Source organism: Schistocerca americana, chromosome 7 (genome assembly GCF_021461395.2).
Source record: "Schistocerca americana isolate TAMUIC-IGC-003095 chromosome 7, iqSchAmer2.1, whole genome shotgun sequence".
Taxonomy (NCBI): Eukaryota; Metazoa; Arthropoda; class Insecta; order Orthoptera; family Acrididae; genus Schistocerca; species Schistocerca americana.
Window position 1 is genome coordinate 471,394,395 of NC_060125.1, and position 288,358 is coordinate 471,682,752.

At 43.8% G+C, this 288,358-nt stretch overlaps 1 protein-coding gene across 1 annotated transcript; it reads left to right on the forward strand.

The window, feature by feature from the left end:
• The first annotated feature begins 17,184 nt into the window (after positions 1-17,184).
• On the forward strand, positions 17,185-217,046 carry LOC124623023. The gene is made up of 6 exons (XM_047148813.1): positions 17,185-17,248; positions 38,963-39,042; positions 96,985-97,057; positions 166,328-166,416; positions 214,354-214,507; positions 217,018-217,046. The coding sequence occupies exons 2-6, from the start codon at positions 38,965-38,967 to the stop codon at positions 217,044-217,046; spliced, it is 423 nt and encodes a 140-aa protein (XP_047004769.1). The 5' UTR covers positions 17,185-17,248; positions 38,963-38,964.
• Positions 217,047-288,358: the final 71,312 nt, after the last annotated feature.

A 288,358-nucleotide genomic window follows, 5' to 3' on the forward strand; every position in this document is an offset into this window, starting at 1 on the left:
CACAGACGCTATCAGAAAGTTATAAGGGCTGAAACACTACACACAGCAGAAACAGTTAAACTGATAATATTTGGGGATCCTGAAAAACTGGAAAAAGTTGAAAGAATGGTTTTAAGGAAAATAATGAGACCTAAGACTAATAGTAACGATCAATAAAAATTAGAATAAAATGCTGAGCTCTATATAAAAATGGAAAAGCTAACTGACGTACTGAGGAAAAGAGACTACAGTTTTATGCACACGTACAGTATTCAAATTATTAGACAGCTACAATTCCAGATCTTCATGGGTCAGTAAAATTACCAAATATATGAAAAACACAGGAATTAGAATGGACATGATAGATAACAGAGTACGTTTTAGAGAAGGAACTCAAAAGATTGATCTTCAGGAATGACATAAATATGAAAATGCCATGACCTGGACCCAGGAAGAAAAGGAACGACGCTCTAGAACAATGACGTAAAAATGGGAGCAACGTAAATTAAGTTTATTTATCTAACCTGATCTGATCATGGCTATAGGATCCTCTCTTACATTGGACCAAGGTTTCACACACCTATTTTTACGTCGTAGTTACCTAAGAAATAGCAACTTTAATATAACAAATTCTATTATACTGTAATTATTTGAGTGTCTGTAGTGACAATGCAAGTAAATAATACTGACTGTGAACTAATAATGTTAATACTGGCAGTATTTGTACTAGTGCAGCTGCTGTGACTAGTAGTGATAATACTAATAATAATAACAGTTATAATGACCATAATAATAGTAATGATAGTGGCAGGTAGAACAAGAATTTATAGGTGTACAAAATAGATGTTTTTCGATAAAGCGAGCCCTGGGGAAAGAAAGCTTAAGGAGACTGCACCAGCAAGGAATACGGGAAATGAAAAAAATTTTGTTGGAAAGAAGGACGTAAAAGGGTAACGAGTGTGTACAGAGCCAATGGTAATCATTAACTGTCTTTTGAAGCTGCAGATGTTATTCAGTTCTCTAATACACTATGTGATCAAAAGCATACAGGCACCCCAAAAACACAGCTTTTTCATGTTAGGTGCATTGTGCTGCCACCTACTGCCATGTACTCCATATCAGCGACCTCAGTAGTCATTAGACATCGTGAGAGAGCAGAATGGGTCGCTCCGCGGAACTCACGGACATCGAACGTGGTCAGGTGACTGGGTGTCACTTGTGTCATACGTCTGTAGGCGAGATTTCCACATCCGAAACATCCCTAGGTCCACTGTTTCCGATGTGATAGTGAATTGGAAACGTGAAGGGACACGTACAGCACAAAAGCTACAGGCCGATCTGGTCTGTTGACTGACAGAGACTGCCGACAGTTGAAAAAGGTCGTAATGTGTAATAGGCGGACATATATCCAGGCCATCACACAGGAATTCAAAACTGCATCACGATCCAATGCAAGTACTATGACAGTTAGGCGGGAGGTGAGAAAACAAGGATTTCATGGTCGAGCGGCTGCTCACTTGCCATACATTATGCTGGTAAATGCCAAACGACGCCTCGCTTGGTGTAAGGAGCGTAAATATTGGGCGATTGAACAGTGGAAAAACATCGTGTAGAGTGACGAATCACGGTACACAATGTGGCGATCCGATGGCAAGGTGTGGGTATGGTGATTGCCCAGTGAACGTCATCAGCCGGGGTGTGTAGTGCCAACAGTAAAATTCGGAGGCGGTGGTGTTATGGTGTGGTCGTGTTTTTCATGGAGTGGGTTCGCACCCCTTGTTTTACGCGGCACTATCACAGCACAGGTCTACATTGATGTTTAACGCACTTTCTAGCTTACCACTGTTGAAGAGCAATGCGGGGATGGCGGTTGCATCTTTCAACACGATCGAGCACCTGTTCATAATGTACGGCCTGTGGCGGAGTGCTTACCCGACAATAACATCCCTGTAATGGACTGGCCAGCACAGAGTCCTGATCTGAATCCCATAGAACACCTTTGGGATGTTTTGGAACGCCGACTTCTTGCCAGGCCTCACCGACCGACATCGATACCTCTCCTAAGTGCAGCACCCCGTGAAGAATAGGCTACCATTTCCCAAGAAACCTTCCAGCACCTGATTGAACGTATCCCTGCGAGAGTGGAAGCTGTCATCAAGGCTAAGGGTGCGCCAATATCATATTGAATTACAGCATTACCGATGGAGGCTGCCACGAACTTGTTAGTCATTTTCAGCTAGGCTTCCGGATGATTTTGATCACATAATGTACAGGGTGATTCAAAAAGAATACCACAACTTTAAAAATGTGTATTTAATGAAAGAAACATAATATAACCTTCTGTTATACATCATTACAAAGAGTATTTAAAAAGATTTTTTTCACTCAAAAACAAGTTCGGAGATGTTCAATATGGCCCCCTCCAGACACTCGAGCAATATCAACCCCATACTCCAACTCGTTCCACACTCTCTGTAGCTTATCAGGCGTAACAGTTTGGATAGCTGCTGTTATTTCTCGTTTCAAATCATCAATGGTGGCTGGGAGAGGTGGCCGAAACACCATATCCTTAACATACCCCCTGCGATTTTTTCTTATGGGGGTAAGATCAGGGCTTCTTGGAGGCCAGTGATGAAGTGCTCTGTCACGGGCTGCCTGGTGGCCGATCCATCGCGTCGGGTAGTTGACGTTCAGGTTTCATAACTAACCTTTTTCGTAGGACTCTCCATACAGTTGATTGTGGAATTTGCAGCTCTCTGCTAGCTCTGCGAGTCGATTTTCCTGGGCTGCGAACAAATGCTTCCTGGATGCGTGCTACATTTTCATCACTCGTTCTCGGCCGTCCAGAACTTTTCCCTTTGCACAAACACCCATTCTCTGTAAACTGTTTATACCAACGCTTAATACATCACCAATCAGGAGGTTTAACACCATTCTTCGTTCGAAATGCACGCTGAACAACTGTCGTCGACTCACTTCTGCCGTACTCAATAACACAAAAAGCTTTCTGTTGAGCGGTCGCCATCTTAGCATCAACTGACGCTGACGCCTAGTCAACAGCGCCTCAAGCGAACAAATATACAACTAAATGAAACTTTATAGCTCCCTTAATTCGCCGACAGATAGTGCTTAGCTCTGCCTTTTGTCGTTGCAGAGTTTTAAATTCCTAAAGTTGTGGTATTCTTTTTGAATCACCCTGTATATTTCGGGAAGTTATTCTAGAGTCAAGATCCTGCTACTGAGACGGACTTCGAGAAAGTGGCTGAACGATGGAGTGATACAGAAAGGATTTTGTCTGATGTACGAGTATTTCTGCCATGTTGTTCTGTCAAGAGCGTCAAGGTCGAGGAGCGGTGTACGTTGATAAGACACTGGAGAAGATAGAGGGTACGCAGATATCTGCGCTTGTCTGCACGCAGCCAAGATACGTCTGCTTACGATGGTGAAATGTGATCACAGGGTCGAACGTCACAGATGTAACGAACACCTGGCATTCATAAGCAGTTCCAGGCGCCGTGAACTTTCCTGAGAAAGGCCTTGCAGGATAACATCATTGTAATCAATAATTGGAAATATCAGTGTTTACACAAGTTTCTTTTTCAGGTCAAGAGGGAAGAACTTTTTATATGTTGTAGGGCATGTTGAGATGCCGATGCCTTCTTGCACACTGCAGTTACGTGCTCTATTCAATGTAGATTGTAATCTGTTATTACTCCTCGGCTCTTTGGTGAAGGAGGGAAGCTGATATTTGTCCCATTTAGCCTTAAAGATAGTAAGGATTCTCGATACTTCGGGGTAATGAACAACCAGCAACACTTGGGTTTTGGACGGGTTGAGCTTTAACCCTATATCCTACGCCCATTTTGATAGGGCAAACAGTCCGGTATTAAGATTCTAGGTAGCTATCAGATTCTCGATAGCTGCTATCAGGTTTATCGGTTTTGCACTAGGATACATGGGGAGGTCATCAGCGCACATGTGGGATATGCAGTAGGACAAAACTGGTGACACATCATTAAGATACAATGAAAAGAGTATAGGACGTAATACCCAAACCCGATGGTCACATAATAGTACGGCCGCCATTGTGACTTTATGCTACCGGAGATGCATTGCTGACGAGACGTAATGTATGAGTGAAGCCATTGCACTTCACTTGGCGAGAAATTTAGACTCCTAAAGTTTGTCATGTCAAATATCGAAGTCGATAGAGCAAAGGCTTTTCTCAAGTCTAATTGTAAGAAGCACATGAGATCGTCTCTTGTGCATCAGTGGCAAGCTTCAGGTCATCTGTTAGGCAGATGTTATGCTGTACTGCGTCCAGAAACCTCATTAGCATTCGCCTAGCAGGTCGTTCGTTCCATAGGATGTTAGTTGGTTCAAAATGGTTCAAATGGCTCTAAGCACTATTGGACATAACATCTGAGGTCATCAGTCCCCTAGACGTAGAACTACTTGAACATAACTAACCTATGGACATCACACACATCCATGCCCGAGGCAGGGTTCGAACTTGCGACCGTAGCAGCAGCGCGGTTCCGCTCGGCCACAGCAGCCGGCTATTAGTTGGTCATGGCCTATATATTCTAATGCCTTGTATAGTAGAGGAAAAATGCAAATAGGTAGGTAATTCGACGGTCAGCGGCAACTTCCTTTATTGGTAATGTCTAAACTAGTCCTTGTATCCAGGCCTCAGGGAAAACACTTGTAGTTTACGCTATACGGGATATTTACCTTGACTTCCATGGGACCTGTAGTAGTAACAGAAGGCATCATGACTGCTTACGACTACGTGATACATTGTCGCAGACAACCTGCATCCCTTCACGCATGATGTATTTCGCAGAGGCAATCGCATCATCCAGCATGGTAACTGCCCGTTCACAATTCCAGAATCATGCTAAGGTGGTTTGAGGCGAATTGTAGGAAACTCAAGCAGTTGTCTTGGCCACCAAATTTGCCTGATGTGAACCTGATGGAACATATCGGAAATGCTATCGGGTACCGAATCCGTGCCCATTAATCACAGGTTCGTAATTTTCCGGAACTGCTTCACCTGTGCGTAGAGATTCGGTGCCACACAAACCTAACATAGAACTTGTCGAATCCGTACAACGCAAAACTGCTACTCATATGCTTTGGCTCGTCAGTGAATATGACGAAAACTGTACACGGGTGAATCATAGTATCGTATTATTTTTCCCAGTCCTGCTGCGCTGAAGCGATGCAACATAATTGTGCAGTTTCATCGCTCGCTAGCCTATTGTGTAGTTTCCTGGAAGCCACACGCAACCGGGATGTTCGCACAGTGGCGCCGGGCAGACAAGTGGCAGTGAAATAATTACTGCGTGTACACAGCGTCCAGCAACGCACACGAGTTTATCCCGTCAGCGTCATTCGTTAAGAAAGACGGACTCCCTTCACCCATTAAGGCAGCAGTTGTGCGGTGCTGCAAGCGCCCGCAGTGTCGCGTATTCCGTACTTCCAACACGCTTATGTTTTGCTAACAACTGCATATCTGCCCTGAATACCAGTGTGAAGTGCACGGCAGCGGGTACTTCCTATTGTACCATTTATAAGGGCTTCTTCCCGTCCTATGGGGCGCGGGAATAATTATTGCTTAACACCTACAGCCAGATGACTATGCTGCAATTCACAATTACGAGGGCTATTCGGAAAGTAAGGAACTATAGGTCGCGAAATCAAAACCACAGTGTAAATCAAAACTGTTTTATTTGCAACAGTTAGCTACAACTTCCAGCTACTTATCTCCATAGTCGCCGATCCGACTTAGACGTTTGTCGTAGCGTTGTACCAACATTCCAATAACCTCGTTATAGAAGGCAGCCGCCAGTGCTTTCCGCCAATTCTCTACGCTGGCCTACAGCTCGTTGTCTGTGCCAAAATGTCTTCATAGCCAGCGGTTCATGTGAGCAGAGATGAAACTCAGAGGGAGACAATTATGGGCTGTATTGTGGGTAATCAAACATTTTCGATTGAAAACGATGTAGGAGCATCTTCATTGCCCCTGCAGAATGCGGCTGAGAATTCTCTTGAAGAAAAAATGGAAATGAGCGTTTGGCGTCATTGGCCGGGAGGCCCCTTGCGGTGTAGGTCTTGTTACACTCGACGCCACACTGGGCGACCTGCGCGCCGGATGGGTATGAAATGATGATGAAGACAGCACAACACCCAGTCCCTGAGCGGAGGAAATCTCCGACCCAGCCGGGAATCGAACCCGGGCCCGTAGGACGGCAATCCGTCACGCTGACCACTCAGCTATCGGAAGAAGAAAACGCACGACGGTTATGTAATGTTGGCTGCATAGCTTCAGGCGAAATTTCTCACTAGACTCTCGTACTTGACGGGAGAAACTATTGTTCTAGGTATCTTTATGTGCTCCCTGTGTGCTCAGAACTAAAAAGAACGACGTAATCAGATCGACAGGTATACTAGAGTACTAGAGACACTGCTCAACACACCTGTGCAATACTTCATCGGATTTTCACTGTGGTTTTCATTTCGCGACCGATCGTTCCTTACTTTCCGAATAACCCTCGTAATTGCATGGTAGAGGATTCATCGAATCACCTTCAAGCTATTTCTGTACCGTTCCTCTCTCGAACAGCGTGCAGGAAAAGCGTATGCATAAACTTTTCCGTGAGCGTTCTGATTTCTCGTATTTTATTACAACGCTCGTTTTTTCCCCGTTTAGGAAGGCGACAACAAAATATTTTATCATTCGAAGCAGGAAGTCTGTGACTGAAATTTCATGAGAAGATCCTGCCGCAGTGAAAAACGCTTTTGTTTTAATGATTATCACCCACCCTTTGCATCCTCTAAGTGTTCCGCCAATAAAATGCAGTCTTTGGTTTCATTTCCCAACAACATCATGTGTTCGATAGTTCCAATTTCAGTTATTCGTAACTGTAATAAGTAACTATTCACTTGAAATCACAGCCCTTAAATTTGTGTGATTTGTTGTGTGACTGAAAACTGACACATATGGATGATCTCACTCTTTTCACTATTAGAGTCGACTGCCACTTTTCATACCATGCAGATACTTTATCTAAATCATTTCCAGTTTGTTTTAATCATCTGATGACTTTCAAATGCGGTAAATGACAGCAGCATCTGCAAACAATCTAAGAGGGCTGCTCAGATTGTCTTGTAAATCGCTTATACAGATCAGGAACAGGAGAGGGCCTGTAGTATATCTTTGGAAACACTATAATCACTTGTATTTTATATGATGACTTTCCGTCAGTTACTACCAACTGTGACCTTTCTGAAAGGAAATCACTAATCCCGTCGCACAGGTCAGACGATAATCCATAGCCAAGCAATTTGATTTAGAAGTCGCTTGTGAGGAACCGTGTCAAAAGGCTTCCGGAAATCTAAAAATATGGGAACAGTTTGACATCCCCTGTCGATAGCAATCAATACTTCATGTGAACAAAAAACTAGTTGTGTTTCAGAAGAACGATATTTTCTGAACCCATGTTGGCTATTTGCCAATAAATCGTTTTCTTCGAGGTAATTCATTATATTCGGACTCAACACATGTTCCAAAATCCTACTCCAAATCGACATGAGTGATGTGGTTGCGTAATTCAGCGGATTACTCCCATTTCCTTTTTCGAGTATTGGTGTGACTTGTGCAACTTTCTTGTATTTACGTACGGATCTTACGTCGAGTGAACGGTTGTATACGATTGATAAGTATCGAACTATTGTCTCAGTGTACTATGAAAAGAACACAACTGCTGTACTATCTGGACCAGAGACCTTGCCGTTATTAAGCGATTTCAGCTGCTTCGCTGCATCGAGGAAATCTACTTCTAAGTTACTCATGTTGGCAGCGGTTCTTGCTTTGAATTTTGGAATATTTACTTCGTCTTTTTTGGTGAAGGAATTTCGTAAAATGCTGTTTAGTAACTCTGCTTTAGTGGCACTGCCATCAGTAACATTACCATTACTATTACGCAGTGAAGGCGTTGACTGCGTGTTACCGCTGTGTACTTTACATATAACCAGAACCTCTTTGTATTTTCTGCCAGATTTTGAGACAGAGTTTTGTTGTGGAAACTATTAAGAGTATCTCGCATTGAAGTCCGCGCTAAGTTTCAAACTTCGAAAAAGCATTGCCAATATCGGGGATTTTTCTTTCTTTTAAATTTGGCAAGCTTTTTTCGTTGCTTCCGCAACAGTGTTCTGACCTGTTTTGTGTATCATGGGGGATCAGTACCAACTCTTATTAATTTATTTGGTATGTATCTCTCAATACATATTAGATAAAAAGCAGTTAAAAGTCCTGGCTTCTATCGAGATCCTCAAAGACCAAGATCTACAAGACAATAATACAAACTGAAGTCTTTTATGGAGCAGAGACCTGGAACATCACCCAAAAGATGGAAAGAAAACTCCCGACATTTGAGAATGCCATCCTCAGACAGATTTTTGACCCAGTGAAGGATGGAGAGTAATGAAGGAAAAGAAAGAAATGTGAATTGCAGCAGCTATAAAAGCCGATGAACATCTTGGCAGTGATCAATGAAAGAAGATTGAAGTGGTACAGACACGTAATGCGTCGAGAAGGCCAGATCATCAGGCAGGTAGTGGAGGAAGATATTAGAGGCAAAATAACACGGGAAAGACCACGACTCCGATGGACTGATCAGGTCAGTGAGGATATGGGTACGCTGGGGCTGTCTGAAGAAGAATACACGGACCGAGGATGCTAGAGGAGCCTGATTGGTGAAGCCAAAGACCGACTGCGGTTTGTGTGGCAACGTGGTAAGTAAGTATCTCTCAGTTGCCGTCTATACTATTTCTTTGAATTCAAACCACATCTGGTCTACGCTAACGTAGTAAGATTAAAAGGCGTGAACACTTTACCTTCGGAAATTGTCAAGCGAATTTTCATCTGTTTTTTTTTTAAATAGATAGGCTATACTTTGCGTTTATTTTTGGTGGATTTGGATGTTACGGTATTCAGTCTTGTTACAACGATCTTGTGGTCAGCAGTCCCTGTATCTGTCCTGAAACTCCCCATTTCCTCAGGGTTATTTGCCAAGCGGTCGAGTATGTTTTCGCAAGCATTTACACTTCGAGTGAGCTCCTGAACTAATCGTTTAAAATAATTATCGGAAAAAACATTCACTGCGAGTTTGGACCTCGTTTTATACCTACCACCGACTTTAAACGTGTATTTTCTCCAGCATATCAAGCATCGATTGAAGTCACCAGCAACTACAGTTCTATGAGTGAGGTACCTATTTGGAATGAGACTCAAATTTCCTTTCAACTCTTCAGCAACTGTATCATCTGAAGCGGGGATGGGGTGCGGACGGTAAAAGGGATCAATTAATAATTTGTATACTGTCTACCCAAACTAACTCACAGGATCCATCCACATCAGTTTCACTAAATGGTAAACTACTTCTTGACAGCAATAAACACTCCTCCACCAACTGTATTTAATCTATCCTTTCTGAAAACTGTTAGGTCCTTTGTAAAAATTTAGCCAGCTTTCAGTAGAAAGCAAATTTAATAGATTACAACGACGAAAATATAAAATCCATCGAGAGCCAGAACCACTTGTCCTAGTTTCCTGGGACAAGAGAGGTCTTCTATTTATCTCATGAATATGTCAGAGTTGTTATACCGCGATTTCTCATTCATAAATACAACTGAGCCATTCACAAGCTCATCCTCCCATTCCGATTCTTTTCTTTTACCTTTAAAAACACACGCCGGAGGAAAGAAGCGTCTTCAGCACTGCAACAAGTGATAAATGTTATGATTTCTCCTTTTTCTCCAGAATTTACTTGACACAATGTGGGTAAAACTCCTTCTGCTATAACTTCCTCTCGCCAAGGATGCACCTGAAAGTCAGTTTCGTCCATATTGTACAGGCGCTTAGTTTATCGAGTAAAGGATTTGCTTCTAATACATCCAGAACAGCGTGAACAGAGTTTCTCTGGTTAGTGGAAATCCACACATCTGCAACTTCTTTATGTAAGTGACCAATAGGTCCTCATTCAAGGCTACCTAGAAATAATTATAACAATAATAATAATAACGAGAAATGTTAGCAGAAATTGGAAACCTGCTGTTCGAGCACTAAAGTTAACATGGAACAACTTCACCTTTGAACCGTTAATTATTAATTTAATAAAATATTAGTTTGAAATTATACTAATTTTGCTCTCTTATAACATTATAATTAATATGATACTACTTACTTTGTGGACCCATGGCATGCTTCTTTTCATCATTCTCCACTGTTCCCAGTGTCACCCGATCAAAAGTGTGGCACATCACTCTGCAAAATCGCTAATACTTTCAAAAGAATGGTTAAAGGAATTGTGGCAGCTTCAAGTAGGTTCGATTTCGGGAAAAGTCGTTTTCTGCCAAATACCTTATTTAATCCAGGTACGGACCGTAGCATTTTTTCCTTGCCAGACGCATATACCTGAGCATTTAAAACTGGGGAAAACTATTTTCTACATCTGCCTGTACATGACTAAGCTGCAATTCACACCTAAGAGCCTGGTCCCAGGGGGTTCACTGAACCACCTTAGGACTATTACTCCACTGTCACACTCGCGAAAAGTGTGCGGGAAAAACGAACACTTAAATCTTTTCGTGCGAGCTCTGATTTCTCTTGTTTTATTTCGACGATCATTTCTCCGTACGTATGTTGGAGTCAATAAAATATTTTCTCCTTTGAAGGAGGAAGTTGAAACTTCGTGAAAAGACCTTGTCCCAAGGAAAAACGCTTTAGCTTTGATGATTTCCATCTCAATTCGCGCCGGCCGGTGCGGCCGCTCAGTCTGGAACCGCGCGACCGCTACGGTCGCAGCTTCGAATCCTGCCTCGGGCATGAATTTGTGTGATGTCCTTAGGTTAGGTAGGTTTAAGTATTTCTAAGTTCTAGGGGCTGATGACCTCAGATGTTAAGTCCCATAGTGCTCAGAGCCATTTGAACCTCAAATCGCGTATCGTCTGTGACTCTCTGTCCCTTATTTCGCGATAATAGGAAACGAGCTTCCCTTATTTAAACTTTTTCTATGTGTTTCGTTAATTCTATCTAGTACAGACCCCATACCACACTGCAATAATGTAGCAGAAAACTGTCAAATGAAGTGAAGGAAGTCTCTTTAGCAGGTTTGTTGCATCTTCTAACTGTTCTACAAATAGAACGCAGTCTTTGGTCCGCCTTTCCCTCAACACTATCTTATGTGGTCGCTCCATTCTAAGTTTTTCTTAATTGTAATTCCTGGGTCTTTAATTGAATTGACAGCCAATCGATTTGTGTGATTTATCGTGTAATCGAAATTTAACGGTTTCCATTAGTACTCTTGTGGATGACTTCAAAGTTTCCGTTATTTAGAGTCAGCTGCCCCTTTTCGCACCATACAGATATCTTGTCCAAATCACTCTCCAATTGGTTCTGATCCTGTGATGACTTTGCAAGACGATAAATGACAGTATCATCTGCAAACAATCTAAGAGGGCTGCTCAAATTGTCTCCTACGTAGTTTATGTAGATGAGTAAGAGCAGAGGGCTTGTAACACTTCCTTGGGGAGCACGAGATATTACTATGTACTGTGAACTTTCTGACACGAAATACGAATCCAGTCGCACAACTGAGACGAACTCCATATCTACTCACTTTGACTAGAAGCTGCTTGTGAGGAACGCTGTCAAAGCTTTTTGGAAATCTATAAATATGGAATCAATTTCAAATTCCTTGTCGAAAGCACTCATTACTTCGTGCGAACAAAAAACTATACATGTTTCACGAGAGCGATATTTTCGGAACCGGAGACGACTATGAGTCAGTATATCGTATTCTTCGAGGTAACTCATAATGTTCGAACACAGTGTATGTTCCAAAATCCTACTGAAAATCGTCATTAGTGATATGGGTCTATAGTTCAGCGTATTGCTTCAGTATATTCTGAAAGGAACCTAATTGTGTACAATCTGGTCCAGAACACTTGTATTTATTAGGTGATCTAAGCTGCTTCGACACACCTAAGTTACTCATGTTGGCAATTGTTCTTGATTCGAATTCTGGAATGCTTAACTTTGTCTTTTTTAGTGAAGTAATTTCGGAAAGCCGTATTTAGTAACTCCGCTGTCGTAGGACCATCTGGCCAATTTAAACGGAAATCCAAAAGTCAAATATCCAAAGACGTGTTTGATAAAGGTATTCTTGTAAAAAATAAGTTCTCGTTGTAAAGCGTATACTACCGGCAACTGGAAACAGCTCTAAAAATTTATTCGCATCCCTATTACAGCATTACGAGGGCTGTACCCAGATTGTAGCGCAATACTGAGAGCTGCTATAGCGGCTGTACAGGACATCGTAAGTGAAAACGATACTGTAGGAACAAAGTAAAGCTATTACTGTAATAAACCGTTTTGTAATTTTCTGTGTAATCTACAGGGTGGTTGTAATTAAACTTTCGCTACTTGGGAGGGCCTCCCATGGAAAAGAGTGAGCGTACGACAATGAAACTTAGTGCAAACATTCTTAAGCATATGTGGTAGAGAAATAACGAATAGCCATTGAAAGAGACATTTTAATTTCCACATAAGAAGATAAAATTTGTGAATTGTGTACCATTTTTACGTTCCAGGTTATAAACGCTGCTCAATGTGACGAGATTCTGCATAGGCGACGGCCTGGAACAGCGCTAGAGACACCGTTTCACAACTGTTTGCTCCACTTTTCGAACAGTGAACCACGGAATTTTCAGCTGTCGTGACACAGTTCGCGCTCTGCTTGAAGTTCGCACATTGCGTCCAAGATTCTCAGCCATGGCCACGGTAACTTATTCGACAATTTGTGGCGCTATTGGCCATCGGCCTCTGCCAGAGGCAATTTCCAAATCGCTAGTTACTTCGTTCTTTAACCGAAGTCTGGAAGGAGGACCTCTTCAAATACCTTTGATGCGTCGATACTCACAAAGAGCAGCACCACCATTGCTGCTGTTTTGACAAAGCAGCTTTAGGGGTAAAGCCCTGCTCACCTTGGTCAGACCCATGTTGACTGTCTGCAACTGTAATGCACACTGATGCTTGTGTTTTTCAATCCTAAGTCGCCGTACCAGTGCTGGCACCTAACGGCAAGTGACGACATTAAGTGTTCTAACAACGCAATTCCTCCAGTAGACAGTCTGGACATCATTCCCACACTGAAGCGCCAAAGTAACTGGTATAGGCATGCGTATTCAAATATAGAGATACTTCAACAGGCAGAATACGGCACTGTGGTCGGCAACGCCTGTATAAGACAACAAGCGTCTGGAACAGTTATTAGATCGGTTACTGCTGCTACAATGGCATGTTATCAAGATTTTGAATGTGGTGTTATAGTCAGCGAACGAGCGATGAAACACAGCGTACCGAGTTAGCGATGAAGTGGGGATTTTCCCGTACGACCATTTCACGAGTGTAACTTTGAAACGTCCCCTTAAAAAATTATGAATGACTGTGCTACTTAACTTCTACGTTAGTTGATTTTCAAGCAGCTGAGCAAAACTCAACGTATTCAAACAGTTTTCTCTTTACTTATTCTGATCATCACTAAACCGACACACAGTATTGTTTTAGCGCAACACAATCTGACTTTCAACAATCCCTACAAAAGAATGGCCCTGACTAACAATAACCTATTCCTTTCATGAATCACTTACCTCACAAAAATCTTCGTTACTCGAACTACTTGAATACAGCGAGCGCCAATACTGCCAGCTAAATAAAAGATTCTAACTACTGAAGCCACTAACTACTGATAGGCATAGTTAGTAAATGAAAGATTTTGATGGAGAACAGTTCATGACATCCAGTCTTACAAATTTCCTTTTTCTGACACACGTCCAGACCGTCCGCTCTCAAAATTCTGCCATCTCTCTCCCCACTTCCACCACTGCTGGCGGCTCACCTCCAACTGCGCAACGCTACGCCCAACACTACAACAGCGAATATTCCAACAATGTCAACCAGCCACAGATTGCACACAGCACAGTCAGTGATTTTCATATAGAGCGCTACATGGCGTTACCAACATAAAAACCTAAACAGCCTACTTACAACGCGTATATCTGGAATCCGGTAAAACGTTAAGCCTCGGACACCGCTGCGACCGAAAAAGATACTGCAAGAACGGGACCAACGATGAGCGAAGAGAATCGTTCAGCGTGGCTGAAGTGCAACCCTTCCGCGAATTGCTGCAGATTTCAGTGCTGGGCTATCAACAAGCGTCAGCGTGCGATACAATCAACGAAATACGAGGGCAGTTCAATAAGTAATGCAACACATTTTTTTTCTCGGCCAATTTTGGTTGAAAAAACCAGAAATTTCTTGTGGAATATTTTCAAACATTCCCGCTTCGTCTCGTATAGTTTCATTGACTTCCGACAGGTGGCAGCGCTGTACGGAGCTGTTAAAATGGCGTCTGTAACGGATGTGCGTTGCAAACAACGGGCAGTGATCGAGTTTCTTTTGGCGGAAAACCAGGGCATCTCAGATATTCATAGGCGCTTGCAGAATGTCTACGGTGATCTGGCAGTGGACAAAAGCACGGTGAGTCGTTGGGCAAGGCGTGTGTCATCATCGCCGCAAGGTCGAGCAAGACTGTCTGATCTCCCGCGTGCGGGCCGGCCGTGCACAGCTGTGACTCCTGCAATGGCGGAGCGTGCGAACACACTCGTTCGAGATGATCGACGGATCACCATCAAACAACTCAGTGCTCAACTTGACATCTCTGTTGGTAGTGCTGTCACAATTGTTCACCAGTTGGGATATTCAAAGGTTTGTTCCCGCTGGGTCCCTCGTTGTCTAACTGAACACCATAAAGAGCAAAGGAGAACCATCTGTGCGGAATTGCTTACTCGTCATGTGGCTGAGGGTGACAATTTCTTGTCAAAGATTGTTACAGGCGATGAAACATGGGTTCATCACTTCGAACCTGAAACAAAACGGCAATCAATGGAGTGGCGCCACACCCACTCCACTACCAAGAAAAAGTTTAAAGCCATACCCTCAGCCGGTAAAGTCATGGTTACAGTCTTCTGGGACGCTGAAGGGGTTATTCTGTTCGATGTCCTTCCCCATGGTCAAACGATCAACTCTGAAGTGTATTGTGCTACTCTTCAGAAATTGAAGAAACGACTTCAGCGTGTTCGTAGGCACAAAAATCTGAACGAACTTCTCCTTCTTCATGACAACGCAAGACCTCACACAAGTCTTTGCACCCGAGAGGAGCTCACAAAACTTCAGTGGACTGTTCTTCCTCATGCACCCTACAGCCCCGATCTCGCACCGTCGGATTTCCATATGTTTGGCCCAATGAAGGACGCAATCCGTGGGAGGCACTACGCGGATGATGAAGAAGTTATTGATGCAGTACGACGTTGGCTCCGACATCGACCAGTGGAATGGTACCGTGCAGGCATACAGGCCCTCATTTCAAGGTGGCGTAAGGCCGTAGCATTGAATGGAGATTACGTTGAAAAATAGTGTTGTGTAGCTAAAAGATTGGGGAATAACCTGGTGTATTTCAATGCTGAATAAAACAACCCCTGTTTCAGAAAAAAAATGTGTTGCATTGCTTATTGAACTGCCCTCGTACCATCGATATGGGTTTTCGAAGCCGAAGGCCCACTCGTGTACCCTTGATGACTGCATGACAGAGAGCTTTACGCCTCGCCTGGGCCCGTCAGCACCGACATTGGACTGTTGATGACTGGAAACATGTTGCCTGGTCGGACGAGTCTCGTTTCAAATTGTATCGAGTGGACGGACGTGTACGGGTATGGGGACAACCTCATGAATCCATGGACCCTACGTTTCAGCAGGGGACTGTTCAAGCTAGTGGAGGCTGAGTAAGGTGTGGGGCGTGTGCAGTTGGAGTGATGTGGGACCCCTGATACATCTAGATACCACTCTAATAGGTGACACGTACGTAAGCATCGTGTCTGATCACCTGTATCCGTTCATGTCCATTTTGCATTCCGACGGACTTGGGCAATTCCAGCAGGACAGTGCGACACCCCACACGTCCAGAATTCCTCCAGCGTTGCTCCAGGAACACTCTTCTGAGCTTAAACTCTTCCGCTGGCCACCAAACCCCCTGGATATGAAGATTATTGAGCATGCCTGGATGCCTTGCAACGTGCTGTTCAGAAGACATCTCCACCTCCTCGTACTCTTACGGATTTATGGACAGCCCTGCAGGATTCATGGTGCCAGTTCCCTCCAGCATTACTTCAGACATTAGTCGAGTCTACATCTACATCTACATTTACATTTATACTCCGCAAGCCACCCAACGGTGTGTGGCGGAGGGCACTTTACGTGCCACTGTCATTACCTCCCTTTTCTGGTTCCAGTCGCGTATGGTTCGCGGGAAGAACGACTGTCTGAAAGCCTCCGTGCGCGCTCGAATCTCCCTAATTTTACATTCGTGATCTCCTCGGGAGGTATAAGTAGGGGGAAGCAATATATTCGATACCTCATCCAGAAACGCACCCTCTCGAAACCTGGACAGCAAGCTGCACCGCGATGCAGAGCGCCTCTCTTGCAGAGTCTGCCACTTGAGTTTGCCACGTTATGTTGCCGCACTTCTGCTTGCTCGCAGGGGCCCGACACGATATTCGGTAAGTGTACCAGTTTCTTTGGCTCTTCAGTGTATATAGGTGGGTAACCATACCGTAAATAGTGATCCATCTGGACTGGCTCAGGTAGTGAAAGTTTAATCATAACCACCCTATGTTATCACGGACCACCATAAAATGTAAATTGTTCACCATAAAAAGGAGGGAATTTAAGAGCGGTAGTATCAAAAGAATTTTTGAATCTCATCGACTTATTAAATCATAAATTGTTTATTAAAATTCCATAAATTTTATAATAGACCTTATATACTGCGTTTTAAGGCATTAAATTAAAAGTTTTCTCTAAAATGCTATTTTTGCTAGTTAACTGTCACGAAATTTGGCCAGGTAGGGCCAGCAGTACAGGTGTAGCTTAGGCGCCTATAGATTCTAAACACGGCCCTGTCCAAGGGAGGAGGAATGCTGGAAGAGCGCATACTCAGCTTGCAGGCAACGGGCTGCAAACGGGCAGTTCGCTAGCAGTCCGCATGGGCAGCGTGGCGCTGCGCTCGGGCGGTCCACCGAGAGCGGTCGGCCAAGGCTGGCGCTTCCAGTGCGTCTTGAGCCGGCGCTTTGCACTCCACACACAGAGGTACGTGCGCTGCGCGGCAGCTGAGTCGCGCGACCCGCCCGCGCCGAGCTTCGAGAAGTACACTTTGATAGCCGTCATACCGGGACACCATCTGTATCAAATTTCCTCGTCTCGTTAAGGATGGAACCACTTCAGCAGTTCCGTGTTCCGGTAAAAAATTATCGCTTGTAGCGCAAATCAGCTGTGATATTGTACTCCGCGGCCCACTGAAGCTGGAATACTACGGGTGTGTCGTGCAGAAAATGTTGAACAGGAGTGAAGTACAGGGCTACTACAAATGATTCATTTGTTTTCAAAGTTCTATATTTTTCGAGGTGTTACATGTACAGAAATAATCGGTGCGTGATCAGAGAAGTAAACTCACCAAGTTCGCATTTTGCACTCTACAAGTGATCTACGAGTATCGGTCTGGTTGGCTGGTTAAAATGGCTCTGAGCACTATGGGACTCAACTGCTGAGGTCATTAGTCCCCTAGAACTTAGAACTAGTTAAACCTAACTAACCTAAGGACATCACACACATCCATGCCCGAGGCAGGATTCGAACCTGCGACCGTAGCGGTCTTGCGGTTCCAGACTGCAGCGCCTTTAACCGCGTGGCCACTTCGGCCAGCACCGGTCTGGTCACACGACACACGTCCAAGCTGTAATCAAAGTCGTTGCACATGTTACGCAGCAACATCACAGCAGCATTGATGCGTTCTCTGAGCTGTTCCAGTGCTCTTGGCAGAGGGGGGACGTATTCACGGTTCTGAACGTACCTCCAAGGGAAAAAATCACGGGGCGTTACGTCATCCTACACGGGGACCAAAAGAACAGGTTGATCGATTTGGTAGCGACAAACATCGATGCCGTTTTTTATTGGAAGGTGAAGGTTTCGGAACCAGCAGTCATCTGTGGAAACAACAACAACTGCAACCTTTCAGGTAAGAGACACCCGTTACAATCTTCTCACGGAAGAAAAACGGCCGGTATAGTTTCGTCTGTGACACTGCACAAAGAACATTAGCCCTCGGCGAGTCTCGTTCACGCGCCACAATTTCGTGAGGATTTTGAGTTTCCCACAGTCTCCTGTGGCCATTAACCTTGCCAGGTAAATTAAATGTTGCTTCGTCGCCTAATATTACCTTGGAGTAAAATGTTCATCCTTGATTGCTTCAAGGTGCTGCAGTCATGGACTGTGCGGCTGGTCCCGGCGGAGGTTCGAGTCCTCCCTCGGGCATGGGTGTGTGTGTTTGTCCTTAGGATAATTTAGGTTAAGTAGTGTGTAAGCCTAGGAACTGATGACCTTAGCAGTTAAGTCCCATAAGCTTTCACAAACATTTTTTTTTATATTGCTTCCTCCATTGTGATGCAAAATGAAAGGTGCCGGGCATATAGCCTTCCGGTTTTATTGTTACGCGAGCTGCAGACGGTACGGTTTGAAATACAAACGCCGTCGCAAAATCTCCCACGCAGTTTTCTGCGGTACTTCAAGATCGTGGCTAGCGCGAATCGTTGATTTTTTTGGAACGCGTAGAAGTTTTCCGTCGCTCTTTCAACAGTTGCATTTGGCACACTTGGTTGACCGTTACTTTTCTGTTTACAGAGAAGAAAAGTATCTCTTAAATTGTCAATACCAACGCGCAGTGCTCTGTTTACGTGTGGTTTTTTTCCATAATTGCATCTGAATGGCCGGCCGCTGTGACCGAACGGTTCTAGGCGCTACAGTCTGGAACCGCGTGACCGATACGGTCGGAGGCTCGAATCCTGCGTCGGGTATGGATGTGTATTATGTCCTTAGGTTAGTTAGGTTTAAGTAGTTCCATGTTCTAGGGGACTGATGACCTCAGATGTTAAGTCCCATAGTGCTCAGAGCCATTTGAACTATTTGAGCATCTGAATGCACGCTGCACTGTTGCAACGGATAAACGTCTCGCATATTCCGACACACAAAAATCTGTGACTTTCCACGCTTTCCGGACGGATCTATCGCAAATACACTTCTCGGGTTTGCCACCGGAACGTACTGTGCAAATCCCACAATATTTCATCTGTGCAACTGCTCGACATTTGAGGTGATGGCAGTTGCTGCTGATATCACTGCTGCAAGAAGCGTTTTCCGGCGGAAACCCGAGAAGTGTATTTGCACACAAAACCTCTTTTTCTCGCTTCGCCGTTATTTTTGTTAAAGCGCTGCACTCGTAACGCTAGCTGGTGGGTAAATTTCAAACTCGGTGGGTTTATGATTCTATTCATGCATCAATCATATTTGTCTATATAACATTCGAAAAATATAGACTTTTGAAAACGAATGAATGATATAATTAGGCCTGTATACTACGGAGCTCGTATATGAAAATGACTGGTAGTTCAGTGCAACACCAAGAATTAGGTAAGCGTAAAGTCACCTACGTTCCGTATAAATGAAAGATTATGCCTCGAGTTTCTCATTCAGAAATCGGATTTGAATGGATCGCGGCCTATCGAAACCACAGTTTATCATTCCGTGATATTACTGCCTGCATTGGTCGGGTACAATGACCAGCATGCGAATATGTAATCGATGGATTCAGGAGGGCTAAACTCAACGCCTTGCATGACATCAACTGCCACATGCGACTAGCGCCCGAGAGGACAGCCATATTGTTCGCCAACAATGCGCGATTGTACCTTGAATCAGTAAATTGGGTTCAGGTCGGATTTGTAGGCAGGACAGTCCACTTCATGAACGTTATCGTCCACAAGCCACTGTATCACTGATGATACTTTATGACAGGGAGCATTTTCATGCTGAAACGATCAATCATTGTCAACGAAGTGTTGCTCTGCTGTACACAATACAAACTATGTTCATATCCTTTATCATTTAGCGTTTCCTTAAGCGCAATAAGCGGACTGCATCCTAACCACGAAAAAAAAAAAAAAACATACCGCAGCACCACCCCCTCCATATTTCACTGCGTGGGCTACACATGATCGCCGGTAATGCTCTCCAAGCATTCGTCAAACCTAAGCCCTACCGTCAGATTGCTACAGGGTTTAGCCTGATTCAGCACACGAAATCGCTCATTTCCAGACATCCACTGTACAGTGCCATTAGTCTTTACACCACCACAACCGTCGCTTAGCATTGAACCTTCGAATATGTGGCTATTTTTAATCCCTACGCAAAATCATGGTGCTAGCTGGATGGCTGGTAACACTTTGGGACTCACAAATTATTCCTTGAAGCAATCATTTACAACCGCCATCCACAATGTTCGACGCTACCTCTCTGTCAGTATGCGAGGTCTGCTTTTGTCTCAGTTTAGCTTGGTTGTTCCTTCGTGTTTCTACTCCACAGTCACATTAGCAGCGATCGACTTGGGCCACTTGAGAAGGGTTGAAATGTCCATGATGGATTTGTTACTCAGGCGATATTCAGTGACTAGCCCACGTTCGAAGCCGATGAGTTCTCCTGGCCAACCCTTCCTGCTGTTACTGCGTCTCTATTGACAACACAATTGCACCCGCCTCCTTTTATACCGTGACATCTAGTGATCAGTTCCGAGTTACATAGGTGTGTCCAGATACATTTGATCAGACAGTGTATCTACAACAACACTGTGGCAACATCTGGAGGCCGGCCGCGGTGGCCGAGCGGTTCTAGGCGCTTCAGTCCGGAACCGCGCGACCGCTACGGTCGCAGGTTCGAATCCTGCCTCGGGCATGGATGTGTGTGATGTCCTTAGGTTAGTTAGGTTTAAGTAGTTCTAAATTTTAGGGGACTGATGACCTAAGACGTAGAGTCCCATAGTGCTCAGAGCCATTTTTGAACATGTGGAGCACCACAGAGTCGCAACAGGGCGATCATTGTCGAGGCTTCCCTTCACACCATATCCTCTTTCGCGACGAGTCCTGTTTCCTTTACAGCAACTTGATGGTCGTATATACACTGTGTGATCAAAAGTATCCGGACACCTGGCTGAAAATAACTTACGACTTCGTGGCGCCGTCCATCGGAATTCAATATGGTGTTAGCCCATCCTTAGCCTTGATGACAGCTCCCACTCTCGCAGGCATACGTTCAAGCAATTGCTGGAAGGTTTCTTGGGGAATGGCAGCCCATTCTTCGCGCATTGCTGCACTGAGGACAGGTATCGATGTCGGTCGGTGAGGCCTGCCACGAAGTCGGCGTTCCAAAACATGCCATAAGTGTTCTATAGGATTCAGGTCGGGACTCTGTGAAGGTCAGTCCACTGATGATGATGAGGTCCCATACTCCGAGGAGCGTAGCAGACGATGCGAGAGACCCTAGACAAGGTCCTAGTGCAGGTGGTTTGCCATTGCCTTCCTCCGACGTCAGTCCATTACAGGGATGTTGTTGTCGTGTAACCACTCCGCCACAGGCCGTGCGTTATGAACAGGTGTTCGATCGTGTTGAAAGATGCAATCGCCATCCCTGAATTGCTCTTCAGGAGCGGAAGGGAAAGGTTCGTTAAACGTCAATGTAGACCTGAGCTGTGATAGTGACACGTAAAACAACAAGGGGTGCGAACCCCCTCCATGAAAAACACGACCACACCATAACACCACCGCCTCCGAATTTTACTGTTGGCACTACACACGCTGGCTGATGACATTCACTGGGCATTCGCCATACCCACACCATGCCATCGGATCGCCACATTGAGTACCGTAATTCGTCACTCCACACAACGTGTTTCCACTGTTCAATCGTCCAATGTTTCCGCTCCTTACACCAAGCGAGGCGTCGTTTGGCATTTACCGGCGTAATGTATGGCTTATGAGCAGCCGCTCGACCATGAAATCCAAGTTTTCTCACCTCCCACCTAACTGTCATAGTACTTGCAGTGGATCCCATGCAGTTTCGAATTTCTGTGTGATGGTCTGAATAGATGTCTGCCAATTACACATTACGACCCTCATCAACTGTCGGCGGTCTCTGTCAGTCAACGACTAGATCGGCCAGTACGCTTTTGTGCTGTACGTGTCCCTTCACGTTTCCACTTCACTATCAGATCGGAAACAGTGGACCTAGTGATGTTTAGGATGTGGAAATTTCGCGTACAGACGTATGAAACAAGTCACATCCAATCACCTGACAATGTTCGAAGTCCTTGAGTTCCGCGGAGCGCCTCTTTCTGCGCTCTCACGATGTCTAATGATTACTGAGGTCGCTGATATGGAGTATCTGGCAGTAGATGGCAGCACAATGCACCTTACATGAAAAACGTATGTTTTGGGGGGTGTCCGGATACTTATGATCACATAGTGTACGTGCGGAGGCTCCGAGGAGATTGCACACTTCCAAATTGCATTCGTCACTGTAAAACGAACCTAGCATCTGGTGTGCTGGTATGAAGTACCATCGGGCGCCTCTGGTTAGCATACCCGGTAGGGTCTGACGTGTTGAGGCTGGTGGCCATGCCATGTCGTCAGGGTCTCCGTGATGGTATCTTTCGACAACATAAGGCAAGAGATTTCAGCTCTGTGTACCGAATTTCGTTCCCTGTAGACCCACAAATCATCTTCAAATTACTTCACATATTTTTCCTACTATACTTTATACGTATGATAAGGAAAAAATCGCAATTTGTTGTCTTTCCTGATGTTTCACATTTAATGGCCTGCAGTGTATTTACATTCCAGCTTATAGTTAATGTCAAGGCGAGCTGGCATGTTTCGCGAGTGTAATACTATAATTTGGAAAATACCATTTTGTACAATTATTTAACTTTAAATGTAAACGATTGTCACAATTCCTCACTTCCTATAACCTACCTTTATGGCACCAGCAGTGCAGTGTCACAGTCTTTATTCTTCATCGTCTTCTCCTGCTTCTAAGCATCTGATTCCACGTTTGTACATTTTGTAGCTGTCTCCCTCTAAAAGAGGGGTACTCATACGGTTGACAGAAAAGGAACAAAGATAAAGGCCTGCAGATGATCACATTTCGTAATTATTCTTCGTATAAGGTCTTTTACAGTGACTTACAACCTATCGTCTGCCATTATATGGAAGAGGCTTGGCTCTGTTAAAGAGTTGTCGACATAACGTTCAGCTGGGTGATAAGTTCTCTCCGGTGAACGAAACGGGAAATGGAAAGATTTCGCTGAGTACGATGTCTGACGAAATTCGTCTCCAAGGCCCACTAAAGGACCACAGTGGGGTACAATTTTTTCGGTCACTCAGTTCGGATAAAGTTTTCAGTAACATCAGATGCGACATTGTCACTACATAAAACTTGAGTCATCTGATCCTCTTTTCAGGCTTGTCAAACTGTGTTTTCTATTATCTACATTATTAAACTGTATAGTTTCATCTTCCAGTCATCAAACGAATTTGGAAATGACACTTGTTGAGAAATTTAAAAAAAGTCGCTCACCAGAGGAACTGCACTGGACGAAGTGCGTGTGCAGTTCTTTCCTTTTTCACCAACAGTGTAAAGCAATGACTCACATCGTAATACCTGCCCTTACACACACTCTCTCCGCCTTGCAGGACGGACACTCCTCACTCCATACATCCATCTGGCCTTTGAGAGACAGCTGTAACACCACACATCAAAGATTTCAAATAGTTTCACTGCTGTCTTCCCTACTGCCCATGTTTCATGCCCATACAGGCCCCCCTGACCTGAATATAACTGAACCATTTTAGGGTATTTTTGCCTCACCCTGTGGTGTATAATTTTTATTTCTCATACGACATCGGTTGGAAGCTGTAACTCATGAAAAAGTGTGACAAACAGTCTACTAGTAAGGATTTTGTTTCTTTTCAAAAATGTGCGTATTGTGTTGCCCATTTCCTGAATGTGTGAAGTACTCCCAAAATTAATGCAATAAACTTAGAAATTTACATGGATTTTCGCAACTGGAATCAAGCGAAAAATACTATAGAGTATGTATATTTTAACTGTAAATATCACTTGTAAATGGAACAACTACGTTCGAAATGCGCTGTGGAGGAACAACAATGTAAGGACTGAAGGTAGCGTTTTTTACCAATTTAGGGTAGATGGAACAAGTAATCGTCCAGATTATTAAGTCCACACTAAACTTATTCTGTGAGTTTCTTTATCAATTACTGAGTTTTGCACTGGTAAGGTGAGTAATTACGAATTAACTTCCTTAATGATGCTCAAATAGTAACAGGATCAGAATAGAGCTACTTATTTGTCTATTTCGTATCAGGAACACATAAAATCGCTATATGTATACCGACAAGGGAATTTCAAAAAGAACGTTACACATTTTTATGACAGGCAAAGTGACTCTTATTAAATGCCTCAAAGACACAAGTACATAGCATTAGTTTTCAACGTAGGCATCTAGTCTGGCGACGGAGCTGTGTGAACGAGTTTGTTTGCGTGGCCATCCTCCGCAGCAAACACAGAAATATTTGTTTTGTAAATAAAAACCACCTTTTCTTACGGCACTGCATTTTTTTTCTGCCAGACGCGTTTTGTCTTTTTCACTTTAAGGCATCATCAGTCGGATCTAGAATGATATAGTTTTGGTTTGATACGTGTTGTTTGCAGATTATCATTCTAGACCCCACTGATGATGCGTTAAAGCGAAAAGACGAAACGGATCTGGGAGAAAAATAATACAGTGCAGCAAGAAAAGGCAATTTTTATTTACCATACAAATTTTACTGTGTGAACGTCCTCATCGTCGGACAATTTCTTGCCGGCCGCGGTGGCCGTGCGGTTCTGGCGCCGCAGTCCGGAACCGCGGGACTGCTACGGTCGCAGGTTCGAATCCTGCCTCGGGCATGGGTGTGTGTGATGTCCTTAGGTTAGTTAGGTTTAAGTAGTTCTAAGTTCTAGGGGACTTATGACCTAAGATGTTGAGTCCCATAGTGCTCAGAGCCATTTTGACAATTTCTTCCCCCCTCCCCTAAACGTAGTTTAAGTTTGCGGAAAAGACGGAAATGTCATGGTACAAGACCTTGGCTTACCGATCAGCATCATTCACGTCTGTGCTGCATTGATCAAATTGTTGGCATCACTTGACTAAGGCTGTGCGCGACATTGCATTTGGTTCATTGTACCACCAGAATTTCACGGTGGATCTGTGTGCAATTTAGACGTTTAGCCACAAGAATCGTACTGTCCCGCATACTTCATCTCTGAAGTACGTTTGCACCTGCCGCTCCAATTTATGACACACCTGTTATCCGCACCTTGGCAGAACTGTCCGCAGGAAACTCGGAACATGTACTGTCTTCTGACAGTGAGCAGGTCTTATTTCGCAATGGTCTTAGCGTACGACGACATGTGTCACTTATTTTCTGAAGTCTATACGTAAAATTCTCACATGAAGTTTTGCACCAGCTGCATATCTACCACCCTGTGAAGGCTTACATTGCTTACGAATTTATTGGTAATAACTTCAAAAATTATTGTTCATAGTCAACTACAACAAAAAATTAGCATTCACAACAGTAATACTAATTCAGTCTTGCAATGATTCCAGCGTTTCTTCCATCATGTGAATGAACTCTCGAATCTTTGGAACACTTCCATTCTTAATCAAACATTGCTGCAACCTCTTTTTTTTTCTCTTTTTCTTCTTCCTATTTTTCCTTCTTTTTATTCTCTGCCCTCTTCTTCTTGGTTGTGGTGGGACGATGATTACGATAAGCCTACTGCCAAATAATACTGTATAGTTTATATAGGGTCCATTATTTGACATTGTAATTGTACGTATGAGTAATAATCGTTGAAAACGGGTAGTCGATTGTGAACTATGTAGGTAGCCGTGTGTCCGATCGTCGGATCGTGGGAGTTGTAGCTTTTGGAGCCCTTTATTTCCATTATGTCAATCCAGTTTGAGGTTGTGCGATCTACGACTGCTAGTTTCCTTTAGATATAGAACCGTATTTCAGACGCCGTTCCACCGGTGAGTAGGGAATGAAAGAACAGGCCTTACGAAAGCAAACAAATAACTTTACTGTGGCCTAGAAACAGAAAAATAACGGAAATATAGGCCGTCTGTTCGAAAGTACAAATGGTTCAAATGGCTCTAAGGACTATGGGACTTAACATCTGAGGTCATCAGTCCCCTAGACTTAGAACTACTTAAACGTAACTAACCTAAGGACATCACACACATCCATGCCCGAGGCAGGATTCGAACCTGCGACCGTAGCAGCAGCGCGGTTCCGAACTGAAGCGCCTAGAGCCGCTCGGCCACAGCGGCCGGCTAATCGTAAGTACACATACAAGGTACTTCAAAGCCCTTGCACCATGCCTAGGGGTGATTGATCTTGATGAACAACGTTTGTTGGAAATGAAATGTTCGCTGACGCTTTCCGGCAACGCTACGCGTCCTTTTGTACTGTTTATGGTCCGGAGAAGTGGCACGGCGTAGACACTTTGTGGCAAGCTATGCAACTTGTGTTTCCTATAATCCAACCACCTGCTCCGTATGCTAGGGGGTAGGCCAGGTCAATTAAAGTTTTTGATTCGCTTCTAATATTTTCTTTCTAGGCTTAGAGACACTCATTCTTAATGTTTTCATGTTGAAAATCATACTGTCGATTCACTGGGATAGGTAGCACGCAGTAGCCCTGGTTAGTAGCCACTGCTTGTTTGGTAAAAATCTCGTCGTCCCACTGCCTATGAATACCAATGGATGCCTAGCTCATCGAGAAGCGTCAGCAAGCATTTTGACTCTTACAAAAGTTGTTCCCCGTTAGGTGACCTATCATCTCTAGACATTTAATGCAAGAATCTGAAACACCCTCCATTTGCATATCTTTGAAATCAAAATCCAGTGGCGAGTTACTTTCAATACCGTGTTGCTCCGCCCCTTTTATAGTAACATGCCTGCAATCACCTTGTCATGGTGTCCACGTGGTGCACACTATGGGACGGCGACCCTCATGCGGTCATCCAGTTTGTGCAGAGGGTACCTACCAAGGATCACTGTAAGTTCAAAATGTGTGTGAAATCTTGTGGGACTTAACTGCTAAGGTCATCAGTCCCTAAGCTTACTCACTACTTAACCTAAATTATCCTAAGGACAAACACACACACCCATGCCCGAGGGAGGACTCGAACCTACGCCGGGACCAGCCGCGATCACTGTAAGTTTCAGCTGGTTCCAATCGTGCTCAATAGGGATCATGTCACACATGTTGAATGGCATTCCTACCTCCTGGAGGAAATTGTTCACGAGGTGGGTGCTCCGCAATCGTGCATTATCACCTTGAAAGTCGAATCCATCGATAATATGTTGCTGTTGGGTGAATGGTGGGATACCGATTAAGTGGCATGATGGCCGTCTCATAGCCCAGGATGTGTGTGCAGAACGATGGGTTTACTTAACGCCAGCAGCTCGGCCGTCATGCAGTCAACAGAGCTTAATTGGAAAATACATTGTTTAATTAATTACCAAGGCCTCGGGAGTAGACAACATTCCATTAGCACTACTGACAGCCTTGGGAGAGCCAGCCCTGGCAAAACTCTACAATCTGGTAAGCAAGATGTAGGAGACAGGCGAAATACCCTAAGACTGCAGGATGAATATAATAATTCCAATCCCAAAGAAATCAGGTGTTGACAGATGTGAAAATTACATCAGTTTAATAAGGCACGGCTGCAGAATACCAACACGATTTCTTTACAGACGAATGGAAAAACTGGTAGAGGCCGAACTCGGGGAAGATCAGGTTGGATTCCGTAGAAATGTTGGAATACCTGAGGCAATACTGACCTTACGACTTATCTTAGAAGATAGATTAAGGAAAGGCAAACCTACGTTTGTAGCATTTGTAGACTTAGAGATAGCTTTTGACAATGGTGACTGGAATACAAATGGTTCAAATGGCTCTAAACACTATGGGACTTAAGGTCTGAGGTCATCAGTCCCCTAGACTTAGAACTACTTAAACCCAGCCAACCTAAGGGCATCACACACATCCATGCCCGAGGCAGGATTCGGACCTGCGACAGTAGCAGTAGCGCGGTTCCGGACTGAAGAGTCTATAACCGCACGGCGACAGCGGCCGGAGACTGTAACACTCTCTCTCAAATTCTGAAGGGGGTACGGGTAAAATACAGGCAGCGAAAGGCTATTTACAATTTGTACAGAAACCAGATGGCAGTTATAAGAATCCTCGATGTTTTTCAATCTGTATACTGAGCAGGCAATAAAGGAAACAAAAGAAAAATTCTTAGTAGGAATTAAAAACCACAGAGAAGAAATAAAAGCTTTAGGTTCGCCGATGACATTGTAATTCTGTCAGAGACAGCAAAGGACCTGGAAAAGCAGTTAAACGGAATGGACAGTGTCTTGAAAGGAAGATATAAGATAACATCAAAAAAGCAAAACGAGGATAATGGATTTTAGTCAAATCAAATCAAATCAGGTGATGCTGAGGGAATTAGATAAGGACATGACACACTTAAAGTAGTAGATGAGTTTTGCTATTTGGGAAGCAAAATAACTGATGATGGTAGAAATAGAGAGGATATAAAATGTAGACTGGCAATGGCAAGGAAAGCGTTTCTGAAGAAGAGAAATTTGTTAACATCGAGTATAGATTTAGGTGTCAGGAAGTCGTTTCTGAAAGTATTTGTATGGAGTGTAGCAATGTATGGAAGTCAAACATGGACAATAAATAGTTTGGACAAGAAAAGAATAGAAGCTTTGGAAATGTGGTGCTACAGAATAATGCTGAAGATTAAATGGGTAGATCACATAACTGATCGGTTGGTAGGACATGTTCTGAGGCATCAAGGGATCACCAATTTAGTATTGGGGGGCAGCGTAGAGGGTAAAAATCGTAAGGGGAGACTAAGAGATGAATACACTAAGTAGATTCAGAAGGATATACGATGCAGTGGGTACTGGGAGATAAAGAAGCGTGCACAGGATAGAGTAGCATGGAGAGCTGCATCAAACCAGTCTCTGGACTGAAGCCCGCCTTGCCACGTGTAATGGACTGTAAGGCTGGACAATAGAACCCACAAAATACTTCTCAATGGCGATGAGGGGCGCCCGACACAGTTACGTGATGCCACCCCTAAGTAAGACTGGTCCACCTCCCTGTTGAACCTGCGGGGCGGCCCGCGTTAGACGTGCATTGAAACATTCCCGCTTCCACATTCTTCTCCAACTGTCATCAGGCGACAGATAAATGCTGCACTCGTCGGTGAAGAGAACCTCATGCCATCGTTCCAGATTCCATTCGAGGCATCGCCTTACATACCTTCTTCGCTCATCTCTGTGCTTGGGGTGTCTGCTGTTGTTCTTAAAGGATGCCTGGCGGTCGAATCGATCGCATGGTCCCGGTTGCGTGCCGTACCGTCATGGTCGACACTGCTCGCTGAACTCCTTCCAGAAATGCAGTGCGCAGTTCTGTTGCAGTCTCCTTTCTTGTGTGACAAAATACAGATTTCAGTCGCTAATAACCACGAGACTAATAATGCGCAAACAATGTTTCAGCCCGCAACAGGTACTCCTGATTGTACGTGTTTGTAACGCAGTATTTGTTTTGCCTCTGACGTCATCTTACTAATGTAGGGGCATGCCCGTGACTATTACGAATTAGCTTTTAGTAAATTTATAACTTTAGATGTATGAAGATACAATCGGTGACCGTGCAGCCCGTTAGAATGAAATTACAATTAAATCAATACCCTTAGCTGCATACAGGCGTTGATTTACGTCAACGGGGAGAGATGAAAATGTGTGCGCCGACAGGGACTCGAACCTGGGATCTCCTGCTTACATGGCAGACGCTCTATCCAGCTGAGCCACCGAAGACAGAGAGGATAGTGCGACTGCAGGGACTTATCTTCAGAACGTCCCACGTGAGACCCATCCCACGTGAGACCCACATTCCCAACTCACCGGCCATTTGACCATCTTCTGTCCGGATGCACACACATTGCCCGAACTCATACGGGAATCGGTAAAGCCTCGAGCAAATGAGTGTAATGGGTAGGGGCACTACGAATATAGTGCGGGACAATAAGTTGCGAGATAAGTTCAGACAGTCGCACTCTCTTCTGTGTCATCGGTGCCTCAAATGGATAGAGCGTCTGTCCTGTAAGCAGGAGATCCTGGGTTCCAGTCCCGGTCGGCGCACCAATTTTCAACTGTCCCCGTTGACGTATATCAATGCTTGTATGCAGCTAAGGGTATTCATTTCATAGTATTGATTTAATTGTAATTTCATTATATCTTTAGGTTAAATTCAGCAGTCGAGATCGCAATAGTATTTGTTTATTTACCGGTTTTTGCTTATGTTAAAGCTATCTTCAGAATGTTTTGGCCCCCTACGGCTGATGCTGGCAGCTGCTCGGTTTTCTCATCATAGCACGATCGTACACAGCCAAAAAATTCTGAAGCTGGCTGTAACATAAGCCGAAACCGGTAAATAAACAAATATTATTGCGATCTCGACTGTTGATTTTAACCTAAATATAGCACCAGGTCGCTTTACTCCATGGACAATGTTGTCTAAATTTATAATTTATAAATTGGGATAATGTGGAAACGCATATGGGTAGCACATTGATGTGGGTGCCATCGTGAAGAGCTTGTAGAGCACTACAACTGCGACAGTAAAAATGTTTGCATGAATATGACTAAAATCGGTATCAAATTGTAAGTTACAAAATAATGAAAAATGTCGTCTTATGTCACTCGTAAATATGATTGGAATATTAGAAAACTCAAGTCAGAGAAAAGCCTACATCGAAAGGAATCCAAGCAGCCTCAAAAGTCCATTGCCAAGCGAATATGAGGGATACGCTAGCGTGGAAAAGGAATGGGAAAAAAGGTGCAAAGCGACTACGTAACTGTCCCATCGTGCATACAGCTGCCGCCGACAGTCCAAACGTCTACGGATCACACGTGGGCGTCGTTGTACGGCAACACAGAAGACAGTCATAACATAGGCATACATGGTACCGTGACAGCGCCAGATAGGTGTGCGTCGCGACCACCAAATACGGTTGTGTTGTCAACCGAAGCTAAAACGTCGGGTATCAATACGTGACGCTTGGTCAGTTCTCGTAACATCACACCGACACTCAGTTTTAATGCCGACAGCAATTCAGAGTGATGCCTACTACAACACTCGACAATACCAACAACACCAGAAACTTGAGTTCGCTGTATGAAAGTTGCTACATGCGATAAACTTTTCATTTTTCTATTCTGAAACCAATATTCTACTCTGTATAACCACTGTATTAAAGAAACTTGAATTAGATTACATAGAAATTCTTCCAATCCATCTGTCGCATGAGTCAGCAAACCACTGTTTAATAGTATTAGTTGAAAACAGTCCTTGTTGCAATTTTAGTTTTCTTATTTATCAACTACGCGTTTCACCTTATTTAGGCATCTTCAGGCTGATCTCAATTTGGTATTTCTTAGGACGATCCTTTAGACAGTGCAGCTAAGGGGCATCGTCGAATACATCAGGCCAACATCGCCTTCGTTAACCTCAGTAAATATTTTCTAGATGGACGTAAGTGATTCCAAGACCTGCATAAAGCATTCAAGTTCACAGGAGCACATAATAGAATAAGATGGGACTTAAGTAGTTAGCATAGTTAAGTAGTAGACTCCCTAGCCTAACTATTGGCGTGGTACACCGGTCAGATAACCAGTCCACAACGATGCCACTCAATGCTCGCTCGCAGGCATTTAACTAGTACTCTGTCCATGTTCACACTGCACAATAAGTGTGGTGGCCAACACAGTGAACAACGCTTAATTGCGAGCGACTCAATATAGAGTGTCACTCCGACTTGCTAACGACAGAGGTGCTCTCCCAGTGAAGTACTGAGGAGAGACTTTGTTCCTCGCTCTTTGCGTACACGTACGAGCGCACTCGCTCTCGTTACGTGTTCCCGCTCTAAGAGTGACAACGGAATGGCCCCTTTTTCTGGAAAAGTTGCAAGGGTATATCATTCGCTGTCTTCCCTCATTCCTCTGGCTGTTTGCGTTAGAAGTATTCCGACAATCAGCGTTGCTCTTTTAAACGGGAGAATGACGTTTCGTTTGAGTCGACCAATGCGGAAATCTGTAGCATCTCGGTTAGGCATATACTGTCCTCCTGTGAGAACTCCGTAACTATGCAGTCGGTCCATGAAAAAATGCGTCTTCTGGGCGCTCCCACATAATGTAGCGGAATTTGTTTTTAAGTCGAACACAGGGGTCTTATTCCTTCCCTCTGGCAAAATCTGTCTTCTTCTTGGCGGTCGCTTCAGCTGAAGTAGGTATGTTGTTGACCCAGCCCTCTGAAGGGACGGTCTTTCCAGCGGACTGGTTTCCTCTTTAGAACAAAAATTCCTGTGGCCGTCATATTGTGTACGCCAGCCTCGACTTTTTTCAACCTCGGTGCGCACTTGCGATTTACTTATTAGATTTACATATTGCTTACATGAATTCATACAAAATTGACTCTACCTTATAGAATTTGAGTTCGAATGAAGCGTCTTGATGTGCAGAGTATGATTGTGAGGACAGAATATGTAAGAAATGAAGACCAGGAGACCACGCCACCTTACAGCCTATACTAGTTTCTTTGGCGCTTCAGTGTATCACAGTATAAAGAAATGACTGACATTAGCTGCTAGTGGGCACTTATTTAAATCAAAGGAGAAAGTTGAAAATTTGTGCCGGTTCAGAATTCGAATTCGAGTCTCCTGCTTGCTAGGCAGATGCTCTGACCACTGTGCCATCCAGACACAGTGGACATGGCAAATGCACAAATTACCCCAGCACACATCCTTTCGAACCAAAATTCTCAATTTGACAACATGCTACTGAAGTAGTGGGCCTTGTCAATTAACCTCATTTCTCATGGCATTTTTCTGATTCCTGTAAGAGTTCGAACGTGATCTGCATCCTCACTAAAATGATTAATTTGTCGTCTTCACCTTAATTTTATATGTGGTATCTATTCTTTCAGACATGTCCGAAAGAACAGACACAATTTTGATCCCGGAGACACTATTAGAGAACAGACACCATGTATATAATTAAGATGAGAATGACCAGTTGATCACTTCAGTGCAAGTGCACAACACACACGAACTCTTACGGGAATCGGAGGAATGGCGTTATAAAATAGGATAATGGGCAATGGGCGCTATATCTGTAGTGTGTAGATAAGTTGACAATCTGGGTCTTACGGGAAGTGTGTTAGCACTATGTCCAGATGGCACAGTGGTCAGTGCGTCTGCCTAGTAAGTTGGAGATACAGGTTCAAAATCTCATCTAGCGCAATTTTTCAACTTTTCCCACTGATTGAACTCAATGGCAGTTGGCAGATAATGTCAGTCATTTCTTTGTGTCTTCATTCATAATGGCTGTAGGATCAAAAATTTGTCTGCTCTTTTGAACACGTCCGAAAGAACCGAGACCATATGTATAATTAAGGTTCGAATCCTGCCTCAGGCATGGATGTGTGTGATGTCCTTAGGTTAGTTAGATTTAAGCAGTCTAAGTCTAGGGGACTGATGGCCTCAAATGTTAAGTCCCATAGTGCTTAGAGCCATTTGAACCATAATTAAGGAGAGGGCAACTAATTGATCACTTCAGTGCAGATGCATACGACGATCAAACCCTTGCAGGAAACAGCAAAATATCACGGGTGATGCAGGGAATGGGCAAGAGCCACTACATTTATATTCCTTGGATAAACTGAGAATTTGTGTGCGAGGGACCCCGTGCCAGGGTAGTCACTGCAGCTGCGATAACCACATATATCATTATTAAATAACTTGTGTAATAGGTATAAGTGCAGACATTTCGATTGGTGACTGAGGACAGTATAATGAACAAACGTGCATGAATTGTGCTGTATAGGTGCCAGGTGTCAATTTGTGGGATGGAGTTCCATGAATGTTGCACTTGGTCAGTCAATATACTGTTTATGAATGACGCTGGGGTTGTTATCCGATAATGTTCCATATGTGCTTGATTGGAGACAGATCTGATGATCCAATAGGGAAAAGAAAACATGTCGACACTCTGTAGAACATGCTGTGCTACAACAGCGATACGTGGTCGAGCTGTATCCTGTTGGAAAACACACCTCGGAATGCTGTTCAAGAGTGATGGCACAACAGATCGAATCACTAGGCTGACGTAAAAATTTGCATTCAGGGTGAATTGGATACCGACGAGAGAGCTCCTACAAAATCGCATCCCAGATGTGTATGTCCAGTGTGTCTAGCACACAGACAGGTTGGTTGCAGACTCTCAATTGGCCTCCTTCTGACCAACACAACGCCCATCACTGTCACCGAGGAATAACCAGTTTTCACCAGAAAACCCAACAGACTGCCACCCTGCCCTCCGATGAGCTCCCGCTTGACAACACTGAAGTCGCCGATGGTGGAGTTTTGGTGTCAGTTACAGAGTGTCTGGCTTGGAGCTGTCCTTGGTGTAACCGATTTGTAACAGTTAGTTGTACCACTGTGGTGCCAACTGCTGCTCAAACTGCTGCTGCAGATGCAGTTACGAAGCGGCAGAGCCATACGCCGAACGCGGTGATCTTCCCTCTCGGTGGTGCCACGTGGCGACCAGAGCCCGGTCTCCTTGCGACTGTATGTTCCCATGACCACTGCTGCCGGCAATCATGTACAGTGGCTACATTCCTGCCAAGTCTTTCTGCAATATCGCAGGAGCAACATTCAGATTTTCGTAGCGTTATTACAATACCTCGTTCAAACTCAGTGGGGTGTTATCAATGGCGTCTTTGTCACCTTAAAGGCATTCTTGGGTAATACTAACTCATCACGTCCAGTCTCGAGGGTAACTAACGCTCGCGACCGTTACAGCGTGTACTTAAAGCAAAGCTTCTTTGCATCCTCATAGTGGCGCTCCTAGCGCCATTCTTATGTGACTAGATGATCTTTGATATGTAGAAACACGCCATCCAACTTTCGTTTGTGTGCACACTTTCCATCAGTGTAAGTTATAGTAAAATATACAGCCTATTGTCCATCTGAATGTTCCTTGAGCATCCTACTAAATTTTAAGCAAATTTGCCAAGAATGTTTCGAAATATTTGGGAACACTGTTTCCCCTTTATATATCACATTTACATTTTTATTTCATATACAGGGTGTCCCAGCTATCTTGTCCACCCAAAATATCTCTGGAACAATAACAGCTATTGGAAAACGACTTTCACCGGTATCAATGTAGGGCTGGGACCCATGAATGTACATATTTGGAAACATTCTAAAACGAAAGCATATGTGTTTTTTAACACAAACTTATGTTTTTTTTAAATGGACCTCCTATGTTTTTTCTTCAACGATCCGTAGCATGACAAAGCACATACACAATGGCGTTAATTGCATCGCAATATTCCCATTACATCCCGAGATATTAAGACGCGAAGTTGACGCTTGAAACGCCCGACATGCGCTGCTAGCGCGCGCCCTGAGGCTCAGGCGTGAACCTCATGCTGCCCGTAATCGCGATGTGATTGATATACGTAATCACACTTCCATACTCATCAAGGGGTCCGAAACGAATAATACGGTCTGCTGCCATCCTGCATTAACGTCGTACATTCCAGCAGGCATGGGGTTCACGCCTGAGCCTCAGGACGTGCGCTAGCAGCGCATGTCGGGTGTTTCAAGCGTCAACTTTGCGTCTTAATATCTCGGGATATAAAGGGAATATTGCGATGCGATGTATATTAAAATGTGTAGCCTATGTCTATCCGAATATTCATTAGAATATCGCGTAAAAATTTCAAGTAAACCTGTTAAGAACGTTTCGAGATATTTGGTAACAACGTTTCCCCTTTATATAAGAGGGCTATTCTTCTAGTAGGGAACGTTTTGACATTAAAAAAAACTAAGTGCAAGAAATACATTTTTTTACATACATCTGAAAGAGCGACTGACATACTACTATTCCACATAGTCACCAAACACACTGAGGCACTTATTATAGCGGTGGACAATCTTTGAAAGACCTTCGTCGTAAAATTCTGCCGCCTGAGACATCAACCAGTGAGTCACGCCCGTCTGGAGTTCTGCGTCGTCATCAAAGCGCTGCGTTGCAAGCCAGTTTTTCATCTTGGGAAACAAGTGAAAGACGCTTGGTGCAAGATCGGGGCTGTAGGGCAGATGAGGGAAAACTTCCCATTTGAATGAATTAAGGGGTTGTTTAGTGCGGTTTGCCGTGTGAGGTCGGGAATTGCAGTGCAAAAACAAAATTTTGGACGTCAGCTTTCCTCGGCGTTTGTTTTGAAGTGCTTCTAAGGTTGCGCATAGTTTGACAATACCGGGAAGAATTTATGGTTGCTCCACGTTCGAAAAAATCAATAAGAAGCACAGCTTGCCTATCTCTAAACACTGTCGCCATCAACTTCCTTGCTGACAAGATTTGCAGACATTTTCTTGTTTGTGTGTGTGTGGGGGGGAGGGGGGGGGGGTCCCTGTGTGCACGCACTCCATGAACTGTAATTTTGTCTCGCAATTGACGTGTTTCACCCAAGTCTCATCACCGGTTACGATTCGATCCAGTGATGAATCACCATGTTTGTGGTAGGCCTCCAGAAATGTCAACGTTGACCCCACTCACTGTTCTTTATGGTGCTCTGTTAGCATTTTGGGCACCCATCGGGCACAAAATTTGTGGTAGCCAGCTTTTGAGTGGCAATTTCAAACAACAAAGCCCATGAAACGTGTGGAAAAGAAAGTGAAAGCTCCGTTATTGTGAAGCGACGGTTTTCACGAATCGTTACATCAATTTTAGCGACAAGATCGTCAGTCAAAATGCTCGGACGTCCACTCTTCTCTTCATCAGGAACGTTGGTACGGCCATTTTTAAACCGAATGCACCATTGCCGGACATAATATTCCCTCATTACGTTGTTTACGTACACTTCACACAGTTCACGATAAATTTCTATAGGTTTTTGGTGTTTTGCCAACAAAAACCGTATCACAGACCACACCTCACAACTGGTGGGATTTTCGATTGCAGCGCACATTTCAAATTCGAATATCGAAAAAACCAGACGAGCAGAGACGTTCCCGCTGTCACGGACGGATGCCGACTGAGCTGCCAAGCACACACATACCAAAATATACGCGATCGGCGCGCGCCTGGCGGCATCAGACGGAGACGTTCGCTACTTTCTGAATAGCCCTCGTATTACGTATTTAGCTGTATAAAAACACACGCGTCTTCGAATGCAACGTTGTGTCAAAATTTCAAGTCAATCCACAGAGTAGTTATCGAGTTTTTCGAGCACAAACATTCGCAGGCTGAATTTTTACATATAAAATATGATACACTACTGGCCATTAACTCTGCTACACCACTTAGATGACGTGCTACAGACGCGAAATTTAACCGACAGGAAGAAGATGCTGTGATATGCAAATGATTAGCTTTCCAGAGCATTCACACGAGGTTGGCGCCGGTGGCGACACCTACAAAGTGCTGACATGAGGAAAGTTACCAACCGATTTCTCATACACAAACAGCAGTTGACCGGCGTTGCCTGGTGAAACGTTGTTGTGATGCCTCGTGTAAGGAGGAGAAACATGTACCAACAGGATTCTGACTTTGATAAAGGTCGGATTGTAGCCTATCGCGATGGCGGTTTATCGTATCGCGACATCACTGCTCGCGTTGGTCGAGATCCAATGACTGTTAGCAGAATATGGAATCGGTGGGTTCAGGAGGGTAATACGGAACGTCGTGCTGGATCCCAACGGCATCGTATCACTAACAGTCGAGATGACAGGCTGTAACGGATCGTGCAGCCACGTCTCGATCCTGGAGTCAACAAATGGGGACCTTTGCAAGACGACAACCATCTGCACGAACAGTTCGACGACGTTTGCAGCAGCATGGACCATCAGCTCGGAGACCATGGCTGCGGTTACCATTGACGCTGCATCACAGACAGGAGCGCCTGCGATGGTGTACTCAAAGGCGAACCTGGGTGCACGATTGGGAAAACGTCATCTTTTCGAATGAATCCTGGTTCTGTTTACAGCATCATGATGGTCGCATCCGTGTTTGGCGACATCGCGGTGAACGCACATTGGAACCGTGTATTTGTCATCGCCACACTGGCGTATCACCCGGCGTGAAGGTACGGGGTGCCATTGGTTACACGTCTCGGTCATCTCTTGTTCGCACTGACGGCTCTTTGAACAGTGTACGTTACATTTAAGATGTGTTACGACCCGTGGCTCTACCTTTCATTCGATCCCTGCGAAACCCTATATTTCGGCAGGATAATGCAAGACCGCATGTTGCAGGTCCTGTACGGGCCTTTCTGGATACAGAAAATGTTCGAGTGCTTCCCTGGCCAGCACATTCCACAGATCTCTCACCAATTGAAAACGTATGGTCAATGGTGGCCGAGCAACTGGCTCGTCAGAATACGCCAGTCACTACTCTTGATGAACTGTGGTATCGTTTTGAAGCTGCATGGGCAGCTGTACCTGTACTCAATGCCCAAGCGTACCAAGATCGTTATTACGGGCAGAGGTGGTTGTTCTGGGTACTGATTTCTCAGGATCTATGCACCCAAATTGCGTGAAAATATAATCACATGTCATTTATAGTATAATATATTTGTCCAATGAATACCCGTTTATCATCTGCATTTCTTCTTGGTGTAGCAATTTTAATGGCCAGTAGTGTAGTTACAGCGTCTATATTGCTGGCATTAACGAGCTTAATTTCGCCTTGTCGTGTTGCAGGGATGGCCCTCGCGATGCGGCGCAGCTGGTGCGGCTGCTCGTTGAAGGCGGGTTCTATAATCACGGCCTTCCTCTTCACGGTGAGTCCGGCTGACACCCTCAGCTGTACGCTTCCGGTCCCCTTGCCGTTCTGCAGATGCATGACCTACTATGTAAGAGCGAGCGCTGCCGAGTGTGTGTGTGTGTGTGTGTGTGTGTGTGTGTGTGTGTGTGTGTGTATGTGTGAGTGTGTGCGCTGATGCGTATGCAGCCTATAAAGTAGTCCTCACAGGGGACATTTTCAACATCGTGAAGTACACTGACCTTGGTTGTAAGTGTGGTTGGTTCACACTCATCTACATAATCGTCAGTGTGATTTGTGACAGCAGCCCCTTGCCCAAGATGGCTTCCGCCAACTTCCTCTCCCGGATGATGCCCTCGTCCCCTCTATCTACCCCTCCTGCCACATTTAATCCTCCCCTTCCTCCTCCTGTGTTTTTCCTCCAGGGCACCCTCTTTCCCTTCACTACCTCCTCACTTCCTCCCTCCTCTCTCCTTCTCCTTCCCCCCTCACCGAGCTTCCACACCCCCCCATACCTTCTCCCCTCTCACTCCCATCTTCTCTCCACGTGGCATCCCTCCCTCCCTACCAACCCTCCCGTATTTCCCTGTGGCAGCCCACCCCCCCACCCCCCCCCCCCCACCCCCCACTTTTTTCGTGCACCAGTATGTTTATAGAGCGCCGAAGATCGCCATCATTGTGTTAGTGTTTCTCTTCGTCTTAGTGCAATGGTGTTTCTTTGTCAGTGCTCCTATGTTCACGTGGTCAACCGTCTGTCTACGTGTTTGCACTGAGCTGCACTTCCCTGTGCGACCAGTGCCTTCCGTGAACGACTTCATTTCTTATTCATTTGTCTGTCTCCTGTTTTCATCCTACATGTACATCTGAACCGCTGCCGGCCTACCTTTTGTAAAGGTTTCAAATAACAACAAAGAAAAAAGTTGTGACAGCTGCGCCCTCCAGTGGCAGCTGTCAACTACATCTAGCGGACAAACTGCAAAGTTTGTTTACGGGAATGGACCTGCGTAAGATACGAGTTCGATAAGTATTGCGACCTATTTTTCTTCTCCACCAATTTCGGTTGCAAAATGCTGAAATTCTGGTGGGACAGCGTGGAATATACTTGTTTCGGCCCCTATAGTTTCACGAACTTCCGAGTTCCAGCGCTATACGTGGCCTTCAAATGGCGTTTGTAACGGTGGTGCGTTCCAGGCAGAGAACTATCATTGTGTTTCTTTTGGCGAAATATCAGAGCATCGCAGATATCCATATGCACTTTCAGAATGTCTACTGAAATCTGGCAGTGAACAAAAGCACGGTGAGTCGTTGGGAGAGGCGTCTGCCATCATCGAAATAAGGCCGCAAGAAACCTGTCCAATCTCCGCGTCCCTACTGATGTCACACAACTTCGACTTCTTCAATGATGGAACGTGCGGAAACTCTCATTCGAAGTAATAGACGGATCACAAAAAACACCTCGCTGCATAATCGGATGTCTCTGCTTGTAGTGCTGATACACTCGTCCACCAGGTGTGTGCTCGCTGGATTCCTCGCCGCCTACCAGAAGATCATAAAGGGCAACGAAAGATCATCTGTGCGGAATTGCTTGCGCGTTACGAGGCTGACCGTAACAATTTTTTGTCGAACATGGTCGCAGGCGATGAAACATCGATTGAGCACTTCGAACCGGAAGCAAAACGGCAATCCATAGCGGAGCCACACCACTTCACCCCCAAATAAAAAGTTCGAAGCCGCACCCTCACCCAGTAATGTCATGGCGACGGCTTTCTGCGGCTCTGAAGAGGTTATTCTGTTTGATGTCTTCCCTCATGGTGCAACGATCAACTCTGAAGTGTATTGTGTTAGCCCCAGGAAGCTGAATAAACGGCTTCAGCGCGTTCGGCGCCACAAAAATGCAAATGAACTTCTCCATGACAATTCAATCCCTCACATTAGGCTGCGCATCCGAAAGGAGCTCACAAAACTTTGTTGGACTGTTCTTCCTCATCTACTCAACAGCTCGGATCGCGCATCTTCCGACTTCCATCCGTTTGGCCCGAGAAAGGACGCACTCCTTGGGAAGCAGTACGTGGATGATAGGGGGGTTACTGATTCAGCAAGACATCGACTCCGACGTCGACTAGCAGAGTGGTACCACGCGAGCATGATGCAGGGACTTACCGAAAACCAACAGACTTTACGCAAAAGCTTTTTAACAATTTCGAAACTTTTTCTCGTTAACAGACCCCGATTGTTCACCACCTGTGGGGCGGCGGGTGGAAAATATTGTTTGTTTAAAATGAAATATAAATTGTTTTGTAATGTAGAAAAGATGCAATTCCCTGCCGTTTTACCATATGTGGGGCGGCGAGTGGAAAATATTATTATTATAAATGTTCCTATTATTTATGCTGTTGTTTTGCCTTTCTCAACACTGGCTCTCTAACTACAATTTTGGCAACCAGAAAGTGATTAGCAAAACGTGAAACCTGTAATTAGAATTCCTAGTGCCCACTTCATCTGAGAAATACACTTTTAGCTACAGCTTATAGCTCTGAGGAATTAGGAGATTCTCTGGGATTCATAATCAAAAACGATCGTGTAAAAAAGTTCTCTGTATTATGAAAGTCACAGATGAAAAAAAAAGAATCCTCACAATCTGACTAACAGAGCAGTTCAGAGTCTAATGCGCTGATGCAACTATAACTTCCAAATTAAATGTTTAAATGAATGCTCGCCATAATTTGATGATTAGGTTCATCAAACGCCACGCTAAATAAATGTAGAATGTCTGTCCCGCGGCGGCACGTGAAAATACGACATACGCAAACTGAAGATAGATAATTAAAGTCATCCCAGAATTAACACTTCTCTCGAACACGATTTCATGGTTACGCGTATCCCGAGTAACTTAATATGGCATCAGAGGCTGTTTATAGCAATGATACCGACACGACGCGATGCGACTCCCGACACAGATTGTGTGCTATTCAGCGTCTGGAAAGAACTGGGGCCTTCCTTCCTCGCGCAGCCTTCTTATATATAAAGCCGCGGTGCGGACGGCTAAGGGAACGCCTGATCAAATTGGCTCTCCCGACTAGCTGCTGGGCTAGTAATGCACCACATTAAATTATTGAGGACCGCTGCTCGTGGTCGTGCGGTGCGATTTCGCTTTCCACGCCCGGGTTCCCGGGTTCGATTCCCGGCGGGGTCAGGGATTTTCTCTGCCTCGTGATGACTGGGTGTTGTGTGTTGTCCTTAGGTTAGTTAGGTTTAAGTAGTTCTAAGTTCTAGGAAACTGATGACCATGGATGTTAAGTCCCATAGTGCTCAGAGCCATTTTAAATTATTGAATAAATCATTGCTTCCTTTGCTGACAGCCGATGAAGCTCTCAATTTAAATGTGCATTCAGCACACAGGTAAGTAATCATAATAAAAGTCTGACGTGGCTAAGTCAATTATTTTGGGCGAGTGAATTAATTTAATTACACTACACGCAGTAGACGAGCTCTGAACTTGCCCTTTGGAGATACGCTATCGCTATAGTTTTATAGTTATTCAATTGAAACTTCTCACATCTTTATGATTATAGCGGATCTCCCTTCTACTTAAATCTAAACATCCTAGCCTTATTTATTAGCCTACTTAATCTATATTGCTTCTTTAATTTTTAAGACAAAAACCAGAAAATTATGAATTTCAACAAAAATTTTAATTTGTGAGATCCAGAAGACTGTTTCTATTAAATTATTATTAAAAAGGAATCTAAATATAAATTTTTAAGTCTCTAGCTCTTTTCTGTTGCGCCAATGATTTTTACAGAAAAACGTCCAAATTTCGAAAATGGTTAAAGTTATCGAACTGATATTCAACACATATTAATTTAGTATTACTCCTGACATGCTAGAACCGTTTCAGGTTATTTACTTGATTTTTAAAGTATTGCGCAACATTTATGTCGTCAGAGCTAGTTACAGCGGACTGGCTGGCACACAATGGAAAGACTGATGTGAATTTATTACGGCGTGAGTAGGCTGCTTCCCTACAACCCTCTCCTCCAAAACAATTTTCGCTGTTCATGCAGTAAAACAACATAAGAAATCACTCTTTGATTTATTACTTCTGTTCTACTATCTCGATTCGCAAGACGTTTTGCGGACAATACCTGCATACCTACATGTACCGCTGCACATACCTGCAAAATTATATGACCGTACGGCATATAGTTCAGGAAATATGATGTCTAAAACATTGTGATGCAGGCCGTCATAGTAAGATGGCGGAAGGCCGTCACATTAAACGGAGATTATGTTGAAAAATAGGGTTTCGTGGCCAAAAGATGGGGGAATAATATGGTGTATAAGAATCCTGAATGAAACCAATCCGCTTTCAGAAAATAAATGTGTTACTTCACATATTGAGCGCTCCTGGTAGATACGTTACCTCTGTTAGTGATCGTCGAAAAGAGTTCTTTATTTACACGCAACACCATATATTCCAGTTCAAGCTTCCGGTACATGAATAAGGAAGTCAATGAAACTTTTAGAAAGCAAGAAGTAAATAAAAAAATATTGGCGCAAAGCGAGATGTGAACTGGTAATCTCAATCCGCGCCTGAACAGATAAACTGTAAGTAATGTTTTATAACTTAGTGCAGCAATCAGTAGTCCTTTTTTTAGATTTTATTACGCAAATCTAGATTTCGGCTAGTGGTTAGCCATTCTCAATGCACTATTTTCTATTCTCGATGCATGTAATCGATGCATGTAAGTTCAAAGAAATATGACTGAAGCCAGAACAACCGTATTTGTTACGGTCACCGATACCATGACCTCAGCTTAGAAGTTGGAGGAACTGAAGTGGCGGCAGTTATGCGAAGGGCAGGACGGCCTGACACTGCCCCTCGTTTAGCAGCTGTGGCTTGAAATTTAAAGTAACAGCTCGGCAGCCTTTGTAATCTTTCAAATTATTAGGAATAATTAATCCGGGGTTCGGAAAATTTCATCGCCCCTTCGTGGTGATATTTCTTAGTTTCGGCAAGACCATGGTGGTCTCTGATCACCGGAGAAACTGGTTTAACCTAATTTAGCCGTCAATGTATTGTCATTGACTTTTTGAATTACAGGGGGTAACCAAAAACTTTCCGTTTGAGAGCTTTGCTGCAGCTTGTATGCAACGTAGCGCGACTTCGATGCGGGTATACAAACACCAACATATAGTCAGAGATTAGTTTGGCATTCGTTTCTTTCTGAAGTGTGTGTCGTAAGTGCAGAAACGTGAACTATGTGACGTTATTACCAAATGACGCTCAAACAGGAACAAGTGCTGTTATTCTTTTCCTGGTTGCCGGAAGACAAACATTGATAAACAACCATCGGAGAAGACTAGAGAGAGATCTGGCGCACATATAAACACTAGAAAAGGATCAAAATTAGTAATATTCTGCTCGCTCTGGCCACTGGTTCAAGACTGTACAATAGCTGCCCATAAAGATTTAATTGTGACAGCAAAAATGTCAAGCTGTGACCATGAAAATTGGGACAATATGTTGTGTGCCAAGCTAAATGGTACATGTTGTGACTTGGCAAGACAGCCAAGTCACTATGAGAGGAAGCCAAAAGGCACACGCTTAAGCTCACGCAGGCTGGCGCGAAGTCTGTAACATTACAAGGAAATGAGAACTTAGAAAAACGGACGCAGTTGCTGTAATACTTAACTTTAATCCATAATTGCAGAACATCGCTCTTGTTGATACATTAATATAAGCTCAATAGTAACTGGTAATGGCGCTTTGCTAGGTCGTAGCAAATGACGTAGCTGAAGGCTATGCTAACTATCGTCTCGGCAAATGAGAGCGTATTGGTCAGTGTAGCTTCGCTAGCAAAGTCGGCTGTACAACTGGGGCGAGTGCTAGAACGTCTCTCTAGACCTGCCGTGTGGTGGCGCTCGGTCTGCAATCACTGACAGTGGCGACACGCGGGTCCGACGTATACTAACGGACCGCGGCCGATTTAAAGGCTACCACCTAGCAAGTGTGGTGTCTGTCGGTGACACCACAGTACACAACAAAAACCATGAGGGGCCGCCACCACACAGGCGCAACCACTCGCCTGGCGCTTCTCGGTTCTGAGAAGCAGCCTCCAGATGGCGCTCACAAATTCGGACTACTTTTTGCTTCTGCGCCACATCCATCTGCTCATCGTGCTCATACACTGATAGTGTTGACAGCCGCCAAAGGGAGCGCTGTGAGCCATGGATTACACTGCTCTCGCCTTGTAGTGTCAAAAATGGAAACCCTTCCACCGACAGGCACAAAACATGATGCATTGCAGACACTCAGTTCCAGTCTCACAGGCAGCTAGTGCAGTTCAGCGTCTACAGCCACTTCAGTAAAGCTCCTGCTATTATGCTACAGAGCATGATTCTATGAATTTTTCTGCGAAGACATCATTTAAAGTTAGCACTCACTGTTTACAGAGTAATAAGATGGTTAACCAAGACTGTCTGCAATATTTACTATTAATCATGGGGTCAATGCCACGTACTACCAAGAGAGAGTTGTATTAGGTAGAGGGCATCCAGTGCCGCGCATCAGACTGTTACCAAAGTTGCATCGTAAGTATTACTAAATGCCTTGGTTATTTCTTACCGACTTTCCACATTTCTATTCTTGTGCCGCCCTTTCAAGCACGTGTGTAAGTTGACAGTTTGCTAACTCTGAAGATCTGTAGTATTAAACCACTTTTCTGCCCCCGTGGAAGTTTGAGCCAAATTAATAGAAGTATTCAGTTTACAACATTCCCAGCACAGTGTTAATCCTTCCCCTTCAATTCGCCGTTCAATGCGACACATTTTTCCCAACGCTGGTTGGATCTCTATTTGGTTTGTACACCTCTGTATTTTAGCTGTTCAGGAATCTTCGACAGCTTCCTGTATCGCTTCACCGTGGCAGCCTACCATACCCTTGTCAGGTGACTTAGTTGGTAAGCTCCTGCGACTGTTTGCCCATGGTGAGCGTAATCTATAGTAAACCATAAAATCCGTCCTAACAGGCCTCATAAGGTCCAACGGTACCGACCGATCACTGTATCATCCTCAGCTGATACGCGTCAGTGGATGCGGATAAGGAGGGGCATGTGGTCAACGTACCGTTCTCCCAGCCGTTGTCAGTTTTCGTGACTGGAGCCGCTCCCTCTCAGTCAAGTAATTGCTCAATGGGCCTCACAAAGGCTAAGTGCAACTCGCTTGCCAGCATCACACGGCAGACCCAGACATCGTCCATCAGAGTGCTAGCCGAACCTGACAGTGCTTAACTTCGGTGATCTGACGGGAAATGGTGGGACCACTGCGGCAAGGCCGTTGGCTGTAGCACACCATGACAATCCCAAAAAGCACTCAGCATCCCCTTGCCAGATGATGGTTGGGTCTTTGCTACTATCAACGGCGGTGAACCCATATGTTTCCACTGCTTGTTTCGATACTTTCTCTCTGTGTCTTAGTGATACACCAAACACTCGTGGCTAAAGAAGTCATTTGGGTTAACATGGATATAACTGCAACTTTTCCACTGTTTCCTTGGTCCGGCGGGATGTTTTGAGTGGATATGAGTAGTCACAGAACGCAGAAAACTGTGACCTTTGTCGTATTCAAAATGTCCTGCAAGATGTTTAAAGCCGATACATGACTGATTTTTACTTTTTGGACTACCGTGCCGATTGTGAAACATCTCCGGACTGCGAGCGCCAAGGTGCTCATTTATCTTGTAATTCCCTTTTATTTTTCACAGAGAGGTGGTGTGCCACATCGTCCTTCGTCATTCAGAGTTATTTGACCACAATGGAAGTGAATGTGCCCGCTATCCAATGCGCCATATTATGGTACATTGTTTCCAGAATGAAATATCACTCTGCAGCGGAGTTGTAACTTCCTGGGAGATTATAACTGGATTATAACTGTGTACTGGACCAGGAGTCGAACGGAGAGCCTTTGCCTTTCACCGGAAAATGCTCTAACGACTGAGCTACACAAGCACAACTCATGACCCCTTACAGTTTTACTTCCACAGCACCTCATCCCTACCTTCCGAACTTCACAGAAGTTACAGCGTCGGGTTAACGAAGAGGGCTGTCGAACTGGCCAAACTGGATGTGGTTTTTATATGTAAATACTGGGCCAGTACCCACGTCGATCAATCAGATACACAGACATTTAGAAAACGTTGTCACACTTCAACGTGAGATTTACACTAGACGCAGATACATAGGGTACACAGATTCCGTCTCAGAGGGCAGTGCTGGAGTCAGGGCAGACGTCCAGCCACTAGCTGCCATTAAAAATACCTATATAACAGTTCCGATGCCGTAGAGAAATGAGAAAGGAAAAGGATAAAAGGAGAACATAAACATGGAATGCCGAGGTCACCATCCTTATGGGACAATTACTTGTGAACGCCCGACCGCCTAGCCGCGCGGTCTAACGCGCTGCTTCCCGAGCGGGAAGGCGTGCCCGTCCGCAGCACGAATCTGCCCGGCGGATTAGTGTCGAGGTCCGGTGCACCGGAAAGCCTGTGGATGGTTTTCAAGGCGGTTCTCCATCTGCCTCGGCGAATGCGGGCTGGTTCCCCTCATTCCACCTCAGTTACACTATGTCGGCGATTGCAGCGCAAAACACTGTCTCCACGTACGCGTACACCATAATTACTCTACCATGCAAACATCTGGGGTTACACTGGTCTGGTATAAGACGTTCCAAGGGTGGGCCCACTGGGGGCAGAACCGCACAATAACCCTTGTTTCAGTGTGGGGTGGGTGGACTGATGTGGCCTGTTGTGGGGTTGTGAACCACTGAGGGCTGGTGCGGGACGCAGCCTCTCCGTCGTTTCTAGGCCCCTGTTTCAATACACATAATACAATTAACTTGTGACCAATGCACAGCGATAATTTCGAAATTGAGCTACTCGCCATCAGCATTACAATAGTACTTTTCATAGAGCGTACGCCAGGGACATACTGAGTGACGCAAAGGAAGACAGAAAAGACGTATGGTGCGTGCATGATTCAAATGCACTGCTTCTCTGAAGTCTCTCTGGTGTATTCATGTTCGAAGGGCTGTTCAAACTAAGCACAAATCATTACCTTCTAACGGACAACACCATATTGGCGAAAGTGACTGCTACTGACTTCACTGTCATTACAACCAGCTACATTCAGGGACAGTCCTTCTACACTGAAGAACCGGGATATGGTCATTTGATGGGAGTGGAGGGCTGACTATTAACTTTGATGAGTTAATTTGATTCTGATTTATTAATTAAAGATTCAGGCAGGATACCATGAACATTTGCAGACAGAAATGACGAATGAAAATTTTTACAAGACCAGGATTTGAACCAGGGTCTCCTACTCACTAGGCAAACGTGCTAATCACGACCCCACTCTGCCACACTGCCTTTGTAGAGCTACACGGACTACCCTAGCATTCCTCATTTCTCAATCCAAGTTCCCATTCACACCTCAACCCATTTGGTATTCCCCCCAAACTTTAACACATTGCAGAGGAATTTCTACTGTAAAGAATAGCGCTCACGAAAGAACGAAAATGTGGATCCTGCCTGAACGCAAGGCGCAGGTGCTTTAATCAAATGAAACTGTGGTTCGAGGTAGATGTTTGAGATCTGAAAAGGTCTCTCGGACCCACATCGTTTCAGTTGATTAAAGCACCTATGGCTGGGTTTCAGGCAGGGCCCCACGTTTCATTTGCTGCTCACTTGCTATTCCAATTCCGTTGGAGCACCTCTGCAATACTATGCCAGGGTGGCGTAGTGATTAGCACACCTGTCTAGTGAGCAGTAGACCCGGGTTTGAAACCCCGTCTTGGTACAAATTATCATTCGTCGATTCAGTCTGTTTATATACACCGTAGATGTTAGAGGCTTGAGAAGGCCTCTGGAACCATGTAGTTTCATTTGATCAGACAGAACAGTTGAAGCTCTCAACGGTGACTGGCGTGTGGTGTCCACTTATCGTTCGGGATGCGGGGAGCTTCACCATGCGGTTCACGAAGGATGGGACACGGTAGAACCTCTAACGTAATGCCTCTGGCAAAGCCTGAAACTGTCACCATAAATCACTACACCAGTCTCGGTGATACCTTTGAACAGAACCTGATAACCGATACAGCAATTAAAGAATCCACCAACAGTAGTTTTATTTTCCCTTGAATGCACTTCCATTGAAACCTCAGGTTATTTAATAAAATCTTTCCTTCAATTAGAACAGTTACTATATATGTAGAGGAAGAATTATGCAAGCCGCCTTCGATCTAATGATCACTGTACTTGGTTGGTTGGTTGATCTGCGGAAGGGGGCCAAACAGCGAGGTCCCATCGGATTAGGGAAGGAAGTCGGCCCGGCATTTGCCTGAAGCGGTTTAGGAAAATCACGGATTGCCGGCCGCTCTGAACGAACGGTTCTAGGCGCTTCAGCCCGGAACCGCGCTGCTGCTATGGTCGCAGGTTCGAATGCTGCCTCGGGCATGGATGTGTGTGATGTCCTTCGGTTAGTTAGGTTTAAGTAGTTCCAAGTCCAGGGGAAAGATGACCTCAGATATTAAGTCCCATAGTGCTTAGAGCCGTTTGAAAAGCACGGAAAGCCTAAATCAGGATGGCCGGCCGTGGGTTTGAGCCGTCGTCCTTCCGAATGTTTGTCCAGTGTGCAAACCACTGCGCCACCTCCCTCGGTCCACTATACTTGAAAGTACTATTTAAGAACGACCCCTGAAATTACAAATATAACGGGCTCACCAAAATCAGGAATAAAGCTGAAATAGTGACTTTACCAACAAAATTTTAAAAAGAATAACTTAACTGGCAGTTATTAAATAATGTTAAAAATAATCAAAGTTGCCCCGGAAAGCTAGCAGCAAAGCTTAGAGGAAGGCCCTCGAGAAGGCAATGAAATAAGCTACTGTGCTAAGATACTATTCAAATACGACCACTAAGTCTACTTTAAAATGTAACACAACGTGAAGGTGATACACGTAACTTCAGGAGGTAAAGGCCTTAAGATAGGGCCGCACATAATTATTATATCGACACTACACACCGCCAGGGCAATGCGGCCACACAACAGACCCACAAAGCTGCTTAGGGAAACAGGTCGGACTTGCCGCCTGCCTAAATACGAGGTGCATTCAAGTTCTAAGGCCTCCGATTTTTTTTTCCAATTAACTAATCACCCGAAATCGATGAAACTGGCGTTACTTCTCGACGTAATCGCCATGCAGACGCACACATTTTTCACAACGCTGACGCCATGATTCCATGGCAGCGGCGAAGGCTTCTTTAGGAGTCTGTTTTGACCACTGGAAAATCGCTGAGGCAATAGCAGCACGGCTGGTGAATGTGCGGCCACGGAGAGTGTCTTTCATTGTTGGAAAAAGCCAAAAGTCACTAGGAGCCGGGTCAGGTGAATAGAGAGCATGAGGAATCACTTCAAATTGTTATCACGAAGAAACTGTTGCGTAACGTTAGCTCGATGTGCGGGTGCGTGAAACAGCACACGCGCAGCCCTTCCTGGACGTTTTTGTTGCAGTGCAGGAAGGAATTTGTTCTTCAAAACATTTTCGTAGGATGCACCTGTTACCGTAGCGCCCTTTGGAACGCAATGGTAAAGGATTACGCCCTCGCTGTCCCAGAACATGGACACCATCATTTTTTCAGCACTGGCGGTTACCCGAAAATTTTTTGGTGGCGGTGAATCTGTGTGCTTACATTGAGCTGACTGGCGCTTTGTTTCTGGATTGAAAAATGGCATCCACGTCTCATCCATTGTCACAACCGACGAAAAGAAAGTCCCATACATGCTGTCGTTGCGCATCAACATTGCTTGGCAACATGCCACACGGGCAGCCATGTGGTCGTCCGTCAGCATTCGTGGCACCCACCTGGATGACACTTTTCACATTTTCAGGTCGTAATGCAGGATTGTGTGCACAGAACCCACAGAAATGTCAACTCTGGAGGCGATCTGTTCAACAGTCATTCGGCGATCCCCCAAAACAATTATCTCCACTTTCTCGATCATGTCGTCAGACCAGCTTGTGCAAGCCCGAGGTTGTTTCGGTTTGTTGTCACACGATGTTCTGCCTTCATTAAACTGTCGCACCCACGAACGCACTTTCGACACATCCATAACTCCATCACCACATGTCTCCTTCAACTGTCGATGAATTTCAATTGGTTTCACACCACGCAAATTCAGAAAACGAATGATTGTACGCTGTTCAAGTAAGGAAAACGTCGCCATTTTAAGTATTTAAAACAGTTCTCATTCTCGCCGCTGGCGGTAAAATTCCATCTGCCGTACGGTGCTGCCATCTCTGGGACATATTGACAATGAACGCGGCCTCATTTTAAAACAATGCGCATGTTTCTATTTCCAGTCCGGAGAAAAAAAATCAGAGGCCTTAGAACTTGAATGCACCTCATACATCGCACAGCAATACGTTTTCAAGTGTGCGAAGCCCGGCCGCTACATTTACCGTTAACTAATCGGACCAACAGGGTGGTGTGAATCATCGTACTTCTTGGTGACCCCACACATATCAATAATTACGGTCAAACGAGTAACTTGGATTAACTAGCTAACTACAGAGATATACCACTACTAGATTAACCAGGGATTAGTACAACTACATATCACAAAGCGAGGTGGCACAGTGGTTACCAACAAATGTTCAAATGCGTGTGAATTCCTAAGGGACCAAACTGCTGCGGTCATCGGTCCCTTGACTTACACACTACCTAAGCTAACTTATGCTAAGAACAACACACACGCCGATGTCCGAGGGAGGACTCGAACCTCTGGCGAAAGTGGTGGTGGTGGTGGTAGTGGTGGTGTGTTGGGGCTTATGGGCGCTCAACATCGAGGTCATCAGCGCCCTGACACACATTAAAAGGAACGAATATGGACAGACCTAAAAAAACTAAAGCACACACTCAAACAAAGCAGGAAAAGAAGGAAAATGCTACCTAAGAAAGTAAAACCTACGGAAAGGGGAAACATAGCAACAAGAATGTCACACAGGAAATTGTTATTGGCTGGCAACTTACATAAAATATGGGCGAGCTTGTCACACAGTGAGACAATTAAAATCCTCTCCCTAAAATCTTTGTAAAAACGTTTGACAGGGCACAGAACTTTAAAACTTTAACCACATTCGTCCGAGTGTTGCCTAAAAGAGATGGCAGGTCCGCTGGCAAGTCAGCCGCGACCCGCTGGTCAGAAAATAAAACGCAATCCAATAAAACGTGGCGCACAGTGACCTGGACGCCGCAAGCACCACAAATTGGAGGGTCCTCTCGCCGGAGCAGGAAGCCGTGCGTCATAGGGCTGTGGCCTATTCGAAGCCGAGTGAGGAGAACCTCGTCCCGTCGATAGGGCTGACAGGAAGTACACCACACACTCGTTGTGGGCTTGACTATACGGAGCTTATTGTCAGTCACTTCCAGCCACTCATCCTCCCACCGACGCATGACCCGTGAGCTCAACAGCGAGGTGAGTGCGTGCAAGGGGATAGCACACTGAGATACTTGTGGGGCGAGACACGCCTCCTTGGCTGCGAGATCTGCCCTTTCATTCCCAGCAATGCCAACATGCCCCGGAACCCAGCAGAAAGCTACAGCCTTCCCCAGTCGCTGTAGTCGGAGGATGGCATCCTGGATGGTCTGGACAATTTTGTCTGCCGGATACAAACGTTGCAATGAGTGAAGGGCACTGAGTGAATCGGAACAGACGAGAAATTTAGGAGAGGAAGAATGTCTCATGTGCTCCAGTGCCCGCAAGATCGCAAACAATTCTGCATCAAAGACAGTAAAAGTGTGGCCGCGCAATCCGTGACATGGCGCCTCTAACCGAGCGGCCACTCCACACGGCAGTGGTTAGCACACTGGACTTGCATTCGGGAGGACGACGGTTGAAACCAGCGTCCGGCCATCCTGATTTAGGTTTTCGGTGATTTCCCTAAATCGCTTAAGGCAAATGCTCTTTATTCACATGAACTGTTAAATGCTATTGACAAGGGATTTCAGATCGATTCCGTATTTCTGGATTTCCGGAAGGCTTCTGACACTATACCACACAAGCGGCTCGTAGTGAAATTGCGTGCTTATGGAAGGTCTGATCAGTTATGTGACTAGATTTGCGATTTCCTGTCAGAGTGGTCACAGTTCGTAGTAACTGACGGAAAGTCATCGAGTTAAACAGAAGTGATTTCTGGCGTTCCCCGAGGTAGTGTTATCGGCCCTTTGCTGTTCCTTATCTGTATTAACGATTTGGGAGACAATCTGAGCAGCCGTCTTCGGTTGTTTGCAGATGACGTTGTCGTTTATCGACTAATAAAGTCATCAGAAGATCAAAACAAACTGCAAAAAGATTTAGAAAAGATATCTCAATGGTGAGAAAAGTGGCAGTTGTGATTAAATAACGAAAAGTGTGAGGTCATCCACATGAGTGCTAAAAGGAACTCGTTAAACTTCGGTTACACGATAAATCAGTCTAATCTAAAAGCCGTAAATTCAACTAAATACCTAGGAATTACAATTACGAACAACTTAAATTGGAAGGAACACATAGAAAATGTTGTGGGGAAGACTAACCAAAGACTGCGTTTTATTGGCAGGACACTTAGAAAATGTAACACATATACTAAGCAGGCTGCCTACACTACGCTTGTCCGTCCTCTTTTAGAATACTTTTAGAATCCTTACCAGATAGAACTGACGGAGTACATCGAAAAAATTCAAAGGAAGGCAGCACGTTTTGTATAATCGCGAAATATGGGAGAGAGAGTCACAGAAATGGTACAGTATTTGGGCTGGAAATCATTAAAAGAAAGGCGTTTTTCGTTGCGACGGAATCTTCTCATGAAATTCGAATCACCAACTCTCTCCTCGGAATGCGAAAATATTTTGCTGACGCCGACCTACATAGGGAGGAGCGATCACCACGATAAAATAAGGGAAATCAGAGCTCGTACGGAAAGATATAGCTGCTCATTCTTTGCGCGCTCTATACGAGATTGGAATAATAGAGAATTGTGAAGGTGGTTCGATGAATCCTCTGCCAGGCACTTAAATGTGATTTGCAGAGTATCCATGTAGATGTAGAAGTAGATGTTTTTGTAAATCGATGTGAACGGTGACTGAGCCATAACTCAGTAAATTACGAGCACCACTAACAACTTCATCAACAACGGTGCAACGATCTGCAAACACACCAGTGAACATTCGGAAAACAGCACCACTCAACGACGGATTGTAGTGGCCTGTACCTTTACTATGGACAAGCAACTAAACATATCAAGCGGCGTTTAAGGTATACAAACAATGAAACATTTTACCAACTCCAGGCTACAGAATTACGATCACGTCTTGCAGAACCTGAGAGAATACCAGGACTATAGAGAACACCAACGCTCGACATTGCTGTTATAATGGTCACCGACGGGGTGCCACCGAGAGACTGCCAGACAGCACTCGATGCCTCGTGCCCACTCAGCGCGTCGGCAGCGCCACTCGATACTATCGCGCGGAGCACCGCTAACGGTGTCGAAAATGTCCGCAGCTCGTAGTCTAATGGATCACAGGGTCCAGGGCTCGATTCCCAACCGAGTTGGAGATTTTCTCTGCCAGGGGACTGGGTGTTTGTGTTGTCTTAATCGTCATCATCATCATTCGTGACTGTGGCTGGGATGGACTGTGTAGAAATTGGACTGTATAGAAATTGAGAGTTTGTGTGGGTGCTGATGACTGCGCAGCTGAGCGCCCCACAAACAAAACATCACAGTGTCGGAACTGGCAGAGGAACTACTGGCTACCACGCGATTTCAAAAATGCCGAAGAGGAGACAAACCGGCACACGGGGGCGCCATTACTGTCTATTTACAGTCATGCTCATAAATTAAGGATAATTGCAGAATGTGGTGCCACACAACGTGCCACTACACAAAACTGGCGCTAATATCATAAGCACATAAGGAACACACACGACATAGATCTGTAAGTCCACGGTATTGGTAATAAGTTGAGAAAACCGTCCCGAAACACATGTGCTACAAGACGCCACTGTTTCCTGCGCATGTACCCCGAGATCAATATGGGATGTGATCACCATGTACACGTACACAGGCCGCACAACGGGTTGGCATACTCTGGGTCGGTGGTCGAGCAGCTGCTGGAGTATACCCTCCCATTCTTGCACCAGTGCATGTCGGAGCTCCCGAAGTGTCGTAGGGGTTTGAAGACGTGCAGCGATACGTCGACCGAGAGCATCCCAGAAGTGCTCGATGGGGTTTAGGGCTGGAGAACAAGCAGGCCCCTCCATTCACCTGATATCTTCTGTTTCAAGGTGCTCCTTCACGATGGCAACTCGGTGGGACCGTGCGTTATCATCCATCAGGAGGAGGGTGCGACCCACTGCACCCCTGAAAAGGGGGACATACTGGTCAAAATGACGTCCCGATACACCAGACCTGTTACAGTTCCTCTGTCAAAGACATGCAGGGGTTTACGTGCGCCAATCATAATGCCACCCTATGCCATCAAAACACGACCTCCATACAGGTCCCTTTCAATGACATTAAGGGGCTGGTATCTGGTTCCTGGTCCACGCCAGATGAAAATCCGGCGAGAATCACTGTTCAGACTGTACCTGGACTCGTCCGTGAACATAACCTGGTACCACTGTTCCAATGACCATGTACTGTGTTCTTGACACCAGGCTTTACAGGCTCTCCTACGACCAGGGGTCAGTGGAATGCACCTTGCAGGTTTGCGGGCGAATAAACCATGTCTGTTCAGTCGCCTGTGACTGGTTCCAGGTCCCGAGCAAAGCTACCTGCAGTACTCCGTGGCCGTCTGCGGCACTGATGTTGAGATATCGGTCTTCTTGTGGTGGTGTACACTGTGGACGTCCCGTACTGTAGCGCCTGGACACTTTTCCTCTCTGCTGGAATCGTTGCCATAATCGTGAGTTCACACTTTGTTGGACACGTAAAGCCCGTGCTACGACCACTGTGTTTGACCAGCCTCCAGTCGCCCTAGTATTCTACACCTCACAACGCCATCAATGTGTGTTCTTTGAGCCATTTTCAATACACAATCAACAGTAGTACATGTGGAAATACCTGCACACTTACTCGTTACACCGTACTCTGACATGCACCAACACACCTCTGGGTACGTGGACTGCTGCCAGCGCCACCGTGCGACGACCGCAGGTCAAATGCACCGCATGGTCATACCCGGAGGTGATTTAAACCCGCAAACCACCCACCAGAGCGTTGTTTCACCATTTAACAGCATTATCCCTCATTTATGAGCATGAGTGTAGTAGGTGTCGTTCGTCCTGGTAACACACACAAAATAACTAATCAAATAGAGTCAAAATTAACACAATTGCTAGCCTCTAAGGCATGTTAATCCGTAATTACCCTAATTCTGATGTGACGATTATAATTTGTCGCCCCTGAAGAGTGTAGCGTAACGAGCTGATAGCTACGCCATCTCAGAAATGAAATTTGGACTGGTTGACAAGTACCACAAAGAACGGAAGAAATACACGTGAGTGCAAAACTTAAAGACGAAAGTAACTTTTGCATGGTGTGTCGAAGTCAAGTGACGCACCTGGATGAAATTTGGACGTTACCTAGAAAGAACTGCTTCAGTCTAGGACAGAAGGTAACTGGAAGATGTACGCAGTGTGACGAACAGAAATGACACTTTTATTCAAAGACAATAATTACACTGAAACCACCGTGATTTATGACCGTTGCCGGTGGTATTCAGAATGGCAGAACATGTTTATTAATAGGGCGATGTTCACCATACACAGCAATAGATGCTCTGCAACGAGCTTCCAAGATGGCCACAAGGTTGGCAAGACGCTCATGAGGTAAAGCGTTGCATTCGCTCACGATCGCGGTTGACAAGCGCTGGTGCATGTGGACCTGCTCGAGTATGTCTCCTCATCGCATACGACACATGATCCACGAGATTTAAATGGGGAGAACGGGCAGGGCAGTCCATTCCCGAATACTCAATTGTTCAAAGAGCTCTTCCACCTGCGCCGTTGGATGCGATCGCTCGTGGCCAGCCATAAAAATGAAGTCAGGGCGGAACGCACTTGGGGAGGGAGTTCAAAGAGTTGGAGGTCCGCACTCCCATTCAGCATTATACCTCACTACGCCATAACTCTTGGACCACCAAAACGCTCATATTCGACAACATTCACGAGTGCCTTACGTGTTCTCATTTCTTGCCATATGAGGACACGTCCAGCGCAGTCGAACGCTATCGCTTTGGTGGTCCAAGTTTTATGGCATAGCGAGGCATAATGTTGCATGGGCGTACTGACCTCCAAAACTTTGAACCCGATATACTGACAAGTTAACGTTATAACGACGCTGTATTCCTTTCGCGCGTGCATTCGGCCGTGATATCATTTTTATGGATGACAATGCGCGACAGTATCGAACGGCATAACTGAAGTAGAACTTGGAACGAGACGATATTCGGCGAATAGACTGGCGTGTCAATTTTCGTGATTTAAGTCCCATCGAGCACGTTTGGGATGCGTTGGGGAGGCCTACTGCAGGACACTCACATGCACCAACTACCATCCAGCATTTTTCAACCGCGCTGATGGACGAAAGGAACGCCATACCGCAAGAACTACACTATTGGCCATTAAAATTGCTACACCAGGAAGATTACGTGCTACAGACGCGAAATTTAACCGACAGGAAGAAGATGCTGTGATATGCAAATGATTAGCTTTTCAGAGCATTCACACAAGGTTGGCGCCGGTGGCGACACCTACAACGTGCTGACATGAGGAAAGTTTCCAACCGATTTCTCATACACAAACAACAGTTGACCGGCGTTGCCTGGTGAAACGTTGTTGTGATGCCTCGTGTAAGGAGGAGAAATGCGTACCATCACGTTTCCGACTTTGATAAAGGTCGGATTGTACCCTATCGCGATTGCGGTTTATCGTATCGCGACATTGCTGCTCGCGTTGTTCGAGATCCAATGACTATTAGCAGAATATGGAATCGGTGGGTTCAGGAGGGTAATACGAAACACCGTGCTGAATCCCAACGGCCTCGTGTCACTAGCAGTCGAGATGACAGGCATCTTATCCGCATGGCTGTAACGGATCGTGCAGCCACGTCTCGATCCCTGAGTCAACAGATGGGGACGTTTGCAAGACAACAACCATCTGCGCGAACAGTTCAACGACGTTTGCAGCAGCATGGACTATCAGCTCGGACACCATAGCTGCGGTTACCCTTGACGTTGCATCACAGACAGGAGAGCCTGCGATGGTGTACTCAACGACGAACCTGGGTGCACGAATGGCAAAACTTCATTTTTTCGGATGAATCCAGGTTCTGTTTACAGCATCATGATGGTCGCATCCGTGTTTGGTGACATCGCGGGGAACGCACATTGGAAGCGTGTATTCGTCATTGCCATACTGGCGTATCACCCGGCGTGATGGTATGGGGTACCATTGGTTACACGTCTCGGTCACCTCTTGTTCGCATTGACGGCACTTTGAACAGTGGACGTTACATTTCAGATGTGTTACGACCCGTGGCTCTACCCTTCATTCGATCCCTGCAAAACCGTACATTTCAGCAGGATAATGCACGACCGCATGTTGCAGGTACTGTACGGGCCTTTCTGGATACAGAAAATGTTCGACTGCTGCCCTGGCCAGCACATTCTCCAGATCTCTCACCAACTAAATACGTCTGGTCAATGGTGGCCGAGCAACTGGCTCGTCACAATACGCCAGTCACTACTCTTGACGAACTGTGGTATCGTGTTGAAGCTGCATGAGCAGCTGTACCTGTACACGCCATCCAAGCTCTGTTTGACTCAATGCCCAGGCGTATCAAGGCCGTTATTAGGGACAGAGGTGGTTGTTCTTTTGTACTGATTTCTCAGGATGTATGCACCCAAACTGCGTGAAAATGTAATCACATGTCAGTTCTAGTATAATATATTTGTCCAATGAATACCCGTTTATCATATGCATTTCTTCTTGGTGTGGCAATTTTAATGGCCAGTAGTGTAATTACCAGCCTTGTACCCAGCATACCAGCACGTTGCAGAGTACGCGCTGCCGTCCGTGGTGGTCACACACACTACTAAGAACGATGTCCCGCCTTTCGTAAAGTCGAGAGGACCATAATGAATCACCTTGACTTTGAATAAAACTTTCATTTCTGCTCTTCTCATTGCGCATTTGTTTCAGTTACCTCCTGTATTGTACTATACTATACTGTGGCAGTTCTTGCTATCTATGGTCCAAGTTTCATCGACCCATGTTACTTGGCAATGTCGCATCATGCGAAAGTTAACCTTCGTCCTTAAGTTTTGCAGACCAGTGCACTAACGCACATCTACCTCAGCGGGGTGAAAAGCCTTTCTCGGGGCGTAGAGGCCGTGATCCGCGACGTAATGACACCGTAACAGCTCCAGATAAGCAATTTCCTGCGAGTGTCCTGTCATTAATGCCAATGTAGAGTGCGTTGGGGTGACCGTAAGAAGACGTGCGAGACAGACCTAGAGCCTAATGCCTACAGCGGCGAAATGCATACTGTGATGTGATGAGAGCCTGCTACGGAGGTTCTATGCGAAAAAAGCAACTTACAACAAACTCTTGCGTCTTATTCACTTACCGTTACTCTTAAACGAAACGATTAACAAAAATTTCAAAAATTCGTCGCTTTACGACAATCCACTGATTGTGTGTATGACCCCCCGTTACATATAAAGCTCAACAATCGTAGTGGATCGAGCAAGGCGGCGCAATGGTTAGCACACAGGGCTCCCATTCGGGAGGACTGTGGTTCAAACACGAGTCTGGCCATACTGATTTAGATTTTCCCTGATTTCCCCAAATCGCTTAAGGCAAATGCCGAGATGGTTCCTTTCAAAGGGCATGGCCGATTTCCTTCTCCATCTTTCCCTAATCCGAGCTTATGCTTCGTCTCTAATGACCTCGTTGTCAACGGGACGTTAACCACTAATATCCTACTTCCCCAACAGTCATAGTGATCCAGATTATCATATACGCAATATTGGGGGCAGGGGGGGCCTAATAACTCATTCCTATTTCACACGTTCTCTGAATGGAAATAAGGGCACACAAACTACACTACTGGCCATTAAAATTGCTACACCAAGATGAAATGCATATGATAAACGGGTATTCATTGGACAAATATATTATACTACAACTGACATGTGATTACATTTTCACGCAATTTGGGTGCATAGAACCTGAGAAATCAGTATCCAGAACAACCACTTCTGGCCGTAATAACGGCCTTGATACGTCCGGGCATTGAGTCAAACAGAGCTTGGATGGCGTGTACAGGTACAGTTGCCCATGCAGCTTCAACACGATATCACAGTTCATCAAGAGTAGTGACTGGCGTATTGTGACGAGCCAGTTGCTCGGCCACCATTAACCAGACGTTTTCAATTGCTGAGAGATCTGGAGAATATGCTGGCCAGGGCAGCAGTCGAACATTCTCTGTATCCAAAAAGGCCTGTACAGTACCTGCAACATGCGGTCGTGCATTATCCTGCTGAAATGTACAGTTTCGCAGGGATCGAATGAAGGGTAGAGCCACGGGTCGTAACACATCTGAAATGTAACGTCCACTGTTCAAAGTGCCGTCAATGTGAACAAGAGGTGACCGAGACGTGTAACCAATAGCAATCCATAGCATCACGCCGGGTGATAAGCCAGTATGGCGATGACGAATACACGCTTCCAATGTGCGTTCACCGCGATTTCGCCAAACACAGATGCGACCATCATGATGCTGTAAACAGAACCTGGATTTATCGGAGAAAATGACGTTTCGCCATTCGTGCACCCAGGTTCGTCGTTGAGTACACCATCGCAGGCGCTCCTGTCTGTGATGCAGCGTCAATGGTAACCGCAGCCAAGGTCTCAGAGCTGATAGTCTGTGCTGCTGCAAACGTCGTTGAACTGTTCGTGCAGATGGTTGTTGTCTTGCAAACGTCCCCATCTGTTGACTCAGGGATTGAGACGTGGCTGCACGATCCGTTACAGCCATGCGGATAAGATGCCTGTCCTCTCGACTGCTAGTGGTACGAGGCCGTTGGGATCCAGCACGGGGTTCCGTATTACCCTCCTGAACCCACCGATTCCATGTTTTGTTAACAGTCATTGGATCTCGACCAAGGCGAGCAGCAGTGTTGCGATACGATAAACCGCAATCGCGATAGGCTTCAATTCGACCTTTATCAAAGTCGGAAACGTGATGGTACGCATTTCTCCTCCTTACCCGAGGTATCACAACAACCGTTGCACCAAGCAACGCCGGTCAACTGCTGTTTGTGTATGAGAAATCGGTTGGAAACTTTCCTCATGTCAGCACGTTGTAGGTGTCGCCACCGGCGCCAACCTTGTGTGAATGCTCTGAAAAGCTAATCATTTGCATATCATAGCATCTTCTTCCTGTCGGTAAATTTCGCGTCCGTAGCACATCATCTTCGTGGTGTGGCAATTTTAATGGCCAGTAGTGTATTCACTATGCTGTAAGCCATACGGTGACTTTCAAGTATAACCTAAAAACGAAGCTGGCCGGTTGCTCACGTGCTACTGTTAAAGAATATCTTTGGAAAATGATTGAAGGATGTGAAACCGCGAGTAGGCAACTAGCTGCTGGACGTCCATTTCTCATCAAAGAACGTTTAGGTTGAGCGACGTTACATAACGGTTTGCTCAACTGTTCAAATGTGTGTGAAACCTTATGAGACTTAACTGCTAAGGTCATCAGTCCCTAAGCTTATACACTACTTAACCTAAATTATCCTAAGGACAAACACACACACACACCCATGCCCGAGGGAGGACTCGAACCTCCGCCGGGACCAGCCGCACAGCCCATGACTGCAGCGCCCCAGACCACTCGGCTAATCCCGCGCGGCAGCGGTTTTATATCTCAACTAAATAGGAAGTGGTCCTACGATATAGAATTAAAATACAGACAGAAATAACCTTATCAAATGCTGCAAAGCTGCTTTGAGACATAGCAGAATCGCCAAGCTAATTACTTATCCAAGACGTTCAAAAAACTAATTTCGTGATAACAATGCACGAAAAATATTCATCAGCTAAAAATAATTCAGAGTTCAACATGATGATTTACAAATTAACATACGCAAGGTAACGTGTAGAAACACATACTCTTTTAACTCTCAACTCAGTAATGCGATCAAATAGAGTATTGTAGCAGCTGTTCACCGCCGAGAATCTATCATCCGCACGACCGAATAATACACTCCATCACAGGGAGGTCTGCCTCCTTCAACAACCAATGTAAAAGTGACTTGGTAAAGATCCAAACGAAAAGTAGATGCAGCGATTCAATCGAAGCTTTCAAGAGTGCGCTGTGGGAACTTGCGTACGTGAATGATATTAACAACTCGCGGGAAAGTAGTAGAAATTATGACCGTAACTGGCCAGATTCGTCAGAGATGAATAACGATGGACGAAATGGGGGAAAAGATCGATCGAATCGAAACCAAAATTCAAACTTGAATGGGAATAACCAGCCATCATGGGGAAATAGAAGAAGATGAGGAAAGTATAATCATAACAACAACAACTACTATTACTACCGACGAAACGGTAACTGGAGAGAGCAACAGAACTCGAACCAGGGTCAATAGGAATCTAAGGACCAATAGCAAAGGAATAGCAGGACATACAACGGTCACGGTCAATGGAATTACCAGTGCAGGGAACATGTGGAATTGAGGCCACCTAACCCATCGCAGGGGTCACGCAGAGAAAATTCAAACAGGAATTGACACACAGCCGCTGCGGACTAGCACAAAACAATGTAGCAGAAACTATCGGAACGAGCGATATTCACCTGTAAGGGTACGAAGATACAAGAGAACTGCTACGGGAAGAGAAGGAGATCATGACACAACCGGATTTACACCCCATCATTCATATCACAGTCGGCAAGGTCAATCTAACCGGAATTGTGGACAGTGGAAGCCAAGTGACGGCGATATCGGATTAGGCAGTCAAGAAATACACTGCGAATCATTTTTGGCCGGCACTCACGTTGAAGAAAACCAGGATCACCGGCACTCTGAGAGGGAAACATATAGAAGTGTAGTTACAAATCAGGTTGACTTTCAGCTGCCAAGGGCATACCTTAGAACCGAACTTTCTGGTCGTCCCTTCTTTGGCAATTGAGATAAAATTTGGCATGGATTTTCTAAATCAGCAACAGGCCGAACAGGCCGCATTGGACGTAGGGCGTGGAGAACTGACTTTACATAAAGACGGCGCCATGAAGATTTCCTTTGCCGACCACGCAATACGTGCGCAAATCCCTGCCGAATGCCTCAATCTAAACTACACAGAAAAAAGAGGGGAAGAAAAAAATCAATCGTGGCACCATGACTGTAGCCGCAACACTCAAAACGTTGAGCAAAGTCGACGAGAGGTGTGCGATGCTATTCATCACATGCTAGGGAATTTAGTAAATATCCCGACGCAGGGAAAAGATGAGCTAGAGGGAATATTAAAGGAAAACGCGGATGTCTTTCTACCGAAAACCGGAGCAATCCGAAATTTCATGTATACGTTTCGGGTACGGGAACACACTAAATTCTTCGTGCCTTCCGTACCAAATACCATACGTCTGCAGACAGAAGTTTTCTCTCGAGATCAAGAGGATGCTTGACAAAGACATCATTGAACCAACAAGCTCCACGCACAACAACCCACTCACAGTGGTAGAGAAGGCTGACGGCTCGATCCGTTTGGTGCTGGATTCGCGCAAAATCAGTACAATCATTAAGCCAGAGACAGATCGTCCGGAAAAGCTGGAGGAACCTCTGCAAACTTTCCATGGTGTTACGATTTTTTCATCTCTTGATTTGCGGTCCAGTTTCTGGCATATTACGCTCCACCCATACTGCAGGAAATACACGGCGTTCCATGCAATCGGGAAATGCTATCGATTTAAACGTCTACCATACGGGCTAAACGTGTCTTCATCTGCCTTCATCAGAGGACTCCATAGCATCTTAAAGGATTCCATTAAGCAAAGGATCACCACCTACGTGGACGACCTCTTGACAGCGGAAACGACATGGAGAGAACACAATGCGATCCTCAGAGAAATCCTACAGACCATCAAAGAATGCGGCGTAACCGAGAATATCACGAAGTCATGCATAGGAACCTCACGGGTAAAATTCCTCGGACGTATCGTTATCCCGGAAGGAATCACACCAGAACTGGACAAAATAGAGGCAACTAAGAAATTTGCCACGTCAACAACCAAGAAACAACTACGTGGCTTCCTTGGCATCGCAAATTTCTATAAACGATTCGTCCATGTGAAGAAATTAGCGACACCGCGGCTATGCCACCTCACAGGAAAAAAGACGCCTTGGAAATGGGACGACGTGGCGGAAGATGAATTCCAAGGCCTCAGAATCGCGCTGATTAATGCGCCAATTCTTTCGAACCCCAACCTGGAGGAGGACTTTAGCATGGCGTCAGTCAGCTCCTACTCTGGGATTGCTGTAGTGATTTTCCAACGATATCAGCAAGGGGGAAACATGGTGCACAAAACCATTGCTTTTGGAAGCCGAGTCCTCAGCAAGTGTGAAAGAAATTATTTTGTTACTGAATTAGAAGCTTTGGCTGTTGTTCTTGGCTTCGGGAATTTCGTTTTTTCTTATATGGGAGAAAAACAAGAGTATACAGCGACCACAGAGCCTTGGAATTCCTACTCACAGCAAAACTCCGAAACAAACATATAACGAGATGTGCACTCTTGCCCCAGGAGTATGACTTTTCGATCACACACACATACCAAGGAGGGAGAACATCATTGTGAATGCACTATCACGTTCAACTCTGGGGTTAGAAACAAGTGAGGCCAACCCTCTGGAAGACGAACACTACAGCTTGTTCTATATGAAGAAGGTTGCTTTGAGGATTATGTAACCTCGAGCCTCAAGGACATCAGCAAAGAGTAGGACAAGGATCCAGGTCTGTCTGCTCTAAAACAGAGGATGAAAAAAAGAGGGAATCAAAACTGAGGCAGTTTTACTTGGTACGAAAAGGGATTCTGTTCTTTCGAAGTGAGGGAGAAGGAGCGCCCTGGCGCGTTTGCACTCCAAATGAACTGGTGAACAAGATCATCTGGCACACGCACCTGAGTTACGCACATTTTGGACCCAGGAAGTGCTACTTACAATTACGCACAGTGTGCCATTTCAGAATATGGACAGAAGAATCCGGAGGGTTTTGGCTGTCTGCAAAGCTTGTCAGAAGTCGAAGCACGTCACTGTGGCAACGCAAGCACCTCTATATCCCAGCATCCCATCAAAGTTGAAGCACCTTGCAGCAACAGATTTAATGGGCCCAATAGTGCGAACAGATAAAGGATACTGCTACATCCTTGCAGTAGTAGAGCTGATATCCAAGTATGTCACTTTAACCCCGCTCAACAAAGCAACTGCGCAGTCAGTATGTAGAGCATTCTGCAAGGATTTCCTCACGCAAGTCGGCCATGTCGACAGGATCATCTCGGACAATGGACCTCAGTTCTGGTTAGAGAAGTGGAAAGAGATGTTGCAGAAAAACAGAATCAAACCCATATTCGCTTCCATACGACATCCACAATCGTAGCCAGCAGAGGGAGTGATGAAAAGTCTGGGAAACCTCTGCCGCATCCACTGCGAGAAACGACGTGCCACCTGGGATATTTTCCTACGTGACTTCCAGGACGTGATGAACGAGTTGTCATACGGTGTCACCAAAATAGCACCAATAACAGTTCTCAAGAACAGGCAATCCACAGATTTCATCCGTGACGTTGTATATTTTCCCCACGAACTTGAGAACAACACCAACAAGTTGTTGACCTTGCACTGAGGAGATTGCATTAGGCAGGAAAGAAACAGAAATAGGGTTGGAATAGAAAAGCACGCGAGAGAGAGAGCCGAATTGGCCAAAAAGTGCGCCGGCCGGGGTGTCCGAGCGGTTCTAGGCGCTACAGTCTGCAACCGAGCGACCGCTACGGTCGCAAGTTCGAATCCTGCCTCGGGCACGGATGTGTGTGATGTCCTTAGGTTAGTTGAGTTTAGTTAGTTCTAAGTTCTAGGGCACTGATGACCTTAGAAGTTAAGTCCCATAGTGCTCAGAGCCATTTTTGAACCGAAAAGTGCTCATTAGAAGTTTCCGTCTATCTAACAAAAAGAAACAACAGTGCCACAAATTCTGTCCCATCTATTATGGACCTGTCCCTGTCCGGAGAATCGCTCACTTGCCGCGCTGAGTTCCCGTGCGGTCTCAGGTGCCTTGCACGGTTCACGCGGTCCCACCGTCGGAGGTTCGAGTCCTCCCTCGGGCATGCGTGTGTGTGTTGTCCGTAGCGGAAGTTAGTTTAAGCTAGATTAAGAAGTGTGTAAACCTCAGCAATTTGGACCCATAAGACCTTACCACAAATTTCTAAATTTCCAATCGCTCACTTGAACTCTCTGGAGCTAGAGACCTTGAAATCAAGGAAATCTCTTGGCATCCACCATGTCTGTTACGTCAAGCTATTGGTAGAATAAGTGTACACAGTAGACTTATAGATCAGAGAAGGCGCAGTATGTAAATATAACAAATATGCAGGGAGCAGTCAAATGCAAACACAGCGGGTGGAAAAAAAAATAGGTAAACTGTTTATTATTTCAAAACTAATCGAGATAACTGTTAATAAATTTATACCATTGTGAGAGAAGACTGTCAGTGCCTTCATGAAAAAATATTTTTGTGTGCCTGTGGAACTATGATTTACGGCGACGAATGTCTTTCTTCAGGGCTCCAAAAATATGTAAATAGCTTTGGGAGAGATCGCAACTGTATGGAAGATGTGTAAGGGCTTCCTAGCGAAACATAGGCAGCGGAATCGGAGAAACATTGGCAAAGAATAATACTCGCCCGTGGTTTGCCAAAGTCATTTCGACTACGCTGCAATAGTTTCGCTGAGTTGGCGCTACACATCCTTCATACAGTGCCACCTCCCCTCGTGCACATTCCATACTTTTAGAACGCTAAGAAAGACGTTTGTGGCCATTGATTAGCTTCGGACGAAGAGGTGCACGCCTATGTACAATCGTGGTTCGGCAGGCAACCGCACACTGGGTTTGTTGCTGCGAGGACAGTCAACAGAATGTCCTCCGACCACAATCGTGTCATCTTCGAGGTCGATGTGAGAGAATGGGTAGCATTCCAGCGGTACCAGTCGTCCCACAAACGCGCAGACTGAGAGCGATACCTAGAAACTGGCACCCAGGATATCGCTCGCGCTCCGCCACCTACTGCCGAAATAGTAGAACAATCGCTACAAGACCTAACGGGTACCATCTAGCAGGCAGCGGAAGATGCCACTCCCCCACAAAGGGAAAGCCCGCCCCCGCAAATACATCTGCCGGAGCATTTGGTAGCTCCAATTCGACACAAAAATAGAGTAGCAAAGCAGAGATTATCAAAATATCCACGGGTGTACTGCCGGTCTACAGTGTGCCCGTTGGACACTGTAGACCGGCAGTACACCCGTGGATATTTTGATTATCAAATACGCCGGGAGAAACTCAAGAATCACAAAGCAGAGATTGTTCACAAGAAATCAGATCACCTAGAGGCTGCTCAATCGTCTACAGAGAGAGCTGAAGGCAGCGCTCAATGAGCACCGAAACCAGCAATGGCAAAAGCGCCTCTCAGCCCTCAAAATAGACGATCACACATCTGGCAAGCTACCAGACAATTCACTAAAAGACGATCTACAATGCCGCCCCCGCACGGGGGATGGTCTACAACCATGCTGATAAGGCCAACGCCCTCGCCGGTACCTTCGAGAAGCAATTCCAGGCGGCAAAACCCCAAGACGATGAGTATGAAGATTTAGTTCACCGTCAACTGGCTGTCTTCCTTAATGCTGTGGAAGACCCAGAAGATGAACTACCACTTTTCGCCCCCAAAGACGTGGCAAAAGTAATTAGGTCCCTTCCAACAGAAAAGGCGCCAGGACACGACAGTGTCCCCAATCTGTTAGTTGCAAACCTCCCGCCCTCGGCGATCACACTCCTCGAGAACGTCTTCGACGAGATTACTCGTTCCCGTGAGTACACAGCACGCTGGAAACACGCGGAAGTAGTCACGATACATAAACCAGGGAAAGATCCTGGATTCCCACAGCGCTACAGGCCGATTAGCTTCTTTCCAACTCTCAGCAAGATCTGTGAGCGCCTCCTGCTAATAGAGGAACATATTACCAGAGAGAAACTTCTGCCGGATTTCCAATTCGGATTGCGGCAGAATCACTCTGTCCCACAACAGACCATGAGAGGGGTTCAAGCAGCCACAGAGGGCTTCAACCACAGAGGCTACTGCGGGATAGTGCTACTAGACGTAGCCAAAGCCTTCGATTCAGTATGGCATAGAGGGCTGCCCTACAAGTTATACACACAAGAGTTCTCCAGGAGCCTAGTTAAGCAAATTAAAAGCTATCTCACGGATAGAACTTGAAACGTCCCCTTAGAAAAACTAATGAATTACTGTGCTGATAAACATCTTATGTTATTTGATTTTCAAACAGCTGAGCAAAACTGAACGTACTCAGATATTCACTAAAGTGACACACAATATTTTTTGCGCAACGCAATCTGACTTTCAGTAATCCCTACAAAAGAATGGCCCTGACTAACAATAACCTTTACCTTTCATGAATTCTTACCTCAAAAAAATCTTCGTTACTCGACCTACTGCAATACAGCAAGCGCCAATATTGCCAGCTAAATAAAAGATTCTAACTACTGAAGGCACTAACTACTGATAGGCATAGTTAGCAAATTTACCTTAATAGTGTTCAAAAGTCATAATATATATATCAGTTCATGACATCCAGTCTTACAAATTTACTCGGACACACGTCCAGATCATCCACTCTCAAAATTCCGCCATCTCACTCCCCACATCCACTGCTGCTGGCGGCTCACCTCCAACTGCGCAACGCTACGCGCTGTTAACTTCCAGCTGCCCAACACCGCAATAGCAAACAACAATGCAAACCAGCCACAGACTGCACGCAGCACAGCCAGTGATTTTCATACAGAGCGCTACATGGCGTTACCAATAAAAAAACCTAAACAGCCTACTTACAAACTTTCTGTGTTAAAGTAGAAGCAGCCACCTCCACCAAAAGGCGTATTCGTGCTGGGGTGCCGCAGGGATCGGTTCTGGGGCCCGTATTGTACAGTTTGTACACTGCAGTCACACCAACGGCCTCCCTGGTGCACACTGCACAATATGCAGACAACAAAGCTTTCTACACACGTAATGCGAAGAAGGACCTGGTCATCTGTAGGCTACAAAGGGTTTTAGACGACACAGAAACTTGGGCCCGAAGCTGGCGTATCACCATCAACTCTGAGAAGATGCAGGCTATGATGATCACCTGGAGGCTCGGAAGGCGCGAACCTCCTCAACGCCCCCCCCTCCCCCGCCCCCGCCCCCACCACCATCACCTAAAAGGAACCCAACGCCCCTGGTGCAGAACCGCCAAGTATCTTGTCGTAAACTTGGACTCTCGTCTTACATGTGCGGGCTTTCAAAATAACGTAAATGAAATGATGTGATGGCCCTCAACTACGTACCGTACGACTCAGAGTTGAAGTACTAAAAGCTTTGGCTGGTTTCATTGTCTAGGGGCTGGGATATGTAGTTGCTGGTTCAAATGGCTCTGAGCACTATGCGACTTAACTTCTGAGGTCATCAGTCGCCTAGAACTTAGAACTAATTAAACCTAACTAACCTAAGGACATCACACACATCCATGCCCGAGATAGGATTCGAACCTGCAACCGTAGCGGTCGCTCGGTTCCAGACTGCAGCGCCCAGAACCGCACGGCCACTTCGGCCGGCTGTAGTTGCTGCATTACAAGCCAAATACTGCTGAGTCTACAGTATACAATATGAATATACACATGAATCGAATGGTCGACGGTTCCTATCACTCGGCAATTGCGAATGTAACGTAGAAATTTATAAATAACAGATTGCAATAAATAAAATCTGCAGCTACTATCTTAACGACTTTAAATGATGCGTATGATAGTAGAAGTACTTTTGAGAATGTGGTATATTTCTACAAAACACTTAATGGTGTCGATGGTCCAGCAATTAAATAAAATATAAGTTGAATAACTGGGAAACAACAGATTCCTACCGCACATAATTAGTTAAGAACGACAACATAGCTCGCGAGGTATTCACTTCTAAACGCATACTGTAGAAACTTCGGAAATCTCACAAGTTCACGAGTCCGCACTCCAAAGTATTTCTATCTCACTCGACCACGCGCAAACCGCTCCGCACTCCAAATCTTTCTCGCTACCATGCGTCCCTCGCGCCGTACTGTCCCAGACTCTCCCGTGTCCTCTCCCGAACTCTTCTCCCACTTACATCCAGTCTCCCCATTCACGAGAGCTGTGACTGGCTAGAGCGCTCCCACCATGTCTTCAAGGCAACGCATATTCACAAACATAATGAAACAGATTCGGAATATTGGATTTACATTTAAATAACAAGAAAGTAAACAAATATTCCTACGCCTGGACTATAAACATGCTCTAACATTATCAAATACAGTAACAAATTAAATAAACATGTAAGAAAGGAATAGAACAAAAGGTAGGCCTGCAGCCCAATGTCTCTGTGCTTCCTAAAACACAGTAAATATTTAACCAATTTCTTCATGAATAGTATATATCGGATATAAACAAAGACATAGACGAATAAATATCTTTATAAGCATGCTGCTACCGTTTTTTGTGTCACTGTGGAGTACTTATGACCTAACGCGATCGATAGTAATCGGCCACTTTGACCTCCAATAACCCATGTACTATTCAAGTTACATGCCTGTAATTTATACCAATTTAGGTTTACACTAATAGCTTTCTCAAGCAAGGTCGATCGACAAAATCGGATGAAGCTTTTAGATTTTGTCAATTCGTTGCTGGGTGTTACTTGTATAATTTATCGTCAGATACTAAACTTTAAACTAATAAATATATTGAAAATCTGATTACACCATCAGAATCGTCATACATATAATGGCAATGTACATGATTTTTTTTTTTTGAGGTATCATGATTCCTCTGGCTACTATTAATTTCTATACGAACTGTGAAATGTCTGCCATTAAGTTTTCATAAAGTTTGCCATCTTCGGTACTCCCAGCATGACTCCTTCATCGACACAACATCTTCTTGGAATTCCCAGCCACACGGTCGGCTGGACCACATGGTCCGGCCGTTGTGCTGCATCACGCGGTTGCTAACCAGCCGCGGCTTGCCAAACGGCCCGAACGATGACCGCCAACTCTGAACTTAAAATACAGAGGGGTGCAAAAAAATGTATCCACTGTTTAAAGGCCCATAACTTGCAAACTAATTGGCGGAGTTGTCTCATTTTTGGTGAAAGTGTAGCTTAACTCCAACTTAAAGATATCACTGCAGTTGTTCGAAATGGTCATCATTAACATCCACACACAAGCGATGCCGCTGAACTGCAGCACGAACTACTGACTGCAACGTGTTCAGTCGGATATTTGCACATGAATGTACAATGGATTCTCGAAGTTCATCCGATGTGCATAGCTTTTGTCGACAAACGACGTCCTTTAGTGTTTCCCACAGGTAAAAGTCCAGATGAGTTAGGTCTTGGGAACGTGGTGGACACTCCACAGCACCTCTGCGGCCTATCCATCTTCCTGGTAGACTTTCACCGAGATACACCCTAACACGATTTTGGTAGTGGGCTGGGGCACCATCTTGTTGAAAGTAAACTATTCCGTCTCCATACAGGTCTCGGATGGCAGGTAAAATGGATGTCTGAAGGTTCTGAAGGTACACCTCGCCGGTAACTGTGCCGTCAAAGAACAATGGCCCAATCAAGCCCCGGTAAGACAACCCACACCACACATTTACTCCTGGAAAATTCACGACTTTGTCTACATGGACGCTCGGATTTTCGGCGGCCGTGTAGATGCAATTGTGGCGATTTACTGTACCATTGAGTTTGAATTGTACCTCATCAGACCACACAATCATCTCTGCAAACTTTTCATCGTTGCGCACCATGTTAGTAAACCACTCGCAGTTCTCCATTCTACGATCTGGGTCGTCCTTGTTCACTGCGTGTATCAATCGTGGGATGTAGCAGTTCCACTTTGCTGCCTTCAAAATTCGCCGAACACTTGAGCGACTCACTCCCGTTTCACAGGCACACTGTCTCACAGACTTCTGTGGTGAGCGAGTGAATTGTTGTAACACACGACGGGAGTTAGCTGGACTTGTTACTGTTGCAGGTCGTACCTTCGGCTTCAAATTTGTCTCGAATGCGACGAATCGTTAAACGTGTCAGTGGTTCTGTTTGATACTCATTTCGCCATTGCCGTTGAACCTCATTAATGTTTTCGTACTTAAAATACACTTCAAAATTGACTTCGCATAATCGAATGTAAGCCTTGCGTCAGCCATGTTTACTAGAGTAACGAGGTGCAGCTAAGAACAAAACACTGACTATCTGGCGACTGTCATCTGACAAAACAAAACAACGCAATACAACGCTAGTGTGGCGATTGCCAGAACTATAAACTGTTACACTACCGAAGATGAGACAACTCCGTCAATTAGTTTGCCAGTTATGGATTTTAAACAGTGGTTACATTTTTTTGGATCCCTCTGTATTTCCAGGGAGCCACAACTCACCCGTTACCTCACACGTGGAAACCCCACATAGACGAGATCTACAGGAAGGTCCGTGCCAGAATGTCCATCCTATACGCAATCCTCAACACAACCAATTCCCTTCCCTACTCCGTAGAAGTAAATGTATATCAGGCCCATATGCGGCCAGTAATGGAGTATACATGCCCTGTCTCGAGATACGTGGCGAAGGGGCATCTGGACAAACTCCAGAAGCTGCAGAATTGCACCCTCTGGGATTCCCCACTGACGATCTGCACGCCGCAGCCGAAATCCCCTTCCTGAAAGACCGTTTCCAAGAACTGGCAAGGGCCTTCTATGAGAATTCTTCCAGACCAGGACATGAACTCATCCACTCCCTAGGTCAGTATGACACGTCCCGCGACAAGCACAAACCCCCAGTGACGATCTTCGACGACTAAGTCGAAGTGAAAACCCTAATCCTGTTCCCTCTCCCATAAAATCAATCACCTCGCCAACCTCTGGCAAGTACCAGACACACACACAGAACATTCATCACGCTACGCAGACATCCAAAAATCATAGAAAATAATCACACACACAAATAAACACATGGATTAAAAACCAAAAAGCTACAAACTCTCCAACACACTTCCCCAAAGAGGGGAAAGTAACAGTCGAGAGTGAGTGAGAATGAGCGAGGCAACCGCAAACATTTTTCCATGAAGGCACTGACCGTCTTGTGTCGCAGTAGGATACATGTTTTAAGAGTTATCGCGATTACTTTTGAAATAATTAACAGTTTACTTACTTTTTTGCATCTGTCTCGTTTTCTTCTGACTGCTCCTTATAATTTGGCAGACAGATTGTGAAAGGTGTTTGGCAAAGATTCCGTTAAGTCTATACCAATCAGTCAGCTATACAGGATGATCATAAAGAGTCTGAAAAGCTGTTAGGGGTGTTGTACGGCAGGTTGTAATGAGAAATAATTGTTAAGAAAAAAATTCGGTACGTTGCGCTGTTTTCTAGTTAATTAGCAATGAAGTTGGCCAAACAGGCCGTTGCGCGCAAATTCAGGTCGTCCATCAAATGCAACACGTCCCAGTTGTTCTCATAGCGTAGATGATACCGTACGAGATTGCTCAGCCTTTGGCTCTAGTTCAATGCTTGCTACGTTCAATTTTTGTATCGCTCTTTTGTTCAGTTTTAAGAAACCAAATGAAAAATACGTTTTACGACACCGTCTCTGGCGGGCCATTTGAAGCTGGACGTGCAACGATATGATTGGCTAATTTACAAGCTAGTTAACTCGGATACGGCGCAACGTACCAAATTTTTTTCTCAACAATTACTTCCCAGCACAACCCACGCTGCAACAACTTTACAAGCCAAGCTTTTCAGACTGTTTCAGACCATCCTGTACACCTCACTTACAAATCGCACGTGACACGCATTTCAAAGCAGATACAGAACTCTCGGAGACCTCTAAAGTATGGTCATTTGGTAATTGTATAATATAGGCGACCGTCACTTGTCAGAGCTAAACAGTGGGAAATGCTCTTTCTAGGGGGTAATATTGTTACAATCCTTATTGTTGGGATGCTTTATGTATTGTTGGATACAGTTCATACATTTAGATTAAAACGAAAAAACATTTTACAGTCTGACAAAAAGAATAGTTTAATGGAGCGAGGTACCGGCACATTTTAAAACCGAATTTAATAAAAACAAAAATTTCCCCGGTGTCCTCGCTAATGTTGTTGGAGTTCGTTCTTCGCAACATAAGCTGCGATATTTTCTCAAATGGTTCAAATGGCTCTGAGCACTATGGGACTTAACTGCTGAGGTCATCAGTCCCCTAGAACTTAGAACTACTTAAACCTAACTAACCTAAGGACATCACACACATCCATGCCCGAGGCAGGATTCGAACCTGCGACCGTAGCGGTCGCGCGGCTCCAGACTGTAGCGTCTAGAACCGCTCGGCCACTCCGGCCGGCATATTTTCTCAAATTTGGTATTTGCTGTTCATAACGTTGAGGAAACTGCTGCCTTTTAACACTGCACTGTCACTCCTTTGCCGTCCTCATCGTTAATAAATTTATTGGCAACAACTGAAAGCAGCAGTGTCTGCCCGCAAAGTTAATTCCGGGACCGTGTTTCAGAACTGTCTCATCAAAAGTATCTAACACCTACTGAAGAACATTAATGTTGGGTGTATCCACACTTCGCCTTTTAACGGCTTGAACTCTATTGGCGACACTTTCAGTGTCTTAATGTCTATGGAAGAGTGACAGCCCATTCTTTCTCAAGACTTGAAGCTAGAAAAGGCAGGGATGAACGCTGCGGTCTGGAGCGAAGCGGATGAGCAAACTCATCCCAGAGGCGTTCTATTGGGTTCAGGTCAGAGCTCTGGGCAGGCCAGTCCATTCCAGGAATCCTATTGTCCACAATCCATTGCCTAACAGATGCTGCTTACTGACAGGGAACGCTGTCATCCTGACACAAACAATCGTTGTATCTGAACGGTTCTTCTTCCGTACGCAGTACACAGTATTGTAAATGTATTCATATCCTTCCTTATTTAGCGTTCTCTTAAGCGCAATGGGGGGACCACTCCCTAATCACGAAAAATGCGCACTTACCCTAACACTACCTCTTCCATACTTCAAGTTCTCCACGCAGTCGATAAACCTAAACCCTTCATAGGATTGCCACATGTTACAACGTGATTCATCATTCCAAATCACTCGTTTCCAGTCACCCACTGTCCAGTAGTACTGCTGTTTACACACACTTAAGCGTCACATAACACTGACTACAGAAATATGTCCCCCATTCTATCATTGTCCCCCATTCTTTGTATACCCTAAAGACAGTCATTGTACTAGTTGGACTGCCTGTCACGATGGTCCTTGTTCATCAGTACATGAGGTCTGGCTGGTCTTTGTTTAGCTAGAATTGTTCCTTCGCGTTTCCACTTCACCAACAGTCGACTTGGGCTGTTTTAGAAGTGCTGTAATGTCCCTAATAGTTTTGTTATTCAGGTGACGTCCAATGACTAGCCTAGGCTGGAAGTAACCGAGCTGTCATGACCGACCCATTCTGCTGTTTCTGGTTCTGTACAAACAACACAATAGGCTTCACCTCCTTTTATACAGACGAGCCCGCCTCTCGTGAAATCTAGTGGTTATTTCGGCACTCCTTAGATAACAACGCATGCCGTTTTGAGGTAGTGCTAGGCTGTACCTTGTCACGTGACCAAGATATTACCTAGAAAAGTGAACTGAAGGCTTGACCATGGTGCCAGCAAAGTCGTGTTTACGTATGGTAATTTGAGATGGGAAGTACCAACATCGTACCATATGCAGAAATGGACTACATAGCACAGCGATCAAACATTAACTGACACTTTTGCTTGTCAAAGTTCCCCCACATTATTCCTGTGACAGCACGTATTCCCAGCGTAACTTCGTCTGAATAAACCATTTAGTTCTTTAATTATAATGTTGCATTTTTTCGTCAGAGGTTAACGTAGTATGCCTTTTTATAAACTATGTAGTCTTGTTCACTGATGACGTCTACGTTTTAAACGTAATCCCACAGACAAAACATTTTTTCTCGATATTTACTTGCTGCTCTTGTTCTTTGAGATAAGAACTTCTGTAGAACCCACAGGAAACGGCCATGACTTGTTAGTTCGCAACATAATAAAAGGAATGTTACGAACAGGATAATGGTCGTCTGTGCGAAACAATAACCAGACCCAGAAAGGCGGTTAAATGAAATTACAGGGGCTTCTAAATGCATCGGGGAAAACACTGACCAGAGGCACCGGGGTTAGCGATAGTCGCAGACAGCGATAACACTGTAAGGTGTAAAAACAAGAGTAATACACTGCTCGCCATTAAAATTGCTACACCAAGAAGAAATGCATATGATAAACGGGTAATCATTGGACAGATATATTATACTAGACCTGACATATGATTACATTTTCACGCAATTTGGGTGCATACATCCTGAGAAATCAGTACCCAGAACAACCGCCTCTGGCCGTAATAACGGCCTTCAAACGCCTGGGCATTGAGTCAAACAGAGTTTGGATGGCGTGTACAGGCACAGCTGCCAAAGCAGCTTCAGCACGATGCCACAGTTCATCAAGAGTAGTGACTGGCGTATTGCGACGAGACAGTTGCTCGGCCACCATTGACCAGACGTTTTCAATTGGTGAGATATCTGGAGAATGTGCTGGCCAGGGCAGCAGTCGAACATTTTCTGTATCCAGAAATGCCCGTACAGGACCTGCAACATGCGGTCGTGCATTATCCTGCTGAAATGTAGGGTTTCGCAGGGATCGAATGAAGGGTAGAGCCACGGGTCGTAACACATCTTAAATGCAACGTCCATTGTACGAAGTGCCGTCAATGCGAACAAGAGGCGACCGAGACGTGTAACCAATGGCGCCCCATACCATCACGCCGGGTGATAAGCCAGTATGGCGATGACGAATACACGCTTCCAATGTGCGTTCACCGCGATGTCGCCAATCACGGATGCGACCATCATTACGCTGTAAACAGAATCTGGATTCATCCGAAAAAATGAAGTTTAGCCATTCGTGCACCCAGGTTCGTCGTTGAGTACACCATCGCAGGCACTCCTGTCTGTGATGCAGCGTCAGGGGTAACCGCAGCCATGGTCTCCGAACTGATAGTCCATGCTGCTGCAGACGTCGTCGAACTGTTCGTGCAGGTGGTTGTTGTCTTGCAAACATCCCCATCTGTTGACTCAGGGATCGAGACGTGGCTGCACGATCCGTTACAGCCATGCGGATAAAATGCCTGCCATCTCGACTGCTAGTGATACGAGGCCGTTGGGATCCAGTACGGCGTTGCTGAACCCACCGAATCCATGTTCTGCTAACAGTCATTGGATCTCGACCAACGCGAGCAGCAATGTCGCGATACGATAAACCGCAATCGCGATAGGCTACAATCCGACCTTTATCAAAGTCGGAAACGTGATGGTACGCATTTCTCCTCCTTACACGAGGCATCACAACAACGTTTCACCAGGCAACGCCGGTCAACTGTTGTTTGTGTATGAGAAATCGGTTGGAAACTTTCCTCATGTCAGCACGTTGTAGGTGTCGCCACCGGCGCCAACCTTGTGTGAATGCTCTGAAAAGCTAATCATGCATCTTCTTCCCGTCGGTTAAATTTCGCGTCTGTAGCACGTCATCTTCGTGTTGTAGCAATTTTAATGGCCAGTAGTGTATGACTCCAGACAAGGAGCGAGGGTAAGACAGGGATAAAAGCAGTAACTCCTTGGAATGGGCACCTACACGTTATGAAGAGCGTATAGCAGGGCTTAAGACATGGTTTACTGAGAAATGCCTCCTTCCCTCCACTCGCTCGCTCTCCAAAGCATAGTGCACAGTTAGAGGCACTGCGATGGTAAGGGCTCTTTGACAACACGTCATGTGAAGGACTGGCGGAGGCGAAGGGGGAAACTGAATAAAACGCAGGATGCTCCGAGACGGTTATTGCAGTCAGATCAGGACGTTGGTATTTGTATCAGCAGAGGCAGCCGAAGAGAGTAGCCAGACAGCGCTAAGCAGAGTTGTTTTCAGTAGTTGCAGCGCAGCTGATGGAATCCTAGTCTTTTAGCCAGTGACTTCTGATTGTCAGTCGTGGGTGCGGGCTCAGTTAGTAGTGACAGTTCCATTTTGAGTACCAGTTTGTCACTATCTCTCTGTAGGGAGACTTGGTCTCTTCGTGGGTACAGTTCCTCAGAGCAAGTATGTGAGGAGCTGATACTGTTTCCTCAATAAAGTCAGAAGTTGTAAAACCCTCACAGTGTTTGTCGTTTGAGTACGTAGTCCAAGCCTTACCTTTTGTACTAAGGTAATTTCAAGAAGATAGTCAGGTCAAGACTCCCTCTCACTTAGGCAACCAACTATTCCCCTTCCTCCTGATCCTGTCACCCTGTCCTCAAGCAACACCCACTTTTGGGACGCGGCACTGTGTAATTTTTCGCAATTTTGGTATTTCGTTGTGTTGTTCACAATATCTTTGAAACTGACACCTAATAACAAAAAAATGGTTCAAATGGCTCTGAGCACTATGGCACTTAACATCTATGGTAATTTTTTTTTGTAACGTAATAAAATTGTATTTACAAAATAACAAATACAGTGATGAGTTTCGAAGGTACTTTCAATTTCTATATCTGTTAGGTATCGAGTCTTTTTCTTTTCTTATCTGATATGTACATTTGTTGCAATTGTCTGTTTCGTTATATGTTGTTCGTTTGCAGTTTGATTTACAATGTTACCCTGATTTGTAAGTCAGAGGGACAATAGGATTTTCATTCTTTCAGTTTTGTTTGCATTTTGTTAATTTTATGGGTTGTTGATTTAATCACTTCTAAGTTCTTGACTTTAGGTAGAGTTATTGGTCTGATGCCATTGTGTAGCATGTAATTATTTGTAGAGTTGTCTTATTGGCTAAGGCTTACATCTAGGAAACAATGGACAATGACAAATATGTATGAATGAATATTATATATATATAGCGAGGTGTCCACGAGATGGTGGTTGAGGGGAAGAGAGCGAGAGAGAGAGAGAGAGAGAGAAATAGAGAGAGAGAGTGATAAGGAACACATTTCAGACATAATAAAAAAAAACCTCTGTAAGTGGACAAACATATTCTAGGTAAGCTTAACATGATTAGATAGGAATTGCAGAGAGATGTTTCTTTTGTTAGTGTACTCACATAGTCATCTTCGGCGTAGCGAGTGATGTTTCACATATTTGTATGAACGCTACCTGGGTATGCGCTATATGTGTAGCCGTAGCACACATCTAATAATATTTACACTTTTTTTTATTTTCCGTTTGAGACGACGATATTTTCGTCGTGTCGCACTATTTTGCGTTGCGGACACTGTGATTGCACTGCACAAATTTTACACCGCACTCACTTTTAACACACAAACACTTTGGGGGCGTTGGAGGGTCTCTGCATCAGCGACGACGGCTGCGTGGAGGGCTAAGGGGGGCGTGGTGTGGTGGTGGTGGTGGTGGTGGCGGCGGCGGCGGCGGCGACGACGGAGACGTCGGAGGCGGTCGCGGCGTGTGGAGACGGAGGGTGTCCTTGAAGGCGGCGTCCAGCGCTATGTGTAGGTAGTTCTGGAACGTCTGCCGGTAGTTGTTTTTCCGCTTGGCTCGCTTGTGTTCCTCCCAGAGATCTGTGAGCAACTGCACTGCGTCTGTTTGTTTTATCGCGATTATGGCGTGCGCTGTCATCGCGAACGTCCACATGGTCGCGACGCGTTTGGGTCGTGGGAAACATTTTGCAGCGGGATCGTGAGAGCCGTGATTTCTATATTACGGTGGTCCGCCCTGTTCATGTGTGCCACCATTTTTCTGCATGTCTCCCATATCACCTGACTTGTCGGACATGTGAAGCGGTGTTCCACGGTGTCGATCTCGTTGCACGCTTCGCAGTGCGGCGACTCGTTCGTGGGTAACTTGTCGTGTACGACTTTGTACCACGTGTCTCTAGCTTCTGGAGGTATGGCTTTTTCGGAGAGATTCTTCCAGACCTGTGGCCAGTCGTGGCCTGGAAGATTCATCTCTGTTCTGCTTCTGCCTTGTTTGCCTCTCAGTGCGCGATAGATTTTCCCTGCTGTTCTCATCTCCTTGATTGCTAAGGTGGATGTGATGTAGCTACAGTTGTTTCAGGTAGCGCATCTTAAAGAGTATTAGACTGACGTCTACCGGCTATTCCTCGGGGTCTGATCTGTATTGCTTCAGTAGAGACGACGTGGTACAGTCTACACTTCTGTCCTCCATTTTTAGAGCTGGATGGAGCAACAGGGCCGCGCATTTTGTCGTAACATCTATCAAACCCAGCCCCCCTTCTTCTCTAGGAAGAGTGCTGGTGGCTTGTGACACTTTAAAAATTTCCCGCCTCCACAGCAGGTAGTACACAGCGCTTCTTATAGACTTCCCTACTTCTGTTGGTACGTTTATGACTTGTGCCATGTACCAAGCCTTCGCCAGGATCGTTGCGTTGATAAGCTGCGTTTTCTGATCCAACGTTAGGTTTCTGTTGGCGTGTGTCCTGGCGAGCCCTCTGGTGGTGTTCAGGATGTTCCGACAGTTTTTCTGCGGCCATTTTCAGTGGGCAGGCCTGCAGCTGGACTCCTAGCGCCTTATATTTTTCGGTCACCTGGTACCATGGTCTGGCCCCTCTCAATTTCACGTTCCCTATCGGGAGCAGCACGGTTTTCTTGGGGTTGGTTTTCGCCCCAGATGCCTTGCCAAAGGATTCAGTTATTGGGAGGACACTGTCAATATCCTCCTTTCCGTCCACAAAAATGCTCAAGTCATCGGCATATGCCATACACGTTACTTTCACATCCTGCAACTTGTAGTCGTTGATGGCGGCGGCGAGCTTCCTGAGGACTGGGTCGAGGGCTACTGTGAATAGTGCCATCGACAGTGGGCACCCTTGCCTCGCAGATTTCCCCAGTTTTATTGGCGCAGATACCCAGCCATTTACAGTCACTCGTGATGTGGCATTTGTCAATATGTTTTCGATGACTTGAGCGAATTCGGGGCCAAAACCTAGTCTTGTCAAGGTCTTCAGCAGGTACCGGTGACCGATCCTGTCGAAGGCCTTTTGGAAGTCTACAGAAATGATCGCTGCAGTCGCTCTGTCGGATGCGGCGTGTGCTATAACGTCTCTGTACGTGCAGACGGCGTCAAAGATGTTTCTGCCTAACACTGCACATGTCTGCCACGGGCTGATTGCTTTCTTGAGGGCGAGCTTCATATTTTCCGCGATGCATTTTGCTACTAGCTTGTAGTCCGCATTTACGAGGGTAATTGGGTGGAAGTCTGTTAACGTTTTTGGCGCCTTAGTTTTCGGTATCAGAGTGATGGTCCCTTCTAGGAACGGAGGTGGTATCTCCTTCCCGTCCAGAATTTCGTTGACAATTTCTGTTATTATTACACCTACTTTGTCCCAGCAGGTGGCGTAGAATTCTGACGGTAATCCGTCTGCTCCTGGAGCTTTGCCGTTGGCGCAGGTTTTGAGGACGGCTCTGACTTCATCCTCTGACACGGCCTCCGTCAGCAAAGCGCGATCGGTGTTGTTCAGCCGTCTGCGCGTTTCTTCAAGTATTTTTGCTGTTTCTGCGTCGTCTGGTACATCGCCCTTGAAGAGTTCAGAGAAGTGCTCTTCTACGTGACGCATCATGTCCCTCCTAGTTGTTATCTTGCGTCCAGCTGCGTCGCTAAGCTCCCTTATAGTTCTGTTTTGTGCCCTCTCCCTCTCTCTATGCAGGTGGTGCAGTGTGGCAGGTTCGTCTTCAGTGGCGCCGTGTGTCTGGCTGCGGACGACGACGCCTTTCATTTGTTGACGCCTGATATTCAGTAGTCGCGCCTTTATTCTTCTGACTCGCGTGAGAAGCAGGTCGTCGTCTGGAGGACAGTTGAGTGCGTCCTCATCGGTCCCCTAGAACTTAGAACTACTTAAACCTAACTAACCTAAGGACAGCACACAACACCCAGTCATCACGAGGCAGAGAAAATCCCTGACCCCGCCGGGAATCGAACCCGGGAACCCGGGCGCGGGAAGCGAGAACGCTACCGCACGACCACGAGCTGCGGACACCTAATAACACATTTATCCATAGTGACATTAGGATATTTATTGTGTGCACTTTGTTTCTTCTTCGTCTTCTCTACAGTAGATGCTAGATTCCCCCTGCCCTCAGCATCGTGTCCCACTTGCCGTAATTTGCACATCATCGACTTAACGCAATTTCGGTATTTTCCTGGCACGCGGCGTCTTCATTTCCGCCAAGACTGCCACTGCTTTCTCTCCCTCGTCGTCGACAAGTTTAATGATGTCATAGAAAGCCGACGTGGCTGCACGCAAAGGCATTTTCCACGATCGCTTTTCGTTCTTGCACCATGAGGTAGCGACGTGCACTATTTTAAACTAGAACATGACCATCCCTGCAGTAGACAGCTGACTATGTGAAGAATGTCAGCCATCCGAAGATTAGCAGCAGATTTCATTGTCAACCTTGTTGTATGTCGTTGTTCTCCGGTTACGGTCTCAAAGTCCCTCTCGTTTTTTTTTTTTTTTTTTTTTTTTTTTTTTTTTTTTTTTTTTTTTTTTACATATCCAGCGCCGAAGGGCAAAATTCAAGTGAAAGACGGAAGTAGACATCACATCAAAATTAAAAGCAAGAAACAAGCGAGAAAATCCTTTCATAAGCAATGTTTTAGCTGAATAAAAGGAAACTAGTATCGAAACGATCAAACACACTACAGTAGTTGCATACGCAGTGCCAGTATTCATAAACTATTCGTACACGACTTGCTGATATCATGTACACAGATGGAGAGTTTGACCGACATTATACCGGAAATATTCGTGCACTGAAGACGTGAGACGATTAATACATTTACGAGGCTCCACTCAATTAAAAAAAAAGAAAAAGAAAAAACAGAATTTTTAAAGAATATATTACGAGAATGGAATCCAACACTTATTTATTTCTGTGTTCAATAGCACGTGCAAGGAATTCTTAGGGACGTGTCGTAGGCAGTTATGAACTGCCGCCAGGACATCTCATCATCAGCGAACTTTGAGCCACTAAGACTAAGACCTTCTTTCAGTGGGTTAAAAACGTGATAACCTGAAGGTGCCAGATCCGGGGAATAGGAGGGAATGGTGTAAGGAGACGAACGTCACTCTCCCTGCACACATCCATTCACCTTTCTTTCATTTCTGATGTCAAACGTTTTGGAATCCACCACACACACACTTTCTTGAACATTAGTACCTCACGAACAATATGGTGGGCTGATCTGACACTAAAGTTAGCCGTTGCTGCAATATCACTCCCCTGTTTTCCCGTATCTACTCTCCCGCTGTTGTTCTCCGTGAGTACGCAGACAGAGCGTCCTGGACGTGGCGAATCTTCAACAGTTGTTACTCACCGTTTGAACTTACCTGTACGCTTGTGCACTTGTGGTCGATTTAGATAACTTACACAATATTGCACTGCCATCCAACGGATAATTTCCATTGGTTTCATTCCTTCAGCTAAGACAAATCCAATAACACTCCGCTGCTCCACGTTGGTGCAAACCTACAAGGGTGCCACCGTCTCGTTTCACTGATTCACTGCAATCCCTTCGCGAGGTTTGTGTGCCACACCTTCTGATAATAGTTTCTAGGACACCACCAAAAGATAACAAAGAAGCTCAAATTTTACCGAAATTTTGTACTTTTTATACAACTTTTCCTTTTATTTATTGAATGGACATTGAACATCGCTCTAAACTCTTCAAATTATTCGCAGTGAAATCGTCATGTAGTAGAATTCATGAAAATGTTTTTAGAACACCGCCATAGGCATCCACAGAAATGATTCCAACGGAAGGCAATATTCTGAAATATTTTTTGTGTAACTGATTCGGTGAATTATAAAACGTGTTGTGGTTCAGGAACTATATTTGGCAAGAAATACAAAAAATTATTATACCTCAAAAGATTGACCGTTATGTAATTAGTATTTGCAAGTTAGATTACGTTGATATCTTAAGAATAGGCATATTCAGTCATATACGCAAAGTACTTCATTTATTATTATTATTCACGTTTGGGCCCTACTGGACCACGCGAAGTACAATCACGGGGCATTCAGTTATTTTCTTTTAGACTTTCTCTCTGCCCAAATTGTTTTCATTCTCTCGGAATGAGCTCTTTTCCTTTCATCAGACCATGTGGTTCCAGTTTTCTTTGGTTTTTCAGCTTGACCAACTACCCAGTCATGAATTTTTTGCCTAAATAATTTTCTGTCTTGAATTTCATCTCGTTTTATATCTGCCTCTTTCATGTCCTCTTTTATAGCAGCAATCCATTTTATTGTCTCAAATTTAGCTTTACTTCGATTTTCGTAGAATTCCACTACTTGTTTAGTTAGTCTGGTAGCATCCATTCTTTTAATATGCCCATAAAATTTTAATCTGCGTTTTTTCATATCCGAATATATGCTGGTGTATTGTTGAATTTCACTATTTGCTCTTAGCCTGTATGTTCCTTCTTCAGTATATTTTGGACCTAGAATTTTTCTGATTACTTTTCTTTCTCTTTTTTGGATTTCTTGAATGTCCTTTTTTCTGTTTAAAATTAGCGTTTCAGCCCCATAAAGGCGCTCTGGTTTTATGACCATGTTGTAATGTCTCAATTTAGAGTACCTCGAGAGACATTTTTTGTTGTAGATGTCTTTTGTAAGTCTAAAAGCTGTCTCCATCTTTTGACAACGAATTTCATTTCCAATTTTTTCTAGACCAGTCTCTGAGATTGTTTCACCTAAATATTTGAATTGCGAAACTCTTTTGATTTTTCCGTACTTAGTTTCCAAAAGTTTGGGTGCCAGTTTGTTGCTAGTCATATACTGTGTTTTTTCAAATGAGATTTGGAGACCTACTCTTTCTGCTGTTTCTTTAAGAATTTCTATTTGTTTCTGAGCAATTTGGATGTCCTGCGTTAGAATAACCAAGTCGTCTGCAAAGGCCAAACAGTCTATTCGAATATTTGTTCGTCCTAATTTCACTGGTTGGTCAATTTTGAACTCCAATTTTCGTTCGCGCCACTCTTGTATTACTTTTTCTAGAACGCAGTTAAATAGCAACGGAGAGAGTCCATCACCTTGCCTCGCGCCTGTTTTTATTTCAAAGGATTCTGAAATTTCTCCTCTGAACTTTACTTTTGATTTTGTATCAGTTAGCGTGTCTCTGATAATTGCCGTGGTTTTAGGATCCAGGCCTTGTTCTTTCACAATTTGGAAAAGAGATTCACGATCCACTGAGTCATAAGCCTTTCTAAAATCTACAAAGGTACAAACTAGTTTTTTATTGTAAATTTTTTGATGTCTGAGAATTAGTTTGAGGACTAAAATCATTTATGTTATTAATATGAATATGGATGCCACTTTTTATATTCAACGATCTAAAAATTTCATCCTGATCGAAAAAAATTAATTCGGGCCTATAATGTGGTCTAGGGGTAGCGTCTTTGATTCATAATCAAAACGTCTTCAGTCCCGAGTTCGACCCCCACCACTGCCTAAATTTTGATAAATAATCAGCATTGGCGGCCGAAGACTTCCGGCATAAGAAGTCAGCTCATTCTGCCAACGGCCTTGTCAAAGAGGGCGGAGGAGCGGATAGAGGTTCAGGGCACTCTCTTGTCCTAGGGGTGGAAAATTGCCCATAAAGGCGGAAGAATCAGCAATGATCAACGACATGAGGATGCAGAAGGCAATGGAAACCACTGCATTAAAGACACGTAACGTGTATCCACAGGACATGTGGCCTGTAATTGAAGAAGTGTCATGATGATCTCTCCATTGGCAAAAGATTCCGGAATAGTCCCCCATTCGGATCTCCGGGAGGGGACTGCCAAGGGGGAGGTTACCATGAGAAAAAGATTGAATAATCAACGAAAGGATAACGTTCTACGAGTCGGGGCGTGGAATGTCAGAAGCTTGAACGTGGTAGGGAAGCTAGAAAATCTGAAAAGGGAAATGCAAAGGCTCAATCTAGATATAGTAGGGGTCAATGAAGTGAAGTGGTAGGAATACAAGGATTTCTGGTCAGATGAGTATCGGGTAATATCAACAGCAGCAGAAAATGGTATAACAGGTGTAGGATTCGTTATGAATAGGAAGGTAGAGCAGAGGGCGTGTTACTGTGAACAGTTCAGTGACTGGGTTGTTCTAATTAGAATCGACAGCAGACCAACACCGACAACGATAGTTCAGGTATACATGCCGACGTCGCAAGCTGAAGATGAACAGATAGAGAAAGTGTATGGGGATATTGAAAGGGTAATGCAGTATGTAAAGGGGGACGAAAATCTAATAGTCATGGGCGACTGGAATGCAGTTGTAGGGGAAGGAGTAGAAGAAAAGGAATGAAAGAGGAGAAAGACTAATTGAGTTCTGTAACAAGTTTCAGCTAGTAATAGCGAATACCCTGTTCAAGAATCACAAGAGGAGGAGGTATACTTGGAAAAGGCCGGGAGATACGGGAAAATTTCAATTAGATTACATCTTGGTCAGACAGAGATTCCGAAATCAGATACTGGATTGTAAGGCGTACCCAGGAGCGGATATAGACTCAGATCACAATATAGTAGTGATGAAGAGTAGGCTGAAGTTCAAGACATTAGTCAGGAAGAATCAATACGCAAAGAAGTGGGATACGGAAGCACTAAGGAATGACGAGATACGTTTGAAGTTCTCTAACGCTATAGATACAGCAATAAGGAATAGCGCAGTAGGCAGTACAGTTGAAGAGGAATGGACATCTCTAAAAAGGGCCATCACAGAAGTTGGGAAGGAAAACATAGGTACAAAGAAGGTAGCTGCTAAGAAATCATGGGTAACAGAAGAAATACTTCAGTTGATTGATGAAAGAAGGAAGTACAAACATGTTCCGGGAAAATCAGGAATACAGAAATACAAGTCGCTGAGGAATGAAATAAATAGGAAGTGCAGGGAAGCTAAGACGAAATGGCTGCAGGAAAAATGTGAAGACATCGAAAAAGATATGATTGTCGGAAGGACAGACTCAGCATACAGGAAAGTCAAAACAACCTTTGGTGACATTAAAAGCAACGGTGGTAACATTAAGAGTGCAACGGGAATTCCACTGTTAAATGCAGAGGAGAGAGCAGATAGGTGGAAAGAATACATTGAAAGCCTCAATGAGGGTGAAGATTTGTCTGATGTGATAGAAGAAGAAACAGGAGTCGATTTAGAAGAGATAGGGGATCCAGTATTAGAATCGGAATTTAAAAGAGCTTTGGAGGACTTACGGTCAAATAAGGCAGAAGGGATAGATAACATTACATCAGAATTTCTACAATCATTGGGGGAAGTGGCAACAAAACGACTATTCACGTTGGTGTGCAGAATATATGAGTCTGGCGATATGCCATCTGACTTTCGGAAAAGCATCATCCACACAATTCCGAAGACCGCAAGAGCTGACAAGTGCGAGAATTATCGCACAATCAGCTTAACAGCTCATGCACCGAAGCTGCTTACAAGAATAATATACAGAAGAATGGAAAAGAAAATTGAGAATGCGCTAGGTGACGATCAGTTTGGCTTTAGGAAAAGTAAAGGGACGAGAGAGGCAATAGTGACGTTACGGCTAATAATGGAAGCAAGGCTAAACAAAAATCAAGACACTTTCATAGGATTTGTCGACCTGGAGAAAGCGTTCGACAATATAAAATGGTGCAAGCTGTTCGAGATTCTGAAAAAAGTAGGGGTAAGCTATAGGGAGAGACGGGTCATATACAATATGTACAACGACCAAGAGGGAATAATAAGAGTGGACGATCAAGAACGAAGTGCTCATATTCAGAAGGGTGTTAAGACAAGGCTGTAGCCTTTCGCCCCTACTCTTCAATCTGTACATCGAGGAAGCAATGTTGGAAGTAAAAGAAAGGTTCAGGAGTGGAATTAAAATCCAAGGTGAAAGAATATCAATGATACGATTCGCTGATGACATTGCTATCCTGAGTGAAAGTGAAGAAGAATTAAATGATCTGCTGAACGGAATGAACAGTCTAATGAGTGCACAGTATGGTTTGAGAGTAAATCGGAGAAAGACGAAGGTAATGAGAAGTAGTAGAAATGAGAACAGCGAGAAACTTAACATCAGGATTGATGGTCACAAACTCAATGAAGTTAAGGAATTCTGCTACCTAGGCAGTAAAATAACCAATGACGGACGGAGCAAGGAGGACATCAAAAGCAGACTCGCTATGGCAAAAAAGGCATTTCTGGCCAAGAGAAGTCTACTAATATCAAATACCGGCCTTAGTTGAGGAAGAAATTTCTGAGGATGTACGTCTGGAGTACAGCATTGTATGGTAGTGAAACATGGACTGTGGGAAAACCGGAACAGAAGAGAATCGAAGCATTTGAGATGTGGTGCTATAGACGAATGTTGAAAATTAGGTGGACTGATAAGGTAAGGAATGAGGAGGTTCTACGCAGAATCGGAGAGGAAAGGAATATGTGGAAAACACTGATAAGGAGAAGGGACAGGATGATAGGACATCTGCTAAGACATGAGGGAATGACTTCCATGGTACTAGAGGGAGCTGTAGAGGGCAAAAACTGTAGAGGAAGACAGAGATTGGAATACGTCAAGCAAATAATTGAGGACGTAGGTTGCAACTGCTACTCTGAGATGAGGTTAGCACAGGAGAGGAATTCGTGGCGGGCCGCATCAAACCAGTCAGTAGACTGATGACCAAAAAAAAAAAAAAAAAAAAAAAAAATGTGGTATAGAACTGAAATTAAAAATTTGAAACAGAAAAAATGTCAGGATTGACCAAATCTTGTTGAAGATCAACAAAACTAACCAGCATTAACACCACCCGAACTGGAGGAATAGGCTATGGACTTTCTAAAATGATTTCTTAGATTTCATTTGATTTACTTTCTCTGCCAACAAAACACATCTCATCATGTTAATGGCTTTAATCGCTTTCATGCATTTTATTTTTTTTTATACTGAGTGGCATAATCAAAATTGAAACAATGTGCTTTGAAGACTACATTTTTTGCGATGTCTAGAGCCTATAACAGAGTGGGTGAATGAGAGAAATCTCCCGAAACCACCCTCAAATTGACTGTTGGAACCGACTTTTACCAACCTAGGACTGAACCAAAAAAGTGCTTGTTCTCCAGGCTGTCACGCAACTGTGGAGTCGGGCCAAATGGTCTCCAAAATTCGCAGCTCTATGACAGCAATTGGCATCGTGTTATACCCCGGTTAGTTGAAAAGATACCAATTTCTGAAGAGGACACGTTTTCGATCGTGAAAATTTACGCTATTTTTCCTCTTGTAGGGCATTAAATGGAATTTTCTATTTTGTCTGAAGCATTGGACTCATACGATTGGCGTTTATAACGTCGCAGTCTGGCTAACTAGCAGTAGAGCTGTATATATTGACGTCATATAAAAAATCTATTTGGGCTGCACTGAAATCCCACCGAGTGCGTATTATTTGTCTCGATCAGGTCAAGCAATTACGTGCTCCCTGGCGTATTTAAACACAGCTACACGTAGGGATGTATCAGTTCCTATTCTGGTATTAATCATAGCTTCAGTACATACACAACACCAATATGTCCACTAAAATTTTTCAGTTTACTAGAGCCTAATAGTTCGTAACAGAGCGATAATTTGTTAATGCGGCAAAGAGTACTTATGCATCCCGCGTTCCTTGGACAATCGATGTCGTCGCACAGACAATTATTTATTGAGTACACTATATTGAATGTATTGAAAGAAGTTATTAACGCAGTAAAAACACTGAATGTTGGTTTATTGCACTATTTTCACATCCTAACATTGCCGTAAGGAAGTAGCTTTTCCTATCTGGGTGGAATTAATGACGTTTACTTCAGTCCAAGATATTATGCAAGTTCCAGAGTCCATTAACAGATTTCACGAAAGTTAATTCTTTTCTCACAATTTGGTTTCAAAGTTTAGTCTCTATATCGGGCCATCATTAATAGTTTCTAACTTTGGGTAATGTCCAGTCTTTTATTGATAACATTCAATTTAAGACAATTTCGAATCTTTCACTATCTGGATTCTACGTGATATCCTATTTGAAATTACTGATTTACTTCTTACAAGTTCAGTGCGTCGAACAGATCACAAATCTTTAGCGTTCAAAAAACAATCTCGTCGCACCCACGTACACGAGCGCACGCTGAGGTACGACTTGCTCCGGCTAACTCTCGTAACACAGTAACAGCGCACGGCTCTTTCTTAGGTATTACACACGATTCTCAAAGTGTACTCATAAAGAGTATTCTTTGAGATCGTTCGTCGCACTCCGTGATTTCTAATTACGGTACTTTGCGATCTACTATGATTTTCTTTTGAAACTAATGGGACTCTATCTTTTTTATTTCTTTCTTTTCAAAACACTAAGCTACTTGGTACTGAATTTCTTTTCTATCTACGTGCTACTATTCAAGCAACATTATTCCAAAAGGGACCTTTTTTTCTTTTTTTCATTTATGAAATTTGGAACTTGATTTTTGGAACTTTTGGGCTTTGGGGTACTATTTTTACATTCTTCATTTTTCGTCCAAAGGAAGCGGCGTTACACGTTCAATAGGTAATTCAACACTTTTTTTTCTGTATTCCAATATAACGTAATATTTTCCACTCTTTTGCCTACAAAACCCTATTTCTCGACATAATCTCTGTTGAATGCTATAATCTCACACCACCTTACTGGGAGGGCCGCATTGCAGTGCTCTGCTGATCGAAGTCGGGGCCAGCGTCTTGCTGCATCAATGGCCTCCCCGTCATCCAAGTACTGCTTCCTGCGGATTGCATCCTTCATTGGGCCAAACAGATGGGAATTCGGAACGTACGGGATCCAGGTTTTGCGGTGGATGAGGAAGGACGTCCAATGAAGTTTTGCAAGCTCTGGGTGAGCAGACTTGTGTGAGGCCTTGCGTTGTCATGGAGAAGGAGAAGTTCGTTTTCATTTTCGTGGCGACGAACATGCTGAAGTCGTTTCTTCAGTTTACTGAGGGTATCACAGGTCTGTGCGACCTTGTTTCGATGATGAAAGACGTCTCGCCCAACGACTCACGCTCTTTTGTTCACTTCCAGGTCTCCGTGGACATTCTGCAAACGCCTATGAATATCTGCGATGCTCTGATTTTCCACTAAAAGAAACTCAGTGAGAGCTCTCTGCTTGCAAAGCACTTCCGTTACAGACGCCATTTTGAAGGCTACATATAGCGCCACCATCTATCGGAACATCATGAAACTATAGGGCTGAAACGGTAATATTCCACAGTGTCCCACAACAAGTTCCGCATTTTTTCAGCCGATATTTGGTGAGAAAAAATGTGTTGCATAACTTGTTGAATGCTTCTCAATCTTAAGCCCAGTTTACACGACGACATTGGGTTGCGCCACTCGTTCCGTGGAATGAGTTACACGCAAGTGGTTTCATATATGACTGTAGACACGGCGACACCTGTATACACTTCAGTTTCGTCGTTTTGTGGGCCCACTGTTGTGTCCCCCCTACCCTCCATCTCTACACCCTCCATCTCCTTTCCCAAGGTGGCTTCCATCAACTCCCCCTCCCGGATGATGCCCTCTCTCCCTCCATTTATCCCTCCTATCAACTCTGATCCTCACTCCCCCTCCTTTCCTCCATCCTTTACTTGGGCTCCCTCTCCCCCCTTTCATCCTCTTTTTTCCCCACCTACCCTCTCTCTGCCCCCCTTCTCTCCCCCGAGTCCTTTTGCATTCTCCTCCTTTGCCTTTTCCCATTCCCTCTCGCATCTGCCCTGCCCCTCTCCCCTCTCTTATGAGTCCTCTCCCTCCTTTGGTTCCCCCCCTTTCGTTTTTTTCCTCTCCTCCCTCCTTGTTTTCCCCCTCATCTGTCCAGGTCCCCCCCTCGCCCCCCATCTGCCCTTGGCTATGGAGTGTCATCTTTGTGCCGACATTTTCGTGCAGTGTTTTACAGTGAGTGTTCAGTGCTGTGTGTATTTTGGGAAGTGTTGCGAACAGCCATCGTACTGTCGCTGGGTGTGATTTTTTATCTCTTGCGAACAGAAACCAGACTTTCGCCATGTTTTTTTAATTGTGTGTCTACTATGTTACTTGTCTGATTCCTGTGTATTTTATTAGCATTGTCAACCCCTTTTCTTTATGTTTTAACTTTCCACAATTTTCCGCCGTTTTATAATTTAAGTCACCGTTTTATCGCCTGCTTTTATTGTTTCTTTTCTTATTACGTTTTTAAAAAGTCTGTAGGCTGTAGAGCAGCGTACTAAGCTGCTGCCAGCCCGCCTCCTTCGGGGGGAATCGAAATTCAATAAAGGAAAAAAAAAATTGTGGGTCCCTGAGTCGTGTCTGAAATGAAAGTTTTGGCAGCTGCACGTCTCACGAGTTGTGATCGGAGTTAAAGCTTGTTGCATGGAATCGGTGCATAAGAAAAAAATAAGAAACGTGTTTCGATTCGTGACTGGATGAAGAAAAGACGTCAGCTCGGTTGCTCAGCATCCTTGCTGAAATAATTTATAACTTTAAGATCCAAGAAGTTCTTTTAATTACCTTAGAATATCACCAGAACTGTTCACGTTTCTTCTAAATAGAGTTAATCATGCGATAAGGAATAAAGGTACTGTAATGCATAAGCACTGTCGCCAGATCTGAAATTACGTAAATTGCGTGCATTACAATCGAGAACACTCGGCTTGCTGTAAGATATGGTTTTAGTTGGTGATGACGCTATTTCATTAACACCAGTATTTATTAACATTAACAGTAATAATTACTAACATTAGGAACTATAATTAGTCGAAGCAGGCCACATTAAGTAGACAATGGTTTGCAGACGACTCTCTCGAAGAGAGATCGTTACAGTGGCAATATTTCAAAATTCTTTCATATGTGAATGCGGAGCATCGCAGCGACGTTTTAAATAGATGAATATTGAATAAAGAATGCAGCTTCTTGAATTTGTATAGCCTTCCCTCCTGTCAACAATATTCCTTTACATAGAGTTGGCCAACTCGAACGATGGGATTTTAGTCTTGTAGACGAGAGCATTGCCACAGCTAGAATTACACTTGCTTGTATTTTTCTTAATTCAGTTGTGTATGTGCTCCTAACTCAATAGATTTTGCCCTGCAGCTCAGATACTGTCAAACCATCTACGTTACGATCGCACATGACGGTCTCAGCGGCAGCAATATGTTGCTTATTTTTCTAATCAGCATCGCTGAAATCCCACAAATACTTATGCAAAGCATAGATATCCAAAAAGCGAACATTACTCTCCGTTCACCACTTCATATTTCAGTCTGTCTAAGCTCTGCAAACACACATAACCTTAAAACTCATGCAACTAGTGTCGCCAAAGTTGGAACGTGCCGAAAGTGTTCAGTTTCACCAACGAGTTGCGCAAACGCGCGGCACGCATGCGCAGTGACGAGTAACGCAGTTGCCTGCAACCTAGTGTCGTCGTGTAAACTAGGCTTTGAGTTCAGATGGCTGCGTTCTTCAGAGTCTACTACCACAGCTCTGCCACATGAAACTGAATGCAGAATTTACAAGCCTTTATGGATCTTGTTTGTTCACAGACGAACGGTGAACTGGTATTGAGATTCCAATGTGAGGCAAGTGTAGAGGGATTTTTGTGGAAGCTGGAGTGGATGACAGGCACGTACACTGCTACCAAGCTTACGTTATACTGGAATCCGTACTTCAGGGTGTTTTGATCGGTCCCTTTCTGCAACTGGAAGATACATGTACGAGAAAGAAACAGAGAAAAGGTTGATGGTACTATTTCAGCATTGTTCTCTAAAGGTTCGCATCCATCCTGACTGCCAAATAGCGCCAAAACTGCCACCACGCCAAGAAATAACAATAATTTCTGGTCAGTGGCATGAGTACTAACAATATCCTAAGACAGGTCGTTACTCTTTACCGCTTGTCACAACAGACAATATTAATCTGGAGTTTAGTAGCGTCACAGACAATCATTGCTAGAAATTCACTAGTGAATAAGAAGTCTATAGCCAGATTCCAGGGTGTGTGTGGAGGGGGGGGTGGTCATCAAGACCACCTCCTTGTCCCTCTCCCTTGCGGACGCCTATGAACAGGGTATAACTATGCTGTCCACCATTCTCAGCAACGTTACAGCCGCGCGCGTTCTTAAGGACAGCAGTCATATTACAGCAGTACTTTCTTTTCATAAAGACTTGGCGTATTAAAACATGGCCTATGGTACACGTTATCGAGCAATATATTTTAAGTTTGTCACGGTTCGTTTCTTGTATTGTTAGCTGATATGATTTTAAGTATATAGACTGAAACAGCGAGTGAAAATTTGCACCAAGGTTGGGAATCGAACCCACGTCCTCTGCTCACTGGACAGGATCGTTAGCCACTAAGCCACCTTGGCACAGCAATTTGAGCAACTGTGCAGTTTATCCTGGCACGCCTCCCTCCTTGATCGAAATTGTGCCATTTCATTTGTATAAGTATCTGCACCTGGACTGCAGCCTGTATCCCCCATTTGCGTTCGACGCTGAGGCGCTATTCGAGAACATAGAGGGCCCTGGCAATTCTGTTCGTGCGTAAGGGGGAATTTAAAGTAGACTGTGGCGGCAGTAAGAATTTGGATCGAGGAGCAAGGCATGCTAGGGTAATCCGGATAGTTACGTAAATTGCCGTGCCAAAGTGGCTAACGCACCTGCCTAGTAAGCAGGAAACCGGGGTTCAATTCCCAGCGTTGGTAAAAATTTTCACTCATACACGAAACCTTTAGTACAAGACATCAAAAGCATTTTCTCTGGTGTTTTGGCAGCTATATACACTTTCGATTTGGCAGTGTATATATGGAGTCATACGAAGAAAATATTTGTGACCACATGTTTCGTACGACGTCCAGAGTCGACGAAAAGTGTTGGTTTGTTACTCATTACAAACAAAATGTTTTTACGGTGGAAATTTATGGCCCCATTAGATGGAACGTTTGTAGAATGATCTGTTGTGCTCTTCAGCTTGACAGGGAAAGTTATCTAGGAAGAATAACCTGTGTGTTGTGTATTAAACTGGGGACCTAGAAACGATGGAGAGGCATCGTCCTGCTGTGGCCGTCAGTGGTTTACAACCCCACAACAGGCCACAGTAGTCCACGCACCCTACCGCCGCCCCACAACGAACACAGGGTTATTGTGCGGTTCGGCCCCCACAGTGGACCCCCTCCTTCCCCCCCCCCCCCCTCAGGAATGTCTCATACCAGACGAGTGTAACCCCAAATGTTTGCGTGATAGAGTAAGTATGGTGCACGCATATGTGGAGACAGTGTTTGTGCAGCAAACACCAACACAGTGTAACTGAGGCGGAATAAGGGGAACCAGATGGTAAACCGCCTTAAAAACCATCCACAGGCTGGCAGGCACACCGGACCTCGACACTAATCCGCCGGGCGGACTCATACCAGGGACCGGCATGCCTTCCCGTTCGGGAAGCAGCGCATTAGACCGCACGGGTAGCCGGGCAGGCTAGAATAACCAATACTCCAGCAGCGATTGAATAGCGCTGCTGCAAGGCAGTGGCGACAGACCAGACAGAGCGGTGCAGTCTGGTACACGTGGAGGGCGAGTCGGGCAAGAAATGTGTGGCTAATAAGTTTCAGAGGACACTACATGTGGCTGCTTCTTTAACCTCAGAGCACAGTACAATACGGAAGACATTTTCATGTTTGTTATTGTGGTCTTCACTTGGAAGACTGGACTGATACACTCCCTGCATTAGTCTATTCTATACAGGACTCTGCTTCTCAGTATGGTTACTGCAAGCTACAGCCACTTCAACCTGCTTGCTGTATTCAGACCTTGGTCACGCTCTGCAGTTTTAGCCTCTCACACTTTCCTCCATTACCAAATTGACCACTGCTTGATGCAGCAGGATTTGTTCTGTCGACCTATCCTTTCTTTAAATCAAGTTGTGCCACAAATTTGTTTTTCCCCAGTTTGACTGAGTGCCCTTCATTAGTCATATGATGCATCCAACATTCTTCCATAATGCCGCTTTCCAAACGCCTCAATTCTCTTCTTGTCTGAATTTTTTCGACCATATTTCACTTTCGTCCAAAGCTACACTCTACACGAATACCTTTAGAGATAGTAGTACAGGACTCGGCTGTATTAGTACTTTGGCTAGGTGGCTCGCTCTCTATAAGTGTGAACGTTACCGATAACGACAAAGGACACCGAAAGATCGTTAAACATTTGATCAACACACCTGCATGACCGAAACGTGGTAAGGAATAATTGTTCAGGCTGGCTCCATCCTCACACTGCAAAAAACGAAGTAGCGAGTATCTGCCGAAACACACGAGAAAATGCACCCGACGACTCTTAGATGAGACACCTGATACGTGAATGTCGTTGGTTGTGACGCAGTGATCCATCTTCCCGCAGGCAGGCAGCCTCTGGGAGATCATGGACGCCACCTGGATGATCTCGGTCGGCCACCCTACGGAATTCGGTGAAGGTAAGCAACAACGCTTTCTTTAAATAAATTCAGTCTTCGGGAGTACTGAAAGAACCACCTTAATACTAAAAATTCGCCCTTTAAAAAAACAGCAAGTACAGTCTCTATGCCTCAGTGAAAAGTGAGGAAATTTCACAAATTCCTTATCTTCGACAAAGGAAATGCACTTCATATTCTCATGGGATGACCAGAAGATTTTGTTTAAATAAGTGAACTATTGTCATGGGAGAAGCGATACGCTCGTCTCATTGTAGAACTGTTGGGCCGTTACTGTCGGATGCTCATTAATCATTGGAACAATTTATTTGTTTCATGAGAATGCTGTAAACTGTAGAGTTATTACACAGGGCGGTCAGAAACAGGCTGAATAGTTTATCAGGATGTTGCAGGGTTGCTTGCGCTGAGAATAACTGTTAAGGAAAAAATCAAACAGTTGCGCCGTTTCCGAGTTAATTAGCAATGAAGTTCGCCAATCAGGACGGTGTGCATGCAAATTCAAGAGCGACTCCCCCCCCCCCCCCCACCACCACCACCAGATACAGTTAGTTTTTCTCATAACGTAGATCATAAAGCACGAGACTGCTCAGCCTTTCGCATGCTACCGTCTCATGCTCAATGTTTGTGTAGCTCTCTTGTTTGTTTTTAGGAAACCAAATGACAAATATGTTTGGCGACACCGTCTCTGACTGGTTGCTTGAAACTGTGCGTGCAACGATTTGATTGGCTAGGTCAAAACGTGGCGCATTATTTTCTTGAAAAATGCCCTGCCGTCGGGAAACATGATCCTCATGAAAGGGTGTAGGTGGTCTGCAACCACTGTGCGATACTCCTTTGCCGTCATGATACCTTTCACGAGCTGCACTGGACCGACGAATGCCCACGTGAATGTTCCCCAGGGCATAATGGAGCCACTTCCAGCTTGTCTCTGTCTCGCAGTACAGATGTCAAGGAGCTGTTTCCGTGGAAGACGACAGATTCGTGCTCTCCCATCAGTATCACAAACAAGGTAGACGGTCAGTAATTAAAACTTCCGGGCTAAGAGGCCGTGGTCCAATAGTAGAAATACTTCTCCCTGACGTTTCGTTGCCAGCTGCGGGCAACATCATCTGAGGTGAGTCTACGACTGGCTGCTAGGCCGTGGAGGTCCTGTTTATATAGAGCGCGTAGAGGGCGCCACCACTCGTCACGTGTTGACAACAGTAAAACTATCTCTGGCTGGCGTCATTACTCTCGATCGAAGGTAATCGATTGTCACATCTTTGGTACAGAGTCGATCGCCATATCTTATCTAGCTTCAAGCCTTCTTCTTTCCTGTTAAAATTATTGTGGTGTTTAAAAATCTCTACAGCCTCTCTATACATACGTGCATAATAATGCGATGTCTTAAATATTAGCAACGGCTGGACTTAGAGGGCTACTCAAGAGCTGGCTAGACATCTTGCCACCTTGTTACAACCGTTCATTGGAAAAACTGATCATCATATTAAAAACTCTATGCACTTCATCGAAAAATTGAAGGAGATTACCGTCAGCCCCAGTGATATTCTTGTCAGCTTTGATGTGGTGTCTCTGTTCACCATGGTTCCTGTCAACGAAGCTCTTGCTTGCATATCTGACATATTTCCGACTGATATAGTAGCTTTGTTTAGACATTGCCTTTCCACGACTTATTTTCAGTATAATAATGAGTTCTATGAACAAATTAATGGAGTGGCAATGGGTAGCCCTCTAAGTCCAGCCGTTGCTAATATTTTTATGGAATTTTTTGAACAGCAAGCACTTCAGTCAGCCAGAAAAAGGCCTTTGAAGTGGTATCGGTATGTGGACGACACTTTTGTCGTATGGAATCACGGTGAAGAAGAACTGAACCGTTTTTTGAAGCATTTGAATAGCATCAATTCAAAAATACAATTTACTATGGAGACAGAAAGTAATGGACAGACAAATTTTTTGGACGTCTCAGTAATTAAACGAGCAGATGGGACTCTGGGTCACAAAGTCTACAGAAAAGATACGCATACCGATCGTTATCTTCATAAGCATTCAAACCATCATCCCAGGCAGAAGAGAGGCATCATCAAGACATTGGTGGACAGGGCTAATAAAATCTGTGAGCCAGCTTATTTGCAAGAGGAACTAAACCACTTGCGAACCGCTTTCCAGAAAAATGGGTACGCTGACAAGGAGATAGATAGAGCACTCCATCCCAGAAGAAAAATGTCCGAAAACGTGCAACAACAACAACCATCGGTGGGGAAAGTTTTTCTTCCATTCATCCACAATATTACGGACCGTATCGGGAAAGTGCTGGCCAAGTTCAGAGTTGATACAATCTTCAGACCCACCAAGAAAATTAGTGAATGCTTAAGATCGGCGAAAGATGCACGACACCCTTTAGCTACTCCTGGTGTCTATAAGATTCCCTGTAGTTGTGGGAAGGTTTACATTGGAACCACGAAAAGAAGTATCAATACTCGCCTAACTGAACATAAAAGGAACTGTCGACTGGGGCACACGGACAAATCGGCTGTAGCGGAGCATGTTTTTGAAACGGGTGACCATGAAATTAAATTTAGTGAGACGAGCTTGCTAGCTAAGACATCGCATTATTATGCACGTATGTATAGAGAGGCTGTAGAGATTTTTAAACACCACAATAATTTTAACAGGAAAGAAGAAGGCTTGAAGCTAGATAAGATATGGCGATCGACTCTGTACCAAAGATGTGACAATCGATTACCTTCGATCGAGAGTAATGACGCCAGCCAGAGATAGTTTTACTGTTGTCAACACGTGACGAGTGGTGGCGCCCTCTACGCGCTCTATATAAACAGGACCTCCACGGCCTAGCAGCCAGTCGTAGACTCACCTCAGATGATGTTGCCCGCAGCTGGCAACGAAACGTCAGGGAGAAGTATTTCTACTATTGGACCACGGCCTCTTAGCCCGGAAGTTTTAATTACTGAAGACGCCGGCCGTGAAAGCCTACACGCTATGATAAGGTAGACGGTATTGGCATTCATCACACCATGCAACGCCAAGTCACTACGCCAACGTCCAGTGCCGATGGTCACGTGCTCATTTCAGTCGTAGTTTCCGAAGTCGTGGTGTACAACATTGGCATACGCATGAATCTTCGGCTGCAGAGGCCCATCCTTAGAAGTGTTGGGTGCACTATGTGTGAAGACACACTTGTACTCAGCCCAGCATTAAAGCCTGATGTTAGTTTCGCCACCTGTCCCATTCTGTCAATGTGCCCAGCCTAAGACGTCCGACATCTCTAATGAGGGATGGACGCCCAACCAAACGACGACTGGATGTCGCTTCCCCTTGATTTCGGATCATGTTTAAGACACTCACCACAGCACTCTTCGAACACCGAACAAGTCTTGAAGTTTCCGAAATGCTCATGCCGAGCCTGTGGGCCATCACAGACTGCCCTCAGTCAAACTCAGTCTGATCGCATCTTCCCCATTCCACACACGGACAGCACGCTAACTGATACTACATTCATGCTCATAAATTAAGGATAATGCTGATACATGGGGAAACAACGCTCTGGTCGGCGGTTTGCGGGTTTAAATCACCTCGGGGTCATCCATGTGGTGCATTTGACCTGCGGTCCTCACACGGTGTCGTTGGCAGCAGTCCCTCATAAGCAGAGGTGTGTTGGTGCATGTCAGAGTATGGTGCAGCGAGTAAGTGTGCAGACGTTTTCAGACATGCTAATGGTGACTGTGTGTTGGAAATGGCTCAAAGAACACACATTGATGACGTTATGAGGGGTAGAACACTAGGGCGACTAGTGCTGGTCTAACACAGCAGGTCGAAGCGCGGGCCCTCCGTGTGCCACAAAGTGTGATCTCAAGATTATGGCAGCGATTCCAGCAGACAGGAAACGTGCCAGGAAACGTGCCCAGGCGCTACAGTACGGGATGTCCACAGTGTACAACACCACAAAAAGGACCGATATCTCACCATCAGCGGCCGCAGACGGCCACGGAGTATCGCAGGTAGCCTTGCTCGGGATCTTACCGCAGTCACTGGAACAGTTGTCTCAAGACACACAGTCTACAGACGACTGAACAGACAAGGTTTATTCGCCTGGAGACCTGCAAGGTGCATTCCACTGATCCCTGGTCACAGGAGAGCCCATAAATCCTGGTGTCAAGAACACAGTACATGGTCACTGGAACAGTGGTCCAAGGTTATGTTCACAGACGAGTCCAGGTATAGTCTGAACAGTGATTCTCGCCGGGTTTTCATCTGGTGTGAACCAGGAACCAGATACCAACCCCTTAATGTCCTTGAAAGGGACCTGTATGGAGGTCGTGGTTAGATGATGTGGGGTGGGATTATGATTGGTGCACGTACACCCCTGCATGTCTTTGACAGAGGAACTGTAACATCAGGTGTATCGGGATGTCATTTTTCTCCAGTATGTCCGCCTTTTCAGGGGTGCAGTGGGTCCCACCTTCCTCCTGATGGATGATAATGCACGGCCCCACTGAGCTGCCATCGTGGAGGAGTACCTTGAAATAGAAGATACCAGGCGAATGGAGTGGCGTGCCTGTCCTGCAGACCTAAACCCCATCGAGCACGTCTGGGATGCTCTCGGTCGACGTATCGCTGCACGTCTTCAAACCACTAGGACACTTAAGGAGCTCCGACATGCACTGGTGCAAGTATGGGAGGCTATACCCCAACAGCTGCTCGACCACCTAATCCAGAGTATGCCAACTCGTTGTGCGGCCTGTGTATGTGTGCATGGTGATCATACCACATATTGATGTCAGGGTACATGCGCAGGAAACAGTAGCATTTTGTGGAACATGTGTTTCGGGGCAGTTTTCTCAACTTATCACCAATACCGTTGACTTACAGATCTGTGTCGTGTATGTTCCCTATGTGCCTATGCTATTAGCGCCAGTTTCGTGTAGTGCCACGTTGTGTGGCACCACATTCTGCAATTGTTCTTAATTTATGAGCATGAATGTACATTCAGCGTGCATGTCTCTGACTAGTCATTCCTTGCCAGGTGACGCTTCTACCGCCTGGACGGGTTTATATCGATTGTAGGTCGATGGTCATAATGTTCTGGCTGATCAGTGTACATCCTCGCTCAGTTCCTATACAGTTCACTGCATCCGGCTTCTAGGTGAGTCCAGTAAGACACTTATCGCATACATAAACAAAGCGATTGAAATTATAGGTATGCGCCGCAATTGTCCTTAATTTATGAGCATGAATGTACATTCAGCGTGCATGTCTCTGACTAGTCATTCCTTGCCAGGTGACGCTTCTACCGCCTGGATGGGTTTATATCGATTGTAGGTCGATGGTCATAATGTTCTGGCTGATCAGTGTACATCCTCGCTCAGTTCCTATACAGTTCACTGCATCCGGCTTCTAGGTGCGTCCAGTAAGACACTTATCGCATACATAAACAAAGCGATTGAAATTATAGGTATGCGCCGGCCGGAGTGGCCGAGCGGTTCTAGGCGCTACAGTCTGGAACCGCGCGACCGCTATGGTCGCAGGTTTGAATCCTGCCTCGGGCATGGATGTGTGTGATGTCCTTAGGTTAGTTAGGTTTAAGTAGTTCTACGTTCTAGGGGACTGATGACCTCAGAAGTTAAGTCCTATAGTGCTGAGAGCCATTTTGATAGGTATGCAACATACCTAATGTACAGATAACACTGTTACCAAGACCAAGACTACTAGGAAAACTGCCGTAGTCTGTTTTTACTTACGACAGCCTACAGTAGTTTTACAGCTCTAGACAACGCATTCTACTGTAGGGAATGGCACTACGATTCCTTCAGCGGCTTTAAGTACTTGGAGTCCGGCTCTTTTGTTTCTGAATGCCTTATGATAAGGCGTTATCGTTAGAAAGTCGCATAGCTATGCGGAAAAAAAATGAAGGGGAAGAAAGATTGGGGTTTAAACTTTCGTCGGCGATGGTGCACAAGCTCGTATAGGATAAGCATAGGGATTGAAATTGCTAGTGCCCTTTGTAAGGAATCCATGAATTCTTAATTTTGAGTAATTGCTTGTTTACTCATGCAGCTCACGAGTACGTACAGATATCCATTGTCGATGTCTAAGCACCGAGAGTGCTGTATCAGAGAAGTTGGTTTTGGTCTTCTGGTAGGTGTGGCCCAATGGTAGTAGCTGAGTGTTCGCTTTCACCGTAAACAGGACCTCAACAATAGCTGTCATTGCAGTGAGCGGGAAAGAGATTCGTGTGAATATTATAAGAATGAATACTGCGGCAGCCTTCGCGTCTACCTCGCCGGTCAGCCCTGACTGCAGGGTATCTCGGATTGCATTGTTGTATATAGATATAGCGTTTTCCCCGCTGCTGCTCCCTTCGACACAGATACTGAACACACTTCCTCCTCCCTCTCTCTCTTTCCTTATCTTCCTCCTTCTGCCTGTCCACCTCATCCTCCCACCTCTGCCTGCCTCCCCCCTCACTCTGTCTTCCTCTTCATCACCTCATCGTCTTCTTTTGGTCCGTCTCCTCCCACATTTCTTGATCATATCTTCCTTTCCCTCCCTCTACCCACATCCTCCTCCCCGCTCTCTCTATCCATCTTCACCTCCGCTCTTTCTTTTCCACCTGGCCACTACCCCTCTACACTTTCCACGTGCCTCAGGCATCTCCCTCCCATATACAGGTCACCATGAACAGCAGACCAATACTACTCCAGCAAAACATGTCTGTCACGTAGGTCTGAGTACATGGAAAGATCCGAAAAACCGTTTCTTGCTCCCTGTAAAGCAGGTTGATTTGGCAGGCCAATATTTTTCTAACAAGCCTTTTGAGCAGGGCAGCTTATACACCAGAGGCTTGGAGAGACACTTTTTTGCCGTGTCTCCACTCTTACTGGAGCTAGGAGGTTATAAACTCCACAGTACTGATATTCGTGAGACCTGCTGTTTCTGTGCCAAACGTAACTGAAACTGATAAAGTGGATTTGGAGGAGATCCCTGATATTCGAATTTACACTTGTGTTTCTGTTTTATATGTGTAACAGACACACATACAGAAACGTGTGACAATTGGTATTTCATTTTGGCCTGTGTCGAGTTTAACTGTCTTTAGTTTGTAAGACATAGGCGTAACTGGCTCATATTTATGATTAAGAACAATACGTTCGTCTATGTTAAAATGCAACAGTGAGTTTGACAAATACGGTAATCCAAATAAATCCAGTAATAGTCTGGCCACGAGAAAAAGATTGAAATACCAAGTAAAGGGTAACATCCTAGGCGTTGGAGTATGGACAGAAGTGGTAGGGAAGCTAGAACATCTGAAAAGGGAAATTCAAAGGCCCATTCCAGATACGGTAGAGGTCAAGGAAATTAAATTGAAGAAGATAAGGATTTCTGGTCAAACAAGTATAGGTTCATACCAACAGCACCATAAAATGGTGTAATGGGAGGAGAATTCATCGGGAATAGGAAGGCAGGGAAGAGAGTCACTTATTGTGAACAATTTAGTAATACAATTATTCTCATCAGTACTGGCAACAGACAACACCACCAACAATAGTTCGGGTATAGATCCCGACTTCACAAGCAGAAGATAGAGAAATCGTATGAGGACATTGAACAGGTAACTCAGTATGTAAAGGGAGATGAAAATTTAATATTCATGAACGATTGGATGGCTGTAGTAAGGTATGGAATAGAAGAAAGAGTTATGGGAGAATATGGGCTCGGTAATAGAAATGAGATGGAGAAGAGCTGATTAACTTCTACACTAAATTTCACCTAGTGACAGCGGATACTGTTCAAAGATCACAAGAGAAGGTGGTATACCCAAAACGTCCTGGAGACATGAGAAGATTCCAGCTGCGTTAGATCAGGGCAAGAGAGAGACTCCGCAATCAGATAATGGATTGTAAAGCAAGTACAGGAGCAGATATAAATTCTGATCACAACATGATTTAGTAACGATGAAGTGCAGGCTGAGGTTTAAGGGAAACGTTCAGAAGAATCATTGTGGTAAGAGTGGGATGCTGAACGATTGAGGAATTAAGATGTGCTTGCAAACTTTTCTAAGGGTGTAGATACTGCAATAATGAATACCACAGTAGGTGGTTCAGTTGAAGCGGAATGGACATGCTAAAATGTGTAAAAATGGCTCTGAGCACTATGGGACTTAACTTTGAAGGTCATAAGTCCCCTAGAAGTTAGAACTACTTAAACCTAACTAACCTAAGGACATCACACACATCCATGCCCGAGGCAGAATTCGAACCTGCGACCGTAGCGGTCGCGCACTTCCAGACTGTAGCGCCTAGAACCGCTCGGCCACCCTGGCCGGCTAAAATGTGTAACCACAGAAGTGAGACAGAAAAATATAGGTACAAAGAAGGTATCTGGTAAGAAACACTACCTAACAAAAGTAATGCTTAAATTGATTGACTAAACAATAAGGTGCTAAAATGTTATTAGAGGGACAAAAATACAGCAGTACAAATCACTTGGGAATTAAATTTTTGGGAAGTTTATGGAAGTTAAAGCTGTCTAAAAAGTTTTCTTTCCTACTTTATGCCAGTAGACCACACTTTATGATCATTCAAATGAGTGACGACACACGGCCAAGGGAGCAAACTGTGATCGTCGCAAGAAGCCTAACTGTCTCTGACCTCTCCTCCACATCGATAGCTGGGCTGGGAAGGGAGCCCGAATCACTGTTGGATACTGGAAAATAGTTGCAGGAAAAATGTGAAGGTATCGAAAAATAAATGGTCATCGGAAGGACAGGTTCAGCCTATAGAAAATCCGAAGCAATTTTCGGTGAAATATAAAACAACGACATCAACAGTAAAAGTGCAGAGAAAAGAGAGGATAGATGGAAACTGTACACTGAAGGCCTTGACAACTAGCAACTGACTGATGATGTGATAAAGGTAGAAATGGGAATCGGTGTGGAAGACAAATGGGTTCCAGTATTAGAGTCAGATTTTAAGACAGCACTGGAAGACGTGAGATCAAATAAGACGGAAGGGACTGATAACATTCCATCGAAATTTATAAAATCATTGGGGAAGTGACGACCAAACTGCTGTTTCATTTGGTTTGTAGGATTATGAGAATGGAGATTTATCGCCACACTTTCGGAAAAACCTCATCCACACATTTCCGAAGATAGCAAGGGTGGAGGCAAGTGTAAAAACTATCGTACAATCAGCTTAACAGCTCATACAACAACGCTGTTGACAAGAATAATATACAGAAGGGTGGAAAATAAAACAGAGGATCTCTTAGATGACGAGCAGTTTGGCTTTAGGAGCGGTAAAGACAGCAGAGAGCAGTTGCGACGTTGCGGCTGATAATAGAACCAAAACTAAAGAAAAATCAAGACACTTTAATAGGATTTATCGATCTCGCAAAATCATTCGACAATGTAAAATAGTGCAAAATATTCGAAATTCTCAATAAAATAGGTGTAAACTATAGGGAAAGACGATTAATAACAATATGCACAAAAACGAAGACGGAGCGCTGAGAATGGAGAACAAAGAACTAAGTGCTCCGATCGGAAAGAGTGTAAGATGGGAATTTAGCCTCTCACAACTACTGTCGAATCTATATATCGATGAGGCAATGACGGATACAAAAAGAAAGGTTCAAGAGTGGGATAAAAATTCAGGGTGAAAGTATATCAATGATAAAATTCGCTGATGAGACTGCAACCCTCAGTAAAAGTGCAGAAGAATTGCAGGATCTATTGAATGGAATGAACACTTTAATGAGCATACGCTATGGAATGACAGTGAATTGAAGAAAGACGAGAGTGATCAGAAATAGCAGAAATGAGAATACCGAGAAACTTGACATCAGAATTGGGGATCAAGAAGTGGATGAAGTTAAGCAATTCTGCTAGCTAGGCAACAAAATAAGTCGTAACGGACGGAGCAAGGAGGACATAAAAAGCAGAGTAGCACTGGCAAAAAGGGCATTCCTGGAAGAGAGAATTCTACTGGTATCAAACATAGGCTTTAATTTCAGGAAGAAATGCCTCCGAATGTACGTTTGGAGCCCAGCATTGTACTGTAGTGAAACGTGGACTGTGGGAAAAACATAACAGAAGAGAGTCGACGCATTTGAGATGTGGTGCTACGGAAGAACGCTGAAACTTTGATGAATTGATAAAGTAAGAAATGAGGTAGTTCTCCGCATAATCGGTGAGGAGAGGAACATGTGGGAAACGTCGAAGAAAAGAATCGATAAGCTGGTAGGACATGTGTTAAGACATAAGGAAACAAGTACCATGGTACTAGCGGAAACCATGGAGGATGAAAACTGTTGACAGAGATTGGAATGTATCCAACAAATCACAGAGGACGTTGGGGGTAAGCCCCACTCTGAAAGGAAGATGTTGACACAGAAGAGGAGGTCTTGGTAGGCTGCATCAAACAATTCGTAAGACTGATGACACACACAAAAAAAAATCTCTGACATCTCCCTTGCCGTACCGATCGTCCTTGTCTACTAACGAGAATCATGAATTAACTTTCGGCAGCTTTCTTTTGCTAACTATCAGCATAGCAAAACCAGTAGGGAGTGACACGCCTTTCGTAGAGACCACCCCGACGCCGGCCGTAACCAGTTTAGAAGACCAATGCATGCTTGGACAAAGGGAGAACTGGCCCAACGACTCTCCAAAACGAGTCGGGTGTGTTAACTACTGTTCCTTTGTGTTCATCATCTGGGATGTAAATGTTTAAAGTGTGACAGCAGTGGCCTTCTATCGAGCGGAAACTGGAAGCAATGGGATCGCGTGGCACGTGAGCGATAGCGTGTGCAGGGTTACGAATGTTCGCGTAACCTGGCTGACGTTGAAGCAAGTGGTACTTTGGCTTCGTTGAGGGCGGTGCTGGGGGAAGAATGTTCGTCTACGGACTTGCGAAACATTTATATAATCGGCTTTGCAGCTCTTATCGAGCTTGTGAGATAGTATTCAGTGGGGACGCTAAACGTATACAGATAAATGCAACAAGCATAGTTCACCTGAAATAATGATGCTTCTGAAAGACTGAACTATATACACTGATGATCCGGAAGTTTGTTGCTAGGTTTGTGGAGGTATGTGGCGTTAGATGTCTATGCACAGATTTACATCTACGAGGGCAGTTCAATAAGTAATGCAACACATTTTTTTTCTCGGCCAATTTTGGTTGAAAAAACCGGAAATTTCTTGTGGAATATTTTCAAACATTCCCGCTTCGTCTCGTATAGTTTCATTGATTTCCGACAGGTGGCAGGGCTGTACGGAGCTGTTAAAATGGCGTCTGTAACGGATGTGCGTTGCAAACAACGGGCAGTGATCGAGTTTCTTTTGGCGGAAAACCAGAGCATCTCAGATATTCATAGGCGCTTGCAGAATGTCTACGGTGATCTGGCAGTGGACAAAAGCACGGTGAGTCGTTGGGCAAAGCGCGTGTCATCATCGCCACAAGATCAAGCAAGACTGTCTGATCTCACGCGTGCGGGCTGGCCGTGCACAGCTGTGACTCCTGCAATGGCGGAGCGTGCGAACACACTCGTTCGAGATGATCGACGGATCACCATCAAACAACTGAGTGCTCAACTTGACATCTCTGTTGGTAGTGCTGTTACAATTGTTCACCAGTTGGGATATTCAAAGGTTTGTTCCCGCACACAAGTCTTCGCACCCGAGAGGAGCTCACAAAACTTCAGTGGACTGTTCTTCCTCATGCACCCTACAGCCCCGATCTCGCACCGTCGGATTTCCATATGTTTGGCCCAATGAAGGACGCAATCCGTGGGAGGCACTACGCGGATGATGAAGAAGTTATTGATGCAGTACGACGTTGGCTCAGGCATACAGGCCCTCATTTCAAGGTGGCGTAAGGCCATAGCATTGAATGGAGATTACGTTGAAAAATAGTGTTGTGTAGCTAAAAGATTGGGGAATAACCTGGTGTACTTCAATGCTGAATAAAACAACCCTTGTTTCAGAAAAAAAAAGTGTTGCATTACTTATTGAACTGTATATCTACTTCTACATGGTTACTCTGCAATTCAGACTTAAGTGGCTGGAAGAGGGTTCATCGAACCATTTTCATACTACTTCTCTACCATTCCACTCTCGAATGGCGCGTGGGAAAAAGAAACACCTAAATCTTTCCATTCGAGCTCTGATGTCTCTCATTTTATTATAATTATCATTTCTCCCTACGTAGGTGGGAGTCAACAAAATATTTTCGCATTCGGAAGAGAAAGGTACTGATTGAAATTTCGTAAATAGATCTCGCCGCAAAGGAAACCGCCTTTGTTTCAGTGACTGCCACCGCAACTCGCGTATCATATCAGTGACACTCTCACCCCTATTGCGCGATAACACGAAACGAGCTGCCCTTCTTTGCAGTTCTTCGATGTCCTCCGTCAATTTTACCTGGTAAGGATCCCATGCCGCAGCAATATTCCAGCAGAGGACGGACAAGTGTAATGTAGGCTGTCTCTTTGGTGGGTTTGTCGCATCTTCTAAGTGTTCTGCCAACAAAGCACAGTCTTTGTTTCGCCTTCCCCATAGTATTATCTATGTGGTCTTTCCAATTTAAGTTGCTCGTAATTGTAATTACTAGGTATTTAGTCGAATTGACAGCCCTTAGATTTGTGCGGTTTATCGTATTCCCAAAATTTCTCGGATTTCTTTTAGTACCCATGTGGATGACCTCGCACTTTTCTTTGTTTAGTGCAAATTGCCACTTTTCGCACCATACAGAAATTCTCTCTAGAACATTTTGTAATTGGAATTTATCGTCTGATGATTTTACTGGACGGTAAATTACAGCGTCATCTGCAAATACGCTCAGATTATCACCTAGATCATTTACATAAATCAGCAACAGCAGAGGGCCTATGACACTACCTTGCGGAACACCAGATATCATCCGTTCTACTCGATGATTTACCGTCTATCACTACGAACTGTGACCTCTCTGAGAGGAAATCACGAATCCAGTCACACGACTGAGACGATACTCCATAGGCACGCAATTTGATTAATAATCGCTTGTGAGGAACGGTATCAAAAGCCTTGTGGAAATCTAAGAATATGGAATCGATCTGAGATCCCTCATCGATAGCACTTATTACTTCATGGGAATAAAGAGCTAGCTGTGTTGCACAAGAACGATATTTTCTGTATCCGTATTGGTTATGTATCAATAAGTCATTTTCTTCAAGGTGATTCATAATGTTCGAGTACAGTATATGCTCCAAAATCCTTCTGCAAATTGAGGTCAGTGATATGGGTCTGTAATTCAATGGGCTACTCCTATTTCCTTTCTTGAATATTGGTGTGACCTGTGCTACTTTTCAGTCTTTAGTAACTGACCTCTCGTCAAGTGAGTGGTTGTATATGATTGCTAAGAAAGGCGCTGTTGTGTCTGCATACTCTGAGAATAACTTGATTGGTATACCATCCGGACCGGAAGACTTGCCTTTCTTAAGTGACTTGAGTTGTTTCGCAACACCTAAGATATCTACTTTTATGTCACTCATGCTAACAGCTGTTCTGGTTTCGAATTCTGGAAATTTACTTCGTCTTTTTTCGTGAATTCGCGTAATTAAAGATCGCAGATTTGCGTACGTGGTGATGGCACCCGATAGCCGCCCAGATGGGTTCCATAGTATTTACATCAGCCAAATTTCGTCGGCAAGACATCAACGTGAGTTCACTATAATGCTCCTCAAACCACTGCAGCACGGTTCTGTCTCCGGAACGCGGACATTTGTGCAGCTGTAAAATGACGTTGCGCCGGCCGAAGTGGCCGTGCGGTTAAAGGCGCTGCAGTCTGGAACCGCAAGACCGCTACGATCGAAAGTTCGAATCATGCCTCGGGCATGGATGTTTGTGATGTCCTTAGGTTAGTTAGGTTTAACTAGTTCTAAGTTCTAGGGGACTAATGACCTCAGCAGTTGAGTCCCATAGTGCTCAGAGCCATTTAAACCATTTGAAAATGACGTTGCTGTTGGGGAAGAGGGATGCAGGTGGTTCGCAGTTGTCAGCGTGTCTTCAGTTACCAACACGGGTCACATGCAAGTGCAAGAGAACGTCTCCCGTAGCATAACATTGCTCCCACAAGCCTGCGTCCGCGGCGCGCTGCACGTTTCGAGTTGCCACTAACCTCGATGATGGCGTTTGTGGAGACGACCATCGACCTAGTGTAGCAAAAATGCGATTCACCCGAAGAGCCAACACGTTACCATAGATCGACGGGCGAATCCCGATGGTCCTGCGCCCACTGCAGTCGTAAATGACTGTGGCGTTGGTTCAACATGCGAACACGTAGGGGTGGTCTGCTGTGGAGCTCCATGTTTAACAGTGAACGTTGGACGGTGTGCTCCGAAACGCTTGTGCGTTCACCAGCATTGTACTCTTTTGGGAGAGATGCCACAGGTCACCCTCCATCCTACTTTACAGAGCAGACAAGCATCCGAACCCCACGTTCTGTGAAGAGTTGTTGACGTCCAACCATTTAGCACTTGTTGTTCTACCTGTTTCCGTAGATGCTCGCCTGCCGCAGTGGCCGTGCGGTTCTAGGCGCGCAGTCCGGAACCGCGCGACTGCTACGGTCGCAGGTTCGAATCTTGACTCGACAATGGATGTGTGTGATGTCCTTAGGTTAGTTAGGTTTAAGTAGATCTAAGTTCTAGGGGACTGATGACTTCAGATGTTAAGTCCCATAGTGCTCAGAGCCATTTTTCGTAGATGCTCACGAGAGTAGCACGTGAGCATTCAACCAGCTTCGCCGTTTTCGAGATACTCGCTCACAGGCTCTGCGTAATAATAACCTGCCCTTTGTCAAATTCGTTTATCTCTATGGATTTCCACATTTCAAGCCCATATCTTCGCTACGGTGATCCCCCGTCCTTGTCTGCTGCCCTTATACACGAGGGGTGTTCGGAAAGTAAGGTCCGATAGGCCGCGAAATGAAAACCACGGTGAAAATCAAAAATTTTTTATTCGCAACAGTTTCAGCTACCTCTCTAAATAGTCGCCGCTGCGCCTTAGACGTTTGTCGAGGCGTTGTTCGAGCTTACCAGTACCCTCGTCACAGAAAGCAGCTGCACGTGCTTTCTGCCAATTCTCTATGCTGGAGTGCCTTTCATCGTTTGTGCCAAAATGTTGTGATCGTAGCTAGCGGTTAATGTGAGCAGAGACGAAGAACGGAGGGAGCCAATTAAGGGCTATATCGTGGGTGATCAAACACTTGCCATCGAAAACGCCGCAGGAGCGTCGTCATTGCCCATGCATAATGCGGCTGAAAATTCTCTTGAAAAAAGAAACGCCTGACATTTATATTATGTGGGCTGCATAGCTTCAGGCGAAATTTCTCACCAGATCCACATACTTTGCGGGAGACACTGTTGTTTTAGGCATTTCTACCTGATCACTTTGCGCTCTGAACTGGAAAGAGGGACGTGAAGCGCACTAAAGACACTGCCCAACACATCAGTTCAAAGTTTTATCCGATTTTCACCATGGTTTCCATTTCGCGCCTAACGGACCTTACTTTAAAAATACGCCTCATACTTTCGTTACCACCTCACGTGCCCGCAACACCACCAGGTGGCATCTAACGTCGCTGTGGCTGTGGTCATAATGTTTTGGCTGACTGTCAATTTCCAGAAGGAAAATTATCTTTTCCTACGATAATTAGAGATATATTACCTTGTTGGCAGCTATCATTCTTCCAGCAACTGTGCTACATATTTTATTCAGAGTAAAATCGGTTTCCACTTGCACCTTTGAAATATGCCTTTGCAGTTAAGTGGTGTTGATAGATTAATCTGACAACTTCAGAAGTCTTCAAAATTTAGGGAAATATCAAGAATAGAAAGTGCAAAAAATGTGTCACATAGACTTACACATTCGTGGCTTATAACGTGGATAAGAGTAAGTCAAATTAGGATCGGATAATTAGAGTCCTAAGAAGAGTACATTAAAAATATTAAAATGTTTATTTAAGATTATCTGATACACAATAGTTGTCAGTCATAAAAACGATATAACTACGTTAATGACCCATTATGAGGTGACATATCCCAAGATTTACATATTGTATTCGATACTTTCGACTACAGGCTGATTACTCACTTAACTACAATGTCAAGTAATTTGAAGGGGAAAGGAAAGGAAAATTATAAAAGTAAATAAGAAAAACTGGACAAGCGGTAATGGGACCCGCACTCTGGGGATTTCGTACAAACTTAACTATCTACACACACAATTCATCTATACGAGTAGGTTTTGATGAGTGAGTTTGCAAGCATCAAAATATGTGACATAAATGGCCGCATTTTGTTATTGTATTCACTTAGAAGCTTATATTTTTTACACCACGAAAGTCCTTAGATCTTATTTAGTATTCTACGTAAATTTCAACTTGATACCTCTACTCGTTCCTGAGAATGACGGGTCTTGACAGATGGATAGTCAGACAGACGGACGGACAACAAATGGCAAAAAAATATTTTGTATGGGATACAATTACACGCAGCAGGACACTGTGCTGTACCAAACGGGTAGCTCCAACACGGGGCGTCGACGGTGTTATGGCCTCAACGCTCACAGCTATTTTGCCTGATTGGCTTACCGATTCTGAACTGTACAGCCTTCGGAGCTTTTTGAGCGCCCCTTATAATATCAGAACACTTGATTACATTTACGGAATATTAATTTTATTTACTTGCAAGTATAAGAGGGGTTGGAACTTTAATAGTGGTAACTATTTATTTACAGCTCGTACTGAATAGATACGTGTTTCAAAGTGTTACTTACCTTCAAAGTAGTCGCCAGCGTTGTGTATAACCCGTTGCCAGCGATGTGGAAGTCTTAGGGTACTCTTAGCAGTGCCAGTTGTGTTGACAGTTCGCGCGGTGCGGTCTACTGCCCGACGAATTTGTAGCAGTTCTGAAGCGAATGCCGTAAAGTGTTTCCTTCAGTTTAGAAATCGAATTGAACTCACGAGGGCTTAAGTCAGGTGAGTGCAGTTGGTGGTATAGCACTTAGCAGCCCCATCAGCTAAACAAATCAGTAACAGATTGCACTGTACGTGCATGAGCATTGTCCTGCAAAATGATGGTCAGGTCCTGAAGAAAGTGCCATCACTTCTGTCTCTGAGTTGGTCGTAGGTTGTGTTCCAAAAATGAACAGCATAGAGACAGAAGTGATGACACTTTCTGCAGGACCTGACCACATTTTGTAGGACAATGCTCAAGCACGTACAGTGCAAGCTGTTACTGATTTGTTTGACTGGTGGGGCTGCTAAGTGCTATACCACCTACTGCACTCCCCTGACTTAAGCCCTCGTGAATTCAACTCGATTTCACTCGATTTCTCAACTGAAGGAAACGCTTCACGGCATTCGCATCAGAACTGCTACAAATTCGCCGGGCAATAGACCGCGCCGCTCGAACTATCAACACAACTGGCGCACCTAAGCGTATCCTACGCCTTCCACATCGCTGGCAACGGGCTATACACAATGCTGGTGACTACTCTGTAGGTCAGTAAAACTATGAAACACGTATCTATTTTGTACGAGCTGTAAATAAATAGTTACCACTATTAAAGTTCCAACCAAAAATGGTTCAAATGGCTCTGAGCACTATGGGACTTAACATCTGTGGTCATCAGTCCCCTAGAACTTAGAACTACTTAAACCTAACTAACCTAAGAACATCACACACAGCCATGCCCAAGGCAGGATTCGAACCTGCGGCCGTAGCGGTCGCGCGGTTCCAGACTGAAGCGCCTAGAACCGCACGCCACAGCGCCCGCCCAAAGTTCCAACCCTCGCATCTTTGAAGTTCAGAGGAAAAAAGATCGTTTTTAACTGAACGTTCCTTATCTATTTTACTCATTACTCAGATTTCTCAGTCTCTGTCTTCACTTCTTCTGGCGTAAGCATCGGAGCGAATTGCTCAATATCCGCCATCGCTCTGTACAGCTGTTACTGTACACGAATTTACAAGCCTATTCGATTCATTGATAGGTCAGAAATACAGGCATTGATGTAAAACTTATAGTGTATTACATATAAGAGAATGTATTACAAATAAGATAAAAACTCACTATTTGTGCTGTTCATTTGATAGGTAGTCTTTAAACGAATGCACACTTTATTTATTGCAATTTCCTGTGTTTAAGTAGGTGTTACTTGTGACAATATTTTTGCCAGTACGCGTATTCTATCGACCCAAAAGACAGTACTAAAAAAAAAAAAAAAAGTATGTCTTGCAGATATTCGCCTCCAAGCACACACATTTTCAGATAAGCAATCTTGCATTCTTCGGTGATAGCAGTAGTTATTTCGGTGTATCGTCATTGCAGATGGACGAGAGTAAAGCTTAATTAACAATTTTATCGACATTCTTTTTCGCCAAAATGTATAAAATTCGAATAAAATAATAATTTCTCTTTCGATATTTTTTTTTTTCAATTTAAATAATTTTGCACTTTTTTTGTATTCTTTAGGCAGATCCCACACGTGTTTGAAATCTTAATGATTCCAATTCCTTTCAGGTTGTTAACAGCATCTCTTCATTAAATCACGAATGCTATAGTAAAGTTGTATACGATTAAATGATAAAGCTTAAATGCTACGTTATAGGCCTTTAATTCAAAAACTGGTCAACAATGCTTCTATTTTGGGCTAATTATAACAAAATTTCCCGTGGTAGGGCACAGGTTTAGCCTAGAGTCCTATAGACCCCAAGCAACGTAAGCTTCTGAACACTATAGATTCTCGTCATGCTGAAATTCCCCTTCAGATGCGTTCCGGTACTTTTTAAGTTATTATTAGCAATCCAGTGCGACTGTTGCTATACGAAACCAGAAGTCGTGTGTTTGTGTATTGCATATATGTGTATGTGTTGTGTGTGTGTGTGTGTGTGTGTGTGTGTGTGTGTTCACGTCGTATCATCAGTAGCCGGCCGCAGGAGAACCTCCCTTCAGCTAATGTTCCTCCTTGGTCATTTGCCCCAACAGGGTCACGCCTTATAGTGTTTCCAGCTGACCTCGCTAACACGGTACTCCTGACTCACAACCCCACGCATCTCGTAAAGTGTCGGTGACAACGGACACCAGTTACAGACAACGAATGCTACTTGCAGCAATTCACCTGGAACGCAGTCCTCAGGACGCTGTACGGCTAGCGTTGTATAATTAGGAAACCACTCTGTATTTTTTCACTTTTTTTTACTGTTGTTCGAAATGTAGCAATTCCCTTCTCTCGCGCTGTACTTCGACTGTGTAATGACGGAAGCAGCTTTAATGACTAGCCACGAAACTTATCGAAAAGGGAAAAAACCACCGCATTTGATTCAACATTTATGAACGAGATTTTATGTGCTAATATTTTCTGAGGAATCTGTGGTCCTCTGTCCACAAATATGGTTTCTAGCGGAAGCTGGGTATGCCAGGTAGCGCAACACTTCATAAATACGGTCCCATGCGTTGTTCCATCGTCGGGTAATTTCCATAGCATTATAAGTTGTCAATGGCACATGCAACAATCCGCAAGGTGTGGAGCCAACGGTACTCACATCTTTCCCATTATTTCCCATTCCATTCATGAATAGTTCTCGGAGAGAAGGGCTGTCTCTAAACCTCCGTGTGGCCTCGAATAGTTTACTTTCTCGTCGTAGTCATTTTGCAAGACATGAGTGGAAGATAATAACATGCTACCTGGATGTTCTTGGAACGTGATACAGGTTATACAGGATGGTCAGAAACAGTCTCAAAAGCTTGTAAGGGTTTTCCAGAGGAGGTCGTGCTGAGAAATAATTGTCGAGAGAAAATTCGATACACTGTGCCATTTACAAGTTATTTAACACTGGAGCCAGAGCCAATGAGGTCGTCGGCGCGCAAATTCTAGCGGCTTGCCAGAGACCGTGTCGTCAAACTCTTTATTCGTTTGGTTTCCTCAAATCGAACAAACGTAGCTTTTGCTGACATGACCGAAATTTATCACTTCCGAAAAAGGCATATTTTACCTGGTACTAAGCATTTCAACAAGTGGTAACTCAAGGACCCACAGACCTCTGTGCATTACGCATTTTAGCGCGTGCAAATACTTGAATTAGCACGCGCAACGAACTGTTTAGCTAACATCAGTTCTAAGTAACTCGGAAATTGCGCTACGTATCATATTTTTTCTTAACAGTTATTTCTCAGCACAAGCTCCCGTGCAACAACTTTACAAATTTTTCAGATTATTTCTGACCAACATGTATATCACCTTTTGCGACTATAAAAAAACTGTTGTTTAGACAATACGCATTGCGTTTTATTTCAAAGCATCTCCAGTAGCCACTATAACACTGTGGGTTTTCTCGAAAATCCGTTTGCCAAGATCGTAAACAGTTCTCATATTTCACATTATTGCTGTTAAACAGTATCAAATCACAATTACTACTCACACTTTTTTTTCCTACGCCATCCAAAAATGGTTCTGAGCAATATGGGACTTAACTTCTGAGGTCATCAGTCCCCTAGGACTTAGAAGTACTTAAACCTAACTAACCTAAGGACATCACACACATCCATGCCCGAGGCAGGATTCGAACCTGCGGCCGTAGCGGTCGCGCGGATCCAGACTGTAGCGCCTAGAACCGCTCAGCTACCCCGGCCGGCTCCTACTCCATTCCTAACGTTCTTATACAAGTAGGTGTTCAATTTTAGTGCTCTACACTTCAAGTGACACTGAATTTATTCATACTGTGTAGATCCACTTACAGCTCGGGTACTTTTTGATGGTGGGGGACGCAATCTGTTTCATTTTGTTTGTGTGGTTGTGGGAGCGTCTGCTATCCTTGTGTGTGTGTTTATATTTTTCGACTGCTGTGTGTGAGTGTTTGTGTACATCCATACATATGTACACCTTTAAAAAAGGGGGTAATGGAGAGGGGATGATATGTCTTAAATACTGTGAGTGAGTGTAAGAGTTTCATTTTTTTGTAGACGTCGGGGGGGGGGGGGGGGGGGGGGGAGTGACGTCTTGATATGTCCTTGCCCTAATGTGTGTGTGTTTGTTTGTGTGTGTGTGTGTGTGTGTGTGTGTGTGTGTGTGTGTGTGTGCAAGGGGAGGTGATATGTTCTAACTTCATTGTGCACAAATTGTTACTTCGTGAAAGCTTCTCTACTATGTAACTGTGGTGAGTGATCGCAAGTGGGTATGTTTTCTGCTTTACGTGATTTAGTTTTTGTGGTGGCTGGACGAGTTGTTATGTATCTGCTGCGTGTTTTATTAGTTTATATACCGTTTGGCTGCTACAATTTGTTCGGCCATTCACTGTCTTTTCTTCTCTGTGACTGCCTTTTAAATTTGTCCAACAAAAACACAACCACTCTTTCACGACGGACGCAGGCGTGAATACAATTAGATTCAGTAACAAAAACATCTTCTAATACCACAAGAAAACTAAAAATTCAGAAGGTACTCAGAGAAAAGAAATATATAATGAATGATCAAAAACACATTAGCGGCCAAATGATATTTAAACTAATGAAACATGTAGCAGACAAACAGCAACCAGTCTAGTCACGACAACACAACAAAAACAGTTTCACATAAACTAGCCAACGTACCCACTCTTGATCACTGGCCACAGTACCATGGCAAAGTAGCCCCAGCAAAGTGCACGTGAAAAAATGGAATCTGCAATGTCCAGTCACACACACACACACACACACAAAACAATTATATTTCAGCACGACCTCCCGTGGAAAACCCTTACAAGCTATATATATATATATATATATATATATATATATATGTGTGTGTGTGTGTGTGTGTGTGTGTGTGTGTGTGTGTGAGAGAGAGAGAGAGAGAGAGAGAGAGAGAGAGAGAGAGAGGACAAATCAGCCCCTCCATCTCCCATAAAAGAAACCACTCTGACGCGCTCATTCACACAATTTAAGACATATCATCCCGCCTACAACCCCTTTTTTAAGTTGTATGCATACTCACACATACACAAACGACTATCGCATCCCTCAACATCAAAATAAAGTGTAGGAGGTGTAAGTGTACATAGAAAACACGAAAACGAAAATATATGCATTGTGACTGAAGTGTAGTGCTCTAAAACCAAACACGTATGTATGTAAGAACATTGGGGATGAAGTGGAAAACAAAAAAAATCATGAATTTATTGCAATATAATACTGTTTAATTGTAGCAATGTAAAATGTGAGAACTGTTTACATCTTGGCAAACAGATTAATAAGAAAAATCACACTGTTACAGTAACCACTGAAAAGACTTTGAGATACAACGCAGCGCGTAAGATCTCACTATGACTTTTATTAAAGTCGCAAAAGACGGTATATAATATATATTGCAAGACAAAGTAACATATCTACGGAGTAGTTCGTGAGGTAGAGCTCCTGGAGCTACAATTAACAACCCACGCAAAATCTCCTGAACCGGAAAACTTATATCACTAATGTCAATCTGTTTTAGAACTGTGGAAAGTGTTTTATATTCACGCATTACGACCTGTGAGGATCTCCTGTGTAAAAGCTCGTCCTCCATTCCACAAACGCTGAGCAGTTCTACGCCCTTCAGCACGGAACCGCGCGACTGCTATCGTCCCAGGTTCGAATCCTGCCTCGGGCATGGATGTGTGTGATGTCGTTAGGTTAGTTAGGTTTAAGTAGTTCTACGTTCTAGGGGACTGATGACCTCAGATGTTAAGCCCCATAGTGCTCAGAGCCATTTGAACCATTTTTTTGATTCCACAAACAGAGGTCTTAAGAAACTCAATTCGCTTGATTTGCCCAGGAGATTCATAGCGTTATATACAACAGCCCCCAGGTCGATGCTGTGCTCTTTTGACATTTGGAAGGCATTAGACACAGTTATGCATTGTGAAAAAATTGAAGCCTACCTAGTACCTGACAAGATTTGTGATTGAATTCAGGACTTCTTTGTAGATAGAAATCAATATATCGTCCGTAACGGAACGAAATCGACAGCTGAGGTAATTTTGAGGGTTCTCCTAGGGAGTGTTATAGAGTCATCACTGTTTACCATACATACAACGTCCATTTGCATTAATGTGATCACTTGTCAAAAGCGTGAATAGCGTATAGCGCTGTGAGACGCGCAGTAAGAGTGTCAGTGAGGTTCTGGAAGGTATCGACAGGGATGTGTGGAGCCATGCCGAATCCAGTGCCGTGGCCAGCTGCGCTAGGTTTCTCGTCTGAGGGTCCATGGTGCGAACAGCCCGATCGAGATGTGTCCACAGACTCTTGACTGGGTTTAATTCGGGGAGTTTCGTGGCGAGAGGAGTCGGTAAACTCACCCTGGTGTTCTTCGACCCACGCTCGTACACTGCGAGCTGTCTGAGACGTTGCATTGTCCCGCTGGTGGATCCTATCGCGCCGAGGACAACAAACAGCATGTGGGGATGGACATGGTCACCAAGGATAGATGCAAACTTGTGTTGATCCACTTTGCCTTCCATAATGGCAGGTTCAGCCGGGGAATGCCACGAGAACATTCCCCAGACCGTAATGCACCCTTCTCCGGCCTGGACACTTCAGACAATACCTGCAGAGTGTTTGCTTTTTGATGTTTCACGCCGTACACGCCAATGGCCATCTGTCCGACGGAGCATAAAACGTCATTCGTCTTGAAAGGTCATCTGTCGACGCTGTCCGCCCTCGGTAGCGGAATGGTCAGCGTGACGGACTGTCAGTCCTCTGGACCCGGGTTCGATTCCCGGCTGGGTCGGGGAATTTTCTCCGCCCAGTGACTGGGTGGTATGCTGTTATCATCATCCTATCATCCTCATCGACTGCAGGTCGCCGATTAAATTAAATAAAAATCTGTCGACGCTCAGTGGACCTCCAGTTGCGGCAAGGGCGTGCGAATTCCACCTGACACTAGGAGACCGCTGCTACGTTTTTCTCGCCACACCACAGCGTCGTCTGCTCACTCCACAGTTGAATCGTGGCAGTCAATTTGGACTGTAGAACCTCCGCCTAAGTGTCTAAAATTATGTACGCCTGTACAATGATCTTCTAGAAAATTGAAAGTATAGGTCAAAACTGTACTCTGTTAAGGTTTTTTTGCGATCATCAGACTTCTGACAGTTCCGACCCGCTACGAATCCCTCTACTGCACCAACCTCTTCATATCAGAGCTGCATTTGCACAGTACATCCTCATGTTGTATGTATTCCAATCTCTCTCTTCCCCTACTGTATACATCACTGTCAAGTACCATGGAAGTATTCCTGGATATCATAACACTTGTGCTATCATCTCAGTGTTTTACATGTGTACCTCTCCTCACCGATTCTGCGGGAAACCTCCTCAGTCCAAATGGTTTTCAACATTCTTCTATAATATCATATCTCAAACGCTTCAGTTATCTTCTTTTTCGGTTTTCCTCCAGTCCGTAAGATACTGTCACACAATACTGTGCTCAAAACGTACTTTCTCAGACATTTCTTCCACAAATTAAGATCGATGTTTGATACTGATGGAGATTTCTTCCAGCCAGGAATTCCCTCGTTGTCCATCTACTCTCCTTTTTACGTCCGCCTTGCTACTTACGTCATGTGTTACTTTGCTTCGAAGGGAGCAGAATTCCATCTTTTCTTGATCGCCAGTTTTGATGTTTAGTTTATCGATAATCTCTTTTGTGCTGCTCCTCATTACTTTCTTCTTTCTTCGTTTTACTGTCAGTCCACAGTGTGGAGCCATCAGACTATTTACTCCATTTAACAGGCTCTGCAGTTCTTTACTTTCGCCGAGGGCAGGAATGTTATGAGCGAATTTTATCACTGATATTGTTAAGTGCACTTTTTAGCAAAAACGTCCTAGTGTAGTGCACTCAAACAGTGTGTTAAAGAAGGTCGCACGATACAGATTTATTACTCTTCTGTTTCTTGTGGCTCCTCGACGAAAACAGCTCATTGAAAGGATAATTTGTGCCCATGTACGATCTAAGTTTCGATTTTAAGGTAGGAACACACTGTTGTTAAACTGCATTCATCTGTTCATTTAATGTCATTTCACATAGCAGTTTTCAGGTTTCCACACTGTCTACAAATTAAGACCTTTTTCATTACAGTCAGTCACAATGATTCCACAAATAAAAACATTTTACTTTCTTTTTAAAAAAATGAAAATAAAAAAGTATGCGTAAGTTAAACTATACCTCGTTGCTTAATTACAGTAGCAGTTATCATCATAAGGAATGATTTCAATTAATTTCCGATTAAAAGATCATTTAACTACAGCTGTTGAACGTGGCAGTATGAGCCAACAACTCTTTTCATTCCCCCATCTTACGACTTCCAGATACTAACCAAGAACAACAAATATTAAAGGTACATAGTGAACAAAATGTTTTACATGACAAATGAATTATAAATCGCTTATATCTTTGAAAGTTTATAGTTAATGATATTGAGGTCAATGATTCCAAATAGAATGAGACGTTGTTGTGATGCCTCGTGTAAGGAGGAGGGATGCGTACCATCGCGTTTCCGACTTTGATAAAGGTCGGATTGTAGCCTATCGTGATTGCGGTTTATCGTATCGAGACATTGCTGCTCGCGTTGGTCGAGATCCAATGACTGTTAGCAGAATACGGAATCGGTGGGTTCAGGAGGGTAATACGGAACGCCGTGCTGGATCGCAACGGCCTCGTATCACTAGCAGTCGAGATGACAGGCATCTTATCCACATGGCTGTAACGGATCGTGCAGCCACGTCTCGATCCGTGAGTCAACAGATGGGGACGTTTGCAAGACAACAACCATCTGCACGAACAGACAGGAGCGCCTGCGATGGTGTACTCAACGAAAAACCTGGGTGCACGAATGGTAAAACATCATTTTTTCGGATGAATCCAGGTTCTGTTTACAGCATCATTACGGTCGCATCCGTGTTTGGTGACATCTCGGTGGACGCACATTGGAAGCGTGTATTCGTCATCGCCATACTGCCGTATCACCCGGCGTGCTGGTATAGGATGCCATTGGTTACACGTCTCGGTCACCTCTTGTTCGCATTGACGGTACTTTGAACAGTGGACGTTACATTTCAGATGTCTGGTCAATGGTGGCCGAGCAACTGCCTCGTCACAATACGCTAGTCACTACTCTTGATGAACTGTGGTATCGTGTTGAAGCTGCATGGGCAGCTGTACCTGTACACGCCATCCAAGCTCTGTTTGAGTCAATGCCCAGGCGTATCAAGGCCGTTATTACGGCCAAAACTGGTTGTTCTGGGTACTGATTTCTCAGGATCTATGCACACAATTTGCGTGAAAATGTAATCACATGTCAGTTCTAGTATAATATGTTTGTCCAATGAATACCCGTTTATCATCTGCATTTCTTCTTGGTGTTGCAATTTTCATGGCCAGTAGTGTATGAATTAACTAAAATTGTGAAATAATTACGCTGTATGGAAGATAATTAAGTTTTTCGAAAACTAATGAAATTCATGTCATTTATGTTAGATTCATGTTTGAAGACGTATTTTGGATATAAATGTGGAAAGCTGTTTTACTAATATTGTTAAGACTTCACGAAATGCAAGATTACAATTAGAACTTCATTGGATCGTATCATCAACCTATCGCATGTATCGAGTACTCCGGTACGTGTCGAAAGAAGGATCATGACCAGTTCCATTATACATTACAAAGCGCAACGTGAGAGCTACCTCTCTGGTGTTTTTCACCTTACTCTGCAGAATTTGAACGTGAATGTAATTGTGTCTGAATGGGGTGCCATTTTATCGAGACTGGACGGGCAGCCGTCGGCGGCACCCTGGGCAGACAGCGTGCGTGGGCGGGCTGTGCCGAGGCCGCCTGGCCCCAATTGGAGGCACGCGCCGTCCCCCTGCCGCCGTCGGCAGACACGCCGTCTGCGCCGGCTCCGCCGCTGGCGACCTTCCAGCGGGCCATCACGACGTCCAGAGGCTGGAGAAGTGAGCGCCGCATCCGCTCTTGCCTTATCCGCGTCCGCAGTCCGTAAGAGTCTGAGCACAAGCAACGATCTGACTGAGCGGACATCTGCACAAATATCTGTGCGAGTGACAAATCATCACTAATCTCGTGCGCCCACTCTACTGCTGACACGCCATCTCTCCGTCTAGGACGGATATTTCAGTGGTTACGGTGTCGTGACGGATGCTTTGTTTGAGGATGTAAAGAAACTGGTTCTCTACTTCTGAAAAAAAACCTTTTAAATTATAAAACATGACCTATACAAGGAATCTGACTACCCCTGTTAGTCATGGACAGGAAAAAAATTTGGCACATTCTTTGTCAGAACGTGCAGAATCCTATGTGGGGCCAATAAGACGTCAATTTTAATCTAAATATGGTATGCCAATGTTTACGTAATAAAAAAAATAATTAGGTAATTCAGTACAATTATTATGTAGATGCGATAAATCGCTTTGCCAGGGGTCAAATGAACAATTAAAGTCAATATAATTCCAGTAAACATGCAAAAGTAAAAAAAAATTATTGTAGGGTCCTACATAGACATCCCGCATCTGCTAGATGCCCACGAAATACGTAATCTTGTTTTGAAGCTGACAGCCAATGAGAAAATAGGTGCAAAAATACTACTGGTCAGTTTTGAAGCAGTAATGGCGGACAGCATCAGCTGGTAATATACGTAATTTTATGGTAACTAATTTTACTGCACAAAAAATAAAATACGTACTCCCTCCAAAAGAAGTTACACATAAACATAAAAAAAATTATGATGAGCAGCAAAATGTCTGAGAAGAATTTTGAAAGAAAATTATTAACTGAATTTTAATTTGGTGGGTTTTCAACATTGTCAACAAGACGAAATAATGGAAAGAATATTTATTAGAAGTAAACAAAATTGAACCTTGATATTGCGACAGTATTTTTAAAATAGATAATTTAACTGCAATTGTCTTTAATTTTGAAATGAGAGAGAGCGTAAAAATTTTCTTTTAATGTCCTAACTGTTGCTGCAGGCAGAGCGATGACGTCAGCGGTGGTCCGCGCGGACGATGTGTGAGGTTAATCCTGGTTCGTGGCGTGAGGATAATGATGGATCCTCCTGTCTCATTAATATTCCAGTTACGGCGCTGGTCCACCTCTCCTTTGTAGTCGAATCAGCTGGCAGCACTGGCGCGATAATAATAGTTCCAGTGTGTGCGTTGTCGTTACGCGCGCGACATTTTATTATTAAAAGTTTATTAATCACGTGGAGCGGGTAGTTCGGAATTATGGAATGTCTTTAGTATTTACGATATAAAGCCGGTTAATGCCAATACTTCGCACAGTTCTTTCACCGCGTTGCCACAGGAAATGTCACATGTGTTTATCACTATAACAGTCTGTTAGACATCAGTTCAATGTACGTCGTCGCCTTTAAGACAGTTTGGATAATATAACAAATGTTTCTTGATCAAATCACAGCACTGTTCTTTTACTTAACATTTTGGTTTGTTCCACTTTCACGCAATTCTAACAGTTAGTGTCTCCACACGACAATGGTGCCTGGTTCACGGCTAATTGTCACAAGTTCACACAGTACGTAAAATCGTCACCGCAAACACTTGATGTACTTTTCAGGTTTTACTTTTCACTTAATAATGCACGATCTCCTATTAACACAGCGGACGCACTGTAATTAATTGTTCCTCCGCGTATCACCGTCTTTCACGCCGAACTTTGCAACGTTTCTCCACCCGCGAACCGGCCACGATACCACAACAACTCGCACGCTCTCTATCGATAGTGTTCGCTCTCTCTGACACAGTACTTCTCCTAACCTAACCAAAGATTTACAGAGCATATAAAACCAGAACATTCATATTCGTACAATATAAAATATAAAATAGTAGCAAAATGAATGAAGAAACAATGTGACGTATTAACAAATAAAGTATAGTTGAAATAAATGATACATACATACTATGACAAGGTAATGCAGAAAAGAAAAAAATATTATCGACTTTCGGGGAAAGCAATGTCTTTACAAGGACACTAAAAAGGCTGCGCCACGTGGGTCGATTTTTGCCGCTGCTACTATCGCTGCTACATCCTGCTTTTGCCGATGTGGTCGAACACGACTCAGTCGAGCTTGAAGTTTCTTCAGTGTCGTCACATATGCATCAGAATTTATAGTGGTTCTACTTGGCATGATGTCCACAAGCAAGAGTCCTTCGGAATCGAAAAACACCGTAGCCATAACTCTTCCAGCAGAAGAATGCACACTATTTTTGTAAAAATACAGTTTTCATTCTGCATGTGTGAAAGTTTTACAGTGTGTAGATACATCCTTCCCGCTTCTTTTCAAACTTAGTTCAACCTGTTCCCGTGAGTGGCGCCGTCACAGCATGTCTTCAAGATGGCTGTTACACTTGAAGCTCGTCAGAAGCAACGTGCTCTCATAAAATTCCTGTGCTGTGAAAACGAGACAGTGGGAAACATCCACAAGAGGTTGAAAAACGTATATGGAGATGCTGCTGTCGATCGCAGTACAGTTAGTCATTGGGCAAGCAGGTTACGTGATGAAAGCGGCCAAGGCAATATTGAGGATTGTCCTCGCAGCGGCAGGCCTCGTACTGCACACGCTCCAGACAATGTGCAGAAAGTTAACGAATTGGTGACTGCCGACAGACACATATGTGACGACACTGAAGAAACTTCAAGCTCGACTGAGTCGTGTTCGACGACATCGGCAAAAGCAGGATGTTTTGCTGTTGCACGACAATGCACGGTCACATGTCAGTCAAATGTTCAAATGTGTGTGAAATCCTATGGGACTTAACTGCTAAGGTCATCAGTCCCTAAGCTTACACACTACTTAAATTATCCTAAGGACAAACACACACACCCATGCCCGAGGGAGGACTCGAACCTCCGCCGGGACCAGCCGACATGTCAGTCAAAAAACCATGGAAGCGATCACAAAACTCGGATGGACAACACTGAAACACCCGCCTTACAGTCCTGACTTGGCTCCATGTGGTTATCATCTCTTTGGGAAACTGGAAGACTCTCTTCGTGGAACAAGGTTTGAAGATGATGACTCCCTTGTGCACGCTGCCAAACAGTGGCTCCAACAGGTTGGTCCAGAATTTTACTGTGCGGGTATAAAGGCGCTGGTTCAAGATGGCGTAAGGCAGTTGAGAGGGATGGAAATTATGTGGAGATATGAAAATATTGTTCCATAAGGATGTATCTACACACTGTAAAACTTTCAGACATGGATTTAAAAAAAAAAAAAGTTATGTGCATTTCTTTTGGAGAGACTCTCGTACCTAAGAGTGAATAGGGATACGAATCGCTGCTCAACATAAATTATGCTAATAATTTTGTGCCGGCCGGAGTGACCGAGCGGTTCTAGGCGCTTCAGTCTGGAACCGCGCGACCACTACGGTCGACGGTTCGAATCCTGCCTCGGGCATGGATGTGTGTGATGTCCTTAGGTTAGTTAGGTTTAAGTAGTTCTAAGTTCTAGGGGACTGATGACCTTAGAAGTTAAGTCCCATAGTGCTCAGAATCATTTGAACCATTTGCTGAGGTCATCGGTCCCTTGACTTACACACTGCTTAAAGTACAAACTAACGTACGCTAAGAGCACAAAACACAACTACACACTACTATAGTGCCAAGAACACAAAACACAACACGCCGGCGGGAGGGGCCGCGGAATCCGTTTCATGGCGCCTCTAGCCGCGCGGCCACTCCGAGCGGCTCTTTTGAGTCGCTCCATGTGCGGGCGACCTAATAACTTGTAAAGAAGAAAGTTCTTCTGTGGTTTGTATTCGCAGCTTTCCTTGCAAAAGTAAAAATAAACGCCTGTTTGCAGCTAGGGTGTCGATTTAATGATCATTTCATTCTAGAGAAGCTGCACGGTCATCAATAGTATCTGTTCTTTCGGGAACAGGTACTACCTTCATACATAAAAATAAACGTAAACACAATGTCAGAGGCAGAATGGGCGATCTAAATGGTCAAGACAATGTCTCCTTGAGCACTAGCAGTTTTCACGTATATTACTTTACTTGGCGAATTACAGGGTGAACCTACGACTGGCGAAATCAATTGCTAATGGACGTGTAGAACTGTTGACGGTCGTAAATCTCCCATTAATACGGCAAAATACTTGTATGAGGAAAACAACTTCACCACATGAGCGACTGACAGCGACGTTACGAATTTTGACAACAAAACTTTTTATGAAGATTTCGAATTTTCGACAGAAATGACCAGGCAAGTATTGAGCGAAATAATGCGTGACCCATGAAAAACTCTATACACTGTTCTGAAGAAGGGTTTCGTGAAAGCAAGTAAAGTACCTAAGTTTGTAATATGTCAATTGCAAAGTACCTTACATACGTAATATATCAATCTGACAAGATACAGATTTTCTTCCCACTTTTAGACCTGCTTGGAAATCTGTATACTGTAGTGAGTTATAGGTGTGGCCAGTGACTTACCTTTTACTTTGTTTCTAGGTATCTGGGAGTTTTCGCATCCCTGGATTATGTCTATGAACAACGTGTTGAAGACTTTCAGAATTACAAGTAGCTGCTTCCTGTCCAGAGCGCTGTGTTCCTTGTGTTTCCACACACATTTGTGACTGCAATTACACTAGGTCGTCAGAGAGTCTGAAAAGCCTGTAAGAGTGTTGCAGGTTAGCTTGTGCTGTTAATAATTGTTAAATCGATACGTTGCGCCGTTTCCTAGTTAAATGACATTGAAATTAGCCAATCAGACCGCTGCGCGCTCAAATTCAAGCGGTCTGCCAGATATAATTAGCGTCAGTCCTTCTCATAGCGTATACAGGGTGTTACAAAAAGGTACGGCCAAACTTTCAGGAAACATTCCTCACACACAAAGAAAGAAAATATGTTATGTGGACATGTGTCCGGAAACGATTACTTTTCATGTTAGAGATCATTTTATTACTTCTCTTCAAATCACATTAATCATGAATGGAAACACACAGCAACAGAACATACCAGCGTGACTTCAAACACTTTGTTACAGGAAATGTTCAAAATGTCCTCTGTTAGCGAGGATACTTGCATCCACCCTCCGTCGCATGGAATCCCTGATGCAGCCCTGGAGAATGGCGTATTGTGTCACAGCCGTCCACAATACGAGCACGAAGAGTCTCTACATTTGGTACCGGGGTTGCGTAGACAAGAGCTTTCAAATGCCCCCATAAATGAAAGTCAAGAGGGTTGAGGTCAGGAGAGCGTGGAGGCCATGGAATTGGTCCGCCTCTACCAATCCATCGGTCACCGAATCTGTTGTTGAGAAGCGTACGAACACTTCGACTGAAATGTGCAGGAGCTCCATCGTGCATGAAGCACATGTTGTGCCGTACTTGTAAAGGCATATGTTCAACATTACCTTCCATCAATTGGGCCAACTGGCGGTGAATCGAGGAAGTACAGTACATACTGACGAAACTAAAATGAGCTCTAACATGGAAATTAAGCGTTTCCGGACACATGTCCACATAACATCTTTTCTTTATTTGTGTGTGAGGAATGTTTCCTGGAAGTTTGGCCGTACCTTTTTGTAACACCCTGTATAATAGCGCATGAGACTGCTCAGCCTTTGGCTCGGGTCCAGTCCTTACTACAGACCCACGTCCAATTTTTGCATCGCTATCTTGTTCGGTTTTAGGAAACCAAACGGATAGGTTTGGCGACACCGCCTCTGGCCGGTCACTTGAATTTCCAGGCGCAGCGGCATGGTTGTCAAATTTCAGTGCTAACTCGCAAACTGCGCAACTTACCGCGTTTTTGTGTTAACAGTTGTTCCTTAGCTCAACAAACCCTACAACACTCTTACAAACTATTCAAGCTGTTTCTGACCATCCCGTACATTTTGAAACGTCCCCTTAGAAAAATTATGAAATATGACTGTGCTGGTAAACTTCTACGTTATTTGATACAAAGACAGCTGAGTAAAACTGAATGTACTCAGACAGTTCTCTCATTACTTATTCTGATCATCACTAAACTGACACACTTTTTTTTTGGTTAGCGCAACACAATCTGACTCAATAATCCCTACAAAAGAATGGCCCTGACTAACAATAACCTATACTGTTCATGAAGCATTTACCTCAGAAAAAATCTTCGTTACTCGAACTACTGCAATACAGCGAGCGCTAATACTGCCAGCTGAATAAAAGATCCTGACTATTGAAGGCACTAACTACTGATAGGCATAGTTAGCAAATGAAAGATTTTGATTGACAAAAAACAATGTATATAACTTAATAATGTTCAAAAGTCATCATATATATCTATCAATTAATGACAACCATCTTTACAAATTTCCTTTTTCTGGCGGACACACGTCCAGATCGTCCTCTCAAAACTCTGGCATCTCTCCCCACATCCACCACTGCTGGCGGCTCACCTCCAACTGCGCAACGCTACGTGCTGTTTACATCCAACTGCCCAACACTACACAAGCGAATATTCCAACAATGAGTGCAACCAGCCACAGACTGCACACAGCACAGTCACTGATTTACATACAGAGCACTACGTGGCGTTACCAACATAAAAACCTAAACAGTCTACTTACAATTTCAGTAAACTCAGCAACGGACTTTCTACACCACAGACGCTTATCAGTCAATTTAGAATTCTGTCTGCATGCAAACACGGCATACACTAGAGTGAGCCGGCCGAAGTGGCCGTGCGGTTAAAGGCGCTGCGGTCTGGAACCGCAAGACCGCTACGGTCGCAGGTTCGAATCCTGCCTCGGGCATGGATGTTTGTGATGTCCTTAGGTTAGTTAGGTTTAACTAGTTCTAAGTTCTAGGGGACTAATGACCTCAGCAGTTGAGTCCCATAGTGCTCAGAGCTAGAATGAACAAACAGCTGACTCGGGCAGGTCCCTCGCGGAAGATCTACGACGATTTCCAGTCCATGCAGTACGATTTGTCTCCGCAGATGTGACGTGAATCCACAGGTTTTAGCAATTTTGTCAAACCTCCAACTTCTGGGTTTGCGCACATCACATATGCGCGCAAATGTCCCGTCCACACGCTACTATTTGTGTGTGCAGGTACGATGTGCGCAAACAAATCTCCGAGTTTGATCAGGCCTTTGATTCTGCATCCGCAGATACTGAACTTTTTTAAACCATTTTAAATGCTCGGTAAGCCGGAGCTCTGACATCAGCATTATCCCTGAAACAAATTTTCGTTTGCTGAAGTCGGACCTCGTATTTTACATTGTACTGAATGGACGCAGAGATTGACCATTTCCACATACAACATAGCCTTCGTATCTTCTATTGAACCCCTCCTGTTCCTTCTTGGTGAGAGCCGCGCGGTGTAGGGCGCCTTGCCACGGTTCGCGCGGCTCCACTCGTCGCAGGTTCGAGTCCTCCCTCAGGTATGGGAGTGTGTGTTGTCGTTAGTTTAAGTTAGATTAAGTAGTGTGTAAGGCTATGGACAGATGACCTCAGCAGGTTAATCCCATAGGAACTTACCACAAATTTCCAAAAATTTCTTTGTGAGAACTCTGACGATGGGGCAATGGCTACGCAATCATCGTCCTTGTTTGTTCTGAATGTTATTGGGATGCTATTTTGTATTATACACTCCTGGAAATGGAAAAAAGAACACATTGACACCGGTGTGTCAGACCCACCATACTTGCTCCGGACACTGCGAGAGGGCTGTACAAGCAATGATCACACGCACGGCACAGCGGACACACCAGGAAACGCGGTGTTGGCCGTCGAATGGCGCTAGCTGCGCAGCATTTGTGCACCGCCGCCGTCAGTGTCAGCCAGTTTGCCGTGGCATACGGAGCTCCATCGCAGTCTTTAACAATGGTAGCATGCCGCGACAGCGTGGACGTGAACCGTATGTGCAGTTGACGGACTTTGAGCGAGGGCGTATAGTGGGCATGCGGGAGGCCGGGTGGACGTACCGCCGAGTTGCTCAACACGTGGGGCGTGAGGTCTCCACAGTACATCGATGTTGTCGCCAGTGGTCGGCGGAAGGTGCACGTGCCCGTCGACCTGGGACCGGACCGCAGCGACGCACGGATGCACGCCAAGACCGTAGGATCCTACGCAGTGCCGTAGGGGACCCCACCGCCACTTCCCAGCAAATTAGGGACACTGTTGCTCCTGGGGTATCGGCGAGGACCATTCGCAACCGTCTCCATGAAGCTGGGCTACAGTCCCGCACACCGTTAGGCTGTCTTCCGCTCACGCCCCAACATCGTGCAGCCCGCCTCCAGTGGTGTCACGACACGCGTGAATGGAGGGACGAATGGAGACGTGTCGTCTTCAGCGATGAGAGTCGCTTCTGCCTTGGTGCCAATGATGGTCGTATGCGTGTTTGGCGCCGTGCAGGTGAGCGCCACAATCAGGACTGCATACGACCGAGGCACACAGGGCCAACACCCGGCATCATGGTGTGAGGAGCGATCTCCTACACTGGCCGTACACCACTGGTGATCGTCGAGGGGACACTGAATAGTGCACGGTACATCCAAACCGTCATCGAACCCATCGTTCTTCAATTCCTAGACCGGCAAGGGAACTTGCTGTTCCAACAGGATAATGCACGTCCGCATGTATCCTGTGCCACCCAACGTGCTCTAGAAGGTGTAAGTCAACTACCCTGGCCAGCAAGATCTCCGGATCTGTCCCCCATTGAGGATGTTTGGGACTGGATGAAGCGTCGTCTCACGCGGTCTGCACGTCCAGCACGAACGCTGGTCCAACTGAGGCGCCAGGTGGAAATGGCATGGCAAGCCGTTCCACAGGACTACATCCAGCATCTCTACGATCGTCTCCATGGGAGAATAGCAGCCTGCATTGCTGCGAAAGGTGGATATACACTGTACTAGTGCCGACATTGTGCATGCTCTGTTGCCTGTGTCTATGTGCCTGTGGTTCTGTCAGTGTGATCATGTGATGTATCTGACCCCAGAAATGTGTCAATAAAGTTTCCCCTTTCTGGGACAATGAATTCACGGTGTTCTTATTTCAATTTCCAGGAGTGTATGTTAGTGTGTACCATCTGTTTCTTTTCCAGATGTGGTGTGGTCTGTTGTGATGTCTATGTGTTCTGCCTCTGCATTTCCAGAGCCTTTGGTTGTGCTCTTGAGTTGGTGGCCACTATTATTATGTTTCATTTTTTTCTTGTTGAGTGTTTTTATGGTTAATGAAACGTCATCCATTCTTAGGCTAATCACAGTACGAAATTACTTCACTTTCAGTAACTTTTATTTGCAACAAGAGGGGCTACCCATGGAGTCCTCCATCACTGGAACTTTAGCCAACACTTCCTTGAATCATATAGAGAACACAATATTCAACAACACTGTCACATTCGGGAGGACGACGGTTCAATCCCGCGTCCGGCCATCCTGATTTAGGTTTTCCGTGATTACCCTAAATCGCTCCAGGCAAATGCCGAGATGGTTCCTTTGAAAGGGCACGGCCGACTTCCTTCCCCGTCCTTCCCTAATCCGATGAGACCGATGACCTCGCTGTTTGGTCTCTTCCCCCAAACAACCCAACAACCCACCAACACTGTAAAACAAGAAGGGTACAAAATAACGTACTGGTACCGATATGTGGGTTACGTAACCTGTCTCATAGAAGAAACACGAAATAGGATAGAAGAGCTACATAGTAACATCAACACAAAAAAATGTTCAAATGTGTGTTAGTTCTTAAGGGACCAAACTGCTGAGGTCATCGGTCCCTAGACTTACACACTACTTAAACTAACTTATGCTAAGAACAACACACACATACCCATGGCCGAGGGAGGACTCGAACTTCCGGCGGAAGGGGAACATCAACACAGTACACTCACAAATCCACTCCACAATGGAAATAGGAAAAAAAAAAAGAAACTAAATTTCCTGGATCTTACAACTACAAGAAACAACAACCAAAGTGAATTTTCCACCTATAGAAAATCCATATCCACAAGCACCGTTATCCATAGCTCATCCAACCATCCGACAGTGTATAAACATGCCACTTCCACACACATGCTCCACAGGATAAACAGAACAACTCTTAAACCAGAAAACTACACACAGGAAGTAAATATAATCAAACAAATTGGTGTTGAAAACGACTACAAAACAGACACCATAGGCCAGCTCAACATCAGTGTACACCAGGAGATGGAGTTATATTATCCAGAAACCGGTCGTAACCAATAAAATATTAAGAATTCAATAATTGTTATGATTTCTTCATTTTGTGAAAGCAAAAGGCAATGTGGAGGCTCGAGTGCTTCTGAGTCACGCAGGATCATTTGGCAGTAATTTAGTATAGGCATAAATGTAGATGTCAAGAAGTTAGTGGTCAGCAACCTTTAGCAATCCCTAGAGCGCTGATTACCTCTGTCACAGAACAGCAACAGAGGGTCCTGTGGTTATGGGTTTTTCTTTCACTTCTACTTCACTCTTCTTGTTTTCTTTTTTTTTCATTTGCACAGTTTTCTGTTAAAAAGGGTGTAGAACTTATCTGTAGATATTTAAAACTATATATTCAATCTCATATTGAAATAAACAGAGAATGCATAGAATTCAACGAACCGCCTTGAAATCACAAGACGGAGGAGATGGGTTTAACAGCAATAAAGAAAGAAAGGAATGAAAGAAATGCATTCGTTGTATGTTCCAAAACTTACAGCTTTCTGTTATAATTAATGAAGCGGATTTTGTGAAATTTTGAGCTATACAAATCGGCAACACTGAAAAAGTAAATGATGTCGTGTTACAAGTTGTTGTCACACATTGCATGCTATTTAAAGACAGTCACATAGTTCATTATTAAATGATCGGAAGGTCACCATAATGTGAAATCATGCTAACTTACTACAGTTCACAGTTTAGTAAGAGATGCATTGTGATATGTTGACGTTGGGAAATTCGCTAATTCTATGCCGAACATTTTTTCTGAACCATGCGACACGAAAACAGGATTCAGACCATGAAACTAGGAATCCAGTGAGTGCAATATCTTGAGAAAAACCTTCAGGTAGCTTTGTGGCGCCTTTCGGTAATTATGTAAGTGGCCTCTGTTACTGCTAATGAAGCAGGAATTACTCAGACGTAAGGAACTGCTGCTACGACGGAATCTGAATGTACCTGCAAAAGTAGAGCGAGCTCACGAAGAATGCCAACAACGCATCTGCTCTTTCCAGGGCACTTCGCAATGTGACCAATATACAGGATGGACCAGAATTCCAATGACAGTCTTTCGGAGGTGGTAATATGGCCCAAACAAGAAACAAATATCTGTTATACATGGGCTCCACAACGCGTACCTGAAGTGTTGCGAGCACTCGTTCGTTACAAGAGATGCGTTTCGCAGTAGCGATTTTGAACAAGTCCTCATAGCTCTTAAGGTATGCACTGAAGAGATCATGTTTACTGGACTTTTTTTCTTGTTTCGGTGAACGTCTGCTACACTTTGTATAGCGCTTCATCTGAGATAATTCCTGAACCGTTTAAGGTATCGTAACGCTGTGTCCACCCAAATGAATCGTGATACAGTTCTCATTAAACGACACACAGTCTCGTTTCATAGCCGTATTAATTACAGATATAGTGATATCAACTTCGTTTTTCAATTACTGCTGCTGGTATCATATTGTACAAGAGACTAATTCAATGGCGTTTTATCTTCAAAATCTGATTACTAATTTCGGAGTACTTACAGCATTTAGACTGCCCAGTTACATTAATGCGCTCGCCGGTCAAAACCTGAAAAACCTACTTTTGCAGCGTGGACCGCTGTGAAACGTGCAGGAAGAGAGTCAGATTCTGGAAGGTGCCGAAGATACACTACGTGATCAAAAGTATCCGGACACCTCCAAAAACATACGTTTTTCATATTTGGTGCATTGTGCTACTACCTACTGCCAGGAGCTCCATATCAGCGACCTCAGCTATCACTTGACTTCTTGAGAGAGCAAAATGTGGCGCTCTGCGGAACTCACGGACTTGGAGCATGGTCAGGTGATTGGGTGTCACTTGTGCCATACGTCTGTACGCGAGATTTCCACACTCCTAAACATCCCTAGGTCCATTGTCTCCGATGTGATAGTGAAGTGAAAACGTGAAAGGACACATACAGCACAAAAGCGTACACGCCGATCTAGTCTGTTGATAGACAGATACCGCCGACAGTTGAAGAGGGTCGTAATGTGCAGAAATCTATCCAGACCATCACACGGGAATTCCAAACTGCGTCAGAATCCACTGCAAGTACTATGACAGTTAGGTGGGAGGTGATAAAACTTGTATTCCGTGGTCGAGTGACTGCTCATAAGTCACACATCACTCCAGTAAATGTCAAACGACGCCACGTTTGGTGTATGATAAGAAGATCCGATGTCAGGGTGTGGGTGTGGCGAATGCCCGGTGAGCGTCATCTGCCACCTTGTGTAGTGTCAGCAGTAAAATTCAGAGGCTGTGGTCGTGTTTTTCATGGGCGGGGCTTGCACCCCTTGTTTTACTGTGTGGCACAATCACAGCACAGGCCTTCATTGATGTTTTAAGCACCTTCTTGCTTCCCTCTGTTAAAGAGCAATTTAGGGATGGTGATTGAATCTTTCAACACGATCGAGCACCTGTTCATAATGCACAGCCTGTAGCGGAATGGATACACGACAATAACATCCCTGTAATGGACTGGCCTGCACGGAGTACTGGCCTGAATCATGTAGAACACCTCTGGGATGTTTTGGAACGACAACTTCGTGCCAGGCCTCACCGACTGACATCGATACCTCTCCTCAGTGCAGCACTCCGTGAAGAATCGGCTGCCATTCCCGAAGAAACCTTCCAGCGCTTGACTGAATTTACGCCTGCGAGAGCGGAAGCTGTCATCAAGCCTAAGGGTGGGCCAACACCATACTGAATTCCAGCATTATCGATGGAGGACGCCACTAACTTGTAAGTCATTTTCAGTCAGGTGTCCGGATACTTTTGATCACATAGTGTACTCGAAGGTGATGTGCTTTTTGAGGAGGATAGTGCACGTCCACATACGGCAGCTATGACGCAATGTGTTCCTCGTGTTGTTCAGCTGTCCTGGCCAGCAGGATCACCAGATCTCTTGCCAACTGACCACACATGGGACGTAGTGAACCGGGAACTTACTCGTTCTCCAGAGCTTTGAAAAATCGTTACCGAATTGCAACAAAAATTGGAAGATGCTGAGGACACCTTTATGATAGTTTACATGCGAGAATACACGCATGTGTTTCGACACAGGCGGGGGGAGGGGGAGGATAATCAGTATATTGGTGCGTCTGTTTGGGCACCCTCTGCTCTGAGATGTTTGTTTCATTTTATCTGAAATTGTTATCCATTACGCCTACAATGATGAACTACCTCTCACATCACTTGCCAATAAAATGACTTGCCGCTTGAGTGAGATGCATTTTTTTTACATAAGCACATCAAAAAAAACTTTTGTATCACCTTGATTCCGAGAGTTCCGGAACCTGTACAGAAAATTGCAATAGAGGTCAACGTAAACATCATTTACGCCCTTTTTATTGCTCATGAAAACCATACATTGCATGCTGTACTACCATATAGCGAGATCTTCAGAGGTGCTGTTCCAGAATGCTGTGCACACCGGTACCTGTAATACCCAGTAACTCGTCCTCTTGCATTGATGCATGCCTGTATTCGTCGTGGCATACTATACAAAAGTTCATCAAGGCTCTGTTGATTTAGATTGTCCCACTCCTCAACGGCGATTCGGCGTAGATCCTTCAGAGTGGGTGGTGGGTCACGTCGTCCATAAACAGCCCTTTTCAATCTATCCCAGGAATGTTCGATAGGGTTCATGTCTGGAGAACATGCTGGCCACTCTAGTCGAGCGATGTCGTTATCCTGAAGGAAGTCATTCACAAGATGTGCACGATGGGGGCGCGAAATGTCGTCCATGAAGTCAAATATCTCGCCAGTATGCTGTCGATATGGTTGCACTATCGGTCAGAGGATGGAATTCACATATCGTACAGCCGTTACGGTGCCTTCCATGACCACCAGTGGCATACGTCGGCCCCACATAATGCCACCCAAAAACAGCAGGGAACATCCACCTTGCCGCACTCGCTGGACAGTGTGTCAAAGGTGTTCAGCCTGACCGGGTTGCCTTCAAACATGTCTCCGACGATTGTCTGGTTGAAGGCATATGCGACACTCATCGATGAAGAGAACGTGATGCCAATCCTGAGCGGTCCATTCGGCATGTTGTTGGGCCCATATGTATGCATGGTGTCGTGGTTGCCAAAATGGAGCTAACCACAGATGCGGGAGTGAAGTTGCGCATCATGCAGCCTATTGCGCACAGTTTGCGTCGTAACACGACGTCCTGTGGCTGCGGGAAAAGCATTATTCAACGTGGTGGCGTTGCTGTCAGGGTTCCTCCGAGCCATAATCCGTAGGTAGCGGTCACCCACTGCAGTAGTAGCCCTTGGGCGGCCTGAGCGAGGCATGTCATCGACACTTCCTCTCTCTCTGTATCTCCTTCATGTCCGAACAACATCGCTTTGGTTCACTCCGAGACGCCTGGACACTTCCCTTGTTAAGAACCCTTCCTGGCACAAAGTAACAATGCGGACGCGATCGAACCGCGGTACTGACCGTGTAGGCATGGTTGAACTACAGACAACACGAGCCGTGTACCTCCTTCCGGGTGGAATGACTGGAACTGATTGGTTGTCGCACCCCCTCCGTCTAATAATAGGCGCTGCTCATGCATGGTTGTTTACATCCTTGGGCGGGTTTAATGACATCTCCAAACAGTCAAAGTGACTGAGTCTGTGATACAATATCCACAGTCAACGTCTACCTTCAGGAGTTCTGGGAACCGGGGCTGATGCAAAACCTTTTTTGATGTGTGTATGTGTGTGAATGAAGTGGATTAATGATAGTATGTATACTTTTATTTAAATGCACTATTGCATATCAGCCACCATCACAAAACTTTAATAAACGGTTTAAACGCCAGTTTTCTTACACTCACTGCGTTGTACACTCTTAATTAATGTTCCAAACTACAAATACAGGATGTCAATTATTGAATTATATGAAAAAAGTATATTAGTTACAAACTACGTAGTGCACACATCTTATTCAATATGCAAACATCACTGCAGATAATCGGATTTAAGTTATGACATGATCGAAATGACTGTCATCTCTGGTAATGATGTGGCGCAGACAAACAGCAAAAGTCTGCATGGCCAACTGAAGTGTCGGAACATCGATGCTGCCGATGAGCTCCTGAATCGCTGATTTCAGCTCAGCGATGGTTTTGGGGTTGTCGATGTACACCTTGTCTTTAATACAGCCCCACAAAAGGGAGTCGTATGTGCCCAGATCCAGAGAACATGGGGGCCAATCGAGGCCCATGCCAGTTGCCTCTAGGTACCCAAAAACGAGAATGCGGTCCCCAGAGTGCTCCTCCAGGACATCAAACACTCTCCTGCTCCGATGGGGTCGAGCTCCGTCTTGCATGAACCACATCTTGTCGAAACCTACATCTACATCTACACTCCTGGAAATGGAAAAAAGAACACATTGACACCGATGTGTCAGACCCACCATACTTGCTCCGGACACTGCGAGAGGGCTGTACAAGCAATGATCACACGCACGGCACAGCGGACACACCAGGAACCGCGGTGTTGGCCGTCGAATGGCGCTAGCTGCGCAGCATTTGTGCACCACCGCCGTCAGTGTCAGCCAGTTTGCCGTGGCATACGGAGCTCCATCGCAGTCTTTAACACTGGTAGCATGCCGCGACAGCGTGGACGTGAACCGTATGTGCAGTTGACGGACTTTGAGCGAGGGCGTATAGTGGGCATGCGGGAGGCCGGGTGGACGTACCGCCGAATTGCTCAACACGTGGGGCGTGAGGTCTCCACAGTACATCGATGTTGTCGCCAGTGGTCGGCGGAAGGTGCACGTGCCCGTCGACCTGGGACCGGACCGCAGCGACGCACGGATGCACGCCAAGACCGTAGGATCCTACGCAGTGCCGTAGGGGACCGCACCGCCACTTCCCAGCAAATTAGGGACACTGTTGCTCCTGGGGTATTGGCGAGGACCATTCGCAACCGTCTCCATGAAGCTGGGCTACGGTCCCGCACACCGTTAGGCCGTCTTCCGCTCACGCCCCAACATCGTGCAGCCCGCCTCCAGTGGTGTCGCGACAGGCGTGAATGGAGGGACGAATGGAGACGTGTCGTCTTCAGCGATGAGAGTCGCTTCTGCCTTGGTGCCAATGATGGTCGTATGCGTGTTTGGCGCCGTGCAGGTGAGCGCCACAATCAGGACTGCATACGACCGAGGCACACAGGGCCAACACCCGGCATCATGGTGTGGGGAGCGATCTCCTACACTGGCCGTACACCACTGGTGATCGTCGAGGGGACACTGAATAGTGCACGGTACATCCAAACCGTCATCGAACCCATCGTTCTACCATTCCTAGACCGGCAAGGGAACTTGCTGTTCCAACAGGACAATGCACGTCCGCATGTATCCCGTGCCACCCAACGTGCTCTAGAAGGTGTAAGTCAACTACCCTGGCCAGCAAGATCTCCGGATCTGTCCCCCATTGAGCATGTTTGGGACTGGATGAAGCGTCGTCTCACGCGGTCTGCACGTCCAGCACGAACGCTGGTCCAACTGAGGCGCCAGGTGGAAATGGCATGGCAAGCCGTTCCACAGGACTACATCCAGCATCTCTACGATCGTCTCCATGGGAGAATAGCAGCGTGCATTGCTGCGAAAGGTGGATATACACTGTACTAGTGCCGACATTGTGCATGCTCTGTTGCCTGTGACTATGTGCCTGTGGTTCTGTCAGTGTGATCATGTGATTTATCTGACCCCAGGAATGTGTCAATAAAGTTTCCCCTTCCTGGGACAATGAATTCACGGTGTTCTTATTTCAATTTCCAGGAGTGTATATCCATACTCCGCAAGCCACCTGACGGTGTGTGGCGGAGGGTACATTGAGTACTTCTATCGGTTCTCCCTTCTATTCCAGTCTCGTGTTGTTCGTGGAAAGAAGGATTGTCGGTATGCTTCTGTGTGGGCTCTAATCTCTCTGATTTTATCCTCTTGGTTCTAAAATGGTTCAAATGGCTCTGAGCACTATGGGAATCAACATCTCAGGTCATAAGTCCCCTAGAACTTAGAACTACTTAAACCTAACTAACCTAAGGACATCACACACACCCATGTCCGAGGCAGGATTCGAACCTGCGACCGTAGCAGTCCCGCGGTTCCGGACTGCAGCGCCAGAACCGCACGGCCACCGCGGCCGGCTATCCTCTTGGTCTCTTCGCGAGATATACGTAGGAGGGAGCAATATACTGCTTGACTCTTCGGTGAAGGTATGTTCTCGAAACTTTAACAAAAGCCTGTACCGAGCTACTGAGCGTCTCTCCTGCAAACTCTTCCACTGGAGTTTATCTATCATCTCCGTAACGCTTTCGCGATTACTAAATGATGCTCTAACGAAGCGCGCTGCTCTCCGTTGGATCTTCTCAATCTCTTCTATCAACCCTATCTGGTACGGATCCCACCCTGCTGAGCAGTATTCAAGCAGTGGGCGAACAAGTGTACTGTAACCTACTTCCTTTGTTTTCGGATTGCATTTCCTTAGGATTCTTCCAATGAATCTCAGTCTGGCATCTGCTTTACCGACGATCAACTTTATATGATCATTCCATTTTAAATCACTCCTAATGCGTACTCCCAGATAATTTATGGAATTAACTGCTTCCAGTTGCTGACCTGCTATTTTGTAGCTAAATGATATGGGATCTATCTTTCTATGTATTCGCAGCACATTACACTTGTCTACATTGAGATTCAATTGCCATTCCCTGCACCATGCGTCAATTCGCTGCAGATCCTCCTGCATTTCAGTACAATTTTTTGTTACAACCTCTCGATACACCACAGCATCATCTGCAAAAAGCCTCAGTGAACTTCCGATGTCATCCACAAGGTCACTTTGGATAATGGGGATGAGATACGTTCCGCAAACTTCACGTACCATTCGGTAGTCACTGTGCCATCAATGAATATCGCACCGATCATTCTGTGACTGGACAGTGCACACCACACTGTCACCCGTCAATGGCGAACAGACTTCTCGATCGCGAATTGCGGTTTCTCAGACCCCGAGATGCGCCAATTTTGCTTATTGACGAACCCATGCAAATGAAAGTCGCTAAATCAAACCATGCGCACGTTAATTCCCACCATGTCCCGCAGCCAGTCATGCAGTTTGAACGTCCTAACGCAAACCGTTCAGGAGTTATGACGATTTTATTCCATATAGTTTAATAATTGTCACCCTGTAAGCACTTTGAAGATGGCCGTCTTTGTAATGCTCACCTACGAATTCATGCTACTTTCATTTCAAAAGTTTTACCTTAGCAGCCGATCGGCACTGACTCACGAACGCGCCATGAATTGCCGTTCAAATGGTTCAAATGGCTCCAAGCACTATGGGACTTAACATTTGAGGTCATCGGTCCCCTAGACTGAGAGCTACTTAAACCTAACCAACCGAAAGACATCAGACACATCCATGCCCGAGGCAGGACTCGAACCTACGACCGTAGCAGCAGCGCTGTTCCGGACTGGAGTGCCTAGAATCGCTCGGTCACAGCGGCCGACTGAATTGCTGTACTGGTCGTGTGACTAGGGCCTCCCGTCGGGTAGACCGTTCGCCGGTTGCAAGTCTTTCGATTTGACGTCACTTCGGCGACTTGCGCTTCGATGGGAATGTAATGATGATTATTAGGAAAACACAACAGCCAGTCCGTGAGCGGAGAAAATCTCCGAGCCAGCCGGGAATCGAACCCGGACCCTTAGGATTGACATTCTGTCTCGCTGGCCACTCAGCTACCGGGGGCGGACAATTGCCGTATTGGAAGACAAACTATAAAATATTCCCCCTCTCACGTCCTCTGACACCGCAGCGACAACGCTAATTACCACTATGCCCTTGAAGTAAGCGGCCAGATTTACTTAGCTCACAGCCGAAATCATCGACTTCAATAAAAACTAATCACTTCTAAACATTTAACTTTGTCTGTATTTTTGTTTGTTACTGAGCGGGAAAACTACACTCCTAAGAAGCTCTCAAGGTCAGTTGACGTTTTTGGATTCGACTGCCACTCGGGCCGCATGAGGCACGCGGGCCGCAGTTTGACGACCACTGATGTAAACGCATGGTTGTCGTAAATACGAGGGTGAGTCAAAAGAAAGCCTTAAATTTGTAATAACAAAATAATCGAAATTTGGCGTGCTACTAACAGCGTGCAGAATGGCCTGTAGGTGGCAGCAGAGTGCAGATGCACACATACCGTCGCAGTATCAGTATAAAGATGGCCGCCCCACTTGCTACTTGCACCAGGGAAGAACAGCGTTCTGTTACTCGGTTTTTGCATAGTGAAGGTGTGAAACCTATTGAAATTCATGGAAGAATGAAGGTTCAGTACGGTGACGCATGTTTGTCACAGCAGCAAGTCTACGAATGGAGTAGGAAGTTCGCAAATGGTGTGACTTCAGTGGAAGATGCTCCTCGTCCAGGTCAGGCACAACAAGTTGTGACTCCACAGAACATTGCAGCAATTGAAGCCATAGTGAAGAAAAACCGCCGAGTGACACTGAATGACATTGCAGCATGTTTACAGATTAGTCATGGGTCAGCACACCACATTGTGCATGATGTGCTCCAGTTTCACAAAGTGTCTGCAAGATGGGTGCCACGGCAGCTGACTCCAGAAATGAAAAGGTGATGGCTTCCTTGCAAGAATCGTTACTGGGGACGAAACCTGGGTTCACTTCCACCAACCGGAAACGAAGAGGGCGAGCAAGGAATGGCGCCATTCCTCATCACCAAAACCAAAGAAGTTTCGAACAGAACCACCAGCGGGGAAGGTTATGCTGACTCTCTTTTGGGACGAAAAAGGCGTCATTTTAGAGCATTACATGCGTAGAGGGACCACTGTCATCAGTGCATCATACACAGATCTCCTAAAAAAATCATCTGCGGCCTGAAATCAAATCAAAGCGACGTGGATTGCTGTCAGCAGGTGTCCTATTGCAACATGACAATGCAAGGGCCCACACTGCCCGTACAACAGTTGCAACAATCACATATCTGCATTTTGAGGGTCTTCCTCATCGACCATATTCACCAGACCTTCCCCCAAGCGATTTCCATATGTTTGGACCACTCAAAAACGCAATGGGGGGGATAGAAGTTCCGTTCTGATGAAGAAGTACGCCACGCAGTGCATGAGTGGTTGCGCGGACTACCAAAATAATTTTTTTCTACAGGAATTTATGCACTTTGTAAGCGCTCGAGGACTTGCATTGAACTTGGGGGAGATTATGTTGAATAGTGATACAGCTTCGTACCACTTCTGCACGATAAATAATATTTTAAAAAATAATTAAGGTTTTCATTTGACACACCCTCGTAAGTATCCTTAAATCCACAGCGTCATCTAGGATACAGTAATTTAATTGGCAGGATAACGCACTCTAATAACGTCGCACAAAATGCTGTTCCAAGAAAACTCGATGCATTTCACATCTCCTTACTTCGTGTTTCTGGCCCGCGGAATATTTTAACGTTTTTGACACACCCTCCAGATAGAGACGTATAGCTGACGGACGCTGAAGTTGATGGCGCGCCAGCGCGGTTTGCCAGCGCATTAATCACTCCAGTAAAGGCCGTCCAGACGTCGCGGATACCCGCGCACTCTGAAATGCCGTGGGCGGACCATTAAATCATACCAGGCCGGCTCAACTGCTCCGCGCCGCCTTCCTCTGTCATTTGCTCCAATTCCTCCGACAAACCAATTTGCTTCGTCAAGGCTTCGTGATGTTGTGGGAGCACCAGTGTTTACAGGAACACTGGGCAGACAACAGTAACAGGGCAGACAACAGTACTTCTTCACCTCGGGTACAGCGCACACAAAATAACTTGCCCCTTCAGTCCGTCTCATGCGGAGTGGTATTCACCGTAAATTCGTTAGGTGGCGCGCTTGACTGTCCGCTAACGGGGAGTGGAGATGGCGATCTCGTATGCCGAAGGTCTCACACGGTATAACATTCAGTGCGGCCGCTACAAGGCAGGTTCACTACGCAGGTTCACTACCGTTACGGTCGCAGGTTCGAATCCTGCCTCGGGCATGGATTGTGTGATGTCCTTAGGTTAGTTAGGTTTAATTAGTTCTAAGTTCTTTTTTTATTGCGGAGTAACTGTTGCGATACAAATTTCACGAATTTATTACGTAGGACCTTTGGCTAGGAACATGTAAGCGTAAACATTATCAACACAAGCAATCAAAGAGACTTACAACTCTTAAGCAAGAACATAAGAAAATTTTAACTGCGGAAGGTTAGAAGACATTAAAAATCTCGCCACACCTGACGTGGATTATTCACGATAAACCACTGTGTCGCGACATGGCAATTGAGAAACAGTGCGATAGGCTGTATGAACGGCAGTGCGAGCAAGTCTCTGCACAGATATCTTTCCGAATGGATTTTAAAGAAACATCTTTCACAATTTCCATGTGACTTTTCGGAAAAAAGAGCCAAGTATTTTCACAACCAAGAACAGAAATATCATTGTTTTACTCGCAGAAATTTAATGTGTGCTTTTACATCTGCCGGCCGAAGTGGCCGTGCGGTTAAAGGAGCTGCGGTCTGGAGCCGCAAGACCGCTACGGTCGCAGGTTCGAATCCTGCCTCGGGCATGGATGTGTGTGATGTCCTTAGGTTAGTTAGGTTTAACTAGTTCTAAGTTCTAGGGGACTAATGACCTCAGGAGTTGAGTACCATAGTGCTCAGAGCCATTTGAACCATTTTTTCTTTTACATCTAAACCATTAGTACTTGTGATAACCAGAACTACGTATGTCTCACACAGCTCGCAGTGTACGTGCATGATGCAAACAGCGCATGGATGAATTTACCGAGCTCGACCATCAAATTTACCGGATTCAGATCCAGTTGAGAATTTGTGGGGCTATCTCTATAGGGCTGCCCGCGCTATCGATGCTCAACCGAGAAACCTACAGCTGGCCATAACACTGGAGTCAACATAGTTCCACATCCATGTTGGTACTTTCCCGATTGGTGTGGTCTCTCTTTATGAACGTCTTACAGCGTTCTGCAGTGAAAAAGTTGGTTATTCAGGCTTTTGAAAGGCAGTCACATTAATGTGACTGGACAGTGTAGAAGTAAGTAGACGTTTGCTTTTAGAGTATTGTGAAGTTATTTCTCTAGCAAAATGAAGCCATTTTTAGTTCTTTCAGACACTGCAGCCGACCATGCCGTTCCTTAACATATTCCTGTGCCTTTGTTTTGCAGACTAGAATGCCTACCTCTGTGCCAGATGAAAACTAAGGCCTCGTCGGAAAAAAAGATAACAAAACACTGCAAGCGGGGAGTAGTGGTGCTACGAGAATACCGTCACCGATTCAGAGGACAGGAAATCGGAGAATTATGCTCTGAGAAGGACATAATTTACATTTTGTAGGACACGGGTACTCTTTAACTTCCGATCACTTCATCGCCTTTTATATTGAGGATCGCAAAGTTATTAAGATGCGCCACGGTGCTCTGCAACACTCGAGTGCAACACTGAATGGCTGCCTCCGCGAGCCGCCAGCAGCCCCCCCCCCCCCAAACTAGTATTCGATCGCGTCACAAGATGTGCATTGTGATGCAATCTAAAGTCGGATTGTCATCTCATGACGATAAAAGAGCCTAAAAGAGCCATTTGTGATGACGGGATCGAAACACTCCCAGATTGTTTTGTATTATATGGAACTGGGGACCTAGAAACGACGGAGAGGCTTCATCCCAGCCGTAGCCCTCAGTAGTTCACAGCCCCTCAACAGGCTACAGAAGTTCACTGACCCCACCGCCGCCCCACGCCGAACTCAGGGTTATTGTGCGGTTCGGCCCCCAGTGCCCCCCCCCCCCCCTCATCCCGGGAACGTCTCACACCAGACAAGTGTAACCCCCATGTTTGCGTGGTATAGTAATTATGGTGTACGCGTACATGGAGAAAGTGCGCAGCAATGGCCGACATAGTGTAACTGAGGCAGAATAAAGGGAACCAGCCCGCATACGCCGAGGCAGATACAAAACCGCCTTAAAAACCATCCACAAACTGGCCGGCACACCGGATCTCGACACGAATCCACCGGGCGGATTCGTGCTGGGGACCGTCACGCCTTCTCTCCCAGAAAGCAGTGCGTTAGACTGCACGGCTAACTCGGCGGGCTAACCCTGCTGTACTCACTATTTATTGATGCTCAAGAGGGGGTGGGGGACTCCCACGGTGTAAATGAGAGAGAGAGAGAGAGGGAGAGAGAGAGTGAGAGTGAGTGACTGGCTGAGTGAGAGCTTGTTATACCTAATGGTATGGCTCTTTTATAGTAGTTTAAATATTGTATGTGTGGTGTACGGCTTGCCTGCATGTGTGAGTTCTTATGTGCGTCAGTGTGTATGCTTGTGTGTGCCTTTGAGTGTGGATGTCTGTGTAAATATGTATGCCTGTGTGTAAAGTGTGTAAATATATTCTGCTTTTTTTCCTAAATAAGTACCATAATATGTAGGCACGACTATATAAGCAGTATGTGCTGGGGAAAAAAATTATTAAAAAAATTAAAAATGTGCAATGTATATATGTATATAACAGATTTAAAAAATCGAACCAAACTTATCGAAAAAGTTAAAAACTGTAAATGAATGAAAAAATAATTTAAAGCTTTTCTCAATTTTGCACTTCATGTGCGTATGTGATTGTATGAGTGTAGGTGTAAATAGATTAGTTTTTATGTTTCAGCTACCGCTAGCTATCCAAGTCATACTAGTTTAAGTGTGGGTTCCACCCAGTTCACTTTAGTGCAGCTGTTTGGGATGAACGTTTTAGGGCCATCCGCTTCATTGTATTACTAAATTATTTCAGCTGCTTGAGGTGGAAAATGTTTAGAGCCACCCAGTTTGAAGTATAAATTAAGTCTTCTGGTTGGGTGGAATTTCACTAGTAATAGTAGTGATGTAAGAGAACTTATACCTCTGCATTACCTGTAAACAGTACTGCAATGTAAAGTACAATTTGTTTTTCAACCAGTACCATTATTCTTAAAAATCGAGAACTATAAATAAAAAAATTTGAAACGGTAACAAGAACTGTGAATTTAAAAGCAGTATTACTTCGTGTATTGTAAAAACAACAAGATTTGTGGGTGTAAAGCTGTATTACTACTGCGAGTATTTATGTCTTAATAAAAAAATTGTTATTCGTTACAATACGTCTTTGTTATTATTTCACCAATCCCTATCCTTACAAATGAGTATAAAGGCTGTGCAAAACGCATAAGATATCAGTTTAAAGCATGGGGGAGGTGACGTTTAAGATGGAGGAAAACGAAAATGTGTAATGATTGCATGGGATTTCACCAGTCGTGTTGCATGTATAGCTTTTTGGGAACAAGCAGCCCGTGATCGTGTCTGCTTCCAAAGATATGTAGCAAACATGGCTGAAATTTTGTTTCCTGTGCTTGAACAAAGCCACAGACAAAGGATCTGGGAAAAGCTACATACTAAGTAGGAGCTAGGTAAAAAGAAAGAAAACCACAGAATGTGAGGTACAAAATTCATTTATTTTCCTTAATCCAACTTAAAAAGTAATTTTACATTTTCATAAGCAGACAATACTATTTTCACACTTCTTCTTCCTGAGCTTATGGATAGCAGGGCACCCGTAGAATTACAGGCAGTGAATAGATGCAAACTTGAAGATTCTCTGCATCCATATAATCTTCTCATCGCCTTCGACGTAGATGATAGGGTCAGGACGATCGAATGTTCGATGTGATGTCGTCATTTCTCCGCAAAGCATACCAGTATCAACCCAGTGGAGTCCATCAAAGAAACGTGTTAGCCACTTTGCTCTCCTCCGTGTTTTAGCGCAGTTCACATCCTTGAAAGGCCTCGGTGAAGCAGTTCTTGCTGAGAGTGTTTCTATTATACCAGCATCTTCTGTGTATGCTATAAGTGCAATATCTTTAAATACGAATTGTCTACACTCATCAACACAGAAACCTGGAATGTCGGCAACAATGTTCACACTGAAAGATGTCATTGTGAAATGCTCTGGGCATGCCACAGCACTTTGTCATGTACACAGCTCGGTGCACAACACCAGTAAGTGGGCAATAGTTAATCACACGGTCATGTAGAACTAGAGAGTACGCTGCAGTGTGTTCCAGGAAATTTGATGAGGATTCGAATTCGATTCGTACATCTATTGGTCCTGATTCTCTCATTGGTCTCTTTCTGCTTAGAACAGTCTATCACGATGATTGGTGCCAGCTCCTTGAATTTCTGTGGACTGAGTAGGCACCCTTCCTCTTCAACACCTTCATAGAAAGAAGCACGGAACTTTGCATACAAGTCAAACGCTAGACTGTATACATTCCACTGTAGCAGTAAATTGTCATACGGATAAAATTCGGAAGTCAAGTAAACTGTAGCATTAGTTAAATTACAGTTGTTGAATACGGTGCAATCATTTGCTAAATTCCCCCTTCTATTGGTCTGGAATACAAATATGATGAATCTTGGTGTTTCCAGCTGCAATGAGGTATTAATAGCCCATGTCTGTCTGCTCGCTGTCGATAGTACTGGGTACTCAAAAACCTCCCATAAGCGGAGAGGGCCGGCCGGAGTGCCCGAGCGGTTAAAGGCGCTACAGTCTGGAACCGCACGACCACTACGGTTGCAGGTTCGAATCCTGCCTCGGGCATGGATGTGTGTGATGTCCTTAGGTTAGTTAGGTTTAAGTAGTTCTAAGTTCTAGGGGACTTATGACCACAGCAGTTGAGTCCCATAGTGCTCAGAGCCATTTTAAGCGGAGAGTTAATGGCAGATATGTGCCGGTATACAGAACTTTTATAAGCTTCAAATGCTCCTCGTCTGCCACAGTGATGTGCGAAATTTTCCATATAATTTTATTGATGATGATCTGATGTGCCAAAGGCCTAGCTGCAGTGGTAACACCGGTTCCCGCCAGATCACCGAAGTTAAGAGCTGTCGAGCCGGGCAAGCATTTGGATGTGTGACCATCCGGTCTGCCAAGCGCTGTTGGCAAGTGGATGCACTCAGCCCTTGTGAGGTAAACTGAGAAGCTACTTAATTGAGAAGAAGCGACTCCGGTCTCGTCAACTGACATACGGCCAGGAGGGCGGTGTGCTGACCGCATGCCCCTCCATATCCGCATCCAGTGACGCCTGTGGGCTGAAGGTGACACGGCGGCCGTTCGGTACTGCTGGGCCTTCCAAGGCCTGTTCGAATGGAGTTTAGTTTTAGATGATCTGATTCTCTTGAGCTCCTTGAATGTATGAGTTGCTATCTATTGCACTCCGTTCAAATGGTTCAAATGGCTCTGAGCACTATGGGACTTAACAGCTGTGGTCATCAGTCCCCTAGAACTCAGAACTACTTAAACCTAACTAACCTAAGGACATCACACACATCCATGCCCGAGGCAGGATTCGAACCTGCGACCGTAGCAGTCGCGCGGTTCCGGACTGCGCGCCTAGAACCGCGAGACCACCGCGGCCGGCTTGCACTCCGTACCAGAATAAACTCCTGCTTAGCATTCATAATAATCCGCTGCATGTCCTCAAGGTACCCCATAAGCATTTTTAGAGGTATGCATACAGTAAATCGGCGGTACTCTTCTGCTGTTCTGCCCACAGGCTCATCTACGAACCATCCTGCATTTTATAAGCCATTCAAATCCAAGGGTGGTTGTTCTAAGGGTTGATGCTATGCCAACATTATGTGTACGATCAATCTCTACCCCATTAAGTTCATAACGTATTTCCTGGAAGGGGAATGCCAAAGTATTACGTGTAAGCTCTGATGTCACTATATGACTACCATCCTTTTTCTTAAAGGATCTATCCAAATATATGAAACTCTTGCATGGAAGAGTTAAAGCGTCTTGACGCTGGATGAGAATCCTAATTGCGTCGTTCTAGTTAAATGTCGTTGAATCATAATGATTATGCAAGAAGTATTCCTGGCGTATGATTCGCTCATTATATTCCACTCGGTGAGATATATTGAGTGACGACCACCATTGCGAGGTTACAAGCCTACTGATTTAAGAAACTCGTAGTTAGCCCGTGTTATCACCTTGCGGTTCTGCTGCGAAGTGCTATGCTGTGCGCTGCGTGGTTTTATACCTTACGCTCATCTTGTTGTAGATGTAGTCGTACAATGATTTCTTCACCACGATAGTCAACAAGCTGATCCACAACACGCAGCTCCAAATAGTCCAGTGTCTGAACTGTCACTGGAAAGTATGTAGCGGTAGTAGGAGTCTCAATCTTATACCCTGTTCCAACTGATGGGAAGAATCTGTAAATTCAATGAACCAATCTATCGTTGAGGTTAAAAAAAAATGGCTCTGAGCACTATGGGACTCAACTGCTGAGGTCATTAGTCCCCTAGAACTTAGAACTAGTTAAACCTAACTAACCTAAGGACATCACAAACATCCATGCCCGAGGCAGGATTCGAACCTGCGACTGTAGCGGTCTTGCGGTTCCAGACTGCAGCACCTTTAACCGCACGGCCACCTCGGCCGGCTCTATCGTTGAGATACGAGTTCGTTGCAATGTTACACTCAACACGGACTGTACTGACAGGGAGAATATCCACTGTCTGATCAGATTTTTAAAATTTATTGGCATCCGTCTTCAAAACCTGTCCCTTTGTGAAACCCAGAAGAGGGCCTATTGAAATTTCTGCTTAGTCAATCAAGGAATTCACCGTCCTTATTTCAGATTTAAGTGTACTGATGTTTGCACGGAGCTCAGTTCCTTTTCCAGACTGTTTTAAAACTTCGTTTAAATCGTCAATACCTTATGCACCAGGTTCAATTTCTACAATTTCTTCATTACCATTAATTTACAGATGCAGTTTATTGTTAGTCTCTGTGATGCTTGGGATGGTGTTGTATGTCTCCGGTCCAGTCAGCGCGATGCTCCAATCTCCAACGCTTAAGTCAATTGATGGTAAGTAAATCGCACGTAGTACAGACGATCATTCTTTCAATGTCAGAGTGTACGACATTGCATCTAAACATCGACTGGTGGATGGGTGCTTAATACTCGGCCTTATATATCATTCGTAAAAGTCAGGAGAAACATGATTCATAGATGACCACACAGGAATGTATTAAAGTCTTGGTAGCTTCGAAAATTATAGAACACATGTCGTCTGCCTGTGAAGTAACGTTGTAATTCTTCTGAGGGTTGCAGGTCGCCGAATGAGTCGAAATAGTAGACGTTATTTGTATTCCTTTTTTAACATAAGCTACCCAGTGAGTTCCAGGTCCTCCTGCTACTTCCAGATTCAATTCCACGTTCTCCTGATTTCCACTTAGACTTCGGTTATGTATTCCGCATAAACACACCACGGTATCTCGAGATGTTGAATTTCTTCATAACAAACTTAAGCAGATCTGTACTTGTAAGTGCCCTGTCTGGTAGGACTGCTAGGGATCATATTTTTTTGTGAAGAGACCTAGTCCTTTCATGTATGGTTTCAAGTATAGCCCTTTTCCAATTGCTGCTGCCTCCATCATGCGGTTATGTCTTCGTGCGTCCTGCAGTTGCTCCTGAGAACTTTGTGCGTTCTTGACTGTCCTGGCAATAGCCGCAACACCCCCACCCAGTGAACTCACCGCTGAGAGACCTGCTAAGGCAGGAACGAAGAAGGGAGTGATTCCACCTGACGTCTTGGGTCTTGGTAGAACCCTGGGCGATTTAATCGATTGTTTTCTCGCCCCTTTATGCTTCAGGGCGCTTTTAGCTGAATACAACGCTCTGAAGATAGTTTTTTGTGCACCCTTTGGTTTTCATCGTCTTCCTTAGCGCCCTACGTGCAGCGATCGTAACTTGGTTCAACTTCTTCACACCCAAGCCCAACTTAACTTTACTACGCATAGGTTTTTCAACTTCAAATGCTGGGGCGCGTTGGCCTATACCAATATCCTATCTCACACGTATTGCCTTAGCTTTATCAGCTAAAATTCGATCGGTGGTATGACGATCTTTATTTGCTGCGTAAGCGATGTCGCGTTCCAAACATACTTCGTGGAGTAGATGTATCCCCTTATCACCACGTGCCAGTCGAAACTGAAGTTTTTTTCAAGGTCCACAGTTGTTATATCCAGGAATGTGTAAATCGACTGGTAGTTTGTCAAGAATGCCGCCGCCTCCTCTAATGCTACTGAGGTGCTTGTGGTCTGCACTCCTTGTTATATCACAAATCTTCAGCGTCGATCCAGCTACTTTGTGATGCGGGAAAACCAAGCCATTTAACCAAGGCTTTATTCCCTCGGCGCCGTATAAGCCTCTCTACGATATAAACTTCTGGTTCCGAGCTCTTCTGTCACTCTTGTGTGTTAAAAGCATCCCACAATTTCAGTACCGCTGCTATCCTTTAAGAGGTAGGCTCCAGGGTTCGTTCTCTGCACTTTGGAAACTGAATATCTCGGATGACCAGTTTAGCATGTACGACTTCTCAAATGCTGTCATGTGTTTTGAAATACGTACTAAATGACCTACATTAAGTTGCTGTTTGCGCGAATCCAACATTTTAATACGGTTGTATACTGTATTAAAAGTCTGTTATCACGAACATCGATTGGTCTCATTTTTATTGTGCGATGTTTGGTTCGATTATTTCGGGCAATTATTTGTGGGAGGATACCGATCCATTTGTGTGAGCCACGAAGATTGAATTGCATCCACATTTTCACTGCTCTGTTCAGACGGTCCACGACACTCGCCTTCAGATGGGTGAACGTCGTGTAGTGATGTATTCCGTACCACTCCATCACAGACTTGAAATATCTATTGGAAAACTCACCGCCATGACCTGTTCGAAGGTTGTCTGGGCTTCGATTCATCCCCGTCTGCAGCAATCCATCAAACACATGCGCTACTTCCTCCCCTGTTTTCGCTTTCGTGGATAATGCCCAGGCATATCTAGAATAAGTATCAATTACCATTAAAGTATATTTGAATCCGTTATGCACACGTGGATATACTCTCATGTCGATAAGATCCGCCTGCCACAGGTCAAAACCTTTGATTATAACATATCTTCGAGGGTATGTTTTGCGTGCTGGTTTGTCCAGTTCTCGAACTACAGTCTCCATACTTACTCGATGATGCCTCTATCTCTAAGCTCAGAAGTTATCGAAACAACTTCATTAGAATAAGCTGTGTTACCAAGGGCAGCTAATGCCATGAGCAGTCGTAGACGGTATATTAGCTCATTGGGGTCGTCGTAATATATATACCGCGGGAGTCGATTGCTCACTCTTTTATGCTCAATGTCAATATCATCACCAGTGCTATTTTTTTCACCATCCAAAACAGGTCTTATAATGAATTTGTATTTCACACTGCTTCGACTTTTTGCATTCTTATGTAGATCAGTAAAAGCGATATTTCACGAGACATTTCCAGATCTTTACGCGAATAATTTACAGTTTTTATAGGTCTTAGGAAAATAAGGTTCAGTAGACCGGGTGTTCTTTGAAATTGTTTATCGCCTATCTGTATAGTTTTTTTCATTTAAAGTTATAGGCTGTATGCGCAACATGTATGGTTTCTCACGACTGACACAGAATGTTTTGTCTATCCTAGCGTCGCTGTGACGGTTAATGACATCGGAAATAGCGTCATCGTCGTCGTTGCGGAATTTCGCTGAGAGTTCGCCGGAAGATGCAGTAACTGGTTTAAAGGTTTCTCGCAGTGTCTGCTCCCAGTTCAAATACCCTAACCTCAGCAGCCGAAACTTCTCGCGAATGGCCTTCCGTGCCTCGATGACTTTATGCTTAGTCGACATCTCGGTGTATACTTATCGGACTTCAGTGCAGCGCAAGGTTTTATATATCCACTCTTCTTCTTCTGCTCTTCCCCCTTCTCGGTAACAGCTATTTTCCCTTCAGTTAAGTTGCCTATTTTCTTTTCAATTGCGTTAACCCGTTCATACAATGTCCTGTTCTCAATGACAGCTATTACCACTTCAGTTAAACCGTTTACTTTCTTCTCGATTGCATTAACCCGATCATTCAGTGTACTGTTCAGTCTCAAAAGGGTTTGACAATACGTCTCTAGTTCCTTGCGTACACCTCCAACTTTATGGTCGAGAGTTTGAATATTTTCGCGTCCACGTATAAGCCAATGTTTTGTCTATGTACACCCATCCTATCAAACTGAGCTCCTTCCATGCATGCGAATTTATCCATCGTGATGCGTTGATGCATATACTGATATACTCACCTCTTTGCATGGCTATACGTATAGGAACTCCTGGAAGTTCTGTCTGTACCTGCCATCATTCAGTTTTCTTGTTTTATCAATAACGAGAAACCCATACTGTGACTGATTCCAGTAATCTGCACATATCTTTACAAAATCATTGAACGACATGTTGGTTCCTGCATGAGCCTGGCAAATGTGTTTTAAATTCAGATTGTCTTATTTCAACGCTGTAATTAGGTTTGCATTATCCCCCACCAACTGTTTTGGGATTTGGAATATGTCTGACTCAGATAAATACATCAAGAACCATATGGCGACCGAAACAGATATATCGCCTAATTTGATATTGGTTTCCCACAGCAACATCTTAAAATATAATTAGATTAGATTAGATTCAATTTTCGTTCTATAGACCAAAAAATGAGATGATTGTCATGGGTGTGGAACATGTCATAAAGTATAACATAAAAACATAAAACATTTGAATATGATGCTTATTATACTGGTCATTTGTCAGGAGATAGTCGAAATAGGTTAAAAGAATGCAGTAAACTGGAACATCTAATATTTACAGAATTAATGCACTGTCAGAATGAAACACTGTTATGCACTATTAATAAATTTATCATACACAAAATACCTAATCTTGACTGTTGTGACTGAGTGTTGTCAAAACTGAAATCTAACAGATATTTTTACTTAAGCTAGCTTAACAGTTCTGTTAAGATACTCATCTATGGAATAGAAGGAGTTGCCTACCAAAACGTTGTAAGGTGGCATGGTCTCCTGACCTTCATTTCTTACATATTCCGACCTCACCATCGTACTCTGTGTATCAAGACGTTTCATTCGAGACCAAACTCGATAGGGTAGAGTCAATTTTCCGTACTTCCATTTAATCAATATGCAAATCCAATAAATAAATCACAAGTGCGCACCGAGTTTAAAAAGTCGAGGCTGATATACACAAACATTCAAGACACGACGGCCACAGGAGTTTTTGTTCGGTGCAGGCAACCAGCCCACTGGAAAGTCTGTAGAAGGGTGAGTTAGCATGCAGCTGCACTGGCCGGCCGACCGCCCACGGACCAAAACAATTTTTGCCAGAGAAAAGGGATAATGGCCTGCGTGTTCACCTTAAAAGCAAAACCTGCTGTATTGTTTGGGAGAGCCCCACAATACGCATTTTTTGACAGACCTAGTGCGCAGTTTCATAGTTCTCATAAGTTGACAGTAAATGCCTAAAGCAGATGCTATATATTTCCAGATTGGTCGGCTTAGCCATTCTCCCATTTGTAAGAGTAACTCTGATTGGTGGACTATTTCTGACGCAGTGAGCCAGAGGAGTGAGGGAAAGACAGCGGATGATATACGCTTTCGCTTTTGCACAGAGGGAGGTTATTCGGGTGACACTCTTGTAGCGGGAACACGAAGCGGGAGCGAGTGCGTTCGTGCGTGTACGCAGAGAGCGAGGAACAAAGTCTCTACTCAGTACTGCACTGAGAGAGCACCTCTGTCGCTAGCGAATCAGAGTGATATTCTATACTGAGTCGCTAGCGATTAAGAGTTTCTTTACTGTGTTGGCCGCCACACAGACAGAGTATTAGTTAGCGCCTGCAAGCGAACACTGAATGGCATCACGGTGGACTGGTCATCTGACTGATGTACCACGCCAATAGTTAGACTAGGGGCAGATAGGAGTCCTTGACTTCATCAAAGCGTAGTGAGAGTTCGATTGGCGAAGGTCAATCCAGATAGAAAGAAATAGTTTTTTTATTTTTCAGTGGCAAACAACGCAGGCAGTAATCGTCACAGCTAATGGTATTGTGCGCTACAGCGTAGGCGAGCCCCATCTTTCCTCCATTAGAAATAACGTACTTCACTCACGTCACTCCATTACATTTCTCACGTGACAGCCTTGATCGCACTTGGAAAAATTCAATTGGATAATTATTCAAGTTGAGTAGGCACGGCTCTCAGCCATTCTGCCGAGTAAATAACATTTTAAAAGAAAAGGGATAAAAGAACTATCCCACACTTTGTATATAAACGTCATTAACAGGATTCCTATCTATAAGAGGTAACCTCCTATTATGAAAAGAACCCAGAAATTTGTGTATCAGTTTATAAATAAAAGTTTCATTTGATTTTTCATAAATTTTGCAATAAATAATATTTTCCATTCGTTCAATGTTTTTCTTACACTAACTAGCAATACTCCAGTACCCAAGTATCCCACTAGTTACGTAAGAAAATAGAATATTTTTGTGTCTTTTCCTTACAGCAAAAGATTCCAGAAGATATTTATTGCTGAAAGTTTTTCAGGCATATCTTTTTGGTACATTAGGAGCGTCTGTCTGACTTCTGTAGTAGTGTGGGGTGGAAATTGCTTCTTGCAGGAGCCAAAGGGTACTTTTCAGATCAATCCATTGCACAACTTGACAACATAGCACCCACACACTGACAAAGTCTTTCAAACTCTGTTTAAACCATGCTTTATCTGAAAATACATTTTTAATGGTTGCTGACAATTTATTGAAAATGTTTGTTCCTGAATATTGGACCCCTTTTTGGACCAAGGTAAGTGATGTTAGGTCTTTTGTAGATTGTTCTTGCTCCTAGTATTGATAATATGTACTGAGCTATTGGTTGGAAATAGAGATGTATTACTTGCAACAAATTTCATTAAGGAATAAATATACTGAAAGCAGTGGTTACAATACGAAGGTCACTGAACAAGTTTCTACAAGATGTTCTTGAATTTACATCACAAATGATTCTTATCACACACTTTTGCGCTTCCCAACTCAATTTATTATCGAGTTGTAATCCCAGAAATTTAATGCTGTCAACCTCTTCGATCTGCATGTCTTCATGTGTTATACTCGTGCTGGAAGGAAATCTCTTACGGGTTCTGAATTGCATATATTGGGCCTTCTCAAAGTTTAATGACACTGGATTAGCTTTAAACTACTTATTAATGTCAGTGAAAATTTGATTAGCAGCTATTTCTAGATCTTTACTTGACTTGCTACTTATTGAATTGTTTGTATCATTTGCATACAAAACAAACTTAGCATGTGACAATGTGACAGATGAGAGGTTATTAATGTACACAAGAAAAAGCAATGGACCCAAGATGGAACCTTGAGGAGCCGGTCATGGTGGCTGAGCGGTTGTAGGCGCTTCAGGCCGGAACCACGTGACTGCTACAGTTGCAGGTTCGAATCCTGCCTCAGGCATGGATGTGTGTGATGTCCTTAGGTTAGTTAGGTTTAAGTAGTTCTAAGTGTTTGGGACTGATGACCTCAGATGTTAAGTCCCATAGTGCTCAGAGCCATTTGAACCATTTTTGAACCTCGAGGAACACCACATGTAATTGGTTGGTTGGTTGGTTGGTTGTTTTGGGGAAGGAGACCAGACAGCGTGGTCATCGGTCTCATCAGATTAGGGAAGGATGGGGAAGGAAGTTGGCCGTGCCCTTTCAGAGGAACCATCCAGGCATTTGCCTGGAGTGATTTAGGGAAATCACGGAAAACCTAAATCAGGATGGCCGGACGCGGGATTGAACCGTCGTCCTCCCGAATGCGAGTCCAGTGTCTAACCACTGCACCACCTCGCTCGGTCCACATGTAATTAATTCCCAGTCAGATGAAGACTGACTGCATACTACACAGGTTTTTCGCAATGACATCCTTTGTTTCCTGTTAGAAGGATAAGACTCAGACAATTCTGCAGCATTGCTGGTGACACCATAATATTCTAATTTACTTAAGAGAATGCTCTGGTTCACACAGTCAAAGGCTTTTGACAGGTCACAGAAAATGCCAGAAGCCTCTAATTTATTACCTAATGAACTAAGTACATTCTCATTGTAAGTGTAAATAGCTTTCACTATATCAGAACCTTTAAGAAACCCAAACTGTGACTTGGACAATATATTATTTGCAGTTAGATGCTTAAGGAGATGCTTGAACACAACCATTTCAAATATTTTTGAGAAAGCTGGCAAAAATGAAATTGGTTGATAGTTTGATGGTATCTCTTTATCCCCCTTCTTGTAAAGAGGCTCAACTTCAGCATATTTTAGCCAGTCTGGAAATGTTCCACTGATAAGAGATTGATTACACAAATAACTTAAGATAGAACTCAACTCTCGTGAGTACTCTTTGATTAACTTTGTTGATCTGCTATCATACCCACTGTAATACTTAGATTTTAAGGATTTTATGATGGATGCTACTTCTTTGGGAGACGTGTCATTTCCATTTTACTGAAGTTATTTTTAAAGACCGGACTCGGATACTCCATTGCACTGTTCACTGAACCTGATAACCCTAAACTGTTAGTAACAGAAATGAAGTACTTCTTTAAGAGGTTTGCAGCACTTCCTGTGCTTGTTACTGAAGTCTCATTTATTTTTAGAGCTATCTGCTCCTCTTCCTTTTTGGCCCCACCTGTCTTTATCTTCACCATAACCCATACAGTTTTATTTTGTTACCTGATGTAATTATCTTTTTCCCATAATAAAGCTGCTTCGATTTCTGGATTACTTGCTTCAATATTTTGCAGTTTTCTTAGTAATACACTGCACTTCTAACATCAGACCTGTTCCTAGATAATACATACAGTCTCCTTTTTGTCCCACATGATATCTTTATTCCTTGTGTGATCCACAGTTTATTTTTTGACTTCTGTTTGATTTGATTTACCTTTACAGGAAAACAGTTTTCAAAAGTGGAGGCAACTTTATTAATGAAAGCTTTGTATTTTCCATTTGACTCAGAAATATTGTAAACATCTATCCAGTTCATGTCCTTGAACAATTTCCTGAATTTCTCAATTTTTGTCTTATTTATTACCCTCCTGTACTCAGATTTAATTGATTTTTTTATCCTGACAAGTTTCAGCATTTAACACAAGATGCTGCATGTCATGTTGAAATAGCCCATTTACTATTGGTTTTGTGATATGACTTTTTTCCCTGGATTTGTCTACAAAGATATTATCAGTAGCAGTCTCAGAGTATTTACATATCCTAGTAGCAAAGTTCACAGTAGGAACTTAATTGAATGGTAGTGTTACTGACTGCAATAATTGTTCACTGACAGAGCGTTTCAATAAATCCACATTAAAATCCCCAGAAACCATTATTTCCTTGTTTTCTACTATGAGATGGGACAGCAGAGCTTCCAGATTTTTTATGAAGGGGTTAAAATTTCCTTAAGGTGATCTGTATATACCTACTATTATAAAGGACTTATTATGAAATACTTCTTCTGTTCCACAAGCTTCTAAGTGTTGCTGTGAGCAAAATTTATTAATATCAGTATTCTTGAAATCAAAACAGTTTCTGACAAATATGGTAACTCCTCCTTTCTCCATATTTTCTCTACAGAAATAAGAAGCTAACTTGAATCCTGTAACTTTTAACATATCTATACCAGTGGTCACATGATGTTCAGAGAGGCAGAGTATATCAACTGGTTTGCTCAACTCTAATTCTTCAACACAAAAAAGCAGCTCATTAAGCTTACCCCTTAGTCCTCGGATATTCTGATGCAACAGTGATAACTGATGTTGTGCACTGGCAGAATTGCAACTGGATTAACCTAATTTTCCTGCCAATTTTTGAGTATCTCTAGCTTCAATCAGAGGTTGTCTGCATGAATTGTGTACCTTAAAATCTGCTTTCTGGCTGTCTGTTTTATCAATTTGAATGTAATTTTCAGCCTGTCTCTGAATGTCTTTTGTTTCTGACCTCCCTACCCTTAAAAAACTGCTGATATGTCACTCGCAACCACCACACTAAAGTTTGGCCTTACTTTTTCCGGTGAATGGATATCACCGCTCTCACTGAACGTCGTGTGTGAGACACCATCCACACCCTGTAAAATGTCCTGGAATAGTTGGTATTTACGCTGAAACAGAGTTTTTGAAAATACGCATACATGCTCAAAGCGGACTCAATTTGGATTTATTAGCAGTGACATGAGAACATTTGTCTTGCCGCAGTTGGATGGACCTACAATTATTGCACGTATGTTGTCGGAAGGAGTGCCCCATTCTTCTTCTTCTTCCGGTCTTCTTGCGCACCGTCACAGCTCCAGTTGCTTACAACGAAGTCTTGACGCTTCCCCCACCCTGCCATGATACCTACTACGTCAGGTACTGCCGTGCAATGTGTTTTATAGAAAATATTGAACACTTTGCCCTTTCCATGAAACCGTCCATTTCAGGTACTGGCGTGCAATGGGAGAATTTAGTTAAAGGACATAACTTTCTGCAGTTGCATGTTTCCACTGAAAATACTGGGGCAATAGCTTCAGTATTTGCAACATAATAAGACGTAATAAATAAAAAAACAAATACATGGTTAAATACTTTTTTATTCAGTAATACACAGGATGCACTACATCAATTTGTTCTTTCTTTATCTTAACTCAAATACAGAATATAGAAAATAAAGCCTTCTGGTAGGCACAGAATTCAGTATGTACTTAAACTTACTGGCATTACATTAGTTTGCGCCGATACGATACTGACCCATTGTTTGAAGTCGTTTACATGCACACTGTTCGTACCTAGCTAGTCAGCATTGTCTCTATACACAGTTTTAACACAAGGCAGCCATCAGTTCAATCTTTGCAACACAATGGATAGCACCATCTGTAGATGGAAAAAGTTTTTGACGGTGGAGTGCTGTAGATAAACGGATGTGTCACCTGATTTCACACAGAGTGCAGAGTCAGTGTAAACTGTTCTAATGGATAGCGTTAGAGCACCACTGTAAATGTCCGGAGGAGGACGACTTGGGTAATATTCGGCGGTCAACTGCTGCTTCAAAAAAAAAATGGCTCTGAGCACTATGCGACTTAACTTCTGAGGTCATCAGTCGCCTAGATCTTAAAACTAATTCTAGCTAACCTAGGGACATCACACACATCCATGCCCGAAAAAGGATTCGAACCTGCGACCGCAGCGATCACTCGGTTCCAGTCTGAAGCGCCTAGAACCGCACGGTCACTCCGGCCGGCTCAACTGCTGCTTGATACACGCTTTTGCACGACAGAGTTCACCCCATTCGGCCTCCGTAAACCGCACTTTTAATATGTTTAGCTGCATTCTCGATGTCTATGACAATACGCCACTCTCTGTCTGTGGTTGCTTCTATACTAATATGTAAATGTTTCGAACCACTACCGGTTAAATTGTACACTGAAGAGAAGAGTAGTGGTGCACAGGGCTTAATTGGTATCGTCTCATCCATTACATCCTCACTATTTCCATGCAGTATCACTGGAATATTCTGCTATGGCGCCTATGATGGAGGCCAGTACCAACCTTAGTTTAGGACCCCCGGTGCACTTCAGTGAGTCATGGGCTGGCTGTGTGTCTTCAACCGACAATAACAGCTGATTGTCCTGCGCTATCAAACTGACAGGATCCCAGGATGCTACCGCTGCTGCGGGTCCCGACGGGCTGGGACACGTCGCTGTTGGAGACCCCGACAGGCTGGAGGACGTCGCATCCGCTGATGAGCAAAGAAGAAAAACCGTTACAAACGATGGTAGAAGCACAAAGCCACTCACAAGGCTGTAGACACAGACGTTAAGCAGGGGGTACTTACTCTTCCGCGGCTCTTCGTATTCCATTGCTGCTGTGGCTGGACGGCGCTGGACGATCTCGACTGGCGCTTCATTGTAGGTGACTGCAACTGAGGCTGCAGAGCTTCTGGATCCGCCTTATATTCCCGTTGTGATCAGATACTGCGTTTCTATTGGCTACTACCAATTTCAAGCGCCTCTGGTGGTATAATTGTGTTATGGTGGGGGTGGGGGTGGGGGGTGCACTTGGGCTTTCCATTGAGTGGAATGAGGGTTCGAGTCCCGGAAACGGCACCGCCATTTTTAATTTCCCATCAATTCGAAGCGCCTCTGGTGGTTAAATTATGTTAGGGGGTGCAATTGGGCTTCTGCCCAGGAGGACCAGGGTTCAAGTCCCCGAAAGGGCACCATCAATTTTTAATTTCACACCAATTCCCAGGTGAGGAGGGGGAAGGGGAATGTCCGCACAGCCCTGGGACAAAGAAATTCTCGCCAAAATTCGAAATTTCCGCCAGTAGGGTAGGTTGGGGGCGGGGGGGGGGGGGGGGGGAGGCACGTGACGTCATCTGGGGGTCGGGGTGGGCGTGGTCGGGGATGATTAATTGATCAGTTTAATTAATTTTCATATCAATTTTATATCAAAAGTGGAGTGACGCCGCCATCTCCCTACTACTTGCGTTCTGCCACCAAGTAGCGGACTTACGAAGAATATAGTCACTCAATTTCGGATTCCAAATTTTGTCGGGTAGCTGTAACATTGTAAACATTATATATTGTTTGTCGTGTAATGTCAAGAAACATGGTGTCCCAAGAGGAATGGTCAATATTCAGGTATGTGACAGGAACGATCAATCGAAGCAACCATGTCTAGTAAACATGGTCTGTAAAACAAATACCTTAAGAGCTATGAGCACTCCATCTTCGAACTGGAAACAAACCCCTTCTACAGCAAGCTCTTTGATTTCCGTATTTTGGGGGGAGGTGGTGTGGGCCAAAACAACTAAAATTGTCTAATAAACATGGGCTCTGAAATATACTCGTATGCTTTGAGAGCTAAGAAAAGTTGTGCAGTAGAAGAAATGTGTTTCACAGTAGCGAAGATGAATAAGTGCTCATAGCCCTTAAGATATACACTTTAGAGCCCAGTTTTACTCGACATTTTTTCTTGTTTTGGTGCATACTGCTACCTCTCAAATTATGGACAGCCTGGAGAGTGGTTTCTTTTCATATTAAGTAACTTTAATTAAGCTTTGCTTTCAAGAATCCACTGTAGGGCGACCTAATACATTAATTTTACCTACGTAACTTGCAACTTGTTTATCAGCCTATAAAGCTGGGCGGATCAGGGCTCTGAGGGTCAGTAGTGAGTGGAGAACTCTATTATTTTATTGCGTAAACAGTTGCTGCAAGGCGCGATCGGGTTACATGTTTTTGAAGAATTTGTTTTAGAATGTATCGAGTGCTCTACAGACTTTGCTTCTCTTCTTAGTAGTCAGTTGCCACCCCCTAGATCTACAGGGTTATTACAAATGATTGAAGCGATTTCACAGCTCTACAATAACTTTATTATTTGAGATATTTTCACAATGCTTTGCACACACATACAAAAACTCAAAAAGTTTTTTTAGTTATTCACAAATGTTCGATATGTGCCCCTTTAGTGATTCGGCAGACATCAAGCCGATAATCGAGTTCCTCCCACACTCGGCGCAGCATGTCCCCATCAATGAGTTCGAAAGCATCGTTGATGCGAGCTCGCAGTTCTGGCACGTTTCTTGGTAGAGGAGGTTTAAACACTGAATCTTTCACATAACCCCACAGAAAGAAATCACATGGGGTTAAGTCGGGAGAGCGTGGAGGCCATGACATGAATTGCTGATCATGATCTCCACCACGATCGATCCATCGGTTTTCCAATCTCCTCTTTAATAAATGCCGAACATCATGATGGAAGTGTGGTGGAGCAGCATCCTGTTGAAAGATGAAGTCGGCGCTGTCGGTCTCCAGTTGTGGCATGAGCCAATTTTCCAGCATGTCCAGATACACGTGTCCTGTAAAGTTTTTTTCGCAGAAGAAAAAGGGGCCGTAAGCTTTAAACCGTGAGATTGCACAAAACACGTTAACTTTTGGTGAATTGCGAATTTGCTGCACGAATGCGTGAGGATTCTCTACCGCCCAGATTCGCACATTGTATCTGTTCACTTCAGCATTAACAAAAAATGTTGCTTCATCACTGAAAACAAGTTTCGCACTGAACGCATCCTCTTCCATGAGCTGTTGCAACCGCGCCGAAAATTCAAAGCGTTTGACTTTGTCATCGGGTGTCAGGGCTTGTAGCAATTGTAAACGGTAGGGCTTCTGCTTTAGCCTTTTCCGTAAGATTTTCCAAACCGTCGGCTGTGGTACGTTTAGCTCCCTGCTTGCTTTATTCGTCGACTTCCGCGGGCTACGCGTGAAACTTGCCCGCACGCGTTCAACCGTTTCTTCGCTCACTGCAGGCCGACCCGTTGATTTCCCCTTACAGAGGCATCCAGAAGCTTTAAACTGCGCATACCATCGCCGAATGGAGTTAGCAGTTGGTGGATCTTTGTTGAACTTCGTCCTGAAGTGTCGTTGCACTGTTATGACTGACTGATGTGAGTGCATTTCAAGCACGACATACGCTTTCTCGGCTCCTGTCGCCATTTTGTCTCACTGCGCTCTCGAGCGCTCTGGCGGCAGAAAACTGAAGTTCGGCTTCAGCCGAACAAAACTTTATGAGTTTTTCTACGTGTCTGTAGTGTGTCGTGACCATATGTCAATGAATGGAGCTACAGTGAATTTATGAAATCGCTTCAATCATTTGTAATAGCCCTGTATTTTATAGCTGCAACGGAGAAGTTGTTTTTTCAGTGGGTATTCCTGAAGGAGCCTGTAGGTACGGAGACAGTCGAAACCTTGCTATTTCCATTAGCTTTCAGGTGACAGTTCGATCCGCCTGAGCTGCTACTGTAAGGTGGGAAGCACACTGTCGTAGCTAACCACCAATGATGAAAGACCCGCGCACATCCCCCAATGTTGTCTAGAATAAGTCACTGTATCAAATAATACATTGCGCCATGCTGCTCAATAAATATGGAACCCTAGTAATGGGCATACAGTCGGTGCCTCTCGTTTGTTTTCAGATGACCAGCAGACGACGGCGATAGCGATGCTGTGTCTGGGAACCATCGTCCTCGCCACCAGCATAGCCCTTCTCGTCGCCTCCATCAAGGTAGCAAGTCTCTTTTGATTAGTATTCTGATCATACTAAGCCATAAGCAGTGCATAACTGGAAAGAAATTTTCACTCTCCAAAGGAGTGTGCGCTGATACGAAACTTCATGGCATATTAAAACTGTGTGCCGTACCGAGACTCGAACTCAGGACTTGTGCCTTTCGCGGGAAAGTGCTCTACCAGCTGAGCTACACAAGGACGACTTACGACCCGTCCTCATACTTTTACTTCCGCCAGTACCTTGTCTCCTACCTTCCCAACGGAAGCTCTCCTGTGAACCTTGCAAGACCAGCACTTCTGGAAGAAAGAAAATTGCAGAGACATGGCTTAGCCACACCCTGGGAGATGTTTCCAGGATGAAATTTTCATTCTGCAGCGGAGTGTGCGCTGATATGAGTGTCGCGAAAAAACAGTGCCCCGTATATGAAACAGATCTGATGATGGTCGTTAAAGACCGAAACCGGTAATCTGTTAACAAAAAGTTTGTGACCATATACGTAAATTAAAGGAAACTTCCTGGGATGTTAAAACGCAGGCCGGGGTGGGCGAGCGGTTCTAGGCGGTACAGTCTGGAACCGCGTGACCGCTACGGTCGCGGGTTCGAATCCTGCCTCGGGCATGGATGCGTGTGATGTCCTTAGGTTAGTTAGGTTTAAGTAGTTCTAAGTTCTAGGGGACTGATGACCTCAGAAGTTAACTCCCACAGTGCTCAGAGCCATTTGAATCATTTGATATTATAACTGTGTGCCGGACTGAGACCCGAATTCGGGGCCTTTGCCTCTGGCTGGCAAGTGCTCTACCAGGAGAGCTTCTGTGACGTTGGGAAGGTAGGAGACGAGGTATTGTCGGGAAGTATAGCTGCGAGAACGCATTCTGAGTCGTGCTTGGGTAGTTCAGTTGGTACAGCACTTGCCAGCGAAAGGCAAAGGTCCCGAGTTCGACTCTCGGTCCACCTCGCAGTATTAATCTGCCAGGAAGTTTGAGTACATAACTGCATCTGCTTGTACAGTGAATGTTATTTTGAATAATATCCTTCTTGGTAATAGGCCACGCCATTCTGAATCACTAAAAGCGTTGCAAAACTACGTTTGGACCGCCTTAAGGGCGACTGAACTATTGATTAGTAATCCTGAAGAGAACCGCTATAAAGACACTCGTAAAGTATACTTATATGTAATCCTCTTTCAGTGGTTCAATATGACGTGGCGTAATACTGTAATATATCCTGTAAGTGAAGTGAAATTATTTTGGCAAGATAAATTATTAAACTGCTCGCTAACGAGACACGTTACAAGAACTGCGGCAGGAGTGCAGGAGTGTGAATATGACTGATAACTTTTTTTAAATCTGAGATAGGCTTTAAACAAGATTGTCTCCGTACTTCATTCTGCGCGTATTATTGCCACCTTCTGTGTTTGAAGCATTATATACAAGCGGAGACCTCGCTGCTGGATAGCAATAAGTTGTGTGATGTGCGACTGTGTGAAAATGCAGCACGGTGCGGCGAAATATATCGCAATGGATGGCAAGAAAAATTGTACTTCGGTTTATAACAAGTCGGACTGCTAGTTCTAAACTGAACATAGTAATGATTGACGTAATAGCACGTGGGTGGCTCGTAGTCATCGCATCACCGAACTTATGCTTCGCAGTAATTATCACTAGCTGAAACAAAGTCCATACAAATAACTAATTCCCTAATTACGGGTCAGATATGTCTAAATCACATTAGTTCACAATATGTGGAAATTATGATAACTATTGGCCCAAATGGCTCTGAGCACTATGGGACTAAACATCGGAGGTCATCAGTCCCCTAGAACTTAGAACTACTTAAACCTAACTAACCTAAGGACATCACACACATCCATGCCCGAGGCAGGATTCGAACCTGCGACCGTAGCAGTCGCGCGGTTCCGGACTGAAGCGCCTAGAACCGCTCGGCCACCACGGCCGGCATGATAACTATTCAATCAATTTAAGACTACTACAATAGACATCTTACATGTTGAAAGCAGAAGAGAGAAAGATGAATCCGAAGGGCTCGACTGTATGTTCTTTGTCTTACAACTAAAAAGACGATTGAAAATCTAGCAAAAATACATAAGTGATTCTCTGATAACCGAATCGCAACAAAATTAATTTTTTACATCGCCACCTTAAATAGCTATTAGGAATCTTACAACATATTGGAGAGGCCATTCAAAGTGCCGTTTCAGAGTTTCTTCACATGAGATAAAAATATATATGGAAATTACTTTACTGAAAATACAATTAATGATAATTAACATATTATTTAACAATTATTTTAAATCAAAATTCAATTTTTTAGGTAGTCGCACAGCACAGTGTTCTATTATCCAGCGAGTTAGTCAAACGCCGGCCGCGGTGGTCTAGCGGTTCTAGGCGCTCAGTCCGGAACCGCGCGATTGCTACGGTCGCAGGTTCGAATCCTGCCTCGGGCATGGATGTGTGTGATGTCCTTAGGTTAGTTAGGTTTAAGTGGTTCTAAGTTCTAGGGGACTGATGACCACAGCTGTTAAGTCCCATAGTGCTCAGAGCCATTTGAATTTGTTAGTCAAACAAAGTTGCCGTTTCATGTCAATTTAACCATAAGTTATAAAAGGAATACATAAATAATGGTTCATAGATATTTTAAAATCCAGTAGTCCCATTGATTGCACTTTGCGGTATAGAATTCTCAAATTACATTTTTGTTGATCACAGACGATCTACAAATTGGTCAATGTTGTTCGTGTCTTTGGTGTGTTACGATCATGCCGCAGTACTTACAAATTGATTTCATTTTCTTGTGGTACGGCGAGTAATGTTCTTGAATATTTTGGGGTAAACGGGATAGAAAGAAACTGGTTGGGAAAGAGACAGTGTCGGTTTCCAAGACACCTTGCCTACACCAATTTTTGGCTTATTTGCGTGGCACAATCAGGACGTTAACGGCAACATGGGTTTATTGAGCTTGTTTGTCGACCTTAACAGTGGAGGTAAGAGGGAGCAAACCACCTTGTTTGAGATGGGTGTCGCTTACAACAGGTTGGTAATTTTTGTTGAACTGATCTGCTGAAGTAGCAAGTTATTACATTTAATCAGTTGGATTACTATCCATCGTCACATTGAAGTGTCAGACCAAAACCCCTTAACAGAATGTCAGATGCTTTCAATAATCATTAGGAAGGGCCTTTATCAGAGGCGAGTGCTTTCACTGCCACTCGGTCTGCTAACTACTGGCCACTTGGCCTAAATCATAAATCATCATCACTCTGAAATAAGTCGTTATCGAACAGGGGTCTTTTGACCTTTGGCAGAAATGGCGAGTGCCAAACAGTAACGTGTTCCTTCTATTCACGGAAAGGTCTTTAACTTAGTTCTTTGAGACAGAGATAGGCAGTCTCTCTTCAATGCTATTCCAGTCAATACTGAAAATTTCTGCATAGCATGCAGTTTCCGTACGTCCATCAGAGTCTATCGCCATCTTCTAGTAGTGAAAGTGTTTATTGCTCCTACAGGTGCTGCTTAGGATCGTTACTGCACTCGGGCTGCTCAGAGTACTCGCTGAATCCCCTCTACTACTGCCGGGTCACTACTGCTCTCACTCATGTTCACTCTGCCCCTCTCTGAGCTTTTATTACCTTCTTTATTGATTCTGGGAGCACAAGGCCCTCTGCGATATCAAAAAAATGGCTTTGAGCACTATGGGACTTAACTTCTGAGGTCATCAGTCCCCTAGAACTTAGAACTACTTAAACCTAACTAACCTAAGGACTTCACACACATCCATGCCCGAGGCAGGATTCGAACCTGCGACCGTAGTGGTCGCGCGGCTCCAGACTGTAGCGCCTAGAACCGCTCGGCCACCCCGGCCGGCCCTGCGGTATCTGTCGAGAATATTTTCTTGGAAGTTCCGGAACCTGAAAATTGGAATAGAGGTCAACATAAACATTTCCGCTCTTTTTATTGCTCATGAAAACCATACAGTGCATGTTGTACCACCATACAGCAGAACCTTCAGAGATGGTGGTCCAGGTTGCTGTACACAACGGTACCTCTAATACCCGTAGCTCGTCCTCTTGCATTGGTGCATGCCTGTATTCGTCGTGGCATACTATCTACAAGTTCATCAAGGCACTGTTGGTCCAGATTGTCCCACTCCTCGACGGCGACTCGGCGTAGATCCCTCAGAGTGGTTGGTGGGTCACGTCGTCCATAAAGAGCCTTTTTCAATCTCTCCCAGGAATGTTCGGCAGTGTTCGTGTCTGGAGAACATGCTGGCCACTCTAGTCGAGCGATGTAGTTATCCTGAAGGAAGTCATTCAAAAGGTGTACACGATGGGGGCGCAAATTGTCGTCCATGAAGACGAATGCCTCGCCAATATGCTGCCGATGTGGTTGCACTACCGTTCGGAGGATGGCATTCACGTATCGTACAGCCGTTACGGCGCCTTCCATGACCACCAGCGGCATACGTCGGCCCCACATAACGCAACCTCAAAACAGCAGGGAACCTCCACCTTGCTCCACTCGCTGGACAGTGAGTCTAAGGCGTTCAGCCTGATCCGGTTGCCTCCAAACACGTCTCCGACGAATGTTTGGTTGAAGGCATATGCGACACTCATCGGTGAAGAGAGTGCATCACGTCAATCCTGAGCGGTCCCTTCGGCATGTTGTTGGGCCCATCTGTACCTCGCTGCATGGTGTCGTGGTTGCAAAGATGGACCTCGCCTTGGACGTCGGGATTGAAGTTGCGCATCATGCAGCCTATTGCGCACAGATTGAGTCGTAAAACGACGTCCTGTGGCTGCACCAAAAGCATTATTCAACATGGTGGCGTTGCTCGCAGATTTCCTCCGAGACATAATCCGTAGGTAACTACAGCGGCACGCGAACAGTTTACAAACATAGCCGCTTCGCAAATGCTTCCACTCTTGGACCGAAAGCCAATGAGCAGGCCCTATTGGACGTCAGATAAATCGCTCCGTTTTCGCATTACGATGGCGACTGCACTGTTTACCGCATCCCCCAACATTCTTGATACATCCTCATATACCAGTCATAGCTAGTGCCACTGCCACCTGCCGTCTACATCTACATCTACATCTACATTGATACTCCGCAAGCCACCCAACGGTGTGTGGCGGAGGGCACTTTATGTGCCACTGTCATTACCTCCCTTTCCTGTTCCAGTCGCGTATGGTTCGCGGGAAGAACGACTGTCTGAAAGCCTCCGTGCGCGCTCTAATCTCTCTAATTTTACATTCGTGATCTCCTCGGGAGGTATAAGTAGGGGGAAGCAATATATTCGATACCTCATCCAGAAACGCACCCTCTCGAAACCTGGACAGCAAGCTACACCGCGATGCAGAGCGCCTCTCTTGCAGAGTCTGCCACTTGAGTTTATTAAACATCTCCGTAACGCTATCACGGTTACCAAATAACCCTGTGACGAAACGCGCCGCTCTTCTTTGGATCTTCTCTATCTCCTCCGTCAGACCGATCTGGTACGGATCCCACACTGATGAGCAATACTCAAGTATAGGTCGAACGAGTGTTTTGTAAGCCACCTCCTTTGTTGATGGACTACATTTTCTAAGCACTCTCCCAATGAATCTCAACCTGGTACCCGCCTTACCAACAATTAATTTTATATGATCATTCCACTTCAAATCGTTCTGCACGCATACTCCCAGATATTTTACAGAAGTAACTGCTACCAGTGTTTGTTCCGCTATCATATAATCATACAATAAAGGATCCTTCTTTCTATGTATTCGTAATACATTACATTTGTCTATGTTAAGGGTCAGTTGCCACTCCCTGCACCAAGTGCCTATCCGCTGCAGATCTTCCTGCATTTCGCTACAATTTTCTAATGCTGCAACTTCTCTGTATACTACAGCATCATCCGCGAAAAGCCGCATGGAACTTCCGACACTATCTACTAAGTCATTTATATATATTGTGAAAAGCAATGGTCCCATAACACTCCCCTGTGGCACGCCAGAGGTTACTTTAACGTCCGTAGACGTCTCTCCATTGATAACAACATGCTGTGTTCTGTTTGCTAAAAACTCTTCAATCCAGCCACACAGCTGGTCTGATATTCCGTAGGCTCTTACTTTGTTTATCAGGCGACAGTGCGGAACTGTATCGAACGCCTTCCGGAAGTCAAGAAAAATAACATCTACCTGGGAGCCTGTATCTAATATTTTCTGGGTCTCATGAACAAATAAGGCGAGTTGGGTCTCACACGATCGCTGTTTCCGGAATCCATGTTGATTCCTACATAGTAGATTCTGGGTTTCCAGAAATGACCTGATACGCGAGCAAAAAACATGTTCTAAAATTCTACAAGAGATCGACGTAAGAGATATAGGTCTATAGTTTTGCGCATCTGCTCGACGACCCTTCTTGAAGACTGGGACTATCTGTGCTCTTTTCCAATCATTTGGAACCCTCCGTTCCTCTAGAGACTTGCGGTACACGGCTGTTAGAAGGGGGGCAAGTTCTTTCGCGTACTCTGTGTAGAATCGAATTGGTATCCCGTCAGGTCCAGTGGACTTTCCTCTATTGAGTGATTCCAGTTGCTTTTCTATTCCTTGGACACTTATTTCGATGTCAGCCATTTTTTCGTTTGTGCGAGGATTTAGAGAAGGAACTGCAGTGCGGTCTTCCTCTGTGAAACAGCTTTGGAAAAAGGTGTTTAGTATTTCAGCTTTACGCGTGTCATCCTCTGTTTCAATGCCATCATCATCCCGTAGTGTCTGGATATGCTGTTTCGAGCCACTTACTGATTTAACGTAAGACCAGAACTTCCTAGGATTTTCTGTCAAGTCGGTACATAGAATTTCACTTTCGAATTCAATGAACGCTTCACGCATAGCCCTCCTTACGCTAACTTTGACATCGTTTAGCTTCTGTTTGTCTGAGAGGTTTTGGCTGCGTTTAAACTTGGAGTGGAGCTCTCTTTGCTTTCGCAGTAGTTTCCTACTTTGTTGTTGTACCACGGTGGATTTTTCCCGTCCCTCACAGTTTTACTCGGCACGTACCTGTCTAAAACGCATTTTACGATTGCCTTGAACTTTTTCCATAAACACTCAACATTGTCAGTGTCGGAACAGAAATTTTCGTTTTGATCTGTTAGGTAGTCTGAAATCTGCCTTCTATTACTCTTGCTAAACGGATAAACCTTCTTCCCTTTTTTTATATTCCTATTAACTTCCATATTCAGGGATGCTGCAACGGCCTTATGATCACTGATTCCCTGTTCTGTACATACAGAGTCGAAAAGTTCGGGTCTGTTTGTTATCAGTAGGTCCAAGATGTTATCTCCACGAGTCGGTTCTCTGTTTAATTGCTCGAGGTAATTTTCGGATAGTGCACTCAGTATGTGAATGGGTAACGCACGTTGCCGTCGAACGTAGGCAGTGTTCACGTTAATGTCACTGCACCGTGCAGTTCTTGACAAAACTTGCACACAAATGCAACTAACTTAAGTTAACGTTATATTAGGTACGCAGCTTAGGTAGACAGAGTAAACTGCAGAAATTGACTTCCGGTGAGTAGTAGAGTTTCCTAAAATTATGCACATGCGGAGATGCAGAAACAAATGTTCAAGGTGGAAAATATTGCGATTTTTTGTGTTTCGTTATTTCACGGTTATCTTTCTACAACGAAAAAAGAATTAAAAGTTCTCATAGCGTTCGTCGCTGCCCATTTATGTGAGAACTTTTTATGCGCTCGTGCTTGTCCAGCGTGCCAGCTCACAAACTTTTTATACCTAGTGCTGGTATTGGTCATTGATAAAGAAGATAAGATCATTATGCACATATTTTACAAAGGAAAATATCCTGGGCGTAGTAGGAACGCCGGGTGATAGACTTGACAGATTCTAAAAAGTGACCTGGTAAAGATAGCGACAGCACACAGCTGTGGGATATATGTTTGTTTCGGAACGCCATGAACTCTTCCATTGGGGGAGTTAACTTGGAGTCGGAAAGGTTGTTTGTATCAGGTATGAAGTCTCGCTTTGTTCTCATTTCTACGGATACTATCAGCAGGTGAAACTACACTACCTATGACCTTCGCATTGTCTGGGCTACTAGCAGATAACAGGGGCGGGGGAACACTGTCACAGCTGGTAAAAGACCTGTGGTTACGAATGTCAGAGGGACACCTTTCTTAGGGTAGGGAAAGGAGGAAGAAAACGAGTTTTAAGGTAGGTTGATGATGATGAGGTCCCATTCTCCGAGGAGCGTAGGGGACGATGCGGGTGACCAGCACCGCCGACTAGGCAAGGTCCTAGCGGAGGTGGTTTGCCATTGCCATCCTCCGATCGTAGTGGGGATGAATGGTGATGATGATGATGATGATGAAGATAGGTTAAGACTGAAAGAAACAATCAGTTTGAGAAAACAGCCAAACAGCTGACAGATTTCAGCATACAGCTCTCAACAGGAAATGTTCATCAGTTACCATGACATTTTTGTCCCCCTAGTTACAACTCATTCAGTACGCAACATCAGTTATCATCATTACACCAGAACCTCCGAGGACTCTGAAGTAAAATTAATGAATCAGCCATTTGGGTTGATTAACTAGATTCATCTAACCCAGTTGACATAATCTGCCTCTGTGAACATCATGTGACCGCTGGCATAGATACCGTAAACATTTCTGTATGTAAGTTAGCTTCTTACTTGTTTAAGGCAGGTATGGATAGAGGATGAGTTGCCACTTTTATTAGAAATTACCTGAAATCCAAGAACACTAACATTCATAATTTCCGCCTACAACGGAATCCAAAACCATGTGCAACGTCTACAACAAATCGTTTATAATAGTAACTATGTACAAAGCAATTGCATGAAATTGTTTAACAGAAATAAAAACAAAAACTGCGGTTGCTGGTGATATTAACACAGATTTTTCTTAAAATTTCTCCCTTTAAACATGTCTTGCAGTCAGTACAATGGTACTCGGTCTGATGGCTACAGGAAACTTGACAGCTAGGATAACTAAATGCTGTTAGACAGGCAATGATGATATTTTTACTGCCAACTCCAAGGAACAAAATTACATTTGTGGTTTGAATTCACGATTAACAACGGCCTGTCTGGCCACGATATGCATCTCCTTGTTCTGTACTGTAAATGCTGAGCGGGTTACAAGCTCTACTAAATCCGAGTACAGGATAGTGGTTATTGTACCAAAAATTGAATATTTTATGGAACTGCTCAAGTCACGAACTAGAGAGACGTTTTCAGTGCCATAACGTGAATGAGAGTACAACACATTCATTAACAAAGTTCTTACCTTATATGAAAAGTTTCCTCCAGAAGTGCGTCAGATTAAACAGAAGTCTTCTACATAGCCATTGATTACTCAAGAATAAAGGTATCTCGCAGGATAAAAAAGGAACTCTATATGCCAGCCAAGAATAGCTCCAGTGTTAACAATTTAGCTAATTATAAGGAATACTGCATAACATTAAGGAAAGTAATTCAGATATTTAAGCAAATACGCTATGAGAAGAAGATAGCACCGTCAGACAAAAAACTAAAAACGGTACAAGATATAGTGATAGAGAAGACTTGTAGAACAAGAAAGGAGCAAGAACAGATAGCTTTAATCGTAAATGATACGTCGGCAACAGATGAGTCTAATGTGGTGAAATTCTTTAACAAATATATTACATTTGTTATTGATAGCATGGGATTGTCAGGTTCAGTAAATAATGTCATAGAATACCTAAGTTCAGTTCCATGACTATGGCACTCACTTCATCAAAAGAAATAAAATTCACAATAAAGTCTTCAAAATCAAAGCAGTCTAGTAGTTATAATGAAATGTCAACGAAGTTAAATGAAGAGTGTGTTTGTGAGTTTGGTAAAATTTTAAGTTATTTGTGCAGCCAGTCTTTGATCATTGGAACATCTCCTGACTATTTTAAATATGATGACATTAAACCATTGTTCCACAAAGGGGACATAGAAATGCCATCAAACTACAGATCAATTTCACTTTCTCCGGCATTCTCGAACATTTTAGAAGCGGTAACGAACAAGCAGCTCTTAATTATCAGACCACGAATAAGATAGGGCCCTAAACAAAATTGGGGCTTCTGAAGTGTTCCGATGTTCCGAAGAATATTCGCACATATAGCAAAAATTGACTTCATTTACTTCATTAAAGAATAAATTACAGATTGTAGGTATTTTTCGTTATTTGCCAAAAGCGTTTGACTGTGTGGACCACAATATCCTTTTAAGTAACTTACAAGGAAACCTCCTCATCGCACCCCCTCAGATTTAGTTATAAGTTGACACAGTGGATAGGCCTTGAAACACTGAACACAAATCAATCGAGAAAACAGGAAGAAGTTGTGTGGAACTATGAAAAAAATAAGCAAAATACACAAACTGAGTAGTCCAAGCGGAACATATGTATTATCATGGAGTAGACGCTAGCACGAGCGCCGTGGTCCGGTGGTTAGCGTGAGCAGCTGTGGAACGAGAGGGCCGTGGTTCAAGTCTTCCCTCAGGTGAAAGTTTAATTTTTTATTTTCGCAAAGTTATGATATGTCCGTTCGTTCATTGACGTCTCTGTTCACTGAAATAAGTTTAGTGTCTGAGTTTTGCGACCGCACCCCAAAACCGTGCGATTAGTAGACGAAAGGATGTGCCTCTCCAATGGGAACCGAAAACATTTAATCGCAAGGTCTTACGATTCCTCCACAGGAACACAAGTCTGATATATTCTATAAGACACTGGTGACGGCATGTGCGTCACATGACGCGAATATGCTGTCGACCCGCCTAACTTGTACACTTGGCGAATGGGTAAAAAGATTCTTCTACCTTGCCCGATTTAGGTTTTCTTGTGGATGTGATAATCACTCCCAAAAAAGTGATGAAAACATAAGAGTTTGCCGCATAAACTGCAACAAATGAATGCAACAGTTTCACAGTCGCACAGTTTTCCCTGTGCTCTGTCAAAACATATGTTTTTAACGTTTTCAAATTTTTCCGTGTGTAGACCGTCAAATCCTGCATATGTCCAAATCTGAACAGTTCCTGGAATTTCGGAGACCGAAGTTGATTATGTGTAAGTGCCTGAACTTTCATAATTGTCTGAAAATAAAAATTTTCACTTGAGGGAAGACTTGAACCAAGGACCTCTCGTTCCGCAACTGCTCACGCTAACCACGGGACCGCTGCGCTCCTCAACCCACGTTATAATTGATGTTGCATATTATACACATGGATTACTCAGTTTGTATATTTTGCTTATTTTTTTCATAGTTCCACACAACTTCTTCCTGTTTTCTCGATTGATCTGTGTTCAGTGTTTCAAGGCCTATCTACTGTGCTAACTTATAACTGAATCTGAGGGGGGTGCGATGGGGAGGTTCCCTTGTTAGAATACTATGTAGGCATAGATAATGCTGTAAAATATTTCGACCCATATCTTGAAAACAGGAGACAAAGGAAGTCAGTACGAGAGTCAGTTAAATTAAGCCGTCAGTCACTTGGGACCATTCCCTTTTATTTGTATACATGAATGTCCTCCCTTCACTTGCATTTCCAGAAGCAGATTTTGGTTTGTGTGCGGATGATACATGCACAGCAGTAAAAAGCAAATCGTGCATAGTTTCCAAAGGGTTGTGCACGACATTTTTAGTAGGAAATTATGGCCTCCTGCGTGGTCACAAGACTTTACAGGAAGGACTAGGCCTTAGGGATTTCAAATATTTCATTCACCGGCTTAATACAGTCACGTAATTTATGAACCAATTTTCGTTACAAATTACATATACTGTCATAAAATTTAGTATAAGGTAAGAAATACACTGTAACAGAGCAATTGCCCCAAGCAACAAGTTACTTTTAAAAATTTTGTAAGCATTTATAACACAAATGACTAACAATTTTAAGAGGAGATTAGCCGAGAACTGCTGGATTATTAATATGCAAGTGCCCTTGGGTAATATGAACACACAATACCCAACAATGCACAGTAGAACTTTTAAACTTGCTTTCAAATAACAACGGACATGAACCATCCTTTAACAAAGCCATTGAAATAGAAATTTTAGATTTGATTTAAATAAATAATAACTTACATTGCAGTTTTAAGCCAGCAAGGAATTAATTTAAATTCCTCTACCTTAGAGAAAATACCTGAATATATATCCAAACAAATAATTTACTAAAAACGAACTTAATCTTGATAAAACGGCAATAAGAATGGCTGAAGACCCACCCAAAACAGGTTAATCGCCACATTCCTCAGGAAGCCCTGAAAGCTGACACTCATGAAGTACCTAGGAAATACTGTATATCTGGATGGCTCCCCGCCTTGTCCAACGCAGAATGCCGTAACGTGTGGCGGCAAGAGAGCAGTTTTTTTTCTTTCTTTATTGTGATTTTAAACACCTTATACAAAGGCGGGCTGTCAGCAGCACAATACGCCGCTTTTCAGCCTCGAGTTTGAAAAGTAGTACATAAAGGTGGCACAGAGAAGACAGTCAAAACGGTGGGCAAAAAATGTAGACACTAAAAATCGAAAAAACATGGAGCCGTTCACGCTGGACGAGAAACAGCACTAACACTAGGCGACACGGTGCACAGAACATGGATGATGGCGACGGCATGTGAACGGTGATGGCGTGACAGCGAACAACACTACTCACAAACGAAGGCACACACACGAAACCCTGACGGCGACGATCTCTGGCGCGCGAATGTTCACTGAGCGTGTACGAGTCCGGGGACCTGCCAAGAGTGGTGGTGGAGGAGGAGGAAGTGGGGAATGGGAGAGGGGAGAGCAGAGATGCCATGGGCAGAGGAGAGAGAGGGAGGGAGGAAGGGGGAGGGGAAGCCCGGGGGAAGAGGGGAGGAGGAAGGGGGGAAAGGAAAGAGAAGGGAAGGGAAGGGAGGGAGGGAGGGAGGGAGGGAGGGAGGGTGCCTAAAGGAAAGGACACAGGAAGGGGGGGAGGATCAAAGTTGATAGGAGGGGTAGATGGAGGGGAGGAGGACATCATCAGGGAGGGGGAGCTGGCGGAAGCCACCTTGGGAGAGGGTAAGGAGGGTGGAGAGATGGAGACCGGGTGGGACGTGCGAATACAGGCGCGGCAGCGGGCGGGGGTGGGAGAGGATCGGGGAGACGAGCGGGTGAGGAGGATCGAGTTTGCGGGAGGTGTACAGGATCCGTATCCTTTCAAGGAAAAGGAGGAGGTGGGGGAAGGGGATGAGATCGTACAGGACCTGCGTGGGGGAGGGGAGACGGATGCGATAGGCGAGGCGGACAGCATGACGTTCAAGGATTTGGAGGAATTTATAAAAGGTAGGGGGGGCGGAGATCCAAGCCGGATGGGCATAACAAAGGATAGGGCGGATGAGGGATTTATAGGTGTGGAGAATGGTGAAGTGGTCCAGACCCCACGTACGGCCGGAGAGGAGCTTGAGGAGACTGAGTCGGGAGCGTGCCTTGGCTTGGATTGTCCGGAGGTGGGGAGTCCAGGAGAGGCGGCGGTCGAGGCTGACGCCAAGGTACTTAAGGGTGGGAGTGAGGGCAATAGGATGGCCATAGATGGTGAGATAGAAATCAAGGAGGCGGTAGGAAGGGGTGGTTTTGCCTACAATGATCGCCTGGGTTTTAGAGGGACGGCAAGAGAGCAGACACCGCGGCTGTTCTTAAGCACTGGGGCAACACGACAGAGGGTACAGCTTGGCAGACAGTCTCAGGTTGAGTGGGCAACTTCCATGCTTTTCCGTCACCGATGATCCCCTTTGAGAAATCTGAATGACACGTTCCTGCAGTACATAGTAGCTACCTTGAGATATGTACTACTCTAAGTACACTACATGTGACCCCCTATATACTAGCACCAGACACTCCAAGAGATCGAGAATGGTCTTTTCCAAATAGAAAATAACAATCTAAAGCCTCATTATATCCCTACAACACCTAGAAATCACTCTAAAAATTTTTTTGTACTTGAAGCCTTGAAAGAAAATTACAACTAAAATAGGCTATTCTTATCTTATAATGAATTTGGTGGAGGCATCGAAGCACTTTTGCAATCGTCTCAGCATCTCATAATCAAGTCAACTTGTAAGTAGGCTGTTTAGGTTTTTATGTTGGTAACGCCACGTAGTGCTCTGTATGAAAATCGCTGACTACGATGTGTGCAGTCTGTGGCTGGTTTGACTCATTGTTGGAATATTCGCTTGTGCAGCGTTGGGCAGTTGGATGTGAACAGCGCGTAGCGTTGGGCAGTTGGAGGTGAGCCGCCAGCAGTGGTGGATGTGGAGAGAGAGACGCCAGAGTTCTGAGAGGTCACTATGAGCGGACGATCTGGACGTGTGTCCGTCAGAAAAAGGAAATTTTTTAAATTCGATCTCACATATGACTTTTGAACGCTATTAAGGTAAATACATTGTTTGTTCTCTATCAAGATCTTTCATTTGCTAACTATGCCTATGAGTAGTTAGTGCCTTCAGTAGTTAGGATCTTCTATTTGGCTGGCAGTATTGGTGCTCGCTGTATTGCAGTACTTCGAGTAACGAAGATTTTTGTGAGGTGAGTGATTCATGAAAGGGATAGGTTATTGTCAGTCAGGGTTCAAATGGCTCTGAGCACTATGCGACTTAACTTATGAGGTCATCAGTCGCCCAGAACTTAGAACTAATTAAACCTAACTAACCTAAGGACATCACACACATCCATGCCCGAGGCAGGATTCGAACCTGCGACCGCAGCGGTCACGCGGTTCAAGACTGTAGCGCCTAGAATCGCACGGCCACTCCGGCCGGCCGTCACTCAGGGCCATTCTTTTGTAGGGATTATCGAAAGTCAGATTGCGTTGCCCTGAAAGTATTGTGTGTCAGTTTAGTGATGGTCAGAATAAGTAAAGAGAGAACTGTCTGAGTACGTTCAGTTTTGCTCAGCTGTTTGAAAATCAAATAACGTAAGAGTTATTCCAGCACTGTCATTCCTTACATACAAAGGGGAAGTTTCAGACTCTGTGGAGAAACCTTGACACACCGGTATATGCTGAAATAGATTGGTTACTACGTGAGCCACTATATTACATACAATTCCGCCTCTGCAGCAAAAACACAACGCAGAATAATTTTAATTTGAGGCTGATACTTAAGTGAAATGTCCGTAGCTCGTGGTCTTGCGGTAGCATTCTTGCTTCCCGCGCACGGGGTCTCGGGTTCGATCCCCGGTGGGGTTAGGGATTTTCCCTACCTCGAATGACTGGATGTTGCGTCGTCTTCATCATCATTCATCCCCATTACGCTCGGAGGAAGGCAATGGCAAACCACCTTCCTCAGGACCTTGCCCAGTCGGCGATGCTGGTCTCCCGCATCGTCCCCTACGCTCCACGGAGTGTGGGACCTCATCATCATCACTTAAGTGAAATACACTCCTGGAAATTGAAATAAGAACACCGTGAATTCATTGTCCCAGGAAGGGGAAACTTTATTGACACATTCCTGGGGTCAGATACATCACATGATCACACTGACAGAACCACAGGCACATAGACACAGGCAACAGAGCATGCACAATGTCGGCACTAGTACAGTGTATATCCACCTTTCGCAGCAATGCAGGCTGCTATTCTCCCATGGAGACGATCGTAGAGATGCTGGATGTAGTCCTGTGGAACGGCTTGCCATGCCATTTCCACCTGGCGCCTCAGCTGGACCAGCGTTCGTGCTGGACGTGCAGACCGCGTGAGACGACGCTTCATCCAGTCCCAAACATGCTCAATGGGGGACAGATCCGGAGATCTTGCTGGCCAGGGTAGTTGACTTACACCTTCTAGAGCACGTTGGGTGGCACGGGATACATGCGGACGTGCATTGTCCTGTTGGAACAGCAAGTTCCCTTGCCGGTCTAGGAATGGTAGAACGATGGGTTCGATGACGGTTTGGATGTACCGTGCACTATTCAGTGTCCCCTCGACGATCACCAGTGGTGTACGGCCAGTGTAGGAGATCGCTCCCCACACCATGATGCCGGGTGTTGGTCCTGTGTGCCTCGGTCGTATGCAGTCCTGATTGTGGCGCTCACCTGCACGGCGCCAAACACGCATACGACCATCATTGGCACCAAGGCAGAAGCGACTCTCATCGCTGAAGACGACACGTCTCCATTCGTCCCTCCATTCACGCCTGTCGCGACACCACTGGAGGCGGGCTGCACGATGTTGGGGCGTGAGCGGAAGACGGCCTAACGGTGTGCGGGACCGTAGCCCAGCTTCATGGAGACGGTTGCGAATGGTCCTCGCCGATACCCCAGGAGCAACAGTGTCCCTAATTTGCTGGGAAGTGGCGGTGCGGTCCCCTACGGCACTGCGTAGGATCCTACGGTCTTGGCGTGCATCCGTGCGTCGCTGCGGTCCGGTCCCAGGTCGACGGGCACGTGCACCTTCCGCCGACCACTGGCGACAACATCGATGTACTGTGGAGACCTCACGCCCCACGTGTTGAGCAATTCGGCGGTACGTCCACCCGGCCTCCCGCATGCCCACTATACGCCCTCGCTAAAAGTCCGTCAACTGCACATACGGTTCACGTCCACGCTGTCGCGGCATGCTACCAGTGTTAAAGACTGCGATGGAGCTCCGTATGCCACGGCAAACTGGCTAACACTAACGGCGGCGGTGCACAAATGCTGCGCAGCTAGCGCCATTCGACGGCCAACACCGCGGTTCCTGGTGTGTCCGCTGTGCCGTGCGTGTGATCATTGCTTGTACAGCCCTCTCGCAGTGTCCGGAGCAAGTATGGTGGGTCTGACACACCGGTGTCAATGTGTTCTTTTTTCCATTTCCAGGAGTGTAGTATACCGTGATTAATAACCCAGTAAACATGCAATAACAAATTAGGCCACATTAGTAGGGTTACACAATTTAATGCCGACAATGCAAACCAAAGCCAACCCAAATACGAACATCCATCCCACTAAAATAATTGGGCACAGGCTAGAATTTGCGACATTATTTCATGACACGTGGTTCAGACATGTTCGAGAATTACAATCTGATGTTCCTTTAAGCACCATCTGAATTACCAAAATGCCCCGAGGGAAAAAGACGGCACGTGCAAGAAGAACACAATAACAGCCAGCGCTGCTTAGTGTAGCGGCCTCCTTTCAAGAACACTTGACATCAGTTACAGGCCAATAAAATAATCCAGTAAGATAATTAAAGTTCATACACACGGAGTATCAGAGAAAAGTTTCCCGTACACAACTTGAAAGTGTCACAGAAGCAAAATTTAACAGACCTTATCGTCAACTCGCTCTCTTAACCTCGCGTAAGCCACTGCAATCTACCACCACGGAGACGACAATAGCCACGAATCGAACACAGCAGAAAAACATCCGTCCGTCATCCGGAGCGCGCTTCTGACAGCCCGGTACCTCCCTCGTAACCAACTCCACGCTCCACGTAGACGCCAAACGATGAATACAAGGTTCCTTTAGGCCGTGATGTTGAGTCTTTATCCCCTGTTGCACCGACACCAGGACACCGCCAGATAACTTGTTTTTGATTCTGCTCCACAACGCCTACTGCCACGACCAAAGGCAATAAAACCCCTGTTAGCCACGTTTCCCCCAGAAGGAGTATAAAGGTAAGTGCTGTTCTGTCACCTTAAGATGGTGGTGGTGGTTAGTGTTTAACGTCCCGTCGACATTAGAGACGGAGCGCAAGCTCGGGTTAGGGAAGGATTGGGAAGGAAATCGGCCGTGCCCTTTCAAAGGAACCATCCCGGCATTTGCCTGAAACGATTTAGGGAAATCACGGAAAACCTAAATCAGGATGGCTGGAGACGGGATTGAACCGTCGTCCTCCCGAATGCGAGTCCAGTGTGCTAATGTCACCTTAAGACCTATATAACGATAGTATGTACACGTATTATTTCTTCTAGTCCTGTCTAAAGGCCGCTTACAACACTCACGGTTTCTACTCTTGCAATTACGTTTAGTACTTCACATGTTATTCTGGCTTCGGTAATTGAAGCACTTACACACAACTACCTTCTTAACAAGATGCCGCGTAATGGATAAAGCTCGATCAAATGTGAAGTTATCGTATGGTCTTGGTTGCAGATTTTGTATTTCGTCAAACTACTACTTCTTGCGAGTGATAATATTACTGAAAAACACGGTCGCCAGCCAAAACTACGAATCGATTGACGTTATTCAACAAATTCGCCAAATTTGGTCTTTACTATATTTTGGTTCTTATTAAAACTTTTTCTCTTTTAATAATTTCTATCACTGAAGGAACAGGCTAATGCCCGTAGATAGCTGAATTATGACAGCTTTCAGAAATGGTCACACGCACACACTTAGAAAGTTTTGGTCCATGAAAACACGCCTGAACGATAATAACGCCTACTTACGTTTCTGAAGGTAAGATCAGCAATACTGCTCTCAAAACATGTATTATACACCAGAAATATTTTACGATACTTTCGTAAGTTTCGAAATGATTGCAAAAGGTTTCATACTTGATTTTTCTGTTTTATTGAAATAGTTACTTTGCGTAATTTCTTGGACAGAAGGTCCCAATAACCACGTTCACACACTAGGTAGAATTGTTATTTACTTTACGTACTTTCAATGGAATCTACAGTTCTCCACATTTATTTTAATTGCTGCACTTGAGTGATAATTTAAATTTACTTTGAGAGAAAACACTCAGTTGCGTTATAATGTTTCCTACCAAATGGATTCTCCGTTTCATTCTCTTTAGTATAGGAAAGGAACACTACTTGGAACCCTTTAGGTTAAATGAGAAGTTTTGCGTTAAAAATTAAATGATTATTGAACAAAACACGTAAAAACTTGTCAACACAGCTCGTATACAGTACTATGCACTGTTAATTTCGGTAGTGTCGTTGTGAGCACAGTTGCTGGAGGTTTTGGTGCTTAGAAGACACGTACCGTTTTGCAGTGACAGAGATTATCACTTGTCTTCGTGGCGTCGAATTATCCGACTTATACCATCGCAAATATGAGTCTGGCTTTCCTGGGGATCTGCGTCAGACTAAGTAATCGATGCCTTAGACCATTTCACATCCAGGAACCAAAACTCGTTGCAGACGTAATTTTTTATCTCCTCTAATGCGCTGCAAACTTGTACCTTAGCACTTCCCCTTCACTCACATCTATTAAACAGTTAAACTTCAGCTTTGTTTAAAAAATACTGCGGAGCTTTCGTCACCTGCCTCAACAATGTCTTGCACCTGTCTGACCCGCTCCACTTCCCCTCTCTCCTACCTGCTTCCGTTAGCAGCATAAAACCTCCACCTTTTCCGATCTTCTAGAACGCCCGGTAAATCCCTAATGGTTTTCACCTATATTTCACTTTAGCCCTGAGCTGATGTTGACTTCACTTTACAAACAGTTATACATAGTTAAATAAAAGATACTTATTGTTACTTACATAACATTATAAACATTTGTCAATTACATACAAACATTAAACTTCACACAGTCAAAGAATATCGTCTTCTGCAGACCCTCTTATACACTGCATACTGTACTAATCTCATTCTTTGCTTCGTTAGTGCAAAGTCTCTCGACTCTAAAAAGGTCGATAGTGTTACAGGAATTACATTCATTTCAACACCCTGTGGTCAAAAATGAGAGGCGCCTATCAAAGTCAATATCGACCGATAAGCCACCACGGCTCAATTTTCGTTGACAGTAATAAATGGTTTACAGGCAACTTGGTGTCACGTTGTTGTTGTTGGGGTCTTCAGTCCTGAGATTGGTTTGATGCAGCTCTCCATGCTACTCTATCCTCTGCAAGCTTCTTCATCTCCCAGTACCTAATGCAACCTACATCCTTCTGTATCTGTTTAGTGTGTTCATCTCTTGGTCTCCCTCTAAGATTTTTACCATCCACGCTGCCCTCCAATACTAAATTGGTGATCCCTTGATGCCTCAGAACATGTCCTACCAACCGATCCCTTCTCTTCTCCCCAATCCTATTCAATACTTCCCTATTAGTTATGTGATCTACCCATCTAATCTTCAGCATTCTTCTATAGCACCACATTTCGAAACCTTCTATTCTCTTCTTGTCTAAACTATTTATCGTCCATGTTTCACTTCCATACATGGCTACACTCCATACAAATACTTTCAGAAACGACTTCCTGACACTTAAATCTATACTCGATGTTAACAAATTTCTCTTCTGCAGAAACGCTTTCCTTGCCATTGCCAGTCTACATTTTATATCCTCTTTACTTCGACCATCGTCAGTTATTTTGCTCCCCAAGTAGCAAAACTCCTTGACTACTTTAAGCGTCTCATTTCCTAATCTAATACCCTCAGCATCACCCGACTTAATTCGACTACATTCCATTACCCTTGTTTTGCTTTTGTTGATGTTCATCTTATATCCTCCTTTCAAGACACTATCCATTCCATTCAACTGCTCTTCCAAATCCTTTGCTGTCTCTGAGAGAATTACAATGTCATCGGCGAACCTCAAAGATTTTATTTCTTCTCCATGGATTTTAATACCTATTCCGAATTTTTCTTTTGTTTCCTTTACTGCTTGCACAATATATAGATTGAACAACATCGGGGAGAGGCTACAACCCTGTCTCACTCCCTTCCCAACCACTGCTTCCCTTTCATGCCCCTCGACTCTTATAACTGCCATCTGGTTTCTGTACAAATTGTAAATAGCTCTTCGCTCCCTGTATTTTACCCCTGCCACCTTCAGAATTTGAAAGAGAGTATTCCAGTCAACATTGTCAAAAGCTTTCTCTAAGTCTCCAAATGCTAGGAACGTAGGTTTGTCTTTCCTTAATCTAACTTCTAAGATAAGTCGTAGGGTCAGTATTGCCTCACGTGTTCCAATATTTCTACGGAACCCAAACTGATCTTCCCCAAGGTCGGCTTCTACTAGTTTTTCCATTAGTCTGTAAAGAATTCGTGTTAGTATTTTGCAGCTGTGACTTATTAAACTAATAGTTCGGTAATTAGTGTCATAAAAGTTTGAAAAGACTCACTACAAGCAGTTTAAACTTTGTAAGAGGTTTCCACCCAACATATCCATAAAGTATGGAGAAGCACAGACAGAAGAGAACGACGGTGTTAAATATCTGGGATTATAGCTTAATAATGAATTCACTTGGGAGAAGCATATCACAGAACTACTGATTCGCCTAAACAAATCCTTATTTGAAATGGGAATATTATTACACACAGATGACATAAAAATAAAAAAGGCCTGCATACTTTCCTCACTTTCATTCTACAATCTCATACGGTATCATGAGAGGGGCGTTCGATAAGTAATGCAAAACATATTTTTTGTTCTGAAAGCAGGTTGGTTTTATTTAGGATTCCAGTACATCAATATTATTCCCCACTGTTTTGGCTACAAAAGTCTATTTTTCAACATGATCTTCGTTCAATACGACGGCCTTACGCCACCTTACTGGAAGAGCCTGTGTTCCTGCATGGTACCACTCTAAGGGTCGACGTCGGAGCCAAAGTCTTGCTGAATCAGCTCCACGATCTACGTACTGCTTCCTGTGCAGTACATCATTCACTGGGCCAAACAGCTGGAAGTCGGAAGGTGCGGCTGTAGGATGGATGAAGAAGAACAGTCAAATGAAATTTTGTAAGCGTTTTGCCACTGTCAACCTCATGACGTGCAACCAGTTCCGCACAGATGGTCCTTCGTTGTTCTTTACGGTCTTCTGTTAGGCGGCAAGGAATCCCGCGGGACACACCTTGAGTACTCCAACTGGTGGGCAAGTGTGTCAGCACTACCAACAGAGATGTCCAGTTGAACAACGAAGTGTCTGACTGCTGGACATCGAACACCTCGAATGAGTGTGTCCGTACATTGGAGTGCTGCAGCAGTCAGAGAAGTGTGCCCCCGGCTGGTTCGAAGGAGATCGGACAGGTTTAGTGCCCTTATTGCGATGACAACAGACACCTCGCCCAACGACTCACCGTGCTTTTGTTCACAGCAAGGTCTCCGTAGACATTCTGCAAACACCTATAAAAGAGCCGGTGCGGCTCGCTATTTATTTTTTTTCCCCAAATCACCCGCCTTATCAGTACTCGCCGCGATGTTAATATCGAGATCGGATTGAAGTCTCTGGTCGCCGCATATCATTGACGAGTTGGCTTCCCGCGCGCCTCGACGCGAGAGAACGAGGTAGAAGGGGTTTGCTTTGAGTTAGCCCTGGACTGTGCGTGAGGAGCGACGTCAGTGTCGGAGGGCAAGGCCGGTTGGTCGGTGGGACCCGCGGAAGCAGTCAGTTGGGGACGGGACGCCGTGGACTCCAAGATCCTGGTGTGGAGGACCGGTGTTGTCCCGATGGCGGCCATCGTGTGGGCATTCAAGGGCTGAGAAGTGATTTCTGGGTTCTGCCCTTGGATTCAGATGAAGAATTACGGCAAGTTTGGTGTATAAACTGAACTTTTTTTATGGTTTTAGAGCGCAAAACTGCTATGGTCATTAGCGCCCGCTCTGTGGCTTAGGGAAAGGTAAAAAAAAAAAAAAAAAAAAAAAAAAAAAAAAAAAAAAAAAAAAATTGTAAATCAGCAGCAATGGGAGCGAAACTCAAAAAGTGGGGAAACTAAAAAAACAGAAGAAAAGCTTAGTAAACCACAATAGAAGGGGGGGTTGTTTTCCCCAAAAAGAACTTCAAGTGACCAACGTCATCTCACTGACACTAATAAACTCGAGGACGCGATCGGCTGAGCGCGTGTCATCTGCTAAAACGGAAGATATATCAGGCGACAGCTGTAGACGGGAGCGTAACGGAGTAAAATACGGGCACTCAAGTAAAAGGTGTCTCGCCGTACACAGTTGAGAGCAATGGGGACAAAGCGGGGGAGGATCGCCACTTAAAAGATGTCGATGGCTAAAAAGACAGTGCCCTATCCGGAGTCTAGTTAAAAAGGCGCACGTTGGTGGCGCGCATATGAGACTTGTGAGTGGTATAAACTTTACTCCGGTACTGCAGTCTCCAGTTTGAGCGCTGCTGGGGAGGAGAGCCTTGGTATCAACATTGTCATCTATTTAGCTGCTTTAAAGTAAATGACTGTTTTGGATCCCAGGTGGATCCAAGTGAGAAGCCGAATCATAACTTGACTTTCTAGGAAACCTAAGTCGGCCCCCAGCGTGTTAAACTGTTATCTGCAGTTATAACGAGTAATTAGCATTCTGGTAGTGACCACGAGTGAACATTGGAGGTACTGTTAAGTGTTTGCAGTAAGGGAAAGATTGTGGAGCTTTTCAGTCGGACGCTAATGAACAGTGTTAACTGCAGTTCACTTCTTACGATATTTTACGGTTCTAGTTATCGTGGCGAAATCACCGTTAGTATTTTCATAATTTAGCTTGGGACGTCATTCTGTAGTATTATGTGGCCCTCCCAAGAGTTTAAAGCCCCAAATATTTTCTTACTGCCTTTGCTGAGGTTGCCTTGCAACAGTTGTTGATTCGTCTCTTATCTACCCCACCGTAGCGCTGTTTGGTGCGGTGCGGTATAGTCGAAGTGTTCAGTAGTACCACACCTACTCCCTCGCCCGTTTTAAGATTTGCGAGCCGCATCCATATCGATGTATAATCCCAGTATGCAGTTTGTGTCAGCTGGTTGCGTTCTGTTAACATTTTGTACGTCGTGAAAAGTCTTTCGCGTGCCGCATGTGATCCTGAAGCACAATACGGGGCACAACAGCGCGTGACCACGACGAAATCAAAAGATATGCATAGTACATTATTCTTTAACGGATGTAACCACTGAGCTTAAGAGTTGATTTGTGCGTTTTTTGGTTTATTTTGAAAGGAAAAGATTTACATACCTGGTGAATTATAACATCTATGCTTAATTGTATGTCATAATTCGTTGAGTGTCGTATCCATCACGCCTAGGAAGGTTTATAGCATAAAGGAAGGAAAATATTTTATAATACGGTGCGCATCTTAGAGCCTACGTGGTTTGAGTGTACGTTGACAGTAATCAGATTTTATTGCATTTAAGTTGTCGTTTTAATTAAAATTTCATGATCAATATTTTAATGTTTTTAGAGATCACAGGTGATATCTAGGAAAATTTTGGTATTGCCATGTGCATTACAATCTTTTATTTAATCTTGCATTATCCAATTTGGATTTTTTTCCTTTGCTTAAAAAGGGATTTTGAGTTTTAAGCTTTGTAAATTGATTCTGAGACCTGTTATTTGATCTGTTGTTATTCAAGAGACTTTTGGTTAAGTAATGCTTCAGGAACTTTCATTAAGAAACTACGTTGAGGATCTTGCTGTTCATGATAACGGATATTCACTATTTTAATATCAAGTTAATAAAATTGTAAAATTTTAAACGTAAAAAAAAGCTTTTATTAGAGAAACACTGCCTTCCCGTACTCCCCACAACTACTACATATTCAAGGTATTGGCCTTCGGCAGTTGTCTGATGTTTTCCCCGGTATCTATCCCAGCTACCGCCGGCGGGGCCACGTCAATATCTGCGATGCTCTGGTTTTCTGCCAAAATAAACTCTGTTTGCAACGCACTTCCATTACAGACGCCATTTTGAACGATATGTATAGCACCGCCACCTATCGGAACTTCATGAAACTATAGGGGCTGAAGCGGGAATATTCCACGATGTCCCACAACAAATTAAACATTTTTTCCAGTGAAGTTGGCCGAGGAAAAAAAGTTGCATTACTTACTGAACGCTCATCGAATTTTGGGGTAACTCTTAAAGCTGAACAAGAAGATTGAATGTCCAAAAGCGTGTGTGGTGTCAATTCGTGAACGTCTTGTAGCAGCCTGCTGAAGGTCCGGGATTTACTAACTACTGCTTCTGGTATATTTACACCCAAATAAAATTTGTTGTTAATAATCTAGCCTATTTTCTAACAAACACATCAGTTCACAGAATCAATACCAGGAACAAGTACAATCTACACAAATTCAAAAGAAGCCACTTTAGTGTAAAAAGATGTCGTTATTCAGGGGCACACATTTTCAATAACTTGCCAGCAATCGTGAAAAGTTTAGCTAAAAATAAAGTTCTACTTAAGAGGTGCCTGAAAGACTTACTTCTGGCCAACTCCTTCCTTTTCTATAACAATATACATCTGATACATGCTACACAGATTGAATAAAACTCCTCAATTGAGGACAATAACAAAAATTAGCTACAATCAGACAAGTAGCTGTTGAAAATTAATATGAAAAAACATGATAGATGAACTAAACCACAAAATTAAAACAAAAACGAGGCACCTAGCTATCACACAGCCACACACAAATCAAAAGGAACATACAAATGCAGCATCCAGAACATAAACATACACCACAAACACACACAACATATACGATCAAGAAAGATCAAGAACAACAAACAAATGGCACACTCTCACCTACAACAACGAATCAACTCACAGAATTGGCAACGTCTGAAAAAAAAGACTGCCAATTGCCCACACAACAGACAACTCGAAGAAAAAGAAACGAAGGACAACCTACGCTAACATAGACGAACATAACACATCGGAAATCTATGAATCCACATGCCCAGACTGCAGCTTGGTTTATATCAGACAATCAGGTAGAAATTTCAGCATTAGTTACATTGAACACAGAAGAACACTTGAAAGTAATAACAGTCATTCTACATTTCCAGAGCACCTTTATGGACATGAACCAGAGACCAACAGACACATACACCGACATTAAAATTCTTATTATGCAGCAATAGTCCTCCACCGAAATTTCTAAATAGAAGAAAGTTCAAGCGAATATCTGATTAACAGTGGCACAGTGTGTGTTATAAAACACAGTTCCCTGTAGAGGCAACGTCGTAACAACAAAAAGTAAATACGCTCAGTTTACCTAGTAGACCATCCCCCTGTACAGCTTATAAAACTTATTCATCATCAATGAATCCCCACAAGATTTTCGAGAACTATTATTTTAACCCAACAAAGGGTAGATGAATAATAAAATGGCCAATCAGTGATGACAGCAGAATACAGTATAATGATAGTACTGTAATCTAGACAACATTAGCAAAGAGGGAAAAGGCAATAGTTTCACTTTGGGCCTAACATTTTGTTAAATGTACATAAAATAATATTAAAAATTGCAGCTGACAAACTGGAGCAAAATATTAGCTATACTGCAAATACCAGACAGCCACATAAGTATCAGTCTGTGATACTAAGGTAGATAAGTTTTCTGTTCGTAATTTTAGAAATGTAAATACGATAATTTCAAAACTGCATGTATTATCATGGAAGATTTCTTTACCTGTTACTGCACAGAAAATAAAAGAACCCGATGACGATGCAGAAACTTCACTGAAACATATTTTGGTGTTGAACAACAAGAACTTGTGTTTTCTGAAGGCAGCGTCGTATTTCCATAATTATATATCAAGAAGCAAACATGGACAAAAAGTGAGCTTCAGCCATAAAATAATACTTTCAGAGACAGTCTGGATGACTGGTTTTCAAAGCCAATTACTTTGAATATAACAGCAGATCCGACGATCTTCATATTAATAACATACAGATGCCTGTGAGAATATATGTTACGCGTCTGCAGAGAGGTGCAATCGATTTGGTAGCTGTGTTTTGGGTACCGGATTGGCAGAACGCAGAATTTTGCTGGTGACTTACCTTCTGGCTGCAGCCGTTGTTGCTCCGTGCTGTTACTGTATTTCACTGTTTTCTTGAGGTTTTGCTGGTCGGGGACGGACACATTCGTGCTGATCGCCAATCGCCTTGTCTCAAACTTATGCTAAGCAACGGCATAGGCCGATGCAGAGATACTTCTATTGTTGACAACTCGGCACGTCGCGATATTTTGTTTACTCTAAGAGGATAAGTGGTAAAGAAACGACACATCATTAAGGAAACTATTCGTTGATAATAGCAGAGCCATAATTAGCCTGGGATGACTGGGGAAATGAAACCGAGGGTAAAGTACCACTAGAAAGAATAGAAATAGAAAAGAATCGGGTAAGTGAGAGTAGAACTCGAGCTCTGATCGTTCCGTGCAAACATAATTATGATAATAATAATAATAATTTCGTATGGCTCAATGGCCCGCTGCAAGTCTTTCTATTGAGCCTAACCGCCTCCAGTTATCCACCCGGGGAAGGCAACATACCGTTCGTCGTGGAATCCGAAAATCGTGTAGATTGTGGTGACTCCTCACGCTGTCGAGAGGTGAAGGATACGTCAATATGAAGATTGAGAAATCCGTGGTCCAACCAAGATACGATCCATGACATCTTGGTTTCTAGGCCCGCACTTTGCCACTTTTGTAAAATTTTGTTTAATTTTTTTTATATGGCAACTTTTTTATTCTTGTCCTCGGTGTCTTTCACAGTGGCATGCTTCAATAAAACCTTCTCGGTTTACAAGCCGCGTCATTTCGAGTAAAACACTCCGGCTCTCGACTATCGTCATCAGGAGTTGAAACCAGTGACTGCGACGGGATGCGGTATTCTGATATATAGATATAGTGGAAGCGTCTGGAAACTCCCAGAGGATCGGTGTGGCGCATGCGCGGAAGGCAAACTGGGCGGCTCCTAGCGGCTCCGTCGAACACCTCCACGTTTGAAACGGCCGCTCCCTTGTCCCTACAAGCTTCAAGCCTACGTTGTTGCTTCCGCTCAATGTCCAAAGCCTGCCCCCATGCCCTATTCAGTGAGTACCCCTGGTCTCTGTTAACATTGTCAATGTTTAATTTCGGTCGCTTCTTTGATAACAGGACGCCAGTTGATATCGTTTGAACCAAAACTTTCGTTTTTCTCTAATTGTATTTTCTGCCCGTTTTCTAGGCAATCTTCAACCACAGCCGACTTCTCAAGTTCCCTTTGTTTGATGTGTCGCGAATGCTATGCACAATGTTCGGCAACAGTGCAAATGGTTTGACCTATGTAAATACTACGACATTCACAGGGGACACCATACATGCCAGCAACACGGAGAGGTGTATATGGGGCGTAACATACCTCTTACCTTAGAGGAGCGCCCGAATACTGGACTCAGTCCATATCTGTTCAGCTCACGCCCTATATTTCCAGTAGTTACTCCACGGTACGGAAGGAATGCAGCTGCCTTGACTCTTGGTCTTTCGTCGGTGGCACTTGAAAGCCGTAACAGTTTCTCCCTTGCTGTAACCAGATACCATGGTGCATTTGTTTTTGTCAATAAAGGTCCCTTGTGAAAACAATTAAGAAACTTACTTTTTGAAGGTCCCTTGTAAATTCAGTGTCTTGCTCTCGGAAACGCGATCGTGCGACAAACTGCTTTACGAAACTTTCAACATCTGTGAAAGATGGGACAATAAGTGCAAAACGTCCAACAATCGAATTAAAACAATAGAGTGGCACTTACCTTCAAGAGGACGAGAGTTTGACAGAGCCCGTTACTTTATTTACAGTAACAACTTTTTATCCAATGACCGGCAACATTGATTCTCAATTAAATATCTCCTTTGGTCAGGGACATATGTTATAGAGGCATATGTAGCAATAGTACATACACTCATGCTCGTAAATTAAGGATAATTGCAGAATGTGGTGCCACACAAGGTGGCACTACACAAAACTGGCGCTAATAGCATAGGCACGTAGGGAACATACAGGACACAGATCTGTAAGTCCACGGTATTGGTGATAAGTTGAGAAAACCGTCCCGAAACACATGTGCTACAAAACGTCACTGTTTCCAGCGCATGTATCCCGACATCAATATGGGATATGACCACCATGCACACGTACACAGGCCGCACAACGGGTTGGTATACACCTGGATCAGATGGACGAGCAGCTGCCGGGGTATAGCCTCCCATTCTTGCACAGTGTCTGTCGGAGCTCCTGAAGTGTCCTAGGGGTTTGAAGACGTGCAGCGATACGTCGACCGAGAGCATCCCAGATTTGCTCGATTGGGTTTAGGTCTGGAGAACAGCCAGGCCACTCCATTCGCCTGATATCTTCTGTTTCAAGGTACTCCTCCATGATGGCAGCTTGTTGGGGCCGTGCATTATCATCCATCAGGAGGAAGGTGGGACCCACTGCACCCCTGAAAAGGCGGTTATACTTTACCTGTTACAGTTCCTCTGTCAAAGACATGCTGGGGTGCACCAATCATAATCCCACCCCACACCGTCAAACCACGACCTCTATACAGGTCCCTTTCAAGGACATTAAGGGGTTGGTATCTGGTTCCTGATTCACGCCAGATGAAAACCCGGGGGAGAATCACTGTTCAGACTATATTTGGACTCGTCCGTGAACATAACCTGGGACCACTGTTCCAATGACCATGTACTGTGTTCTTGACACCGGTCTTTACGGGCTCTCCTGCGACCAGGGGTCAGTGGAAAGCACCTTGCAGGTCTCCGGGCGAATAAACCATGTCTGTTCAGTCGTCTGTAGACTGTGTGTCTGGAGACAACTTTTGCAGTGGCTGCGGTAAGGTCCCGAGCAAGGCTACCTACCGTACTCCGTGGCCGTCTGCGGACACTGATGATGAGATATCGGTCTTCTTGTGGTGTTGTACACTGTGGACGTCCCGTACTGTAGCGCCTGGACACTTTCCTGTCTGCCGGAATCGTTGCCGTAATCTTGAGATCACACTTTGTGGCACACGGAAGGCCCGTGCTACGACCTGCTGTGTTTGACCAACCTCCAGTCGCCCTAGTATTCTACCCCTCATAACGTCATCAGTATGTGTTCTTTGAGCCATTTTCAACACACGTCTTAAAACGTCTGCACACTTACTCGCTGCACCGTACTTTGACAAGCACCAACACACCTCGGCGTATGTGGACTGCTGCCAGCGCCACCGTGCGACGACCGCAGGCCTATGGCACCGCATGGTCATACCTCAAGGTGATTTAAACCCGCAAACTGCCCACCTGAGAGTTGTTTGACCATGTATCAGCATTATCCTTAATTTATGAACATGAGTGTATTTTTCATATTTATCGCTTTTGAGGAAGATCTTAAAAAAGAAACACTTAACTTTCTAAACGACATTTTCTCAGGCTATTTTTGTTGGTAACAACTTTATTTAAAGTATAAATATAAAAAACTCTGGTATACAAGATTTGGTAAAGCTAGAGTCCAGTTACGCTGCCATAGGCATAGCCTTCCTGAGGTACCTAACAACATCTGCGGCTCTTGCAGAACCTGACAGGTCTGTTTTTTAAGTCAAAATGTATGTAAAATAATTATTTAAATATAAAACTTTTTAATATAACCCGTTTTTAAAACAGACTAAACGTATAAAATAATTTCTCCTAGCGCCAGTTGCCTCACAAATGTTGGCCTACGACAAGGCACACTGCCAAGCAGATACAGATAATCTTCCTCTCAGAACTGTAACTTTACTCTACGCACTACACGACGCTGTAGAATGTGGTCATATTCTTCCGCGTTTAGCGTTTTCTTAAGTGCAGTAAGAGGACTACTTCACTGTGGTCATTACACCTGGTGGCAGGTAATGTTCTCAAGGTATTTGCCAAACCCAAACCCTTCCGTCGGGTTGCCACAGGCTGTAGCGCGGTTCGTCATTCCACATCACTCGCATCCAGTCACCCACTGACTACAGGCGTCTTCTGTGCACTACCTCAGGCGTTGCTTAGAAAATGACAACACAAATGAGTGGCTTGAGCAGCAGCTCCACCGTTGCAACCCATTCTTTTTAACTCTCTACGCACAGTCATTGTATTACCTGGACTACGGTAGCTCTTTTGAAGTCACGAGTGATTCTTTCCGCTGATTTCGTACGATTTTTTACAATCACTCCGTACAATACTCGATAGCTCTTGTACATCAGTGCGTAAGGTTTGCTTGATCTTGGTTTAACTGAGCTTGTTCCTTCGCGCTTCCAGTTGACAATCACATCACCAACAGCCAACTTGGGCAACTTTAGAAAGGATAATGTATGTCTTACTCACAAGGGAGCCTCCCCATCGCACCCCCCTCACATTTGGTTATAAGTTGTCACACTGCATAGGCCTTGAAAAACTGAACACAGATCAATCGAGAAAACAGGAAGAAGTTGTGTGGCACTACGAAAAAAATAAGCAAAATATACAAACTGAGTAGTCCATGCGCAAGACAGGCAACATTAAGGAGAATCTGCGCTGAGGAGCTCCGTGGTCCCGTGGTTAGCGTGGGCAGCTGCGGAGCGAGAGGTCCTTGGTTTAATTCACGTCTCGAGTGATAAGTTTAATTCTTTATTTTCAGACAATTATTATCTGTCCATCCATCCGTCCGATGCGAGGAAACTGCGCCGTAGTATGGGGACGCTACACCTAAACGGAAAAATTTGAAAACGTTAAAAACATACGTTTTGACAGAGCACAGGGAAAACTGTGAGACTGTGAAACTGTTGCATTCATTTGTTGCAGTTTATGTGACAAACTGTAATGTTTTCATCACTTTTTTGGGAGTGATTATCACATCTACAAGAAAACCTAAATCGGGCAAGGTTGAAGAATCTTTTTACCCATTCGCCAAGTGTACAAGTTAGGTGGGTCGACAACATATTCCTGTTATGTGACGCACATGCCGTCACCAGTGTCGTATAGAACATATCAGACGTATTTTCCTGTGGAGGAATCGGTTGACCTATGACCTTGACATCAAATGTTTTCGGTTCCCATTGGAGAGGAACGTCCTTTCTTCTACTAATCGCACGGTTTTGCGGTGCGGTCGCAAAACACAGACACTAAACTTATTACAGTAAACAGAGACGTCAATGAACGAACAGATCATAACTTTACGAAAATAAAGAAAGTAAACTTTTCACTCGAGGGAAGATTTGATCCAAGGTCCTTTCGTTCCGCAGTTGCTCACGCTACCCACGGGACCATGGCGCTCCTGAGCTCTGACTCTCCTTGATGTTGCCTATGTTGCGCATGGACTACTCAATTTGTATATTTTGCTTATTTTTTTCATAGTTCCATACAACTTCTTCCTGTTTTCTCGATTGATCTGTGTTCAGTTTTTCAAGGTCTATCCACTGTGCCAACTTATAATTAAATGTGAGGGGGGTGCGATGGGGAGGTTCCCTTGTCAGGTGAAGCCCGTTGAGCAGTCACTGATGTCTCCCGACCGACCCATTCCGCTGTTATTGTTTCTGTGTTGACAACACAATACTCCCCACATTCTTTTATACCGACAGATCAGCCTCAAGTTATATCTAGAGTTAACTCCGTATTTCATCGGAGTGTTGGATATTTTTGATCATACACTGTATGCTGTAGAATGTAGCAACCCAGAAATGGAAATGGAAATGAGCGTTTGGCGTCATTGGCCGGCAGGCCCCTTGCGGGGCCTTGGTGCAGGTCTTATTACATTCGACGCCACATTGGGCGAACTGCGCACCAGACAGGGATGAAATGATGATGAAGACAACACAACACTCAGTCCCTGAGCGGAGAAGATCCCCGACCCAGACGGGAATTGAACCCGGGCTCTTGGGACGGCAATCCGTCACGCTGACCACTCAGCTGTCGGGGCGGACAGAAATGGAAATGAGCGAATGGCATGGTTGGAGAGGAGGTCCCATCCGGGGAAGATCGGCCGCCAAATGCAAGTCTTTTTTCAGTCGACGCCACATTGGGCGAACTGCGCACCGGACAGGGATGAAATGATGATGAAGACAACACAACACTCAGTCCCTGAGTGGAGAAAATCCCCGACGCAGACGGGAATTGAACCCGGGCCCTTAGGACGGCAATCCGTCACGCTGACCACTCAGCTGTCGGGGCGGACAGAAATGGAAATGAGCGAATGGCATGGTTGGCCGGGAGGCCCCATCCAGGGAAGTTCGGCCGCCAAATGCAACTCTTTTCTCAGTCGACGCCACATTGGGCGACTTGCGCGCCGATGATGAGGAGAAATGATGATGAGGACAGCACAACACCCAGTCCACGAGCGGAGAAAATCTCCAACCCGGTCGGGAATCCAACCCGGGCCCGCTTGCATATGAGGCGAGCACGTTACCATCGAGCTAAGCAGGCAGACAATGCAGAAACAGAATATAATAATACTGTTAGGAGCGTCAGTACCGAAGAATGAGGATGGACGCACAACAGCAACAGTTTTTACGGCAAAATGGTTCAAATGACTCTGAGCACTATGGGACTTGACATCTGAGGTCATCAGTCCCCTAGACTTAGAACTACTTAAACCTAACTAACCTAAGGACATCACACACATCCATGCCCCAGGCATGATTCGAACCTGTGACCGTAGCGGTCGCGCAGTTCCAGACTGAAGCGCCTAGAGCCGCTCGGCCACAACGGCCAGCTTTTTACGGCAACACTGACTACTTCTATTTAGACTACGACAGAATGAATATTAAAATTGATTTCAGTTGCAAAATTTAGCAGATAACCTATTGACCTGGTACAGAATTTTATAGAGGAGCCAACATTTAAGGATGTCCCGAGAAACATGAACCACTATTTAAAATGAACTGGTGTTATTTCTTTTGCTCATAGTAAGTGAACAAATCCAGAACACTTTGCCTGAGTGCATCAGATCTTTCCAGGTTCGAGACGTACGTACAGAACACCCCATAGGAACGGAACCATAGGCGCCAGCATGATAGCGATGACTGAGGAGGAGGAGGGCAACATCCGGCCGCTTGCCCCTCCTGGGATATGGCGTTCAGGATTTTACTTCATTACTGAACTCTACCCTTTGTTAGTAATAACTGATTGTGATGCTATTAAACCCCAAATTTAGAATTTCTGTGTGCTCCGTTAACACTGTGAACAGCAAGTACTGATTTGGTTTTGTAGGGTGATATGTCTGTTACCTTGGCGCGAATGCAGTTTCGCTGCTGTTACGCAGTCGTGGTGGATGTGAATGTTTAGAGAGCACTGCCGAAAGTCAGTCTGCAATCTTTTCTCTTTCACTTCCTTATCGAGCTGCGGAAAAGGGCAGTTCTCAGAGTGAGCCGAAAGTAAACATGGCAGCAGTTTTCCTGCCCGACTTCTGTCCCCAGTTCCCATAAGGACAGACCCTTCCTCTGCTGCACAACTTAACAACAGCAGAAGTTCGAAGTTTGTCTCTAGATAAAGAAAACCCGTCAAGGCTTACCTAAGACTATAGGTTGTTTCGCGCGTCAGAATGATAGCAGCAGACTCTCAAGAAATCGCCTATGCCACACTTTAGGTGCATTCATCTATTTTTCTTCTGTGCACCGAAGCGTATTAGTCAGAAAGATACCATTTGCTTCACTAGAAGAGAGGAAAAATATTGCGAAATTTCGAGGTCGAAAAACAGTCCTTTCCAGGAGTTGGTATCTTCTCAAACTTCATGAGACGCAATACAACAGAACAAACAACCATTCAGGTACTTTTTTCTGCAGTCCACTTGACATGATTATTCGACAACGCGTTTAACTAGAGAGACGAGGGCCGCCTTGGCTGGGTGATAAACTGTTAATTCTATCAGCCAATTTTGTGGTTGTTTTGGAAGATTTCTCACATTTATCTGGACATTTGCTGGCCCTTAGTAACACTCAAATGGGTCTTTCTTCAACTTCTTTTATATCAGTCAGTACTAAAAAATAGAAGAAATAAATACAACGTAAATCTGTTAATATGCTCAGAAGACAAGTTTTGAACCGAAAAAGACTGTTACACATGGCATCGTAGCTGAATAAGTGCTTTTGTATGTTTATTACATGTTCCTGTGCTTTGAGTAGTATTAATCAGTGGCATTTTTGTTGATTATTTTTGTTGATATTCCATACGATTTGTCAGTAAAACTACCTTCACTACTTTGACTCTGAAGCTAGTATATGATCGCGTGATGTGTACGTACCACGTGCTTTCAGCAGTTGGTAATATTTCACAAGTTTCACGTCACAATTTACCCCAAAAGCGAGTGTTTTCTTTTTATACAAATTATACATCACGTTCCTTGCATGATCTTTCAGCAGACGATGAAGTTATTGACGGAGGCGCAGGTTGGAGAGAAGCTGTAGTTCCTCTGCAGAAAGTGTATTTGTTCGATGTCTAATATCCTGCGTATTGCCATAAAACACAGAGAGCTCATTGCCGTTGCACTGTAAGTGGCTCTAAACTGCATTGCGTGAGCACATCATATTTGGAGGGAGATCTGACATAGCCGCACATGTCCATTTAAACTCACTTTTCGTTTTGCTAGGCCATTATAAGTAGTTGCGCTGTTAAAGTAACTGTTAACTCCCCAGGTAAGTACCTATCTCATTCTACAGTGAGGCCGCGTTCTTAAAGTTGTTTTATAGTTCAAAAGGCTCTAAGCACTGTGGGACTTAACATCTGAGGTCATCAGTCCCCTAGACTTAGAACTACTTAAACCTAACTAATCTAAGGACATCACACACATCCATGCCCGAAGCACGATTCGAACCTGCGACCGTAGCAGCAGCGCGGTTCCGGACTGAAGCGCCTAGAATCGCTCGGCCACAACGGCCGGCAGTTGTTTTATCTGTTAGGATTTTTGTATTTGAGAAGTAACAGTCTTCAAGCGGGACATATTAGCATTTACTTTCACAGGTAATCCTAATTTAAAATCTGGTGGTTACATTACAAAGTGTATATTGTGGTGACTCAGGTACTACAACCTAATTCTGGTGTGGTATGTATTGGTAATACTGGAGTATCTTGGCACAACAGTAGAGTTTTGTGGAGAGGTCTATGTTCTCCGAACGAGCCGGCCAGTGTGGCCACGCGGTTAAAGGCGCTTCAGTCTGGAACCGCGCGATCGCTGCGGTCGCAGGTTCGAATCCTGCCTCGGGCATGGATGTGTGTGATGTCCTTAGGTTAGTTAGGTTTAAGTAGTTCTAAGTTCTGGTGGACTGATGACCTCAGATGTTAAGTCCCATAGTGCTCAGAGCCATTTTTTCTCCGAACGTGAGTGTCTTGCCGTACCCCAGGACATTCCACTGAAAGTAACACGTATTTCACCTCACGAACGCCAGCAGTGAGACATGACAATCCACTCGAAACAACATGCACCTCACTTCAGAAAGCCAGCAGTGGGCCAGGGCACTCTACTAAAAACCACGCAGTTCTTAGTGAAAACCACCCATTCTTCATCTCAGAAGACAACCTGTGGACCAAGACACTCCAGTGCAGACAATATGTACATAACCTCAGAACGCCATCACAAGGCTGTGAATTCAACGCGTACCTTACCTCACATCACCAGCAACGCACCAGAATTTTCCAGCACAAAAAACTCCCGAGCGAGGTGGCGCAGTGGTTAGCATACTGGACTCTCATGCAGGAGGGTGTCTCTTCAGATCCCCGGCCAGCCACGCAGATTTAAATTTTCTGTGATTTCTCTAGCTCACTTAAGGCAAATGCCGGAATGGTTCCTTTGATAAAGACACGGCCGATTTCTTTAGCCCTCCTTTCCTAATCCGAGCGTGAGCTCCGTCTCTAACGACCTGGCGTGCGATGAGACGTTAACCTATGTTCTGCCTTCCAGTGCAAACAACACGTATGTTACCTCAAAACAGCAGCTGTCAGCCAGGACTCTTCACTGCAAACAATCCGTGCCTCACCTCAGACCACTACCCACCTGGCTGCTTTCGGAGGTCAGATACGTGTCGTTTCTACGTGATTATCCCAAGCTCCTGCAGTTTATAACACTACCACTCCTACTGCTATACCATAACCTTAAAGTTGGAGGAAGACCGCATAATGAAACTATCTTGTTAAAGCAGTTATGGTATAAAGTAACAGTGCAGTGATACCCTCTGAAAGGAATTTTGTTGTGTTGACCGTGATGTACCTAGTGGAGGTGTCTAATCGAAAGTGAAAGTCATAATTACGTAAATATTTATACAGTAACAAACAATATTTTACCTATCCACAGTGTTCAAAGAATAAAGAGAAGGATTGCCAGCCTAATTAGGCATGAGAATGATTAACATTCTTGCTCAAGCAAATAGATATGAGTAACTTTCATGGACAGACACAACCTATACGTTATCACACGAAAGTACAATGAACTCTATCACTAGCAGATGTTGACGTTAAAGAAAGTGCTAACAGTTATAGAAGAACAAAGCTATTTGCATAAGTACGACAGATAATGACATACACTTTTGTCTTCAAGGTTGGTCAAACTGAATGGTTTCAATAATATTACAATTGAAGTGCACTTTAGAATCATAATTTGCACATAAATTTAGTATTACTTTTCAAACACTTTCCTATCTGACATGACATGTGAATAAAGTTCACTGAAAAATTATAAACTAGGCATAAGTTTAATCTTTCTTGTACGAATCACTTTTCTAACTGACATGGGAATAAAAAAAAGTTCACTAGCAGACTATTTCTCACTGTCCTCTGAATACAAGAAATTACTGTTTTCATAGATAGTGGTCTTTCAGTTAATTGTTATCTATCATGAGCACAATAGACAAACAGTGGATCCTGTTGCACTATTAATATGCACTTTCAATACACAAGAGAAACAAGCACTTAGCAAGCATGAGTATATAACTTTCCACAATTGCAGTTATCAACTTTCACTGCAGTGAGACTCTATGTTGTAACCTCCCAGCAGTAATTGATAAATGGAAATGGACCCAAGTGTAACCTCCTAACGCAAAGAATGTTAAATAATAATGAAAATGGAGCCAAGCGTAACCTCCCCACAAAAATTTAAAAAATGATAATTGACCATAAACCTCACAATAATATTGATTAAATAATGAACCATGAATCAAATGTAACCTCCTAACACAAATAATAATATCTGGTAAATTTTATAAGGACAGCAGCGCTGACCTTCGGCCCTGTATTCTGAATAAAAAAGCAAAAAATTCTTACCTCATTAAAAGACTGCAAATATATCTGCTCTTAATTATACATTCTTCGACACAGCTTCGTGCAATGCCGGCGTATATATATTTTTTGATTCTTGGAAGTAATGATAATGCATTGGAGATTGAAATGAATGCTTTTCTTTAAAAGAGTTACTTTATACAGGGTGATTCAAAAAGAATACCACAACTTTAAAAATGTGTATTTAATGAAAGAAACATAATATAACCTTCTGTTATACATCATTACAAAGAGTATTTAAAAAGGTTTTTTTTCACTCAAAAACAAGTTCAGAGATGTTCAATATGGCCCCCTCCAGACACACGAACAATATCAACCCGATACTCCAACTCGTTCCACACTCTCTGTAGCATATCAGGCGTAATAGTTTGGATAGCTGCTGTTATTTCTCGTTTCAAATCATCAATGGTGGCTGGGAGAGGTGGCCGAAACACCATATCCTTAACATACCCCCATAAGAAAAAATCGCAGGGGGTAAGATCAGGGCTTCTTGGAGGCCAGTGATGAAGTGCTCTGTCACGGGCTGCCTGGCGGCCGATCCATCGCCTCAGTTAGTTGACGTTCAGGTTTCATAACTAACCTTTTTCGTAGGACTCTCCATACAGTTGATTGTGGAATTTGCAGCTCTCTGCTAGCTCTCCGAATCGATTTTCCTGGGCTGCGAACAAATGCTTGCTGGATGTGTGCTACATTTTGATCACTCGTTCTCGGCCGCCCAGAATTTTTCCCTTTGCACGAACACCCATTCTCTGTAAACTGTTTATACCAACGTTTAATACACCACCTATCAGGAGGTTTAACACCATACTTCGTTCGAAATGCACGCTGAACAACTGTCGTCGATTCACTTCTGCCGTACTCAATAACACAAAAAGCTTTCTGTTGAGCGGTCGCCATCTTAGCATCAACTGACGCTGACGCCTAGTCAACAGCGCCTCAAGCGAACAAATGTACAACTAAATGAAACTTTATAGCTCCCTTAATTCGCCGACAGATAGTGCTTAGCTCTGCCTTTTGTCGTTGCAGAGTTTAAAATTCCTAAAGTTGTGATATTCTTTTTGAATCACCCTGTATTATAAAAATTATTATTGGGGCATTTTTTTGAACAAATTAAATTACAATTAACATACATTATTAATTATGCGCAAGGCTGCTTCTTTACCTTCTACAACAATACTCATCCTCCAGAACCCTGACCAGAGTCGCGCGCAGAGCACATAGCCGATGCATGCCGACTCCCGCAGACTACTACTGTCCACTCGCTACTGTATCCGAACGACTACTACTGTCGACTCGCGCAGACTAGCGCAGACTCCCGACAAGCAACAACTAACAATAAACTACTCTCTGGTCAGAGATTCTGTCATGATTCGCCCATCGCCGGCGAAGCATACTCCTTACAATATCGACATATTTGTACGATACTGACTCACCTTTTGCAATTTACAACAGGCAGCCCTATGATCATTAGCTAAGCAAAACTTTATAAGCCTCAGTTTTAAGAACTTTAAATTTTTAAAAGCAACGGCAGGTTGTTATAATGCCTGTTTGAACTACTCTACTGCTTTATATTCAATTATTTATGTTAGTCTCTGGAAAGCAGTTTTGATTGGGAGATTACTTTCAACAAACATCATTTATTTTAGCACACTCTTTTGCCACATAACTTTAACTTTCTTTTTATTATATTCAAGAGGCATTAATTAGTAAAACACTGGGCTTTAATATTTTTTCAATAGGGACACTCTGTAATCACTTTAGCATGGCAAGGATCCTAAGTAGATATGTGACAAATGATAAATCAAGGTAAGTTTTCATAGATAGTCTTTTTGTTTACCTTATAACTGAAATCAAATAAATCATCCACGTGAGGTGCTCCTTCACTGTACATTTCTAAGATTCTTCTATTCCGTTACAGTGATTTTGCAATATCGTGGCGAGTGCATGTTGGTAGGTGGATTTCCAGGTTTTTGCTGGACTCTGTCATTTCTTGGTGGCGATGATAGATACCAATTCCAGAATAGTTCCAGCTATTTATCCACCCATCCGAGGCATTGGCAGATTGGAAAACGGCACGAAAAGCCTCTCTCGGCACCAGCACAATACACAACTTTTACATGAGCAGTTGATGGGTAAGTAGCTCGTCCCAGACTAACTCTTTGTCCCACCTCTTCCTTCATGCCAAGCACATTTTGCGCGATTCCGTTCCCGAGGGGAACCACAACACCTTTTATACATATAAAGAACTAAGAACCCTAAGTGAGGATCAGCAAATACAGAGTAACAAGACATTTTGAACAAAACATATCATTTGAACATATTGACAGTTAAACATAAAATTATTTGAACAAATTTTCAGTTATATATAATAAGTTTTGTCTCCCGCCTAGTGAGGCAAAAAATTTAACTAATAAAGACAACACATTGCATATGTTTACCAGGTCAAATGGCTCTGAGCACTACGAGACTTAACTTCTGTGGTCATCAGTCCCCTAGAACTTAGAACTACTTAAACCTAACTAACCTAAGGACATCACACACATCCATGCCCGAGGCACGGCTGGAACCTGCAACCGTAGTGGTCGCGCGGTTGCAGGCTGTAGCGCCTAGAACCGCTCGGCCACCTCGGCCGGCATTTTACCATGATATCAAAGTTTTGCGAAGAAAAAAGTAAACATTCTTATGGTATAGAATGAATCATACAGTAATTACAGAACTCAATGATGGAATGTTGAACAAAACAGAAAGTAAAATAAATCAGGAGAGCATTAGAGCTATGGTGTTTCAAGTTTTTTTTTATTGTTTGCACAAGGGTCCGTAACCTGCTACTTGTGCTCTAAACTGAGGAACTTGTTGTTTTCACTGTAGTGTCCCATCCCACTGTTGTTTTTCCGAGGTGAGATATATGTTGTTTCCACTGGAACGTCCTGCAGCCACGGCCGACCCAACGGACAAGCGGCACAAGCAGCCGCTAGAGGCGCCACAACTGGAAGATTTCTATACAGGCCGTATCACAATTAGTAGCGGCCTCTCGAACCGTCAGTCTGAGAGGGCCGTCGGGAGCACATCTAAGTGCATGATTTCTTACGAGTAGTAGCGGAAACTGACACTGTTGAAGGTGTAGGAGGAAAAGGGGGGAGTGGGATGGCAGAGGGCGCCAAATGATACGGAAAAATGTCCTCGGACTGGCCCTGCCTGTAGCGCTTTCCGTTTTTCTCCAGTGAAGTACAAGGTTATAAATGACTGAAGCGATTTTATAAAGTCACTGTAGTTATATTAATTGACCTACTGCCACAAAACTGGTACAGAAAAGCTGGAAGAGTTTGTATTGTTGCAGCCGCACTTTCTGATTTCTGCCACGAGAGCACAACAGTGAGCAGTTAGGCAAGGAGGAGACAGCCACCGAGAAAGTGTATGTTGTGCTTAAAATGGCGCAGTCAACAGCACGTTCGAGATTCCCCATCAGTTAACGTGTTCTGCGCGTTACCGCGGTTTAGAGTTTAGGGTCGCTTCTTCTTTTGCAAAAAGACCGTTACAGGGCACGTGCGTCTGGACGTGCTGGGAAATTGGCTCGATGCACAACGGGAGACCGACAGTGTGGATTTTATCTAGCAACAGGTTGATAATCCACATGCTGTTCATGAATTCTTAAACAGGAAATTGACAAACCGGTGGATCGGTAGTCGTGGAACTGATGATCAGCAGTTCATGTCATGGCCTCAATACTCTCTCGACCTAACTTCTTGCCGGCCGAAGTGGCCGTGCGGTTAAAGGCGCTGCAGTCTGGAACCGCAAGACCGCTACGGTCGCAGGTTCGAATCCTGCCTCGGGCATGGATGTTTGTGATGTCCTTAGGTTAGTTAGGTTTAACTAGTTCTAAGTTCTAGGGGACTAATGACCTCAGCAGTTGAGTCCCATAGTGCTCAGAGCCATTTGAACCAACCTAACTTCTTGCGATCTTTGTGTATGGGGTTATGTGAAAGATTCAGTGTTTACCCCTCCCTCACCAACAAAGTTACCAGAACTGCGAGAGCGAGCGGTTCTAGGTGCTTCGGTCTGGAACCGCGCGACCGCTCCGCTACGGTCACTGGTTCGAATCCTGCCTCGGGCATGGATGTGTGTGATGTCCTTAGGTTAGTCACGTTTAAGTAGTTCTAAGGTCTAGGGGACTGATGACCTCAGATGTTAAATTCCATAGTGCTCAGAGCCATTTGAACCATCAGAACTGTGAGCTCAGATCAGCAGTACTTCTGAAGAGATTGACAGGGACATGCTGCGCCGAAGTGTAGGAAGAACTTGATTATCGACTTCATATCTGTGGAATCAGTAGGGGAGCACATATGGAGCACTTTTAATAAGTTACAAAAATTTTTAGTTTTTCTATGTGTGCACCAAGCCCTGTGGCAATGTGTCAAATAATGTAACAACAGCAAATCGGTGAAATCGCTTCAATCTTTTATACACTGTCCAGTCAACCTGTCAAAAGCCTCAATAACATTTTGCAGAGCGTAACAATGCGAGACGCGCAGGAAGATTGTCAATGAGGTTGCAAGCTAACTATTTTCTTTTGAAATCAGGCAAAAAATGTTTAAATATGTGTGAAATCTTATGGGACTTAACTGCTAAGGTCATCAGTCCCTAAGCTTACACACTATTTAACCTAAATTATCCTAAGGACAAACACACACACACACCCATGCCCGAGGTAGGACTCGAACCTCCGGCGGGACCAGCCGCACAGTCCGTGACTGCAGCGCCCTAGACCGCTCGGCTAATCCCGCGCGGCTGAAATCAGGCCTTTAATAATAATGGCAAGGTAATGATAATCAGAACACAGGTAGAAATTGTGATCTAAATCACAATACATTTATTCTTTCTTAACATCACAATATAAAAAATTACTAAAGAAACGTGACACAAACATTTTTATTTCACAAACGCTTTCACTAATATGGATTATATGGTGGACAAAGTGATCAGCTGGGGATCGACACACGACACTAACCAGAACACTAATCTCTCTATCAGACTTCATACACGTGAATTCGGGGTATGGCATAAAAACCGCCGCACAAACAAGCATCTATACTATTCCAAAAAAGAAAAATATTGTTCAAAAGAACAGGGTGCTGAGAAACATACTTCGGAGCCCTACCACGAAGCAGCGAATACTTTACCCTTCTGCTGGTCAGGGCGTCATACCACGATCCTTTCAGCGACTGAAGACATGGACGGCCGCAATCTGTTATTAATAGCGCGCGCCGGAAAATTGCTAGTACGCGGTCTCGCGTTCTGTTTATTCGGAACGCAAAAAAATGGTTCAAATGGCTCTGAGCATTATGCGACTTAACTTCTGAGGTCATCAGTCGCCTAGAACTTAGAACTAATTAAACCTAACTAACCTAAGGACATCACACACATCCATGCCCGAGGCAGGATTCGAACCTGCGACCGTAGCGGTCACGCGGTTCCAGACTGAAGCGCCTTTAACCGCACGGCCACACCGGCCGGCTTCGGAACGCAGGTCCTTCCCTATGAGCCTCTGAAACCCCGGTGGATTCCAGTGTGCAGGTGGACCCGTTTGCTGGTCTGTCAAACCAATTTAACCTGTGCCACGACTATGCGTGACGGAATATGTCAAATGTTTAGATGGCTGACTCAAGACAAATAAGTACACCCACACATCATTCGTTGTGTGCATGATGCAAGAAGCAGTACCTCTGACGGTGCAGAAGGTAACTGGCAGAGGCCCTAAGTGGCACACTAGCAAAGGGCACAAGTCCCACCATTTAGGTAGAGACCTGCAGTTCTTTACTAGCGAAGAGACAGTACAAGACTGATTTTTTCTTTCTGTTCGCTTTCCTCCTCAGCTCGGTAACAAAAGCCCATTTACATCTTTGACTTCCCCCACTTTAGCACAAGCCAATCACGAGCTGGAGCGCGGTATTCGAAGCTTGGAGAGCGCCCCTTGCTCCGCATACACCGATTTAGCCAATCAGAGACTTTAAAGTTAATTGGGGGAAAAGGAAAAAAGATTCAGCTTCACGGCCTCTTTCCCATGTGTTTACGCCGTGTCTTTTTGCTAACAACAGACCAGGATGGAACCACACCCCTCCATAAAAAGCTTGTTATCTCCCCTGTTGCGTCCATTTTGAAGTTTCCAAAGAACGGCCATAAACTCGCTAAAAGACTCGTAGTTTCCCAAATATGTTTTGTAACAGAGTCTGCGCGTCTGGGCGCCAGTGACCTGTCCCACGGAAATTCGCAGAACGCTCACAGTTGTCTCGTCAGCTTCCTGCCTAACAAGGGCCCATCCTCTGCTTTATTGCCGGTCTACAATGCACTGGCCAATGCAGCGGCGGCTTCTCAGCGCTAGTCAGTCTACCTGGACGCAGATGCCGACTGTCCAGCGTCAACCAACATGTCTGCACAATGAGACGGTGGAACCTGGCCATCTGGAAATGTTTCTACCCAGGTTCCACAGAAGAAACTCGCTGTGCTTTTACTGCAGTCGTTTAAATCGGCACCCTACTCCTTTGAATGCAGGTAAAGCTTACCATTATTACTTCCATAGAGCTCACAAGCAAGAGCAAGAGCATTAGCTACTGCACACCATTTCATCATGATATATGAAGTCAGATCATAATAATGATCATCTTCCCTAGGAACATCAAGCAGCATAACACCGACTCAGAAGTGAGAATGCCCTGCAATCTGTCAAGGTACCGGCAGCCATGCTGACTCCAGTGCTGTGGCCACCTTTGTTTAGGTTTCTCAGATGATAATCCAGGGTACCAACAGTCCGATCGAGGTGGACCCACCCATTCCTGATTAGTATGGTGGCCACGGGAGTACGGTAAACTCATCCTGCTCCTCTTCAAACCACACCCGTACATGGCGAGCAGTGCGACACATTGCATTGTGCTGCTGGTAGATGCTATTGTGCTGAGAAGAAACAAACTCCATACAGGGGTCTCCAAAGATAGATGCATACTTGTCTCGATCGATTGTGCCCTCCAGAATGACGAGATCACTCAAGGAATGCCCTCTGGCGTGGATCCTTCCAACGATTGTTGCAGAATGTTTGTTTTCAGGCATTTCACGCCGTACATGTCAACAGCCACCTGTTCGACAGAGCATAAGACATGATTCATATTAAAAAGCCACCCGTCACCACTCAGTGGATGTCCGTTTGCGACACTGGCGTCCAAATTCCAGCCCGCGGAGGCCCATATGCAGCAATGTTCGCTGAACGGCAATTGATGGTTCAAATGGCTCTGAGCACTACGGGACTTAACATCTGAGGTCATCAGTCCCCTAGGACTTAGAACTACTTAAACCTAACTAACCTAAGGACATCACACACATCCATGCCGAGGCAGGATTCGAGCCTGCGACCTTAGCGGTCGCGCGGTTCCAGACTGTAGCGCCTAGAACCGCTCGGCCACCCCGGCCGGCAGCGGCAATTGAGGCGACGCTGTCGGTAGCTTCGTGGTTCATCTGGGAGGTCAGCCGCTCAATCTGTTTGTCTGTACACACCTCCACAGCTGCCTCTCAACCCCGTCATCTTTGGTTTGTGGTGCATCACAGCTGCCTTGGCGCCAGTTTTGGATAGAGCCATTTTGCCTTGCACAGTATACTTTAACAATGGTGGTACACGGACAGTTTACAAACAAAGCCATTTCGGAAGTGCTTCCAAAGAGGAGTAAAAGCCAACGAAAATATCCTTTTGGACGTCAGATAATTCACTCTGTTTCCACATTACGACAACAGTTGCAGTGTTTTCCGCATCCCCCAACTAGCTGGACATACCTCCACTGCTAGTGCTGCCATCTGCCATCTGTGAGATGTTATTACACATTGATGTTAGACACAGGTGGTGGTGGCATTTTATTTATTCATTTATTTATTTATTCGTATGGTTCACATGCAGTTTAAAAATACAGGTATATAACATCAGTATATGCATATAACAAGAATATGAAAACACAAAACTACATATAAAATTAACTAAATGTCAATATCTAAGTTCGTAGTCCAGTCCATATAAGAGCTGTATCATCAGCTTTTATGTGGTCGCTACAAGTCCCCTGATAGAAATGCAAGGAGCATTCATCTCTAAAGTGCTTGATTGTCTGGTTTGGAGCCCCACAGCCACAGACTGGAGACTCTGTAGCACCCTATTTGAAAAAAAAAGTCTGCGCATCGTCCATGCCCAGTGCGAGCTCTGTTCAAGTTGATCCATAGTTTCCAGTGGAGTTCTGTGCCAGTAGTATCACAGTTATACTTTGGGAACCACTCACGGTCTTCAGGACTTTCAATAAGTTGACGATTCTGATCCCACAGGTCCCTCATCCCGGTATTAGTGGCATCTCTGCTCTGCTTGCCGTAATGGTAGGTTTTTTGAACGGAGTCTGTTTTGTCGCAGACTTGCTATGTCTTCGTGTATTGGTAATACCAGGTTCTCCTGTAGCTTGAGGTATTCCTAAGCAAGGTATCACTTTTACGGATTGCGGGTGGATAGATGTTGCTCAGCAGAGGAAGCGAATAAATCGGTGTTGGTCGGATTGTCCCAGTTATTAACCGCATAGTGTGGCTTAACTGGACGTCGATCAAGTTGGTGTGGCAGCTGCTTAGCCACACTGGGGCACAGTGCACGGCTGCTGAGAAGACCAGCGCAATGCATGATGTGCGCAATGTATCTCCTGAAGCTCCCCATGTCATTGCACACAATTCTTGAATAATATTGTTACGAGTTTTTATCTTGGCAGCAGTATTTTCAAGATGTTTTCTATGTGGGGTGCGGTTGTGGGTGACACCAAGGTACTTAGGATACTTGTTATGGCAAAGAGAGTTTCCGTTAAGTTTCACTCTGAGCTGTGTGTTAGCTTGTTTGTTGTTGAGGTGAAAAGTGTTGTGACTTGGCGAGACAGGCAAGCCGAAAGGCACGCGTTTAAGCTCACGCAGGCTGGCGTGAGGTCTGGAACAGTTAAAGGAGTTGAGTCTAGTAAAAAAAGTACGTAGCTTCTGGAATACTTAACTTTAATCCATAATTGGTGAACATCGGTGTGACGGTACATGCATCACAAGATAAATAGCAAATGATAATGGCGCATTGCTAGGTCGTAGCAAATGACGTAGCTGAAGGCTACGCTAACTATCGTCTCGGCAAATGAGAGCGTAACCATCGCTAGCAAAGTCGGCTGTACAACTGGAGCGAGTGCTGGGAAGTCTCTCTAGACCTGCCGTGTGGCGACGCTCGGTCTGCAATCACTGACAGTGGCGACACGCGGGTCCGACGTATACTAACGGACCGCGGCCGATTTAAAGGCTACCACGTAGCAAGTGTGGTGTCTGGCGGTGACACCACAAAAAGTACATGCTTCAGTTTTACATGTACTGGGTTTAAGTTGAATTAACATCATTTATTCATATAGATGACCGATTTTACATCATTACACAATACTCCTCCAGCAGTACAGTAAGTGGTGCAATCTATAGCACCACCTACTGCACTGCGTCGTATAGCACCACTTACTGTACTGGTGGAGGAGGTTGTGTAATGATGTAGCCGGCCGCGGTGGTCTCGCGGTTAAGGCGCTCAGTCCGGAACCGCGCGACTGCTACGGTCGCAGGTTCGAATCCTGCCTCGGGCATGGGTGTATGTGATGTCCTTAGGTTAGTTAGGTTTAAGTAGTTCTAAGTTCTAGGGGACTGATGACCACAGATGTTAAGTCCCATAGTGCTCAGAGCCATTTGAACCATTTTTTTTTTTTTTTGTAATGATGTAAACATGGCTCCGAAGATGACAAACAAATAATTGCCTAAATCGGTCATCTACATGAATAAATGGTGTAACGGTCTTGGAAGCAGAGAATTTTTTCAGTGTTCGTGACAGTACAGATCGGCCGCACGCTGACGATGTCGGAAGTGTACAAGGTGTGTCTCGAGCAGTGGCTGGTGCTCTAGTGTGTTGCTGTGAGGTGGGCACGCTTTGTCTTGACAGGAGCGGCCCGGACCGCTGCTGGTGTTCGTGGCGGTGAACGCTGTGGTGGGGGCCCTGCACGCGGCCGTGCTGCCCCTCGAGGTGGTGGCGCTGTTCAGCGAGGGACACCCGCGCGACGCGTGGGCGCTGCTCGTCGTCGCTGTCGCCGGCGTCGGTGAGTGTCGCGCTCACACCGCCCCTCCCTGGCGCCTCTCCAGCCTTGCATTTCCCTCTACATCTACGTCTGCATCCGTAAGCCACCTGGCGGTGTGTGGCGGAGGGTACTTTGAGTACCTCTATCGGTTCTCTCTTCTATTCCAGTCTCGTATTGTTCGTGGAAAGAACGACTGTCGGTATGCCTCTGTGTGGGCTCTAATCGTGAAAAGACCACCAACATAAGAGAGATTAGGGCTCGTATAGAGGCATATAGGCGGTCATTTTTCCCTCGTTCTGTTTGGGAGTGGAACAGGGAGAGAAGATGCTAGTTGTGATACGAGGTACCCTCCGCCACGCACCGTATGGTGGATTGCGGAGTATGTATGTAGATGCAGATGTAGATGAAAATGTGCCATGTCACAGGGCCACAATTGTTCACGATTGGTTTGATGAACTTTTCGGACAATTCGAGCGAATGTTTTCTCCAAACGCATCGCCCGACATGGAATGTTCAAATGGCTCTAAGCACTATGGGACTCAACATCTGAGGTCATCAGTCCCCTAGACTTAGAACTACTTATACCTAACTAACCCAGGGACATCACACACATCCATGCCGAGGCAGGATTCTAACCTGCGTCCGTAGCAGCCTCGGGCTTCCGGACTGAAGCGCCTAGAACCGCTAGGACACGACGGCCGGCAACATGGAACGTAATCGAGAGGTGAGTTCGTGCACAAAATCCTGCACAGGCAACACTTCGGCAGTTACTGACGACTATAGAGGCAGCATGGCTCAATAGTTCTGCAGTGGACTTTCAACGACTTGTTGAGTCCATGTCACGTCGCGTTGTTGTGCTACGGCGGGCAAGACGACGGCCGACGCGATGTTAGGAGGTATCCCACTGCTTTTGTCAGCTTCATGTATGGTTTGCATTCTGTCGTACACTTGCACCAGGTCAGCATGGTTTGTTGAAGTGTTATACCCATTCTAAGATTGTGAACGATTTATAGCGCGGTACTCCACTTTGTCAATGGACAGCGCCATTTTGATATGCTACGTCAATGCAGTTAGCGGATTTAAGTGTGTATCACAGCTGTAGGCATATTCTTGCATATAAATAAAGAAATATTTACATATCTTCCATCTTTTTGCACCAATAATTAAAACCTCATGACCACCCCTCAAAGATTATGTCGATTGATGATTTAAATAATGAAAATAGCAGCAGTTGCTTATTTTTTCATGTTTAGCACAACGCGTTCCGAGACTTTATTCTCATATCCAAGTGTGTTCGTTCACATAAAATTTTTTGTATTGTTTCCATGTGTGATTTTCTACCTCTCTTGTACTGTAGTAGCGTTTTTGAGGTTATCCTGCATTCGGAAAACCGGAAAAATTAACGTTGGAATCTTTTTATATGCTAATGTTAGATACAGTATTCTTGTTTTTCTACTTAAAAGTACTGTGCCTGCTCTATTACACAGAATATCACACACACACAAATCATAACTTACACTGTATGTTTGCGTGATCAGTACATCCTACAGAGATATTACAATGTGTGGTTCCACAAAAAGTTTGCAAACAGTCGCAGGTGTCACATTTTCTAAACATTACATTGTAAACATAAAACTGTCAATTACAACATTTATTTTACCATTGTTCACTACTGAATTATCGATTACGTTTCTGTTTTGTTGTAGATGTTGACTATAATCTATAGGTTAATGTATTTATTTATGGAAATTACTACAGTCATCATACTGAGGAGAAACATTTGAAAAAATTAACTGATTCACTACATAGTTTGTCAAGGAGAACTTTTTTCTGCTTGCTTTTTGTGGTGTATAAAAATGCGCCTGTATATGATATTCTATGCAAAGGAGGAGGCACAGTACTTGTAAAGTAACAACAAAAATACTGTTTCTAACTTAGCATATAAAAAAATTCCACGAATCGTTTATCCGGTTTTCCGATTGTAGGATAACCTCAAAACAAAAGACAGGCAAAAAAATCACGTATGCAAAAGTCACAAGAAAATATTTGTGCAAACAAATACACTTGAAGATGAGGACAAGTTGTCGACATGCGATATGTTAACCATGAACAAATAATCACTATTGCATTTTTCGTCATTTAAATCATGAATGACAGATTTGCAGACTTTTCATAAACATCGATTATGATGAACGAAATTAAACTGTCGACTGCGGTGACTGTGCTTTAAACGTAAGGTAGCTCTGCAAGAATCAGCAACAGTGCTTTTGAAATTGCATCGAGATACCACCCGCCGTCCAGCGTTGCCAAATTTCTGACACAATGCGTCCGCCTGTTCCATCTGTAGATGTCGACCAGGTCATTCGCTTTTGGATTCGTATTTGTTTGATCCTGTTGAGTTTAAGTCTCAGAAAAGGTATAACTTTTTATGTTTTGACTGAACTTTACCATCTAGACATAGGACTCCCACGATTGTCAGTTTTGTATTCAGTATTTTTAATTTCAAGCATTGGCATATGTTATGATTCCAGACACATTGCCTTGTGTTCTATGTCAATAAATGTACCCGTTATAACGGACGATCAAAAAGGTTGCGTTTGATGCCATTGCTGTATTCAACATAGCGCGAATTCGTTACGGGAATACGTTATAAGCACCAACATGTAGGCAAGCCCGGCCGCTGTGACAGAGCGGTTCTAGGCTCTTCAGTCCGGAATCGCGCTGCTTTTACGGTCGCAGGTTCGAATCCTGCCTCGGGCATGAATGTGTGTGATGTCCTCAGGTTAGTTAGGTTTAAGTACACTATTGGCCATTAAAATTGCTTCACCACGAAGATGACGTGCTATAGATGCGAAATTTAACCGACAGGAAGAAGATGCTGTGATATGCAAATGATTAGCTTTTCAGAGCATTCACACAAGGTTGGCGCCGGTGGCGACACCTACAACGTGCTGACATGAGGAAAGTTTCCAACCGATTTCTCATACACAAACAGCAGTTGACCGGCGTTGCCTGGTGAAACGTTGTTGTGATGCCCCGTGGAAGGAGGAGAAATGCGTACCATCACGTTTCCGACTTTGATAAAGGTCGGATTGTAGCCTACCGCAATTGCGGTTTATCGTATCGCGACATTGCTGCTCGCGTTGGTCGAGATCCAATGACTGTTAGCGGAATATGGAATCGTTGGGTTCAGGAGGGTAATACGGAACACCGTGCTGGATCCCAACGGCCTCGTATCACTAGCAGTCGAGATGACAGGCATCTTATCCGCATGTCTGTAACGGATCGTCAACAGATGGGGACGTTTGCAAGACAACAACCATCTGCACGAACAGTTCGACGACGTTTGCAGCAGCATGGACTATCAGCTCGGAGACCATGGCTGCGGTTACCCTTGACGCTGCATGACAGACAGGAGCGCCTGCGATGGTGTACTCAACGACGAACCTGGGTGCACGAATGGCAAAACGTCATTTTTTCGGATGAATCCAGGTTCTGTTTACAGAATCGTGATGGTCGCATCCGTGTTTGGCGACATTGCGGTGAACGCACATTGGAAGCGTGTATTCGTCATTGCCATACTGGCGTATCACCCAGCGTGATGGTATGGAGTGCCATTGGTTACGCGTCTCGGTCACCTCTTGTTCGCATTGACGGTACTTTGAACAATGGACGTTACATTTCAGATGTGTTACGACCCGTGGCTTTACCCTCCATTCGATCCCTGCGAAACCCTACATTTCAGCAGGATAATGCACGACCGCGTGTTGCACGTCCTGCATGGGCCATTCTGGATACAGAAAATGTTCGATTGGTACCCTGGCCAGCACATTCTCCAGATCTCTCACCAACTGAAAACGTCTTGTCAATGGTGGGCGAGCAACTGGCTTGTCACAATACGCCAGTCACTACTCTTGATGAACTGTGGTACCGTGTTGAAGCTGCACACGCCATCCAAGCTCTGTTTGACTCAATGCCCAGGCGTATCAAGAGCGTTATTACGGCCAGAGGTGGTTGTTCTGGGTACTGATTTCTCAGGATCTATGCACTCAAATTGCGTGAAAATGTAATCACATGTCAGTTCTAGTATAATATATTTGTCCAATGAATACATGTTTATTATCTGCATTTCTTCTTGGTGTAGCAATTTTAATGGCCAGTAGTGTATTATGATTCCACAGACTCACTGCTTTCTGTTCTATGTCAATAAATGTACCCGTTATAACGGACGATCATAAAGGTTCCGTTTGATGCCGTAGCTGTATTCAACACAGCGCGATTCCGTTACGGGCATACGTTATAAGCACCGACATGTAGGCAAGGGATTACTGGAGTATTCGTGTCTTTTCCGACGTGCGTGCGGTAAATACAGAAACGTGAACTAGGGCAAGGGCTTTAGCAAATGTGTACAAACAGGATCATTGTGCTGTTAATTTTTTTTCTTGGCCCTTCCGACGGACAAACATCGGTCGACATTCATGGGGACTGAAGAACGTGTATGGGGAAGCATGTCTAACGAAAACCACCGTTGTGGAATGGTGCGCCAAGGGGTGTTACTGCTTCATGATAACGCAAATCACCATATCGCAAATATCGTAACGAAGAAGTTACGCAAACTCAAGTGGGAGACACACGAGCACCCGCCGTGTAGTCCTGATCTCTCCCCATGTGATTATCACACATTCCGTCCCTTATAAAAGTGCTTGAAGAACCGTCGGAGGAGATCCCTGTCGGAGGAGAATGTGCAACAGGCGGTTCCGACCTCTTCACGCTGTTTGCTGATGATACAAGCGTAATTATTTATCCAGTAAAAGAAAATCCGATAGAAAATGACACAAATAAGATCTCTGGAAAAGTTATTAATTGGTTTTCCGCGAATGGGCTTGCTCTAAACTTTGAAAAAACACAGTACATCCAATTTTCTGCTGCAAAAAGTATAATTCCTTCAATAAACATAACACGTCAAAAGAAGTCAGTAGCCAGGGTAGAGCATACTAAGTTTTTGGGTGTACATATAGATGAGAATCTTAACTGGAAAAGTCATATTTTGGATCTCCTAAAGCAGCTAGGTTCAGAAACTTTTGCAATCAGAATAATTGCCAATTTTGAGGATGTAGAAATTAGTCAGCTAACATACTTTGCATACTTCCACTCTCTGATGTCATAAGGAATAATATTCTGGGGCAACTCAACACTTAGGCAAAAGGCATTCATTGCTCAAAAGAAAGTAGAATAAGTTGTGGGGCTCATAGTCGCACATCTTGTAGGCATCTGTTTAAAAGGTTAGGAATTCTTACAACTGCTTCACATTACATCTACTCAGTAATGAAATTTTTTCTCAACAACATGGACCAGTTTAAAACCAACAGCGACATTCATGATTACAATTTCAGAAAAAAGAAAGACCTACACTATCCTTTACTTAACCTATCTTTGGTACAGAAAGGGGTAAAATATGCTGCTATAAAACTTTTTGATAAATTACCAGATGAAATAAAATGTCTGACAGACAGCAGTAATAGTTTCAAAATCAAACTGAAATCATACCTCCTTGACAACTCCTTCTATACCATAGATGAATTCTTGAATATGAGTAAATAAATGTGGAGATATAATATATGCATTTTGTGCAATTTAAGCGACTGAGATAGATAATAGAAATATTTAGGTATAACACTATAATGTAAAAAAAAACTTGTTTCCTGTGTGCATTTCTTGTGCATTTGACACGTTTCACATCATAATGGTTTTTCTGTGCTATTGATCAATGGAACACGTAACTAACTAACTAACTAGGACCTGTTGTTTTACCAAACGAGTATCTTCAACCTGGTGCGTAGGTGAGACGATAGCCTCAACGCTCACTACGATTTTGCCTGATTGGCATACCTATTCTTACGCGTACGACCTTCGAACGGAAACTTTTTGGTGGTCTCTTGTACTATACAGGCTGTTTCAAGATTTACAGATAACATGGCCGCCATCCAAAAAATATCTTTTGGCGACGATCGACGATGATTCAAGGAAATTCCTGATAGCCCAGAATGGCAGCGACAGAGCTCACGCAAATTATCAAAATTTTGGTGCTCCACCAGCGGCTGTTTATGGAACAACAACAGGAAGTCTCGGAAGAGCAGCGCTAGTTAAAACTGCTGACAAAACGCAGCATTGCGTCATTGTATCAAAAGCCAAATGTACCAGCAATTCCGGGGTTCGAAAGAACAAAGGAACGATGGCACACACACCTGTGCCGCCCAGACCAACATTCGAGGCACACATGGTGACAGTTGACGGCGAGTACCGGCCTTCTTTCCTGCCATCGGTCGGCATTGACTCGTTCGATCTAATAACGAAGCTCTTAGGACAAAATGACGTCAGTAAGGGAAAATATTCTGAGCCGGTTAAGCAATAATCGTCCAGAAGCAAAATTTTCATGTACGAACACGATGTCCAAGAGATCCTTACGCTGACAGAACTCTCAGAGTTGTCAATATATCGCATAACCCCACCCCCCTCCCCAGAATAAAGTGCGAAATTCGACCCTGCAATACAATACAGCAATCCTCCATTACACGAAGTTTTAAAGATTGCTGAAGCATATGAACCTACTCAACGATCTGTGAAAATAATCAAAGCTGAAAATACAGGAGATTCATATGAAAAACTGTTGTAGAGTATACCAACATAAGGAATGCTCTGCCGATAACAGATGTATTTTCTCTCTGTGCCATCTTCCTCGCCAGGTTTGCTCGTATGTGTATCTTCTCAGCTGTGTTGGAAAGATATTTATGACACGTCAGAGTTCTGTCTAACGTACCATCAAGATATTTCGGCTTACTGTTGTATCCGTCTATGTCGACAGGGCCAAACCTTGTGAAACGTCCCCTTACAAAAATTAATGAACTACAGTGCTGATAAACCTCTTACGTCATTTGATTTTCAAACAGTTGAGCAAAACTGAACGTGCACAGACATTTCTCTCTTTACTTATTCAGATCATCAATAAACTGACACACAATATTTTTAGCACAACGCATTCTGACTTTCAATAATCCTTACAAAAGAATGGCCCTGACTAACAATAACCTATACCTTTCATGAATCATTTACCTCACAAAAATCTTCGTTACTCGAACTACTGCAATACAGCGAGCGCCAATACTGCCAGCTAAATAAAACATTCTAACTACTGAAGTCACTAACTACTGATAGGCATAGTTAGCAAATGAAAGATTTTGATAGAGAACAAACAATGTATTTACCTTAATAGTGTTAAAAAACCTTTATATATAAATCAGTATATATATATTAAAAACTATATATATATATATATATATATATATATATATATATATATATATATATATATCAGTTCATGACATCCAGTCTTACAAATTTACTGTGTCTGATGGACACATGTGCAGATCATCCGCTCTCAAAATTCCGCCATCTCTCTCCCCGCATCCACCACTGCTGGCGGCTCACCTCCAACTGCGCAACGCTAGGCGCTGTTCACATCCAACTGCCCAACACTACAATAGCGAATATTACAACAATGCCAACCAGCCACAGACTGCACACAGCACAGCCAGTGATTTTCATACAGAGCGCTACGTGGCGTTACCAATATAAAAACCTAAACAGCCTACTTACACGTGGATCGATCTTTACTGATTCTAGACTACTAGAAAAGTGGAAAAGACATACTTCAGTTTTAGAAATGTTGGGTCTAAGTCACCACGTCTTAAAATACTCATAAAGTATAGTGAGACAATTTGTTAGGTGTTCTTCATTTTCAGAAAAATCTTCACTATGGTATGAAATGCCAATATGAATTCCAATGCTGGAATTTCCGGCAGGTCAGGTTCTGCAGGTCACCTGTGTAAAAACTGAATAATACCACAGCAAGAACAGAGCCTTAACGCAAGCCTTCATTGAGTACATACCATTTATTCTTTTCTTCATTTGTTGTACTGTAAACCACCGACTGCTCAATATACTGCTTAAAAGGTTACCCACACAAGATACTGTTTTAGGAAATTACAATATTAGACCCTCGAGGCACACCATGTCATAAGCTGCTGATAGGCCAACGAAAACAGACCTGGTCGTGATTTTCTTCTTGTAGTTAGCTTCTGTGTGAGTAGTCAAGAAGAGGACTTCACCACAGCAGCTTCTATGAGCTCTAAATGCAGCTTGTTCAGACGGTACCACACAATTAATTTTGTCCTTCCAAGAGCTTGTAAGCACAATTAAGTAGTAATATTACGAAAGTGCTGTGCAGCTTCTCCTTCTTTCAACAGTGAAAAATACAGGAAAATTTATATATCAGTGGGAATCAATGGGCGCACAATGAAATTCTTACCAGATATTGATGCAACTTGTTCACTGATAAACCTTGGATGCTTACGAGTTTCAGGGCTCACTAGAATACTTGAATGAACCCCCGATTGCCGTAAAGGGAAAAGTAATGGCAACAGTGAAATTCCAGAGTAACAAAGAAAAAATTTTCCAAGATGCTACTCTTGTCGGGCGTAAAATGAATGTGTGCAACGCAAAATACAGAACGCGAAAATCAAGATTTGGCCTTGTCTGACTACCCCCTGACGCAGATCTTAGGATCTCTTAGTTGTGATATTATTTCCTCCTTCTTGCTCTTTAACATATAAATTACAACATAAACATTAATGAATGGTTAAGGGAACTAGTAACTACAAAATAATAAATGCTGTTTCTGCTTATACATTTATTGTAGATTAAAACCCCTTTATACATTACAAATGTTTACATATCAATGTCCAATGGACGTAGTGAGATACAAATGAATTCCCTAACTAATATTATTGATCAATTGCCCAAATCTGCCCCCTTTTTTATGGTTACGCAATCAAATATAAATAACGCGAGATGACTGACATCATCTACATACCAAACACTAGAAGGCACTACTTTCAAAGATGATCTACAGTGGTGTGTAACCTCAGTGAAAATAATATTTACGTGATCACAACTGTTTAACTTTATAGCTCTAATAAGCCGAAGCAATTACCAATACTACCATATGTACTGCGTCCGGTGATGGTTCTCGTACACGTTTATGACGATGGAAGAACTCTAGCCACAGAATACGAGGGTTGGAACTTCTGTCTCTGAGCTGGTCGTAGGTTGTGTTCAAATAGCTCAAATGACTCTGAGCACTAAGGGACTTAACATCTGAGGTCATCAGTCCCCTAGAAGTTAGAACTACTTAAACCTAACTAACCTAAGGACATCACACTCATCCATGCCCTAGGCACTATTCTAATCTGCGACCATAGCGGTCGCGCGGTTCCACTGAAGCTCCTAGAACCGCTCGGCCACTGCGGCCGGCTAGGTTGTGTTCCAGAAATAAACAGCATAGAGACAGAAGCGATGACAATTTCTGCAGGACCTGGTCATCATTTTGCAGGACAATGCTCAAGCACGTACAGTGCAAGCTATTACTGATATACTTGACTGATGGGGCTGCTAAGTGCTATACCACCCAGTTCTAAACTGAAGGAAACACTTCACGGCATTCGCTTCAGAACTGCTACGAATTCTTCGGGCAATAGACCGCGCCGCTCGAACTGTCAACACAACTGGCACTGCTAAGAGTATCCTACGACTTCCACATCGGTGGCAACGGATTATACACAATGCTAGTGACTACTTTGAAGGTCAGTAAAACTTTGAAACACATATCTATTTTGTACGAGCTGTAAATAAATAGTTGTAACTATTAAAATTCCAACCCTTGTGAAATACTCTTTCAAACACTAGGAAGGCAGAAGGCGGTCCTCTGAATAGTATAATCTACGAGGATAATCCCAAAAGTAAGGTCTCCTATTTTTTTATAAGTACATAGACCTGTTTATTTCTACAGTGGCTTGCATTAGTTTACAGCTTGAACATTTAGCTATTTTTCGACATAATCACCGTATTTGTAGATGCATTTTTGTAGACGCTGTGACAGTTTTTGTGTGCCCATGTCTTACCACCTAACCGCCATGCTGTTCAGAAAGTTATGAACCTCTTCTTTCACCTCGTCGTCGGAGCTGAATCGCTTTCCGGCCAAATGTTCTTTTAACCTAGGGAACAGGTGATAGTCACCTGTCCTGTTCGGCTGCAAGGCGGTGAAGAAATGCGCAGGAAGCATCAACTCGTTGCCGCATGTGGTCCTCGGTCAGCATGCGTGGCACCCATCTTGCGCACACCTCCGGTAGTTCAATGTTTCCGTTAAAATTCTGTGAGCGGTGCTTCGGGAAACCTCAGGAACCAACGTGCAAAGATCATACAGGGTTATCCGCCGATCTTCACGCATGCTTTGCTCAACCTTCAACACAGCCTCCTCAGAAATTGACGGTCTCTCGCTCCTTTGTTCGTCGTGAATTTCGGTCCGACCAGCTGCAAACTCTCTGCACCACTTACGAACATTTTTGACATGCATGCACGAGTCACCATACAGTTCCGTCAATTGGCTATGGATTTCAATCGGCGCAGTGCCCTTTGCGTTCAAAAACCGAATAACTGCCCGCAATTCACACTTGGCGGTAACATCCAACGGGGTCTCCATTCTCAACGGCTGCCAAACCAAGGCTGAGCGCCTCAGCACGGTGTGCGCAATGTTTACACACAGCGCGTGAAGCACTCTTCATAACAGTGTGACCAACTGCCACACAAACAGAGTTCTGTACTTATAAAAAATAGGAGACTTTACTTTTGGGATCACCCTCGAATACTGTCTTCTCCTATCTGTGTTCTACACACAAGAAACGCCAACTCCCAGCCAGAAGGACGGAATTCAGATAACGTCTCTACGTGAGTATAGACAGAAGAAGTGCTCTCAATCACTGAATGCTGCGTACTCAATGACAACTATCTACCCAGAGGCGAAGTCCAGAATCGTATAAGTTCGCAACAGTACAGTGCCTAACCGTTCTAACTATAAAGTCTCCTGAGGGCAAAGACAGCAAGTACATCTGTAGCAACAAAGCTGATACTAAACTACTGTCAAACACGGGCGCTCAAAAAGGAAGAACACTTTCTCTCCACCACTGGCTTCCCAGCAAAGCTTGGCTCCCCTCCCTCATAACTACAAAAGGTGAATCACTTTCTCGAAACCACAGAATATTCTCTCTCTCTACAGATTCTTCCAAACGCCGACCAACCATATTTGTCTTTTGTCATCCGGTGCGGAAAGTTTGCGAGGAAATAACTATCCCCATTAATTTGGAATTCATACAATGTACTCTTCTAAATGTAAAAATGCTGAGAAACAACCCAGCCTGTGTGATTTCCGAAGTAACGCTCCTTGTTCCTCTCTGCTGCGTCCAGAGTTTCCTGTTATCCTTCCGGCCTAGCTACAACAGCAGCCAGCCGCCACTCTATTGTGCTTCAGCACTCAGATGCCCTGACTGTCTGGCTAGGGCTACTTCCTGTGTTAAGCAGGACCAACACATCTGTGCGGGCTTTTCCACCCAGAGCCTGAGTTACGTCTACCGTTTCACTTTCACTAGCGGTCCAACCTCTACTAGTATAGGCAATCGTTCATTATGGCGTTTTGATAATAAATAGACCTTTCCTGCAATAAGCGTTAACAACTATTTACAAGGTGTACGTGACAATGTCAGTCTTCTTTAAATATTCATATATACGATCTACAACCTATCAAATGATACCTAATTTTGGTTGTAAATCACGGCAAACTAGATGAGTGCTTGTAAGGTGCGAAATTATGGCCACCTCACAATCCCCCCACCTAATGAATTATTTAGTACTAGGATGGGGTAATTCTTATAGCATAATCTCATCTAGTGCAAGATAATATAACCATCAATTGTCTGTACAAGCGAACTAATAAGAATACGAGGGCAGAGGAATAATTTAATCACGATATGTTCTTCTACAGTCATTCTGCGTTCATTCATGGGCTTATTGTCATAAATTTATTTACTACATGTTTATTATTTAATCTGTCTGCTGCTTATGTTTGGTACTATTCCTTGAGACATGACAATTGAAGTATAAATTAACACAAAAAATAAATTTAACTAACATTACAAAAAAAATTATGCTCTTTCAAAAATGCCAGTTCTCATCTTTCTTTAGACTCAAGACCCATACTCTCTGTCATGCATAAATCCCTAAGACATAGGTTGAGGCAATAAATATTAAAGTATCGTAATTTTTTCAAGGTGGTCATCCAATAAATTGTTTGTGCTTCATTTAGCCATTAATACGCAAAGCAAGCAGTTATCTCAATTATTCTAGAGGTTATCTATTGGTCATTATACAAGTATATAAAATTCGGTGAAACATCCTGCATAATTTTAGTTGGTCATATTTACGCTCTTGCCTTGCATTTTAAAAAACATCTTCACACAAACTTATTACCCAAGTCTAGTGTTTTCCTAATGTGTACACTCTTTAAACATTTCCATAATCTTATGCTCTAAAGTGTTATTTGGTCAACTGCATGTACATTTACTGTGACAACTAATATTTGTAATAAGAGTTTGGATCAACCACCAATTTTAGCTAATGTTCTTGTTCACAGTGTATAAAAATGTAGTACATTAAAACGTTAACCATATCATCATTATAAAAGAATGTGACACAATAATTTTCCATAAATAAATACACAAATATTTAAAAACGTTAAAGCACATAGCATCACTATCAAAGAGGATGAAAAACAATAATTTTACATGAATAAATACACAAATATTTTCTTAACACTACTCTGAAAAATAAGTACAATATATGTTTAAAAAATGACAAATATATCGGAAAGTGTTAGTTTGTGAGTGTAACTGTTCAGTATTCATCCAATTATACGCATTTTTTATCAAGAGTCACACACTGATTAGGATTTCAAAACACACTTTCATCCTCATTTGTGTACAGGGATGGAAGCTATAGTTTCTGTGAAGTTAAGGAAGCGAATATTGGTTCAACAACTTGTTTGAGATCGGTCATGGTGGCTTTGCAAGTCAGTCTTTGTACCCTCAGCCCATTGTTGATCACATCAGGTTACAAGTATCTCGCAGAGTTGGTGACGTGGAAGGATCCTCGGAACATACAGCAAGATAAGTGAGAGTATGTTTTGAAACAGCCAAGTTTTCATCGAATTTGCACTCAGTATGAGGGAGATACAGTCAGGTGGGATCTTTATAGATCACCTAAAATTCTTCTGCATCAGCTAAGAGAAGTGTAATGGTATCTAGTCTTCAGTTGTGTTTCTTATTTTTTATTATGTTTTTGTTGCTACTCGTCTGTTCTTCATGTCTCTTCTTTCTCTTGATATAAATATTGTATTTTGGATAGGGATATCGGTAATTGTGGATAGGCAGGTTATCTGTTTGGTGACATTATGCATGGAACTTGAGTCGTTGTGTGTGACTCAGATTCCTCAGAAGTCAGTGCCATATGACTGACTATTTCAGATTATGTTTATCAGTTTCTGTCTGGCAGAGAACAGCAGAAGGAAAAGCAAATAGAGTTCACAGTTCCATACAGCTATTAGCAGTTGCACTGTAGGATTAACTGACTGTATCATGTGTACAATTCGTTTATCTTGTATCCATCGTGTAGTACAACAGTGGAGATGTCGTCTGCCTCCTGAGGTCTTCAGGTGACCGCATTCGAATAGGCCTGTTGTTTGCTCATGTCTGCGACATGGCTTTGGCCTACCAACCGCATCCCTTGCTTCCACTTTTATCTGCAGCTGCACTGTTAGCCTCCTGTTCCATCCGCACATCACGTTGTTGCTTCCAGTGTGTTTCGCAAAAGTTTCTTTTTGTAAAACCTGTAAGAACTATTATATACAATTAGTTTCTGATTTACACAAATACCACGCAATACATAACACAAAATCATTGACATGTTTCTGTTATGAAATATAATTTTTTTGAAAATTCCACTCATCAGTAAGGTCATTTATCTTTACATTTATTATTGCTCTAGTTGGACAATCAGCCAAGATGCTCACTTATTTACTCTTATTATTCTGATCAAAATGTCATATACAAAGTTAATGTTAATTATAAAAGAACATATTCCTCAACCTATGTAATTTAATTGTTAAATATCTGTTGGCACTATGAAAAATACACATAACAGTAGAATTACGATCATCATCAGATCCCAATGTTAATAATTTCCAGTACTACTTGTTAAACTACTGGCCAGTAGGATGTTTATGCTAGTCCAACTACAACCCTATTGAAAGTACTGCACTGTCATTGGGTATCTCAAGCTCATCTGATCTCATGGCTCTTTGTTTCGTCGTCGATGTCATCGTGAATATCTGGGAACAAGAAAGTGCACTACTACACAAACATACAAAAATGAATGATTAGGCGGGCCTCTTCTTCATTTCATGCTTCGGCTTGCTTCCTGTGGATAATCATAAACTACATAGCAGAGTTTAGTACAAAATTACTGATAGCTTCTTTAATCACACTGTCACACACCTTCTTTCATGTTTTTACTCAGTAATACCTTCTCTGTCGCTCTCCTTTCTCCAGAGCTGCTGCTATTACCTTCATCTGTCGTTAACTCTTCCTTTTATGATGCTAAAGTTGCATTTTACTTTACTAGTGGTACCTGCAAATATAAATATTTTAGTATATTATGTAAAATCACTGCTCATCAACATGACTGCTATTCCCTTATGTATTACCCACAATATTATGTAATTTGAATGTATGGCATTTTGTACTTTTCTTTATTAATTTTTACGTATCAATATACCCTTATTACATGTCCATTTCATGATGCTATAACACTCAACATTTCGGTGCACTCATATGATATTCCGCAGAACTGGCCACCATGTACACAATTCTTCCGTCTCTCTGAACAGCATAAATACAACACTTCCATATACAAATAAGGGTGCGCTCTCACATAGCCACTTGGAGCAGGCCACCAAGTAAACTCTCATACCTATGAATGGAGACAAATCATACTTGGACGACACGCATGCATATCACAGCAAACCATTATTAGCAAGTCACTCATTTGTGATACCATTGATAAACATGGAAAATAGGCACTCATTTCATGAAGAAGATCTAATTTTTTTTTTCGAAATGCTGACGCTCTCTGCTAATATGTTCCATATCAGTTGGATAACAAACTTACCTATTCACATATCTTCACAACATCTTTGCAGTACCACACGTTTCTCATTTTTACTTTATTCCTTCATGGACAAATAGCACATCTTAAACTCCAAACACCTTTTAAACTGTACGCTCAGTTTGCTGTGCACATAATTATAGCCTACACAAAGAAACATACCCTAATTTTCTCTCCCTCCACATCCTGCCCTTTTTACACACTGTAGTACGTCTTTTAATATGATAATAGCACAGAAAATATTGGTAAATCTACATATCTCTTCAATGTAATAACTTAATTTAATTTCTAACTATATACAATATACTTTACTTTCAGTAGACAACTTCATTTTAATTCTTTCTACTTATTCTAAAAATGGCTTGAGATGGTTCACATGATGAAGTCCTAAAAATTTTCCTGATGTCACAGTCTCAATTTCAACTGTAATTTCGTGCGCTAGTCATCTTATACGTACAGGACCGCTGTATCTCTTGAAGAACTTTTACATAGCTTCATTTGGTTACTGGGCAGCCTATAAGACTTAACTAAGACTTTTTGTCCAACTAAAAATTCCAATAGGTGCACCTTTTGGTCCGTGTGCACCTTGAGCTTCTCTCCTGTGAACCGAATATTGCGCAAAGCCTCCTCCACTAAGACTTTATGTTGTCGGCACGTCCTTTGTGAATAATCGATCAGTCCTCTAATTTTATCTGGAGGGTCCCTTTTCTTCAGAACCATCATAGCCGGGATCAGTGTAGTACTGTGAGGGAGCTCGTTTACCACATCCTGAAAATCTTTAAGAAATACATCCCAGCTAGAATGATTCTTTCCACAGTATAGTCTACATAATTTACCAAAATCTTTCGTCGTTCTCTCCGCCGGGTTCGAACTTGGATGAAATCTACTAATAAATATGGGCTTTATTTTATACCTTTTTAGCGTCCTTTTCCATACCTCAGATTTATATTGAGGTCCATTATCTGGGGTAATACAGTCTACAGTTCACACTTGGTTTATGAAGTCTCTGCACATGGCTCTACTCACAGTTACACCAGTCGCCCTTCTTAGTGGTGTCATCATCTCAAATTTGTATGTCAGCTCCAATACTACCAATACATATTGATGGCCCCTCGGTGCATTAAATCCGTCGCTATTATATGCCTTATTTTCTCAGGAATAATTGGGTACAGAGGAGCCTGGGTCCCTACAGTTGTGGATTTCGCCTTTTAGCAGTTTTTACAGATGGCTCGTACTTTTCTTATACGTTTCTCCATATTTTTAAAATAGCAAACACTTCTCATTCCCATAAAACATTCTCGTGCACTGAAATGTGCGTAACTTAGGTGTGTACACCATATAAGCTTATTTATTAATTCATTTGGTATGCAGACCACCCACAACGAATCATTAACGTTTACCCTGTAAAACAGAATCCCTTTTCTCAAGAAAGAGGGCCTGCATCCGATCCTTCCTTTTTTCCTTTATTTTGACTAAATCTGGGTCCTTGTCCTGCTCATTCCGGATATTCTGCATCGTTACAGTGACGAAGTTTTCAAATGCTACGCCTTTGAGATAGAACACCGAAAAGTGCTCTTGATCTAATGTTTCAGTCGTCCCTTCTGTTATTCAAATATGTGAGTGGGACAGGGCGTCAGCAATGACATTTGTCGGATGAGGCACATAGATTGTTGAAAACTAGTATTCTTGAAGAACAGCTACCCATCTTGCTAGTCTTCCATGTTGGAGTTTGGCTATTAGGAGAAATTCTAGGGCCCTATGGTCCGTATAGACTTTTTCTACCGAACAGAAAGCATCTAAACTTTTTAAATCCCCATACTATTGCAAGGGCTTCAAGTTCGGTAACAGAGTAATTCCTTTCACTTTTGGATAGTACCCTGCTACCAAAGGCGATTGTTCTGTGTACTAATTTGTCGTCTAGTTCAAACTCCTGAAACAACCTATCTCCCAGAAGGTCTTCGCGCTGTCAGTGGCCATCCAAAACTCTTGTGATATGTCAGCATGTGATAAAATAGGAGCTACGACGAGTGCCGCCTTCAAATTATCGAATTCTAGGTCTGCACACTTATCCCACACCCAGGGCGTTCATTTCCTGTCAGTTGGCAGGGTCGAGGACTAGCTAATGTTTCTACATAGATCAAATTTTTATAAAAATTTATTATCCCTAGAAAACCTCTAATTTGTTTTCTGGTTGAGTGGCAAACTTTGCAATTGTTGCCATCCACTCTGGGCCGGGACTAATCCCTTCTCCTGTTATCACGTGTTCCAGAAAGCTAACCCTACTGCTCCCAAAACAAGACTTACAAAATTTGCAGTCATCCCGTACCTTTTCAAACTGCTTAACACTTCCTCTAGGAGTTTGCCATGTCTCTCCCAGGTATTTTCTGCTATCAATATATCGTCTACATAATGCTTGAACTTCTTTTTTAACTCTTCATCCCTTTTGATAAAACCCCTGATAAATACAGCTGAAGATATATTCAATCTAGAAGGATGCCTTTTGAATTGAAAACATCTTCTGAAGCCAATAAAGGCCACGTATTTTCAGCAGTTAGAATCGAGTTCCATCTGCCAAAAGCTCGATCGCGAATCAAGTGAGGAAAACACCGAAACCCCATGAAATCTTTGAAGGAGCTCCTCAAGCCTTTCAGAGCGATCCGTCTCTGGCACAATAGTGATATTTATTTGGCGTGAGTCTAACACCAGTCGAATTCCACCAACCTTTTTGTCTACTATGCGTAGTAGACTATTATACTCAGATCTCGCGGCCTCAATTAACCTTCGTCCTCCATTCTCCAGTTCACCCAGAACCCTTTCCCGGTATGACCATAGGATGGCATAAGGAGGTGTGCGAAATGGTCTATATTTCTTTAAGTCAAATTTGTATTGATACTCCTTAATGCATCCGGTTTTAAGCAAAAATAACTCTGCGTTATTTTTGAGCACAAGCTTCAACCCTTGCCTGTCGATATTATCTATGTTTTCCAGATTCTCGAGTTTCGACTCAATCTTACTGATAATTTCATTAATCTGCCCACGTTCAGATTTGAACTATATTCTCGTTATTTTTTCTACACTGTTCCCCCTGAACTGCATGTTGTTTGTGAGGTAACGGGCGAATTGTGGCGCCCTGAAAACATTATAGGTTCAGAGTTGGCGTTAGATAAGATTAGATTAGTTTTTCGATCCATTGATCCGTGCTGAGGAGATCCTCGTGGTTGTGGAACATGTCATTTTTTTAAGCTGAAATAACAATACTAATAGTATGAGTATATACAATACAATATTTTTTAAGCTGAAATAACAAAACTAATAGTATTAGTATATACAATACATCATTTGTTTCTATTAAGAAATTCGTCAGTGGAGTAGAAGGAGTTGGCCACTAGTAAGTCTTTCAGGCTCCTTTTAAACTGATCTTTATTTGTAACTAATTTTTTTTATGTTTGCTGGCAAATTATTGAAGATGAGTGTTCCTGAGTAGTGGACCCCTTTTTGAACTAAAGTAAGTGCTTTTAAGTCCTTGTGCAGATCATTTTTGTTCCTGGTATTGTATGTATGAACTGAGCTGTTTGTTGGAAAAAGAGATATATTATTTAGGACAAATTTCATTCAGGAGTAAATATACTGAGAGGCAGTAGTTAGTATACCCAGTTCTTTGAAGAGGTTTCTACAGGACGTCCGTGAATTTGCTCCACAAATAATACGTATTACACGCTTTTGGACTCTGAAAACTTTTGTTTGACTTGAAGAGTTACCCCAAAATATTATCCATATGACATTATGGGATGAAAGTAGACAAAGTAGCAAGCTTTTTCATTTTTATGTCGCCTATGTCTGCTAACACTCGAATTGCAAATACAGATTTGTTAAGGCGTTTCTGCAGTTCTGTAGTGTACTCTTCCCAATTGAATTTATTATCAAGTTGCAATCCCAGGAATTTAAGACTGTCTACCTCTTCTATCTGCTCTTATTCATAATTTATGCATATGCTGGGTGGAAACCTCTTACAGGTTCTGAATTCCATCTAGTGAGTCTTTTCGAAGTTTAATGTCAGTGAGTTGGCTTTAAAACATTTATTAATATCCATGAAAATATCATTAGCAGATCTTTCTAGAACTACATTCGACCTACTATTTATTGCAATACTTGTGTCATCTGCAAACAAAAGGAACTCTGCTTCTGGCAGTGTAACTGATGAGAGATCATTAATGTACACAAGAAAAAGCAATGCCCCTAAGATGGATCCTTGTGGGACACCACATGTAATTTCTTCCCATTCTGATGATGACCGATGACTTAATTCACTAGTCCCTTGCACTGACACCCTGTTTTTCCTGACTTGAACCATTTTGCAGCATTGCCCATGACACTATAAAATTCAAATTTATTTAAAAGGATGTTGTGGTTCACACAATCAAATGTCTTTGACAAATTACAGAAAATACCTACTGCTTGTAATTTGTTATTAATGAATTAAGTACATTTTCACTGTAGGTGTAAATAGCCTTCTCGATATCAGAACCCTTCAGAAATCCAAACTGTGTTCTTGATACTTTGTTATTTGTGGTCAGATGGTTGAGAAGCTGCCTGTACATTACTTTTTCTAAAATTTTTGAGAATGCTGGCAAAAGTGAAGTCGGTCTGTAGTTTGATGGTGGTAGCGCGGGCCGTTTGGCAGGGGAACCGCTTGGTGCCAGACAAGTGGGGCAGCCCCAGTGCGTGATCCAGGGACCGCGTGGCTGGAAATTCCATGGTGACATTGTGTCGATGAAGGAGACATGCCGGGAGTGTCAAAGATGGCAGACTTTGTGAAACCATCAGGGGGGGGCATTTTACAGTTAGTATGGAAATTAATAGTAGCCAGATGAATCATGATACCTCAAAAAGAAACATGTACATTACCACTATTTGTATGACAATTCTGATGGTGTAATCATAATTTCAATATCTTTATTAGTTTAAAGTTTAGTATCTGACATAAATTATACAAGTAACACCCAGTAACGAATTTCCAAAATCCAAACGGTTAATCCGATTTTGTCGATCGACATGTCTTTAGAAAGCTATTAGTGTAACCCTGAATTGGTATAAATTGCAGGCATGTAACTTGAATAGTACATGAGTTATTGGAGGTCAAACTGGCCGATTATTATTAAAGGTGTCAGGCCGTAAGTACTCCCCAGTTACACGACAAAACGGTAGCAGCATGCTTATAAATATATTTATTCATCTATGTCTTTGTTTATATCCGATATATACTATTCATGAAGAAATTGTGTTTTAGAAAGCACAGAGACATTAGGCTACTGGCTTACTGCTGTTCTATTCCTCTGATATATGTTTATTGAATTTGTTTATGTATTTAATAATGTTTGTTATAGCGTGTTTACGGTCCAGCCATATGAATATTTATTTAATTTCAAGTTATTTAAATGTGAATCCAGTATTTCGAATGTGTTTCAATATGTCGGTGACTGTGTGTTGGCTTGGAGACATGTAGGGAGCGCTTTAGCCAATCACAGTGCTCGTTAATACGGTAGGTGACTACCGAAGTCAGTGGAGGGAGTATGGGAGAGGACACGAGAGAGTTATGGGCAGTACGGGAGAGAACACTACAGAGATCTGAACAGTGCGGCGTGAGGGACAGTCGCATAGGACATGGAGAGTCCGGGACAGCAAGGCGCAACGGATGCACGGTCGCTGGAGTGCTGGACGGGAAGGCACGACGGCCGGTCGCAGGAACTACGTTGGAGAGTGGAGTTTGCGCTTGTGCGTGGTGGCGGGAGATAGAAATATTTCGTAGTGCCGACTTATGCACTTGTGAGATTTCCGTGGCTTCCGCAGTGAAGACGTTTAGAAGTGAGTATCTCGCGAGCTATGTTGTTGCCCATAACTAATTATGAGAAGTAGGAATCTATGGTTTCCCTGTTATTCAACTTATATTTTATTTTATTGCAGGATCATCGACACCAATAAGTGTTTTACAGTAATAAAGGGCATTCTTAAAGGTACTTCGTCTATGGCACCCATCATTTAACGTCATTAAAATAGTACCTGCAGAATTTATTTAATTGATATCTTTCATTTATAAATTTCTACATAACGTTCAACATTCCCAGTTGCCAAGTGACAGAAACCTTCAACCATACGATTCATATGAATATTCATATTGTATACTGTAGACTCAGCAGCATTTGGCTTGTAATGGGGCAACTATGTATCCCAGCCCCTAGACAACGAAAACAGCCAAAACTTGTAATATTTCAACTCAGAGTCTGAGGATACGTAGTTGAGGGCCACAACACCTCATTTATTAAGTGAAAGCCCACATGTACCGTGAATTGCAGTTTTGAACATCTCGCCGCAATTTGAGCTTTTATTGCCTTCTCACCAAATACGATTTTTGTTTTATTCTCTTTCCTTAACATTAACTCCCCTCTTCCTAGATCAATGATAGCTTTCTGCGCCGAAAGAAAATCTACACCGATTGTTATATCATCTGTTAGTTTTGGTATTATGAACAGATTTGCAGTCATCTGCTGTCCTTGCCATTCAAAAGCTAGACGTCTTTGTTGCGATAGTTCCATACCCTTTCCAATAAACGCACCTCGTACCCTTGCTTTTTGTACTGTGAGAATCGGCGAACAGCCTATCTGAAACAACTGAGAGTTCACTTCCACTATCTATTACAGCAGTACCCATAATTCCTCCAATTTGTACTTTTACCACCGGATAGACTTCCTGTTTGGGTAACGTATCCTTTTCGTCAAGTAATATCTCCTTCATGTCATCGCGTTCTATAATATTTATGTTATTACTTCCGAGACGGTTTACGGGCGCATTTTAACTAGTGCCCGTCGTCTGGCCTAGTAATTCTTCACTTTCTACATCATTTTGGCGTACTCTCCTAGGGTTAGGTGCTCTAATTTCAGTTGATTGTTCCCGATTCCTGTCGTTATTCATCCCACCCCATCCTAGGTCAGACCATTGACGAGTTTCTCTGTTGTCACCCCATGATGCGCCATTATTTTGTGTCTCCCATCTGCGTACATTTTGTTGCCTATGTTCTCTGTCATAGTTCTTCCACTGTACATTGTTCCCACTACGATATCTATGGTCCACGTTTTTGTGAGGCGGACGATTTACATTATTTTGCCAATTATGGCCTCTATTATTCCCTCCGTTGTTCACTCTTCTTTCACTTGTCTCTCTGCCTACGTTTCTCTCGCTCCTGTTGCTCGTTGAAAGCCAACTCCAACTCTTTTAGGATACCCTTGAGTCCTTCTACATCACTTCCATATCGGCCGACGAGCGTCTGCTGGTAGGAAATCGGCAACTTTATGTAGCACAATTTTATGATCTCTACCGCTGTGCAAGGGTCATCCAAATACTGATTTTTCTTGGCCAAGTTTTCGAAATACTTCACCGGACTACGGAACCTAGAACTCTCCAAGTCCCTGCTCACCATTATTTCCTGTTTGATCCTGTCCTGTCTCTCCTTGGACCAGTATTTGTTTAAAAATGCGTCACGAAACTCTTCATATGACGTGCACGTTTTTGTAATGTTCCGCATGCATTCGGTCGATGTTCCCTCGATATGTGAACATACGAAGTACGGTTTGTACACCAGAGGCCAGTGAGGAGGTAATGATAAATCAAATTGTCCAATGAAAGTTTCTGGTTGTAAAACATTACCCTCATCTTTTTAATGCTGAAATTTTCGCACAGAAATAAAATGCTTTAAGTCGAAAATTTCATTAGAATTTCTTCCCGCTCGGTCTACCACATTCTCACTTGGCGCTAACATTTCCTGTCTATCGTTATCTTGGGCAGCCTCTCTTCTACTCCGTCACGTTTTCATATCTGGAAAAACGTTGTGAGGTGCGCATTATAGGGTAACAATTATGCATATGAAACATCTCATTGCTGTTCTCCGTATTTGCAATTTGCGACCCAGTTGTGCCCTGTGTAGACTCGGGGGCGTATCTCTGCGATATTTCGTTGCTCTGCAGATACGCTTTCAGTCTGTAGTTGACGAGCACCCTTTATATTCGAGCACATTCTAATATCGTCTGGGCTTGACACGTTCGTGGCTCTTTCGGTTTCTGCTATTTCCAAATTGCCTACTGTTTCTTTTCTGAGATGTGATTTTTTACTAGGTTGCGACCTGACTTCCTGAGATGATGCTTTCTATGTTTTGTTCAAATTGGGGGAGCCCCGCGGTCATTGCCTTATTTGGCGCAGTTTCTGTCTTTTGTAGCTGCGTTATTCTACTTGTTTCACGCGTCTCTGCAACTTCACTAATGCACCTCTACCTATCATTGTCGTGTTTACTGTCTTCGCTAATGTTTCAAGAGCAATCCGCTTTGCCCTCCACGCTAGTAACAGCGCCTCATTCTCGGTTCTTCTGACCTCATCAATCTCTCGTTCTAGTTTTGTTCAGAGCATCACGACCTCATTTTGCACTTCCTTCGTTTCATGTTTTATCGACTGAATTTCGACACTAACGTTTTGAATTTTATTTCCCATTTCATCACTAACGTTTTGAATTTTATTTCCCATTTCAGCACTAACGTTTTGAATATTATTTCCCATTTCAGCACTAACGTTTTGAATTTTATTTCCCATTTCTGAGCTGACCTTCTGAAATTTACTTCCCATTTCACTTCTCATTGCTTTTAGGTATGCAAGGATGTCCAACACACCTGTGTTATCTAAATCTTTGCTCCTATTGTGACTTTCTCTTCCTCTACTCTTAGGTGATCGTCCCCGCTTTTCCGTTTCCATTTCTTGGTATTCAAGAAAGTCATCACCGCGCGCCCCTGATATGCTGCCTTGTGACGATGTTACTGACGGCGATCTACCACGATTCTTAGTTGTTCTGCGTTCACTTGGACTCCCTATATTATAGTCTAGTAACTACAAAATGATGAATGCTGTTTCTGCTTATACATTTATTGAAGATTAAAACCACTTTATATATTACAAACGTTTACATAATCAATGTCCAATGGACGTAAAGAGATACAAATGCATTTCCTAACTAATATTATTGATCAATAGCGCATATCTGCCCCTTTTTTATGGCTACGCAATCTAATGTAAATAACGCGAGATGACTGACGTCAAACACTAGAAGACACTACTTTCAAAGATGAGCTACAGTGGTGTGCAACCTACATCTACATTTATACTCCGCAAGCCACCCAACGGTGTGGGCGGAGGGCACTTTACGTGCCACTGTCATTACCTCCCTTTCCTGTTCCAGTCGCGTACGGTTCGCGGGAAGAACGACTGCCGGAAAGCTCCGTACGCGCTCGAATCTCTCTGATTTTACATTCGTGATCTGCTCGGGAGGTATAAGTAGGGGGAAGCAATATGTTCGATACCTCATCCAGAAACGCACCCTCTCGAAACCTGGACAGCAAGCTACACCGCGATGCAGAGCGCCTCTCTTGCAGAGTCAGCCACTTGAGTTTGCTAAACATCTCCGTAACGCTATCACGCTTACCACATAACCCTGTGACGAAACGTGCCGCTCCTCTTTGGATCACTGAAGGTGAACAGTCTTTACAACACACTACCTTAAGAGACAGTCTGTTACAAAGCGAAAAGAAAATAAATTCGTTACAATTGTAACTTTCTCGAAGAGAGGAATGGTTTTGAGTCTTATCTTTTCTGGGTCGGCGTGATGTGGCGACGGTGGTAGAAGCATGTTGAAGTTGCTGGAGGTCGTATTAGTTCAGCTGCAACTTTCTTACACGTTGGGTTGGCACAGTCCATACATCGTATATAAATTAACATTTGCTATAATTTGCCAACTGCGAAGTTACAGTCCATTTGCTGTTAATATTCATGGTTCACGATAGCACTGTTCCAGCAAAAACAGTCACTTACGTAGCAACACAGTCCACACTTTCCACATTGGCGGTTAGTGTTTTAGCATACGTCATATTTCGTTGTCAATAAAAATGAGCAATCTTAAATTCAAAGTCTATGCAAAGCAGTTCTATTCTAAACCGACGACAGTACTGTCTGTTCACGAATGCACTGGCAGTGCCACAAGCATCATTCTGCAAAAACCAACAGCGTAATGCAACGTCCGTTCAAAATGCCCAGCATAAAGTCAAATTTCAAACGTGTTTAACACACGAAAGTCCGGTATTAATATCGCATTAAACGCACACCATTACTACACACAGGACTTTCTTCCGTACCGCCCCCGCTCATGCGCCGTCCGCGACTGTCTGCCACACTGTTCGACACGACAACTATCGATACTTCTCTCGCTCCATAGTTCTTACAACACTTCTGCCTTTGCATTCCGTTTCACACAATACATTTACTGAAACTATTTGAAAGATCATCAGAAAAAATCTAAGTCTTAACATAAGGAACTCGTATATAAAACAGCAAAGTAAACATAGTCACACTTCATGTTCTACACTATATAACCAAATGAAAAATATTCTATGTCATCAGAAATATATCTCTGAAGTACAAGGCAGTAAAAGAGAGAAAAAAATTATATCTCGTTATTAGTCATGGCATCACAGACCCCACCTCCATACTGCGAAGATAGGACAGCCAGTATTCCAGAACTTCTAATTGGAAACCCCATAAGGAAATCTGTATTCCTCCAACATATACTTTTACAGGGGACTACTCGAGCGCCACCGAGGCAGTGGCTCGAGTCGAACGCAACGCAACTTTTCCAATTAGAGTAAGTGTTCAAACGTAGCACCGCCAATTTCAACACATTTAGTGATCCAATTTTCAAATGACCGTACACAGGACAGAAGCATATCTGCGGGAATGTCATCATAGGCGTTTCTAATACTGTTGACCATGTCTTCATGGCCTGTTGGCACTTCCTGGTACACCTTATCCTTTAAATAATCCCGCAGAAAGAAATCCGGCGACCTAGCGGGCTAATTAATAGGTCCACATCTGGCGATCCACTGACCAATGTACGAGGATCACTGCAAAAGAAATCCACACAACTTTTTTTATTAATCCATCTTCTGTTCTACATGTTTTAAAGTTTTACAGTGTGTAGATACATCCTTTAGGAACAATATTTTCATTTCTCCACATAATTTCCATCCCTCTCAACTGCCTTACGCCATCTTGGAACCAGCGCCTGTATACCCGCACAGTAAAATTCTTGACCAACCTCTTGGAGCCACTGTTTGGCAGTGTGCACAAGGGAGTCATCACTTCAAACCTTGTTCCACGAAGAGAGTCTCTCAGTTTCCCAAAGACATTACAGTCACATGGAGTCAGATCAGGACTGTAAGGTGGGTGTTTCAGTGTTGTCCATCCGAGTTTTGTGATCTCTTCCATGGTTTTTTGACTGACATGTGGCCGTGCATTGTTGTGCAACAGCAAAACATCCTGCTTTTTCCGATGTGGTCGAAGACGACTCAGTCGAGGTTGAAGTTTCTTCAGTGTCGTCACATATGCATCAGAATTTATGGTGGTTCCACTTGGCATGATGTCGACAAGCGAGAGTCCTTCGGAATCGAAAACCACTGTAGCCATAACTTTTCCAGCAGAAGGCGTGGTTTTGATTTTTTTTTTCTTGAGTGAATTTGCATGATGCCACTCCATTGATTGCCTCTTCGTCTCTGGTGAGAAATGATGGAGCCATATTTCATCGCCTGTCGCAATTCTTCCAAGAAATTCATCTCCACCATTCTCGTACTGTTCCAAAAGTTTCTTTGAGAGCCACTGTCAACATACTGGGAACCCACCTGGCACAAACCTTTTTTAATATCAACACTTCCTTCCCCTATCCCAACATAGCGTGACAATTCGTTCACTGTGATGCGTCCGTCAGCAGTCACCAATTCGTTAACTCTCTGCACATTGTCCGGAGTGTGTGCAGTACAAGGCCTGCCGCTGTGAGGACAATCCTCAATATTGCCGTGCCAGCTTTCATCACGTAACCTGCTTGCCAACCGACTAACTGCACTGCGATCGACAGCAGCATCTCCATACACTTTTTTCAACCTCTTGTGGGTGTTTACCACTGTCTCGTTTTCACAGTACACGAATTCTATGACAGCACGTTGCTTCTGACGAACGGCAAGTGTAGCAGCCATCTTGAAGACATGCTGTGATGGCGCCACTCACGGGAACGGGTTGAACTAAGTTTGAAAACAAGCGGGAAGGATGTATCTTCACACTGTAAATCTTTCACACATGCAGAATGAAAATGTAGTTTTACAAAAATAGTGTGCATTTCTTTTGGAGTGACCCTCGTAAATACGGTCTAACACCTCCCCTGCTTCAATTGCGTAACGCGCTGGGCAACCGTCATGTTGAAGCCACATACGCTGCTAAACGTCCAGGGCAACATCCTGCAGTAGTATTGGTGGTTCCTATCCCAAAAACCTTCTACATTTCCGTCCATTCCATTCGCCGTCGATAAAATACAGACCGATCAGTTTATTCCCCGGGACTCCCCACCATACTGAACAAGGATATTGATGATAAACTTACCGTAACCACTGGAGAATGTCTACACTCCAGTAATGCGTGTTATGCCGGTTAACGCTATCATGGTTTGTGAATGTAGACTCATCGGAAAATAGTACCTCGGCAAAGAACGTTGAGTTCGTTTGCATTTGTTGATGTGCCCATTCACAAAATGCTATCCGGTTACGAAAATCGGCGCCAAGAAATTCTTGATGCAGTGACTCTTGGTATGGATGATACTTATGATGATGCAGAATTGTGACAATACTACCCTCAAACATACCAAAATCGCGGTGTAATTGTTCGGCGCTTATCGGTGTGTTGTGGTGCACTGTCGATAGTACAACTATTTCATTAGCTTCTTTTGTAACAGGTTTGCTTCGTTTCCTTTTTCTGGTCTGTACGCTACCATCAGTCATACAGGTATTCACAGTCTTGTAAAAGAACGAACGAGAGCGAGCTTTCTCTGGTAAAAGCTCGGCATCAAGGCAACAGCAGCCTCAACATTACTCCTACTTTATCCCTAAATCAGGATCATTTCAATCTTTTCTCGTGCTGTTGCAACATTCCTCGTCCAATTACACATCTGTTCTCCAAATGATAGGTGCTCAGGCAATAAACACTGCGCCAGTATTATACTGATTAAACTCGCTACCTGGTCTACATCTGCACGATACGTGAGCTCCGGTCGCTGTGTACTAGTCTTGGCCACTGTTTCTATGTTTCGATACAGCGTATCGATACGTGGAACTGTTTCAGTGTTTCGGAACGGCTGCGGTTCACTGTTTCGAAACAGTGGTGTTTCATTCCGCCCCTGTCTCGGATAACCGGACCAGATTCGATCTCGAGCCAGACACAGAAACTGTATCGTTATTTCAAAATAAGGCTGTTTCAGTCCACCTGTGCTTGGAACGGACTAATTGTATCGAAACAGTGACGTTTCATTCCGCTCTGTGTCGGACGAGATTCGGGCCGGCACGAGTACTGAAACACAACATACCACTTCATGAAACACTTTCAAGAGTGTCGAAATCTTTTTGACAGGCAATAGCATGAAGCTTAAGATGTCCGAAAATAAAGCTTCGTTTCTAGCTGACTGTCCTATTCCGAAATGACGTAACATCTGCTTTATAAACACTAACCAAACAATAAAACAACGCATACTATTCACATTCAAAATAATAAATATGTGAAAATCATTCAGTTAAATTACACTTTTTTTATAACATACGCTTCTCTGTTCTGTGCAGTAATCATATTAAGAAACACAAGTAAACCTACAACATTTTGAATAAAGAAGGCGTAGAGTGACAGTTATTAGATACACACATAAATCTGACGTAGGTATAATTTCAAGCAATCTGTTTGACATATCACTTATAGTGTAATGGTGAACGGGAAGGGCTGGGGAGCATGGTGAATTTATAGTAACGGTTCGAAACACCTTGAAAGACAAAATTTTTTTCTGTTATATTTTGTTATTTGTTTGAATTATCTGTGAGTCAATGTGCCTATTATCCACAGTGATTCCCTTTGTGTGCATGGAAATTAGCAGGATGGGTATATTACCCGTACTAACGGAATGTGGGAATCCCAGTAGCACGTCCGTAGTTTCTGCAGTTTGCTCCCACCTCCAGTTCCGTTCGTGGTGGTTCTTCTGTCTTCAGCTATGGCTGTCCTCAGCCAATTGAAAAGTATGAAAGTCACACGACACGAAAGCAGTGCATTTGCATACGAAATGCCTATACGCCTAAGTGGTAGTTTCATACTTTCTGCAATATGATTAGCGCACTCGCTCCTCATTTGTGTTTATATGGACATACTTATACAGTAGACATTCAAGATGATAAAATGTGTAGGTTTATTAGATTACTTAACACAAACTGTTTCACTGTTTCGAAACAGCGCACCGAGCGAGGTGGCGCAGTGGTTAGCACACTGGACTCGCATTCGGGAGGACGAGGGTTCAATCCCGTCTCCGGCCATTCTGATTCAGGTTTTCCGTGATTTCCCTAAATCGTTTCAGGCAGATGCCGGGATGGTTCCTTTGAAAGGGCACGGCCGATTTCCTTCCCAATCCTTCCCTAACCCGAGCTTGCGCTCCGTCTCTAATGACCTCGTTGTCGACGGGACGTTAAACACTAACCACAACCACCACCACCTTCGAAACAGCGTATCGAAACATTACATTGTACTGTTTCATTTGTTTCGAAACAGTTACGTGTTTCAGTTTGCCCATCTCTACTGTGTACTATCTGTCATGATACGTCGTAGTTCGCAACGCGGCTACGGTGGCGCGTCGAGTAGTCCCCTCTTCGATATGTCGGAGGAATACAACCTTGCGAATGGGGTTTCCAATTATGAGTTATGAAATACTGACCTGATCTACCTTCGCAGAATGGAAGTGGGGTCCCACGTGCCATTGGATAGTCAAGGACTATCGAGTAGCATGTCGTAAATAATGATTGTGTAGCCATTTCTATTCCTCCGATTACAGCGCCATCTGTGGCGAAACGATGAAAATGCTTCAGACAAAACGTATAGAGACTTTGCCTTAGAATCGTAATCTGCAATAAGAAACGGTGGTTCCCACAGAAAATTTCAAAGTTGCGCGCCGCTACCTGCGCAAGGGTTGAGGTGGTGGGTCGACTGTGGAGTCGTTGGATGTGTCCTCCCCCCCTCCCCCCTTCACCGAGACAAACAAATTAGAATTATAACTTTTTTTGATTCGATGTGTAGTTTGCGAAATATTTTAATGTCTTTGATTAAAATGAACACCCTGTACAATGTAGAAACAAAACATAGCTAAATAAAAATTTCTGCGATATTGTATGTCTGAAAGTAAGAAAGTAAACATATTACAGGAACACCTTCGCGGCCTTTGAATGACTCTCGAAATCATGTGCAGGAAATGAGACTGTACGGTCTACGTAATCCACCAGACAGATACCCTCTAGTATTGCGCAATATTCCAATATTCTAAGATATAAATTGAACCTTAAATTCTCAGTCGGGCCGGCCGCTGTGACCGAGCGGTTCTAGGCGCTTCAGTCTGGAACCGCGCGTCCGATACGGTCGCAGGTTAGAATCCTGCCTCGGGCACGGATGTGTGTGATGTCCTTAGGTTAGTTAGATTTAAGTAATTCTAAGTTCTAGGAGACTGACGACCTCAGATGTTAAGTCCCATAGTGCTCAGAGCCATTTGAACCACTTTTCTCAGTCGGGTGTTCGTTTGCAGTAATGATTTCGAGCAACATCCAAAGGCGCTTCGATTGTTTATCTATCCTATTTTTTTCTTACTTTTAAACAAATCATTTCACAAATGATTTTAACCTTTTTTTTCAAAATTTACTATTCCATTTTTTATTCACAATTAAATATTGCGCAAATGTAATGGTTTATGTCAAAATAGATGGGCCTTGAAGAGATCAACTTCTGACACTTCATTTACATATCTAGCAACTGCTGCTCGTTAAATACTTCAACTGTCTCTCAAACCACTAATTAAGTTTTTCTTAGTTACCTTTATTACTCGCAATCAAGTAACTTTTATTTTTTTACAAAACTAGGTCTCAAGCTGGTAAATATTATAGGCGTCTGTCAATTTTCGACTAGTAGTTTTGCTACGGCAATTCGTCCAAAAATTTTCCTCAAATAAATAATTACGTTACACTTGATTACCCTGACTTCTTTTCAAGTAATTAACTTTTAATTTTTTTTTTTTTTTTTTTTTTTTTTTGCAAAACCAGACATCACCCCATTTTTCCATTTCCCACACTTCACTTGGCTATGAAAATTCGTACAAAATACATTATGTATTTTCTAAGGAGCCTTTTTTCGCTCCACTCAAACATTTGACCAATAACGTAATATAAAAGGAATGTAATTTAAGTCCTAACTTTCGGCTCAGATTAGTATACCTGTTATCGGCTGTCTCGGAAAAGCTCGAGTTTTGCCGCCTAATTACAAATGTACTTTCTGCTTAGCTTTTCGAATCTGTTGACGCTAGTTTGATACCCAGACCGTCTACTTGACTTTAAACATCGAAGGTTGAGGAGTTGTTTTTTTTCATATCCGATGTGCAACACTCATTCATATTGTTCGCGCCCTCAACCAGTAAGACACTGCTCTATAACGTACCACGATATTCTGAGACTAACTGGTAAACCCTAGAAGGTGTTGTGCAAAAGGCGCCGGAGAATCTCAGGAGTACGTTCTGCTGTACTTGCCGCAGTACGGTTCTGCAGCACTCTGGTCGAACGCGATGCGCCCACACGCTTAAGATTGTCATTTTTGTCCTAACAATGTACTTTTAGGGCGCCTTGCCTCAATATGCAAAAACGGAACCTATATAGGTTCGTTTTGTTGTACATCTGCCGTCTGTCTGTCTCTCTGTCTGCCCGACTGTTAAGAATCCTTTTCCTCAGAAAACGGGTAGACGGTAGAATCATGAAATTTTACGAGAAGCAAAATTTTACAGTACAAGTAAAGCAAAAAAATCTGGAAACTGTTAAACTGTAATTATATCACACAAAAATATCTTTTGCAGTTAAAACCTTTATCATCCGACAAAAGCGTAATAGACGAGCTCTACTGCATGCAAACACAAAACGTATGTTGTAGTCATGTTTTAGATAGTAAATAAAACTCTCTTATCAGATCTTCGATGTATACATGTATAAACTGAAGTCCTCTGCTCGCTCCTTTTTGTATGTCAGGACTAGTCTCAAAAACTACTCCAGAGATTTTGATACGGTCTTACAATTTCTAGGACCGATATCTTGCCAGTATCCGTGTATATATATAATTAACTTTGCATGGACCCTTCAGTGCGCAAGTCCTACTCGCATCTGATCGATTTTTATGTATTTTAATTGTTTTAATCAAAGGCTGCAGAGTGGCTACAGGTAGCTACCTGCGAGCTACCCTGCTGAAGGACTGTAAATAGTGGCTGAATGATAAACAATATTTCTCTTGTCAGCTAACGAGACCCTCGAGAGAAATTTGGGATTTAATTCACCTTTTAGTGGTTGATGGGACACACATGTCCCAGTACAGTAATACGCAATTTTAGCATTGGGACTTTTCTGTCTTATACCTGTCTAGTAATACCATCTAGTGAAAAGCTTTTGGGGCTTGGACAGTAATACTACAGACTATGGGCTGGATGTATAAAACGCTGTGAGTGATCGAGTGGGTTGGCATGTGTTCATAGCTGGTACAGTACATTTGTTTCATGAAAATCAAATCATTCCAGAAATGTCTGAAGTGAGTAATTGTATTTCGTTATACATTCCAGACATTGCTATCAAACATTGCTAAAGTCACAAGAAATTCTTCTGTTTGTACATCATTCGTAGTCAGTGACACGTATGTGCGCCAAAACACTTTATAGAATGTAAAACACAATGGTATGTGGCATGTCAAAGCCATCTGTATATAATATGTTGAAATTCTGTTCCTGATACTTAGTGTTTTTCATTGCCATGAGAATAAAGATGTTTTGGCACTAATTTCTTATAGTTTTTTTTCATATTTACCACGCTGATAAGGAGTATCTACATATAAAAATTTAATTTTGAAAATCCTAGATTCGAATGAAAACTTGAATCGTGATTGGTTCGTGGGACATATCTATCCCAACATACCGATTTTTCAAAAGAAGCTGTTAATAAAAGAGTAATAGTGATCATGACAGGAGACAGCTTTGGACCTTTTGTTTTTGAAATATGTGTAAAATGAGGTTCAACCACGAAAACATTAACCTGGGATACTTATTTATTTATTTAACCGGATCAGATTAGGGCCTTCGACCTCTCTCTTACAATAGACTGGGGTTATACGCATACAATAATTTTTACATCACTATTACCTGAATAATGAGAATAATTTAAATATAATACTTAGTAATTAAATGATACTAATAGAACTAACATGATTCGAAATAAGATTTTAATGTAACAACTGCCATTTGAAATAATATAATGGATTAAGAAGAAATAACAATATTACTACTACTACTACTACTACTACTACTAGTACTACTGATAGTAGTAGCGGTAGTAATAGTAGTACAGTTAAGAATAAAAACAGTGACAGTAGAAGATATATACTGTATTTATTTGAGATTCTGTGATACAACGTGTTCTGAAGGAAATAAATTCAGATAGACTGCACCACATAGTTGTTGTGGGGTATGAGGAAAGACCTCATAGTAGCGAAAGATGCTTAGTTATAATGAGGTGAAGCGGTGGGTACACGATAAAGGCAGACATTATTCTTGTTTTGATAAATATGTCATCAGCAGTCTTGAAGCTGAAGGCGTTGTGTAGTTGTCTGATACAGTGAGGGAGACCGTTCCAGAGCCGGCTCCCAGTTGCCGAAAAGGACTAAGAGAAGGCAGTTGCATGATGGAATGGCACAGGAAAGATTTTACGCTGCGTACTCAACGACGACTCCCTACATGGAGGCGAAGTCAGAATCGTGTAAGTTCGCAACACTACAGTGCCTAACCGTTCTAACTATAAAATCTCCTGAGAGCAAAGACTGCAAGGCCGTCTGTAGCAACAAAGCTCATACCAAACAACTGTGGAACACGGGCGCTCAAAAAGGAAGAACACTTTCTCTCCACCGCTAGCTTCCCAGCAAAGCTCAGCCACCCTCCCTCGTAACTGCAGAAGGTGAATCGCATTCTCGAAACCACACAGTATTCTCCCTCTCTGCAGATTCTTCCAAACGCCGACCAACGATATATTTCTTTTCTCGTCCAGCGCGGAAAGTTTGTGAGGAAATACCTATCCCCATTAATTGGGAATGCATACAATGGAACGCTTCTCAGAGTAAAAATCCTCAAAAATAACCCAGCCTGCGTGATTTCCGAAGTAACGCTTCCTTGTTCCTCTCTGCTGCGTCCAAAATTTTCAGAGTTACCGATTATCCTTCCGGCCTAGCTACAATACCAGCCAACCGACGCTCTATGGCGTTGCTCTCAAACGTCGATGATTACTGAATACCGAGATGTGTTGTTTATTAGGATACTAATTTGACTGTTGGTAGCACTTTGCAAGTCACTAGTGGTTTCTTCCGTCGATTTCGTGCAGTTTTTTACAAACATCCTCCGCAGCACTTGACGATTCTTGGCTGTCAGTACAGTGGATCTGCCTGGTCTTGTTTTACCTGTGGTTGTCCCTTCGCGTTTCCAGTTCACAGTCACATCACCAACAGTCGACTTGGATGCCTTATGAAGGGTTGGGAAGTCCCTGATGGATTTGTTACTCAGATGACACGCAATGACTAGTTCTCCTTTGAAGTTACTGCACCAAAGAAGACGAAGTACATATTCCTGAATTCCAATCAAGAACAACTGCCAAGCTGAGAAACATAGAAGTAGATATCCTCGGTGTAACGAAGCAGCTTAAATCACTTAATAAAGGCAAGGCCTCCGGCCCAGATTGTATACCAGTCAGGTTCCTCTCAGAGTATGCTGATAAAATAGCTCCATATTTAGCAATTGCATACAACCACTCGCTCACAGAAAGATCCGTACCTAAACACTGGAAAATTGCTCAAGTCACACCAATACCCAAGAGGAAAGTAGGAGTAATCTGCTGAATTATAGGCCTATATCACTAGCGTCGATTTGCAGTAGGGTTTTGGAACATATACTGTATTCGAACATTATAAAGTTCCTCGAAGAAAACGATTTATTAACACATAGTCAGCACGGCTTCAGAAAATATCGTTCTTGTGAAACACAACTAGATCTTTATACTCACGAAGTAATAAGTGTTATCGACAGGGGATGTCAAATTGATTCCATATTTTTACATTTCCAGAAGGCTTTCGACACCGTCCCCCACAAGCGTCTTCTAAAAAAGCTGCGTGCCTACGGAGTATCGTCTCAGTTTATAAAATGACCTTTTTTAATAATAATATGGATATTTGTATATGTGTTTGGAGAGAGAAATTGATTTTTGATTGAGATTTTTACTTTAAGTCGTAATTTTGGTTGCTGCCTACTTAAATGATCAGCTTCTGAACCAGTTGGTGACTTATTACAATTTGGAGGAAGTTATTGTTCTTTAAGGTTTAAAATACGACTCTGTTAGTTACTTGGCCGTATTGCGGATAGCTTTTAGCCCAAGTTTTCGTAACTTTTCACACCTAAGGGACCACTGTTGTAAGTAAATAACATCAAACAGCAATCTGCTTCTCGTGAGAAAAGGAGATTGCTTAGCACACAAACTTCCTTCAAACTACACGTCCTGCTACATCAAAATTGGTCAGTGGAGTTCAGCACCATACTATGGTACAAGAACATAATCCAGCTACTGTAATTAAGAAATTATGATAGGTTGTTACTTATTGAATGAAAACTATAGAGAATGCATTTCTTTTCCTGTATTTTAGTGAACTTCGAACACTTACAATTCTGTCGATTGATAGACGGCAGCGACAATGAAGTTCACCTCCTTTTCCAAAAACAAGATATTTCTATTCTTCACTTCCAAAAAATTTGCATACATAAATGTTTGGCAACTCTTCCACATACTTTACTCGGTTTTATCACTAAAATACCAATTTCGATTACGTGATAAGTCACACAAATCTGAAGGCTGTACACTCAACTAAATACTTAGGGATTACAATTACAAATCACCTAAATTGGAACGATCACATAGATGATATTGTAGGTAAAGCAAACCAAAGACTGCGATTCATTGGCAGAACACTTAGAAGATGCAACAGGTCTGCCAAAGAGACTGCTTACACCACGCTTGTCCGCCCTATTCTGGAGTATTGCTGTGCGGTGTTGGATCCGCATCAGGTGGGACTGACGGATGACATCGAAAAAGTACAAAGCAGGGCAGCTCGTTTTGTATTATCGCGAAATAGGGGAGATAGTGTCACAGACATGATACGTGAATTGGAGTGGCAATCATTAAAACAAAGGCGTTTTTCGTTGCGACGGGATCTTCTCATGAAATTTCAATCACGTTTTCTCCTCCGACTGCGAAAACATTCTGTTGGCACCCACCTACATAAGGAGAAATGATCATCACGATAAAATATGAGAAATCAGGGCTCGCACAGAATAATTTAAGTGTTCGTTTTTCCCGCGTGCCGTTCGAGAGTGGAACGGTAGAGAGACAGCTTGAAGGTGGTTCATTGAACCCTCTGCCAGGCACTTTATTGTGAATAGCAGAGTAATCACGTAGATGTAGATGAGGTAGTGTATCTGCTCTCGTCGACACATAGCCAGGATAGCTGGGCATTTAGTGATGAATCGTGATCGACAAATCGAAAGTCGCAGATACAGGGTTATTACAAACGATTGAAGCGATTTCACAGCTCTACAATAACTTTACTATTTGAGATATTTTCACAATGCTTTGCACATACATACAAAAACTCAAAAAGTTTTTTTAGGCATTCACAAATGTTCGATATGTGCCCCTTTAGTGATTCGGCAGACATCAAGCCGATAATCAAGTTCCTCCCACACTCGGCGCAGCATGTCCCCATCAATGAGTTCGAAAGCATCGTTGATGCGAGCTCGCAGTTCTGGCACGTTTCTTGGTAGAGGAGGTTTAAACACTGAATCTTTCACATAACCCCACAGAAAGAAATTGCATGGGGTTAAGTCGGAAGAGCGTGGAGGCCATGACATGAATTGCTGATCATGATCTCCACCACGACCGATCCATCGGTTTTCCAATCTCCTGTTTAAGAAATGCCGAACATCATGATGGAAATGCGGTGGAGCACCATCCTGTGGTACGTTTAGCTCCCTGCTTGCTTTATTCGTCGACTTCCGCGGCTACGCGTGAAACTTGCCCGCACGCGTTCAACCGTTTCTTCGCTCACTGCAGGCCGACCCGTTGATTTCCCCTTACAGAGGCATCCAGAAGCTTTAAACTGCGCATACCATCGCCGAATGGAGTTAGCAGTTGGTGGATCTTTGTTGAACTTCGTCCTGAAGTGTCGTTGCACTGTTATGACTGACTCATGTGAGTGCATTTCAAGCACGACATACGCTTTCTCGGCTCCTGTCGCCATCTTGTCTCACTGCGCTCTCGAGCGCTCTGGCGGCAGAAACCTGAAGTGCGGCTTCAGCCGAACAAAACTTTATGAGTTTTTCTACGTATCTGTAGTGTGTCGTGACCATATGTCAATGAATGGAGCTACAGTGAATTTAAGAAATCGCTTCAATCATTTGTAATGGCCCAGTACTTCGTACACTGGCGCTCATGGCCAGCTCGAATCGCAGTGAACGTTCCCGATTAAGACCTTGAAGGATAATATCACTGCAATCAACAATTTGAAGTGGAATCGTTTGTACAAGTTTCTTTTTTCGGTCAAGAGGAAAGAGCTTTTAATATTTTTGTAGTGGAAATAGAGACAGTGTTGCCTTCTTGTAAATTGTGGTTGTATAGGATACTGACGAGCAGTTTGGAGAACAGCAACCTCAAGTCACCATTGGCGGCCAAATATTGGCGCTGAACATTTTCTATCAGAATTCGAACTGACTATCTCGAGCTACAGAGTGTTCAGGCTACTGCTAAAAACAGGCACAGAGGATAGACAAAAAAAGGAAAAACCAAAACCCCAACAGATTACGATACCTAATAGGATGATAGGATGTAGGAAAAACGCTGGAATTCCAAACAGCTTCCAGTCATTTTGGAATGGATAAATGCGATACAGTATGATTTTACATGGGAATCTGATACCATTCTTCATGCAACAGATTGATAAGTTCATGTAACGACGATGGAGGAGGATAGTGATCATATATTCTTTTCTCCAGAATAGACCACAAAGGCTGATTAATATTGAGATCTGATAACTGTGGTGGGCAGAAGACATGCGACAATTCATCGTCGTACGCACAAAACCAGTGCTGAAGCCGTGTGGTAGGGGCCCTGTCGCCTTGGAACACAGCAGCACCATTGGAGGACAAACGTTGTTGCATGGGATGGACTCCATCAGCCAAAATGGACAGATGGCAGTGATGCGATCTTACAGAGTAACCATGGGCTCATGGAAGACCTCGATATGACTGGACAAATCATCACCCAGTCCCCGCCATGTTTCACTCTTGGGACGTCCATTCGGCCAGAGGTTCGAAAGTGTGAAACAGGACACATCCGACCAAATGACTTTCTGCTATTACTCCATAGTCCAGGTTTTATGGCTTCAGCACCACATTTTCCTGTTACGACTATTTGCATCACTGATGAGAGGCTTCGGAATTCCAACTCTCCCTGCAATTTCCTCCTTATGCAACCCCCTTCGCGTTATTTTGGTTCTGACAGAGTTAGCGAGTGCGACATTCAGTTCTGCAGTGACTTCAGCAGCTGGCGCTCTCTTACTTTTCGCCGCAGTAACCCTGTTGAACGACAGTCTGTCACGATCACACAACACGCACTTGCGTCCGCGTTGTGACTCAGTGAAAGATGTGTTTCCGCTATCCCTCTATGCGGCATAAATCTTCGATTCGGGCCTCTTGAAACATCCAACACTTCAGCTACCTCGCTTATGGTAACACCAACCACGCGACCACCAACAATTTGCCCACGATCGAAGTCACTGAACTTCAACATAAAGCAATGACAACTACACAGACCACTGTTTTGACTACGGCTGACACTTGCAAAGTGTTGAGAATATTTCACATGTGCCGTTCGTGGTCAAACACAGCAGTGCAGTATTCAGGTCAGCCACAAAATATCTAGGAGGGGCACTTGACAGGTCTCTTACTATCGAAAAGCTATGAACGATCTGCAAGTAAAAAGTTTCCACCAGAAACAATCCTCTACGGAAATTGGCCGGTGCAAAGTGGGGTAGTCAGCCTCAAACGCTACTAACCTCTGTAATGGTTGCAATGGCTCTGAACACTATGGGACTTAACTTTTGAGGGCATCAGTTCCCTAGAACTTAGAACTACTTAAACCTAACTAACCTAAGAACATCACACACATCCATGCCCGAGGCAGGATTCGAACCTGCGACCGTAGCGGTTGCGCGGTTCCAGACTGTAGCGCCTACAACAGCTCGGCCAATCCGGTCGGCTAACCTCTGTAATGCCACTATCCTATATCGCGGCAGATTATGTTATCTACTATAATTCAACACACGCCAAACAGGCGGACATAGCTCTCAATGACACCTGCAGAACGATAACAGATTGCTTGAAATGCACTCCAGTCGAATACCTGCAGCACCTCCGGGGAACAGCACCATCTCTTTTTCGAAGAGAAGTAGCAGCGAATGAGGAAAGAAAGAAAGTGGAGCAGGAGAGAATGCATCGCTTGTACCGGGACGAATCGCACCCACAACGTCTGAAGTTTCCTAAGAACATCGACGACACTTGGGACCAGTGTTGAAAAAGCAAGTACGAGGGTCACTCCAAAACAAATGCACACTATTTTTTTTAAATACATCTTTTATTCTACATGTTTGAAAGTTTTACAGTGTGTAGATACATCCTTTAGGAACAATATTTTCATTTCTCCACATAATTTCCATTCCTCTCAACTGCCTTACGCCATCTTGGAACCAGCGACTGTATACCCGCACGGTAAAGCTCTGGACCAACCTGTTGGAGCCACTGTTTGGCAGTGTGCACAAGGGAGTCATCATCTTCAAACCTTGTTCCACGAAGAGAGTCTTTCAGCTTCCCAAAGAGATGATAGTCACATTGAGTCAGGTCAGGACTGTGGACTGTAAGGCGGGTGTTTCAGTGTTGTCCATCCGAGTTTTGTGATCGCTTCCATGGTTTTTTGACTGACATGTGGCCGTGCGTTGTCGTGCAACGGCAAAACATCCTGCTTTTGCCGATGTGCTCGAAGACGACTCAGTCGAGCTTGAAGTTCCTTCAGTGTCGTCACATATGCATCAGAATTTATGGTGGTTCCACTTGGCATGATGTCCACAAGCAAGAGTCCTTCGGAATCGAAAAACACTCTAGCCATAACTTTTCCAGCAGAAGGCGAGGTTTTGAATTTTTTTTTCTTGGGTGAATTTGCATGATGCCAGTCGATTGATTGCCTCTTCGTCTCTAGTGAAAAATGATGGAGTCATGTTTCATCACCTGTCATAATTCTTCCAAGAAATTCATCTCCACCATTTTCGTACTGTTCCAAAAGTTCGCTGCATACCGTTTTTCTTGTTTCTTTGTGAGCCACTGTGAACATCCTGAGAACCATACCTGGCACAAACCTTTTTTAACGCCAACACTTTCAGTATTCTGCAAACACTTCCTTCCCCTATCCCAACTTAGCGTGACAATTCGTTCACTGTGATGCGTCTGTCAGTAGTCACCAATTCGTTAACTCTCTGCACATTGTCTGGAATGTGTGCAGTACGAGGCCTGCCGCTGCGAGGACAATCCTCAATATTGCCGTGCCCGGTTTCATCGCGTAACCTGCTTGCCCACCCACTAACTGTTCTGCGATCGACAGCAGCATCTCCACACACCTTTTTCAACCTCTTGTGGATGTTTCGCACTGTCTCGTTTTCACAGCACACGAATTCTATAACAGCACGTTGCTTCTGACGAACGTCAAGTGTAGCTGCCATCTTGAAGATATGCTGTGACGGCGCCACTCACGGGGACTGGTTGAACTAAGTTTGAAAACAAGTGGGAAGGATGTATCTACACACTGTAAAACTTTCACACATGCAGAATGAAAACTGTATTTTTACAAAAATAGTGTGCATTTCTTTTGGAGTGACCCTCGTAATTGTGCAGGGCTAGGACCTACCTTCCCCTTGACTTGAGTAGAGCTTCAGAGAGTGGACCACTTGAAAGTACCTGAACATACTGAGATCTGGAGTTGGCATATCGATGGTTAATTTGCCAAGATTATATTCAGTGCGTCTGTCGAGAAGACCAGACTGTTCATCACACACTTCAGCGTCGACTGTGTCGAGCTTCCTGCACAGAAGATCGAATTTATCAAGGGTCAGAAAATGAACTGGAAGTGGCCAAGTTTTGGTCAAAAGTAATACAATGATAACTGTGTATATATCATGTATGTTTTTGATAGTAGAATAAAAAAACAAATTGCATCGTGCAGGAGCTCGAGTGGAGACAGGCGCTGTCCCTCAGGCTTTTGTACCGGGGAAGCGCCCCCTCACGATTGGGTTTGGGGACGCGCCACTGTGGAATGCCTGCGAGGCGAGACGGGAGCAGCTGTCTAGCTGTCTGCGGCCGTCCAGAGGAAGCCGGCAATTGGCCGACGCCCATGCTTCGCCGTGCCGGCGGGACAACACGGAGAGCGCCGAAGCGGCCGGTATTTGCCCCTTCCTGGAATGTGGAGAACACACTTTTCATTAATTACAAGCTTTTTATCTGATGAATGTGAAGATCGTGAGAGGAGATGAGGCAGGCACAGACCACTACTTAGTCACGCCAGAGTTACTACAACGAATATATACGTAGTAAGCCAGGTGTTCTCACACTTTTTCCTTCACGCCCCCTTCTGAAACATAAATTATTCTGCCCCCGCCCACTGTTTTTCTTTCCTTCCTCAGCACTTCTCAACATAGCACAAAAACGGGTCACAAAATCTATTTACTGTCCACCCCCGGTAGCTGAGTGGTCAGCGTAGCCGAATGTTAATCCTAAGGGCCCCGGTTCGATTCCCGACTGGGTCGGAGATTTTCTCCGCTCAGGGACTGGGTCCTAATCATCATCATTTCATCCTCATCGACGCGCAAGTCGCCGAAGTGGTGTTAAATCGAAAGACTTACACCCGCCGAATGGTCTACCCGACGGGAGGCCCTAGTCACACGACATTTACATCTATTTACGTCCATCTAATTACTGCACCTAACAGTTACAACAACTACTACTACAATAATAGTAATTATTATTAGAGAGTGTCCTCCGAGCACATCAGACTTAAACGTCTTTTTAAAGTTATCATTGCTTAGTTTTATTCAAAAGTGGTGAAGTTAACGATTACAGTTACGTTATAAATAACCACGGCAGTCTGTACAGTTATTGGATCTCAGGACATATATATATAGTTAAAGTTTAACTGCTTCCATCTACACTGAAGTGCCAAAGAAACTGTTATAGGCATGCGTATTCAAATACAGAGATATGTAAACACGCAGAATACGGCGCTGCTGTCAGCGACGCCTATATCAGACTACAAGTGTCCGGCGCAGCTGTTAGATCGCTTACTGATGCTACAATAGCAGGTTGTCAAGATTTAAGTGAGTTTGAACGTGGTCGACGCACGAGCGATAGGACACAGTATCTCCGAGGTAGCGATGAAGCGGGGATTTTCCCGTGCGAATATACCCTGAATATCAGTTTCTAACAAACAATTCAACAAAACCTGACGTTTTAATTTCACGCAAGGGGCATGTGATTAGTGAAACTGAACAGTTCAAATTTCTATGTGTTCAGATAGATAGTAAGCTGTCGTGGAAAGCCCACGTTCAGGATCTTGTTCAAAGACTTAATACTGCCATTTTTACTATTTGAACGGTATCAGGAGTGAGTGATACTTCTACACGAAAATTAGTCTACTTTGCTTATTTTCATTCGCTTATGTCGTATGGTATTATATTTTGGGGTAACTCTTCCCATTCTACAAGGATATTTTTGGCTCAGAAACGGACGGTTCGGGCAATCAGTGGTGTGAGTTCACGAACCTCTTGTCGACCTCTGTTCACGAGGTTGGATATTTTGACATTGGCCTCTCAATATGTCTATCCCTTATTGTCGTTTCTTGTTACCAGTATTAGTTTATTTCCAACAATAAACAGATTTCACTCGGTTAATACTCGTCAGAAATCACACCTGCATTTGGATCGGACTTGCTTAACTCTAGTGCAAAAATGTGTGCTGTATACTGCTGCATCCATTTCCAATAAGCTGCCACTCCAATTCAAAAATCTTAGCAGTAATCCACGCGCTTTAAAATCGAAACTCAACAGTTTCCTCATGGGTGACTCCTTCTATTCTGTAGTGGAGTTCCTTGAAAAATTAAGCTGATTCTTATTGTACTGCTGATAGCGTTTACTTAAAGTTATGGACTGGCTTTTTTCATCTTCATGAACATTTAGTTTTATCTGTTATTACTTTTATGTTGTAATTTCATGTACTGACACGTTCCATGACCTTGGAGATATACTCCTCAATTTGGTCCTACCGAACTTGACGTTTAAATTTTAAAAAATCAAGAATACGGCAAAAAATCAAATCTCCGACATCGCTGCGGCCGGAAAAAGATCCTGCAAGAACGGGACCAACGACGACTGAAGAGAATTGTTCAACGTGACAGGAGTGCAACCCTGCCGCAGATTACTGCAGATTTCAATGAAGGGGCCATCAACAAGTGTCAACGTGCGAACCATTCAACGAAACATCATAGATTTGGGCTTTCGGAGCCGATGGCCCACTCGTGTACCCCCGATGACTGCACGACACAAAGCTCTACGCCTCGCCTGGGCCCGTCAACACCGATATTGGACTTTTGATGACTGGAAACATGTTGCCTGGACGAACGAGTGTCGTTTCAAATTGTATCGAGCGGATGGACGTGTACTGGCATGGAGACAACCTCATGAATCCGTAGCCCTGCAAGTCAGCAGGGGACTGTTCAAGCTGGTGGAGGCTCTGTAATGGTGTGGAGCGTGTGCAGTTGGAGTGATATGGGACCCCTGACACGTCTAGATGCGACTCTGACAGGTGACACGCACATAAGCATCCCGTCTGATACCACAATCCATTCATGTCCATAATGCATTCCCACGGACTTGGGCAATTCCAGCGGGACAATGTGACACCCCACACGTCCAGAATTGCAACAGAGTGACTCCTGGAACATTCTTCTGAGTTTAAACATTACCGCTGGCCACCAGACTCCCCAGACACGAAAATTATTGAGCACATCTGGGATTCCTTGCAACGTACTGTTCAGAGAGATTGCCACCCCCTATTACTCTTAGGATTTATGGACAGCCCTGCAGGATTCATGGTGTCAGTTCCCTGCGGCACTACTTCAGACATTAGTCGAGTCCATGCCACGTCGTGTTGCGGCACTTCTCTGTGCTCGTGGGGGCCCTACACAATATTAGGCAGGTGTGCCAGTTGCTTTGACTCTTCAGTGTATATTGCTTTCAATTCATTTAAAATGTTTTAATGTTTGAAAGATCGCGACGATAGAACTATAATTAACACGTAAATGCCAATTTAAAAACCGTTATACCTTTTGCAATTTTGTCATATGAGGACATGGTTGGAGACCGTGGCTGTTGGCCGCAGCTCGTGGTCGTGCGGTAGCATTCTCGCTTCCCGCGCCCGGGTTCCCGGGTTCGATTCCCAGCGGGGTCAATGATTTTCTCTGCCTCGTGACGACTGGGTGTTGTGTGATGTTCTTAGGTTAGTTAGGTTTAAGTAGTTCTAAGTTCTAGGGGACTGATGACCATAAATGTTAAGTCCCATAGTGCTCAGAGCCATTTGAACCGTGGCTGTTATTTGAAGACAAATGTTGATGGTGTTGAGGCAGCAACCAGCCACAAATTTATTTTCAGTTCCGTTACCGCTTTCGAATCGTTACGATTCATCTTCAGACGGTTCATGCTTTCGTTACAACATTATTTTTACAGATTAATCGTCCTAAAATACGAATAATACATAATAATAAGCACGCCACACAGATGGTTGCGTTATAGATTTTCATTGGATGTGACTTACGTGCAATGTCGGTTTGGAGTGTTTGTTTTCAGTACATTCGTCCAACAGATGTGAATACATTCCCACTGCATTCTTATCGAATGTAATGAAAACAGACACTCCAAACCGACATTTCACGTAAGCCACATCCAATGAAAATCTATAACGCAACCATCTGTGTGGCGTGCTTGTTGTTATGTATTATTCATATTTTAGGACGATTAATCTGTAAAAAAAATGTAACGAAAGCGTGAACCGTCTGAAGATGGATGATAACGATTCGAAACCGGTAACGGTACCCTTTGAATAAAGGAACTGAAAATAAATTTTTGGCTCGTTGCTATCTCAACACCATCAACATTCGTTATACATTTATCAGTCATAACATTATGACCACCGATCTATTACAGATATAAATCCATCCAGGCGATAGCAGCGTCACCTGGCGAGAAATGGCTGCTAGTCAGCCACAGGCACGGTGCATGTAGTGAGCGCCCTCTCCCTGTGTGGGATGGAGAAGGAGCGCGATCTATCTGAGTCTGACCGACGGCAGATTGTGATGGTCCGAAGGCTAGGCACGAGCATTTCGGAAACTGTGTGACTTGTCGGGTGTTCGCAGGATGCTGTGGTGAGGGCCTCAGCACGTGGTGAAAGCAAGATGAAACGACGTGCAGACGTCGTGTGGTTGGGCGGCCACCCCGCATTACGGGTGTCGGAAGTCGTAGGCTGGGCAGGCAGGTAAAACAGGACAGGCGGAGAGCAGTGGCGCAACTAACATCAGACGGTAATGCTAGGTAGAGAACAAGTGTGTCTGAACACACGGTGCACGGAACACTGCTAACGATGGACACCGCTGTCGACGACCCACGCATGCGCCAATATTAACATCATGACATCGGCGACTACGATTGAAATGGGCACGTGACCATCGCCCCTGGGCGTTGATACAGTGGCAGAGCGGTGCATGGTCTGACGAAAGGTCCGTACCCAAAACTGGAAAGTTGCACAGGTCACACCAATATTCAAGAAAGGTAGTAATCCACTAAATTACAGGCCCATGACGTTAACGTCGATATGCACCAGGATTTTAGAACATATATTGTGCTCTAACATTATGAGTTACCTCGAAGGAAACGGTCTGTTGACGCAGAAGGAAATGGTCTATTGACGCACAGTCAACATGGGTTTAGAAAACATCGTTCTTGTGAAACACAACTAGCTCTTTATTCACATGAAGTGCTGAGTGCTATTGACAAGGGATTTCAGATCGATTCTGTATTTCTGGATTTTCGGAAGGCTTTTGACACTGTGCCACACAAGCGGCTCTTAGTGAAATTGCGTGCTTATGGAATATCGTCTCAGCTATGTGACTGGATCTGTGATTTCCTGTCAGAGAGGTCACAGTTCGTTGTAATTGACGGAAAGTCATCGAGTAAAACAGAAGTGATTTCTGGCGTTCCCCAAAGTAGTGTTATAGGCCCTTTGCTGCTCCTTGTCTACACTCCTGGAAATGGAAAAAAGAACACATTGACACCGGTGTGTCAGACCCACCATACTTGCTCCGGACACTGCGAGAGGGCTGTACAAGCAATGATCACACGCACGGCACAGCGGACACACCAGGAACCGCGGTGTTGGCCGTCGAATGGCGCTAGCTGCGCAGCATTTGTGTACCGCCGCCGTCAGTGTCAGCCAGTTTGCCGTGGCATACGGAGCTCCATCGCAGTCTTTAACACTGGTAGCATGCCGCGACAGCGTGGACGTGAACCGTATGTGCAGTTGACGGACTTTGAGCGAGGGCGTATAGTGGGCATGCGGGAGGCCGGGTGGACGTACCGCCGAATTGCTCAACACGTGGGGCGTGAGGTCTCCACAGTACATCGATGTTGTCGCCAGTGGTCGGCGGAAGGTGCAAGTGCCCGTCGACCTGGGACCGGACCGCAGCGACGCACGGATGCACGCCAAGACCGTAGGATCCTACGCAGTGCCGTAGGGGACCGCACCGCCACTTCCCAGCAAATTAGGGACACTGTTGCTCCTGGGGTATCGGCGAGGACCATTCGCAACCGTCTCCATGAAGCTGGGCTACGGTCCCGCACACCGTTAGGCCGTCTTCCGCTCACGCCCCAACATCGTGCAGCCCGCCTCCAGTGGTGTCGCGACAGGCGTGAATGGAGGGACGAATGGAGACGTGTCGTCTTCAGCGATGAGAGTCGCTTCTGCCTTGGTGCCAATGATGGTCGTATGCGTGTTTGGCGCCGTGCAGGTGAGCGCCACAATCAGGACTGCATACGACCGAGGCACACAGGGCCAACACCCGGCATCATGGTGTGGGGAGCGATCTCCTACACTGGCCGTACACCACTGGTGATCGTCGAGGGGACACTGAATAGTGCGCGGTACATCCAAACCGTCATCGAACCCATCGTTCTACCATTCCTAGACCGGCAAGGGAACTTGCTGTTCCAACAGGACAATGCACGTCCGCATGTATCCCGTGCCACCCAACGTCCTCTAGAAGGTGTAAGTCAACTACCCTGGCCAGCAAGATCTCCGGATCTGTCCCCCATTGAGCATGTTTGGGACTGGATGAAGCGTCGTCTCACGCGGTCTGCACGTCCAGCACGAACGCTGGTCCAACTGAGGCGCCAGGTGGAAATGGCATGGCAGGCCGTTCCACAGGACTACATCCAGCATCTCTACGATCGTCTCCATGGGAGAATAGCAGCCTGCATTGCTGCGAAAGGTGGATATACACTGTACTAGTGCCGACATTGTGCATGCTCTGTTGCCTGTGTCTATGTGACTGTGGTTCTGTCAGTGTGATCATGTGATGTATCTGACCCCAGGAATGTGTCAATAAAGTTTCCCTTCCTGGGACAATGAATTCACGGTGTTCTTATTTCAATTTCCAGGAGTGTATATAAACGATTTGGGAGACAATCTGAGGAGCCGTCTTCGGTTGTTTGCAGATGACGCTGCCGTTTATCGACTAATAAAGTCATCAGAAGATCAAAACAAACTGCAAAACGATTTAGAAGAAATATCGCAATGGTGCGAAAAGTGGCAGTTGACAAATAAGGAAAAGTGTGAGGTCATGGACATGAGTGTTAGGAACGCCTTAAACTTCGGTTACACGATAAATCAGTCTAATCTAAAAGCCGTAAATTCAACTAAATACCTATCTATTACAATTACGAACAATTTAAATTGGAAGGAACACGTAGAAAATGTTGTGGGGAAGGCTAACCGAAGACTGCGTTTTATTGGCAGGACACTTAGAAAATGTAACAGACCTACTAAGGAGACTGCCTACACTACGCTTGTCGTACTCTTTTAGAATACTGTTGCGCGGTGTGGGATCCTTACCACATAGGACTGACTGAGTACATCGAAAAAGTTCAAAGAAAGGCAGCACGCTCTGTATTAGCGCGAAATGTGGGAGAGAGTGTCATAGAAATGATACAGGATTTGGGATGGACATCATTAAAAGGAAGGCGTTTTTCGTTGCGACGGAATCTTCTCACGAAATTCCAATCACCAACTTTCTCCTCCGAATGCGAAAATATTTTGTTGACACCGACTTACATAGGGAGGAACAATCACCTAGATAAAATAAGGGAAATTAGAGCTCGTACGGAAAGATATAGGTGTTCGTTCTTTCCGCGCGCTATACGAGATCGGAATAATAGAGAACTGTGAAGGTGGCTCGATGAACCCTCTGCCAGGCACTTAAATGTCATTTGCAGAGTATCCATGTAGATGTAGATGTAGATGTAGATGTAGATGTAGATGAATACTGATACCTTCTTCATCTTGCCAACGGGATGGCGCGTATCCGTTGTCTTGCAAGGGATCAGCTCGCTTACATCTGTACTGGGGACGGGGACAAGCTGGCGGCGGCTCCGTTGTGCTCTGGAGAACACTCACATGGATATCCCCGGGTCTACTGGAGCTCGTGCAAGGCGCCAAGTCGGCCAAAGAGCATCGCACACTGGTTGCAGGCCACGTACGCCCCTTCATGACAATCATGTTTCCCGATGGCAGTGGAATTTTTCTGCAAGATAACGCGCCATCTCACAAGGCCAGGTGAGTGATGGAATGGTTCGAGGAACACGGTGGCGAGTTCCAGTTGATATCCTGGCCTCCAACTCGTCAGATCTGAGCCCGATCGAACACTTGTGGGAAGTGAATGAACGTGGCGTCAGAGCTCATCACCACCTCCCCGCAATTCTCGGCATTTAGGTGATTTGTTTGTCGAGATGTGGTGCAAACTCCCTCCAGCAACCTTCCAAGGCCTCATTGCTTGTATGCCACGATGTGTCGTTGCTGTTATCCGTGACAAAGGTGGACGTATCGGCTATTAGGTATGCGGTCATAATGTTCTGCCTGATCAGTGTATTCAACCGTATCATGCAATGAGCGAATTTTGCAGAAGGAGAAATAGCACACACGCTTGCCATGAATCCCCTTTTTAGTTCTTATAACTACTGCCGCGCCATCGGTACATATACCAACACAGTTTGCCCATGAAAGATTGGTTCCAGCAACAGGGGAATTCACGAGAAAGAAATTTACAAAATAGAAAGTCCTTTTGAATTTCATTTTCATAACAGTAGCGTACAAAAACAAGAAGCAGCTTAATATTTCCGATAACAGTTATGTCATTAGGCTGCAGGGCGAACTTTGGGCTGTTGTGAAGGTGATGCACCACTATATCATCTGAGAATGGTATCGACTTCAGGAGTTCGCTAAACTTTTCTTCGTCCGTAACTTCGTACATTTTGACGGTTGCGGGAAGAAGTAATTTTATTTTGCAATTTAGTACTACACCTCTAGGAATGCTCTTAGGACCTCCTTAGGAATTGATACCTGTTTTTTGTCTGCCCCGATAGTTGAGTGGTCAGCGTGACGGTCTGCCGTCCTAAGGGGCCCGAGTTAGATTCCCGGCTGGGTCGAGGATTTTCTCCTCTCAGGGACTGGGTGTTGTGTTGTCTTCTTCATCATTTCATCCCCATCGGGCGTCGAATGTAATAAGACCTGCAAAGAAGGCGGCCGGACTGCCCCTTTAGGGGCGGCCGATGACGCCAAACGCTCATTTCCATTACAGTTTTTTTTTTTTTTGACGAATCTAACAATTTCTTTTAGTTGTTGCTTATGTGACTTAAAATAGTTGATAGGTTCAGGAACATGATCTAGCTGTTTTGTTTGCAAGTGTCTTTACTTTTATAGGCTTCATCTTATCGTTGGGTAAGATCTCCAAACAAGAAACACATTGTGGGTATCCCTTATTATAAAAATAATCATGGTAAAGCCTAATCTTAGTTAATCAACTTGATATTTGCGCACTTTGGTTTTGCGTTTACAGCTAACATTGCTGACAGGGACAGAGGAAGACGCGAAAGAAGATCGTACTTTGATTAAATTCCAACCTTAACCTTTATTGCAGCTGCATACTTTAGAAGGAGGAGAGACACTCAGTGAATCACTTCCGCTGGATCTCTGGTTATTACTGCGAAATAGCCACTTATCCATGCAAATGGCAGAACTTGTATCACTTTATTTTAAATGTGGTTAACTACTTCCACTAACGCATACTGGAATTCAACTTTTACCTAACTCGCAATCGTTCAACTGGCTCCGGAAACCTGACTGAAATCATGTGGACAGATTAGGAATATATTCTTGTGTTCCAACGACGAGGTGGTCACATTTTCAAGCGGACTAATGTCATTAGTGGTTTTTAAAAGTTTGGTAAGTAGCTAACCCAGTAGTTGATAGCTGACAGAAGGTGTGCGATGGAAAACTAGCATCTTTTCTCAGCACTCGTACTGACAGGATCTCTTAGCAGTTCTTGTGAAATAAGACAGCAAGTTAACTTGGTTCACGGAAACGAGAATCTCACTTTATCAGTCTTTGTTTACCGGAGATTTTTTTTCTGACACGATACGAAATATATCCATGTCAAAGGAAATAGGCTCACCCGTCTATTACGCTCAATGCCGTCCCCCCCCCCCCCCCCCCCCCTCATTTTCTCATTTTGAGGACGACTGTACTAAGCGACTGTCCAGGTATTGATCCGTTCCAGGTTGCCTATATAACGCTTTCCACCGAATTTAAAAATAAAAATGCTGTAATTATCAGCTCATTAAGTGGTGTAAACTTATATTAATAGTTCAAGAAGATGAGACAACTGCTACAGTTAGGAACTGGGAGTTTTTCATGACTGTAGAGACCGGATTATATGCACCATAAAAACCCTAAAATATGTATGCAAATATGCATTAAAAATGCTTAAAATACATGAAAAGTTTCAAAATATACAAGATCAGATAATAAAAAAACATGGTACTTACTGCGTGCATTATGTCTCATAGTCGAACCAGTGCATATCAGTTACGAGGAAGAGCGCCCGCCACGTGGAAAATCGGTACATTTACAACGCTGATATAATTTTCTGAATACTTTCTGGTAGAGGTAAGGAAGGGGTCTTTCAGGGATTATTTTCTAAGAATTTGCAAAATGGGGACGCATACCGTGTTTCAAGAATTGTTCCTTCTTTGCTATTGTTGTCGGTAACAAGCTGATGCAATGCGAGTGAGTCGCAGCAAAACAATCGATATGTACAGGACAAACTTCGAGATATATCGCACGCAGAGGGGCACGCTGATAAACTCCGTAATATTTTATTTAAAAAACAACATACAATCATGAATTTTTTGAACAGCATTAACTTTTAATTAATACTATTAAACCAAAGCATCATTTACAACTTATTCTACATTTTTCTACTATTGTAAACATAAACGACCAAGTGCTGTTCCAAATGTTCGGTAGTAAGATTATATTGTAATGCTGATGCATTAATTTGTTCTGAAAGCGGTGCTGATATTCAAGGCAAGAAAAGCGGGTTATAAGCTGTGAGCTATCTGGGGAAGTTAGCCTTGCATTACTGAACAACTGTTTCACCAGAGGGGACTGATGACCATAGATGTTAAGCCCCATAGTGCTCAGAGCCATTTTTGTTTCACCAGGTATCCAGTCTAGCTTACCAAATTCCCAACCAGACTAACATTAATTATAATCTTTTAATAGTCATCTTACGACAAACGGTGATATATATACATAAAAAGAGAATTTAAATAAAAAGAAATAAATCAGTTTATATTTGGACATTTATTTTAACATTGATCATTGTTCCGTTAAAATTTCAGCATATTAAACTTGATTCATAACTAAACTGGTGCCTTATTTAGGATTGTGAAAATGTGAGTTTGTAATCTTATGGAACACATCAAATATGGATCCAAAATTGGGAGACTGCATACAACACTGCATTCATAAAATAACACAGGAAGAACGCTGAAACATATGCGAGAGGAAATTAACCACAACCAACTGATTCAATTTTCACCCAAAGTAGTTACGTTCGTAGCGCAATCCTGTGCGTCATGAAATTACCACACACTGGTAAACTAAATTCATACTAATTCTCTGTGAAATCTTCCCGAAAAGAATAGCTGAGGGCTACTTTGATGCTTATACCACATGCTTCACGTGGTCATCATGGTTTACACAAAGAGTAACTCCACAATAATTTTGATAATTAAAATAAATTACATCGAAACGAAATTTACAAAAGAAAAAGCTCGAACTGGTTACTATCGTCTTACTATTAACCTGATGGGTCAAACAATTGTATAAGCACGTGGTACTGGTCTCACAAAGTACACCCCACGTGGTTTGAACATAAAGAAAAGTTGCTATACTGAAAAATATTGTCAAGACGAGACGTTATAATCTCATGCACATTCGCATTTAAGATTGATGATCTTAGTTAGAGTTACAGATCATCCACACGTGGTTCCACTTTACTCACAAAGTAACTACTGGAAGATATTCTGAACTTCACACTCGAATTACACTGCATTGCAATTTAAGATAACATAAGATATTTTAGAGCTAAACCTGAAATAAAGGTGATTAAATTTTCAGTTAGGCTGAACTTAAGAAATCCATTGTCCTACGGACTTAGCAGAGACACGCTTAGCCGGAGATCTTACCGCTTCAGATGCTCGCCGCGGACCGACCGCCGTGGGCCCCTAACGAGGGTGCTTCACAGATACAAACGGAAGTGACAAGAGAGGCAGCTTCCTATACCAACATGACAAGGGATGGACAGGACCATACTAAGAATAGAAACCTCTTTGCTTTTAGAAAGCGTAGCTACCTGTTCCGACGTTGGTCCTACTGTTCTCTAGCAGACAGGCTTGTCTGCTACCATTAAGCATGCAACTAGAAACACATTTGCTCATTCATTCTTTCACACAGAAGGGAAGGGGGATGACAGTATCTTATCATATACAGTATATAAAAGAAAGCGGATGTAGGTTCCGTATGAGACTGTGTGACATGAATTACATATAAACTGTGTTTTAAAGTGTAGTAGTGTGACAGATGGTTCTTGTTTATGTGTAAAAGTAACACGTTCCACTACTCAGTCTCCTCCCAGATAGTCAGAAACACCACAATAAATTTAGAAGTGGAATGTATGCCATAAATGACAACAGTTTTAAGAAATTAACATGAAAGGAATCCAACAGAGACCTTTCAATATCTTCGATCACTCAAAACATTTTTGTAAGTAGAAAAGAACCGTTCTACATCAACTGAGGTAACTGGGCAGTATTTGAATTTGGGTGCTATGTTGGCACTTATTTTTTCTGGTAAAAGTTCACCCATCCCATTAACAAAACTATCAACGTGGCACAACGGTTCACAGCATGGGTTATTGTTTAAAATGTTTTCAAACTTTCCTTTACGTTTTCTTGGGAATACATCCGGCAATGAGGAGTTCACTAGAACAATTTTATTCATTAACTGAACAGATTCATTCAACGCCAAATCTTGAGTTCCAAGCTATTTAATACTTGTGGGTATATGGGAAAAATGAGTGCTAATCACAGCAATGTCTTTTTCAATACCGGAATCATTAAAAGTTTCCTTACACTGGCAACCTGCCAAAGCCTTTCGACTATAGAAATCGTCTGCTACCCCTATAATGGCCTCGAAATGTTCATTATAAAACAACACAGCTTCGACCCACGTACCCCAACGAGTTACCACTGGTTCTGGAGGTAAAGGCACATTCGGTAGTTTTTCTTTGTAGGTTTTGATACTTGCAGGAGCCTTTAGAAACACTTTCTTTGTGGATGAAATCAGTTTGCTTACATTCACAAATGTTGAACGTACTTCTTCAGCAAGGCGATGTACTCTATTAGCAAAGCACGTCACATTCATCAAATTGGGGTAAAATACTGGAGGGTTTTTCTTGCTTTGATCATAAAGGGAGCAGCATGTCAAATGAACACAAACACCCTTTCATCTGCAGAAGATGTACAGCCTGCAAAATGTTCCCCCAGACTCTACAGAAAATATTGGAATCATATTTGAAAGACGTAATAGACGACGAACAAGAGGGGTTCATGAAACACAGATCCATTGCTCATCACATATTTGTACTAAAAGAAACCATATCAAAGTATGAATACTACAACAAAAATGGCAGTATTATTTGTTGATTTTAACAAAGGGTAAAGATAGAGAATTTGTCGGGGGAAATTCATAAGTCTGGAATACCAGAGAAGATTACAAATCTTCTGACCGTGACACTGGAAGGCTCGGAGTGAATAGTACAAATGGAAGGAGAATGTTCCACGGCTTTTGACATAAAACAGAAGTCAGGCAGGGAGATGGAATATCGCCACTCTTGTTCAACCTAACAAGAAGAGAAGCACTAGATGTAGCAAGCAAAGCAGAAGTGGAATCATCACAGGAATAAAAATGAATAAATAAATATACTTGCCTTTAAATATGACGTAGGTTTCAACGCCGACAATCTAGATTACCTGTAAATAGTAGTACGAAAGCTATTTTAAAAAGTAAGGAAAGTTGAATTACAGGTAAAAATCTAGAAAACAAAATTTTGGGGGTAGAGAGAATTTACAAGACAAAAAGGTGGGAAACCGTGCAGATTGATAACCATATATTAGAGGAAACAGATTAGCTTAAATATCCAGTGGTGGTAGTTAACAACAGAAATGACGAAAAACAAGAAATAGAAGCAATGATCAAAGCGACATCCAAAGCGTCATATTCAATCAAAAATTTACTGTCATGCAATTTTTTTTCAAGAGGAACCAAAATACGGATATGTAAAAACACACTGATGTGACAAAAGTCATGCGATAGCGATATGCACAAATACAGATGGTCGTTGTATGGCGCACACAAGTTATAAACGGCTAGTGCACTGGCGGAGGGGCGTTTGTATTCAGTCGATTCACGTGAAAAGGCTTCCGACGTGATTATGACCGCACGACGGCAATTGGCGGACTTTCAAAGCAGAATGGTAGATCTAGATGCACGAGACACTCCATTTCGAAAATCATTAGGGAATTCAGTATTCTGAGATCCACTGTGTCAAGAGTGTGGCGACAACATCAATTTCAGGGATTTCCTAATCACCACGGACAACGCAATGGCCGACGGCCTTCACTTAACGATCGAGAGCAGCGGTGTATTCGTAGGGTTATCAGCGCTAACAGACAAGCAACAGTGCGTGAAATAACCGCAGAAATCAATGTGAGACGTACGACGAATGCATCCGTTAGGATAGTGCAGCGGAAAATGGCGTTAATGGGCTTTGGCAGCAGTCTGCCGGCATGAAATAGCCTGCAGCGCCTCTCCTGGGTTGGTGGCCATTTCGGTTGGACTGGAAAGCCGTGGTGTGGTCAGATGAGTCCCCATTTCAGTTGGTCAGAGCTAATGGTAGGGTTCGAGTGTTGCACTGATTCCATGAAACCATGAAAACAGGTTGCCGACAAGGCAGTGTCCGAGCTGGTGGTGGCTCCATAACGGTGTGGGCTGTGTTTACATGGAACGGACTGAGTACTCTGCTCCAATTGAACCGATCATTCACTGGAATGCTTATGTTCGACTACTTGGAAACCACGTGCAGTCATTCATGGATGCAGTTTTTATGAATGACAATGCACCAAATCACCAGACCACAACTGTTCGTGATTCGTCTGTTGAATATTCTAGACTATTCGGACGAATAGTTTGGCCACCAGGATCACCCAACATGAATCCCATCTAACATTTATAGGGCATCACGGAGTGGTCTGTTTGGCACAGATTTCAGCACCGGTAACACTTTCGAAATTATGGACGGCTGTAGAGGCGGTGTGGCTCAGTATTTCTGCAGGGGACTTCCAATGACGTGTCGAGTCCATACCACGTTGAATTGCTGCACTACACGGGGCAAAAAGGAGGTCCGATATGATATTATGAGGTACCCCATGACTTTAGTCACTTCAGTATATAATCAGACCATTGTTGTTATGTTGTTCTTCTTGTTGTGGTGGTTTTCAGTCTAGAAACTGGTTTGTTGCAGCACTCCACGCTACCCTATCCTATGCAAGCTTCTTCAACTCCCAGTACCTTCTGCAACCTACATCCTTCTGAATCTGCTAAGTGTATTCATCTCTTGGTCTCCCTCTACGATTTTTACCCTCCACGCTGCCCTCCAATACTAAATCGGTGATCCCTTGATGCCTCAAAACATGTTCTACCAACCGATCCCTTCTTCTAGTCAAATTGTGTCACAGATTTCTCTTCTCCCCAATTCTATTCCTCATTAGTTATGTGATCTACACATCTAATCTTCAGCATTCTTCTGTAGCACCACATTTCGAAAGCTTCAATTCTCTTCCTGTCCGAACTATTTATCGTCCACGTTTCACTCCCATACATGGCTACACTCCATACAAATACTTTCAGGAACGACTTCCTGACACTTAAATCTATACTCGATGTTCACAAATTTCTCCTCTTCAGAAACGCTTTCCTTGCCATTGCCAGTCTATATTTTATATCCTCTCTACCTTCGACCATCATCAAATATTTTGCTCCCCAAATAGGACCAGACAGCGAAGTCATCGGTCTCATTGGATTAGGCAAAGAAAGGGAAGGAAGTCGGCCGTACCCTTTCAAAGGAACCATCCCGGCATTTGCCTGGAGTGATTTAGGGAAATCACAGAAAACCTAAATCAGGATGGCCGGACACGGGATTGAACCGTCGTCCTCATGAATGCGAGTCCAGTACTACTTTAAGTGTCTCATTTCCTAACCTCATACTCAGCATCACCCGATTTAATTCGACTACATTCCATTATCCTCCTTTTGCTTTTGTTGATGTTCATATTATATCCTCCTTTCAAGACATTCTCCATTCTGTTCAACTGCTCTTCCAGGCCCTTTGCTGTCTCTGACAGAATTACGATGTCATTGTCGAACCTCAAAGTTTTTATTTCTTCTCCATGGATTTTAATCCCTACTCCGAATTCTTTTTTTGTTTCCTTTACTGCTTGCTCAGTATACAGATTGAATAACATCTGGGATGAGCTACAACCCTGTCTTGCTCCCTTCCTAACCACTGCTTCCCTTTTATGCCCCTCAACTCTTATAACTGCCATCTGGTTTCTGTACATATTGTAGATAGCCTGTCGCTCTCAGTATTTTATCCCTGCCACCTTCAGAATTTGAAAGAGAGTATTCCAGACAACATTGTCAAAAGATTGTTACTATATGGGCCAGAAATATGTAGAATAGGTAAATATACAGGAAGAAACATAAAGGTTTTTGAAAAGAAATTCCTGTGGAAAATATTTGGGTGCCAATTTATGATGGAGGAGAATGGGGAAAAGGAGAGACATGCTAGCTCAGGGAGATATATAAGGAAACATACGTTGTTGTAGAAGCCAAGACAAAGAGACTGAGATAGGCTGGCCATGTCTGTAGGAAGGAGGAGGGATCACAACTGACAATGAGAGAAGTGTCGGAGAAGAAACCTGAAGAACGAATATCTAGCAGACAAAAAATATGGTGCACAGCCAGGTGGCCAAGGATTTTCAGATACTTGGAGCAAGGGAAGAAGATGCCAAGGACAGAATGCTATGTAGGCTAATTGACGAGGCCAAACACCGACTGCGGTTTGTGGAGCCAAGAGAGTAACTAAGTTCTAGCTTTTTGGCTGCTGCTTTCTCCACGTTCACATACATTTAACAAATTTCATATATATATTTGTATACATATCTCAACAGTATGTTAGCCTATTTCGCCCTGCAGTTTCATCTGCATCCTGAGGAAACTTGTAATTCTGCTAGGAACTGAATGTCGTTTCGTCTATTGTGATACAGATCACTCTAACCTACCTGAACTGATGTAACTTGAGTGTATAATGTTTGTAACCGTGTGCATTCCCGCAACACAAATCTTGGCTGAATCTTGATATGTTGCATAAAATGTGCTTCTTGTATAGAGAGCCACGGATAATGTATCCCGTCGACGATTCAGTTTAATGCCAAAGCAGATTAAACATACGACAAATTGTTGTATCAGACGTAGCAGTTATATTTTGCTTGCAATGTTTGTGATTATAAAGGATGGTTTTAACTTTTTGTAATTATGTGGGTTTGCTCATTCGAACGTAGATAATGTGGAAGGAAGGAAGAACTTCAGAACAAAACTTTCAGTAATTGTCATAGCCTCTGCTGTTTATCGCCGTTGTAAAAAGCACTGATAATGTTTGAGCCATACACTGAAGCATGGAGTAATAATGAGATGAGTTGCCATGACGTCACAGATATGAAGTCTAACCTCCTTGCTTGAAGGCGATGAAAGCTAAAAAAAAAAAAAAAAAAAAAAAAAAAAAAAAAAAACAGCTTTCATCTTCTACTGATGTACTAACCTTTCTGATCCTAGTCTAAAGTGTAAAGGAAGCTCATCATTTCATCCGTAAGCTGACTCGTTCAAGGGGATATTTTGTTTCATATAGATCAATTTTGTTTGCGTTGTTTACTTTTACTGTTGCTTACTACTGTCATTTGGCATTAGATTTTCTGTCGGTCCAACTCGGAAAGCTCTGTTGATCTACAGTGTGAGAAGGAAAGTTTGGAAACCGACCAAATGCAGCAAAATATGTTCTCAGCAGATTAAGGAAAAATGCGTAAATTAAACATCATTTTCGTCATTCCGTATTAAGGAATAAGCTAGATTATGGAAGCAGCCATTTTGCATCATATACTTCTCTTCTTGGTTATTCGAAATGCATCCATTGATGAGCCAGAACATTATGACCACCTGTTTAATAGGGTGTTGATCCACATTCCAAACACAGCACAACAGAGATTCTCCCTACATGGATCCTACAAGTCCTTGACAGGAATCCAGAAGTATGTAGCACCTGATGTCTACGCACTGGTCAAGCAATTCCAGCAGCTGGTGCCCGATATTTGTTCCAATGGGTACAGATCGGGCACATTTACCGGCCAAGACATCGACGTAAGTTCACTATAATAACCCTCAAATCAATGTAGCATGATGATGACCTTGGAACACGGAAAGTTATCCTGCTGGAACATGTCATCGCTGTAGGGGGAGACTTGAAGCATGAAGTGATGCAGGAGGTCCGCCGTAATGTTCACATAGTTCACCGCTGTCATGGCGCTAGCGATTACCCCCACAGATCCAACGGAACCCACACTCAGTGTGCCCCATACCATAATTCTGTCCTCACCAGCCTGCCATCTGTGCATGCTTCGTGCATCCATTCGCCTGGATGACGTAGTGTAAGGACCCAGCCATTGACCTAGTGCAACAAGAATTGCGATTCATTCGACAGGCGACACGTTTCTATTGACCCACGATGAAAACTCAGTGATACTGTGCCCAATGCAGCCATACCTGACGACGTCGTTGGGTCAAGACAAGAACACGTAGGGGTCCTGTGATGTGGAGCTCCCTGTTCAACGATGGCCTTTGAACGGTGTGCTCCGAAACACTTGTGCCTGCACCAGCATTGTACTCTGTCGTCATATCCGCCACAGATCGCTGCCTATTCTGGATTACACACTGGGGGATCCTCTGACCTCTACGTTTTGTGATGAGACCTGGTCGTCCCATACCATAGGGCCTCTTTCTTGCTTCACCATCCTTCAACCAGTTTCCATAGGTGCTCACGACAGTTGTGCACCAAGAGGCGACCAGCTTCACCATTTCAGATATCCTCGTTTTCAGCCGCTGCGTCACAACAGTGTGCCCTTTGTCCAAACCACTTGGATTTCCGCATTTGCGGTCCATGTCTTCGCTATAGTATCTGTCCACTTGTAAGGCATTGGCATTTTTTTGGACCTTACATGAACTTCATAATTACGATACAGAATAGAATCCCCAGAAAATAACTCTATATTGTTAACTGTAAGCAATTGTAATAATCTCATGTACCGAATAGCAAAACAAAATCTACCCTTATAACGACAGGGGCAGGCGTAAATGAGATAAAGTGACTGCAGTTATTAGGCGGACTGTGCACGTGGCTAATGGCATTGGGAAACCCCAATTAACATTAAGAAAAGAAGGCCCAGCTGCAGAGCAGGAAGAAATAAGGCGAGAACAATACAATACCTTTGAAATAAACACAGCCAAGACCATCGGTAAGTGGCTAGACAGCATTAACAAGGCTAGTGGCGACCCGGCAAGAAAAATAAAAATCCAGCTATTACGAGGAAGCGGTTGGCTGAAGCCGTACTGCGTGATGTAGAAGAGACACGGTGGGGAGAGTCACATCATATAAAAGCATTTTTGAGAACTAAATTAAGAGAGCTCTCTCGTCTCGCAGTGGGCCACACCTGTGTGTGGAAAAATAGCGAAGACGTTGAGACCTTTACGTCTGCGAAGTGAGGGCGGTACGCTTCAAGTATTGTGGCGACAGATGTAAAGCGGTAGTCCATATTCCTGCGGGAATTTTTGCTGGCAGAGCATTGTGTACGTCGCTCCATCCCTTAGCGAGTGTGCAATAGCCACTATTTCGACTAAGAAAAATTTAACGTTCTACGGAACGCAGGAAAGTTGAGACTGAGTGATTCAGTCAAGGCCAGAGTAGGGAATTTAGCGGTTCAGATCCAGCAAGGAGACAATGCCGCCGCAGTTCCCGATTGGTAATGTACCATCACGCATTAGGCGACATTAAATGTTGAGTCAAGAGTTTGCTCACTCCAGCCTGCGTACGCTTTGAGTATAAAATTTCAATAGTTAAATACTAACATACCCTCCATTGAGTACATGAGAGTTTTATTCGTTTAAAAGATAAAATTTCATTCTCCACCAACTCAGTACATTGAACAGCTACAACAACGTAGATGTAAATTTCACTGATGAAGATTTAATTGTTTTGCTAGTTATAACATTCTCATATATAGAGATAAAGATATAAAAACCACATATTCAATTTCTAAATGTTAATTATTTTGTTGAGAGTTGAAAGTAATTGAACTTGCTTGTTTTGTTTCACTTGAACCCTGAAAGCAGTGATAAATTAAATGTATAATGATAAAGGTAGAGGTTGTGTTGTCATTTTAGAAAAAAATCCCAAACTCTCATTTATATCAATTTGTGCATTCTTGTTACGCCACAGCAGAATTTCTAATTAATTTGAGACGATCTGCACCTAACATCAGTGGTATTACAGGTCCAAAATTAATAGCTGTATATAATGTCTTTTTACCACCCTGGGCTTGAGAAGATATTCAGATAAGTCATCCACTTGCGCGCAGTCACAAAATAGCTTTATCCACAAGCACGTTACACAAAATGAATACACATTACACAGTCATCTCTCTTCCGCTTACGTTCTATATTACTGCCTCACGTGCCTGCAACACTGCAGGGGGCATTCAACCTCGCGGTGGGCAGTGGTCATAATATTTTGGCTCGTCAGTATAACTAAAAGAAATCTAGAATAACGAGACAAAATTCGTGGTACTGCTAGATCAAATATGCACTGAAGACCAGAAAAACGTCAAAATAAGACTTCTTGACGTTGAGTTATTCACTACAGCACCGCAGCATTTTGTTTAAGACAACTGTTACGTGCACACGACAGAAATTAAGAAAAAGAAGCAGTCGCAAACCGTTAAAAAATCGCTCACACCTGTTAACTTGACTGGAGACAGAGCGAGTGAGAAGGAGAATGGCCTCCGGGACACCCTCTTGTCACATCAGGCTACAACAGCTGAGCATCCCACATGCTTGAGATAAGACACTAGTACTGAGATGTGAACAGCAGAGACCTCCGTAAAACACAGAATGCACACTGTATTAAGAGCTCTAATAATTTTTTATTGCATGTCTGCTTGATTTGCGAGGACATTTCCAGAAACTGTTCGTTATGAACATACGATTAAACATGCCAGCAATGTTCTCCTGTACAGTAACCATTTTTATATCAGCTGTAATACATACAAAACTCCTCATTCTCTGACGGCTTAAATTATCTGACCAAAAGCAGTCCCTTTCAAGAGAAGTCGAACGGATTTTCTCAGGTGTTTCGGTAGATATTCACAATATTTAGGTGAAGTTAATCGAAAACAAATTCTGCTCATCGCATCGTTAATGCGGCAGAAAGCGACGGTTTGTGTGCTGTTATAAACAAAGTGATTTTAAAGCGGAATTTTATGTGGTCATTCAATATTCGGTTCATCGACATGAAACATTAAAATTGTGCTACGGTAATCTATTTACAGCATCAGTTTACTTTCCATTAGGAAAGTTGGTGCACTCAGCGACTGTGATATTATTTGTAAATTTTAGAGCGCAGCAATCAGTCGTCCTTTTTTGTAGGTTTTATTTGACAAATCCAGATTTCGGCTAGTGCCTAGCCATTATCAATGCACAAGTTTCTAGTCTCGATACGTGTCAGTTCCCTGTTGTTCAGGCGTCAGTCACAGTTCTTTGAATAGTATTCAAAAAAGGATGACTGATTTCTGCGTTCTATAATTTATTAATAACTATTTATCTCATTTTCCCAATTCGATCCTCCTCACACAATACAACACCCTACATGTGTTCCTCATTTATAGCCTTCGTATTTCGTAGTATACCATTTTACAATGCACCACGTTATTGTTAATAGATTATTTCTTCTAGTTACGCAGATGTTACGGTTGTCAGTATGCAGTGTGGAGTGTTGACGTATCAGTACCCTCCGCCATGTAAAGGATGTGTTCCCTGTTGAACGACCACGAAATTGTTATGGAACAATTACAGAAATAGAAACACTGTATATCTCAAAGACAACAGTTTTTAGTGGCGCTACAGAACCCTTAACTGTGCGTTGCTTTGTTCCCTCTTGGCGTCGCACATTATCCTTCTCGTGTAGAAGAAAAGATATTATTGCCGTGATCTCGTGTTTCACGGAGACTTGACTTAAGGAAATAACATTCAACTAATGTTGAACGTCACCATCCAAATGCATGTAGAACACCATAAATAGCAGACTTACTTTTTTTTTTTTTTTTTTTTTTTTTTTTTTTTTTTTTTTTTTTTTTTTTTTTTTTTTGCAGGACAGCGAATTAGAAAGCAAATAACTGGATACATAAACTTTATTAATTTCAGCGTACTGGTATACATTTACACTCTATCTTTCATTTGCTTGGGGTAGTTTTAATAACATCCAGCTTAATTATCAGCTTACAGTTTAAATCTGTATTTAAATCATCAAACTCTTTCTCCAATCAATCATTTAACAAGCACAAGCATGCACAATCTTGAATTCTAATATATATCTAATTTTTCTCCTTTAACAATTAGCTCTTCTCGTTCTTCCAGTTCTTCTATCAGAGTGTATTCACGAATTTTAATTTTGCCTCTTATTTCCGGTGTCCCGTCTACTGAACTACAAGCCGAGTGGGAAAAGAGCTATTGGAAGACCTCGAAAAAGATGGAATGATTTTGTTTGTGAGTTCGCAACAAGCAACAGCCTAATCCTTAAAAGGATGATGATGATGAAGATGATTTCCTGTATTACACTATTGTTAAAACATTCCACGTCTTCCTGGAAATATGTTGATAGCTCTTGCTCCCCAAATTCTTGTGAGATTTTCGTATAAAACTTTAAGTTTACAACTTCCGCAAATGAACGCCCATTGAATGCAGTTATCGTTCAGTTTTTAACTCTGCAAGGACTCATCTGTTGCACAACATCCATCCTGTCAGCTTTAGATACATCCTTCTTAAGCTGATTTAAATGGGAGTGGATGTTAATAAAAAAAATAGTGTATCCTATAGTATAGTAAACATCCATTAATCCATTTATTCCTGCGAGCTCTCCAACGTATGACAACTTCCCACTACAGTAAATGCCTATTGTCGCTACACGCCATTCATGTCCATATCTTTCCATACACCGTTTTTAAAGTAATGTGTGAACTTCGCCTGCGTATCTGCAGAGCTTCTTATTTTTTCAATAACTTTTTAGATCCATCCTTCATGGCAAGTGTTTTCGCCAGATATTCCAGTTTTCGTTCTTTTAGCTTGTCCTCTTACAGTTTCAGTTTTCTAGTACATATACATTACACACTGACTGTACTTAGGGGTGGAATTTATTTAATAGAGTATGGATTAAGTCTGTTCGACACATTTCTCCTTTTCCTAAGAGTTGTGGATTAACTTTATTGATGGGAATCAACCCTGACTCGCCAATGTCTATTTTTGATGCTATTGCGGAAAACAATGTCCTAGATTGAGAAAAATGTGTTTTCTCCAGCTTTAACGTAACAGTTACGTAAAACACGTACACTGTCGTCATTTTTTAGAGTCTGTATTAGCAACCTCCACTTAGTTTACAGGTAGAGAATTGAAACTACAGCCAAACGGAACATAGTGCATAACCTTTTCTCGGTCTTAATTGCTTTGCAGGTGTACTTCTACACCAGTCAACTTTCGTGTGTCCTTAATACCCCCCCTCCCCCCACTCACCCCTCTTCCACCCATCACCTGTTCTCAGTACACAGACTAACAAACTGCAAAACGAAATCTCGAAATCTTTAATAGGGAATGGTTGAAGTCCACTCAGGGCATTGGTTCCTTTAGGAAATATTCTTCTCAGCACGGAATTTCGATGCACTGTAGATGACTTTAATAAGGTACTTTACAAGAATTGAGGAAATAAATATGTTTCCCCCAGCTAAAATATAACACTTACGTATAATACCAGGTGTCAGCCGTGGCTAACAAGAAGAGACAGAACTGTAATTCCAACGAAAAAATATTAACTTGCTAATCATATTTTACTATCGCCGTAAGTTGCTCTACAGGTCCCACAACACCATCCTGAACAATGTAGTGGTGTTCCTGCTCGGCACTCCAACAATTTGGCGCAAGAAGTGGTTCTCCTTAACCCAGGAAGTCATGTCCTAGAATCACGGAAACGCATCACACAGTTGGCAACACTTCCATGTATTCGCGAAGCCCGTTAGTTTCTAACTTTAAAAAAGCTGAGCTTAGCTCTGGTGTCCGCAATGGATCAAATGGCTCTAAGCCCTATGGGACTTAACATCTGAGGTCATCAGTCCCCTAGAGTTAGAACTACTTAAATCCAACTAACCTAAAGACATCACACACATCCATGCCCGAGGCGGGATTCGAACCTGCGACCTTAGCAGCCGCATGGTTCCCGACTGAAGCGACTAGAACCGCTCGGCTACAGCGGCCGGCTGCCCCCAATGACTCTACATCATTATTTCCTACTCCATGTAATCTGTACCTTACGGCGACAACAAAGCATGATTAGCAAGTTAAATTTTTTTCGTTTGGATTTACAATTCTGTCTTCTCATTAGGCTTGGCTGATGCCTTGTGCCAGTAACTTAGTGAAATTCCACTGACTCCTATTGTCAGCTCGGTTGGCAAGGCTGCTGCCCTGGCAATTCAGCCGAAGGCCTGCAGGCCGCTGTCTGGCAGGCAATGACGTGGCGTGACAGCATGGCCTGACACTGGGTTAGAGCCTCCTCGATCCCACTCAGAACCTGACATTGACCCGTGCTGTCCCATCGATATGTACCGCACTGTCAGAAGTCGTGTAGTCACGTGCTCCCAGCCCCACTGGACAGGTAGGCCCCTAGCACCAGAAGTGCCCACAGAGTCAGTCAGGAATAGCGCCACAGAACGGGCCTCTCACCTAGCAGTGATGACAGAGAGACAGACGCCATGAGATGTCCTGCTGACGGAAGACCCTCAGTCTACCCATCAGCGCCGGCCGCGGTGGTCTCGCGGTTCTAGGCGCGCAGTCCGGAACCGTGCTACTGCTACGGTCGCAGGTTCGAATCCTGCCTCGGGCATGGATGTGTGTGATGTTCTTAGGTTAGTTAGGTTTAAGTAGTTCTAAGTTCTAGGGGACTGATAACCACAGCAGTTGAGTCCCATAGTGCTCAGAGCCATTTTTTTTCTACCCATCAGCGATGTGGCAGACAACCAAAGCCAAGTCCAACGAGTGGCAGGTCGCAGTTACTTGGGTGGTCATCTGTGGCTGTGCTAGTGTGAGCTTAAGGAAAATTTTAATGTCTTCCCCTTATCTATTTCTAACACGCGTGAGCCTGGTTCTGTTCTGTCTTCCTACCCCACTTGTGTTGCTTGTTGTTTTTTTTTTGGGGGGGGGGGGGGGGGGGGGGAAGGAGACCAGCCAGTGAGGTCATCGGTCTCATCGGATTAGGGAAGGACGGGGAAGGAAGTCGGCCGTGCCCTTTCGAAGGAACCACCCCGGCATTTGCCTGGAGCTATTTGGGGAAATCACAGAAAACCTAAATCAGGATGGCCGGACGCGGGATTGAACCGTCATCCTCCTGAATGCGAGTCCAGTGTGCTAACCACCGCGCCACCTTGCTCAGTCCACAGTTGTGAGAGGACACTCCATGACTGTTTAAGGAAATTGGTGTTCAATCTACAGGCAGGAAGATACCATCTCACACTTGCAGAGTTCAGAAGAGTGCAGTAGTATGGAGAGGGTGATGTAATCACACAATGATTTCAATGTCGGTTCCACTACACTCCCTGTAAAGGAAACTTTATCGCTAACAGAAATTAGTGTACTGTTTCACGCATAACCATATGTTGCCAAAAAAATGAAAATCTTAAGTTTTCGTTGTTAAGATTTATTTGTACTCTAAGTATGAGTTCATGACATAGCAGTGTTAGCAAAATTACGTACAGGATGGTAAAACATTGATACTGAGTTTTCACAACTGTGAAGCGAAATTCCTAACCATTATAAGGTTCTTTAATGGTAAAACACTTTACAGTGGCTGATCAATAATTATTATTAGTTCAGATATCTCGTGACTCTGCTTCAGTTAAGCCCGACAATCGTGAATATGTTTAACTACAGGTCATGGTTGAATGTCCAAAAAAGTAGGAGAGATGGAGACGATCGCAGTTCTGAGCGTCAGTTGAATATCACTTGCAGGTGTGGTGGGAGTGCGCGTGTGTTTACCTTGTGTCGGCGGCGGAAGTGGTGCCTGTCAGCGCCAGCTGTGAACCTGAGAATCTATTCTAAATCTCTCTCGACTGTTAAACACCAGTCGGATAAATTTCCTACATCTTCGGCGAGTCGAGACTCCTAGTTATTCCCTATCTAAGTTAACTGGCATGGTACACGCTATTTGGCTGGAATAGCATATACGTCGTTGCCCTCAAATCGCTCGCAAGTGTTAACTGTCATTGCTCAGCGCGATTCTCTGTACTAGGAGACTTTGCAGTTTCAGTCCTTACGAGTTAAGACGAGCCTATGAATAAGTGTTCACATAATGTCTCCCGCAGTCATCTCAGCGCAACACGAGTCGCTATGTTCAAATACTCGACGATTTTCTGCAGGAGAAGAACCTATTACTCTGTCTGCAATTTGCCTAAACCAAAGATGGTGGAAATGCGTTTTCTTTCTGGCCAATCAGGGCATTCGTACTTGTTAAAACTCCACCCACTAGAATTTTTGTAGCCTATCACAGGCGTCTCTTCTTTCATAGGCCAGGGTTTAACTTCTGCGAGGTAATACTGAGAAAAACAGCTTTTTCTTTCATACGAGTTTTAAGACAGGTGGCTACAATGAGTCACCAATGTTTTAAGTTGGGATCTCCCGCCATGTTCCTGTAGGAAAGCTTTCCGAAGGATCGTCGTAAGGCTGGAATCGCGCGACCGCTACGGTCGCAGGTTCGAATCCTGCCTCGGGCATGGATGAGTGTGGTGCCCTTAGGTTAGTTAGGTTTAAGTAGTTCTAAGTTCTAGGGGACTGATGACCTCAGAAGTTAAGTCCCATAGTGCTCAGAGCCATTTTTTTGATCGTCGTAAAAGCAGGCAGAAGGGCTGCTTTTGCCAGTGGCCTACCCAGTAGCGGCGGCGTCTCATTGTGTTCGCTAGGTATCCGGTGGTGAGGGACTTTTAGCCGCATGGGACGACGTGGCGTCGTAAAACTCTCCTTGCCCTCAGAACCGCATCTCGTAGCTCGAGTCTGGGAAATTACTTGTGTGAAATTACTACTGTGAGTGTTAGTGGTTTACATTCACGAAATGCTGGCTTATTTATTACACCTGCATATTAAGAAAATTCGTTCAGTTTCACATAAGTATGCCATGTGACATATCGAGTTAACCAGAATTGTTTCAAGGATTCGATGTAAGTAGTGTTATTTGTGTGACACCTTCTGTGTCGTAATTATACAGCAACGATGATGCTGGTATTTGAGACAGATCTGCGTTGAAAATAATGTCTCCAGATCCATTACACAGGACGTCTCAAATCTTTTGGGTCAAACTGAAGCCGGTGATGGTGGGTCCAAAACCGATTATAGTGACGATTCCCGGCGGGGTCGGGGATTTTCTCTGCCTCGTGATGACTGGGTGTTGTGTGATGTCCTTAGGTTAGTTAGGTTTAAGTAGTTCTAAGTTCTAGGGGACTGATGACCATAGATGTTAAGTCCCATAGTGCTCAGAGCCATTTGAACCATTTGATTATAGTGAGATAGGGAACCAACAGTCGGAAATGTGTATTTATTGTGATCTGGACATACAAAGTGCACACTGTATGACAACAATGTATGCTCATAGTAATTGTTCAAAATGACGACCGCCAGTCTCTTTACAGTGCATGAAGGTCTGCCACACTTAAAGGTCTCTGGTGTCTGTTGTACCAGAAGACACGCAGATTGGACTCTAGCAACATTGTACACAGTAACACACCTCACCATGGACACATTACAAGTTATCTGATGCAATGGACAAATGAAATCAGGGATAGTGGTGTGTGTTGGCACAGGCTAATGCGCCAGTGAGATGCATGCAGTCGTCACATGACACATGTGCCATCAGCTAAGTTGTGTACGGTACGTCTGTTTGGTTTTTATCACCCACTGCATTTTCCAGTGTGCAACAGACATCTGGGATCTTTGCGAGAGTGCATCAGGCTGCATGCGCCATTGCAATACATGCACTGAGACTGGTGATTGTCACTTTGAACAAGAACTATCAGCTATATTGCTGTTATGTGGTGTATGCTGTGTATGTCCATAACACAACAGATATGCATTTCCAACCATTTGTTCCCTTTCTCAGTTTAACAGGTTGTGGACCCACTATCAGCTGTTTCAGTTTCACCCAAAATGGTGGAGACACCCTGTATATCTGTTACAGGTAATGATATTTCCATTGCACATGTGAAAACTGTCTTAATTCATCCATGCATAAAAGCAGAGCCTACAGTTCACAGTTTACTCCATATTCCTAACTGTCTTTCTGCAGCTCACACAATATGGCGCTCATATTAATTTGAATTAATTACCTGTGTCTTTACAGATGTAAACCAACACACCATCTATGCCATCACATGAACATTCAGTGTTCTCCTCATCAACGCCCTATCACTCGATTGTTCAATTTAGATGGTCGAAAATAGGCTCTATAAATATTATAGCAAAGATATACACAAATACAATGAAACATTTATGTTCAGACTCATGTATCATTTAATATTTTTACCTTTATTGCTAAACACAATGCATAAAATAAAATTATGAAGGAAAAAGTATTTATATAAGCTCCCTAGAGGTACATCTTTATACAGTGCAGGAAATCGTTCAAAACTTGGGTTTTCAAAAAGTCTATGCCCATTGAGTTTAACACGTATTGACTCATGCCCACAAAGTGCAGGAAAGTACTATAACTGGGAGTCTTCTTCAGACGTTTAGAAACAATAGATATGACTTTTAGATGAATAGTGTGACAATCAGTGAACGCTGGTTTCATCATTATGAGCCTGAAACAAAATGTCAGAGTATGGAATGGTACTATTACGATTTATCATTAACAAAGAAAGGAATGATCATGTAATCGCCTGAGAAAATTATGTGAAAAGTTTTCTGGAATGCAGTGGGTTGCATTCTTACCATTTTTCTTGAACCTGGGCAGCTCATAAATGGTTTCCATGGTATCCAGACACCTTTCAAGCTGTGCTGCACACTTCTTAATCAATGCGTTGGGAAGAAGATCATGCTGCAGCAAGAAAACATGTAGTTTCTTTTTGCTTGTCACACTGTGGGTAAATTTGCAACATTTGAGTGGGAAAGTCTCCAACATGCACCCTATCGCCTCGACTTGGCCTCTCCAATCTTTTGGGTTCACTGGAAGAATGGCAGTGAGGCCAACACTAAAGGTTGCTGGAGGACAGCCAAATAATGGTGCGTCAGTGTCCATGGGAAACCATAAAGAACTTCTACTGCAAAGCAGTTTTCAGACATACAGAGAGACGAAAAAGAATGCAAAAAAATTGAAATTATGTTGCAAAGTTACATAAAAGCCTGTAGATAAAAAATTATGTTCCTACTTTGTCTAAAAAATAAACGTCAACATTTAGAACAATTGGTGATTCATGATTTTCACTAAGACATTTGTGGAAAATGACGTGATAGGTCACATACAGAGGACTATATTTTGTCAAGAAAAATGATTTCCAAACCGTTGTGTGTGTGTGTGATGTGCGTGAGTGAGAAGTGCCATTACTTGAATTTAAGTTTTAAGACAAAGAGAGTTGCTGCAAAGAGTAGAGAAATTGAATTATCTGGGTGTTCTGCTTCTCAAACTTCTGTGTGTCTTGCCAGCTTTTATTACTTCTTACACGTGAGATACTGAATCCAACATTTTTCAGAAGATCTCTTCCATTTGTTCAACTTGGTAAGTGATCCAAACTGTTGAACTGTGCTGAAGAATTTATCGATAAATAGTCTTTAACGAGTGTACATCATCGATGAATTACGCATCCATAATTCTCTTACAAGGACTCTCAATCTACTTTCATTCCCCATAACTAGATTTATGTGTGGAATTTGAAGTTTCACCACCACTCAGAGTACTCAATGAAATTTTAAGTTTCTAGTCAGTTGTTGTTTACTTCCAAGCATGGTATTTCAGCCAACTGAAATGCAGTTGTATATGCAGATTCTTTGAATACAACTCTCGCTTTTCTTTCATTACAACACATACGTACACTATGTGATCAAAATTATCCAGACACCTGGCTGAAAATGACTTACAAGTTCGTGGCGCCCTCCATCGATAATTCTGGAAGTCAATATGGTGTTGGCCCACCCTTAGCGTTGCTGACAGCTTCCACTCTCGCAGGCATACGTCCAATCAGGTGCTGGAAGATTTCTTGGGGAATGGCAGGCCATTCTTCACGCAGTGCAGAACTGGGGACAGGTATCGATGTCGGTCGGTGAGGCCTGGCACGAAGTCGGCGTTTCAAAACATCCCAAAGGTGTACGATAGGATTCAGGTCAGGACTCTGCGCAGGCCAGTCCACTACAGGGATGTTATTGTCGTGTAACCACTCCACCACAGGCCGTGCATTATGAACGCGTGTTCAATCGTGTTGAAAGATGCAGTCGCTATCCCTGAATTGGTCTTCAACAGTGGGAAGCAAGAAGGTGCTTAAAACATCAATGTAGGCCTGTGCTGTGATAGTGCCACGCAAAACAACAATGAGTGCAACGTAACACCACCGGCTCCGAATTTTACTTCATTGCTGGCAGATGACGTTCACCAGGCATTCGCCATATCCACACCCTGACATCGGATCGCCACATTGTGTACTGTGATTCGTCACTCCACACAACGTTTCTCCTCTGCTCAATCGTCCAATGTTTACGCTCCTTACACCAAGCAAGGCGTCGTTTGGCATTTACCGGCGTGATGTGTGGCTTACGAGCAGCCGCTCGCTCATGAAATCCAAGTTTTCTCACCTCCCGCCTAACTGTCATAGTACCTGCAGTGGATCCTGATGCAGTTTGCAATTCCTGTGTGAGGGCCTGCCTGTTACACATTACGGCTCTCTTCAACTATCGGCGGCCTCTGTCAATCAATAGACGAGGTCGGCCTGTACGCTTTTGTGTTGTACGTGTCTCTTCACGTTTCTACTTCACTATCACATTGCGAACAGTGGAACTAGGGATGTTTAGGAGTGTGGAAATCTCGCGTACAAACGTATGACACAAGTGACACCCAATCACCTGATCACGTTCGAAGTCCGTGGGTTCCGCGGAGCGCCCCATTCTGCTCTCTCACGATGTCTAATGACTACTGAGGTCGCCGATATGGAGTACCTGGCATTAGGTGGCAGCACAATGCACCTAATATGAAAAAAGTATGTTTTGGGGGTGTCCGGATAATTTTGATCACACAGTGTATATGAGACAGTCATTATGTTTCAGTTTATATTTTAAAAAATGGTCTCATGTTGTACCTTTTTTGAGCAGTGTGGCACCAGCAGACTATTTTTATTTTTATATCCAAAGACCATAAGGCATATTAGAGAGAGAAGTTGTAAACCAATCCAAAAAAATTTATTATTCTCCTTTCCAGCATTCCCTTCTTTCTTCCCTGAAGAAGAAACACACATGTCCTGAAAGTATTTCTTTCTTTTAAGTGTGTCCTATTGACACTTTAGTTATTTTTCCTCCTGAAGATAGGTATGGTCAGCTATGTTGTCTCTTTGAAATTTTATCTGTTTTCTCAACTGAATTTTCCATTTGCTACTACTGTAAGTAATAGTAGGCTGCAGTTTAACTGACAATTTTGTGAAGGCTTACCAATCTGTATACATCTGTAGTTAAATGAGGAATTTATGTCAAAAGCTGCCACATAATGTCTTCAGTATTTTGAGAACTGGCAGCTGCACTTTATTTGTTCTCAGTCTTTTTGAACTAAATTTTATTCAGTGAACAGCATCTTCTTCATAGCCTTGAAGGCATATAGGAGTATATAAGTGTCTGTAAGACAGTATTGGCTATTTTATATCATTTGTGAGTGGTACGTGGATAAGATATCGTTTTGTTTCATAAGTGCCTAAGGCTGTAGCTCAACGAAGTTACTGGGTTCAAAAGGAGATTCACAGGAACAAGCCAAGTATTTGATCATTTGGTGACATTTATGAGCCTTGTCCAATAGCTGACACAATGTAACTTTACACTGACTGTAACCCTCTGGTATATCATTCTTCTGGTCATAATGAAAGCCAGTTTACTTTAAGTCCACAGTACTTTTTTACGATGTGGAGACACCCTAAAGCAATGTTTTGGGCATGTAA

Coding starts and splice junctions, on each gene's coding strand:
- LOC124623023 (XM_047148813.1), top strand. CDS start 38,965: ATGGCCCTCGCGATGCGGCGCAGCTGGTGCGGCTGCTCGTTGAAGGCG. Junction 39,043..96,984: donor TCACGGCCTTCCTCTTCACG/GTGAGTCCGGCT, acceptor ATCTTCCCGCAG/GCAGGCAGCCTCTGGGAGAT. Junction 97,058..166,327: donor CCCTACGGAATTCGGTGAAG/GTAAGCAACAAC, acceptor GTTTGTTTTCAG/ATGACCAGCAGACGACGGCG.